Source organism: Vipera berus, assembly GCF_964194415.1.
Source record: "Vipera berus genome assembly, chromosome: 6".
NCBI classification, from domain to species: domain Eukaryota; kingdom Metazoa; phylum Chordata; class Lepidosauria; order Squamata; family Viperidae; genus Vipera; species Vipera berus.
In genome coordinates this window covers 44,113,269-44,383,476 of record NC_138208.1, presented here as the reverse complement: position 1 = coordinate 44,383,476, position 270,208 = coordinate 44,113,269, and the positions used below count along the sequence as shown (strand labels likewise).

Sequence of the window (270,208 nt, the reverse complement as noted above, 5' to 3'; positions counted from 1 at the left end):
ATTATATATATATATATATATATATATATATATATATATATATATATATATATATATATATATATATATATATATATATATATATATATATATATATATATATATATATATATATATATATAATGTGTGTGTGTGTATACATACATATACACACATATATATATATATATATATATATATATATATATATATATATATATATATATATATATATATATATATATATATATCACACACACCACATACATGTACCCAATAAGAGCTGAGCTGCACTAGTGAGCAGCTGAGCTGTATTTTAGGCTGAAAGCATAATGTACCACAATACATTTATGTGTAAAATTCTATGTATGTGGAAGGGTAGCTTAAGAGGCATGCCCTGACATGTACTGTGGTACATTTATGCATCTCACCTCTTGTCAGCCTATGGAAAATACAGCTCAGCAGCTTTAGTGAAGGTCAGCTCCTATTGGGTAGGTAGACACACCCTTGCTCTTATCTTAGTGACCAGGGAGCAATGATTGCAATCTTAATACCTAGTCTACAGCTCTGAGAATTACTGGTGGTCTCTGAACCAGACTGAAATCCACTTTCAGTCACAGCACTTCCTGGATGACTGACTACTGAGGTTTTGTGAAGAGCAAGAGGAAGTGCTGTGTATGTTGCCTTGAGCATCTGAATAAAAGAGAAATCTGGGGCAATGACCCTGCTAAACAAGGAGACACTTTTCATGCTATTGCACCTTACATTTGACTTCTCAAATAGATGGCAATGCTTTAAGAAGGGACATGGTATATTCATAGATGATAAAGTTATTAGTGCCTACTACTTCAAAAGCAATAATTACCTTCTGATAGAATAGTCCTGAAAAACAAAAGGTTTCCTCTGTGTGGGCTTCACAGATATTTCTTTGGTCATTATTGTAAGCGTGACATGGTCAAGATTAGCTTTTGGTTTGATTCAGCAGGGCTATTATGAGATTATCTTTGCTCTAACCTGTTCCAAAGCAGGAGCAAATAAATATTACAGATTGTTGAGCACATAACTTCCAAAACCACATAAAAATCTGACATTTAAATAAAAATTAGGGTTTTTTTCTCCAGAATTTCTCAAAATCTGAAATGCTTCAATCTTACAACTGACCAGATCAAGATCTTCATTTTATTTTTTATTTGGCCACTAATAAACATTCTTAGATAATTCCATGTTTAAAAAGGAATTGCTTCAGGAATGCAGGTAAATTTCAGTATTTGGAACAGCTTCCCTCTAGAATGTAGGCTAGCCATTTTGATGACATTTGTCAAAAAGTTAACAACCACCTAAATTTGCCAGCAGGCCTTAAGGGTATAATTGCACACTATTAATATTTTATATTTATTTTTATTTATTTATTTATTATTTAAATTTGTATACCGCCCTATTCCCGTAGGACTCAGGGCGGTTTACAGGGAAAAATTAAAAATACATAACATACAAAGTTAAAATCGATTAAAACTAAGATTAAATTAAGTCCCTGAATTTAAACTAAAACCCCATTAATAAATAATTAAAACCCCTCAGTCTGGGCCAGACAGCTCAAAAAACCAGGTTTTCAAGTCCCTGCAAAATGAGCGAAGGTCGGGGGCAGTCCTAAGCTCCGTGGGAAGTTGGTTCCAAAGGGCCGGCGCGCCCACAGGGAACGCCCTTCCCCTGGGAATAACCCGCCGGCATTCCTTGACCGGCGGTACCCTAAGAAGGCCCTCCCTGTGGGAGCGCACAGGACGATGGGAAGTTGATGCCGGCAGCAGGTGTTCCCTTAGATAATCCAGACCCAAGCCATTTAGAGCTTTATAGGTCATTACCAGCACCTTGAATCTCACCCGGAGGGCAACCGGAAGCCAATGCAGCTCACGGAGAAGAGGTGTTACACGGGAGTATTGGGAAACTCCCATAACAACTCACGCAGCTGCATTCTGCACCAGTTGAAGCCTCCGGGTGGTCCTCAAGGGCAGCCCCATTTAGAGAGCGTTGCAGTAGTCTAACCGGGAGGTCACGAGCGCATGGGTGACTGTGCGTAGGGCATCTTGGTCCAGATAGGGCCGCAACTGGCGCACCAGACGAAGCTGGGCAAAAGCCCCCCTGGTCACGGCTCCTATATGGTCTTCAAAATTGAGCCGTGAATTATATACTTTTATATAATAATTTCTATTTCTGGTTTTAATTTCTTATAAGTTTATATTGTGGGACTCATGTAACATACTATATGATTCATTTTTGTACTGTGTATGTTGTTGTGAACTCCTATAAGTTTTGAATGCCATGTTTCCCTGAAAAGAAGACCCAGTCTTATTTTGGTTGTTGCCTCAAAAAGAGGCATCAGGTCTTTTTTTGCGGGGGGGGGAGTCTTTTCCACTCACCTCATGGAGGTGGCACTAACAGCCCCACTCAGCTGGCCCACTTCTGTAGCCGAAGGAGCAGCTTTATTCTGCAGATGAAAATGGAGCTCAGAAGCCTTTCGGAAAGCCTGTGCAGCAGAGAATGAGATCCATAGCTCAGTTCTCGGCTGGATAGGTCTTCCGGAAAGGCCTCTGACTGCGAAATGCAGGCCCAAGCTCCATTCTCAGCTGCAGAATGAAGGTGCTCCTTCGGTTGCTGAAGTGGGCCGGCAAGACAAGTGTCTATCCATGGGAGGCCTGGCTGCAATGGTAAGTGCTGCCCTAGCTTTATTTTTAGGCATGCGCCTCGCCCCAAAACTAGGGCTTATTTTTGGGGTAGGGCTTACTTTCCAGGAAACATGGTAATAAACATTGCATCATGAGCTTTTAACAATCAAGTGCATGAAATACTGCTTTTTAGGAATTATTTATTGGAAAGATCACTCATTAAAGTGTATTTCAATAGATTGAGTAAATTTAGATAAATAATACACATTATCAACATTGCAATATCAATATTGCATTTCAATACTTACAATCTTATATATATATAATATATATATATTTAAATTCCATTTATATCCCGCCCTTCTCCGAAGACTCAGGGCGGCTTTACAAACTTAGCAGTAATTGAAAGAATTAGATCTTTTTCACCCTAAGAAAGGCAAACTGCCAGTCATTGTTAAAAGGTAATCTTTAATACTTTCCCATTGTAACATTCCAGAATCAAACCTAAAAATATGGACACTTGCTAATTAATTAAGCTATAATTGAATAATTAAACTAGAAGATACTTAAATGTTGCATTCTTTATTATTTGCTTTACTGTTAATTAAGGCTATGATTTCTATTACCACCATTGTGAATTCTGCAAAATTCAGCAGAACTTCAATAAAATAAAGGAAAAGCAGTGTACGTTAGTAAAGCAAATTAATAAAGCTTGTATTGGTTTAGATTATTATTTATAACTTCATGACTAATTGTTATGAGTTAGGGATGTTAACTTCCCATGTTTGTTTTCATTTTTTAAATTACAGAATACCCTACCTGTCAAAAGTAAGAGTCATTAATATGAACATATTTTAAATAGCATGGACATATGCAATATTCGTAACTTTGATACCCTTGACATATGTTGAACCTAGAATTCACATTATTAGTGGGATTAAGACCGTTTAAAGTGGCTCTATTTAATATCTATAACTATAAATGTGTATAAGCCATCCCACACTTGGCTTTGTTTTTACACTTTAATTAAACATAAAATATTTACTTCACTTTCCCCAGATACTCATTATTGTCTATCATATTCTTTCTACTATTTTAGTGTTTTATTTGCTAGATTGTGGATTCCGTGAATTCTATTACAATATGGTAAGTACAAAGAAGAACATGTGAATGAAGGAAAGCAAATGTACATAAATTAATATGCATATTTTAAAGCAATCTGTATCCGCCCAACAGATTCATAGCATCTTGCTATGTTTAGGAGGAAGCAGACTTTTCAAGCCTGCCTTATGTACATTTCCTAGTAAAATACATGGAAAAATCTCACTGCGGGGCAAATCCACATAGGGTTAGTTAGGTCTCCATGAATTCAGATGGCAAAATGGACATCATCAATGGATTTGTAGCATGTCAGTATGCTTAGGAGGGCGCTGACTTTTCAAGCCTGCCTTATCTACATTTTCTGTTAAAATTCATGAGAAAATCCCATTTAGGGTTAGGTCTGTATCAATTCAGAAAGCAAAATGGATTTCCCCAACAGGTTCAGAGTGCATGGGTATGCTCAGGAAGGCGCTTCCATTTTGAGCCTGCCTTATCTACGTTTCCTGGAAAAATACACAGGGAAATCCCATTGTGGGACTAATTCACTTAGGGTTAGGTTTCTATGAATTCTGAGAGCAAAATGGACATCGCCAATGGATTCGGAGCACCTGGGTATGCTTAGCAGCACACTGACTTTTTGAGCCTGTATTATCTACCTTTTCTTGTAAAATATATGGGAAAATCCCATTGGATGGCAAATACACTTAGGCTTAGCGTTTGGTGTCCATGAATTCGGAGAGCAAAATGGACAAAACCAATGGATTCGGAGAGCCTGAGTATGCTTAGGAGAGCTGTGACTTTTCAAGCCTGCATTATCCACGTTTACTGGATAAATACACATGAAAATCCCAATGGGGGGCAAATCCATTTACGGTTAGGATTAGGTCTCCATGAATTCTGAGAGCAAAATGGACATCACCAAGAGATTTGAAATGCCTGGTTATGCTTAGCAGGGCACTGGCTTTTTGAGCCTGTCTTATCTACCTTTTCTGGTAAAATATATAGAAAAATCCCATTGGATGGCAAATAGCCTTAGGGTTAGGTCTCCATGAATTCAGAGAGCAAAATAGATATCACCAATGGATTCAGAGCACATGTGTATGCTTAGGACAGCTTTTGACTTTTTGAGCCTGCCTTATCTACAGTACGTTTCCTGGTAAAATACATGGGAATATCCCATTGGGGGCTAAATTGACTTAGGGTTAGGTCTCCATAAATTTTGAGAGCAAAATGAACATTGCCAATGGATTCAGAACACATGAGTTTGCTTAGAATTGCGCTGGCTTTTTGAGCCTGTCTTATCTACATTTACTGGTAAAATACATTGAAAAATCCCATTGTGGGGCAAATCCACTTAAGGTTAGATTAGATTTTAGATTTTATTAGATTTATATACCGCCCTTTCCCGAAGGACTCAGGGTGGTTTACAGGGCATTTTAAAATCATATCAATATAAAATACAAGGTTAAAAGAGATTAAATTATCCCTGAAAATAAAACCCCAGTTAAAATTATCAGCCTGGGTCAGAGAGCTCAAAGAGCCAAGTCTTCAGGTACCGGCGGAATGAGCGTAGGTCAGGGGCAGTCCTGAGCTCCACGGGCAGCTGGTTCCAGATGGTAGGCGCACCCACAGAAAAGGCCCTCTCCCTGGGTGTTATCCGCCAGCAATCTTTTACCAGCGGCACCCTGAGAAGACCCTCCCTCTGTGAGCGCACTGGACGAAGGGAACTTGATGCTGGCAGCAGGTTTCCCCTCAAATATCCCGGACCCAAGCCATTTAGGGCTTTATAGGTTATCACCAGCACTTTGAATCTCACCCGGAGGGCAACCGGAAGCCAATGCAGCTCACGGAGTAGAGGTGTTACATGGGAGTATCGGGAAACCCCCATCACAACTTGCGCGGCCGCATTCTGCACCAGTTGTAGTCTCCGAATGGTTCTCAAGGGCAGCCCCATGTAGAGAGCATTGCAATAGTCTAAACGGGAGGTCACGAGCGCATGAGTGACTGTGCGTAGGGCATCTCGGTCCAGGTAGGGTCGCAACTGGCAGACCAGGCGAACCTGGGCAAAAGCTCCCCTAGGTCTCTATGAATTCAGAAAGCAGAATGGAAATTGCCGATGTATTCATAGTGCATTGGTATACTTAGGAGGGTGCTGAGTTTTTTAGCCTGCCTTAACTGTTTTCTGGTAAAATACATGGGAAAATCCCATGTGGGGTAAATCTACTTAGGGCTAGTGTTAGGTCTCCATGAATTCAGAAAACCAAACTGACATCTCCAATGGATTCATAGCACATATGTGTTCTTAGGAGGGTGCTAAGTTTTCAAGCCCACCTTATGTTAGATTCAAGAGTAATCAATATAGAATGAATTTGATGCAGATTGCTTATAAAGGCATTAAATTCTTACCTTAAGATATAATACAACACATTTAATAACCATTTCAATAAACTTAAATTCAGTATTTATTCCTTACTGCGTGCCTGCTCTTCCCTCCCCTCTAATCTCTGCTCTCGGAGAGAAGAGAAAAACAGCAGGTCAGATATGACAACACAAACCAACTTTATTGGTGATCAGATGACTGAGGAATATCCTCAAGGGTGTAAATGCAGGCATTAATCATAGCTGACTTTGATTTAAAAGTCAGTAATGATTTAGATGACATAATATGTTCTGTGGGATTGTATCCCACTGCAACACCCCTAGAATGAAGAAGATAGCATTGTTTTGGTATCTCATAAGGTGCTGCAGCCTGCTAAAGGGTCCTGAGTGCTAGGAATTTAATTCTTCCTCTTTTGAGGCAGACAACATCTTGTGATTACAGTCTGCATTACCAAGAATGACAGATTACTTTCCAGCTGACTTGATATACATACTCCATCTTGACCAAAAAAATTAATGGGAAAAATGATTTTTATTATCTAAATTATCTATTATCTAAATCAAATATACGGTAAGTGCTCCTGCATCTCCCTGTCCTAGATAGAAAAGTGCTTTGTTATTTTGAAATTCAGAACAAACATCCAGGGAAATGGAGAAAGAATGTGCTGAATCAGAACTGGAATGTATGGTCTTTCCAACTGTTCTGAGAAGTGAGTGGGAATTACCCCAGCCTCCAGAGAAGATAAGGAAAAAGAACAAAGAGCCTTGCTTTGGAATTCAGATTATTTCTGAGAAACAGATATAAATGTTTTAGACCAAATCCATGTTTGAAAAGTTGTCTGTGCGCAAGATTCTTTATATTTTAGTAGACACTCAGCAAGTATATATATGAGCTTTAATCTTTTATTCATATAAGTTGTACATGAAGATACTGTGTTTTTTTCTTCAAATTTCTTGAAATCGTGATTTTTCCCTGTGATATTCCTTAAACTTGGATTGGATTGTAGTCTTTTGCCATTGCCCCTACTGGCTGAGGTTCCCAGAAGTAAAAAAACCAAAATGTCTGAAAGTCACGAGTTGCTTACCTCTTTAAAAAATAAAAACCCAACTCCTTCACAAGTAAAACCTATTAAGTTTGATGGAAGAAACAACACAATATGAAGGGTTTTTTGTCAGAAATTGCATTACATACTCTATGCTTATTTCAGAGAAAAATGAATACATTTTAAAACTGTATTTCCATTACCTTAAAAAGTAAACTTAAGAGTTCTTATACCGATATTATCTTACTATTTATTTCTCATATTTATTATTTTTACAAATAACCTATCCAACACACCTTCCTCCTCCTATTTTCCCCACAACAACCCTGTAAAGTAAGTTGGGCTGAGAGTGAGTGACTGACACAAGGTCATCCAGCTGGTTTTCATAGCTAAGGTAGGACTTGAACTCAAGGTCTTCCGCTTTCTAGCCTAGTGCCTTAACAACTGGACCAAACTGGCTTTCATTGATGAAACTAAACTGTGGAGGAATGGTATATTATGTCATTTACTCAGGATCTTTTTGCTTGCTTTCCCTACAGTAAACCCTGTGCTTATATTCTACAAAATAACAACCTATCATTGTCTCACTTGTATACTGTGACAAATTAAACGGGGACTGCTTTGATAGGTTTTATGTACTGTAGAATGCTGAGAATCTCCACTGAACAGGATTAGGAGCTATTTTTTTTAGGGTTCTTAAGGATAAAATGTAAGGGACGTGGTGGCTCAGTGGGTTAGGACGCTGAGCTTGTCAATCAGAAGATCAGCAGTTTGGCGGGTCGAATCCCGAGTGCCGTGTAGCAGAGTGAGGGCCTGTTACTCGTCCCAGCTTCTGCCAACCTAGCAGTTTGAAAGCATGTAAAAATGCAAGTAGAAAAATAGGGACCACTATGGTGGGAAAGTAACAGCGTTCCATGCGCCTTTGGTGTCTAGTCATGCCGGCCACATGACCACGGACACATCCTCGGACAAACGCTGGCTCTTCGGCTTTGAAACGGAGATGAGCACCGGCCCCTAGAGTTGGAAACAACTAGCACGCATGTGCGGGGGAACCTTTACCTTTACCTTTAAGGATAAAATGTGTCTTAAGTTGATATCAGATAGGAGCACTACCTATAGCTGTCAAATCCGCCACTCTCCTTACTGAATTGACAGTAAAAGTGAAGAGGAACTAAAGAGCCTCTTGTTGCGGGTGAAGAAGGAGAGTGCAAAACTTGGGTTGAAACTTAACATTAAGAAAACCAAGATCATGGCATCTGGCCCTCTCAATTCCTGGCAAATAGATGGGGAAGAAATGGAGGTAGTGACAGATTTTATTTTCCTGGGCTCCAAGATCACTGCAGATGGGGACTGTAGCCAAGAAATTAAAAGACGCTTGCTCCTGGGGAGGAAAGCCATGACAAATCTAGACAGCACACTAAAAAGCAGAGACATCACCCTGTCAACAAAAGTGCGTATAGTCAAGGATATGGTCTTCCCAGTTGCAATGTATGGCAGTGAAAGTTGGACCATAAGAAAGGCTGAGCGCCAAAGAATTGAGGCCTTTGAACTATGGTGCTGGAGAAGACTCCTGCGAGTCCCTTGGACTGCAAGGCGATCAAACCGGTCAGTCCTAGAGGAGATCAATCCTGACTGCTGTTTAGAAGGCCAGATCCTGAAGCTAAAACTCAAATACTTTGGCCACCTAATGAGAAGGAAGGACTCACTGGAGAAAAGCCTAATGCTGGGAAAGATCGAGGGCAATAGAAGAAGGGGACGACAGAGAATGAGGTGGCTGGATGGAGTCACTGAAGCAGTAGGCGTGAGCTTAAATGGACTCCAGAAGATGGTAGAGGACAGAAAGGCCTGGAGGAATGTTGTCCATAGGGTCGCGATGGGTCGGACACGACTTCGCAGCTAACAACAAAAGTGTATATCAGACATGACCCAACAACCAACAAATTTTTCCCTGCATTCAAAGGAGGTAAAGAAAGTATCCAATGACAGAAGCTAGCATGGTGTTAGATATACATTGAAAGTCCATATCAGATATGCTCTGTGATGTGGGATTGATTTCACAGCCCTTTATCTGAATAAAACAATCCAGCGGAGATCTACATATATAGGTCTGATTGGGGTAAATTGTAAGGGTGTCTGGAAACATGATATTGCATTCCTTATTTATCCCTTTTTATTTGTTGTAACTTCACTTTTACATGTGGTTCTATTGTGTCATGTTTTATGTTTCCTTCTGAATGTTTTATTTTGTATTCGGATGTGGCCTATGGTAAAATAATTACTGAGGAATACTAGATTAGTGACATTAGAGGGACATGATTTACAGTTGTGATGGCATTCATTCATATGGTATGGGAAAAATAGAATACACAGCTATTTCCAGAGACATTATATCAGGAATTCTTTATTGATGGTTTGGAGAAAATAAAGAGGAAGCATTACTTGAGGATTCCAGATTGTCTCTCAACGATGGAAGCGTTAATACACCCCAATATGTTTAACATGGGAAACATTATAAGATATAAAGACCTACTAACAGATACGGGGAAGCTGAAAACCAAACAACAATTAGAGGAACAAGGAATAAAGATGGATTGGTACATGAGAACGCAAATACAATCTAGATATGAAAAAGATGCTAAAATAGATGGTTTTAATTTGGCGAGAACAGAGTTAGATGAAATACTTATGGGAACTGAAGAAAAATGGATTAAAAAATGTGTAGCTACTTATTATATAAGAAATTAGAGGAGGAGCAAGTTAAGGAGTAAATGATAAAATTTTGGATATACGATTGAATTAGATAGATGGCAGCAATTATGGGAAAGAAACTACAAACTGACAATGGCAACAGCGTATAAAGAAAATATGTATAAGATGTTCTACAGATGGCATATGTCTCCAGAAAGACTAGCTAAAATGTTTAAGGACAGATCTATGAAATGTTGGAAATGCCATCAAATACCAGGCTCTTTCTATCATATATGGTGGACGTGTGCAGAAGCTAAAACCTATTGGAACATAATCAAATCATGGATAGAAAAGATGATACAACAGCGTATAGAAGTAAGACCAGAAATATTCCTGTTGGGTATTTTACCAGAGAAATATAGCAAAGAGAACACATATTTGATTATTCATATAACCACTGCAGCTAGGATTGTGTTTGCACAAAACTGGAAGGCACTGAAAGCTCCTCCAGAAGAAGAGGTGATCAGGAAAATAATGGAATGTGCGGAAATGAATACATTAACAATGATAATTAAAGATAAGACAGAGTCAGAGTATTATGAAATTTTTGGGAAAAATTTATGAGTTGATGAAAAAGAGAATATGCTTAAAAGACAGCTAACACTAATTTAGAAAAATTAGAGGAGATAAGGATATTATCATACCTAATATAGCCATTGAAAATCCAAGGAGAGGAGCTGCTCGGACATCACCCCTGAATTGTATAGGAAGAGGAATGGGAGGGAAGAAAGGAGAGGAGAGAGGGAAGAGAGTAGAGGAGGGGGAAGGAAGTAGGAAGGTTGGAGGGAAAGAGGAGAAGTGGGGAGAAACGGGAGGGGAGTGGTGAGGGAAAGAGGAGAGGAGAGGAAGAAGAGGGAAGTAGGAAAGAAGGGAGAAAGAAAGTAGAGAAGAGGGAAGAAAGAGAAGGAGGGTGGATACAGTGAAAGGGGAAATGGACGAGCAGCACCCAAACTTACGTGTATGTATTTATGTATGGTGATATATAATACCTACAGCATTACTGATATAACAAATGTTAAATACTTGAAAAAATGTTTATATTTCATTGGTTAGTTTGTGGTATATTAAAGGAACTGTGAAAAAATAAAAAAATAAAATGATGTGGCCTATGGGCTAATCAGTAACAACAAAGGTTGGGAATGATTTAGGTAGAAATTCAGTAATTCAATCTGTGAATGGTCGAGTTTGACTTGGGTACGAAGCAGAAGTTTCTCTCGAAGATAACATGTCTGGACAGAACATACATCAGCGCCCCCTAAGAGTAAACTTGGTTTCCCTCCTTCTCCCTTATTGAGTTATTGAGATATCAGGAATGCCATCTCCCATGTCAAAAGGTTAATTTAGACCAGTATGATTAGTTAAAATGGAGAGACTTAAAATGGAAGGAGTAGAGGTAGTTCCTGGCTAGGGACGAATGACCTCTGAGGAACCCACGTACTTGTAGGTGGTTTCAAAAGTTGTCATCTCTTGACTATCCAGGAGGAAAACTCCCAGTATGATGCTAGTATTAAGGGAAATGTCCCATCACTGAAAGCTACTTAAGGGAAGACATAACCACTCCTTTCATCTAAGACATTACTCTGATCATCCTAATATTTGGTCAGTAAAATTACTTCTGGCATTTGGAGCACCAATAAAAAATATCAAGGCCAAATTGATTCAGACCAGCAAAAATAGTAATAATTGATACAATGTTCATATGGTTCCTCTAGGTGTAGCAGATTAAAAATGTAACTCAAATAAATATAGAGTAAAGATAATCTCAGTTATGCAGGGGGCAACATTTTTGTTTCTTGATCTCAAATTCATTGTTCTCATTTTGATGTATTATTTGTTTTCACAAGTGTTCTTGGTAAAGTTATGTTAGTCAAGAATTTTTGAAATTCTATAATTCACATTGTTGTGATAGTTTGTCAAGGCCTTATGACTTCTTTCACAAGCTATAACCTCTTCCCCATATCCAAGAAAAAAATAAGATAATTTAATGCTCTATCTTGAAATTCTCCCTGTACTAGTAAAACCTCTTTAAAAATCCCAAACGCTGTTTAATATAAGTTCATGAAAATGTTTTTTTTTTGACAAAAATAAACAATATTTTAAAAATAAGTAGAGCTTTTTCATTCAGGCTCAGCAATAATTCAGGACAGGATTTTTTTTATTATTGGTATGGTTGCAGCTATGTTAGAGTGCCTTACTCATACTGAAAAATGGATCCAATTTCAAGAGTATTATTTTTCCCTAGTATATTATGATATTCATCTGCATTTGTGTTTGTGTACATGTACTGGCATGACTTCATGTTAGTCTTGATTCCTAGCCACTGCCTGGGCAATTCCATGAAATCTTTTTGGGCAACATTTTTCAGAATTGGTTTGGCTTTGCCTTCTTGAGGCTGAAACAGCATGACTGGCCCAAAATCATCTAGCTAGCTTCATACCTAACATAGGACTAAAACTCACAGTCTCCTGGTTTGAAGCTCAGTACCTCAGCCATTAAGCCAAACTAGCTCTCTATGTAGAGATGCCTTAGGATGTAGGCTGTACTTATATGGGTTGACATCAGCACATTATATTCTGACATCCAAGCTTTGGTTATTGGATGGTTTACAAATTATAATAATTAAGTAAAAAGGTAAAGGTTCCCCCGCACATGCGTGCTAGTCGTTTCCAACTCTAGGGGCCGGTGTTCATCTCCGTTTCAAAGCCGAAGAGCCAGCGCTTGTCCAAGGACATCTCTGTGATCATGTGGCCGGCATGACTAGACACCAAAGACACATGGAGCGCTGTTACCTTCCCACCGTAGTGGTCCCTATTTTTCTACTTGCATTTTTACGTGCTTTTGAACTGCTAGGTTGGCAGAAGCTGGGATGAGTAACAGGCGCTCACTCTGTTACACGGCACTCGGGATTCGACCCGCCAAACTGCCAACCATCTGATCGACAAGCTCAGCGTCCTAACCCACTGAGCCACCGCATCCCTAATAATTAAGTAGTGGCATGCTATTTATTCACACAAATGAATATATACAGCGAATATTTTGGTAACTTAATGTTGTAGAAAAGAAAGAGATGCTTGACACAGTGTTTTTTAAATATTTCAGGACTCTCTTTCACAATACCCATTTTGTGAAACTGCCAGATATCTCTTCCCCACACTCAAAATATTCCCATTGGCCTATCCCTGTCCCAGGTTAATTAAACATTGCAAAAGGAGACAATCTGTAGCCCTTCTAAGAGTTTTTACTATATTGCCAATGAGCTCTAGCTATCAAGATCAAAGATAAGATTGTGCAAATTATAATCCAAAATATTTGGAGGAAAGCAGCTGGCCTCATTTACATTACAACCACAAATCCTTATATATAATATATAATAATCCATATCAGCCCACAAGTATAAAAGAGTGACTGATAGAAACATAGATTCTGTTTATAGGGTTCTTTTTAACAGAATTAGAATTAATTTCACTTTACATTTTCACTTTACATTTAATTTGCTTGGGCTTCAGGAAGACATGCAAAGCTACTGACACCTGATGAGCACTAAAACTAAAATTAAACATAAAACGTATTAGATATATGAAACAGGCTCTTCATACAGCAAAGTAATCTTATGGTCAGCTATGCTTTGGGTCTTGGGGAAAACCACTGACTTACAGAGGATGCTACTTCTGTTCTCCATCTGAGCTTGGCGCACTTAGAGGAAAGAAACACTCATGTGCGAATGCTGTTTGTTGATTTCAGTTTGGCATTTAATAAAATCATTTCTCAGCATTAGGTAGACGAACTGAGCCTTTTAGGCTTCAATACTCCTTTGTGCAACTGAATTCTTGATTTTCTTATTGACAGGCCCTAGTATGTGTGAGTTGGGACTAATATTTCTAACACCATTTTCTTGAGCACAGGTTCTCCTCAAGGTTGCGTCCTAAATCCGCTGTTGTTCACCCTTTTAACCCATGACTGTGGTACCAGGTTTGCCACCAATCATATTGTGAAGTATGCAGATTATACAACAGTAGCAGGCCTTATTCAAAATGACAGTGAGGGTTCTTACTGCAAAGAAGTAGAACTTGTGGAGAACTGGTGTAACAAAAACAGCCTCATTTTAAACCTAAAGAGATCATTGCCAATTTCAGAAATGGCAGGTACAACTATATACCTCTGTGTATTAATGATGGTTCTCCTGTGGGGTAGTTAGCAGCATCAAGTTTCTGGGTGTGCAGCTAATGAGTACACTATTTATTTATTTATTTATTTTATTATATTTATATAATAGCTTGGTCACTCAACAGTGAGACACTGGTGAAGCGGGCACAGGAGCGCCTGCATTTTCTGTGTCGCATGAGAAAAGCACATCTTCCTTCCTCAGTCCTTATAACTTTCTACAGAAGGACGATTGAGAGCATCCTGTTATATGTTACTGTCTGGTTTGGAAGCATTACTGCTTCAGACAGGAAAGCGGTGCAGACTGATGAGGATGGCAGAAAAGATTATTGGCAGTTCACTTCCTTCTATTCAGGACATAGCATATAAGTGATGCTTGAGCAAGGTCCACAGGATTTTTTGGGACAATGCATATCCTCTTCACGGCTTGTTTTCCTTGTTACTTTCTGGAAGGAGGCTTTGTGGTATCTGAAGCAGTACATCCAGATTCAGCCACAGTTTTGTTTCATATAGCATCAACCTTGTGAACTCTCAAGTTGCCTCTTTCCACCATGTATTCAAAATGTATAGTGGTTAATATATAGTGCTCATAGTAAAAAATGACAATAAAGGTTATCTATGTAAGAATCAGACATAATTATGAGAGCGGACAATTGCAGAATATTAGTATCCACACAATCATGTTTTCCTTAAATCTGACCTTTTATTTTTCACCACAACATTGCACTGAAGTATTTTGAAAAATGAAGAGTACTAAAAATATGTATCACTTTATCTGCTGCATATTGGGGGGAGATATTCTAGATATTAAACAAGTGAAAACTGTTCCAGTTTTCCAAAAAAGCAAAAAAGAATTCAGAGGCAAGACATATAAAGATCTATTTTATTCATAAAGAAAAACAAGTATCTTGCATTAAAAACATTGCCATTCTGTTTTATACAGTCATATATTTTATGATAATATATTCTATTTGACACTAAAAAAAACTCCCACCCAGTGCAGACTGCTATCTACACCATTCTATTAATACTCTGTACATGTTTGTTGTGTGTTATAATTATGTTAATGAGATGAGAAATTATTAAGTCTCTAGATATTAGTGGTGTATAGCTCCAGTTATTCTTAAAACCTAGGTCTGACAGGAGGTGGAATCCAGTAGCATCTAGAAACCTAAAAATTCCCCATCTATGACTAGTTTACAAATGCAATAAATGTTACAGTTGAATGAGATGTGGAGTTATCATTTTGTTCTCTAAAATACTTGAGGAAAGAATACATTGAGCTTGGATGGATAAGGATACTCTAAATTATTGTTACCCTGTTCAAGACATAGGATACAAGCAGAAATTGTTGTTTGATGTATTTACATTTCAGAAAGTACTCTGCAAGCACAAGATTGCTTTGTAATGCACAATGACACTGCATTGGACATGCTGTTTTGAATGTTACTTGCTAGCAGGCTGTTTTGAATAATAACTACAAGCTATCAAATATTGCATTTAAACCATTCTTCATTTTGAATAATAGCTAAGATCCAGCTGTTCATTATTATGAAGTAGCCGAGCTTTCATAATACTGACAGAAACTTTGAATTTCAGGTTCATAGGAGCCAGTTTGATGTAGTGGTTAAGGCACCAGAAACCAGGAAACTGGGAGTGAAAACCAGCCAGGTGTCTTTAGGCCAGTCACATTCTCTCAGCCTAACTTGCCTCATAGGATTGTTGTGGGGAAAATAGAAGGCAGAGAGGCTGGAGAGGAGACAGCTCCCTTGATCATCGAGATCTATGCAAGGTAAGTGACCTGGTTGGGCAGGATGAGGGAGAGGGGGAAGTATGAGGTATCTCACAGGGTTGGGGGAGACCTTGGGTGGTCAGAAGCACTAGCTCCCCCTGCCCCCGGTCTTCCCCACCAGGAAATATCTCATGCACTTAATGACCTGCACATTCAATTAGAGCAGGGGTGTCAAACTCAATTTCATTGAGGGCCGCATCAGCATTGCAGTTGCCCTCAAGGGGCCAGGTGGGTGTGGCATGGGTGGGTGTGGCCTACTGGGTGGGCGTGGCGAGAGTGCATATGGCCTACTGGTTGGGCATGGCCAGCTCTACATTGTTCACATCAAGGGTGCCTATGGGGGCCTGGGCAGGAGTGGGACAGATCTGAGGGTCTCTGGCAGAAAGAGGGTCTCTGGGCCAGGGCCAAGGCAGTGGGGGCCGTTCCCTTACTGTTTCCAGGCCACATGAAACCACTTTGCGGGCCGGATCCAGCCCCTGGGCCTTGTGTTTGACATGTCTGAATTAGAGAATGCATGGGTGAAAGTTCAAGTTATTTGATTCACTCCTATGAATCCTGGTTACAAATGCAACATCCGTAACTTGAGGATTACCTGTAGTTATGTTTGTCACCTTCAGTTATTTATAAAAACAATAAGGGTGGGATAAAAACAAATTTAAATCTTTTGTGGGACCTAAGTATCTACTTGTAATAGGACAGCAAAGACTTTGTTCCTCATCTACTTTAGGGTTTATTCTTTGCAAAAGAAATTGCCAGGGGTGGGTGGATAGTGAGTACACAAGAATGTAATACAGACAAACATACAGTACACAATAGAGTTAGTAAGAGATTAAGGTGCTAGACTAGGACTGATTCAGCATGAGCTTCAATAGAGAAAGCTTCATCCCAAAGCAGATTGATTCAGACTGATTTTATATACACTCCCAAAAGCAACAAAAGCCTATTGTGTTATTTTCTAACATAAATGTATACAATTAAGAAGCAACTACATTTTCCTGTAACAAACAGTACAAATGAATCAAAAGTGCAAAATACCAACTGTGCTTGCATTTCCAGAATTTTAGAGATCATTACATTAATGTATAATAAGGTTAGGTTTTTATAATTTTTGCAGCTTTGGATTCCAAAAAAGTACATTAATCAGACAATATGTCTAATGAGTACATTAAAGTAGCTATGACTCTTGAATCATAGTGTAATATATTAGTCCAGTTCTTCTCAAGTTTTGCATTCCCTTCTAGAATTGTGGCCACAGTAAATTATTACAGTTGATCAACTCACCTTGTCCATATTGGGTACTTTCAATTAGAACTACAGTTAATATTTGGAATATTCAGATAATAACTATTTTAAAACTAAAGGTTCATTAGGAAATGACTTGTTCCTTTCCTAGAAAAGTCTTTTTCCCAATACATTTTTAAAGATTTATATACACTCCCTGCACACACAGATTTAAGGCAGCAAACATACCTAATTCTCCTGCCTCCATTTTCCTCACAACAAGTGAGAAGGACTGCTCCAAAGTCATCCAGCTGACCTTCACATCTAAGGCAAAACCAGGGATCTCAGTCTCCTGGTTTCTAGCCTCAGGCCTTAACCGCTACACGTTGTCTTTGACTTATGACCACAACTGAGCCCAAAATTTCCATTGCTAAACAAGACAGTTGTTAAGTGAGTTTTGCCCCTTGTTATGACTTTTTGCCACAGTTGTTAAGCGAATCACTGTAGTTGTTAAGTGAGTCACATGTTAAGTGAACCCAGCTTTTCCCAATGACTGCTTGTCAGATGCCAGCTAGGAAAATTAAAAACAGTGACCCCAGGACAGTGCAACTGTCATTAAGTCATTTTTTTTAGAGTTGTTGTAACTTCAAACGGTCATTAACCGAATGGCTGTAAGTCAAGGACTACCTGTAGACCACACTGGCTCTCAAAAATAAAACAGAACACAACAGTTTTCAATATATAAAGCAATAATACAAAGATTTGTCCCAGACTACATTTTATTATAGCATTCTCATCCTTTTCTTAAACTTCTGCTGCTCCATTACAGGTAGCCCTCGACCTATGACTCATTGCTTAGCAACCGTTCAGTGTTACTGCAGAGCCCCCAAAAGCTACTTACAACCCAGTGCCGAAGTTATGGCCCCTGCAATGCCCTCAGTCTTTTGCCCTTAGGGCTGACCCCAGGGACTTTGTAGCATGCCCCTGCTTGTTTCCCACCCCCGTTCCCTTCTTTGGATTTCTGTAGGCCTTGGGCCTGCTTCCTATCCCACCAGGCCCTATATACTCCTCCTCACTTACCTTTCAAAGATCTCCAGAGCTCAGTTTAGGAAAGGAGGACAGGCCGTTCTGTTCCAGGGCTACGTGGTGCGACCCCAGAAACGGCTGCCATTCTCCAAGCAGCCACATTGAATTGTGGTGGCTTGAAAAATAACGGCTACTTTCAGGATAGTGCCACGAGGCCCCAGCAATGGAGTGGTTTGCTTTGCTTCCCTAACCCAGCATTCTGCAGCCCTGAAGAACATGGTGGAATACTGCAGAGCTCGGGTTAGGGAAGCAGAACAAGCTGCTCTGTTGCTGGGCCATGCAGTGCCATCCTGGAAGCAGCCTGTTCTCTTTTCCTAACCTGAGCTCAGAGATCTTTGAAAAGTGTGCAGTGGTGACATGAGGTGGGGAGGAGGGTGTGGCGTTTGGTGGGATGGGAAGCTGGCCCAAGCTCAGCAGAGACTCTGAGGGGAGGAAAGCAGAGCATGGGGTGTCTTAGGGGATGGGAGAGGCTTGGAATCCTGGAGTGGGCCCTGTGCTAGGCCTTCCAGAGCCTCCCCTAACGCCCCAGGTGGCATGATCTATTGAACAACCACATCAGGGAAAGCAGCGGTGAAAGGGTTGTAAGGAAGCCGCTTCCCTTAACCGCCATTATGACTTCCAACCATAATAAGCAGTCTCTATTACGGTCAGGAGTTCAGAACTACCTCTATATAGAGATGATAGCGTAGAATCTGGAGCATGGTGACATGACAAACTACTCCAGCCATCCATAGCTAATCATAATCCAACTAAGTTGAACTAACCCATAATTTCAAGTCAATATTAGAACTACAGTTTAAAAGTTAGAACTACAGTAACTACAGTTTAAATATTAGAACTACAGTTTAAGGAGATATTTGGATGAGACTGGATAGCAGTTCCTCACTAATACCCTATCTTGGTTTAAACATGGTTATCTTTACATCACCAAGTTAATATTCAGTAAGCATTTATCCTTAATTAGGATTTGAAAGAAGGGGATGATGTTGATTTTTAAAAAAATCCCCATAATGCTTTGGAAGTTCTGTCTTAAACGTTTAAAACTGAGCAAAAATATATACAAGTTGCAAGAAAGTTTACAAATCAAGTTGCGAGTAACACTACATCTGCACTGGCCAAAATAATTAGAAAAGAAACCTCTTGTATAAATTACTGAGTCCTGAACAAAGTAAAAAGAAAACACTTTCAAAGTACAGGAGCCAGCCTGCACTGAGTCAGGTAATACTTATAAACTTAACAACTTGTAAAATTCTCAGGTCTTAATAATTTTGGAGTACCAGTAATTTGCTCAACTGTGAATGTAATTATAGTTAAATATACATTAAGTTTTAAAATACGCAGAAAAATATAAAAATGTATGTGATTATTAGAAACAAAATCCCATATGGAAATTTAAAAATCTAGAATCCAGAAAAAAGATACAATTTGGTTTTTCAATATTTACCAGATCAAGGAACTTCAATCTTCATTTGATCACAAAAAAGCAAAAGTCCCTTTTAATACTGACATAATCATAAGGACATGATTAATTTTCTAGCAAAAAACCACTATCTGTCTGAATGAGTTCATTTGGTATAAATAGGACAGTTCGCTTAAAGATTGCACTGTTAATTCCAAACAGCCCTTTAAAGAAACAAATTGTGCATAGTATGTATATGTATGTGTACACACACACACACACACACACACACAAAGACAGAGAGAGAGAAAAAAATCTGGAGATGCCAACATTAGCAGACACCCATTATCTACCAGTCTTCTTTACTATGCTTTTCTTTCTACTGAATCCTGTGACCCCTCAACGTAATCCAATCCATACCCCAACTGGCCAGTGTAGAAGGAGGCAGTGCATGGCAGTTATAGGGGAGAGAATATCTGCTCTGCTCGGGAGGGTCCATTCTGCTGGGAGATGGACAATTTTAGATTCATCCATAGACAGTGCATTGCTTTTGGAATCAGTGCATTTAAAGTATTTTTGTTATCAACAAAAATACTTAATTTACGGACGCTGAACCAGCTTGCTTTTGTTCCCATCTTGCTCACTAAGTTTGAAGTGTGTGTAAGCTAGAATGCCAAACAATGTGCATGTAATTCCAAGGCCTTGATTAATTGACAAAGGATCCTTAAATAGGAGATATCCTCCCATGAGAGTGATGCAGAATTTGAAGTGTCCAAACATGTTGTATCTACATAACTGTGTTAAGGAACATAATTAATCCAAAATAATCAAATACTAAATCCTGTGCCAGGTTTGGCTTCTTATGTCCTACTCTTGTAAACGTAAGCTATGTCAGAAAATACCTCCCTCAAGAATAATTGGAACTCTTACTTCATTAATATGGGTTATATAGTAATAGAATCTTGAAAGATTAATAGCATTTTCCTCCCTCTCTCTTATTGCCAAGCAAGTTAAAACTGGAGTCAATTTCATTTTAAAATTTTCTTCTTCTCCTGAGCTTAAATAATATTTTTTTTACTGCTAGGGCATACTTTTGCCAGGGTCATCTCCATAGTTCCTTATTGTATACAATGGTTCTTAAAACTGCCTAAAACTGAAAGCAAGATTTTCTCATGTATCTGTTAATTCATTTTTGGCTTTAAGGAATCTCTCACTGCTAACAATACAGGTAGTCCTCGACTTATGACCACAATTTTGAGTCCAAAATTTCTGTTGCTAAATAAGACATTTATTGAGTTTTGCCCTATTTTACAAACTTTCTTACTACACTTGTTAAGTGAATCACTGCAGTTGTTAAGTTAGTAACATGGTTAAGTGAATCTAGTTTCCCAATTGACTGCTTGTCAGGTTACAAAAGGTGATCACACGGTCCAGGAATATTGCAACTATCATAAATATGAGACAGTTGCCAAACATCTGAATTTGGATCATGTGACTATGGGGATATTACAATGGTCATAAGTGTGAAAAATGGTCATAAGTCACTTTTTCAGTGCTGTTGTAACTTTGAACAGTCACTAAACAAACTGTTGTAAGTTGAGGACTGCCTGTATTCATTATATATATTTTTTTCAATAAAAGATTCATCATTATTTTACTGCTACTATAGAAAGTAAATCCAAGAATTGGAGATGAGTCATTCTCTCATAAAACAATGGGATTCCTTAACTGCTTTTATTTTATAAGATTATAATACTTTCAATGTATAAGCAAAATTATAATAAATTAGAATGGAATGCCTATAATTTGAATATAGTTGTAACACTGACATGCAGCGTGTCGGCTACATTTAAAGATTTTAATTAATACCACGGTACCAGAGATCAGATTATACAGCATCATTAAGATACCTAATTAAGGTAATTCACTCTTAACAATGTAAACAAACTTACTGAAAGATCCTAAAACACAGTGTTTAAGTCCAATACAATATGAATCTACAGTTTCTGAAAGTTTTATTTAAAATAGTTTATTGGTGACTCACCTGTTTTCTGATTTCTATAGTTTATTACCAGTGTGATACAGTAAATAATTTTGCAAAACTGGAGCAATAATTTTCCAAGTGAAAGGATACGTCACTGGTGAAGTATTCCCAATAATCCAGTAAATAGACAAGTTCACCATAAATGCTATTATTCCAGAGACCAGCACCATAGACTGTGGATTAGGAAAAGAAAGCACTTACATTTCACTGCAAATGATTTTTAATAGTCAATATCCTCTATAAAGTGACATAGATGGTTGCAAATGATATCTTTATCATTGCCTTTCCAATCATTTCACAATCACAGTAAGAATTACAGCCTTGTAACTCTATTGGAATGTGTAGAAAGGTTCTCTTTGTCATGGTACCTTACATCTTGTATGCTAACATCTTGGATCTTCATCTAGCATTGCTGTTCTGAAAGTTGGTGCCTGTGTTTGTAAACAATTAGACCTGATTTTTTATCCTTAGCTTTCTCCATTTTGAATTATTATTCAATTTGATGTTAAAAATCTGGAAGCATTTTTCTTTGAACATTTAATTGCAAGCTGAACTATGGAGTATAAAAGTTAACAAAACTATATAAAAGGGTTCAATAGATTGACATTTCACAATACCTACTTCCAGGAATATCTAAAATACCATCTCCTAAGCAGTTTTATTTATTATTTATTGAATTTATAAATTATACCTTTCGATTACATCATGCATGGATAAAAATATGAATTAAAAGTTAATTTTTATTTTGAAAAAAAATATGCCCCCCACAAAGTATGGAGTAAAAATAAACATTAAGCAGCATGAATGCCATTACAATTGAAAAATGACCAACCATCAGAATATTAAAACCTAATGGTACTATAGTCTTTACTGTCCTTCCAAAACAATATAATAAAGAGCCCTTTGATTATTCTTAGAAAACAGTGTGAGGCCCAATCCACTGCCTGTTTACTCATAAGTAATCTGTTTACTCATAAGTAATCTGTTTGCTGTCTGCTGTTTCTGTTGTTGTTGCTGCTCCCAAAACTTTTACTATGAAGCTAGCAAAGAGCCAAACATAGACAAAATTCAGGGCAAGAGAACAACCAAGGAATATCCCAAGCCAACCCTCTAACCAAGACAATATAAATAAATCAATCAAGACCGGCTTGTTTGATTTTAGCAAGATTGCTTCATTGTGTGCCTTCCCAAAAAATGCCCGAAGTTGTTTGAAAAGCAATACATTATATGCAGTCATTATTAGTTGGACTAATTTATCTTAATCCATAAAGTAAAGATTATTTTAAAAAATAATTCAGTAGTGGATGACCTTTTCGTGCAATCCTTTAGTTGTAATACCTCACAATTGAAAATTCAGTGGTTAGCAACTAAATAATGGGAAACATTGATTCAATATAGAACTTAGGGTTATATTTGCTTATATTTGAACAGGAATGTTTCTTTGTTAAATTTTAAGAGCATTTAGAACAAATAGAATGAAGAAGAAAAATAAACAATTTACCATAGCAGAGAGTGTCCAGGGGCCAAAAATTCCACCTTCTCCAAAGACTGGTTCAAAGAAGGGTACAACACACAGCAACATGCCACATGACATTGGTGCTTGATAGTAAAGAAGCTGCATGGAATTTACCTGTAGTTCATGTTGCTTTGTTCCTACCCACTGAAACAAAGACAAATATATTAATAGTCTACATGTCTAACCTTGACATAAATTACAATATGCTTACTAAATACTCTATTGGTATGTACTTTAAAAGCATGCATAGCCCAACCCAATTTATTCCAACTGCACAAGGCATCTAAAGCATCTGAAAGAAAAGACAATCCGTTTCTTCTGTTTATCCTGATACAATGGCATAAAAATCAGTGTCTAGATTACAGATTCCTTAAAATGCCAAAAAAATGGAAATGGAATAAAATATTTTGAAAGCAAACAAGCATCTTAATATGCAAGCTTGCTAGCAATGAAGTGTTATTCAGGTAGAGAAAATGTAAGCTAAATTTTTTGAACTTGAAGTTAATGCAAGCTACAAACTGCATAACATGGGTAGGAAACAAGAAAATATAATTCTAGCTATGACCTTCATAGATAGCTCTAGAATAAATTTCCCTAGTGTGGGCATCTTCCATATATGAAGATTTCAACTGCCAATACTTTTAACAATGACCTTGCTGGCTGAACAACTCTAGGAGTTATCAGCTTGGGGGGAAGTAGGGCAGTGGTGTAGGTGGAGGACTTCCAGGTTCCATTTTAATGTGAGGACCAATAGCCTGAAGACCATGGAATGTGCAGCGAGAAAGGACTCTGAGGCATAGCATGTTTTATTACTGAATAACACAGGAGAGGCAGCAGTGGCTCCATGGGCGAAGATGGTAGCTGTGCAGGAGGCATTGTTCAGTGTGACACAAAATGAGAGGAAGTGAAAGAATGGGAGCTTGCCAGAGGTGCAGTGCATGCCCTGCAGCTTATGTTGGACACACTCCTGGAGAATCAACCTGAAGCTAACATTGGAAGCTGTTGGCCTGTTGAACAATCACTTACTGTTTTGTTTAATTATCTTTAATGAAAATATCACTTTAAACTTTAAAATATCAGTTATTTTTATTGGTCTGAGGAAACTCAATTTAAAATGTATGTTTAGTGATAAAACCTCCACTTACTCTTTGACAAGTCTTTTTAATTCCCTTCCCATTCTAAAAAGAGGAAATGTCATCTATCTCTCACCAAATAATTACTATGGGAAAAATAATGTATATAAACATGGATGAGTGCCTAATTACACAACCACTACAACAGAACCAACACAAGCTATGAAACGGAACTATCAACTATCAAGTAGTAAACAACAGCATAATCAAGGAATTACCAAGAAAAAAAAACCACCATCAACACTGACAGGCAAGCTACTATAAACAGAGACCAAATCCTATTCCCTCCCAGCCTTAAAGATGTTACCTAATAGGGTAACGAAATGTCTGGAAGCAAACAACCAAACTCAAAGGGTGAACCACTATCAAGTTGTTCAAAACTGTTCAAATGGTTAATAGGCTATTCACAGACAAAATATTTGACATTATTACAATGTAGTTTATTGCAGTTTATTGCTGAGTACAGAACAGAATAAGCAAGAGTTTCTCATCCCCTTGTACATCATCACACAATCCTACAATATTTTTAAAAAACTGGTAATGCCATTCTTCATCAACTAACTCTTCAAATATTTTAAAGCCATGGCCAAAACAACTTGGCACCAGACTGGGATCAATTCAAGAATGCATATGCCAGCCTTCTTCGAATACAATTTATATACTTATGCATAGAGTTACCTGTTGCTTTCCAACAGAAAATAGTTTTTCCTACAGTTAAATAATACATATTTAAATAAGAAAGCTATGTACAACAAATATTTTCTACTCAAAAGACTGAAAAATACAGAATAGTTTACATAAAATATTATTCTAAGTTTGCATGTAAAAAAACATGTTTAACTTACCACTTGATAAAGAGATGTCACTATAACACCAAGAGCAGCAAATATCATTCCAAGAAAACTAAATTTCACGTCATAATAGGAATTTAGAAAAACACCTAAAGTGATAGGAATCTGTGAAAGAGAAAAAAGAAACATTTGATACTTAACTATTCCAGTATTATTTCTTAGTTTTGAAACAGTCTTCATAAACTTTTTGGTCTCTAAATGATTAGAATTTCTACAGCCTCTAGCCAGTAGGAGGCTAGCAGTCGCTCTAGCCAGTAGGAGGCTAGCAGTCGCTATATTCCTAGCTTTTCATAACATCTTGTCTGACAATTTTTTTAAAAAATATATCATTTTGGTTTTGTGATTGAACCTGATAAAATACCGGTATATTCAAATTCTAGGATGAAAAGGGGGTGTTTACATTCTATAGTTTTGAGTCAAAGCCCCTAGTTCAGGGGTGTCAAACTTAATTTCATTGAGGGCCGCATCAGCATTGCGGTTGCCCTCAGGGGGCCGGGTGGGTAATGGCCAGGGTGGGTGTGGCCTACTGGGTGGGCGTGGCTATAGTGCGTATGGCCTACTGGGTGGGCGTGGCTAGCTCTACATCATTCGCATCAAGGGTGCCTATGGGGGCCTGGGCAGAAGTGGGACAGATCTGAGGGTCTCTGGCGGAAGGAGGGTCTCTGGGCCAGGGCCAAGGCAGTGGGGGCCGTTCCCTCACTGTTTCCAGGATGGCTTCGCGGGCCGCATGAAACCACTTTGCGGGCCAGATCCGGCCCCCGGGCCAAGTGTTTGACATGTCTGCCCTAGTTAGTCACAATCAACTATGGACATTCATTATTTCACCAATTCTTTACTTTTTAGGCATGTTGTCTTTCATAATCCCCACATCCATTCGATCTAGAAATTATAGACACTCTAATCCATCAAATCTAGGAGCATTAGACCTGGGAAAGCATTTGACTAAATCAATTATTTTTAACCAACCTTCATAGCAACCAAAAAGCCATTCTGTCTACATTTCACACTACTTCTGGCAATACTTCACTTCCAGCATTTCTTGCTCTAGGATTGCAGCCCATTACTTCGGGAACCCTCAGCATGCGCAAGCGAGGGCCGCTCTTCCTTTGGCTTTTGCCCACCCGTCCTCCCCTGGCACCCTGCTCTGCTCCTCACCAAAGTGAGCTTGATGCGGGTGGCAAAGGTCTTGCCGTAGGCCACACTCTGGATGAGCACGATGACCGGCGTGGTCATCGCCTTGGCCAGCTGGTAAGTGCCGACCGTATTGTTCTGCAGAGAGAGGTTGGTGAAGACCACGAAGCCACAGAAGCTGAGCGCTAGGGAGAGGATCTGGCGCGGCCGCAGGCTTTTGGGGGCGAAGACGCCCAGCGACTGGCACACGTATAGCCCCAGCCAGGTGACGGCGAAGTGCACCAGCGTGAGGCTGAGGTTGGGGAAGCCCATTCGCACGTACAGCCACTTGTTCAGGAAGACGATGCAAATAGACGCCGCCAAGTTTACTAGCAGCGCCGCCGCCAACCGTCCGCGCTCTGGAAGCCACCCCTCCATGCTCGAGCCTCTTCCCAGTTCCACGTCCACTTCCTGGGGAGCAGCAGCAGATGCAGCTACCGCTCCCGGGCAAACAGCTGGCACAACTGCCGCCACGGCCTCTTCCTTGCCCGCCCACGTGACCCGAGCGCAGGAACTTCCGCTGCCGCAAGAGGCTTGTCCTGGGAAGGGTCTCCTCGCATTTCGGGGCCGGCTCTGGGCTCCGGCTATTGTTGCACTGGCTGATGTCACCGTGGCTCAGCGCGAGCTGCCGGCAAATGCAGGCCAGTCTCGACACCGGTCTCCTTGCACTTGGGAATGGTGAGTTCAGTCCAACCCGGCGCCGGGTGAGAGAAGTCTGCCTGTAAGGTAGGAGAGAGGATGTTTTTCGGAGCCACGAACTGTAAAGGCAGCGGCGCAAGTCCCAAAAGGCTGGAACCGGCCATTTAGGAATGTGGGTGTAGAAGCCATCATCGCTTTTCTATCTCCGTTTGCGCTGAATTTGTGACTGAACGAGTGGTGCGAACGCAGCCAGAACACAGAAAGAATCATCCCCACGATTTCAGAGACATGGCACAAAGGCAAGATCGCTTCAGTTTCTGGTGACTTTATGAATACACAAAACAATCTCCGTTGGGTAATCTTTTCAGAGATCTTTCCTCACCTGGAGAAAAAGAATGATTATGGGCAAGTAAAAAAGCAATAGGAGCAGGAGTGACTTCTTCCCCAATCCTTCCCTTTGGCAAGTTGGCAGGGAATCAAATGTGTTTGTCAAATTTCAATCCCAGAGGAGTAATGGGCCCCAGCCACAACTTTGCTAAATTAAATTCCTGAGACATACGGTGCTGTCATGACCAGAAGAGTTCACACCTCCTGCTTGCATCCCCATTGATTTCTGGAAAGCTGCCAGAGAACATTCTATACAGGTAGTCCTCAACTTAGAATAGTTCATGTAGTGATCTTTCAAAGTTACGGCGCACTGAAAAAGTGACTTATGACTGTTTTTCACACTTCTGACTGTTGTAGCATTCTGTGATCACATGATCAAAATTCAGATGTTTGGCAATTGACTTCATTTATGACAGTTGCAGGGTCCTGGGGTCATGTGAGCGCCTTTTGTGACTTTCTGACAAACAACTCAATAAATCCTGCTTAGCAACAGAAATTTTGGGCTCAATTGTGTTTGTAACTTGAAGACTACCCGTTTATTATAAGCTGTTTTCCCTCTCCTCATGACCCTCAGCAAAGCCATTATGAAGCCTCCTCTGATGCATGGAACTGCCTGCCACTTTGCTGGAGGAAGGGGGGGGGAACCAAGGAAACCTCAGACCAGGGAGGAAAGTGTACCACTGCTCTACACTGTCTTTCCCCAAGAGTCATCTTCCTCCAGGAAGGTGGCTCACCCACTGTCAGCCAGTGTTCTTCAGCAAGCTCTACGTCTCCAGTAGGCATCTGAGTGGCTCCCCTGACCTTACTTTGTTACTCACCATTAAGGGATTTCAGATTTTGGGCTTGGTTTCAGATTAGCCAATTGCCACTCACCCATCAGACCTTGCCACCAGCCAATTGGGTGTATCAGTTAAAGAGTGGCAAGAAAGATGTCGGGGATTATCAGTTCTTGTCCTACTCTTGGGCATATGGAGAACAAATCTACACTTTTCTGTGTGACAACGCTCAAAATATTGGAAGTTGGCTATCATGTCTCACCTTGGTCTATTCTTTAAGCTAAATATATTCAGTTCTTTTAATTGCTCTTCATAGGATTTAGCCTTTAAGTCATCCTAATTGCTGTTATCTGCACTCTTTCCAATTCCTTAGCATCCTTTTTGTATTGTAGCAACCAAACATGCTTTGTCAATGACTGCAAACCTGGTACTTGTTAAGCAGTTCCCTGGGTCGCTAAGCAGATGGGGTGAAAAATCTGCTTGTTCAAGGATTTCAGCTCCATTCCTGCAGGCTGCTGAAGGGATTCCCCTCCCTTTCATGCATGGAGGGAAAATCCTTCAGGGGACTGTTCAGCTGTTCCTGCAGCTGAAAGGTATATCCTTTGTGGGGCTGGAGGGGGAATCCTGTGTGAGGCTGTGGGCAATTGGCCATAAATGTTTGCCAAACACCCAGAATGTGGTCATATGACTGCAGAGGACTTCGTGTGTGTGTGTGTGTGTGTGTGTGTGTGTGTGTGTGTGTGTGTGTGTGTGTGTGATGTTTTATAAAGGCCAGAAGTGTTTTATAGGCCATACAGCACTTTTCTGATGCTGCTGTTAACTGTAGTCATTAAATGACAACTTCTAGGTTGAGGACTACATGTATTACTTCCTTGTTACATCTATAAGCCACTTCACAATCTGGCAGGTTTATTGATGCAAACTACTTCCTACATTTAAGCAATATAAATCTTATTACAAAATTATTGCAATTTTATTGAGAAAAATACAAAGTGTTATCCATGCAATTCTTTATTTTACATATAAAAAAATCCAAACTGCTGTGTGCCAATGCCAATGTAATATTCAAATATTTCCACATAAAACAATGGAGGTTGAATCCAAATGTTCTCTATTTCATGGAGGCCAAGAATCTGTGATCGAAACCTGATATTCATTTGTATTATTAATGTTATCTGTATTACTTAGAGCAATGCAATTAAGATTGAATTTCATATCCAAGAGGATCAAGACCTTGATCCAGAAGCATGAGGGAAGACTCTCTCAACTTCTGTAAAAGTTTCTGGAGTTCCTCCTTGGAAAATACCTGCAGGATAGGAAATAAAAATGTAAGCATAACTACAATTTGAGATAAAATCTTCTTTGCCTGGAAATCTGGGGATTAAAGAGAAAACTATTTTAATGAAGTATTCATTCCACTTCTTAAATTTCTGGATTCTGTAACAACCAGCATGGTAATTCAATTCCTAATGACTTCTCCAAGAGCTAATTGGAGCCAGGAGTGAGCCAACCTTGACTCCAATCAGTGTGATATTGAATGTGTTGCTGACAGCTGTCCTGCCCTTTAAAAACACACACCTGTTTTGGGTTTACTGGTCTCAAGAAGCACTGTCTGATGTCCACATTCTGGACAGAGCGGACCGCTGGTTTGAAACGGGTCAAAGAGGCCATCTATGTCAATACTGAACAGCCCTCTCTCAACATAGGGGGAGGGATATGACATCATCTCCAGTCTACAACACAATCCTTTCAACAATTCCAAGAAGGCTCCACACCCATTTGCCCTACTCAGGTGACCCTGAGGACACAGATAAGCCTCCAGGGGCTCCAATGACTCACTAAAAGAATGCAAATGACCAGCTGTCTGCAAGGAGTATAAATCCTGCCATTCCCCACCACCCAGTCAGAGCTGAAGAAGCTTCTGGCATAAGAAGTGAAACATCTTCAAGAAAAACAAGATAGTCTAGTTGCCTCGTGAAAAAAGCACCTTTGGGACAACCATGACCTGAAAGACTGAGAATCTCCATAGACCTTACCATATAGAGTTTGTGCCTATCTGAGGCAATCAAGTCAGCAAGTCTTAAATCTTCCTGATACTGTCCAGTGCTGTACAAGACTGTATGAAGGAGGAAGCACATCATTGGCAAGCAGAGTTTTCGCAGCATGATCATTTGATGAGAGCGCTCAGGGTCATCTTCAGTATCCTTGATGAAAAGGTATAGCCATGTATTAAGCCAAAGTCCTATACACAATCTTAACTCTCTCTACCCTAACCTTTGAAAACTCACCCACTTTTAATTAGAGAAAAAGTGAGTAAATGTTAAGTTGTGCAATTCTTCCAATTCTAACCCACAAAAACTAACCTGGCTACAGGACTATTAAATTTGCCCTTTTGCTTTAGTGTAAGATAGAAGATAATTTTAAATCAGAGCATAGGTGATCTTGCAATTTCATTTCTGTTTAAGTGCAGGCACTATTTACACGGTTAGTTTCCAGTTTCTCATGTAACTGTAATTATGATTACTTAGAACAGACATGTCAAACACAAGGCCCGGGGGCCAGATCCAGCCCGCGAAGTGGTTTCATGCGGCCCGCGAAGCCATCCTGGAAACAGTGAGGGAACGGCCCCCACTGCCTTGGCCCTGGCCCAGGGACCCTCAGATCTGTCCCACTCCTGCCCAGGCCCCCATAGGCACCCTTGATGCGAATGATGTAGAGCTGGCCATGCCCACCCAGTAGGCCATACGCGCTCTAGCCACGCCCACCCAGTAGGCCACGCCCACCTAAGCCATACCCACCCGGCCCCCTGAGGGCAACCGCAATGCTGATGTGGCCCTCAATGAAATTGAGTTTGACACCCCTGACTTAGAATAAGAGTTAGTCCAGAGGAAGTAAACTCTTGAGTTGTACATAGGAGCATTCTAGTGGGAAAAATGAAGCTATTCCATTATCTTTTATTCTATTATTATTATCTAGGACTAGCTTTAAATGCATATTGGACATAAACCAACCTCTCTGACATCAACCATCCATCCTCCATCGATAAACAATAAGACGTTATACATTTTTTCTTTTGCATCAGCTGTAAGAGCATCTAAAAGACCTTTCCAAATGTCATAATCTACCTGAAAAAAGATAACAAGAAAAAAAGATGTGAGACAATATAGTAAAAAATAAAATAAAAATCCTAGTATAAATTTCTGTGACTGGCCTGAAATATATTGATAAGTTTATCCACACTTTATCCATATGGATAAGGTATTTATGGGTAAGATTTATATTTCAATATATTATGAATGAGTCATTTTTTCATATATATTTACCTCATATTTCTTCTCTTTGAGTTCAAGGGCAACTTTTTCTGTAAAACTTGCTTGTGAAAGCTGGCCTGGCTTCTGTGGGACTGAATTCATGTGTTTAAACCACTCATTAAAAGCTTCATGGGCTTCCTATTTTGAATTGGAAGTAGGCAGTTATTATCAAATACATAAATCTAGAAATATGTAGGTTATGTGTTTATGAATTCTCTGACATCTCTAACCTTGACTATAATTAAACAGATGCTTTAAACATCTAACTAGTTTACAGACTCTGTGTTCCCTCTTCCTCATTAGTTGATAGCAGAGAGCTAAGCCTACCCCACTCAGTTGAACTTATTTAAAAAAAGAAAGAAAACAGAACCCACTCAGTTTGGCTTAATCTGAAATAAGATTCAATCTCAGAATGCAATAAGATTTTACTACTATTGCTGACCTCTGTATTAGCTTGTTTATTAAAATAAACAACATATTTGAACAGTGTATATTTTTCACACTTAATATTAGAGCACTGACATATTTTTGGAATTAGGAGATAGGTTGTCCTCTTTGGAACATAGTTACATTCTTACCAGGTATGCTCTAATACATAAATGTTCCCTAATAGCATTGTCATCTTCAGCCGGAAGTGGACTCTCCATTCCTTGTTCTTCCCACTGATTGTATATTTCAGCTATAGAGTCTTGTGGAATTTTTATAAATACTTCTGTGGCTGCTTCATGCTTCTTAGATGCTATAAAATATTATTTGAGAACATAAGTTGCTTTCAGATTCGGTAGGCTTAATTATTTGTTTATAGTTTCAAACTCATGGATAATATGCAGTACCTAAGAATTTTCTCATTATAGCATTGCTTTGCTTAAGTGCTTCAGCTCTTTGAGCAGGATCAAATACTAGCCAGTCAATCACATCAATCTTCAAGCGATCATCCTGGGGGGGAAAAAATCCTGTGTTAATATCTAGGGTAATCAAATGCCCTAAATTAGCTTTTAAGGCTAGAAAAGCAATTTGCTAAGACACTGGTTACCATCTAGAGATTTTAATTGTGCATTATTGGAGAATTACAAGTACCTGGCATATTTAGAGATATACTTGAGTTTTTCACATTTCAAGAACAGTGTATAAATGTAGAATCAGGATTGCTACTTTGAGCCATTAAAAGCATTTAAAAGAAGTGCTTGCCAGTTGGTTGGAACCCAGACAAGCAAAGCATCCCAATGAATTATTACAATTGCCACTTTTGCAATTACTTTTATTGACCAGAAGCTGTTGGAAGAAAAGCAAAAGCTATGCATGCAAATTCACAGAGGAAAAGCTTCTGCAAGTGATAAAAGTACACAGATATATACTGGTTAATATTAGAGACAGAGCACATGAGGTACCACCACTCACCTCTGTTGTGCCCGTCTCTATTGCAAGATCATGATGGAAGAACTCACTAGTATCTTTCTTGCAAATATTTTCAACCACTGTTTTTGTTATAGTTACAACGTCCAAACCTGCTTTGCAAAAAAGAACAAAGATTATATACCAAGAGCAGGAGGGATTTGTAAGATCTGTGGGGATAAGAAACGGCATTTATTTATTTATTTATTTATTTATTATTTATTAATTTAATTTATATACCGCCCTTCTCCCAGGGGACTCAGGGCGGTGAACAGGGCAATACATAAAAACTAGATACAAAAATTAAAATTATTAAAACATGATTAAACAATGCCCATAAAATTAATACAAATTAAAATTAAAGTTCATTTATAAAAATCCCACCCCGTCCCATCAGGCCAGGCCAGCTTGTTTAAAGAGATGGGTTTTAAGATCGCGCCGGAAGGAGCGGAGATCGGGCGCCATCCGGAGCTCAACCAGAAGATGGTTCCATAAATCCGGTGCACCCACAGAGAACGCCCTCCCCCTGGGGGCCACCAGTCGGCATTCTTTGACCGGTGGCACCCTGAGGAGGCCCTCTCTGTGGGAGCGTACTGGGCGGAGGGAAGTTGACGCCGGCTGCAGGTGCTCCCCAAGGTATTCCGGACCCATGCCATGAAGGGCTTTGTAGGTCATTACCAACACCTTGAACCTCACCCGGAAGACAACTGGTAGCCAATGCAGCTCGCGGAGCAAAGGTGTGACATGGGAGTATCGGGAAACTCCCAGTACAACTCTCGCGGCTGCATTCTGTACCAGCTGGAGCCTCCGAGTGGTCTTCAAGGGTAGCCCCATGTAGAGAGCGTTGCAGTAATCAAGACGAGAGGTCACGAGCGCATGAGTGACCGTACGTAAGGCATCCCGGTCTAGATAGGGCCGCAACTGGCGCACCAGGCGAACCTGGGCGAAGGCCCCCCTAGTCACAGCTACAATATGGTCTTCTAAGGAGAGTTGTGAATCTAGGACGACTCCCAAGTTGCGAGCCCTATCTACAGGAGGTAATGACTCACCCCCCATAGTGAGGGGTGGGATATCCTGAATATCCCGAGATGCCGGTACGCACAGCCAGTCAGTCTTGTCAGGGTTGAGTCGAAGCCTGTTCCTCCCCATCCAGACCCGGACCGCCTCCAGGCACCGGGACATCACGTTGAGGGCATCACTGGGGTGGTTTGGGGTCGAAATGAAAAGTTGGGTATCATCAGCATACTGATGATACTCAACTCCAAAACCACGAATGATCTCACCCAGCGGTTTCATGTAGATGTTGAACAGGAGAGGCGAGAGGACCGACCCCTGAGGGACTCCACAAATGAGAGGCCTCGCGGTCCACCTCTGCCCCCCTGCCAACACCGACTGCGAGCGTCCCAGGAGATAGGAGGAGAACCACTGAAGAACCGTGCCTCCCACTCCCAATCCCCTGAGACGCCGCAGCAGGATACCATGGTCGATGGTATCGAAAGCCGCTGAGAGGTCTAATAGGACTAGGACAGAGGAATATCCCTTGTCCCGAGCCCTCCAGAGATCATTCACCAGCGCGACCAATGCCGTCTCCGTGCTGTACCCGTGCTGTACTCCGTGCTGTACACGGTTTAAAAGAAACACTGAAACTAAATTAACTTTAAATGGAAATATTGTCTTTACTTCATTTACAGCGGTAATTTCTTGGGAGGCAAAATTTCACTGCAGAACTTTTAACCAAGTAGACATTACGGCACATTAAATAACTAATGTTATAAAAATCACTTCCACTATTAACATTTCAAGCTACGACTAGCTGAATTGTACATATTCTGTTTAGAAATATTATAATCATATTCACCCATTTGCAAATAGCCAGCCAGGGAAAGAGTTAAATGTTTCCTAAGAACATTTCCAATTCATCACATTTTTTTCTAACCTGCTTCCTTGGCAAGCTCCAGACAGTGGTGCCGTTGTTCGGTCTCTATGACATCTTCCAAGAATGCAGCATACTGAGCAACTGCTACATCTTGAGGCAGGTGGCTGACATAAAATGCTATGAGATCAGTGTGCTTCTCACTTATTAACCACTGGAACAGAAAACAAATGCTACTCTGGGAAACAATATAAATATTACTACAATATCTAAAATATAATGGTAAAACAACACAATGCGGATACAAATGCATATATATTTACATTTACTTGAAAGGTAGAATAGCAATGCATCAGTATACCTGTGCCATTAAAATCTAATAATGTCTTCTTTCAACTAATTTGATGATATATTCCATATGTAAAAAAGGTCATAAATGTGCAATTATTGAAACAGAGGTAACACCTTTGCTCTTTATTGTTTCCATTTGTGCAAATAATGAAACAGATTTACCTGAATGTAGGTCTTTAAAATATCAACTGATACTTCCTCCTATATGGGAAAACAGATGCTTTAATATAATTGACTAATTATATTAAGGTATGAGGTTAATCTTAATCTATTATAATAATATGTAATTAATATTAAAACTTGTCATTTGGCTACCATTTTAAGGGATATGAAAATGCTTTCTGCAACTAGTTCTCATATTTTAAGATACATCACTGGAACACATTTAGAAAGTTTTGTTTGTTAGCTGTGACACTTTATTTCTAATTATTTTGCTAATATATATACTTTCAGAATGGCTGAATAAATTAATGCATTTACTTTGGTTTGAAGCCCCAAAGTACGGAAAAATAAAATGAGATGAGTCATGAATCGAAGAAGATGCCCAGGGAGCATGTTTCTGCCTTTGGAAAGCCATTTGTAAAATTCATCTGTAAGACCTGAAAAACAGTAGCAAGAAATATAAAATAATTACAACTGCCCATCGCAGAACTAAAGAAACTAATTTCCTCCCATTAGCTTCTCAATTCATCTGGGATATACCCACATTATTTTCAGCCAAGTTTATCACAGCAGAACAGGAAAACATATTTTTTAAAAAAAGCAGTAGGCTGAAGGCTTCTACATTTTTATTTTTTATGTGCTTTAATTAAGCACTTAAATAAAGATGTTGGCACTTTAAAGTATGAAACTAATTTTAATTTAAAAAAATCTTATGGGCACCCAGGATGTTTGGAGGCACCAAGTTACATACCTTTGCTCTAATGCAGACATGTCAAACACAAGGGCCGGGGGCCGGATGCGGCCCGCAAAGTGGTTTCATGTGGCCCATGAAGCCATCCTGGAAACAGGGAACGGCCCCCGCTGCCTTGGTCCTGGCCCAGAGACCCTCCTCCTGCCAGAGACCCTCAGATCTGTCCCACTCCTGCCCAGTCCCCCATAGGCACCCTTGATGTGAACGATGTAGAGCTGGCCACGCCCACCCAGTAGGCCATACGCACTCTAGCCATGCCCACCCAGTAGGCCGCGCCCACCTTGGCCATACCCACCCGGCCCCTTGAGGGCAACCGCAATACTGATGCGGCCCTCAATGCAATTGAGTTTGACACCCCTGCTCTAATGTTTCAAAAGGCAACATAGTCAGAAGTGCCTCTTTTATGTATCAACTGCATCCCCCCTCCCTCCCATCTATAAACATTTGAAATAACTACAGATTTTTCTTTCTTATCCATCTTTTCTGCAGAGAATAAGTAACTAAATTCTTAAAGCCTTGTAAGTATGGTTACTCTATAACAGCACTACTAAAAACACAGGGAACTGAGAATGAAAAAAGACCTAGTGTAAAACTTACCATCCACATGTCCTAGGATAACAAACTTTTGAATCGTATGATAGTGCTCTTGATTCTCTTCCAAAACCCTCTGAAAAACAATTTATATATTTATGAAGTCATAACATATAATCATAGAAAATTATTTGCAATCAGGATATTTAGGCATCTTTGAAAAAAAATATTTTGCAGCATGGTTATGCTGAAGGGCAATGTTTCTGTGCAGTAATAAGGGACATTTACTGGCTGATTCATGTTCCATTATAAATTCATCAGATGGTTTGCTTGTTCTGATTTAATGGTGTGTAAAAACCTATCTGTTATGATCAAATTCGATGTGCAAGTGGTTTGTTCAAGCTTATCAACACACAATTTAAATATCCTGGTTTAAATATGTGAACTCATCCATTGTATAAATGTTAATAGATAAAACAGCATGTTGTGGTCACTGCATCAGATTTTTTTTAAAAAAAAATAGTTTAATCTTTTTGACTAATAAAAATCTGTTATTGTAGATTAAGACCAGGGTGCTCCAATATATTTATTCATATTCAGTGAACTATGCCCAAAGTCTTTCTCCCAAGTAAATGACTACATTATTACAACTTTATCTGGAAGCTTGTCCTGGAGGACCCTACAGGACTGAGTTATGGGAAAATACCTATAAGAGTAGGTTATGACATATTTCTTTAAATCTGAAAAAGCCTCAGACTTACCTTTTTGTCTGTTGCTTGAAGTTCTTCAAATACTTTTTCTAAAGTCCAGCTTCAAACAATGAAGAAAAATATAAGCAAGAAAAATGGCAGTTAGCATTGCCTTCGAAACTTCATAGCAGCTATTAAACAAACAAAAAATAACTCACTTTGTTTCTAAATATTCTCTGGGGAGTTCTTCCTTCTCCTCTGTGTTCATTACAGTAGAACGGATTTCCTGTTCAACAAGTGTGTCTACCATGACCCTGAAGTATGCCCAAACAGCATCTTCCCAGGTATCGCAAACTGGAAGAAGCTTTAAAGTTACAAAGAAAGCAAATAAAAACCCAGCAAATTGAGGTTTTGGAGAAAGTATAATATTAAAGCTAGCCCAATTTAATTATGAACTATTGACACACGCAATGAGAATGAATTGCAATAAACTTTAATTTTAATATTTCTTCTCCCCATAAGCATGACTAGAGAGGAGGACCTGGAAATTCTTGCCAATTACAGTTAATATTAGTTACAATTAATTTCAAACGAATCAACTTATTGTTAAAGATAAGATTCTTCTCAAAAGAGAGTATCACATACAGGTAGTCCTTGACTTACAACAGGGTGCTTAATGACCGTTCAAAGTTACGACAGATTCTCCAAAACTACTTGCGACCTGGTTTCAAAGTTGTGAGGGTTGTAGTATCCCCGCAGTCATTCACGACTGACTGCAAGGATGCTGCAACACGCAGTCACCCACCTATCCCATTCCACTGGCTCTCTGCAACCACTCATCTATCCAATAGAGATCAGACAGTTGTAGTGAGCGTAAATCAGCTTTAGCTTGCAAGCCACCAGCTTGTTTCCCATCCAGCAAGGGAGGGGAGGTCAGGGCTTTCGGAATTTGCAAGGGGAGATCCCACCCAAGGACTTGCAGAATTCAAGCCTATTCCAGGGTACTAGCAACACCCAAATTACCTGTTTTTTTTAGCTTCTGATAGAGATACCCAATCCAATGCAGGATTAGTTTATTGCAGAAGAAGCAAACTGCTGTTTTATAACAGGCTCTATTCTCGCAACACTATCAAATTATTTTTTTTTAAGAAGGCTCCATTTGTCAGTGCAGCTTATGAAGGTGGGGGTAGCCTTGGGAGGCCTAGAGCAGCCAATCCTGAGCCTATGTAGGATTCTCTGGGGCCCCCTACCCCCAAGGTGCCCATGCTTTGTTAAATGACTCTCCTGTTTGTTTTAACGTTTACATCAGAGCAAGGAGTGGGTCATTAAATGAGGTGATTTTGCTTAATGACTGTCATGACATGCAACTGTAATGGCCAGGCTCCATCTCGAGGATTACTAGAATGGCCTTGCTTGCAATTCCATTATATGATAGCAGAATGATAGCAAAGTGTTCAACACTTCCAACACTTACTGAAAAAAACCCATATCATACCTGTTTGAGATTCCCACTAAGTGCTGCATAGATTGCTCTCTCATACTTGTCAAACTGTTCCTAAAAATATTCAATTCATAAATATTGTCCGAAGTCATTATATTTAAGAAATATAATACATATTATTGCTAAAGCATGGCATTCAATCACATCTGAAGCAATCAAAATAATAAAATAGCCTAAGCAGTTTCTCTCGGTAAGATAACATAAGAGGACTTGTCCAGCCAAAATATGAAACTCCTAAGATTGGGGCTTGCATGAAAAAAAAATAAGAAAGAAACAAGGCCACGTAAAGACTGAAATTCGAGGCAATATGCCTAAGTTCTATTTCATCCACTTGTCTTGTGAAAAGTTAGATGGTTAAACAATTACTCAACCAATGGCAATATAGTGAATGAACATTATTCTGATATTAAAGAGAACGGGGCCGATGCTTGGGCTGATGCTAGTTAGTGAGATATTGCAATGCATCAGGGCTCATCTAGTCATCAGATTTCCCTACAATGGCCAGAAGTACCATTCTCCAAGAGAGGTACTCTATGTACTCTGCCATCACCTGCTCCCCATCCCGGGAAAACCAGTATGCATAATAAACTATACAACCTTATTAAGATTATAATTAATTTTGCTATATTTTATTCAGATAAACAAGAAATAAGAACATTTGATTCATTCTATGAAGTGTGCAAAACGATTGTACATGACCTCCACCAACCTGGTGCCTGCTGGCTGGAGAATTCTGGGAGCTGCATACAACTGGAGAAAAATGACTGGGAAAAGATGCTCTACAGGAGGAGAGCATACAACATTTAATTATGGAAAGTTTTAACCCTGGGATGAGATGCTCCAAGTATTGTAGAAGGCGTGCAAAAATACTCTTACATTCACATAATTATAAAAGTCATATGCTTATGCTACTACTGGCAATATTAGAAGTGAATGGTAGACGATTTGTAAGTTTCTTACCTTTTCTGCAAGTTGCCAGCAGCTTATTTTCCAAATGCACCTGTATGGGTTTCCTTCTACTGGCTCTAGCTCTTGCCCTATTTGTAAGAAGTAATTTTATGCAGCGGTGTAACATGAAGCATTCTGAAAATACAACCTGTCTCTCTCAACCCCAGAAAAGTTTGTATCATTTCATATAAGAAAGCTCCGGGTCAATACAGCTTTAATAGTTGTCTAGTCAAATCATCTCAGTTTTTGCATAATCTCTCTAGTCTACGGTTACATCCAAATTCTTGGTTAAATGAGCATTTAAAAACCAAGCTAGAAGCCCTCTTAATTTTTATTATTTAAAATTATAGACTTTCATTTTGGATGCAGTAACTGAGGTTGCACCAAACTAGGAAAGTGTTCTTTAAATTAAATATAAAAAGGAAGGAGGGAAGTAGAAAGTATACAGCTGATTATGGATCCTTCAAATTGTTCCTGAGATATTAAATATGAAGTAGGCAGTACCTGGAAACAGTGATAAATCTTTAAGAAACATGGCTACTAAGACATCTGGGCCCTTTATATCAGGGGTCCCCAATCCCTGGTCCGTGGACCAGTACCGGGCCGCGGCATGCCAGCAACTGGGCCGCACAAACAAGCAAAGCCCCATCCGCAAGATGTAGGCAACACACAAAACCACGCACTCTCCGGTGTGCGGAAAAACCTCTCCACAAAACCGGTCCCTGGTGCCCAAAAGGTTGGGGACCTCTGCTTTATATCAGGGAAAATTCTGAGATAAGGCTAGACTGACTCTTTTATTTCTATTATAATTAAGGACTTTACATTATACTTGGTAACTTTATTTTAAGAATATGTAACCTTGGATGAACTGAAATAAATAATTTGTCCTTTCCAAGTGCACAGTTGTAGAAAACAGCTAAGGGAAAACAGGAAACAAAATGGTGAACTTTGCCATGCTTTGTTCTATATGTGCTTATGCTATTTTTCACTTCAATACCTCCATTCATGTTAGGATCGTGATACAGTTTCCACCCTTCAAGTGTTGCAGCTCTCCATGCCTGGCCACACCTTTTGCAGAGTCTTTGGGCCTGAATTCAGGAGAAAGAAATATTTTGCTAGAAATAATTTCTAAATAACATATGGTGATCTGTATCAAAACAGAGTGCTAGATTTTCATTTTAAACAAACTTTTGTTTGTACATTTACTCTAAAATTATCGTGGTTTACTTCTAGTCAAAGAAACAAGTCCTATTATTCAAAGTTCCGGTCAATGCACCAAGGATTAATGCAGTTTAAAACGTGAACACTTTATTCCAAGCTTTTTATGTAATTAACGACCAAAATATTATGTTATTTTTTGCCAATTAAAATTTTCCTAGATGCTTAAGGAATTGAATGTTAATTTGTATTTATTTATTAATTTTCTATGCCATCTATTTCCCTTACAAGATGACTCTAGGTAGCTAACAAATTAGTTAATAATATTGTTAAGCAACAAAAGCTTTTTATTATTTCACAGATACTGTTTATGATACAAATTCACAATTCCACTGAAGAAATAAATGCCACTACAGCAGGGTAACTTTGATTCTATAGTTATTTGCATAATTTTGTATTTGAGGCAATTTTATATTTGTGTATGTTTAAAAATTGTTATTCCGCCTTTATTATTTTATAAATAACTCAAAGTGAACATACCTAATACTCCTTCCTCCTCCCATTTTCCCTACAATAACATCCCTATGACATAGGTTGGACTAAGAGAGAGTGATTATAGCAAAGATATCCATCCATCTTTCATGCCTAAGGCAGGACTAGAACTCACAGTCTCCTGGTTTCCAGCCTGGTCTTTAACCACCACACCCAACTGGCTTAAAGGAAAATATAAAATTCCATTGGCTTACCTCATCAGTCATTCCTGCTCTAATGAGAGTAAAAAGAAACTTGAGCAATCGTGCATCATCTTCACGATCCATATCATCAAGTGGCATTTTCTGTCTTATTGGAGCATCTGGGTCCTAAATATAGAAATCAAACAGATTCTTTTATATAACAGATTTTAAGGCAATTCTATATATTAGTGTCCTCTGGATTACCTTGCAATTTTACTCTTTAAGAAATTAGACAAGATATTTAAAAACCTTGTCATTAATTTACTTATCCATTACAATGCCTGCTTCCCTCCATTCTCTAAAATTACTAATACTCATGTACCAAAAATTCAGTTCTATCACGACTTTCTTTTAAGTCTTCTCTATCCTAATTTTTTTTTCTTTTAGATATAATGCTTAGCCCATCTCTTTAAACTCTTTTTTAAGGCATTCAGGAAAAAGCCTGACCTATTTTTAAGGATTCTTCTCAACAAAAACTATGATTAATTATTCAATTAATATTTAAATACAAATAGTTAAAGACATTTGTTAATGGAGCATAATATTCAGAACAAGTCATTTAAAGCTTAACTGATTTCTTTAAGATATATATCTATGACTAAGTTTTAGTTATTGAACCTTCAGATCCTGTTGTTTCCTTATTAGTAGTTGTTTCAATTAACTATTTTTTTCTAACCCAACAGTCTCAATCTTTTGAATTAACTTTCTGTCCACCCTCTATTCCATTCTGGTTTACACACTAGTTTTTCTTTCATTCCCTTATTATATCTTATTACTACTAATACATGTAATTATTCCTCATAATGACTAATCTATTCAATTTGAATGTGTATTCAAGCCGACAATAAAATAATGTCTATTGTAATGGTACTTTAACAAATTGATTTTTATACAAGAATGTTTGGTAAATATTTAATTTAGATATTTAAGGTTTGGAATTGGTACGTTATACTTACTACTTCAGTCACTAATGGACGTAAACTCCCAGTGAATGTGTTTAATTGCCGCTGTTTCAAAATGTGTAATGTATTCTCCCTAAAAAAAATCATCGACAGCATTTACTAATTAAATATTCTAATGTTATAGTTATGTAGTGTTATATTACAATAGCTCATATCCAAACAGCCAAATGAATGTCAGGATGGTTTTATTACATCCACTATCACCTATCCTTAGTCTTTAAGGAAATAATGTACTTATTTTCCATAACCTTTCCATGTATATATATTTTAAATTGCAATTGTGATAACTTCTCTCTCCAAATACTGTTCCCACACAGAGATTTATATTGGCGATATACAGTATATAGCTCCATAAACCAAACAAAAAGACCAAAACATCTCACCAGCAATCAATACCCAGATAAGCACAGACTGACACCAAAATTAACATCAGACCAACAATTAAGAAGCAAACAATACTCCAATCGCGGAACTGCCAATCAAGCTAACAGTAAACAGCTCAACCAAAGAACCACCAGCACCACACCCACCAACAATGACAGGGCAAGCCACTAGAATATCAACTGAGAGCAAACCCCCACTGCCTACTAGCACTGCTAATGTTGCCTAGTTTGGGTAGTGAAATGTCTGCAAGAAAACAGCCAAGTTCAGAGAGCACCAAGGACCCCTTCATTTCAACCCTGAGCTATGAACATTTTCCTCTATCAATATATAACTCCTTTTGTTTATTTTTATTTATTTTATTACATTTATATACCGCCCTTTCCCGAAGGACTCAGGGCGGTTTACAGGGTAATTAAAAACCAAAATACAAAATTTAAAAACAAGTTTAAAAAAATTAAATTTATCCCTGTATAAATAAAACCCCAGTTAAAATAAGATTAATCCTCAGCCTGGGCCAGAGAGCTCGAAGAGTCAGGTCTTCAGGTCCCGGCGGAATGAACGGAGGTCGGGGGCAGTCCTCAGCTCCACTGGCAGCTGGTTCCAAAGGGCAGGCGCCCCCACTGAGAAGGCCCTATCCCTGGGTGTCGTCCACCGGCAATCTCTTACCGGTGGCACCCTGAGAAGACCCTCCCTGTGGGAGCGCACTGGACGAAGGGAACTTGATGCCAGCAGCAGGTGTTCCCTCAGATATCCCGGACCCAAGCCATGTAGGGCTTTATAGGTCATCACCAGCACCTTGAATCTCACCCGGAGGGCAACCGGAAGCCCTTAGAATGACAAAAGCTTCTTTATAAACCAGCCTAAATTGCTTCAGAGACACATTTGCTCTCTTTCCGTTTACCAGAACTCAAATAATTTTTCACTCACACACGGTTTATTACTACAACTTACTTTCTGGCAGTAGAGCAACTATCTCATGCTTCCTCTTATATTGGCATATAAAATCAACTTATAGGATCCTCTTAGATCTACATCCTCGTATGTAGATCATAGGGTCTGGGTAGGCAGAAGACAGTTTGTCTCCAATTGTTTCTGCCTTTCCAGTATCTTCCAGCAGAGTGGGTGCACTCCAGGTCCCCTCCATTAAATGTTGTGGAACTTAAGAAACATTCCTTCTCTGTTGCAGCCCTTACCCTCTGAAAGAGCATCCTCCCAAAGAGAAGAACTTGGCTCTTCCTCTTGGGTTCCAGAAGGCTTTGAAAACTTGGCTTTGGTACCAGACCAGGGATTGATGTTTGCTATGTTTAATGGCCCGTTTTCTTTTGTGGGTTTAGTTATTACACTATTTTAGCCCAGCTTGCCTGCTAATTTAATAACTTTAGTTGCTTTTAGGTCTTTAGTTTTGTGCGCTGTCCAGTCTCCACTGGGAGTAAGTTCCAATAAATTTAAATAAATAAATGAAATTACGAATATATTTATCTATTTAAATAGGAATACATTCAACATCTGTTCAAAACAACATTAGCATATCATAAAAACATAATTTATGCCAGAACAAAATTTCCAATATATTACTACAATAATAAATGTACTTAAGAGATATTGGTCCCTTTTAGAAATGGCAGAAGCCATCTTACTTCTGCAATTCCAAGACTACAGATACCTGAAATAAAAGTAAATGCAAGCTTCTTGTAGCTGCCTTTTCTGTAGCTGAAGGTAAACCCAAACAAGAGAAGGGACTTGTGATGTATCTCAATAGTGTAAGACATAACACATTTTAATATTTCATGAGCCTTTATCAGTTTGATATATACTGTTTTAATATGTGCTATAAATTAAAATCCAATTATGGAAACAAGAGGTTATCACAACATTTGGTACAGAGGACATGGGACATGCTTGAAATATAATGGATTACCTAACAATTATAGAAAAAACCACTTTTTGAAATATTTTTCAACTGTAAACAAAATATCAATTATAAATGCTCATGAATGCTCAATAGTAGGCCAATAACTTACCAGTATACAGACTTTGCATAAAATTCAATATTATCAGAGAAGTCTCCAATTTCATCTTTTGCAATGCTCTCTAACCAGTCTACCACCAACTGAAAATTAAATTTAAAAATAATTTCAAAAACAGGATAATTTACCTCCAACAACACTCTACTATGGGATACTAAAAAAAATGCTTAAATCCAATTCTTACTCAAAGATAAATTTCATTAGATTTAGCTATATTTTTTCCTAAATATGAATGGAAAGGAAAACAGTCTATCTCAGATCACTTCAATTCCTCATACTCATCCATCCATTTAAATTCACATTTATGTTTGGGTTTGAGGACCCAAAATGGCTGGCTTTTTTAATGGTCTTTTTCAAGGTCATGGGGTGGTGGGAAATACAATGCTGCTGTTTTCCCTTAGCTGCTCTGGTGACACTGACCGTATAAAAACATGGCATTTTCTGAACAAATTATAAGCATTAACAACAGAATGGTAGACTACTATCTGCCAGTCCCAGGAAACAGCACTGAGAAAATTTCTGTTCAGTTCCACATCACAAGTCTTGGGAAGGCATTCAACATTTCAGCACTTAACCACTTTATCTTATTTTGTCATACCTGGCTTTGTCGCACCAACGAATCTCTCTGGAATAGATTGTTCACAACAGTCTTTTCACTGGCATTTATAGCCTATGGAAAAATAAAAATAAATGACAAACACATTCATATAATATTTTATATCTTCCATGTCTATTCAGTAGTATCCATCTATCAGAACAATGGCCCTCTGCAACAAACTAGACTGCTACTTTTATAGCACCTTCCAAATCTGCTTGTGGGGATGAAAATCCTGAAGTGCAGATTGGGCAAGAGGGAAGTGAAAGTTCTGTTTCAGAAACAGAAGTATACTGCAGTGCTACCATTTGCACTTTGGGTCTTTTTAAGGCAACATCTGAAAAAAAATAGCTGTTGTAATTATTCACTTCCATTGTTTTGTCTAGTTGTATTAGACATTTTGAAGAGAGTGATATTTGGCTAAAAAATAATATACTTTAGATTTGTATGTTTTTTGTAAAACAAAATGAGTTTGACAAAACTTACTGCAAGATCAAATATAGTTTCATCTTCCATAGCAGACTGTATTCTGTCTCTAGGTTTAAAAGACAAATGATATGATAGATTAACATTACAACGCACACACACACACACACACACATATACAGTATAGATAGATAGATAGATAGATAGATAGATAGATAGATAGATAGATAGATAGATAGAGAGAGAAAAGATGGCAAGTGACAGCTCTTTCATATGCTCTTGACTTTTTATTTATTTGTTTTATCTAGCTCTAATCAAGTAGTTTTAGTCCCTTTTTTATTTTAGTCAATACCCAAAAATACACACCTCTTAGTACAATACAAATTAAAACATATATGCTAACATTTGTGAAGTCTAGGTGCAGTTTTCATGAGAACTAGGTGCAGTTTCCATTTCTGTCTCAAACAGAGAGTGTTGCAGAAATTACATGTATCTTCCATTTCCCACTTAGTTTTGCTTTCGATGCCTTACTAATAGTTTGTGCTATGTATTCCATAGAGCATGGCTTTTCAACCTTTTCACAGATTGTACCACTTTTAGGACCTGACAATATTTGAGTACCACCAGTGCTTAGCAAGGTGTCAAAAAGTTGATGACTAAAAAAAATGGAGGGGGGGTTGGGCTTTACTGGTTAGATTTATTTGTTGTTATAGAAATGGCTAGTTTACGATATTATGGAAAAGTAAAAAGTTGAGGTTCAATGTTAATCCTTCCTTCCTACTGCAACAGTGGAACTCAGAAGTCAATGCCTTTTCTTTTCTTTTTTCTTTCTCCCCCTCACTTTTCCCTCTCACCCTTCGCTCACAACCCCTCCACCCTTTGCTAGAAAAAGCCTCACTTGCTCTCATTCACTCACTTTGCTCACAAAGCTTCTCGCTCCCATTCACTCTTTGCTCGCAAAGCCTTCTCGCTCTCACTCACATGTTGCTCGCAAAAGCTTTTCTTGCTCTTCTCACTCACTTTGCTCGCAAGCTTCTCGCTCTAATTCTCACACTTTGCTTGCAAAAGCTTCTGTCACTTTCACTCACTTTGCTCGCAAAAGCTTCTTTCTCGCTCTCACACATTGCTCACAAAAGCCCCTCTCTCATTTACTCACTTTGCTTGCAAAAGCTTCTCATTCCCATTCACTCACGTTGCTCGCAAAAGCCTCTCACTCCCATTCACTCACTTTGCTCGCAAAAGCCTCTCTCGCTCACACACTCACACGTTGCTCGCAAAAGCCTCTCACTCCCATTCACTCACTTTGCTCGCAAAAGCCTCTCTCGCTCACACACTCACACGTTGCTTGCAAAAGCTTCTCGCTCCCACTTTGGTCCCAAAAACTTCTCTCGCTCCCATTCACTCACTTTACTTGCAAAAGCTTCTCTCTTGCTTCCATTCACTCACGTTGCTCGCAAGAGCCTTTCTCTCAGTCCCATTCACTCACACATTGCTTGCACAAGCCCCTCGCTCGCTTTCACTCACCCTTCGCTCGGAAAGGCCGCTCACTCAGTCTCTCACCATTTCACTAACAAAAGCCTCTTCTCTCTCTTTCCCCATGTTTTTTTTCCTCTCCCTCTCCCGCCAAAATCTGCTCCTTTTATAGCTTCTCCTCTCACCGCCCTCCTACTCCTTTTCTCTTCCGCGTCCACCAATAGCTCCAACCAGCATGCAGCTGCATGCTCAGATCCTGGCGCTTCTGTTGAGCCCTGCAGCTCCAGCTGGTATCCTCCTCCGCTACATTTGGCTAGGGGTCGTGTACCACCTGCCAGGTGCTCAAGTACCATTGGTTGAAAAGCCCTGCCACAGAGGGCTTTAAAACAGTATTGTTGAAACCTCCAAGTTTAATACTTTCTTTCATATTTTTCAAATTATGTGACACAGTCTTATTCATCATCTACATTCTGCATTGAATTATCTATCACCCAATCGCCAAGATAAATCCACTTTAGACTGAAAACATACTTCCTAAGCAATAAATGCAGGACTGAAATACAGACAGGATTGCACTGCAAATTTACAATAACATACTTTTCCTGAATAATGTTCTTTCTAAGACTGAACAAAATGAAAGTTTTCTTAGTGCTTATTTCATATAAAATAAATATTCATTTTTTATTCAAATATAGACTATAACACAAGAAGGTAATATGCTGGGGAAGGTTTTGAATGGCTTTTAGAGAGTTACCTGTAAATTGATGACAAGAGTCTCCATGTTACCATTTCCTGCTTTAGAAGCCACAAAATACTTGCAGTTTTGGAAAATTTCTGTTGTCCAGGAGTTGCTCGATACACTATTTTTTGAAGAATGTTTAGCTGATGTTTGAAAAACAATGAAGAGCTACTTTATTTGATGTTTTATGTTATTCATTATAATTTTTATATTGTTTAGCATAAAGTAACAATTTATCATTTACTGTATTTTGCATTTTGAGTATGTGAGTTTATTCTTAGATGGTGGTATGCAAAGAGCAGTTTTCAGGCTTGCAGGATAATTTTTAGAAGAAAGTTCCTAGCTTGCATAGAATAGCACAAACAAGATTGGACTACAATTGGACTTTTAATTCTGTAGCAGTAGCTAATGAGAGTCAAAACTGACTGCTATTCTTATCATTAGCAGAGAATGCTGCATGTGGCATGAACACTACGAAGACTATTAATCTAGTCTACATCTCTATGTTATCAATTACTTTATCTTACCATTTTCACATAATTATGTAAAAGTTGATTGGTCAAACTTTAGATAATACAAATCAGTATCTATAAGCCAATCTAGTTACGATCATTTTTTATGGAAAATTCTTGGACTGTAAAAAGTGTAACTGAAGGTCCTAAGAACTGGATATTTCTTCATCTCTGCTTTGCAGCATAAATCCCAAAGAAAAAAGAGTGAGCAAGTTTCCTTTCAAAACAAGCTTACAGTCAAAAGTCTGATAGGAAAAGTACAGACAAAGGGGAAAAAGATAGATAATAAAATTGAAATGGTGGTGATGGTGAGTAATGTTTTTAACTTTTCTTTTAAACCACATATTTCAAGTAACTAAGTGGCTCTCGTGATTACCTGCAAAGTATCCTTCCTACAACATTTGATGAAGGCCAAACTTACTATTCAAGCTCTGTGCTTATTCTAAAGAATTCTGGTTAAGCAAGAAATCATTGAATCACATAATAGAATTCTATATACCTGGTTACTGCAAATATCTTCATACTCATCTATAAGTTCAAAAACAGTATTTGAACTGTGCTTTAACAGGGAATGAAGAAAGTCAGGAAACATGCTCCGAGCAGCTAAAATCACAGAAAAAACACGTATTCATTAGTATGATTTGTTTTATGCAATTGTTAATTGTTATGGCTTTACATTTAGACTTTTAATCATCACACAGATCATCCTCATGACCACAACTGAGGCTGGAATCTCATTTGTTAAGTGAAGTGTTCATTAAGGAAGATGTTCATGTGACTGCTTTGCTCAGTGACTGCAATCCCAACTCTCCCAGTTGGAGTCATTAAGCAATTGCACAGGGGTACCTTGGGAGGGGGAGAGGCCCTGAGAGGCCCAGTGCCCACCAGCGTATGGAAACATGTCATGGGCCAGGAAGCCTCGACTGGCCGCTACAGGGACCAATGGCATGCAGAAACCTGTCACAGGCAGGGAGGGGAGGGCCCTCTCCTTTCCCATGTCTACTTACTTTACCTTTTTCTACAACTGATGGTAGAGGCTTTCTAGACTCTGCAGGTTTTCTGGCCAGAAAAGAGCCTTTCTAGCCTTCAAAATAATCACCCTTGCTAGGTTTCACATTTGCCTGTCAGAAACATCCTCACTTTGCAGGCAAAGGGAATCATTCTGAAGGCTAGACAGACTCTTTTCTGGCCAGAAGGCTAATGAAGGCTTTCTTCTCCCCCCCCCCAACAAATTGGTGCCCTACTGTTATGACCCAAGAGAATACACAAAGAAAAGCTCGCTCAGTTTCCTTCTATTCACTGTACATTAAACAGCTCACAAAATGTGTTTTTATCTCCTTTTCTCATAGGCTCATTGGTCAATATTGTTAAACTGTTATTCAAATAAAACATGCAGATATTCATCTCTTACCAGCTTCCCCAGGGTCATCCTCATTCAAGAGGACAGCACTCTTTGTGACATCTTCTGTTGCACTATAATCTAAGTTTGTGAACATGACTGAATGTGGAGGTGTAAGTGCAGCTGTCCAGTCACTGTCATCTAACTAAGACACAAAGCATTTTATCAGTATCAAGGCAAATTTGTTTTCTAACTGCAGTCTATTTTAAGATTCGCTGAAGGTAATAGTACACTAGAATCACAATTATAAGTTGGAGAAATGCGAGGTAGGTATTAGCTTTCACAGAAATGATTTTTAGCAAAGCATTAAAATATATTTTATTTAGACTCAGATCAACCTACCTGGCCATTATGAGGCTAGAATCACATCTTTAAAAAGTAAAGGTAAAGGTTCCCCCGCACATGCGTGCTAGTCGTTTCCAACTCTAGGGGCCGGTGCTCATCTCTGTTTCAAAGCTGAAGAGCCAGCGCTTGTCCGAGGACGTCTCCGTGGTCATGTGGCCGGCATGACTAGATGCCAAAGGCGCACGGAACGCTGTTACCTTCCCACTGTAGTGGTCCCTATTTTTCTACTTGCATTTTTACGTGCTTTCGAACTGCTAGGTTGGCAGAAGCTGGGACGAGTAACAGGCCCTCACTCTGTTACGCGGCACTCGGGATTCGACCCCCCAAACTGCCGACCTTCTGATCGACAAGCGGTGGCTCAGTGGGTTAGGATGCTGAGCTTGTCGATCACATCTTTACTGTCCATATATTAAAATATAATCTAAAAATTCCTTTTGTTAGCTGCAAGAACTTTATTTCAACCAATATAAATGTCACATTATTTTTAAAGGGGTTATATATCAAGACAAGGTTTTGTGATTAAAAAATAAAACCAATCAATTAATAAAGGATAATACAGATTCCAAAATAGTAGATAACACCAACTCTCTTCCCATCAAGTTAAAGACTAACAAGATTTTGCAACCTTCAAAGTGACAGTAAGAAATACGTTGATGAATTCATTCATTCATTCATTCATTCATTCATTCATTCATTCAATTTTTATGGCCACCAGTTCAAATAAGTGCTATGGGTGGTGACTAATAAAAAATCAATTAAAACTAAATACAAACACAAGATAAAAATAATATATATAGCAACTGAGAAAAATCAGAACCCTGTATGGTAATATAACCAGGAAACAGGGCGTTTCACACACATGAGATCCTAGGCCTGGACAGATAACCAATCTTCAAGGCCTTATAAAAGCCAACAGAATCAGGGCCAATGAGAAGACAGGTACTTGGCAGAGAAGGCATATCTCCTGGTCCTGCTAGGTGTCATTCCTTGGCTGACAGGACCCTGAACATGGGTATCCTGCCAGACCAGATTGGATGGTTAGAAACAACTGGGAGAAGACAGTCCCTCAAGTAACCCAGTCCCAAACCATGAAGGCCTTTAAAGATGATAACCAGCACCTTGAATTTTATCCAGAAACTCACTGGCAAACAATACAAGAAGCAGTGGTCTTACATATGTTGGATAACTGACACCATTTACTACCGTGCAGCTTCATTCTGGACCAGTTGCCCTTACACTGCAGGAATCCAGATGGGCAGTGACAAGGCATGAGTGACTGTTTATACTTTCATTTAATAGCAACATACTTACTAGCTGTAACTAGTCATCCTATCTGTGCTGTAGAAATTCAGACAACCAGGAGACAAAAGCAAAGAGTACTGATGGCCTAGATTTTGTAGTCAATGCAGAATAGCCATGGGAATAAACTATAGCAACCAATCATATTCCTCTATGTCATAACCACCTAATGGGGAAAGGAGGGGCTTTCTTGAATATTTTCAACCTCTCTAAATCCCAGACAAATACTGCAACATAAAATCCATAGTAACTACAACGGTAACTGTTATTTCTTTACTTACCGACCAAATAACTCATTCATAAAAACTACAAAATATTCTTACCCTGCTATCTTACACGGAGGAATAGTTAAGCTCCAACAAGTTCTTAGAAAATTTTTCATATTAACTTAATGAAATTTAAAGACACATTGGAAAGGGGAAACCCTCCAATAGTTGCCAGGGCTCAATATACACTTTAGCAAGAAAGTATGGCATATCGCTTGGAGAAAAGAATGTGGTGAATGTCCTACTTGAATGAAATAAAAAACAGGTGTCACAAACAGATCAGTTTTGTAGGTGGAAGGACACAGTGCACAACTCATTGCAGGTTCCATTTGTATTATTTTTTCTCATAGAACTATACATAGCAATCTTTCCAAAACCGCTTATAGGAAGAAAATTAAGAGACTCACAGTCTGCTACTTTATGAATGTTTCCATGAACATGTTAAGTGCAGTTGGATGCATTTCTGAGATTGCCACTTTGTGATAATAATGGGTTATCACAAAGTAGTCGTAGGTGGCTCAATTATCTTATGCCCTGCAGTCTAATCATTTCTGTTTAGTATGCTCTTACCAAAGACGAATTATCAAGGTACCCAGGAGTCTTCACAAAGTAAGGTGATTTCCTCTCTCTGCCTTGGATGGTAGATATATTTGGCTGCCTTGTGGCACTTCGGCTCCGTGGAGTAACTGGGAAAAATGTTTTTGATTATTTTTCTAAAAAACAGATACTTTCGTGTTTAACACTTTTATTTTGAAAAAAACAAACAAAACAGAATTCTGGATGACAAATAGAATACAGTAAATTTAAAGGACTATTTTATTGAAGGAATTTTACTATATGCTATCTGTAATTTTTAATATTTATTAAATGTAAAGAATCTTACCAGAATGAGAAAACAGCCCTGGAGTCCTGGGAATTGCTAACCCTCTTGTTGACATGCCACTTAAACTGTCATCCAACACTAAGAAAGGAAGCTAAGCTAAGAAAATGCATATCAGATTTTGCCTCATCATATAAAAAGTTCTCCTATCAAAATTTGGTAAGCAGAGCTCTTTCATCAGATCCTGCAAATGCCATTTTTTCCTAGCTGGTTAGCTACAGACAACCAAGCCAGATGATGCTATACACAATATTTGTTTTTTAAATAAAAGCCTAGTTTTATTCCATTAACTGGAAATAGGGATAACCTGATCATTAATGGAAGAGGAAAATCAAATTCAATTGTTCACATTTTACACAATGCCACAATCAAGAAAGCCACATTATAATTAGTGCAGTAAAGCAACAGGCATTCTGTGATTTTTTTATTACAAATTGTGTGTAGTAGTTTGTGTATTAGATTAAATTGGCAAGAAATGTTTGTCATCTAATTCAGGGGTTCCCAAACCCGGTCCGTGGACCAGTGCTGGGCCATGTCATGCCAGCAACCGGTCCGCACAAACAAACAAAGCCTCATCCACAGGATGCAGGCAGCACACAAAAACATGCGCCCTCTGGTCCACGGAAAAACCTCTCTCCATGGAACCGGTCCCTGGTGCGCAAAAGATTGGGGACCTCTGATACAATTCATTCTAATACATTCCAAACAAGGAGAAACATTGAAAAATGTTAAAGATTGAAATCACATAGAACTCTGCACCTATTTGAATTAAGAGTATATATATTTTTTTCTTTTTAAAGAAAAAGATACTATTTTTGCAGCACACAAGAACAATGGGCATCTCTCAAATTACATCATTTATGGGATACAAGTTATATCTTAACTACTATAATAAAGGATACTAGAAACTTTCTTCTGAGTATTTTGCTTTTGAACTGGATGAATCATTTCTTGTGATGACGTATTCTGAAAATCATTCCTGAAAAGAATGAAAAATATTTTGAACTTTGCTCAATATTTTCTCTTCAGACATAGGATGGATAGATTTGTCTCCATTTGATTAAAAAAAAATATTTGGGAAATTTAAGACTTAAATGTATTCCTCAGCAAGTCTTTTTTTCTTCATGCACACAAGTGACTTTCATGAACAATCACATTTCTATGTCAAGACTTATACAGGCAATGAGAGGTGAGAGTCATATTGTTAAATCCAGCTTCTGATTTATGTAGATGTATACACGTGCGCACATGCACACATACCCTGCTCCCTTCAGGATTATAATATGGAATTGGAAAAAGGTGAAAAAAAGCACAGTCATCATCAAGACGATGAAATAATCCTTGAATAGGTTTTAATTATCTTTTTTATCTAAAAAAAGTAAAATAGATATAATCACTGTGGAATTACATATTTCCTAAGTTAAAAAATATTAACTGTTCTTAAAATCCTGCCAAAGTGAAAATAGCAAGATATAACAAATGTGATATTCCACAGAAGGCACTTCAACCAGATAAAAGCCTCTGACCCGTTATCCAAAGAGCAAGGCATGTAAAGAATAGCTTCAAGATGACAGTCCTAGCAGAATGATGTGGGTGAAGGAGGTCCAGCATTTTTGGTTCCTTTGCCATATATTGTTTTGGGGTGAGAAGACGACTTCAATTTCCCGGGTTTTTTTTTTTATAAAACGTGATGCTAGACATGCCACCCAGGCCGCTAAAATTATGCCATTAATTGAGAATAAAAATTACTCCGAGCCACTTTGAGTTTAATATAACAAGATAAAAACCCTTTTTTATAAGGGTTTTATAAGGGTTTTAAAGAAAACCAACCCAGTAATAACAATAAGAGATCTGCTACTGCGCCGCCACTATGCAAAATCTCATTAAATAATTGATGCGATAATAAACACGTCCATTTTGAAGGTCCCCACATAAGCCCTCGTTAGCCTAGGGTCAAAATAGCTCACCGGTCCATTTCTGCAATTCGAGGCCAGCGGACCTCCAATCTGACTCCAAGCCGCTACTTGAGAGTTCCCGCTTCCGGAAGTTTAGGTACGGAGACAGGAAGGGAAACACACTTGGGAGGAAATGGGTGGAGCTGGAGCCGCGAGACGATATCTTTGGTTCTGGACTAACCGCCTGGTGAAAACCCTGTTGTTTTTCTGTAACGTTCCCAGAATGCTAACATGCTTCCGGTTTGCAGAATGGAAAATAAATCTATAAATCCGTTATCTGCTTTGAGAAAGGCACGTTTATCGAATTCTTGTCCTCAGATCAGCAGGTAGAGCGCCCTCTACCGCTCTGGAGGATTATATCCCCGTCTCTGAACATCGATGGGGTCTGTCTCCTGCTGTTGCGGTAGGCGATAATTTGACGCCCGCTAGATTTGAACTGTTTGGGAAACAACATTTGAAGATCGAAATAATGGGTTATCATCTGGAGTCTGTGTGCAGATAGATTCCTTGTTATATTTGGAAAATTTACTATGAGAGAGTGGATTTTATCTGCAATCGTCTGGATTAAAATAAGCTACCTTTATTATTTTTATAAATAACTCAAAACTACAAACGCAGCTAATATTTGTCCTCCTCATTTCCCCAGAACAACAACCCTGTGAGGTGGGTTGGGCTAAAAGAGAGTGACAGGACCAAAGTCACCCAGCCGTCTTTCATACTAAAGTGTGACGCAGTCTTTCAGTTTTTAGCCTGGTACCTTAATCACTAAACCAAACTGGCTTTTTATTCAAAACTAAATCAATGGCGACCAGATAAGGCTGCAAAAATCAGCTGATAGGATAATATAAATAATACAATTCCCTATACTATGTAGTCAACATATTTTTGCCATCCAATCAAGAACTTGGAAACAAACCCAATGAACTAGATACCATTTGGATACTCTTATGCTAAGAGGTTGAAAAATATACATATGTATTTTTCTTTAATTAATTTTAATTTAATTTAGTTAATTTAGTTTTAAGATGTATCTGTTTTACTGTTTTTAGATTTTCCCAGGTAAAATGCCTACTTGTAAGCCCAAACTTGTGTGTGTGGTATGGGGAAGGGCGGGATATAAATGGAATTAAAATAAAAATAAAATAAAAATAATAAATTTATTTAGTCTTGCTTCAGTTACCACAGTTCACATAATTCTTTGCATGAATAAGATGCTTAAGAGTTGACATGAAGATAGAAATAAAATAATTGAATCTAAAATATAGCAGCTTGCATTTGGAAATGTAACAGGTATAATAGTATGTAGCAAGTCTTTCATAGAAATGGTGTATATAGTTTGTTAAAAATATCATTTCAGCCTTTCACCAGGGGAAAGCAATAAATGGCACTTTTATGCTAACACTTTTGTCATTTGAATCTAGCAGTATCTGTTACATTCACCATCCAAAATAATGCTTTTTTAAAAAAAAGGCTGCTTATAAATTCCACAGACTAAATAGGTCAACTAGGAATCCTCTCTTTTAATTTTAATTGTGATACACATTTATTTGTTTTCAGGTTAAAACAATTGCTGAATCCAAACCACAAGTTTGATGTTTTGAACAGATTGTTGTTCCTCAGTGTTTTAAGGGCAGATACATCTATAGCAAATTAAATCGATCTGATATTATTAGAAATGATAATTGTTAAGAAGAATTCTTTGCCCAGAATTCAGAAGCATTGTGAAATTTTACATATAATACATTATGTATATTATATAATTTCTATTTTGATTTGGTCCCACTTTCAAAGGTAAAGAATGCATAAGAACATTCCAACCATAAATACAGACAGCATAGTATCAACTGCTTCACCTTTCTCTTAAAATGGAAACAAACTATTGAGTATTTTGCCACGCAATTAACATTCACTTTTTTTTGTTAGTCAAGACTGTAGATATTAACTTTGTGATAACATTATAAAATAGAATGCAAACATTGTTCCTGTTTCTTACTACTGTATTTTAGTGGCAAAGGTAAAATACTGATGTAGTTAATAACTGGATTATTGAGAACTTTCTATATTGCAAGGTACAAGTTTTTCAAACATTGTAATATGGTAATTCCCTAAATGATTTAAAATACAGGTGAAACTCAAAAAATTAGAATATCGTGCAAAAGTTCATTTATTTCAGTAATGCAACTTAAAAGGGGAAACTAATATATGAGATAGACTCATTACATGCAAAGCAAGCCATGATTTGTCATAATTGTGATGATTATGGCTTACAGCTCATGAAAACCCCAAATCTACAATCTCAGTAAATTAGAATATTGTGAAAAGGTGCAATATTCTAGGCTCAAAGTGTCCCACTCTAATCAGCTAATTAAGCCATAACACTTGCAAAGGGCTCCTGAGCCTTTAAATGGTCTCTGTCTGGTTCAGTAGGAATCACAATCATGGGGAAGACTGCTGACCTGACAGTTGTGCAGAAAACCATCACTGACACCCTCTATAAGGAGGGAAAGCTTCAAAAGGTAATTGCAAAAGAAGTTGGATGTTCCCAAAGTGCTGTATCAAAGCACATTAATAGAAAGTTATGTGGAAGGGAAAAGTGTAGAAGAAAAAAGTGCACAAGCAGCAGGGATGACCGCAGCCTGGAGAGGATTGTCAGGAAAAGGCCATTCAAAAGTGTTGGGGACTTTCACAAGGAGTGGACTGAGGATGGAGTCAGTGCATCAAGAGCTACCACACAGACGGATCCTGGACTTCAAATGTCGTATTCCTCTTGTCAGGCTGCTCCTGAACAACAAATAACGTCAGAAGTGTCTTACCTGGGCTAAAGAAAAACAGACCTGGTCTGTTGCTCAATGGTCCAAAGTCCTCTTTTCTGATGAGAGCAACTTTTGCATCTCATTTGGAAACCAAGGACCCAGAGTCTGGAGGAAGAATGGAGAGGCACACACTGCAAGATGCTTGAAGTCCAGTGTGAAGTTTCCACAGTCTGTGTTGATTTGAGGAGCCATGTCATCTGCTGGTGTTGGTCCACTGTGCTTCATTAAGTCCAGGGTCAACACAGCCGTCTACCAGGAGATTTTGGAGCACTTCATGCTTCCTTCCGCAGATGAGCTTTATGGGGATGCTGACTTCATTTTCCAGCAGGACCTGGCACCTGCCCACACTGCCAAAAGCACCAAAACCTGGTTCAATGACCATGGGATTACTGTGCTTGATTGGCCAGCAAACCTGCCTGACCTGAACCCCATAGAGAATCTATGGGGCATTGCCAAGAGAAAGTTGAGAGACATGAGACCGAACAATGCAGAAGAGCTGAAGGCCGCTATTGAAGCATCCTGGTCTTCCATAACACCTCAGCAGTGCCACAGGTTGATAGCTTCCATGCCACGCCGCATTGAGGCAGTAATTGCTGCAAAAGGGGCCCAAACCAAGTACTGAGTACATATGCATGCTTATACTTTTCAGAGGTCCGATATTGTTCTATGTACACTCCTTGTTTTATTGATTGCATGTAATATTCTAATTTTCTGAGATTGTGGATTTGGGATTTTCATGAGCTGTACGCCATAATCATCACAATTATGACAAATCACGGCTTGAACTATCCTGCTTTGCATGTAATAAGTCTATCTCATATATTAGTTTCCCCTTTTAAGTTGCATTACTGAAATAAATGAACTTTTGCACGATATTCTAATTTTTCGAGTTTCACCTGTATACTAAATACCATGCTGGAAATCTCTAGCCATCAGGAAACCATCTACCAGTGGGTAGATGTATTGTTTGTTTCAGCTACTCAACATTCCCAGGAATTTACTTCCTGCTTTGCCTGTAGTTGTGTTTTGCCTCTGCATGCTTGATCAGCTGTACGAAATCCTGTAATTCTTCCAGCTGCTGGCTTTTGAAAAACCTCAGTAAAATCTGCAAAACCTGCCTACTATTGCACACTAAAATGATTACAAGTCAACTAAGCTAGTATTTTTACAATGGTAGGAAAGTTAATGTCAACTTTGCCTCCCTCCTTGCAGCTAGATTAGAAGCAGTTAATCGAAAGAAACGAGTCTAAAAACTCTTAATAGTATTTATTAAAAGGTTAAGATTACAAGAGAAGATTCCAGTGTGTATTCTACTTTTAAATGGTGTGTGAGTGAGATTTATGGTAGCAAACTTTGTGGTTTTTTCCCATTTTTCAAATAGTAGGTGAAAAAGGCTTATCTTGTGAAGGAGATGTTGTCTGAATATGCTAGTTGCTCTGGTCCTGCTCATCTTTTTATTATTATACTTAAGTACTTTATCTTAAGATCTCTTTAAATTCATGATTGTAAAGAATGAAAAAGCTATTTTTTCAATGCATAGGAAATCTCTGTAACTAGAATAAGGGTATCAAACTCGCAATGTCACATGACGTGTCGCGTCGTATTGACTTTTTTTCCATTGCCGGAAATGGGGTGGGCGTGGTTTCGGCATGACACATCAGGCCCACGGCCCGGCAGTTTGACAACCCCTGATCTAGAACATAATTCAAATTTTGGCATATTCCTCTACTTTCTTTGCCTTAAATGTTGATACTTAGTAACTTTTCAATTTTTGATTTTCTACCATCAGAAGGCAACATTGGAAAAGCAAACTAGCCTGATTATGAAAGATGCTAATTGGTGCAGAAGAAGCACTCACACAATAAATTAACTTCCCAATATAGGGAAATGAATTTTTATCTTATCTGTTGGTCAGGCTTCTTATTCCTTCCAGTCCTTTTAGGACACAACTGCAACTAATATGACAATAAAAATCTCTAATCACAGTATGAAAAAAACAGAATAAAAATTACTAGTCCTGATAATAAGGGCCTAAGGTTTTTCTAGAGGAGGTATGGATATCCTTCAAACAGGAAGCAATATTCACTGTATATATCTAGTGTTCCTTTCTCAGCTACATGTGAGGGAGACAAGTACGTATCCGAAAGATGATGGATTAGAAACATGAGTAATTCAAATTGAAATTGAAAGGCCTTTTTTAGAGCCAATAGAATTCAATAAGAAACCACCTCCCTTGAAAAAAGCCATTTATGTATTAATCTCACAATGCCTTATAAATGTAGACACTGAGTCTCCTTCACATTTTTGAAGGGGAACAATCCCCTAGTCTAAAGGGGAATATTTAGGAACTAGTGGGTTGCATCTACTCTATCTTTGAAGATTGGTGAGAGGAAAGGAATTGGGGGAAAAGCAAAACCCTTCTTCCTTTGGTCAAGAAACAACACAAAACATACACAATCTCTCATCTTTGAATCTAAAAAAATGTATTTTGCTGGGGCAATTTGTGTTAAGTTTTGGAAATAAAGGATTTAAATTTCATTTTCCCAAATCTACTAAGCAGTGACTCTCAAGAAACCAAACTTCACTTTGTTTTAATATATTATTTTAAGGATACAGTTGCAAGAAAAAGTATGTGAACCCTTTGGGATTACGTGGAGTTTTGCATGAATTGGCCATAAAATGCACTCTAAACATCATGTAAGTCACAACAATAGAAAAACACAGTCTGTTTAAAATAATACTACACAAACATTAGCTGTTGTCATGTTTTAATTGAACATAAGATGGAAACATTCACAGTGCAGGGTGGAAAAAGTATGTGAACCTTTGGACTTAATAACTGGTTGACCCTCCTTTGGCAGCAATAACCTCAACCAAACGTTTCCTGTAGTTGCAGATCAGACCTGCACAACGATCTGGAGTAATTTTGGACCACTCCTCTGCACAAAACTCTTTCACTGTAGCAATATTCTTGGGATGTCTGGTGTGAATCGCTCTCTTAAGGTCATGCCACAGCATTTCAATCGAGTTGAGGTCAGGACTCTGACTGGGCCACTCCAGAAGGCGTATTCTGTTCTGTTGAAGCCATTGTTTTGTTGAATTACTTGTATGCTTTGGGTCATTGTCCTGTTGCATCACCCATCCTCTGCGGAGCTTCAGTTGGCGGACAGATGGTCGTACGTTTTCCTGCAAAATGTCCTGATAAACTCTGGAATTCATTTTCCCATCAATGACAACAATCCATCCAGGCCCTGAGGCAGCAAAGCAGCCCCAAACCATGATGCTCCCTCCGCCATGTTTTACAGTGGGGATGAGGTTTTGATGTTGGTGCGCTGTGCCTTTTTTTCTCCACAGTGTTGTGTGTTTTTCCCAAACAACTCAATTTTGGTTTCATCTGTCCACAGTATATTTTGCCAGTAGTGCTGTGGAACATCCAGGTGCTCTTTTGCAAACTTCAAACGTGTTGCAATATTTTTTTTTGGACAGCAATGGCTTCCTCCGTGGTGTCCTCCCATGTACTCCATTCTTGTTTAATGTTTTCCTTATTGTAGATGTGTCAACAAAAATGTTAGCATGTGCCAGACATTTCTGTAGGTCTTTAGCTGACACTCTAGGATTCTTCTTTACCTCATTAAGCACTATAAGCTGTGCTCTTGCAGTCATTTTTACAGGACGACCACACCTAGGGAGAGTAGCAACAGTGCTAAACTTTCTCCATTTGTAGACAGTCTGTCTTACCGTGGACACATGAACATCAAGGCTTTTGGCGATACTTTTGTAACCCTTTCCAGCTTCATGCAAGTCAACAATTCTTGATCGTAGGTCTTCTGAGAGCTCTTTTCTGCGAGGCATGGTTCACATCAGACAGTGCTTCTTGAGACCAGTAAACCCAAAACAGGTGTGTTTTTAAAGGGCAGGACAGCTGTCAGCAACACATCCAATATCATCACACTGATTGGAGTCAAGGTTGGCTCACTCCTGGCTCTAATTAGCTCTTGGAGAAGTCATTAGGCTAGGGGTTCACATACTTTTTCCACCCTGCACTGTGAATGTTTACATGTTATGTTCAATTAAAACATGACAACAGCTAATGTTTGTGTAGTATTATTTTAAGCAGACTGTGTTTTTCTATTGTTGTGACTTACATGACGTTTAGAGCGCATTTTATGGCCAATTCATGCAAAACTCCACGTAATCCCAAAGGGTTCACATACTTTTTCTTGCAACTGTATATTGTATTTTGTCCATGAAAAACAAATTATTGTCCATGAATTATCATGTCCTGCTTTGATTTGCTTGATGGATGTGATATTTTTGCTATCACATCCATTCTGAAGTTCCTAAGTTATGTAAAGCTCCCGATATCTTGGGTTAAGTGATTCTCATGGTGAACACAGCATTATTAATAACAATTATTCTCTTGCAGTTCTTGAAAGGGAATCTGCTTTGATTTGGTAGTAGCAAGTAATATTTTGAGTTGTTATCTATAGACATGGAAGAAGCAACATATCAGGGAACTGACGTACTATGGAGTAGGCAACCTCGGCTCTTTTATGACTCACGGACTTCAACTCCCAAAATTCGAGTCAGCATAGCTGACTCAGAAATTTTGGGAGTTGAAGTCTGTGAGTCATAAAAGAGCCGAGGTTGCCTACCCCTGGCTTATACCTTAGGACAGAGGTTCCCAAAACTTTGGGCAACAGGGACAGGTTCCGTGGAGACATTTTTCTGCAGACCGGAGGGGCCGTGGTTTTGTGTGCTGCCTGCATCCTGCGGGTGGGGCTTTGTTTACGTGGCCCATGTTGGGGACCCCTGCCTTAGGACACTTTTTTCTTTCCATTTAACTGTGTCAGATTCTTGGAGACTGCCTAGACAAGTCTCTGCAGTTTTCTTGTCAAGATTTTTCAGAAGTGGTTTGCCACTGCCTCTTTCCTAGGGTTCAGACAAAGTGACTAGTCCACAGTGACCCAACTGGCTTTGTGCCTAAGGTAGGACTAGAATTCACAGTCTCTTGAGTTCTCTCTAGCTTGATGCCTTAACCAGTACACTGACTCTCACCCAAGTCCTAAGCAAGAAATCAAAAAGTGCCTGGGATCTGTGCCAAAATTATGAAAGTTGTTCCTTTCTATACAGCTAGATTGAATCTTGTCTCCACAGGTAAACAATTAAAGTTTTTTCAAATTTCTAAATCTTTTTATACAGATTTCTAGCACTGCATCTAAATATATGCATGCATGAGTCAAAGAAAGGTAATTTTTCTTGTAATTGCATACAAAATCATATTTAGAAAGACAGACCAAGTTACAGAGGAGTGTGATGTTTGTCATAGAAAAAGGGGGTGGATACAGAAGCAGATAATCAGAATTCTGATATACATGAATGTCTTACAATCACAGATGTGCTACCTTCTTAATCCATTAGCTTCAAAAAAAAGCCTGGAAGCTGAGGACAATCCAAGAAAACAAAGCAGTCAGATAAGGCACAAAAGAGTTAACAGAAACAGAACTGTTATCTAGGACATTGATGGCAAACCTTTTAGAGACCGAGTGCCCAAAAACAACCCCGCCCCCTGGCCTGCAACAGATTGCCCAGGTGGCCCTGCAGCGCCATGGTGGCCACCCCCTTTGCCCGCACCCCGCAGCATCATCTGCACTCAATGGGGCGCGAGGGTGGAGTCTTGTCCCTGCTGCCCAGCTGCCATGTGCTTGGCTGCGCTGCTTCGCGCGGGCCACACCCGGGGGTGACTTTTCTCCAGGGAGCTGCTGATGAGGAGGGGGCAGTGGGGCTGGGGCAACGGCGTGTGTGCCTACAAAGAGGACTCTGAGTGCCACCTCTGGCACTCGTGCCATAGGTTCGCCACCACTGATCTAGGATGAAGGAAGGGAAATGATTGGAAGGAATGAGGAGCCAGATATCATAAAGATCTGGTTATGAAGATCTAGGGCAAGAGAGAAAATCACTCTATTATGTTGATTTCTTCAGTGCACCAGCCATGTAATATTCACATTTCTCAGTGGATACATATCAAACTCTGCAAAGTTTCTATTGAAACAAACCATAGGAACCTTTAGTAGTATAAAGCCATGATTATCTTAGGTATATAAGCAATGGGGGATTCTTTAAATACTTACACTACTGTTCCCACAATGTTTCACCACTGGCTATACTGGCTTGTGCTTATGGAGCTGAGATACTAGTTGGGGTCTACCAATTGGGACAATGATAAAAGTGGTTGGAGGTGTATAAATCTGACTTAGGCTCTTTAAAAAGTTCTGCTTTTTGGCTCATGTTAACATTTTGTTAATGAGTTCATTAAAACATTACACAAAACAATCTGTTACAGAACAGGTAGTTGTAATGCAAGCCCTTGCATGGCAATCCAAATTTATTGAACTACTGATGCTAAGTCATACAAAATTGCACCACTTTTAATTAAGGCTTTTAGTTTACATTTGGCCACCTCAAATCAGTTGTAACATTAGGTTGTCAATTTAAATACTGTGGCTCCCTGTTGGATTTTACACGCAATCTTTACACCCAAACAATGCATACAAAGCAACAAGGCATTGTTAAATAAATCTGCAAAAAGGTAATTACTGCAACTTAGGCCTTGGGACCAATTACACATGATTAAAATTACTTCCCACATTCACATCCACAGTACTCGTCCACCATTTAACATCTCAACCAAAACGTTACACATGTAAAACAATCACTAACAGGCAAAAGTACTAAACCTGTATATTTGGTATTGCAAATACACTTATGCATGAGCAAGCAAGGGAATTCACAGTGAGAATCTACAGCTGCAGAAGCCCAGAAATGATTTACAAAAAATTGTTAAATCATTAAAAATTGTTTTATAATATACACTTCTTGTTGTAGACCCCCACTGTACACACAACTATAAACATTGTTCCCTATGTAAACAAGGAAAAGGAAACATACGATAAAAGGTTGAAAAATCTGGACATTTCCTTCCCAACAGATATTAAAGGCAATGTCTTTAGACAGACATTATACTGAAAGGACTCATTTTAAAGACACTAGTTCACTGTCTCCACAGGTTTTTTTTATCCTAAAATTAAAAAACTATATAGCTGTTGTGTTAATCAAAGCGCTTTTGTACAATACAATGATGATCCTGTATTTTTTTTTTAAAAAAAGTTACAATAAGCTACAAATACCAATGAAGCAAAGTTATCTGGAGTAGTCTATATAGGAGCTCTTTGGACTTTCTTTTATTATGCTAAAATAGTGGTGCTTTTAGGATTTACATTATTGTACTCTCCAATAGGAAGTATGGGGTTTGTTGCAGTATACAGTACGGATTTCATACATGTACAACATTGGTAAATGAACAATGTCTCTCACTGGTAATACTGGATGTAGGCTCTGGTTTTACCAGTTGCATACACTTAGATTATGCATATGTAAAAATCTCTTGTGACACTGGAAAGTGATTACAATGTGCAAACTGATGTAGCTGTCATCATTTTATAAGGGTACCACCACAGGAAAGTCCATTTAAGATGTTGGCAGGTTTAACAAAGTTGGAATGCTGGCGCTGTTGTAGTCAGCAACAGTTCTTCAGACCTGCGGCAAGGACAAACAACAGAGAATTAGCTGCTACATTTACCTAAATAGTTAAAAGAGAACTCCTGCTCTTAAATTTTCCAAAGCATTAAATAGTTTTATTTGTCTAACTTGGATTACCTACTACTCTTCAATTAAACTTGATTCAATCACTCAAGCATAGGATCCACTATAAAGATGAACTTGCAGGACCTCCTTGCAGCAAACAGATTTTATGAAAAAATGCACTTGAAATTCTTATTTACATTATCTTTTTTATTTAAATTAAGCAGATGGATATTTTACCAGGTCAAAATTGAAGGAATACATCCAATACTGCATTCACCCTCTATAGGATTCTCTTCATTCTCCCCCCTCTTTTTTGTGTAAACCCCTAATCTTCTAACACAGGGATCTTCAAACTTGGCCCTTTTATGACTTGTGGACTTCAACTCCCAGAATTCCTCAGCCACATAAAAGGGCCAAGTTTGAAGACCCATGTTCTAACATAAATTTATATATTCAGGAAATGAGGATTCCATTTTTCCATTGGCTGGTGGACACCAACAGGTAAAAAGTTCAAACATCAGCTCTACAAATACCAACCTAGGTAAATAAACAGGAACGCAGTAATGAAACTTATTTAACCAACAGAAAGAACAAAAGCGCATAAAACATAAGCAAATTTAATAGGCCTGGGTAAAAAAACTGAACACCAAATGAAAACATTGTTTTGGGTTGTGCTGTAACTATAAAAGCAAACAGCTGCTGGTTAAAATAGGTATTATTATTTCAAGATAACATAGCAAGCATGGTACAATAATATTTATTCAACTTTGAAAACATCAGGAGATAATTATAAAATCTAGGAATTGTTGTGAGCTGCTTTGAAATATTTAACTGCTAGGTAAAATATGACTTAAAATAAAATGCTGCTGTACTTCAATCAAAATAGTCTGTTAAATGTAGTGAGGGGGGATCTCCACATTACAATGCATTTTACATTATTAGCATCTGTTCTAGAGCGCTTGGGGGGGGAGACAAAGAGGAGAGAAAGTACAGTTCTTTTGTTCCAGTGAAGTCCACTAGTCTGATACTGGATATTACCCAGTTGAGAATTTTAATTCTTTCTACAGCTGCTAAAACTTCTAGTAATAACAAACGAATCCCATTTTCTAAGCATTAGTCTCTGCTCATTTTATTGAAACCTAATTTCAAAATGGGTATCACTCTCATACAAGCAATCGTAACAAGCAAGTTACTTTAGTGAAAATGCTTATGCTTCATTGAATATCAAATAGATGGATTTTTTTAAAAGGATGAAACTAAAGAAACAGGCCCAGGGAAATTTCCAAAGTATTTAAATCTGAGCAGTTTTACCATTAGAGACTTGTATAAAATGGAAATAACATCAACATGAGATTCACTTCAATTACATTTTAGTATTGTAGTCACGAAATGACTCATACTTCTAGGGAAAGAGTATCTTTAAAATCTTATAGCTCACGGGTGGCGAACCTATGGCATGCGTGCCACAGGTGGCACGTGGAGCCATCCCTGTGGGCACACGCGCCATCACCTAAGAGGGAGGCGGGGCCAGGCTGCCCTGCCCCCTCTCCACATGCTCCTGCGCTCTTGCTCTTTTTCTCTCTGCACTAAGAGTCAGGGAGCAGCTGCAAGAGCTGGAGGATCCGGGCTGGATGGTGGAGGCAGCTGCAGCACGAATCCAGGTAAGACTCCAGAGCAATTTTGCGCCCCCTTGGCTGATCATTTTACGATGTTCCAGCGGCCCAATCCGGGCATCGGAGGCCTTCTGCTGCCCAGATCTAGGGCTGCAGAGCGATTTCGCCCCCCTCCCAGCCGAACTGGGCAGCAGAAGTGTTTTCAAAGCTTCTGGAGTTCGCATCCATGGCTGTGGGGAGATTTTACAATGCTCCAGAGGCCCGATCCGGGCATCGGAGGCCTGCAAAACACTTCTGCTGCCCAGAACTAGGGCTGCAGAGCGATTTCGCTCCCCCCTCCCACGGCCGATTTTGCAGGCCTCCGACACCTGGATTGGGTCTCTGGAGCATCACTCACTTGGCCATGTCCCCGGCACCCAGCAATGCATAAGTGGGTTTCAGGTTGCAGTTTGGGCAGTTGGTCTCAAAAAGGTTCGCCACCGTTATAGCTCAATAAACCTTTGTGTTAGCTTGCCAACATAAGGAAATAGGACAGGTTCTGAAGGTTCATATAACTTAATCTACTGAAGTGAGCCTAGCTGTTTCTCCTTAATTTTTTTTTAAAAAAATACATTTTTATATATTTTATACATTATACATTTATAGAATCAATTTGGCTGATAACAGACATTGGCACACAAAAAGTTGCCCTCCTTGTTCTTACTCTGACCTACCCATTTTTCAAACATGGGTAGCACACAACTGAATGTGAGATTCTACTCAACAGTGATTACTCCTATATCTTTTTTAATTTGCTTAAATATTTATAATTTAGAAAATATCTGTACTGGTATTTAAACATTTATGGTTATAGATAGGCTAATTCTTCTAATGCATCACAAAACAGATTTTATTTTTATTCTTATTATTAGATACTAGAATACAAATTATGCACCTTGCTAATTCTACTTATTAGTAGAATAGAACAAAACAGAATAGAATAACAGAGTTGGAAGGGACCTTCAAGGTCTTCTAGTCCAAACCCCTGCTTAGGCAGGAGGGAAGTTGTTCCATTGATTAATCGTTCTGTCAGGAAATTTCTCCTTAGTTCTAGGTTGCTTCTCTCCTTGATTAGTTTCCATTCATTGCTTCTTGTTCTACTTTCAGGTGCTCTGGAGAATAGCTTGACTCCCTCTTCTTTGTGGCAACCCTGAGATATTGGAACTGCTATCATGTCATCCCTATTCCTTCTTTTCATTAAACTAGACATACCCAATTCCAGCAACCGTTCTTTATGTTTTAGCCTCCAGTCCCCTGATCATCTTTGTTGCTCTTTTCTGCACTCTTTCTAGAGTCTTAACATCTTTTTTCCATCATGGTGACCAAAACTGGATGCAGTATTCCAAGTGTGACCTTACCAAGGCATTATCAAGTGGTATTAACATCTCATGTGATCTTGATTCTATTCCTCTGTTAATGCAGCCTATAACTGTGTTGGCTTTTTTGGCTGCTCCAACACACTGTTGGCTCATATTTAAGTGATTGTCCACAAGGACTCCAAGATCCCTCCACAGTTACTACTATTAAGCGAGTTACCACCTATGCTGTACCTGTACATTTGTTTTTTCTTGCCTAAATGTAGAACCTTATTTTTTTCACCATTGAATTTCATTTTGTTAGATAGTGCCCAATGTTCAAGTCTGTGAAGATCCTTCTGTATCTTAAGCCTATCTTCTGGAGTGTTGGCTATTCCTGCCAGCTTGGTGTCATTTGCAAATTTGATGAGTTCTCCATCTATCCCCTCATCCAAATCATTGATGAAGATGTTGAACAGTACTGGGCCTAAAACAGAGCGTTGGGCTATCCCACTCCATACTTCCCTCCATGTAGATGCAGTTCAATTGAGGACTACATGTTGAGTGCGGTTGGTCAGTCAGTTATGAATACATCTGGTTCTGATGCTAACTCACATTTTTCTATCTTATCTAGTAATAAGTCTACTTTATCAAATGCCTTACTGAAGTCCAAATAAATTATATCCACAGCATTCCTCTGGTCTACTAATTTTGTCATCTTGTCAAAGAATGCAATAAGATTTGCCTGGCACAATATTTGATAAACCCATGTTGACTTTTGGTTATGACCTTGTTTGTTTCTAGGTGTTCACTGATTCACTGCTTATCTTTTTCAGAATCTTTCCAGGTATTGAGGTCAGGCTGATAGGTCTGTAATTTCCTGGAACCATTTTTTTTCCTTCCTTTTCCCCCCTAAATCAGCTCTTTTCCAGTCCTCTGGTAGTTCCCCGGTGCTCCAGGATCTTTGAAAGATATAGTTCAGTGGTTCTGAGATCACGTCTGCCAGTTCCTTCAGAACCTTGGGGTGTAATCCATCTGGTCCTGGTGATTTGAATTCATCTAGGGTGGACAGCTGCTCACTTATCATTTTCTTGCCTATTTTAACTTCTGTTTCTAATCTGTTTTGTACGGTACTGTTTTTGATAGGTTGCACTGTTTTTTCCCTTTGTGTAAAGACGGAGGCAAAAAATGAGTTAAGTAGTTCTGCTTTCTCCCTGTTGCCTATTACCTTGCCACTTTCTCCCACTAATGGACCAATCGTTTGACTTTTTTCTTGTTTTTTACATGTTGAAAGAAGCTTTTTTGTTATTTTTTACTTCTGTTGCAAGCCTTATTAATTTTGAGCCTTAGCTTTTCTCACTTCATCTTTGTAGGCTCGGCCTATTTGCTGATGTCCTGCCTTTGTTATGTGCCCCTCTTTCCACTGTTTATACTTGTCCTTTTTATCTTTCAATTTGTCAGACAGTTCTTTATGCAGCCACACTGGTTTCTTTTGAGAGCTGTTATTTTTCCTCTTCGTTGGTACTGTGCTAGACTGGGCCTTTATTATCTCACTTTTCAAAATTTCCCAAGCTTCTTGAGTTGTTTTCTTTTGAGGATTCTCATCCATGGAATCCTTCAAGTATCAGTGTTCTTTTTTATTAAATTTTATTAATTTTTAAGAATTACAGTCTTTAGTGGTTAGTAAACATGTTGTCTGGGTTCAAATATTTAACGTTAACTTTTTAATATAAATCTGTTCAATACTACACAATCCAGTAATTTTTCCTGATCTTCTCCATATTTTTTCCATTTTCCCTTCATTACACCATTACAATTTTTGGTATTGTTAATGCATACAAATTTAGATATAAGTATCTTCATCATATTTTACTAAAATCCTACAAATAATATCAATTCATAAATCAATATACTGTTTTGTACTCTTGTTAAAGTTTGATTTTTCATCAGTATTTGCAATATCTTTATCAGTTATGATTTCCTCAATATTAAACATTTATATAACATGCTTTTTAAAGGTAAAGGTAAAGGTTCCCCCGCACATGTGTGCTAGTCGTTTCCAACTCTAGGGGCCGGTGCTCATATTCGTTTCAAAGCCGAAGAGCCAGCACTTGTCCAAGGATGTCTCCGTGGTCATGTGGCTGGCATGAGTAGACGCCAAAGGCGCACGGAACACTGTTGCCTTCCCACCGTAGTGGTCCCTATTTTTCTACTTGCACTTTTACGTGCTTTCGAACTGCTAAGTTGGCAGAAGCTGGGACGAGTAACAGGCCCTCACTCTGCTACGCGGCACTTGGGATTCGACCCGCCAAACTGCCAATCTTCGGATCGACAAGCTCAGCGTCCTAACCCACTGAGCCACCACGTCCCATGCTTTTTATGACATGCTAATTAAAGCTTTTGTTCTTCAGTTCTCAGCAGCTAATGGCCGAAGAGGTGTGGCTGGTCTTTCCCCTGCCGGTTTAGAGGGTTTTCTGTGGATCGAATAGAGAGACCACCATCTCTCCATGATCAACAAGGCACCTCTTCTTCATCGCCTCTTTGGGCAACTTTAGGCCCTTTTCAGGGCTCCCAAAAGGGCGAATCAGGCGTGGAAGGCAGAGCCTTGCCTTCCTGTGTTCATCTCGCTGTGACGCAAAATCGAAAGTCTCTTATCAGAGAGTTCTTTATGCAGCCATGTTGGTTTCTTTTGAGAGCTGTTATTTTTCTTCATTGGTATTGTGCTATACTGGGCTTTTATAATTTCACTTTTGAAAATTTCCCAAGCTTCTTGAGTTGTTTTCCTCTTGAAGATTCTCATCCATGAAATCCTTCCCAAGCTCTAAATTTATTGAAATTAGCTCTCTTAAAGTCCAAGACTCCAATTTGGACTTTATGTTCTATTGCTTGTGCTTGCATAATATTGAATTCCAATACTGCATGATCACTCTCCACTTCTATCATTTCATCTCTGTTAGTGAGAATTAAGTCCAATATGGCTCATCCTCTAGTTCCCTTCTCCACTTTTTGGGAGACAAAGTTGTCTCCTGGGTTTGTCAGGAATCTGTTTGATCTTCCACTTGGCACAGAGTTTGTCTTCCAGTTGCTGTGAGGGTAATTAAAGTCCCTCATTACTATTGTGATGTGCTTCGTACCTACCTGACTAGCAAAAAGTTCATCTATTTCCTCTGTTTGGTTGGTGGCCTGTAGTATACACCTATGGCAATGTCATTCCCCCCCCTTTTATATTGACCCAAATGCATTCAAGACAGGTTTTCATCATTGTTATGCTCTATTTCTGTAGAGATGTAGTTATTTCTTATATAGAGAGAAACTCCACCTCTTTTATTTGATCTGTTTCTTTTAAGTAATTTAAATCCCTCTAGCTATATGTTCCATTTGTCGGTTTCATCCCACCAGGTTTCCGTAATGGCAACAATATCATATCTGCCTTCATTTAATTGAATTTCTAATCCACCCTGTTTATTGTTCATACTCTGTGTGTTGGTGTATAGACATTTGAGTCCTTTATGACTGACCCCGTGTTTACTTTCTACTCAACCTGTGTGGTGCCTAAGTTCCCGTATTTCCTCACTACCTGTTTGATTAGTCAATTAACTCCCTGTCCCCATTGTTTAGTTTAAATATATGGTTTGTTGCACAGTCAGCCAAATGTTCAGATTGGTTTTGGCATTTTTATCCACCTATCAAATCCTTCCCAAGGACATGACATATGCAGATGTTCGTGTCTGATGAACTTAGAGGTACTGTCGCACAATGTAAGCTGTTCCGAGTGAAGCTCCCTTTGGCAATTGACTGATAGTGAATTTGTCAATGCTGGTGGTATTCAAGTGGTGCTCCCATTGTTTTGGGATTGCAACCAAGGAGTCTATTACTATAGATACATACAGGAGGTATATTGTTATTTATATGATTAGAAATACTTCAAGAAGGATTTAAAGAAATCGATAAGACTATTTTATAATTTATCACAAGAAGTAACTTTTACAATAGGCTATGCTCTACTTGCAATCTTACCTGGCTCAGTGCTACAGTACATACATGTATTAAAGTAACTGACATGACGACTTTTTGCGTGCTTTTCCAGGCACAGGAGTTTTTCTGTTAATTTGTCGCACAAGGTCATAAAAGATCTGTAAATAAGAATTCATTTCATTTAATACAGAAGTTAAATCCTATAGATATCTTGTAATGCATTAAACTGAATTCTGATTAGTCTTAGTAGCAGTCCCATTTCACTTATGAAACTTTTTAAAATTTTTGTTACAGTGAAATAGGGACATGTTACTGTCTACCTCATTTACTCTCCTTATTTACAGTAAAAATATGCTGCGATGCACCATTTGGGCAATTATGAAATACTAAGTGCTGCACAAGAAGGGAATAAACGTACTATAAAATTATATAGCTCTGTATTACAATTATGATACTTATTTGAGAAATTTATTTTCAAGAAATTACCTGCCTTTTTCAATAAACTTCCTAACATACGTTTCTAGAAGAGTGTGTTTTAAGATTAACCTTTCCAAGATACCCTTTTTTGTTTAAAGAATTCCAATACCCAATGTGAATGTTCTCTGAGAAATATGGGGGTAAAATAATACACACAGGTGATAATTTTTAAATTAAATCCCCAAACTGAAACAGCATTCAAGTGTGCTTACATGACTAACTGCTTTTGTCTTCTGTGAAATCCAAGGCTAAAATGCCCTTATTATTTCTCCCAGCTAAAACAGACTAGGGAAAAGTGATTTTCTCCCATTCATTAATTTATAAAAATTTAATTCATAATTAAAAATCCTAATTTTAAACTTCTAAAAAGGGCATGCACTAAAAGCACTGTATTAAATAATATCTACTTCATCATTCTGTTTAAACACAATTCCCAGACTTCACTTAAATACTACTAAAATTAATGATTAACACAGCTCACTGAATTAATCATCATTTGGAAACAAAAATGTCTTACATTTTAAATTAGAAAGGAATATACGGCCATTAACATTCACAAATAGTGTTGATGAAGAGGTGGGCCTCAGACAAATAAAAGTATTATAAATACTTTATACTCTTTACCTCATTAACATTTATCTTTGATTTTGCAGAAGATTCTAAAAATGCACAATTATTCCATTGCCTTGCTAAATTTTGTCCTTGTTCCTTTCCCACAACTCGTTCATCTTCCAAGTCACACTTATTGCCAACGAGAATCATTGGAACCTAAAATGACAAAATATTGTATATGCATTAAAATGATATATGATTTACTGAATGGCTATTAGAAATTGGGTATTATAAGAAAACCAATTAAATGCATTTTAAAAATAAATTATTTGAGAATTAAAGAGTTAAGTTTGTAGTAGATGTTAGATTCTTTTGAACTGTCACAGTGATCTTGAGCAAGCACATAATAGTTAAAAGTGAAAGTAGGAACTCATGAGTGGGCAACAGAAGAAACTATTTTTTCAGTATGCAGGAAACAAAAAAGTCTCATGAAATTGTTGTGGCTAAAAGGGAAGCATGTACAGATCAATATTTCATTTCTTTAGATAGCTAAGACTAGCTGAGGAAGAGGGATAAAAAAAGAGAACGTTCACCATTTAACTTACTACTTTTTCTCTACATCAAACTTGGATTCTACAAAGCCCAAATCATGGATCCTAAGCAAATATACCAAACATTACATAAAACTGAGATGAACTTCAAGTCTTAACTATGCATTTGAGAATTGTGGGTTATGATTTTGTAACACCAGCTTCTTAATAGAAACTATAATTTCTGTTTTATGTAAAAATGCCTCAAGTCTCAACAGAATGTATAGAAAATTGAACTAAGAAGGATATGGGAGCTTTAGAACAAAGTGAGAAAGGCACAATAGAACATATGCAAAAAGACACATGGAGGAATGATGAACTAGCTATAAATGACAAAAAACTGTACATAAAGGAATGGTGCGAAAACTGAAGATCAGAGAAAGATAATGTATAGTACACACAGGGAGAAAAATATAGTTCCAAAACCTAATCTACATATGTAAGAATTATACAGCAATTTCATAAATATTAAGGATATACAATAAATTAGAATATAATGTCAGCTTATAATAATATTCCTACTGATTTATTTAAAAAATCATGGTTTTTATTCTGTGCTAATTTATAATAATTGGAGATAATTATTTCTACAAAAATAGTTCCCTTGAATTGAAACTAATATTTTAAATTATATTATTCTTATGAAAGTTGATAGTATAGCAAAATGAAGGAACTATCAAAATCTGTGGGGAAGAATAAATGTGGTACTATATTTTGAGAGCTACATCTACACTGGTTACTATTAAATATTTTTAAAAGTTAAGACTTTATTAATTCATTTCTAAGAAACAATCACCCAGGATTTTTCTTTCAATGATAGTTTTCACAAGAAAATTGTGTTTTCAGTTTTCTTGATTTTAATGTATTTATTTCATGATTGGACATATTTGTTAACTGCAACCCTACTTCACCAAATTACAAGCTGAAGGTATTACAGAACTTTCCATTGTAGTTTTCAAGTTTTAGATTTCTTTTTCTGTTCTTATGGTAATTAATGTTTCCAGATAAACAGATGCATTTGTTCAATGAATGGTATTACAGAAAAATGCAATGTGCTACAATTATTCCATTTTTATGTATATTCTTGGCTATTTTAGTCATTTCAAGATTCATTTGCACTTTCTGATGCAATGTAATTTTAAAAACATTTGCAATTTTTTTAATGCAAAGAATGTTGTTACATGGAGAAGGTTTTAATAATCCATCATATAATTTTTGGTAACCTGCTGACACAAGAGTTGAAGACTACTTGAAAACTACAACAGGCCCTTATTGTAGCCATAGGCCCTTATTGTAGCCATAGGCGGGGCTACAGAAGCTAAATGGTAGGTGGAGGCTGCCGCCAGGCAGATCTGCGGGGTGGGGTGAAATGGGGGCGGTGGGGATCGAAGAAAGCCCTTCCAATGGCCGATGTGGCTGTTGCGCTGCAGCATATATTAGGCGCATGCTAAAAATCATGCTAGGGCTTATTTTCTGGGTGGGTCTTATTTTGGGGGAAACACGGTACTTAATACATTCTTTACATCCATCTTCATGCAAAAGGAAAAAAAATGTTACTCACATCATCAGTGTCTTTGACTCGAAGAATTTGTTCTCGTAGATCCTGCAAATCATTAAATGTGGATTGTGCTGTGATGGAATAAACTAAAGCAAATCCTTGACCATTTTTCATGTAGAGGTCTCTCATTGCTGTAAACTGTTCCTGTACATACAAAGAGAAATGGAGAATTCAAAACTCGCTTGTTTAGAAAGTCAAACTGACTTGTTATGAGTATGTTCCTTTTAACATCATTATTATAAACACAAGCAACTATTCTTCAAATACAGATAACTATTTACAGGTAATCCTTGATTTATAACCATTCATTTAGTGACTGTTTCAAGTTACCACTATTGAAAAGGGTAACATGATTTTTCACACTTACAACTATTGCAGCATTCCATGGTCATGTGATTAAAAATTTGGATGCTTCGCAATTGGTTCATATTTATGATGGCTGCAGTGTCCCGGGGTCATTTGTCTCAACACTGCAATATAAAGCATAGCCATTCCAAGAAGCCCTAGGCTTGCAGCATGAAGGGCAGTGACCCCAGGAGCATGGTGCAATGCTGCAGTGACCGTAGGAAGTCCCAGCCCTGCAGGATGAAGCATAGTTGCCCCTGGAGTATGGTGCAAAGCATAGTTGCCCCGGAGTGTGGCTTTCTGAGTGGGCTGTGCTTTGCACTCCAGTGCTATGTTGGAGTTTCCTGGGATTGCTGGACTTTGTGCAGTGGCATTGGGCTGAGGCTTCCTGAGGCAGCTGCAGCTTCAGACAATAGGGATTGCTGTGATTGCTGTTGCTAAGTAATGCAGTTATGTGATATCATTCTTTATGAGTATATCATTTAGCCTTGGAAATTGTGGTACCGATTGCTATTGTAAGGCTAACTATATACAAGATGCAGCAAGCATATCAAATAATTGATAGTATCTGAGTGGACAAGAGAGATACCACAGAATCATGTTACATATCTTCCGTGCCGTTTTGTAGTATTTCTTCCATGAATTGAAATAATTTCATTTCTTCTCAAACCTACCTGTAGGAAATTATTGCATATTTACATTCTCTGTATTTCTGCTCTCCTGTCTACATAATTCACACAAACTTGGGTTGAAATCTTCCTACAACTACCAGAACTTTGCCACAAGTATTATGCCAAAAATTGAATCTACAATCATTTTTAAGATGCAGTTTCCGTAACAAATGGATCACATATTATTAACTGTAAAATAATGTACTATAGTGGGTCCCAGGTATATTTGTTCACTTTTGTCCTTTCATATAAAACATCACAAATGAGTAGAAACTGAGTCATATTATTCTTTGACAGATACACATCTGCTTGTCTTAAGAAATTAATGTTTCATCTTCCATCGTTCTTGTCTTTTTAAGAGTTTTCTTTCAAATTATTCAACTTCTAGTGCTTTTTCTTCAAAGATAATTATTTCTTAAGAATGCATTGTAAAATGATGAAATGACATTAAATGAACACTAGTTGCCCAACTAGGCAGAAACAATACCAAATTTAAGATCGTTATAATGTACACAGATAACACTTATGTTTACCCGGCAATATAATAATATATTAAGTTGTTGAAAGCATCAAGGATTTCTCCAATCCTTTAGACCAGTTCTGGGAAACTTAACTGATGGAAAAGGGAAAAAGGATACCAGTCAAATGCTAACATTCTATGTAATATCTGAACCCCTTTTAAATACTAGTGCAACTGAAATGTTAAATGCTGATCCAATCACCTTTCTAAACTGAAAATTTAATTTGCTTACAATCTCTCATTTTCCTCTTGAAATTAGTCTTATTTTCCAGTAATGTTGTTCTAACTAAATAACAAAGATAAAATTAATTTGTGTTTTCTTAGGTTACGTACTATCTGAAATCAGAAATAGTGTCAAAACCTTATTATGAAAGTCTCCCATTTTATTTCATAGTATTGTACAATAGCTTTATTTTACATACCGTTCCTGCTGTGTCTAGGATTTCAAGCATACATTGTTGAGCATCTACTTCAACTTGCTGTCAAAAGAACAGAAGCAAATTTTTATTGAAGCATAGTTTCTTGCCTTTATTAGTTATACCCACAATGCATGGAGGTTTGTTCTTGTCATATTCAAAGAAGTTGGCAGGCTATTAAAGTGTAAAGGTTTATATAATATGATAGCAAAATGATTGCTACTGTAATAAATCTTGTTGCAGGTTGTCTTATTCTTCTCTTTTCTTCCACTTTATCCAGCATTATGAATTTCTAACAGCAATTTTCTAGTTTTTCTTGAACTGCCATTTCTTTACATCCCTTTCTTTTGATCAATAGCTTTTGAACTCCACATGCCTCTTTATTACTCTATCATGCTTACTTCTTTTAAGTGCTAGACTATTTTTTTAATATTAAGTACTAAGTATATTTATAATTTTAAAAAAACCCGCACATACCTTTCTGTAGGAATCTTCTATCGTTGGATCATATTTTTCAACAAATATTCCTTGAACGAACTGTACAGTCTAGAATAAAAGGCAGTGTGTACATAAATACAGTTTATTTGAATTTATTTTTAACAATAACTCAACTGGAAAGTTCATAAGAAATTCAGGACAAATAAAGCCATAAGTTACTATCAATATTTTAAGCAGTTGACGTAAGAATACTGGCTCACTAGTTTAAACTCATACTGAATTATGAACAATGCTTCAAAAATTATTGTTGTTAGTTGCGAAGTCGTGTCTGACCCATCGCAACCCCATGGACAATGTTCCTCCAGGCCTTCCTGGAGGTACCATCTTCTGGAGTCCATTTAGGCTCATGCCTACTGCTTCAGTGACTCCATCCAGCCACCTCATTCTCTGTCGTCCCCTTCTTCTCTTGCCCTCAACCTTTCACAGCATTAGGCTCTTCTCCAGTGAGTCCTTCCTTCTCATTAGGTGGCCAAAGTATTTGAGTTTCAACTTCAGGATCTGGCCTTCTAAAGAGCAGTCAGGGTTGATCTCTAGGACTGACCGGTTTGATTGTCTTGCAGTCCAAGGGACTCGCAGGAGTCTTCTCAAAGGCCTCAATTCTTTGGTGCTCAGCCTTTCTTATGGTCCACCTTTCACAGCCATACATTGCAACTGGGAAGACCATAGCCTTGACTATATGCACTTTTGTTGGCAGGGTGATGTCTCTGCTTTTTAGTGTGCTGTCTAGATTTGCCATGGCTTTCCTCCCCAGGAGCAAGCATCTTTTAATTTCTTGGCTGCAGTCCCCGTCTGCGGTGATCTTGGAGCCCAGGAAAATAAAATCTGTTACTTCCTCCATTTCTTCCCATCTATTTGCCATGATCTTGGTTTTTTTAATGTTAAGTTTCAAACCAACTTTTGTAGTCTCCTTCTTCACCTGCAACAAGAGGCTCTTTAGTTCCTCTTCACTTTCTGCCAATAGAGTGGTATCATCTGCATATCTTAGGTTGTTGATATTGCTTCAAAGGACTCCTCAGCTAAAATCACCATTATAATCATATTTCTATTTAAAATTAAGGCAATGCCAAAGTTCACATATATACAAATTATATGTAAAGGTAAAGGTTCCCCCGCACATGTGTGCTAGTCGTTTCTGACTCTAGGAGCCAGTGCTCATCTCCGTTTCAAAACCAAAGAGCCAGTGCTTGTCCGAGGATGTCTCCGTGGTCATGTGGCCGGCATGACTAGACGCCAAAGGCGCATGGAACGCTGTTACCTTCCCACCGTAAAAAAAAGGTAAAGGTTCCCCCGCACATGCGTGCTAGTCGTTTCCAACTCTAGGGGCCGGTGCTCATCTCCGTTTCAAAGCCGAAGAGCCAGCGCTTGTCCGAGGACGTCTCCGTGGTCATGTGGCCGGCATGACTAGACGCCAAAGGTGCACGGAATGCTGTTACCTTCCCACCAGAGTGGTCCCTAATTTTCTACTTGCATTTTTACGTGCTTTCGAACTGCTAGGTTGGCAGAAGCTGGGACGAGTAACAGGCGCTCACTCTGTTACACGGCACTCGGGATTCGACCCACCAAACTGCCGACCTTCTGATCGACAAGCTCAGCGTCCTAACCCACTGAGCCACCGCATCCCTTATGCAAATTATACTTACCTACAAATTATAAAATTAACATATTCAAAAAGATACTGAAACTGAAGCCATATTTATTTATTCAACCATTGTAAAAGAAGAAAGGAAGAAAACGTAAGCAAATGTTAATATTAAAGTAGGTGAAAAGAAAATTCAGAATTTCACTTCTGTCATTTATGCTTTTACCCCATACACATCTAAGTCAGTGAATTTTCAGAGTTGCAGTTGTTTGTAAATTCAGTTTTACAATTGTTAAAATGCCAGGTTTTGAGATGTAAAAAAAATCAGACCAAGATAAATCACTTTCTGCAACACCATGTGATAATGGCTTTATCACTGACAGTGTACATTGTGAAGCATTAAAACCCCATTTTGCAACATGTAACAGACTACCAGATTTCCACTGATTTCATCAGTAACTTGCAATCTAAGGTGACCTTCCAAACTAATTTTAAACAACGTAACAGGTGACTTTATACTCCAAAGAGAATTCCGCATTAACAGCCAAAGTTCTATTGTTTTTTTGCTTTTTTAAAAAAAGTAATCTGTAAATTTACATGGGCAGTTCGGAAATAAACCTCCATTTGTTTATCAATGACAGACACACTCACAGATACAGAACTTTTATTGTACACATTAGAAAACTAGAACATTTTTGACATAATCTCCATTCAAATTGAGAAATTTCTCATGTCTTACAAGGTTTGAAATTCCTTAGTAGTAGTCGCTCAGCACAAAATCTGGGCTATTGGGTGTGTGTGTGTGTGATCAAAAACATCGCAACAGAACTGCTTCAAAAGTTCTTGGGCGTGTCTAGCAGTGTGCGGGTGAGCATTATAGTGAATTAACATCACACTGGAAGTGGTGCCATAGCAAATCCCACCAAATGTGAAGATGCCAAAGGAATACTGCTAGTGAAGTTCATGGAGCATGGTTCGACCATCAATTTAGAAATCTACTGTGAAACGTTACAAAAACTCAGATAAGCCATCCATAACAAGCGTTGGGGCACGCTGACTTCTGGTGTGGTGTTGGTTCACGATAATGCTCGCCCGCACACTGCTAAATATGCACCCAAGAACTTTTGAAGCAGTTCCGTTAGGATGTTTTTGATCACCCCTCCCCATAGCCCAGATTTGGTGCTGAGTGACTATTTACTAAGGAATTTCAAACCTTGTAAGACGTTATGACAAGTGCCGCAATTTGAATGGCGATTATGTCAAAAAGTAATGCAATGTTATAGTTTTCTAATGTGTATAATGAAAGTTCTGTATTTACGAGTGTCTGTCATTGATAACCCATTGGATGTTTATTTCCGAATTGCCCTCGTACAAAGCTAATATTGGTCTATGGCAAATTCTTTCATCATTCTCAGACAATATGTTCTCTTTCACTCTATGGAAAAGTTTTTTAAAAGTTCTCTGAATTAAATTTATAGTTTCACTCTTTGTGGGAATGCCTCTGAGTTGTTTTTTTTTTTACTTCAACTGACTGCCTGGATAGTCCTGTACTTTTCTTGGCAAGACTTTGTAAGTGGTTCGCTATTGCCTGCTGAAAGTGTGTGATTGGTCTAAGGTTACTCAGTGGCTTCAGGCCTAAGATGGGACTAAAACTCACGATCTCCCAGTTTCTTGCTTGATGCATTAACCACTAACCAAACTGGTTCTCTATTCTGCCTATCAGTTTAAAATCTTCCAAAGATATGATCTTTAGGAAGTACACTACTAAATACTAAATGCTTGCGGTAGCTCAGATGACTAGATTTTTAAAATGCAAGATACATAGGTATTTCCAATCATTGTAAGGTTTTATAGACAACAAATAGATGCACCCAATGAGCACTCCTTTCACTTGATTCTGAAATGTGCATGCTCATAGGAGTAAAGTAACTTATAGCCATTTATTTACAGTATCATTCTAGGGTTGTCAAAGAACTAAGGCAATTTTGGAAAAAAAATTTTTTTTAATTGAGTCCTAAACAAGAGGCGAGCTTCTGAAGTCTTCAAATTTTCCATTTGCTTGGAGGGAAGTTAAGAATTCTTATACTCCCTTGCTCACAATACTTGAATTGTTTCAGCACTAAATGTAAGGATAAAAGTGTTCTAGATCATTTTGCTGTCAGCCTTGCAAATCCAAAGAAGCAGCACATCCACAAGTACTAACTTTAACTTTGCTGTAAGGCCACATTAACATAAATTTGCAAGTCTGAAAGTACATTTCTTCTCCCTGCTTTGCAGTCCAAAAAAATAGAAAGGGTCCGTTCTGTGACCTCTTCCATGCCCCCATGGTCTCTCTGGACTAAGTTGCTTTTCATCTGACTATTGTCTGGCTCTTTCTCCTGTCTGCCATATATCTTCACATCACTTTGTTGTGCTATTTTTTTTTCTACAAATCAGTTCCAATTCTAGAAATTGAGTTTCACAATAGAATAAAATATTTTTATGCACAGAAGTCATCTGAAGTTTAGTCACCCTGAGCTGTAGATGCAACGTATTTTCTCTGCTTATAAATCAGTAAGATGGAGGTGAATACTACTTACCAATGCAGACTTCCCAACACCTCCCGAACCAAGAACTACTAGTTTATATTCGCGCATGATGTAAATCTTAAATCACCTTAAAACCTGCAATACAAAAAAATATGCTATATTGCAAATATACATGTGTCAATGTAGTTGATTAACATGTATGCCATGTATGAAATTGTGGAATTAAAAACAATGAATAGAAATTATGGCTATCTTATTCCAAAGTTAGTGACACATTTTATGGTATAAACCTTGAAAGGTATGCAGAGGAAAAGCAAAATATTTTATTTCAATATGGTAATTTATCCAGTGTCTCCAAATCTGCACATGCACATATACTCATGTGAAATTAACCTCAAACTTTTTATCAGTAAACTCACATAATCTCAATTTATAAAATGTTCTAAATTTTTTAATCCAGAGTTACAGTTTAAGAAATAACACTATTATTCCAAAAGACTCATTCCAGGTTTTCCTTAACCCAACTATACAATTACATTAACAGCAAATATTCTAGAACCTGTGGCATTATCTCTTATGAAGACTAAGGCTTATATAGATAAACAGTTGGTAATGCAATATCTTTTCACTATGAGTACTGGCTATGCAAGTTAATTACAAACTCTTGCATTCATTTATATGGAGAGGAAACTTAGAATAATAGTTAAAGTCATGTACTAGGACCCAGGAGACTCTGTTCTATGCATAGAACCTGGCTAGATGATTTTGAGCTCTTTATCAGTTTACGTGGTTGTTGGTGTAAGGAAAACAGCAAGCATTATACATGTCACCTTGAGTTTTCAAAAATAAAAGTGGGATATGAATAAAATAAATCAATACAGAAATAAAATATTCAGCAAGGGTCCCTTTGAACTCACTATATTTCTGGTTACTGAACAGAAACCTGGTACACTTCTAGTCAATCATAAAGGTAAAGGTAAAGGTTCCCCCGCACGTGTGCTAGTCGTTTCTGACTCTAAGGGCCGGTGCTCATCTCCGTTTCAAAGCCGAAGAGCCAGCGCTTGTCCAAGGACGTCTCCGTGGTCATGTGGCCAGCATGACTAGACGCCAGAGGCGCACGGAACGCTGTCACCTTCCCACCGTAGTGGTCCCTATTTTTCTACTTGCATTTTTTACGTGCTTTCAAACTGCTAGGTTGGCAGAAGCTGGGACGAGTAACACTCACTCTGTTACGCGGCACTCGGGATTCGACCTGCCAAACTGCAGACCTTCAGATCGACAAGCTCAGCGTCCTAACCCACTTAGCCACCACTTCATACTTATGCTTTAACCACTTCAGAGATAAAAAGAACTTGTCTGAAAGTTGACAGGTACCTAAAACACACTTTGTAGGAATTAGGAAAAAACTTGGTATGGTAGTACTTGCAAGGTCCACTATAAAATAAGTCAATGTCAGTTGAATATGCTTCATTTTCTACTGTGTCAATGCATAAAATCCAAAGGCAAGTCAAAATTTGGGGGGAAAAACTATTTACTGGACAAGCTGAACACTGGAGATAATTCTTAGGTACACAATTGGAAAAGACATTGGTTGCTCTCATGCAGCACTCACAGTATTTTTATGGTTTGTTGTGAAGATGCATAGTATACATGCACCATCTGCTAACTGCTACGTTCTGAGATAGCAGCACTTGAGTGAGATGCAATGAAGAATGAGAATCAACCCCTCACAGAAACAATTGTCAGATACCACATATTTTTAAACTGCCACTTAAGCAATGCAAGGCATAAAAGATACATGTCCTCTTAGCTATATTAAAAATAACTAAATTTATGTGTGTGCATTTATGCACCATAAATTAATGCTATGGGTTGTTTTAGATAATTCCTGAAAATACACTAATGTTCCAAAATGTTAATATAGTAAATAAGGACTCTGCTATCTGTTCATCTTATTAAGCAAGGGAAGAATGAATTAGACTTTTCACTTGTTTTAAAAATGCATAATGGATTTTACATTGACATTAATCCATTGACATTAATCAGTCAAAATGTTTGCATATATACAATCCAGGAAAGTTGCTTGTTAATATATTGCTTCAGCTACAAATGTCTACTAGCAACTGGATTCATAGTAAATTATTTTATTCTCATGGGATATTGAGCTGTCAACAGAAAAATCAGTTATGAAATACTATGATGAAATATATTTTTATTCTCAGTGTATTATATTAATGGGACAAAGCAATGGCCATCCAGTGAGGAAAAAAGTATTTGATCCCCTACTGATTTTGTACATTTGCCCACTGACAAAGAAATGATCAGTCTATAATTTTAATAGTAGGTTTAACAGTGAGACAGAATAACAACAAAAACATCCAGAAAAATGCATTTCAAAAAAGTTATAAATTGATTTGCATTTTAATGAGTGAAATAAGTATTTGACTCCTTTACATGACTTAGTACTTGGTGGCAAAACCCTTGGGTTTTTTTGTGTTTTTTTAATCCCATTTATATCCCGCCCTTCTCCGAAGACTCAGGGCAGCTTACAATCTAAGAAACACAAATCAATCTGCTTAGCAATAGCCTTCATTCTATGTATATGCCTGCTTATTAGGGCTTTCACACACACACCCAAGCAGCATTATTACAAAGTCAGCTTAATTGCCCCCAACAATCTGGGTCCTCATTTTACCTACCTCGGAAGGATTGAAGGCTGAGTCAACCTTGAGCCTGGTGGGATGCGAACCTGCACTAATTGCAGGCAGCTGGTGTTACTTAAGGAGGCATTAGCCTACTGCTCCACCAAGGCTCTTGCTTTGTTGGCAATCAGAGGTCAAAACATTTTTTGTAGTTGGCCACCAGGTTTGCACACATCTCAGGAGGGATTTTGTCCCATTCCTTTGCAGATCCTCCCCAAGTCATTAAAGTTTTGAGGCTGATGTTTGGCAGCTTGAACCTTCAGCTCCCTCCACAGATTTTCTATGGGATTATGGTCTGGGTAGTGGCTAGGCCACTCCACGACCTTAATGTGCTTCTTCCTGAGCCACTCCTTTGTTCCCTTGGCCGTGTGTTTTGGGTCATTGCCATGCTGGAATATCCATCTATAACCCATTTTCAATGCCCTGGCTGAGGGAAGGAGGTTCTCACCCAGGATTTGGGTTTGGCTAGTATAAAGAAGAAATAGGGGAGACATGATAGCAGTATTCCAGTATTTAAAGGTCTGCCACCAAGAAGAGGGGGTCATGTTATTTACCAAAGCACCAGAGGGTAGGACAAGAAACAATGGTTGGAAACTAATCAGAGAAGCAACTTGGAATTAAGAAACTTCCTGCCAGTGAGGACAATTAACCAGTAGAACAGCTTGCCTCCAGAAATTGTGGAAGCACCATCACTGGAGATTTTTAAAAAGAGGTTAGACAGTCACTTGTCTGAGATGGTATAGGTTTGTGGTGACAAAACTATGGCACGCGGAGCCATCCCTGTGGGCACACACGCCATCGCCCCAGAGGGAGGCAGGGCCAGGCTGCTCCTTTCTGCCTCTCCATTTGCGCCTACACACACTCTCTCTCCCTGCACTCTGAGTCGGAGGAGCTGCAAGATCTGAACGGATCCAGGCTGGATGGTGGAGGCAGCTGCCAGCTCAAGTCCAGGTAAGCCTGCAGAGCAATTTTGCACTCCCCCCATGGCCTTTCCAGGCGGCAGAGCCTTTTCCAAGCCTCCAGAATACAGATCGGGCCGCTGGGGCACTGCAAAATTGCCCCGCATCCATGGATTCGAGCTCAGGAAGCTTGGAAAAGGCCTCTGCCAAGTGGCGGCAGCAGGGCGATCTGTGTGGGGGGAAATGGCAGCAGCAGCAGGGCAATTCGTGAGAGGGGGAAAACAGCAGTGACAGGGTGATCCGTGTGGGGGGGACGGCAGCGGTGGCAGGGCAATCCGTGTGGGGAGGGGAAAACGGCAGTGGAGGCAGGGTGATCCGTGCGAGGGGGAAAACGGAAGCAATAGGGTGATCTGTGTGGGGGGGATGGCGGCAGCGACAGAGTGATCCATGTGGGGGGGACAGCGGCAGTGGCAGGGCGATATGTGCGGGGAGGGGGAAATGGCAGCAGTGGCAGGGTGATCCATGCGGGGGGGAAACAGCAGTGGCAGGGTGATCCATGTGAGGGGGGGGGAAATGGTAGCAGCGGCAGGGCAACCCATGTGGCGGCTTGGCCAGGGCACTGTTCGCCCCACTCTTTCCATAATTTGGGGCACCAATCTTCCCTCCCCGCGCCATGGCAGGCTGCTACTCCCTATATTGTGGAACGCCCTTGCAGCCCCTGGGAGTCAAAGGCTGGCTATGACCACCTCACCTCCGGTCAGCGGACACTGGCCACCCAGGCCACGGGGGTGGAAGGGGGTTCTGTTCTCCCCAAAGGCCAACTCCTGGCTGGAAACCTGCCCAGCAGCACCGCTCTGTCACTGCCTGGTTGGGGATGGAGGCAGAGAGGCCTTGCCAGGGGTCTGGCCACCGCCGCCCAGGCCTCAGTTTGCGCAGAGGACGGAGCCCCATTGGAGGCTTCCTGGCCGAGGCTGCAGAGGGGCACCCAGCAGGATTGCCACTGGGTGGCGGCAAGGAGACGGCCTGGCTTCCTCTCATTGCTGCTGGCCATCTGGGCTCTGTGGCCCAGTGCCCCCTTTCCCTCGCAGCTCATAATGCCAGGGTCATGGCTGGAGCAAGGGCATGGCCAGAGCTGCTCGGCCCTCCGGCTTCCTCCTCCCAGCCATGCGGCGGACCCAGCAGTGTAAGGGAAGCAGCCACGAGGCACCCGCCGGACTCCGGGTGAACAAAGGGTGGCTTGACAGGGAGGGACCAGAGCCGCACCTGCCCTTCCTTCCAACCAGGCACTCCTCACCACTTCTTCCCCCGTGGTCATTGGGAGCGCCCACCCCACCCCGCCTGCATTCTTCTGCCACAGATGCCGTGTCTCCACTTGCCTGGCCGGGCAGGAGCTTCCTCATGCACAGGGTCGCACATGGGGCTGCTGCCGTGCTTTCTGTGCTGTGCCATGCCTGGGCACAGAGCCTCCTCTCCGCTTCTTCCCCCATGGACATTGGGAGCACCCACCCCACCTACCGCTCATCCCAAGGCACCTGTCGCCATCCCGCGCTCTCCAGCCTGTCACTGGACAGCCAGGCGTGCCAAGGTCAGGCCTCAGGCAGATGGAGGCAGGAGGGGAGCGAGAGCCGCATGCCGGGAGGCACCGCCCAGCTCAGTAAGTTGTGGTCCACCTGCAGGAAGAGAAGGATGGAGGAGGAGGGCTGGCGGGGGACGGGCACAGGTCTGCCCATGGGGGAATCTGACCAGCCCCAGCCTGGAGGCGGGGGAGAGTCTGAGGGAGCCCAAAGGGCGGCATCCTGGCACGCCTGGTGACAGGCTGGAGCATGGGACGGCGGCAGCTGCCCTGGGATGAGTGGTAGGTGAGGTGGGCGCTCCCAATGTCCATGGGGGAAGAAGCCGCAAGGAGGCTCCGCAACCAGTCCAGCCCAGTCCCGGCACAGAAAGCGAGGCAGCAGCCCTATGTACATCCCCATGCGCAAGCGCCCCCCCCCTGCCAAGCAAGGGTGACAGAAGAGTGTAGGCGGGCAGTGGAAGGCACAAGGAGCCCTGATACCAGCACAGCCCCTTCCCACTCTCCTCCTTGGAAGAGCTGCAGTGCTTAGGAGCCTCCCCCATGCCCCCCCACCCGCTGAGCAAGATGCCCTCCTGCTCAGTGCCCCACCCGCCAGGGCACCATTGAGCTGGCCACACCCACCGTAGCCACGACCACCCAGTCTGCCACAACCACCATAGCCATGCCCACCCAGCATCCGGCGATATGTAAGTGGGTTTTGGGATGCAATTTGGGTACTCGGTCTCTAAACGTTTTGCCACCACTGGTATGGGTCCTCTTGCTTGAGCAGGGGGATTGACTAGGTGACCTCCAAGGTCCCTTCCAGCTCTATTCTATTCTTCTTATTTGATGCAGTGAAGTTGCCATGTCGCCTTAGCAGAAAAATACCCCCAAAGCATAATGCTTCCACCTCCATGTTTGACAGTGGAGATGGTGTTCTTGGGGTCATAGGCAGCATTCCCCCTCCTCCTAACACAGTGAGTTGAGTTGATGCCAAAGAGCTCGATTTTGGTCTCATCTGACCACAATTTCACCTAGTTCTCCTCTGAATCATTCAGATGTTCATTGGCAAACTTCAGACGGGCCTGTACATTGTGCTTTCTTGAGCAGGGGGACCTTGCAGGTGCTGCAGGATTTCAGTCCTTCACGGCGTAGTGTGTTACCAATTGTTTTCTTAGTAACTATGGTCCCAGCTGTCTTGAGATCATTGACAAGATCCTCCCGTATAGTTCCATGCTGATTGATCATTGAAACTCCACGAGGTGAGATCTTGCATAGAGCCCCACACCAAGGGAAATTGACATTTTGTGTTTCTTCAATTTGCGAATAATCATACCGTTGTCACCTTCTCACCAAGCTGCTTGGCAAGTCTTGTAGCCCATTCCGGCCTTGTGTAGGTCTACAATCTTGTCCCTGACAACCTTGGACAGCTCTTTGGTCTTGGCCATGGTGGAGAGTTTGGAATCTGATTGATAGCTTGCTTTGTGGAAAGGTGTCTTTTATACAGGTAACAACCTGAAATTAGGAGCACTCCCTTTATGCATGCATGGGGTGGAGTGCAGAGTTGTAAAGCAGAGGTCACCAACCTTTTCATGCTGGCAGTCCATAGGGAAAGGGAAGAGGTGAGAAATTTGTGCGTGCACATGCACCAGTGCAAACAGGGCTGCGTGCACTCGCATGGGGCTAGGAGCCCTGCTTGTGCATGTGCATGCTGCCACTGCTAGCCCTGCACGCTTGTGCAAACAGGCCGCGCAACCCGCACAGGGCTAGCGGCCCCGTCTGCAGTCATGCAGGGGCTAGCCACCAGCGCTGCTAGCCCTGCGCACATGCGCCAGTGGGTCTGCAGGCCATTACACATACAGATTATCTGTATGTGTATTTAAAAATACTGGAAATGTTAATTCAGATCCCTGCTAAATTAGGATAGCAAACTATGTGCCTCTTTAGAGAAATTTCAGCCTATAACAAATTATATTGTATACATATTCTGAACAAAGATACTTTTTCCTGCTTTTAAGGAGAATAGTATCCTACTGCCTCACCAAGATATTACGAAAATATTCTCAAGATATTGTAATAATTACCAATAGTCATTCTCGGGGATATTGATATTCATAATATGTTGCTGAAGCACAATAAAAAAGGGAAAGGATGCCTATTATAGCAGAATGCCTGTGAAATTTAAACAAAATTTTATGCAGTTATATTTTATAAAATTTATACATGCATATAACGGGAATGTAATTTTATGCACATTAATATTATAAATGAATAAATGCAACTTTACATATGTGTAGAAGCATATAGTGTATGGATACATTTTGTCTTTGGCATCCAAAGTCTACTAGACTTACTGTATTTTGCATGTGCGCTCAGATATAGGAGTTTGAAGCTGTGTAAATCTGTTAGTCTTGGAAACAAAAGACATCAACTGCATAAGTTCTTTGAATAAGAACTTGTGATCATCTACCTAAAATTTAAATAATCATTTTGCCTTCGTGTGCCCTGCTATGTTCAAATGCTAAGCTTGTAAGCCGCCCTGAGTCTTCGGAGAAGGGCGGGATATAAATGGAATTTAAAAAAAAAAAAAAAATATTATATAGCTTTGCTGGATATAAATATATGCTTTAAATAAAGCATAACAGCTACTTTTTACACAAAATAAATCTGAAGTCATCCAAAGTCTGAAAGAAAAATATGCATTTTTAAGAACTGTCATGGATGTTTTTGATGAATTATTGATTATTTAACCATAATGCTTTTATATATAAACCCACATTTGTAAATATAAATTATAGCAACTGCCTTATAAGTAAAGCTGAGCTATATCAAAAATTACTACACCTTTTTATGCAAATTTCACAGAAATCATGGGGAAAAGACAGCATTTGATAGATAGGCTTTAACAACATAATCAGTATGAAAGAAACAGCCATGATTTTAAAGAAAAGTAGATCAGTTTTCCTAAAGCTCCTAAAGAAAATATGCAAGCTTAGTATTGTCGGCTGAAACAAACAAGGTCTCTTTTCTAAATCAAGCATTCTGCTTCATTTAATTGCCTGTTCTAGCTTGTGATATTGATTCCCTGCCTTGGAAGAAAGCTTTTATGTGCAATTCCCTTGATGTGAATGGCCTTTATTGACATTAGATGGTGCTCCATTCAGTTTAGGAATTCTGATGGTATTTTTTTTAATTTCTTTATGCAAAATAATCAGATGTCATTTACTACCAAGCACTACTGTGCTTCCCTACCCAACAATGAGCTAACAATCTGCTACCCCGTGTATATCCTCTTATTTCTAACTATATATCAAAGTCCAATATTATAAATGACTCTGTCAACTATAAGTCTTAACAGCAAAGCCTTGGATCAGTGTGATCTATAGAAAGGCCGATTGGAACAGAAAAGTCTGCGCCTTCAACATTAAATATGGAAGAATGCAATTCTTGAAGCAGACTAGCTATAGGCCAATTAGACTTTTAAAAGTTAGACATTATGGTTGAACTGAATCGACAGTCAAACTGATACCCAAAGTTAATGGCATCCGATCTGCAAAGTTTAGAAAAAATTCAAGCAGCTTCATATTGAAAAGATTTGTAGTTTTTCCCAAGTCTTCCAATTAGCTTTAGGATGCTTTATTGTAACTATTTTATTAAATTAATAAAAATACTTTATCCTGAAAAATAAATTTAGCACATTTTATAAGAAAACGCACAATGAAGCAAGTCCAATGCCCACCTATTGCCACCAGCTTTAGTTGCTCCCCCAAATATCTCCAAATTGTAAAGATCACAAGATGATAAAAACATGTTTATATAGAAACATTTAAATAGTACTGTAACTTCTAACAACTGATTTAGTAATACTATTGGTCTGATTTCAGAACTGAGTAACAGGAGCAGAATTGGCAAGATCTATTAGTTTGTTACTTGATTCCACAATGTACAAGCTGCTTTCTCCATGATTTGATACAATCAGGTTATTCACTGACCCTGAGCTACAAATACTACACAAGATTTCTTATAGTTTATAACCAATATCATTTTTCCCTAAAGTGTGCATTATTTGTTAATTTTACATATTTAAAGTCAGGTTTAAAATTGTCAGGCTTTGCCTTATATAAAGGGTAAAATATATACGACTGAAGAACAATATACCAATCTATGGATTAGAAAGTATGGACATATAGCATATATATTAAGAAATGTTTTGAAGGGCTAGAAATTACTGTAAGAAACCCCTTGATGTTAAAACTATGTATTTGAGCCAAAATGCTTTTTTTAAAAAAAGATACTTGTCTTTGGGAATGAGTCAAAGATAAATTGCTGTGTGTCTTTATGACTGCAGAAGACATATAGTATGTTGCAGAAAAGCTTGACAAGCATTTTTGAAAATATCCAATGTGACTAGTAAGCCAATGGCATAGCTAAGCAGAATGGCACTATGAATTTTTTAAATATTGATTACTAAACCCAGGTACATTCATAATCGTACTTACTGGGAGTGGGATGTAATAACTGTATTATTTACCTACAGTAGTCTAACTTAAACAGAATTCCAGACAGTTAACAACAAATAGACATTATTCTAAATGCAAGAATATATAACAGCTACAAAAACTGCAGCAATAGAAATCAAAAACATTAATAACAAGGTAGCACTTGTTAACATCAAAAAAATATATTCTGAAAAATATGGGGAAAGGATTTATTGCAGCTTGACTTTTCATGATGATTATGAAAATAACAATAAAAAATGTACTAATAACCAATTCCTTATTTTAACAATATGATTAGCATACTGAATATTTGACCCAAGAAAATAAAACCAATGTGATTAAATATTAAGAGAAAGAGTTAGATGGCATTATATGAAAAACTGACAGTACTTAACATTTTTATTACTTTGGGAACCATTTACAGTAACACAATTTTGCATATTAGGACCCTTAAGTACCGAGTTAGCTTTTTTAAAAAAAACCTATCGTGCACTATAGCAATTTTTTTCTCAGTTTAATAAAATGTCTTCCTCTAAAATATATTCCACTACAAAATTCCAAGACAATAACTCCCCAAATTGTATGCGTTAAAATAAAACCATGCTTACATAAGATAATCACACTATACTCTGAATAGCTTATAAGCAAACCTAATCTATTGAAATATTTTCCAAATGAATTGAATTCAATGGTTTTTCAAATCTGTACCGTTTAATGTTCATTCTGCAACCACCACAGAATTTACAGATCATTCATGTTCTCATTCCATTCTAGTAGTTTCACTCTTCTTCCCCCCTACTGTATCTACTTCACAAAATTCTATCACTTGAAGCACACACCTTTCTTTAATTTTAAAGTCCTACCACCTCTAAATCGTTACTTCCATATTGTGTTTTTTCTTCAAGTACCTTTTTGCAATACATCAGGTCTATTTCCCAGGTTTTGTTTGTTCCTCTTCTCCCAGTTACAGGTAGACAACAATGTTAAGCACTTTGAAAAGTTTAATCTACTTCAATGATTTTTTTTCCTAAACTAAAAGTGTTTGAAGTCAAGACTAAAATGTGCTTGTAGTAACATTAAAAAATAAAAATGAAAAGGATATTAGTTACTTTTAAATTTTTTTGCAGATGAGGATTGTTTGAATTACAAGTCAATATTCCAGAGGTCTTTTTTCATAAAGCAGTTTATTTAGATAGTTAAAAACTACAGAATAGGCAAGGATAGAGGTGGTTGGTGGTTAATTTTTTTCTAATTGTATAACAGAAGTATTTTAACCAGATCCAGTTAACTGAATAGATTAACAAAAACAGCTATTCCACTGAATTAGAAAAGGAGTAGGTTTTAAAACATTAGTTTCACTTAATTCAACATGTGTCCTCCAATACATCCGCCTCCTGTTTGAGTAAATCTTTTACACTAGTTTTAAATTCTATTTAAGAAACTCTGTGCTAGGGATTATTATGAAGAGTTTGTGAAAAATGTTTATAACCTGCAAAGTATAAAACAATTCCCTAATTATGGTAAACAACAGCATATTATTGCTATCATTAGTAATTGTGTTGGTGCCTTTTCTCAATTACCTTTAATGAAGTATTTTAAACAAATATATCCAGTTGTATTACGTTATCTTATGCATATGGCATTTATTAAATAGCAAATGCATTATTACATTATTGCCACTAATAATCCCTAAAAAGTTTGTTTCCAAACATGTTTCATTTAAGAAATCACTGTATGAACACTTCAATTTCTAATTTATAACATTAATCAGCTGATTTCAAGATTTTGGCTAGCTGATAATATAGAAATCTCAAAATCATAAAAGCATAATAAATTATTAATGGTTATGCACAAAATAGTCAACTAACTTTAAAATGCAATCACTATAGTTCAGGCATGTCAAACTCACAACGTCACATGAAACTCACTAACAAATTGATTCATTGAATATCTACTCAAGAATTTTTGCTTCAGCGTATAGTTGCAGCATAGAAAATATTAAACATTAAATTAAAAAGGAGATAGCTAAAAGTAGCTTGTTCATCAAAAGCAAAATAGATCACATTGTTATTAGTTTTTTCCCCCTTTAAACATTAGATGACCAGCCTTTCTTTTGCTTTCCATTACTTCAGCTCCAAATCTGTCCTAGCCTCAGAACTGGTATCAATAAAATATGATGATGCACAAAGAGTTCAGTCAAGGGGGGGATTCATGCATCTACTCCATCCCTGATATTTAATTGTGCAACAATTCATTTTCACTAACTGCAATATATATAGTCCTTGACTTACAGCCACAATTGAGCCTCAAATTTCCATTGGTAAGCAAGACAGTTAAATGAGTTGGGCCCCTTTTATGACCTTTTTGCCCCAGTTAAGCAAATCACTGGAATTAAGTGAATCATGCACTTTTTAAGTGAATCTGGCTTCTCCCATTGACTTTGCTTGTTGGAGGCCAGCTGGGAAGGTTACAAATAGTGATCACGTGACCCAGGGACACTGCAACTGTCATAAATACATGCCAATTGCCAAGAGTCTGAAATTTGATCATGTGACTTTGGGATTGCTGCAACAGTTTAAATGTGAAAACGGCCAGTAGTCCTTTTTCAGTGCCATTGTAACTTTAAACGGTCACTAAATGAATGATTGTAAGTCAAGGATTACCTCTCTATATAAATAAATCAAACGCAGATAGGCACAATTTTTATGATATATAAAAACAAATTTATGTCCACATATGCCAATAAAAACATGATTATTTCAGAAGCTTACAAACTAATTTGATATTCAAAGGAATACATAAAAGTACTTTCTCTAGGGAAAAACAAGGAAATTTAAATATATTTCCATAGTTAAAATTAGCAATGTTAATAATAAACTATATTTTGTAATGTAGCTTCATTCCCTGCTCAATTCTCTTACCTCAAAATAGTTCATATTGACAGTATAATAAAAAGTTACTCTAGTGACTTAATAATAGCATTTTTAATGTTCTACATTCATTTTAATCTTTGGGGAGTTTATACTTTTCAAAGGTTGTTCCCATAATACTTTAGCATTACAGTACTTAAAAACTGGTTGAGAGAAGTTGGTGTTAATTCATAGCTATTTTGTTTTTATCACTGTATAAGCAAGTAAGGCCAATCTAGGCTGTACATCCAGAAAGATAAGTAAAGTTTATCTGCTAAACAATCCCCAACTTAATGTGTTGCATATGTGCGAAGACTTCAACAAGCTAGCAGGAAATTATGAGAGCTGTAATTCAACTCATCTGTAGGGTGCTATACTGAAGATGACTGATAACATATTTAATTATATTTGTATTGGAAAAAAGGTTTCTAATCCCTCTACATTTTACACCAGCTGATCTTATAGAAAGAACTACAGTTACTCAACACTTTAGCAGTTAAACATCAAAACTATTATTTGGACACAAAAATGAATGGCATTTCCAGTACAATATTACATCCTACTTCTAGACTGACAGAAGTTGGGTTCAAGAGCATCTCAAGGCCACAATATTACTCATAGAATTAGTCTTGACATGCGGTTAAGCAATCTTTACTTCAATCATGTCTAGATTTAGTTCAAGACCCTGAATTACTTAAATAATGAATTTGGTCAATCTGATTAGAAACTCTTATCATTCCATTAACTAAGAAACATGGAGAATTTGCAAGTTTTACCATACTATTTCTAAAAGAGTATTTAAAAATCACGATTTAGAAAAATGTAGCATATTGGGCCTTTTTAAAAACCCAACTAGATGCACCATTCACTTTGTCTGCATTATCAAACATAATTAAACTGAACGTCAACTGATTTAATGTTCCTAGAAAGCACTGTTTATAGAACCAAGTCATGAGCTAATCAATCAATATTAGGAATATCGGAAGGCCAAGTACCACAAGTCGCCGTCATCTCTCCATCCAAATGTCTCTCTACTCCTGTCGATTTTGTAATGGCGAAAATAGCACTAATAGAACTATAGCGAATATGGCATTCACTAATTATCTTCCTTCGTGCGGGCGCCGTTTCTCTTCAAGAATCTGAATTCAACCCAGCTCTTAAAAGAACAAGGATCGGTCCGAAAAACAGCTCTTCTTTAAACTGAGGATCTGGTTGAATATTATCTCCCCCTGCTCTCCATCCTTTAAAAGCTGAAAACGGATTCTGGCAAGAGAATGGGAAGCGGAAGAAGCTTATCGCAGCCCGAGGAGCGGCCGCCCAGCTTCCCGCTGGGGTAGAGAATGGAAACATTGAGCTGGTTCAGCTCAGCCGGACTAGGCGGGGCGGCGGCTCCCAGCTGAGGCCGCTGCCGCCGTCGCCATCCAAGTCCGGCCGGCAAGAACTTTTTTTCTCCCCCCCCCCCGCAGCGACGAGTAAAGCGCGACTTACTTCCTCCTCCGTGCCCACGTCGCCTTCTCGCCCAACAATCCCAAGTAAGGGGCGGCCTCGGAAAGGGGCTCTAACTTTCCCCTCCCGCTCGAACTTATCTCGGAGAGGAAGGCAAAATCGGGAGAAGGAAGAAGAGCGAGGACTGGAGCAGCGCTTGCCCGGCTTCTCTCCCCTGCAGGGAGCGGCGGGGTCGGTTCCGCCTCCGCCATGTTCTCTCTCTCGAGAGCCTTGTCCCACCCGCAAAGCGCCAGCGCCGCCGCCGCCGCCGCCCCCTTCCTAGCCAGCCCTCAGCCGCTTCACAAGCACCCGTTGCCGGCCCAGTTCTCTCAGACCCGCGCGGCGCCGCACGTACTCCGTTTACACGGCCCCCGTACTTCCCCCACACGTCCCTTCTCCCGCCTCCTTCCCATAACGGCCTCTACCTACCGGACGGCGCCTCAGCTCCCCGCGTCCGCCGCCGCCGCCGCCGCCGCCGCCGCCACCCTGACCAAACCCTCTCTGGCTGCGCGCGCCCTCCCTCCCTCCCTCCTCTCTGTCTCTAGCTGGGCGAGGCTTCCAGCCGTCGCCGTGACGCTGCACGCCCAGCTTCTCTCTGATTTCCCTGGCCCAGTCCAGTGATGCTTGAGAGGAAAAAAAAGCGAGCGGGCGGGCGAGGGGGGGGGAGGGAAAGGCGAGAATGACCTCTCGGCTCTACTGGGAACGCGCACGCGCATAGCTCAGGCTGGAAACACCGCAACCCTCCCCCGTCCTTCCTTTTCTCCTCCCTCTTCCCCGTAACCTTACGCAGGGCCCCATCCTGTCTCAGCTTCTGAGACCGAGAAGTCGTTCGAAGCGCGTGTCCTGTAGACGCAGCGCTGAGAGAAGAGAGGGATAACTTCCTCCTCTCCCCCCCCCCCGCCTACATAACTCCCCTCGCTACGAAGCTCCTAGGTGTGGGAGGAAGTGATGTGCAAGGAACAAACACAGCCAGTGTGTGCTGGGCGAGGCGAGGGCAGGTTCGGTCGGGGAGCTTTCTTAGGCAAGGGGAAGAGCTAGAAAAAAAAAACTCTTGAATGCTAAAAGTACGTTCAACTTGGCAGAGGCAACTTCCGAGAAATCGTGTACCAAATGGTCACTTTTTAATATGGCCGCTCATTCAGGACTTAAATAATCGCAATTAATATAAAGACCGTTCCTGATGGGAGAGCCATGCTGTTCTTGAATCCCCGCCCAGTTTGGTAACCATGTCAGTTTCCGGTTTGCGGCTGAAATTACTTCTACGAGCTTCAGACTAGGGACAGCAGCACAATTGCAGGCAGAAATAGTTGGTGAGGTCTTCTTAAAAGTGGACGAAAAGAGATCTGTCTGCATGTAATTAAAGAATGATGTGCTGCTTAGTTCTTCAGAATCGGAGTGAACCGATATCTGGCACTAATGGGGATGGCTATTAAGAACTACTTTCCCTTCCTCTGCCAGAAGTCATTCTCTTGTTCCTCCTCTCTTAATGCTACCAAAATCAACTATGAGTAATATTACTGACTTATGCATGTTTCTGAAAAGTAATTCTGCTATAAGTCTTACTGCCAAGTAAACATGCACACAGGGCTGCTAGTTGGAATTATACACAATTTAACTGGGCATTTCTGAGTAGCAATGCATATGACAAGACTATTAAGATAGTTACAACTAATTATTAATAGAACTGAATCTGGGAAATTTCAGTAGATTAGATATTATATCAGATTTATAGGAGGTTGCACTATTGTAATAACCTTCCCAAGAAACGGAATATGGTGGAGAAAATTGCTAGCATAGGAGAAGGCAAATTGTATGCATCTTCAGTGTACGTATCTTCAAAATCTATTCCTATTTTTAATATATTTGTGATGGTTTTAACTAGCCCTAATAAGTGTATTCTGAAGGATACTAGATTCAGCAAATCCTTTGGTTAGGATTGTGGATATTCAAAGCCCTTTTACATGTATTGATTTATATTTGTGAACTATTCTGTGCAAAATAATACACATAAATGTATAATTTGCAAATACTGTACTACAATAATGACAGCTGGTTCAAAATAAGAGCTTTTATTGCAAGGCTTAAACCTTCATAGTTTTTAGTAAATTGACGTAGCTCTCCTACAGTGATTTCAAAATTCCAGTAACCAGATGGTTGAAGTCCCAACCCTTTTACACAAGTCCAGTTGAATGTGTTTAGATTATGCTCTTAATTCCATACATGCAAACATATCTTCTGAGTAAACAGGAAAGTTGGAAGCCCCTTGAGTAAGGCTTATATTTAGGATTTCATGTCTTTCCACGAACAGTTGCAAAAAAATGTCTGAAGAGGGCTGGCTTTATTATACAGAGCAATAGTGACAATAGTCATGTATTTACAGAGCTGTAATAAGATACATTAATATTGCATGTTGGAAATGATGAATGATGCTGTAAACAAAACAATAACAATTTAAAACCTGTAGAAATAAAAAATATGGAGAACATTTTGGAAAATTTCTAGGGGTTATCAGCCAGCCCTGTACATTCAGCAAATACCCCCATGCTGCTCCCATGCATGTGAGACAATGTACTCTTTGATGATAAGAACATGACCTCAATTCATCCCATTGCATTATTTAGAATAGAATAGAGCAGGAAGGGACCTTGGAGGTCTTCTAGTCCATTATAAATCAGAAGAAGTTGCCACAATCTTTGAGTCCCAAAGTCACAGCTGACAACTCCATTACAACTCCTACTCAGCATTTCATGCAAGTTTTTTACTACTTTCTTGCAGTAGTAATAGCTTCCTTGCAGAATGCCTGAAGAGATCATACAAGGCTCTCATAAGAAAATGGTCCCAGAATCAGCCCAGGAAATGAAGAAAAAAAAAGCAAGGGAGAATCCCAGCCAAGCAGTGGAGTTACCTCTGATATGATCTGCCATCAGCAGCTTAGAAAAGCTTATTGCAAAAGACTAGGACTCATGAAACAGTAGATAAAAGTCCCACTTGGCAAAGGTTTTTTTTTAACCCTCTCTAAGAAAAACCCTTCGTTTTATATGCCTGACTGAAAAATGTCAGATTGGAGTAGAAGCTTCAAGAACTTGGATCCATCTTGCAGCTTTGGTAGAGATGTTAGTTGGTTAACATTTCCCAAAGATTCCCAGGTCTGAGGCAGGGAACTTGTTGCTTCTCCTTCTCCACACAAGTACCTTGCCCTGAAGGTCTTTCATCAGAGCAAGACCTTGCAAGGGCTGAATCTGAAAGAGTGATATGACTGACTTGGAGACCAGTCAGAATTATTATGTAAATACTGAGCAGATGTAAGAGGAAAAAGTATAATATTTAAACCCCAAAACAGATGTATGTAGATACTGATTTCCATACTCTGCAGATCTTATGCATGTATATAAATTATTTTCTGCCCAACTTATTCAGTCGTGCCCTGATTGTGACTCTTCTGCTTTGGGCAAATTCTGTTACAATTTAGTGTCTGGAGGGTTGAAATGTACAGCTGTGCCTGGTGTGAAGCCTGATGCCATGCATGCAGCCATAACATCTGTAGTGCCTCATTTTGAAACTAATCTCTGGTGCAGTTCCAGAACTATTGGCAGATGATATGGCTCTCGGCCCAACTGATTCATCCTGAGACTTTCTCAAAATGATAAGTCAGGTTACCCATTCTGGAAGTGCCTGCATCTGGCATTATAGGACCTCAATCTACTTTGATCTACAGTAGCTCTCCCTGGTGTTCAGTCCATCAAAATAAGGCTTTAAACTGAGCAGGCCTCCTAGAGATAGACGTGAAGATAAATGAACCAACTTTCACCTCTGAATCTGTTACCTGATTTTACTTTACCTCATACTAGAATCAGTCCTATACTCAAGCACTCATCTGTAGTTGGAAAAAAATAAAACACAAAAACAAGACACTGATTTTCTTAAACCTAGCTCCAATCCTTATACCTGGACACTAGGAACATTGGGAATTATAAAAAAAGGAAAAAAAACAGCTACAGTATGGAGTAGATTTTTAAAAAATAGGCTTATTTTTTAATAAATAATACCGTGTAACATTTATGTAACAGATGGTATGATGGGGGAAATGCATGTGTTGAGAATATGCACAGCCTAGCTTTAAAGGCTTAAACTGTCCTGTGAAATTTTAACTTCTTTGTTGTATTTGCTGCAAGAGACTAATATGATTATTAGTTTTCTCCCCCTTTCTTTGGAATTAAAAGGCTCCTCAGAAATACTATACACGGTTATACAATATAAATATGCAAAATTGGTTCCATCCAAATTAAATTGTGTGTATACTCTGTTAGAACATGACCATTGTTTGCCTCAAATATTTGATTTTTCTGAATGATAAACAATCATTAATATAGTAGGTGAGCTTTATTAGGGCCATGCAAAGATTTTGTGTCAAAAGGTTGGATTGTGATTCAGAGAAAACGTGTCATAGATACATCACCTATTGGAACCATGTTAAAGCAGCTCCAGCTTTTCAGAGGATTGTGGCTGCTTTCTGCAGCTGGCATGCGATTCTGGAAGAAGACACTATAGGTTTAACATATACTCAGTGCTTTTTTTGTAAAAGAAAAAGGTGCTGGAACTCACCCATGTCATACAACCCGCCTTGCCTACCCTAAAAGGTTCCATCCAAAAAAGGTGCTGGAACTCTGTTCTGAGCGTGCTGTGACAAAAAAGGCCTTGCATATACTTAACAGATGGTCTGTATATGTGCCCACATGTGCTCCAAATCACATTTTGCCCTTGAATCTGGATCACTGCAGTTTTAATGTTTACCATTCCTTATTGCTGACAATGACTATCAGTTGTTAGTTTCAAGTATTTACCCAATTTTATGAGATCAGAATATGTAAATGTCAACATATGCTGCAGATTTTATGGACAAAAGATATTTATTCATTACTGCTCTAGCCATGGATTGCCATGGTATTTTATTTCTCAGTCTCTGTCATATCTCCCAGAGGGACAAGTAATGAGAATACAAGTCTAAAGGAAAGGTGTACCTATAAATCAAACATGAGAAGAATTTCCTTTTAAATGCTCCAGGATATTCTTGGATTCAAAGAAGAAAGGAGTTTTCATTTGAAGTCATAGCATATTTTTCAAGTAATGAAGAATTGAAATAAGGAAATTAAAAGTTTGGATTTTTATATTAGTTTTCAAAAATATTAAAACTGCATGAAATTAAGCCCTTGGCAAATCTCACACAGCCTTATGGTTGCAAAAATATAATCTGAGCCCAGTATTAAACAGATCCAAATAATTCACAGTTAAAAGAATTAATTATGGCCTTAGAAAATTGCAGAAATAGACAACTGGAAGTAAAAGTTTTCCCTAGAAAGAATCTTCTTAACTCTGTGATGAATTGATATTTTATCCTTTGCATTTGAAACATTGAAGTACATTGTTGACGAGTAGTATTCTCATAAAATACATTTTGAAAGATTACCTGAATATGTTTTAAAATAAAGGACTTTTGCTTTTTTTAAAAAATAATTCCTCCATCTCAACTCAATGTTTTCATGCTCTGCTGTGATATATCATGCCATGCTATTTAGAGTCCCCTAACTCACCAAAAAGGGGGGTATTGGTTTGGAATTGCAGAGTGGAGGAGGGGTGGGAAAACAGTACTGCACCCAAGCAGCCTTCCTCTTGCATTAGCTTGGATATAAGCCAAGGACATTCAAGTCTTTGGTTCTCAAATATAGAAAAAATCATTTACAGATACACTTCTCTGTTTTGTATCCTTTTTTGGATATCATTACAGTTCATTTGCTTTCACTGTTGAGCAGGAAGTAAATAGTGTCAGTATGTGTAACATCCAGCTTTCCGGACAGATTTCAACATAATCTGGGCAGATCCAGTTTTGTTATACCTGAGATCACGAATGAAAGTGATAACTTTGGTATTCAGATGGTTTAGAAAGGTGTGCAGAATTTTTTGGGACAGAGTAAGATTTCCTTTGTCTTTGAACTAATATCTTGGTGGTTACACTCCAAAAACTAATTGAGAAGACAGGATAAATGTTGATTTAAATTCATGGTGTTAATAGTAAATATACTTAATATATTTTTTCTACTAGTTTTGTGATGAATTATTCTTTTTTAATGTCATGTTACCATTATGCATTAATTCATGGAGGTCTTCTATAACACTACATGAGTGTTATAGTGTTGCAGAACAGAGTGTAGTCCTGATTTAAATGGAAAACCTTTCCCAGATGAATCTTGCAGTAGGTCCCTCCAGAAGTTTGGCAATACTGTTAGCGTTCATAATCTCTATCTGCTCCTCTTGCTGTCTGGACCTGATTTAAAATACATAAAGGATAAAAAGTTGTCTAGAGAAAAATGTTGTAATTTCATTCCTATGGAAATTGTGGTTGTTTAATACAATTTAATGCCTAGTCTACTATTACAATCAAAAACACTCTTTGTTTTGTGTTTATGCCTGATCTTAAAATGACAGAAGATGTTGCTTGTATGTCAGTCTTGTAAATAATGTTGGGGGAAAAAAAGAATTCTGAATTTAAAATGACATCCCCTCCAAGAAAAGAGCAGATATAAAAAGAACGATAAACAGAGACAAACATTTTACACAATGCACCTTGTCAATTCCAACTCAATGAGCTCAATCTTGGGGATTTTTCCCCTCCACAAAAATGTATATAGTATGTGATGTACAGTATATGGCTGTGTACAGTACTGGGTAGAGGCCACATTGAAATAAAAATCAGGGCTGGAACAAAATATACAGTGTAATGAATGAAAAGTAAATTTAATCTGATCTATTAAATTAATTGATCCCTCAACTGCTGTTATAAAATCTAAAAAAATGATTTATGATAATCTTATGAGCAGCCTTTGAGTAACTTGGAATGATCACAACCTCAGCTGCTATCTTGGGGAAAAAACAGAATGTTCTTTGTCACATAATGAGATTGAAACTGTCCTGATTTTATATTGGTTCAAAGGTTCTCTGACCTCACTGATGGGTGGAGGGAATAGGGTTATCTGATCAAGTCCTTGATAATTCCAGGCTGTTGTTGTTGTTCCTGTTGTTGTTGTTCTTCTTCTTCTTCTTCCTCTTCCTCCTCCTAGCCATCACAGTAGAATCATGGTTCTTTAAAAGTGCTATCCTATACTACCTTTTCAGCCCCCCACCCCAAGCTCAGTTCACTTGCTACAATAATCAGTATAATTTTTAAAAAAGCTAACATTCACATCAAAAGGCTCTTTTAGTAAGTTTAAATATCATTCAAAATGCACATCAGGCTGCTTTGTATCATAGGGTAAGCAGAATATAATAGAAATACTGTAGTAAGCTTTATTGCGTAGAAGAGCCAGCCCTATTATTCTCAGCTTATGCAGATGACACAAGGCTGATATGCCAACCTGGCCGAATGAAGACAAAAAATTCCTTTATAGTACAGAAGAATTTTGGATAAGATTAGGAAAAATATTGAACTGTCTGTTCATTCCAAACAGTATAGCTGCATTTCAAGACCCAAGTATAAACTTTCTTCATTAAATGGTACCTCATTAGTCAGAAGTACCATTTTTAGCTAATGGTCAAACACCAATTGAAGAATGATCTCAACTTGGCGGATAAATTTAACCTATTTGCTCCTCATTTTTTTGAATTGTTACACAGTTATCCTTCCTTTTGTGGCATAAGCTAGAGTTACTGGATAAGATCACATATCGTTCACAAGTATGTCAGCAAAACAGACTTCTATGCTCTATCTTGCATCTTCTTGAGTGAAAGAAATTTCAAAATAGGTCTAGCTGGAAAAAGCAGGAAATATTTTTGATATTCAACTGTCAAAATTCCTTTTTGTACAAATGTACAGAATGAATAATGCTGATGTTGATCAACATCAGTATGAGATAATATTTCACCAAACCCCAGAAACCACTGTCACTGCACCAGTGATGAGTGATGAGACAAATTGATATACTCTCCAAATAGTTCTTACGTCCCAATTCCTTACTCACATTAAGTCATAGCACATTAGGAGCACATTTGTTTTTTTTTCTCTCCTTACAAATTGGTATTTTAATGACTACTATTCTAAATATTGTATAATTGATATGGATATGGAAATGAGATAAATAAGAACTGGATTACATTACCAGATATTGAAGAAAATTGTGTAAAGGGAAAGGAGGTTATTTAGCAATATGAAAACGAGAAGTCTTAAACGTTTCAATTTCAATATCAATATAAAATTAAAGCTAGGAAAATAGATAAGGTGTTTGATGTGTTAAAGGTGGAATGTTAAAATATGAAATATACTAAAAGATATATATATATATATATATATATATATATATATATATATATATATATATATATATATATATATATATAAAAGGGACGCGGTGGCTCAGTGGGTTAGGACGCTGAGCTTGTCGATCGGAAGGTCGGCAGTTTGGCGGGTCGAATCCCGAGTGCCGCGTAACAGAGTGAGCGCCTGTTACTCGTCCCAGCTTCTGCCAACCTAGCAGTTCGAAAGCATGTAAAAATGCAAGTAGAAAAATAGGGACCACTACGGTGGGAAGGTAACAGCGTTCCGTGCGCCTTTGGCATCTAGTCATGCCGGCCACATGACCACGGAGACGTCCTCGGACAAGCGCTGGCTCTTCGGCTTTGAAACGGAGATGAGCACCGGCCCCTAGAGTCGGAAACGACTAGCACGCATGTGCGGGGGAACCTTTACCTTTACCTATATATATATATATATATATATATATATATATATATATATATATATATATATACACACTATTAAATGACTGATGGGTAGCAATAAGAAATATATTAATTTAGATAAGAGATAGTATGTATTAAAGGGAAAAAAGAGAGGAAGTATTGATTATAACTTGGAAATTTGTAATAATATGTATTTGTCTGTATATATATACAGTGAAATCCAATTTATGAGGACGACATCAAAAAAGGGATAGTTTTGTTAGTTTTCAGGTATAGCCTTCTTATTTATCTAATATAATAATTCTCAGACAATAATCACCTAAGAGAGTTTAACAAATGTGAGAGGATCCATTCAGAAGTATGTGAACTATTGAAGCATTAGATTATTATTTTTTATTTATTACAAAAAAATTATATGATCTTCGAACACACTCTGGCTGCCTTATATAAATAAATACAAACTTAGTGCAAATACAAACCCAGTAAATCCCCCTGGCAACAACAATCAAACCACCACTTGATCACTTTAGGGTCCCCAGGCCCATAGGCAGAACAGTGACTTCAGGGCCTTTAGAAAGAGTGTCAAAATGCAGGCAATATTCTTTCTGCAAGGGGGATGTTCCACAGGGAGGGAGCCGCCTTGGTCCCACCTTAAGAGAGGGGACCCAAAACATATCCCGCCTCCCCCCTCTGGTGGATTGGATAGATATAATGGAATGTTACACACTCTTCTCACTTTGGATTGTTGAGAGCTAACATATAAGATCTGTTTAATAGTGTTCATTCTAATGCCAGATCTTACACCTTTTTTCTCCCCAAACACTTGAAAAGTAAAACAAAGCAGAAAAGAACAGTTCATTTGAAAATAATGGATCCCACTGAAAGAGTATCTGAAATATACATATCAAAGTAGAATCTCCTTTTGAGTCAAGCTCAGTTTTATGGACTGCTTGTTAAAATTTTATGGCTGCCCAATTCTCTGAGTGATTTAAAATGTATAAGATTATAAAAACAAGGAACTAGAATAAAATATACAGTAAACACCCAGAACCGAAAAGAGAACAATTGAGTAACAGCATAATAATAGAATTAGCAGAAACCAATCAACTCATGTTAGATCTTTCATTCTAGATGGCTCACCCCTCATTCTTCCTCTGAAGAAGAGCCTGGGTTGTGAAGAAGAACAAAGAATTGGGGCATTCAAATATCAGGAGGAATGTTGTTCCACTGGGCACATGCTACAACAAGGAAGTCACACATGCATGCCTTTTTCTTAGCAATAATACAGGAATGGTTCAGAGTCGTCTTTGGATTTGCCCATCTAACCTACAACCCTGATCTTCCCTGCAGTTCTCCTATTCAACTATTATCCAGGCCTGACCTTTTACTTTTAAATACAAATGGGGCCAGACAGTTTTACATATTTTAACATGCCATATGTTAGAAGCATGTATTTATCATATGTAAAAATATAGGTTTGGGGGAGTGGGATTTTTTGGTCCTAAGTGGCCTCTGAGTTTGGTTGTTTTTCTGCAGACATTTCATTACCAAACTAGGTACTATAACATCATCAGTCTAGAAAGGGGAGGGGTTCCTCTCTTTTTATAGTGGCTTGCCCTGGCAGTGTTGGTGTAAGTGTTTCCTGGTTGTTCCTTTATTAGGCTGTAAGACGTTTATTGAGGATGTATACAACGTTTTATAGGAACATTATATATGTATTGATCAGTACTAAATTAGAAGTTAAGAATGACTGATTTAACATAAAACTACCAGTATAAAAGTCACAATTAGTTTTATTTGTAACTGCTACTATAACCATCAAAAAAGTTGCATGATTTTTAAGTAGCCTATCAGCCAAGCAGGATTGAAGAGATTCTTTGCCTCAAGTAAAGGGAAAGGCCTTTGTGACCCTCCTCAGACTAGGGGACCAGAAATAGACACCTTTCAAGTCTGTGTTTTATGTCAATGAACACAAGTGGTTTTGCTTTATTTATTAATAAAATGTATATACCACCCACTCATACAGACTCCAAGCAATGTTTATATAAAGTAGAAATGGCATCATAAAATTAAAATATTTTCCAGATCATAATCCCACCTTAGCTAAAATAATAACAAAATCAAATTCTAAATTGCTACCTGGACATTATCTGATTAGCAATCAAAGCATATTGAACAGCTTTTGGAATGACAGAAGTGAGAGAGGGCAAATGCATCTCTGGGGCATCATAACTGATTAAGGATTTAACCATTGTGGGGAAAAAAGGCTGCTTTTGGTCCAGGCTATTCTCACTTCTTGACAGGATGGGAGCTAAGCAGGCTGTCTCTGGTGACTTCATAGCAGAGTACTTTTCAGTAAGGTGGTTCCTAATATAGCCCAATACTGCAGCAGATAGAGAGTATGTAGTAACCAGCACTTTTCATTTGATCCAGAAATCTACTAGCAGCAATAGAGTATAGGTGTTATATTGAAGTAAAGGATTCCACCCACTAGCAGTCTGGTTGCTGAGTCTTAGACAAGGTGTAATTTCAGAGCTATCTTCAAAAGCAGTTCCAACTAAAGTGAATTGTGGTAATCAGGATGCATGGTGATAAGGATATCAATCACCATCAGCAAAGGACTGTAACTGGCATACCATTTGAAGCTGAGCAGCAGTTTCCCTGATCATGGCCTCCACTTGCTGTTGAAACAAGAGATGTGAATCCAGGAAAACCCAAAAGTCACAAGCCTGTACCTTCAAGGGAGCACAACTCCCATTTAGAGCCACAACTGAAACCTATGTTTTGGAAAGCCAAGATGTTTATTTATAAATAACTCTATTCTGTCATGGTTACATCCAGTGCTTTTTTTTGTAGAAAAAAAGGTGCCAGAACTCACACATGTCATACAACCCACCTTGCCTGCCCTACAAGGTTCTATCCAAAAAAGGTGCCGGAACTCCGTTCTGAGCACTTTTTCTGAAAAAAAAGCCCTGGTTACATCTAACTTTTTAGGTTTTAGCTTTTAATATTGTTTTAATTGTTGGGCTTAATTAATTTAATCTATTTTAATTTTATACTATTTTTATATTGTATTTTATGCTGCCCTGTAAACTGCCCTGAGTCCTTCGGGAATAGGGCGGTATAAAAATTTAATTAATTAATTAATTAAATAAATAAATAACTTTTTCTTCCCATCCAGTCCTGCACAATCTGTCATTACTGCACAATCTCCAAGGCATCTTCATGTTCTGACAGTAAATAAATTAACAACATACCTCACTCCAAACCAATGGAGGAAAGTGTGCTAGGAGTTTCATATAGATATTGAATAACATGGGGTAGAGGGTCAAGCCTTGATTTACTACAGATTGAGTAACCATGGACTTGATTGTTCCTTCCCTATGATTATCAGCTAGAAATGCACACTCGGATAACAGCATCTGTATTCCATACTGTCTATACACAAAGGTGCTCTACTAATGGTCAGTAAAATTGGTGCCAGGTAAGAGTCAAAAAACATCAAAGGTGGCTGGACTTAGGTTTCTTTTGGAGGTATAGAATCCGTCCTCAAGTCTCCTATGTAGGAGATGACTGGACTGAGCCCGAGTGGGGTCAAATACATCAGACTGATGATGCATCTCACCCCACTCTAGGGCTGAGTCTGGTCATCTCCTACATAAGAGACATGAGGACCGGTCCTTTTGGATGAATGGTTGGCAATGGCTTGAGAGGAACTCTCCCAATTGAGTTACCCTCTAACCCATCCAAACTTGCTACAGACAAGGAAGTGGCTGTCTTTTCCTGGCAGCTTGACTATATCTTGTCTGCTCACATCCCCTTTGGATTATAGGCATACTGCTAGGCAAGCAATTAATTGATTTAATATATTGCATTATATTTACAAAAGGTTATGTTGCATTATATTTACAGGTAAGATTAAATGTTGTGAATATGATGACATCAGAGAAGGTTGCCTAAACGTATGTGATAAAATGTCCACTTCACTTAATAGAAATATTTTTCATATAAGGCTATTTGACAGTTATCTTCTGTTTGAGAGAAAAGGGGCTTAAAGAAAACTTATTCCAACCTGATTTTCCTTCTGAGAAATCTGAAAGATGTCATGTTGGGGGATGGCAGCTTCAAGCTTTTTGCCTCCCCTGCCCCCCCCCCCCCCGGCCTGGATCCTTTATTTTTACTAACTTTACTTACTTGGCTTTGGCCTCTTGAGGCCCACAGAAGAAGCAGCATTGAGGTCATGGAACGGGACGTGTCTAAATGTTCATTGTTGGGAGCTGGCTTGATGGTTTCAAGAGAAACAAATGGGTGAAACAAAAATATATTTAAGCACTTGTTTTCAATGTTTCTGAACTGTGCTGCCAGTCTTGCATTTTGCCACCAGCATTAGTGGGGAGAAATGCAAATGTCTGACGTGAAGGAGTTCAGGGTCTGCAGAAATGGAGTTACAGATACTATGTAGGATGCTCAGCCTTCATGGAGTAATATATTCCAGTCTGTTGAAAAAGATTTTAAATACAAGGCAAATGAACTCACAATTAAATGTTAAAACTATAAAGTAGAAGAATTAGGCAATTAAACAGTAAATGCCTAATTGCTTTTATTTCTCAATAGCAGTAAGGTATAATAGATGTGAACTGATTCTCATAGACATCTTCATCATGTAACCCTAGCAGCAAGTGTCAACTTCTGCACTAAAACAGTCAGAAAATGTTCATTGATTTTTTTTATTGTGAGCTGCTTGTACTTTGATTACAAAAATCAAGACATAAACGATGCCTAAGCCTGAATGTTCATGTCACCTTTTGTCACTAATGCAAAGTGCAGTCAAAAGTTCCATAGTCCTCCTTGTTGGTGGAACAACAACAAAAAAAAAGGATGATGAGAAAAGTAGTGGAGCCCAGAATGTGTTACACTTCATTCCGTCTTGCTAAACTCAGCTTTGGTATAACTTCCTAAAGTAGAGTTTAGCAGTGTTTCTTGTTTGCTTTTGACTGGGTAAGTCATGATTTATGATTCAGTAGCTTATTGGATGAGCCCAGCCAGTGCCTGAGTACGGTGTGCAAAGTCAGTCAGTGTGAAACAGAAACAAAAAGATAATCTTTGAAGCATTTTTCTATAACCATCACAGCTAGGCAAAGTAATGTAGTATATAAATATTGCAATTAGGGCTATTCAAGGTAATTCAGAGAGGCATTCATGCAATGCTCTCAAAGTAGGTGCAGCTCTTAAAGCAATAATAATGTGGCTGCTTCAAAGTCCTTTCTTAGATTTCTGATCATATGTGTACACACATGAAAGACATTTCTCTGGTTTTCCTGCCAAAGAGAAGTGAAATGCCTTCTATGCACATGTATGCATGCTTAGAAAATAGGAAGTAATTACACCAAAAGACGCAGCAACCTTGACTTTCCAAGCAGAAGGTTCAGAAGAGTGGTTTGTTTGCTAAAACCTTCTTCTGAATTGTTTGCACAGCTCAAAATGGCTATCTTTACACAAGATCCATTAAAAATCCAATAATTTTATCAAATAGATTAGAGCTGGAAGGACCTTGGAGGTCTTCTAGTCCAACCCCCTGCTCAAGCAGGAGAACCTATAGTCTCTTCTTAAAAACCTCCAGTGATGGAGCACCCACGATTTCTGAAGGCAAGCTGTTCCATTGGTTAATTGTTCTGTCAGGAAGTTTCTCCTTAATTCCAGGTTGCTTCTCTCTTTGATCAGTTTCCAGCCATTGTTTCGTGTCCTGCCCTCTGGTGCTTTGGAGAATAGTTTGACGCCCTCTTCTTTGTGGCAGCCCCTCAAATACTGGAATACTGATATCATGTCACCCCTGCACCCAAGTCCTGCAGCCGTTCTTCATATGATTTAGTCTCCAGGCCTTTGATCGTCTTAGTTGCTCTTCTCTGAACTTTTTCCAAAGTCTCAACATCTTTGTGATATGCTGACCAAAATTGGTTGCAGTATTCCAGGTGCAATTACTAGGGTTTTATAAAGCAGTACTATTATTTTGCATGATCTTGATTCTATGCCTGTTTATAGAACCCAGGATTGTATCGGCTTTTTTGGTTGCTGCTGCACACTGCTGCCTCATAGTCAAGTGATCATCCACTAGGACTCCAAGGTCCCTGTCACAATTACTGTTTTTGAGCCAGGTCTCACCTAACTTTGATTTTTCCTTGACTAGTTTCCATCCGTTGCTTCTTGTCCTGCTCTCAGGTGCTCTGGAGAACAGCCTGGCTCCCTCTTCTTTGTGGCAGCCCCTGAGATATTGGAACACTGCTATCATGTCACCCCTCACCCTTCTCTTCATTAAACTAAAAGGTAAAGGTAAAGGTTCCCCCGCACATGCGTGCTAGTCGTTTCCGACTCTAGGGGCCGGTGCTCATCTCCGTTTCAAAGCCGAAGAGCCAGCGCTTGTCCGAGGACATCTCCGTGGTCATGTGGCCGGCATGACTGGACGCCAAAGGCGCACGGAACGCTGTTACCTTCCCACCGTAGTGGTCCCTATTTTTCTACTTGCATTTTTACGTGCTTTCGAACTGCTAGGTTGGCAGAAGCTGGGACGAGTAACAGGCGCTCACTCTGCTATGCGGCACTCGGGATTCGACCCGCCAAACTGCCGACCTTCTGATCGACAAGCTCAGCGTCCTAACCCACACATACCCAATTCCAGCAACCGTTCCCTATATGTTTTAGCCTCCAGTCCCCCAATCATCTTTGTTGCTCTTCTCTGTACTCTTTCTAGAGTCTCGACATTCTTTTTCTTCATTTCAGTTTCCTAGACCATACAGTCCAACTATGTTTTCCTCCTTGCTATTTGCAACTCTGGTATTTCAGTCTCCAGAGGAAACACGTCTTGTTTGCATGTTCTGTTGATTTCAGCCTGATCTTGATCATGAAATTCATAAACCTCTTCTTCTTCTGGCTCAGTAGTTGGAGTATAAACATATTAAATTCTATAAACTGTCACACCAAAGGGTTGTTCACAAACTGGTATTATTTTATCATTGGCTTCATTGTACCAAGATATTTTGTATATCTTTCCTGACTTTAAAAGTAATACCCTTTTTTGTCCTGAGTTGAAAAAAGTATCATCTTGAAATTCTAGTTTATTTTAATTCACTGATGCTCAAAATGTCAGCATGTAATCAATTCATTTCATTTTTCACTTTGTTGAACTTTCCCATCTCCAAGCTTCTAACATTCCATATTTCTGCTGTAATTGTCTTTTCAAAGCTTCAGATTTGCTCTCCTTGCATGACAACATCAGGAACTAAACATCCTAAGGCTCAGGTGTCCACGTGCTGGATGCATCATGAGCAGACCACACCTGCCCCGCTCCACAAAGGCAAACAACATCATGATACGTCACATGATGCAATCGAGTTTTATACCCGTGTCCTAAGGGCTTTAAAGTTGTTACATAACAAACATGATGAATTCTGAAAGATCCTTAGTTCAACTTTAGTACATGTTCAGTGCCATTTCCTACCTCCATCATGATGAGGCAGTATAACAGGACTTGAAGTTGGGATGGGGCAAAGATTTAGAGAGCAGATAATTTGCCTAACATGACAAACATCTTTTCTCCTTTTTAGATCCAAGTCATTGGAACCAATTCCACAAATTGTCCAAAATCAGTTCTACAGATTTTTATTTGTAGCATCTATTTTGAAGTAGATGAAAGCTACTTTATCCTGCAGGTTTTTGGCTAATACAATAGACTACCAAGAGATCAGCTGAATCTGCTTTCAAAACCAAACTTCAGCAGCTGAACCACCACTTTAGCATTCTGTTCTTTCTTGCTGAGGATGCAATGATATGAAAAAGTTACCACAAATGGATAAATGCAGTTCTGAAATAATTTTGTTCAGTCATTTTTACTGCAAGTTTTATTCCACATCATGTTACTCATTTATTAGAAGAGGACGGAGAAATAGTATTGGTGGGTCTGGGAGGTAAAGAACCTCTTCCTTTAATTTGCTAACCTTATTTTCCTCATATTTGGGGGACATATTAGTTAAGATAACATCTGGATTTTCAAATAATTAAAATGTATTGAACATACAAAGAACTGTGAACTGTTAGTCAACAGCTGAATTATGGTTTATTAAGTAACAATTGGCTAAGCTAGGTTTGAACATCTCATGGACTACACATATTCTCCAACATTCTTTTGCAGCCACCAGACTAGCTTTGAAAGAGGTGAGCCTAAAACACTGATCAGCTGATCCAGAAATCTTGATGTTTTGAAAAGAATAACAGTGAAGATAATCATGGATCAATGTGAACAGATTTCTGAAACCAGGAGAAGTAATAGGTTATGTTACTTTATTTATATACTACAAAACTGGCTTCATCACTGTGTCCATCTGTCTTTATTATCGTAGCAGCAAATTAAAATAATTGTACAAATTAAAAATAAAGAGTTATATGTTCTACATCATTTGGAATTGGGCAGACCAAAGGTATTACTGTGCCAAAGTACAATCAAGAGCAAAAGGCAGATGGATATTAAATACTAATGCAAAGCATGAATCTACTCTGCATATTTGGCCTGGGATATTCATGAATTAAGGTAAATGAATTATACTTAGTAAAATAATATGAGCCTATGAATAAGGTGCTTTGCTTTCTCATGAAAAAAATGAAAATTGATATTTAGAACTATCATGGGGTAGGGATAAAATGTTTTAAATCAGCTTGAATATGTAATGTTTCTCTTAATTGATTTATTTTATTATTCATTGAATATATCAATGAAGGGAACCCACTACTTCATTGAGTAATATGGGGATTGCTGAATTATAAGTTTCATTAATGTGTCACATTGAATTGCTATAAAATCATTTCATCAAGGGCAGATTACAAACTTTATTTTGTATGCAATATTATTATACTATATTGAAGTGGGCAGTTCCTTTTTTGAAGCTTTCACTACCACTCCTCCTGTTTTCCCCTCCAATGGCACAGTGATTTTCTAGCATTTTAAGGTCAGAATCATATGAATGTTGTAAGTTCTACATGTAGATTATTTTTTAAAAGAAAATAAGTCTTCACACAACTGAAGAAATATACTTACCACCCAGCCCAATTTGCATGACTGCCTTGTTCATTTTAACTGTGCTCTTCCTATGTTGTTGCATATCCCTTCACTCACCAAAAGATTGCAGATTTTTATAGTATATATTTGCTTAGTATTCTCTGAATATTTGATCTGAAAATTAAGCATGAAACAATGATTCAGTATAAATACTACTCTTGCCACTTCACCATATCTTTTGAATTTTAAAAGAAATGTCAAATTAGGAAACGAGCCATAACCTCTAATGTACTAAATATAATGATATATAGCCCAAACAACTTGAAAGGAAATGACAAAGCATGTACTCTTTGTCATATGGACAGCATGATTAGCTTTAATTTTCTATTTCAAAATAAGCTCTAATGTTCTAAAGAAAAATTTTGGCTTGTTAACTTGACAGTATTGGCAGTTTAAAATACAGGAACAATTGACACCCGGAAATATAGATACATGACTTAAGCATTGATATGGAAACATCTTTTTTTAACTTTACACCACTTAAAGATGGCACTCGATGTTAGGAACAGTTATCATATTACACAAAACCCTCAGACTCCCAAGCCTTTGGTAGAGGACTTGAGATTCAGGAAGACATGTACCACTCATGGGGTAAAAGAGGATATATATATGTATAGTTAAATACATACAACAAAGTCTACCTTTACAGGTTGTAATGGGATGTTATTCTATCCTGTTTATGTATTTTGTATGCCTTTGCTATTTTTAACCTGATTGGTAGACATATTTGTTGCTGTTGCTGTTGCTGATTATATGGATTACTACAGCACGGATTTGCTAGCCTTAAGATAAATACTGTAGATTTTGATCGCATTTTCTATTTAGCTGCTTAGAATAGGGACTGATTGTTTTTCATCACTTCAGTGTTGACTCGTAGCAATGACATAGGTTTAGATTTTCTTCAGGAAGATTTGTTCCCAGCCTGGTCCCTTGGTGTCTTTCAAGAGTGCACCCAATGTGACTGTAATGGAGTCCATTCATTTTCCTGCTGGTTGACTCCTCTTTTTTTTCACCTTTCCTAGAGACTTCTCTGGACAGCAACTTCACATAACGTATCTGAAGTATGATAATAAAAGCCTGAGCATTTGTAGGGGCTCTGTTACTCTTCTATTTGTCCTACATAGTGTCTGTTGCAATCCTTATACTTTATGTCAGGGGTGTCAAACTGCTGGCCTCCACGCCAGACGCATCATGTGGAAACTGCACCCACTCTGTTGCCAGCAATGGCAAAACTGTCCCAATACGTTGCGTGATGTTGCAAGTTTGACATGTCTGCTCTATGTGGTAGACCAGTGATGGCGAACCTTTTAGAGACCGAGTGCCCAAACTGCAACCCAAAACCCACTTATGTATCGGGTGCAGGATGGGTGTGACCCATTGGCTGGGTGTGGCCAATTGGGTGGGCATGGCCATTGGTTGGGCATGGCTGTGGTGGTAACGGCAGACTGGGTGGGACTAAAAATTTCAATCAATCAATTCCAACTTTGTGAGATGTTTTTTTTCCTGGGAGAAATTGAAATTGATTCATTGAACCTTTTTTTTTTTGCACACAGCGGCGGAGGCCTAAAGCGAAAAGGTTTTATAAAACCCAGCTAAAGGAGACTTCCGGTGGCGACGCAGCGCCGAAGACAGCCGTCTCCGGGCTGTCCGCTCCGCAGCTGTGTTTATCCATCGTAAACAGCGCCGATCAGCTGTTTAGATGGATTTGAAGCCCCCTCCTCGGGAGAAGAGGAGGGGGTGAGGCCCCAGGTAGGGGTTGAGCTCTCCGGGGCCGCCTGAGCTGTGAGTTTGGGCGGCTGAAGGATTGAGCCCCCCCGAAGCCTGGGTTGCTCCGAGCTGCGCAGCGTTTCTGCTCCGTGATTTTTGGAGCAGAGCCAGGCGTTAGCAACCACCCCTGCCAGAAGGAAATACCTTTGAGTATCAAGATGCAGGCAGAGCGGTACAGGAGGTCATGGTGATGTGGACTTTTATTTTTACTCTCTAGCTCAATGGATTTTATAGCTTTAAAGTGAAAGTGCGCAACAAGTGAAAGTGGGGAAAGATGGCGGCCCAAACTTCTAAAGCTCTTCGGAGTGCGGGGTCTTCCCCGGTGCAGCAGACCTCGTTGCAAGCTTTGCTTCCTCCTGCACCTCCTCCGGCATTGACGCTTAAGGATTTACAAGATGCCTTTGAAAAGCATTCACAATTAATGTCTGATATGATGGATGAAAAGTTGAAAAAGCTGGAGGAGAAATTGGAGAAGAAGATGGAAGAGAAGTTTAGAGCAATGAGGGTAGACATGTTGTCTAAAATTGAAAGTGTAGCTGAATGTGTGCAACAGCTGGGGGAAAAAGTGGAGGATCTCAGTCAAAAGAACTCTATATTAGAAGTAAAGGTATTAGAGAATGAAAATATAAGGGACAAAATGGACGGAGAATTGAGCCTTGTTCAGTACCATCAGATGCAGTATGCTATTAGAATCAGGGGCTTAAAAGAGAATCCTAAAGAAGATTTAAAGCAGCTGATCTCTGAGGCTTTGGAAGTGGTATTGGGCCAGCCAGCATCTGAAATTGAGGGAAGTATGGATAAAATTTTTCGTGTAAATTCATGGATTGCAAGACAGAGGAAGTTACCCAGAGATGTGGTGGTCTATTTTACAAAGAGAGTAATTAGAGATGAAGTCATTCAAGCTGCTTATGATACTAAATTGGTAGTTGCTGAGCAAGAAGTCCTGGTTTTAAAAGAGATTCCTCCAAAGATTTTAAGGAGAAGGAAAGATTTTGCATTTCTTACACAGGAACTTAAGAAATGTGATATCAAGTTTAGATGGGAGATTCCAGTCGGACTGGTGGTAATGCACGAAGGTAAAAGACATCGTCTGGTTACTGTGGCCCAGGCACGTGATTTTTACAGCAACGTGTTAAAAGCAACCCCCCTATCACTTCTGGAAGCTGCAAAGGGGTATGGTGAGGGAAAGCCTCAAGATGTTGCAGATAGACAGACAGAGGAGAATGGTGTTGGAGGGGATCAAGTTACAGTCTCATCGGATGCTGCTGGAGAGCAGAGGATGTCGCGTGCCGCCCTAAGACGAGTGGGACGAGAGCAGGAGCGAGACCAGCAGAAGGTTATGGAACCTCCAAAGCGTACTTACAGATGGATAAAGTGGGTTTTTTTTTTAAGCGTGTCATGAATCATGCTAGATTGCCTAAATTTCTTTTTTATTTGAACTCAAGGATGATCTGGAATTGTGAGACATTTGGCGTGATATACGCAAGAACTATTTTTGATCATAGTTCAGTTTGGTTGAGATTAATAAGGTCAATAGAGATAGGCGCTTTTGGCGCATAATTGAGAATTTGTTTAGAAATTAGAGGTAAATAGTAGATGAAAGGTTTTTTTTTTTGAAATTAATATGAATAAGGATTGGGACTAAGAAATTTCATTTAGCATTTGAGTAAAGCTCCTTTTCTGTTTTTCTTCTTTTTTTTTATCTGTAATATTAATATTGTTTGTAATCATTTTACATGAGCTAGAGGGTGATAGAATTAATAGTTTATTGTAGATAGCATATGGATGCTTATGTTTGTTTTTTGTTTCTATACCCTGTATTTAGCTCTGGGAAGTCGGGGGGGAGGGGGGAATGGGGGAGAGGGATAGGGAGAGTTAGATAGGGGTGGGGGAGGGGGGGATTGATAAAGTTAAAATGTACTGTAAAACTTTTTAAATTAAAAAAAAACCCAGCTAAAGGCCTAGGACTGGGACAATGGCGCACGTGCCCACAGGGAGGGCTCTGCGCGCCACCTATGGCACATGTGCCATAGGTTCACCACCATGGTGGTAGACGATTCTTTTTTTTTCTTCTGGGGCTGCTGAGTCTTTTGGTTTACTTAAAATATTTTGGTGGGCTTTACTTGGTTTGTGTGCAATGGTGATGCCATACAGTATGGTTTTAGTAGACTGATGCTTGTTTCACCAACAGGCTCCTAATATATTTTGAGTAATTAGTTGTAGGAATTAGTTGTAGGAATTAGTAATTAAAGAAAACAGATGAACGGCAATCTTGTTGTGAAGAAAACTATTCTTTTATTTTCAAAAATTGCTCTAGTGACAAAATAAAGCCATTGCATATTATTTAATATTCTGATGACGTTATACAATTGTCTAATTTATGATGGAAGCAATTAACTAACCAACAGTGATAAAAGCAGCATAATAGCATTGTTGCAAGTCCTGCTCCTTTTCTATGTGCATTGCAACATTGCATGCACATTCAAAAGAAAAATAGCATAACCCTACTTTCATAATTATGGCAAAACTAGCAATAACATTGAAGATATCAATGTTTATTAAGTAGCCAATTTTTTGCATTTCTGTTTCCGTCTCCTTATTTTACATATATTATGATCTTCCTATATTTTAAAATTATTAAGAGACAGTTGCTTTGTTAAAAGCAGAATAGTTATAAAGAAAATATGACTTAATTTGGCTGTTTGCATTAATAGATGTTGTAGGCACAGGTGAGAGCAAAATGTAGGCAGAGAAACAAGTATTTGTTGCCAATCAGCCTGTGAAATGATGCACACATTTTTCCCTAGGATATTAATGATTGTAAGATAAGGAAAAGCTTTATTGGAGTTGACCTTGTTACAACGCTATCCTTATGTTCAATTAAGAAAAACAAGAGTGAGCAGAACTGTTTCACATACTGCTGTAGGCAGGGATAATGTCATGAGGTATTTTGAGAGAGGAAAATAGTCTTCTCAGAAAACATCATCGTTGTCGTTATCATCATCATCATCACCATCATCTCATGACACTAAGGAAACACATTTTCCTGAGTGTTATAATCTTTTGAGTCAATAATGATTTTTGGTGACTACATGAACCAGTCTATGGATTTTTCTTGGCAACAGTTCAGAAGTGGTTGGCTAATACTTCTTAGGGCTGAGAATGACTGGCCTAAAGTTACCCAACTGGCTTTTGTGCCTAATGGAGGATGAACATTCACAAACTTCCTGCTTCCAGTCCAGCATATTTTTAATAGTAATGTTATTAAAAGCTACACTTATAACAATAAAAAAATAACTAAGAATAAAAAGAAAAATAGAATGTGCAGAAAAAAAGGAAAAGGAAAAGAAAGAAAAAACAATATAGTAAAGAAAATATATAAAAATGACTTATCCCTTTATCGTGCATATAAATTTATTGCTGTCTCTTAAAATGCAACCAATAATCTCTTTTCTCCATATCCCATTTTTTAATCTATAAACAGATCCTTAAGGCCTCATCATTTCAGTCCAGATAGATAAAAGTCTATTAGAAGTAGTTCTCAATTTACAACCACTATTGGGATCAGAATCTCACTCACTGAGCGAAGCAGTTAAGCAAGACGCCGATGTGATCACTTCATCAAAAAAAAGCTGATCCAAGGATTCCCAGTGCAGTTGTTGGGTGAACTCATGGAGCTGAAATTCTTTTTTTAAAAGTTTTATTAGTTTTTAAGAATTACACTTTAGAGCTTAGTAAACATGTTGTCTGGGTTCACATATTTAACATTAACTCCTTCTTTTGCAATTTCATTGTTATGGGTAAATCTTGCAGTATTTTATTTGTGTATAATAGTTTATATTTCCCTTCTTTCATCTCTTACATCTCTAGGTCCATTTCCTCTGCTTCATCTTCTGATCTCTGGTTTATTTGTTCATACTTTGTGGTGGTTGTCTGGGAACTTTCTAGTTGTAGATTTAATTTGAAGATTTGATCTTTCATATTATCTAAATTATTTTTAGTCTCATTGTGGTTTCTTTTTATGTCCTCTTTGTATGCAACAATTGTTTGATGAATTAGTTGTAGCATAGAGTATATTTCCTTCTGAAAGATATTTGTTTTTTCTTGAGGCATCATTCCTGGAGATCCTCACCAGTCTCAGTAAGAGTAGAACAAAGCTTCCTCTTGCGTTCTGGTCTTTATATGCAGTCTTTATAATCCTATATATTTTAGAGTACAGATCCAGTCCCAAAAGCAATATTTTATAATGATCCTTTGTCTCAGGCTTCCAAAAGTTAGGCAATATTATAATCCACGTTTCAAAGTGTTCAAAGTGTTCAACCTCCCTGAAAACAGCTCAAAAGTCTCTCCCAGCCTGATGTAATCAAAGGTCAAGTTTTTCTTTCTCTTCCACTAGCTCTTGAGATTAAGCTCCAAGCTCAGTGGTTGTTTATAATCCAACAAGGTCAGGGTGATAAGTATGCCAAAATATTTTCCTTTATTGCCAGCTGTTCTCCCACTCTTAAAACAAAGGCTTGATTTCCTGTATTTTACCTCAATGTTTTTTTTCAAAGAGAAAATCTTAACAATTAGCTCATTTCTCAAATTCCAACACTGTAGTTTTATATTACTTCCACTTCAACTGTGTATTTCTGTCCCCCATAGAAATTAAAACGACACTTCCATTCACATTCAGAGGTTTTTAGCTTCTTGGGAGCCTTTTCCAGGAAATGCAGTTGTAAAATAGTAAAGAAAGGATCAATATACTCACCCAGTTCCAAACATGCTGTTTAAGACATGTTAATTGGTGCTTTTCTTCTCCGGTTGTCAGCAGCTAATGGCTGGCCATAGGAATGTATCCAGTCTTTCCTCTGCTGGTTTGGAGGGCTTTTCTTGGACTAAATGGAAAGACCGCCATCTCTCCGTGACTAGATACTTCTCCTTCTTCATCACCTCTTGGGGGTGACTTTAGGCTCTTTTTAGGGCCCTCAGCAGGGTGAAATCAGGCACGGAAGGCAGAGCTGTGCCGTGCTACGTCTGTCTCATCGCGATGCAAAACTGGAAGTCTCCATGAAGCTGAAATTCTTGTTTCCCTGCCTCTTTGTCCCTGCTGTTCCATAGGCACAGAGAGGCAGGGAGGCAAGGACTTCAGTGTGCTTTTAAGTGCTGTAAGCTTTAACAAGCTTCTTTTGTAAATTCAGTATATAAAGATTATTCAGGTTACTGTCTTGGTTTGTTATTTGTAAATAATTTTTAATTATTAAGACTTCTGCTGATTTTTTTTTGCATGTCCATTGCGGCTTCTTTTTCCGTATCATTCTTGTAGCTTGTCATTTTAAAATCCATTTTCAGTTAGTTTTAATCTTGCCTGGTAAAATTTGTTCCTCTTCAGTAATATCTTTTAAAGATTATCTGCAGAATGAGATACTTTTAAATTAACTTCTGGGTCCATTGTTCAAAAATATTCTTCAATATGATGAATTTAAAATATTTTGCTCCATTGTGTAGCAGTAAGTCAAATATGTGTGCATCTATCTGTATGTTTGTAAGAGACGTGGTGGCTCAGTGGGTTAGGGCACTGAGCTTGTCGATCAGAAGGTCAGCAGTTTGGCGGGTCAAATCCCGAGTGCCGCATAACAGAGTGAGCGCCTGTTACTCGTCCCAGCTTCTGCCAACCTAGCAGTTCGAAAGCACGTAAAAATGCAAGTAGAAAAATAGGGACCACTACGGGTGGAAGGTAACAGCGTTCCGTGCGCCTTTGGCGTCTAGTCATGCCGGCCACATGAGCACGGAGACGTCCTCGGACAAGCGTTGGCTCTTCGGTTTTGAAACGGAGATGAGCACCGGCCCCTAGAGTTGGAAACGACTAACATGCATGTGCGGGGGAACCTTTACTTTTTATCTGTATGTTTATGGAGGGAGAAACAATTTGTTGAAACAAATTTGTTGGAACAAATTTCAACAAAATTTCATTGTAATCATCCATGAAGAATCTATGTAAGCAACTTATTTATATGTCACAAGTAATGGATTTTCAATTTATTGAGTAATTGGAGCCATACATTTAGCTTTTCAATGGTGAAAGACTAGTCTCTTAGTAATAGGAAGTGCATAGAGAATTATAACATGTTCATCGTTAAGTTGCACTTGTGTGATAAACCATTTGTCTCATTTGTTCCAGATGACCAGTAGAAGATTAAGTAGTAAGATGACATTTATTTATCAAACTTATAGCCTGCACACTCCTGAAAAATCTAGCTTACAGTGATTCACAATAAGTTAGCATCATTAATCAAATCAATAAAATTTCAAAATCCATTATACAAACCATAAATAACAATAGCAAAGATAATATAAAATTTCAGATACCAAAAATAACAAAATCACAATATTAAAACTAAATTGCTAATGGAGAAAAGCATGTATGTAAAATAAGTCTTTAGCCTTTTTAATAAATCAAGGAGATGGCTCCATTGGCCTAATGCTGCCGTGAAAAAAACCTAGTCATAATCAATTGTAACTGGTTCTCTCTTTGAGGCACCACATATATCAGTGATGGCGAACCTTTTAGAGACTGAGTGCTAAAACTGCAACCCAAAACCCACTTATTTATTGCAAAGTGCCAGGGCCACATCAGCATTGTGGTGCCCTCGGGTGGGGGGCAGGGAAGCGTCTCTGAGTGCTGCTTTGGCACGCAAAAACCAGGGGTGCAAAAATGGGCCACCGTGCTGCAAGGTGCAAAAATGGCCACCACCACACCATGGGGTGCAGATACAAGGCGCTGCACCATGCAAGAACAGGGCAGGGCTAGTTAGTATCACGCAGGCTCTAGCCCCGCCCCATTTGCAGCCCCTCCCTTTTCTTTCAGTCCTCCAATCAACAATGGCTGGTGACCTCTGCTCTACCACCTCTACTTGAGCTTGCTAGTTGGCTGCTTCGCCTCCTTTGTGCTGGATTGGGCTCCTGCTCCGGGCGGCGGTGGCAGCCTGATGGACCTGCTGCTGACGGCGGTGGCACACGTGCCATAGGTTTGCCACCACTAACCTATATAAAACCCCTCAAGGACAATGAGAGTTCCCATAACATAAAAAGAAAAGCTATACTTTCAGACATGCAGGATTGTCCCAAAATTCTGTTATTCAAGTTGAGGCATTAAAAAATGCATAGGTAATAGACTGTAATGGCTTTGCTAAAATAACTTTAGAAAAAATAGGCATCTGAATGTATTGTAACTTGGTGCGGTATGTTTTTCACTGGTTCCAAATCAGTTTGAGAAATTGACACCAAACAAGCAATGTTTATTTTTTTTTAATTCAATCTGTTTTACCCTGCCACCTATTGGCAATACTTAATAGTTTCTTCATGATGCTGCTATTAAATTGGTAAATTATGAAATATTTAATTTAAAATAGGGAATGCAAGTTTATCGAACAAAAGTTTCACCTTGTAAGGAAATAAAGCATCAATTGCTACGAGTCCGTAAGGCATATGTTGACTATGCTAGCATTAGCCAACTTTTACCTCTTTAGTTATAGTTATATAAAGTTATATTTCTTGTTATATAAAGTTATATTTCTAGTTATAAAAAGTTATATTAGGGAACTACACAGTTGATGACCCAATGGATCATCCTTTTAGAGCTATTTCCTAGCTAATTTCCTTCAACAATTACAGAGTTTCGAGTATACTAGCTTCACTGGAAAAGGTGGGATACATTCAGATAAATAGCTTACCGGTATATTGAACTATATAGTACAGCCAAACATCAGCATGGGAAATGTTTTAATGTTTCATTGTTTAATTTTGTATTATAAATTGTTTTATGATAATTTTTATGTCATAAAATGTGTTATAAAATTTGCCAAATTTCAGTTCCACAGGAGTCATGGCTCCTGGATTTTGGATGCATTCTTTATATTAGCCCATTTGACATATCTTGGTTCAAAAGGTTTTGCCCTATTGGTGCACTGTTTCACCCAATTAAAAGTTATGGGAAAGAAAATTTTAGTAGTATATAGATAAACATTAATAAATTATTTCATGATGCTTAATATATATAATTTTACTTACCTTATGACTTTCATTTTACTAAAGATTACTTAATAGGGCAGCTATAGTCAAGTACATATTTTCTCAGAAATAGGTTCCTCTGAACAACTTAATAAGGCTTATTTTTAAAATTTGAATAAGCTGAAGTTCAGTATAAAAGTATAAATCCAACTGAAATCAACAGAGCTTATTTTTAAGTAGACAAATATCAAAATATTATGTAAATCATTAATCAAAGATCCACTGTCTAAGTTTGCTTAATAAGACTAAAATATGACTGGCTAGTTTGTGGATAATGTATTATGGAAATCTAGGTACGGTAACTGAATATGATAAACCAATTATTCTTAACATAATTCTTATTATTCTAAGGATGAAAATCTAGAATCTTTCTATTGTTTACTTGCTGGTGAGAAGGACAATAAAAAAGCAGAAAATGAAACAGAATGACCAAATCACTTGTTTACCAGCAATCAACACCCGAAGGAGCAGAGATTAACACCAATATTAACATTAGATCAACAATCAAGAAACAAACAATACCCTAATCAAGGAATTTTCAAACAAGCTAACAGTATATCACAGTCCAATCAAAGAACTGCCAAGACCACTCCCACCAACACAGATAGGAGAAATCAGTATATGAAACCAACCCTACTCTCTTCTAGCACTGATGTTACCTAGCTTGGTAATGAAATGTCTACAAGCAATTAAGCTCAGAGAGCACCAAGAGCCCCATAGTTCAACCCTGAACTACAAATATTACAAAAAATAGGATCTCCTGCTTGAGCAGTGGGCTGGACTAGAACAGGGCTTTTCAACTTTTTCACCCATTGTACCACTTTAGGCTATGGCAACATCCAAGTACCACCAGTTGTCTAGCAAGGTGTCAAAAACTTGATGATCCAAAAAAAAGGAAAAAAAGTGATGAAGTATAGGTAGTCCTCAACTTACAACAGTTAGCTTAGTGACTGTTCAAAGTTACAATGGCACTGAAAAAGTGCCCCCCAAGACACCTGCCTGCCCACCCGGTGCTGCTCTTCCTCCTGTCCGAGGTTTTCATTGTTGTGAGCATTTCTGTTAAGGATTGGCAGCAGGAGTGGGGTGGGGGTGTGTCTCTGGTTTTTATTTCCCCCCCCTCTGCTGGGTGGTTGCAGTAGGTTTTGGTCACTTCACATGACCCTGGGACAATGTGACCATCATAAATATGAATCAGTTGCCAAGCATCTGAATGTAAATCACAAGACCCTGGAGATGCTGCAACATTCCAGCTGATCGGCACTTCTTCTGGGCTCAGCAGAAGCGCCAGGATCAGCACCGAGCTCCAGCTGGAGCCTGGTGCTGATCCTGGCACTTCCACTGAGCCCCGACAGCCCTGCAGCTCCAGCAGTCTCTCGCTCAGGCTTGTGCGGTGCTGCCACCGGTTCAGCCCATTCCCCTCCCCCGCTACCACTTTTCTAGGATGGTTTCGTACCACCTGCTAGGTGCCAATTTACCACAGGTGGTACCCATACCACTGGCTGAAAAGCCCTGGACTAGAAGACCTCCATGGTCACTTCCAGCTTCTGTCCTATCCTATCCTATCCTATCCTGTCCTGTCCTGTCCTGTCCTGTCCTGTCCTGTCCTATCCTATCCTATCCTATCCTATCCTATCCTATCCTATCCTATCCTATCCTATTCCAGAGGCATCTGGAAGTTGAGCCATGTTAACTGGACTTTTTCTTGTTGGTTCAAAATGTTTAGCTACTTAGCCAAGTAACATCTTCAGTCTGAACAGGTTAGTTAGGGGCCCTCCCTATACAGTATATCTTCCAGGGAAGTTTCATTTCTCACCTAATATGGATAGGCTCATTAGATGAACAGAGAGTTGTTACGGTGTAAGTGTTCCAACTCCTAAATCCTTTACTATAGGTGGGTTGTTAAGTGTGGCCTTCCTGGTGAATCTGTGAAGTGGTCTTATTTCTTAATCACAGAAGCTACTTGGATAGGCAGTGGAATGTTTCGAACCAATAAAAAAAAAGTCCAGTTGCCATAACTCAACTTCCAGACAACTCTACCTCAGTGACTGACAATCTTCATTGACAAGGAAGCAAGAGCACATAAATTTTACACGTGCTGTGTACGTTTGTTTTATTTTCTTTGCAAGGTACCTTTTTAGAAGATAATGACAGAGCGGCTCAGTGTAAGATATAATATACTGTTCAGATGAATAATGAACTAGCAGCCAAATATATTTTAGCACAGAACTTGTACCAACCCAGCTAAGTGGTTAGTTTATGGTTCAGTGTATTGTACAAAATGACAAAATTGAGTAACTATAGGCTAGAACCATGGTGGCGAACCTATGGCACGGGTGTCACGGAGGGGGGGGGGCACGCAGAGCTCTTTCTGTGGGCACGCATGCCATTGCCCCAGTCTTAGGCTTTCAGCTGGGTTTTATAAAATCTTTTCCCTTTAGGCCTCTGCCACCATGTACCCCCCAAAAAAAAGTTCAATTAACCAACTTCTCATGGGGAAAAAAAAGTTCTCGCAAAGTTGGAATTGATTGATTGAACTTTTTAGTCCCACCCAGTGTGCAGCTATCACTGCAGCCACGCTCACCCAATTGGCCACACCCACCCAAAGGACCATGCCCACTCGGCACCCTATGATACGTAAGTGGGCTTTGGGTTGCAGTTTGGGCACTCGGTCTCTAAAAGGTTTGCCATCACTGGGCCATCACCTAAAATCATTAATGCATTTTTTTTCCAATTGGAAGAGGGAGAATAATACTGACTGAATCTACTGAGAATATTTTTCTATTTCATACAGTGGCTCAAGCCTTCCTTTTCCCTTTTGTTACAAAGATTTCATATGCATAAACCAAAAACTGCATACTACTAACATCTATTAATACACATACCTGTATTTTGGTAACCTTGGATCATTTTATTTTGTTTAAATTCCATTTTTTCAAAAGAATAAAAATATAAATTCATTGTGAGGCATTACATAAAGAACATGCAGCGCTGTTCAATAATACAATTTAATAACCTGGGCCTCTGACCAAAGCAATGATTGCATACTTGCATCTACAAATTACATATATTCTTAAAGAACAGCTGCTATTTTGCAAATTTCCAAAAGTGATCATTAGCATAGTAAGTGGCACACCAGCTATTTTCTGCTCAGTTTTACATCTGCTAAGTAATTTGAAATACAGCCAACCAATAGCTCTTCTCTACAGAATATTACTTATAGTAAATTTGACATTATTAAAAATGAGATTATGGCTTCTAAAAGAATATGCTGAAAGAAATAGTCAGCAGAATTCACTAAAATGTATTTTACTCCTTTGGAACAATTTTTTGTTCCTAGTTGGAATTTAGTCCTATGATTTTGATACCTAGATTTAAGTTCCCTTTAACTAATGGGCAAACTTGTGAAGAAATATGAAGAGGATCAGACAATAGGCTATGTTCACGGGACTCTTTCCCAGGATTAATTTAACCAGAATTTTCACAATTCAATTTCCTGACTCTATTTACAAACTGAACCATACACTAAAGACATGGGTTGGTTGCCACAATATGTTAAGCCAAAATGTAGTTGGAGAGCTTGAGGTTTAGTATTGTGGGAAGAATCCAGAGAAAGAAATATTTTGGGAAATATTAAAAAGGCAGAATATATATCCCCAAAGGAATAATGGAGGTCTTAAAAAAGGAGAGAAACCAGCCCCCAGAAATCAGCCCCAGCCCTTAGGCCAGACATGTCAAACTAGCGACATCACATGATGTTGCACGACATACTGGGACTGTTTTGCCATTGCCGGCAATGGGGTGGGCGTGGCTTCCACGTGATGTGTCCCACCCACGGGCTGGCAGTTTGACACCCCTGCCCTAGGCAGAGGCCAGCTTTTAGAAATGCAAATTCAATAATCCTTTTAGAAAGGTTGGAGCCTTCCAGCTAGAAACTGAAGAGATTAGGAAGACAAAGACCCTTAAAATCTGCATACCCCACCCAAACTCTAAGATAGGACATAATAGGATTAACCCACCAATGCCAAAGGGGCACACTCAGACTCAGGTCAAAGTACATGACACAGGAAATACAAAGCCTCAAATAGGAACAGAAAACAACCTCAAGAGCACCAGAAGGTATAAAAGCCCACTCCCTACTACATGTGGTCAGTTTTTTTCCAGAGCCATCTTTCTGTCTGTTTATCCTCTTCAATAAACTACAATCTTCTTTCTAAAGCAGTCTCCATGTTTATTCCCAGCTTGGAGTGTACCCTGATGAAGATTTTTCTTTCAACAGTGTGTCATAAGAACATATCTACCATTTGGCAACCATTTATGTCATATGATTTTGTATAGATAAACTACAAGAAGTTTGGTCTGAGCAATATGAAACTGAAAATAGGTATTTAAATAAAACAGCTTGCTACCTTTAAATAAGTGCACAAATACAAGCTATATTTGAATTTGCCTCTCAGAAGAGTTGTAGTTACTCATCAACCTATGACAACTGAAGATAAAATTTCTGTTGCTAAACCAGTTGAGTTTTGTTCCATTTTATGACCTCTCTTGTCACAGTTGTGTGTGAAGTTTTATATCAAAATATATTTTATTCTTTATATTGTCTCCATCTTCCGTTAAACCAGGGGCGTCAAACTCGCAACGTCCTCTTACATTATCCAGTTGTCAGATTCCAATATACAATAATCTTAATTTCACATGCCAGCAAAATAATACTTAGGATCACCCAAAACAAATTACACCCCATCTAGAGAAATTCTAGATCATGGGTGTCAAACTCCCGAAATCTTGTGACGTGTCATGATGTATCGTGACATTTCCCCCATTGTCGGAGCTGGGGTGGCCGTGGCTTCAGCATGATGCATCCGGCCTGTGGGCTGGCAGTTTGACACCCTTTTTTTAAACATTAAGAGAATCCACAATGGGGGGGTGGGGCCAGCTGTCAAGCTGACCGGTTGTGTTAAATGGCTCGCCGAAATACACAACTGCTTTACCAGCCACTTGGGCTGGCTTTTCGGAGCCGCGGTTCCTTGGAGGAGAGCCGAGAAGAAAGGACGACCTGCAGTGCGAATCCAGGTGGCGACCATAGCACGACAGCAGGGAAGAGCCTGGCAGACCAAGCGGGGAAGAAGACGGCCTTCAATGGCCGACATAGAGGCTTGACGGAGGGACAACGCAGGTGGTGAAGTAGCTGACTGGAACTGGCCAAGAATTGGTTCTGACGGAGGAACGGGAGAAAACTGGAAAGGAAGAGTTCTTTGGAAATTTTCCCCGGGTAGCACAGGTCAGGAGGATTCCACGGAAATAAGGGGGGAGTTTTTTTTCCATCCCCCCACTGCGAATGCGGCGAGAAAGTCTTTTTTTGAAAAAATAAAAAAGTCCCAAAATTGAATTTGGAATGAGATAGAGACGTGCTAGCAGGGAAAGAACAGCGATAACAAGATGGGAACCTATACCGGAGAGCTTTGAGGACTATATGAGATTGAATTGGCAGTAGAAAAGAGAAAGAGGTGATCTGGAAGACTGGGCGGACATTTTGAAAGTGACAGAGCATTCTCTGTGTGAAGCTGAAGTTAAAAAGCAAGAGGGACATCTAGTGGCTAAAATAGGAATTTTTTCTTTTTTTCTTTTTCTCCTTTCCTTGGAACTTATTGACATTGGACACATCTCCTTGGAAGTCTTTCTTTTCTTCTTTGTGGGATTATCGATAGACTTTGGATACAAAAGACTGTTTGGAGTAATAGATAAGATCTAATTGTGGCCATGGTTCATATAGTTTAGGCTGTGTACTTATATATATTATTGCTATTATAATTAAGAAACAGTGAATTTGTGTTCAGAAATTAATATTTAAAATTATACATATCCTATCTACTGCTATTAATTACTTATCTTATATTGCTATTTGTATTGTTATTACTATTGTTATTTTAGGTATAATTAAGCTAAGTAGGTTATTCTATTGATTGAAGTGTGGAGAGATATAGTAAAGGAATAAAAGGAGGGGTGTATTGGTTTAAAGAATTATTCAAAATGATGAGTATTCTGAACTTATTCTGAAGAAGGGGGCACAGATTGCCTCAGCTACCTCAAGTCCATCGAGTCAAAAATCGAAAAAAGAGTAGAAGAAATAAATGAGAAGCTAACCAGAGTGAATAAAGAACTAGAAGCAACAGTCATTGCCCTAGAATCTGAAAAAGCTGACCGATATCTACGGTTTCAGAATATAAGAGAGGAAAGGGGAGAGGATTTATTGGAAATGATGGGAATAGGGAAAGAACAAATGCTGAGTGAAATGGATGAGGTCTATCGGATCCACACAAACTACGCAAGACGACATAACCTGCCTAAAGAGATTCATGTTAGGTTCGTTAAAAAGTTGATTAGGGACGAGATTCTCCACAGAGTGAGAGATGAGCCATTAGAACGTAGGGGAAAACAGCTGATTGTCCTAAAGCAGGTGCCGAAAAAAGTTAGGGATCTACGAAGACCCTACCACTTCTTGACAATGAAATTGACTAGATATAATGTTAATTTTCGATGGTTGATTCCAGAGGGAATACTGATTTCATGGCAGGACAAGAAGATTAGAATAGATACTCCAGATAAGGCGGAGGAGTTTTATAAGCAAAACTTTAGCAGTGAAGAAGAACTAGAGAAAGATGTTGAAGAAGTGAGGGAGTCAAGGTTGGCTAAAGTAGAAGAGGGACAACAGGGAAAAACGAGAAGCGAGAAGAGAGAGGAAATGGTAAACTATGAAACAAGAGCTGAGAGAGGAACCAAGGGAGACTAGAATAACGAGTGGTATAAAAACTAGATATAAGTAGAAACATGATGGGAGAACTCCAAATTCTATCTTTGAATATTAATGGACTTATCATATGTGGTGGACATGTTCCAAAGCAAAAGAATTTTGGCGGGTAATAAAGACTTGGCTGGAGGAAATGTTGGGACTGAAGATAGATCTCAGACCAGAATTGTTTTTACTGGGAATGATAGATGGGAAGTTTAACAAAGAAGAGACATATCTAGTGTTGCATATCATAACAGCAGCAAGGTTGGTATATGCCCAGAACTGGAAAAATGGAAATACCCCAGTGGAGAGTGATTTAATTAAATTTTTTTAGATATGTGCAGAGATGGATAGACTAACCTTAGAAATTAAAGACAAAGATGAAACAGAGTATTACAAAGTTTGGGATAAGATGTATTATTGGTTAGACTTGAGGAGAAAAAGTCAGAACAAAGAAAGCTCGTTTAGAAGAGAGAAAGTGTAGATTTCTAACCCTAAAGTGAGTGTAAGATAGAGATCAGAAAGAATATGAAATAAGAATGGAAATGGAAGTTGAACATGCAGAAGATATTTAAGAAAAGGATAAAGTTTTGTCCGCAATTGTTTTTACTGGGCATAATTACTGATACTACTGTTGTGGACACTAAGTTGATGTTGAACTTAATTATGGCAGCAAGACTTTTAGTAGGTCAATATTGGAAGAAGGAGGAACTGCCGACTATAGAAGAATGGACTTTAAAAGTGTCTAACCTGGCGGAAATGGCAAAGATTTCGGCGTATTTGAAAGACCATTCGCAACAACGTTATATTACGGAGTGGAAGAAATGGATTGATTATATCCAGAATAAATATGGGACTAAAAAGTTTCATTTAGCATTTGAATAAGTATTGATGTGATATTTGTATTGCTTGTAGTCACTCTATAAGAGCTAAAGTGCAATAGATTTAATAGTTTATTGTCGTTAGCATATGGCTGTTTATGATTGTTTTTACTTTTATACCTTGTATTTAGCTCTGGGAAGTCGGGGGGGAAGGGGAGGGGGAGAGGGTTGGGTAGGGCTGGGAAGGGGGTGGATGGGGAGGGGTTGTTAAAGATAAAATGTATTGAAAAACTTTTCAATAAAAAAAAGAATGGAAATGGAAGTTATGTGGTAAATAGACATAAATTTGTATGTAAATATATAAATATGTAAATAGTATAAAATGCAATATGTAAATGGTATAAAAGATCAATGACTAGGGAGATATATGATATAATATGTATGGTAAAATAACAGCCAGAAAAGTCACACTGTGTTCAACCTGTTTTTAAATGTTTATTCAATAAAAAAAAATTTTTTTAAGAGAGAATCCACAATGGACTTCCGGTCTTGCGCAGTAGCACAGCAGCCAAGAGATTTCGGGGCTCCGTGCAGCAAAGAAGGAACAAAGTTCCACGGACTATGGAGAGACAGCATTCGACCCAATTGGCCCAGGAGAAGCCTTACAGAAACCAACAGGAGAAAGACCAGCCTAACTTTAGAGTCTAGCCAAAGCTACAAGCAACTGAAGTTAAAAAGCACTATTTTAAGCTGATTGTAAACTGTGTGTTTGAATCTGGATAAGATCATCAATTTTCTCTATCCCACTTATTAACTTTCCTGGGGAAAACAATAATTCCCAAGAAGCAAAAAACCTCTGAACGTGAAGGAGGGGGACTTTTGCCCCACCCTTTTACTAACAGATGCTGCAAATTAAACCTTTTATGAAGGACCAAAACATACAGAAATGAAATGAAATGAATATAAAACCTAAATTTGGATAAGTTTGGAATTGTTGAATGGTTAAGATTCTCATTTTAAATGCAATTTTCTATTTTGATAATTTGAAAAATAAACTGGTGCTGACATCTAGTGGTGGATAAAGACTATGACAGCTATGGCTTTTATACAGGACTTGGCAGAATCTGAAAAAAACTAATCTGTGCTTGTGACATTCAAAGCTATAACAATAGAGAACAGCTGTGACAAAAAAAGAAAACAATTTGGGTTGCAGACAAACAGAGGATTATAAACTTCAGGAGACCTTTTTGGATTATAAATATCTACTAAACTGTGACTCTAAAGCAGACATGTCAAACTCGCGATGTCACGTGACGTTGTGCAACGTATCGGAGCTTTTTCCCCATTGCCAGCAATGGGGTGGGCGCGGTTTTGTTGCGATGCGTCCAGCCCGTGGGCCGGCAGTTTGACACCCCTGCTCTAAAGCTATTTGGAGAGAAAAGAAAACCTCGATTCTTGACCACTAAGGAAAATCAGAGACTTGCAGAAAGAACTTATCAAGAAAAAATAAATACCTTTCAAGAGACATATGAGATTCTCAACTAATTCAAACAACAATGACTTCAAACCACAAAGAAATCCAAAATAACTTTGAAAACATAAACAAATTCATCTCCAATTTAACTTTAAAGCAAAAAATTCCCAGGAAATAACAATAGAGAAGGAGCAGATAAAACAGATAATTGAACACAAATTCGAGGATAGAGACTCAAAGATGGAACTTAACACAACAAAGAAGTATGATTTAACCCAAGTGGAAAAACATTTTCAAGAAATATTGGTTTTGGAAAAGGCAACTTATACTTTAAGACCACAAGACAAATTTGAGGATAAGAAAAAAGACTGGTCAAAATGGATTGCAGAGATGTCAGGAACACAACCAGAACTGGAGAGATAAAAAATGATAAGAGATACAGAGAGAAAAAGAAAAAAATATTTTCAACAAACATGAAATAGCAAATGCCTCTTACAAAGATATTGTACTTGAATTATTTTTTATATCTACAGTGACACCTACAAGAATATGGAAAGAGTCTTTGATTCAGCAGAATATATTGATTAAAGATATTGGGCAAAAGAAGAAGGCCAAAGTGAAAATTAAGAAGATAGATGATGGGACTTATCAGAGAGAATATTTAAAAAAGAAACACCTGTTTGAATATGATTAAAGTAATAGAAAGATTTTGGATATGAATTTTACTTTAAGAGGAAGGAGTCTCTCAAATAATATAGTACTCTCTCTTTCTTCTCTTTTATTATCTTATTTCTTGATATGAGTAATATAAAAGAGTTAGAATGGCTTATATATAAGTACATATTTTAGATATTTAAATGTGACTGATTTTAAGAAAATTACAATGGATTGAAAAAAAATGTTTTGAAAGAGTTAAAAGACCAAATGACTAGATTTATTAAATGGAATATTTAAATATTAAATATATTCTTAATTATGGTAAAAAAGAATGGAAAGATTTTGGAAATAAATATGTATTAGCTTAGGGAAAACTTGGACTTTCAGTAGTATACTATATTTTTATCCCTCTTTACTCTTGTTCGTTTTTTCTCTTTTTTAGTCTTATTTATTCCTTAAGTAAGGTAAAAGTTATGGGATAGTTTACATGAGAAAAAATAGAATCAAATATCTAAATGTAATTAACTTTGAGAAAATCTTAACCAGTAAAAATGTCTTGAATATTGTGGTAAAAACAAATGTAAACAAGAACTGTAAATGGGATCTATGATAAGGAAACCAGAATGACTAGATAGAAAAGAAATATATTATTTGCAGAAATATTAGAAAAAAATTGTATTCAATTGTTATCTATCAAAACAATAAGAATTGTATTAACTTATTAAAGTTGGTAAAAGAGAACATTATGGGAAGAAGAAATCAACTATTATGTGGATTATAGATCATAGAAACCAATTGTTAGCAAATGTTTTTTAAATGTAAACCCAGACAACACACAGTTTACCAAATATTAAGGCAACCATGTTAAAAAATAAAATATATTATATATAAAAAAGAGCATCCACAATGGACTGAGAATCAGCATCTCCACTAGATAACTGACAGTCAGGCTGAAACTAAGTTAATCAAGTAAAAATAGCAAATGGGAAAATCTTTAACTCAAACTTATTCAAAGTCCCAAATAAGTTACCTAGACCTAATGCACAAATCAAAGGAGAAGTTCTATAAACACAAATAGTTAATTAAAAGTCTCCCAGCGGAACCGTATGTTGACAAACATAAACATTATATACTTGCACACACCCATGAAGTGTCATCCTAGAATCAGCACATACGCACTTCCACACCCAGGTCAAGCTCCCCTATAATCTCCTTGTACCATTTTCTGCAGTTGCCCTCAAAGCAAACCTCTTTGCTTTTGGGAATAAACATTTCCCCTTTCTTCACAGCTGTCTGGATTTCATTATTTATTCTTGCAGAACTCTGGCTCAAGTTGGAATCTCAAATTATTCTTCTGACAGTTGTTAAGTGAATCACTGCAGTTAAGTTAGTTACACAGTTGTTAAGTGAATCTGGCTTCCCATTGACTTTCCTTGTCAGAATGTTGCAAAAAGTGATCACATGACTCCGGGACACCACAATAATCATAAATACATCCCAGTTGCTAAGAGTCTGAATTTTTATCATGTGACCATGATGGTGATGATAACTTTATTGTCACTTTGAATGTACACAAATTGGCATACATCAAAATGAAATTTCGTTGCATACAGCTCTCAAAGGGTCACCACTTCCGATATATACTCCTTGTTCGGGGCCCGCTCAAATTTCACATTGTCCATTTTAGTCTCTAGGGAGTGAACGATGGCAAACAGGACAGATGGAAATGGGGCTCCATGTGGATTAGCCCTCAAATTCTCTTGTATTCTGACAACCTCACCTTCTTTCCTTTTTCTGATCCTGACTCTTCCACCTTTTCCTTTAAGAGGCCTTGCTTCTTCTCACCCCTGGAGCACGCTGCTGCCGCCGCCACCAACTCCTCCAAAAGCCTTTCTCTCTTCCTCTGGGCCTGCCGACAGCCTCATCCAGTTCCTTCGCTCCATAAGCTCCAGGTCCTCTCCTCCTCTGGAAACAGCCCTGATTTGCAGTAGAATCCATCACTGGGCCAGCAGTCAGAACTTGCTGCTGGTAGAACAAATTCAAATCGCCGACGACTTTTAACGGTCTCACCAACAGTTCTAAAACAACTAGAAACTCGCCAGGCCAGCAAAGATTGTCGGTCGTATGTCGTATGTTACCTTAGTTCCACCATGTTGCTCAAACACATTAAAATCGTCCTGCTCATGTGGCCTATAGCCCTTACTATCCCTCCCAAAACTATTCGCCTTCAAGAGCCAATGCAGCCGCAGCCATTCCAGGCGTCGCCATCTTAGAACTCTTAGAATGGGGATGTCACAACTGTCTTAAGTGTGAAAACTGATCATAAGTCACTTTTTCCAGTGCCATTATAACTTCGGTAACTAAACAAATGGTTGTAAATGGAGGACTACCTGTTATCAGATATTTAGCAAAAGGAGGACATTTTCCCACTGCAGACATAGCCTTAAAATAAATATTGTCTGGTATTATTTTGTACTGTTTTAACAACAGTAGTCGTAACAACATTTATGCACGTGCCATTGTAAATTGTGTTTCTTTTCCTTGTCTATTGAGACTCACAGCCTAGATTTACATTATTTCCTGATTTCAGCTCGTTTTTTCAATAGGTGCCCTTCAAATCTATGATCACTGTAGTCTGTAAACCACATGACCCATTATACCAATAGCATGTTGTTCCGAATTCTTTACTATCGTTAGCATACGTTCCTGAAAATAAAAATATATTGTAAAAATTCTGCAATAAGTATTTTTTTCTGGAAAAAAGTGATTTTATGCAGTACATTTTTTGTTTTTCAATGCAATGTTTGTTGCAGATGCCAAGAGAATTACCGTATTTTTCGGACCATAAGACGCACCCAGTTTTTAGAGCAGGAAAACAAGAAAAAAAATATTCTGAACCAAATAGTACCAGTATACTAAAACAGGGCTTTTCAACCTTTTCATCCATTGTACCACTTTTAGGACAAGGCAATGTCACCCAGCAACGTGTCAAAAACTTGACCCCCCCCCCAAAAAAGGAAAAAAATGATAAAGTACAGGTAGTCCTCGACTTACAATGATTCACTTAGTGACCGTTCAAAGTTACAACACTGAAAAAAGTGACTTATGACCATTTTTCACACTTATGACCGTTGCAGCACCCCCATGGTCATGTGATTTACATTCGGATGCTTGGCAATCGATTCATATTTATGATGGTCACATTGTTCCAGGGTCATGTGATTGCCTTTTGCAACCTTCTGACAAGCAAAGTTAGTGGGGAAACCAGATTCACTTAACAATCATGTTACTAATTTAATTTCTCTCTCTCCTTCTCTTTCTCTCCCTCTTTCTTCTCTCCTTCTTTCTCTCTCCCTTTCCTTCTTTCCCTATTTTTCTCTTTCCCTCTATTTCTCCCTCTTTCTCTCTCTCCCTGTTTCCCTCCCTTTCTTTCTCCCTCTCTATTTTTCTCTTTCCCTCTATTTCTCCCTCTTCCTCTATTTCCCTCCCTTTCTTTCTCCTTGTCTCTCTCTCCCTTTCTCTCTCTCTATTTTTCTCTTTCCCTCTATTTCTCCCTCTTCCTGTTTCCCTCCCTTTCTTTCTCCTTCTCTCTCTCTCCCTTTCTCTCTATTTTTCTCATTCTCTTTCTCCCTCTCCCTCCCTCTCCCATTGTCCCTTCCTTCTTTCCTTCTTTCTTCCTTCCCTCCCTCTTTGTCCTTCCCTCTCCGCGTTAGAGCAGTACCTACGGAGGCAGCCCTGCGGCCCGGCTTTCTCTTGCAGAAGGCAGGCTGAAACGGAGCAAGGAATGCGAATCGCCCGATCTCGCGCTTCTGCGATCTCCTCTGCTCGGTTTCAGTTTCTCTTTGCTACAAGACAAAGCAGGCTGAAACGGAGCGAGGGAATCTCCCTTGCTTTGTTTCAGCCTGCTTTCTCTTGTAGCAAAGAGAAGCTGAAACCGAGCAGAGGAGATCGCAGAAGCGCGAGATCGGGCGATTCGCATTCCTTGCTCCGTTTCAGCCTGCCTTCTGCAAGAGAAAGCCGGGCCGCAGGGAGATTGCAGGAGCCAATTGCAATCTCCCTTGCTTTCACTTGCGGAGGTTGGGGCTGGCCATACGGATCACCTTCGGAGCATAAGACGCACCCTTGTTTCCCCCCCCCCCCACTTTGGGGAAAAAAAGTGCGTCTTATGGTCCGAAAAATACGGGTAAGCAGTGTCCTGCATTGCCCCCATTCGTCCTCCTTTCCAATTCTCCAAATCCTCCTTTGCTTCATGAATTAAGGCTAAGCAAAGTGGAAGGGAAGCGGTATTAATTACACATTAAGGCACCCGGAGTGATGCTCGTCTCTGCCTCATTTTATTTCAACAATCTGGGGGGGGGGAGGGGTAAGTCTCGAAAGGTCATCCCATTCACCATGGTTTATTTGGACACGAATCTGCGTATAAACATAAACCCACCTTATCCTACAGCAGTTACAAGCACCCAAAGGAGGAATTCAACAACGATTATAGAGATCTCTCCAAGAGGGAAGAGAGCAACATTAACCCCTCCCTCCCCCCCTCGGACGCGCGACTTCCCCCGCTAGCAAAGAAAGCGCTCCCGCTCAAGTAAGCCCGCCGGCAGTTGGAAAGGGAAGAGTCAGAAGGGCGTCGAAGGCAAACGCGCGCGCAGGCTCTGATTGGTGACTTCTCGCGCAGGCGTCCTAAGGCCGGAGCCAAGTAGGCCGCGGGGCTTTTTGTCAAGGAAACGCCTCTGTTTACAGTTGTTGCGTCCTTCTCTGCTTCCACCGCAACCGCCTTCTTTTCTCTCGCCTTAGAAGACTTGCACGTTTTCGCTGTCCACGTCTAGTTCCAGCCAGGCGAAGAGTCATGCCTGTACGCTGGAAGGTGAGAGGGCGCTGCCGTCGTGTCCTCGGCGAGAGGCTCTCCCCTCTTTTCCTAAGAAGCTTTAAGGCAGCTCTAGACAAACGCTCGGCTTCCGTTCTTTATCTCTCCTCTCCTCCCCCCGCGCATACTTGGTACTGGCCGTTGTATTATGGTCGTTTCAAGAGAAGCGCCCATTGTTGCCGCTTCGGGGGTTTGTTCTGTCTTCATCAGGAAATAATTCGGGTCGGCAGCTGCTGGTTGTCTCGCAAACCCTTCGTCAAGCCTAGCCTAAGTGGGTCCCAGGATAGGAAGGCAGTGAGTTAGGTAGCATGTGGTTTCCAACGGGAATGAGCTGGCATGGGAAAGTAGGATCCGTGGTAAGTCTTAAGGCTGGGTCTCTCCTTATTCAGGATCCTTATTCCGGTGTTAAAAACTGTACGACGACGGGAAGTTCCATTGTCTGCTCTGCTTGGGCTCAAATGGAAAGAACTGGAGTATAATAATAAAAGTTCACTTATTAGGCTAATGTCTATAATACATTTAACATCATTGGAGCCTGCCAGAAGAAAAGGTGGGAGCGGTAGATAAAGACAAGGATAGTATCATAATTCAATTGTATCATTTAGAATACTTATCTTTGCATGTTGGGCATGATTTGGTCTATGCCAGTGTGTTACTGAAATGAATTTCAGAAAAGAATATAGCAGAAAAACTCTTGGATATTTGTGGGATGAAGTGAGTTGAGCCGTGGGAAGTGCTGTTTGGATTCTTTTGCTTTGAGTTAAGAGAGGTGGTGAATTGAGTATGACATGATGTCCTAAGTTTGTGGAAATAAGGATGAGTGTAACCATTGTGAGTGATACACGATAAAAAATACATAATTCAGTTTTCAGCCAAAAGCTATATTTTTACAAAGCCACTTAAGTGTGAAATAAAAAAGCTGAATGGTTTTTAAAGAAATATATATGAATATTAGCTAATTTTTAACACTATTTCACAAGCAATAAATTACATGGCACTTGCACATAGATTATATATTTTTTGCCTTTTAATTTATTTTTTCCTGCTGATAATTGATCCATTTTTATTTGCGCTACAGGTACAGCATGTGTAAGGTAGGCAGGTTTCAGATTTATTGTTACACAGTACAATTTTACCAATGAGAATAGGTGTACAAAACCTTGAAGCATACAGGTAGTTCTCATTTAGCAATGGCAATTGGGTCCAGCAACTTGGTTATTAAGCAAAAAATCATATGACTTCTGACAGACTTATATCATTTCCCATTTGGTCAGTAAGGGAATCAATGTTTAATGATCATCTCAAGATCATAGTCATTAAGCAAAACATGATTGTGATTTGCTTCTCTGTTTTCTATTAACTGCTTCTTCCCTGCCTGTTGGGAAGCATGCAAAATGGTAATCACATGACTACAGGACACTGATAGTCATAAATGCATGCTGATTACAAACTGCCCAAATGATGATCACATGAATGTGGGATATGACAGTTGTAAATGCAAGGACTGGTCGCAAAGCTGGGTGTTTTTAACACTCTGGTGACTTCAAACTGTTGCTAAACAAGGCAGTCGGTGAGAGTTATCTGTATTGAATCCAAATATTGTTTCTCACCCTCATTAGACGTTCATTCCAACTTTATAAGAAGTGATCTGACGTCTAGACGTGTCCAACCTTAATTTCACTGTTGGAATAGTCTATATTTCAATACTGGAATACGTTTGATATGTTTGGAATGGCTTTGGAATAAAATATTTAAAAGTTGAGACTTTGTAATCTTGAAATGCTACCTACATATTTAGAAACAGCCCGTAGTCCACGGGTGTCAAACTCACCATGTCACATGATGTGTCGCAATGTATCATGACTTCTTGCATTGCCGGAATGGGGGTGGGCATGATGCAACTGGCCCATGGGCTGGCAGTTTGACACCCCTGCCGTAGTCCTTCAAAAACAGCTTCTTTCAAAAATACCATCCAGAAATTTGTATCTTGGAAATTTGGATTTTAATTTTCTTTATCAGTTATCCTAATTATTCTAACCCAGCCCTAAACCTATAACGTATATATTTGTTTCAATCTTTTATTCAGTGGAGATGAGTGAGTGGTCAGGAATAGAGAATTAATCCACATTGTTCTTTTGTAAACCTAGCATTGGAACCAATTAAGTTGTGAAAGAAAGGAAATCCACTTTATATCTTGTAGTGTATAGAATACAATCTCTCCTCCCTCCTCTGGTTAATAGAGTTTTGCTCACTATTAACTTTTATTCTGCTATAAGTAATAAAATATTACTTAAAGAATATTAATATGGAATATTAAACCACCTACAGAAAAGATCTCAAGAAGTACAGTATTGTTAAAAATTATGGACTGTTAAAGAGCATAATGTATCTGAATTTGTGAAGAAGAAAGAATAGTGAAACTGCCTTATAAAACCTGAGCGTTATCATTGGTTTCTGGAATAGGAAAGTCGAGAGCAATTAATTGTTAAGTAAAAGAGGAAAAGTAAGAAAATAATAAGGAAAACCGAAGAGTCTTGTTCACTGCCCAAATAGCTTGTATAGTATTTCATAAAACAGTATCTTATTAAACTTATTTTTAATGGTTTTTGTTTATTAATATGTAGCATCCTGCAGATGAAATTACCTATTACATGCAACAACACTTCATGACATGAAAATATTTTTTGTTTAGTAATTGAACAGAATTTCAAACTGCTTTTAAAATTAAGTCTAATCCTTGGAAATTTAACCAGAAGCTTCAGTCTATTTACACAATGAAGTTAACATCTCTTCATAAATTGGACAAAATATATACCATATTTACAGTTGTTAGCCTTTACTGTGATGTTTAAGTTATAAGTGCAGCATCATGTTATTAAGAGTATTATTCCCATCTGTAAGCAAATTGCTACATTTGCAAAGACGGCTTGTGCCATGTAGAACAATATATGTGATGATGCTGATTGACTTTTTGTTCTAATATGTATTATAGCCCTTAATTATTAAATAATAATGTCTCTAAAGTTTATAATTCCCTTTAATTGTAAATTAACAGAACAGTTATCACAAAAGGACTTACCCATCCAGATTTTTAAAAGAAAACTAGTTGCTTTTAAATCTCAACATATGACTGTTTATCAACCTTTTGAAATAACAACAGCCTGGGACAAAGTGACCTATGACCTGTACTTGCATTTATGACTATCTCACCAGTCCTGTGTCATGTGATTGCAACTTGAGCACCTGGCAGCAGGATTTTATTTATGACCATTTGTGGCATCCTGCAATCATGGTCACAATTTGCAACCTTTTTTGCCATTTTTTTTTTCAAAAAATGGCCATTGGGGAAGCTGTATTTGATTAATGATGACATGATTCACTTAAACGTTCTTGATGATTTGCTTAATGACTGCATAATGTCATAAAAGCGGGTCAACTCAACTTATGACTATAGTGACAATGACAGAAATTCTGATCCCAATTGTGCTTGTAAATCAAGGAGCACCTATACAATCTCAAACATGTGAAGTTAGATTCTGATGGGTTAAGTAATATGAAATAAAAATTTAATAAGTTTTGTTTCCTTTCTACAAGACATTTCCTATTAGTACTAAAGTAAATTTTACTTTATGAAGGAACTGCATGTACATAATAAGCTGCTTGAGGAAATAAGATAAGCATATTCAAAGTATGAATGTAACCACGCTTATGCAAATGTATGAAGTAGATTCAGATAGAATCAAATCATATAAATAGGAAAACCTGTTGGCTAAATCTTTTGTCTTTATTTTTTAGTGTTATGAGAAATTATACCTTGGTATATATTGGTATCAAGTAAAAATGCTTACGTGAATTCTTCCAGGTTGTGACTTTACTGAGTTTGGAAGAAATAAGGCATAAAATTACTATTTCACATTTTATATTATTGTAGGGATTAAGTGAGTACAAAAGAAACTTCAAATGGAAGCAGTCAGAACAGCCTAGAGTCTGCAACTCTACACATGAACAAAAATGCCGATGGGCTGGCCTTCGATCAGATGAGTTTGGTAAGACAAATTAGATGTTTTTATTTCTTCTGTAAGAAATACTTACAATAGTTACTGCTTTCCACATACTAATTATCCAGATTTCGTTAAATAAATTTTATCATGCAGTGGGGTAAACACAGTTTCATGTTTGTGTTTGTGTTCATAATACTCCATTAGATACCATTAAAACACAAAAATATTAGATACTAAATTAACTTGCTTCCTGTTAAGACGAAAAGAGAATGTACTTAGATATTTGGTCTGAAAAATTAAATATTCTTCATTGTTTGACATGTATTTGGTAATAGAAAATAGTAAGACTGAAGGTTAATATACTAATAGGTGTTATCCAAACTAAAAGGAGCATTTCTTTGATGAAATGTTTATTTGTGTTTGTATCTTTCTCTTTTTCTGCATGCATGCAAAAGAAATAGATTGGTGTTCAAATTCTTTTTCAGAATTTTCAGAGTATTTGATATTGCATGTATTTTACAGGGATCACAAGAGAACCAAATTTTATTTCTAAGAGAAGAGTGCCTCATTATGACACACAAATTTCAAAATCTTTTCAATGGAATGGAGGTAATGGCTTGGAGAAAGCTGCGTTATCAGAATTCGAAGTCAGTGAGCCAGCTGAATTGCACAAAACTGACAGCAAGGATGTTGAACTGAATAAGGATCTAACTGACACACCTGATGCACCCAGGCTTCCTGAAAAACTGCATCTCAGCTCTGCAGGATCTGGATCTGAATCAACTGAAGCACTTGGAAGAAGCAAGAAGTCAGTGCCCCAAACTCCAGTGCATGAAAATAAAGTATTAGCATCTACAAAAAAAGAATTAGGAAAAACAGATCATGGGGTAGGAAGTACAAAAAAAAGTTTGATTTGATGTTGCAAGTTAAAGCTCAGAAATAATTCATTGTAACTATTATTTATTTATTTATTTATTAATGGGATTTATATCTCGCCCTATCTCCCGAAGGACTCAGGGCGGCTAACAACAAAACATATAATAAGTACAGAAATTAAGATAAAAATAAAATTAAAATCATCTGTGCAATAAATTAAAATAAAAAAACTAAAAATAAATTAAAAATTGTAAATATAATTAATTAAAATGCCTGTCAGTCCAGGTCAGCCTGGTGGAATAGGAGTGTTTTGAGGCCGCGCTGAAAGGATTGGAGATTTTGGGCCATCCGAAGCTCAGGGGGGAGCTGATTCCATAGGACTGGCGCTCCCACAGAGAAGGCCCTCCCCCTGGGGGTCGCCAGCCGACATTGCCTAGCTGATGGTACCCTGAGGAGGCCTTCTCTGTGTGAGCGTACTGGGCGATGGGAATTCGTTCCCAGCAGTAGATGGTCCTGCAAGTATCCCGGGCCTAAGCCATGGGATACTTAATGTGGACAAAACAACTTTCCCTGCCTGGGTGCATTCCAGATTCGTGAACTTTAATTTGCAGAATTTTCCAGAGAGCCAGAATGGCAATTGCTAAAAGTTTTAGAAATCAGAGTCTCCACATCTGGAAGGTGCCTAGTTTAGGAAATGTAATCATTAGACTAGGAGAGGTGCAAGAATCTTTGGATTCTAAGAAAGGATAAAGCAAGAAATCCCCTGAGGGCTTTGAAAAAAAAAAGAAATAACTTTTACAGGAAGAGGGCTAAAATATCAGGTGATTATAAAACCCCCCACAAGATTCAAGGTATCAATAACACAAGATTCAAGGAAGAAAATTGTCCTACAACTGTTCATTAAGAATTTAATCACATAAATTTAATAGATTTCCCCAAACTGCCATATAAGCAATATAAATTAGTCAAAAGGAAAAAATAATAATAGAAAAGAAGCAGTCAAGAAAGCTAATGTTGACACATTGGTTTAAAATTTACAGGCATATTGTTTCATTATTCAAATAAATAAATTGCCACTGACTATATGACAGCCTAAATATTTTCAGTGCTTCGTCATGTTAAATCAATGGCAGTTCTAACCACTAATGGTAACAGGTTTAGATTTAAAATGTATGTTTCCATGCTTGTGTACAGAATGTTATACTTTGCTTTTATCAGCATTGTCCATTTTAGTGTTGATAATAATAACTTTTGATATTTGACCACAAAAAGAAATGACATTCTGAATTTATTATTAATATCAACTGTCAGCTGAACAGAGTTCTACAGAGGAGAGCAGGCATAAATATTTCACGGTCAAGAAGCTTCCCTAGAAGTTCTGAGTATCAAAGAGAGTTTGTTTGGAAAACCCCACAGAAGCTTTCTCCAGTCCTTGCAGCAGATCAGGTAACTTTTAAGTATTTTAAGAAGTATTTCCATTTTTGAAAGGCATCGCACAACTTTATATTTTTTAATTTAAAAATAAGCTAAATTATGCTCAGTGAGGCTTTTTCCAGAGTTCCTTTGTATTTAGACTAAAGTCTTAATAAAATGTTGTGATACTTATTTGTTGCAGTTTTAGTATGCAGGACAATGTCTTCACTGGGGCTTTTTCCAGTTATTGTTTGTTGTACTGCATTTTTTGATGTGTTACATTGTATGCTAAATACTCTATTTTGTTCCAAATACTTTATATTTGGTATTATTAGCTGACCTCTCAGCTATATACAGTTGTATTTTGAGTACTATTGCCTGTAAATAAATGGCTGGATCATTCTGTATCAACTGATTAAGACTTTTCTGCTGTGCAGCAATATAGCAGAGATTAAACATCACTAAGTCTCTGTAATTTCAATGGCAAAGTTACTTAGCTTTATTAAAAAAGTAAATTGATGTATTTTATAATCCAAAGTTTATTCACAGATCAAGTCAATCCATTCCTCCATTTAAGTCTCCCGTTATTATCCCTGAAACTGAATATGAAAGGAATTTCAAACCTTCACCCCCTATAAAACAACTGAAACAATGCTTTCTGGAAGAGAGTGAAGGTCCTAGATCTGAATCAGTAGAAGTCTCCTGTGAAGAAAAGGTATTGTACTTCATTTATTACATTTTAAAGCATTATGTCCCTTTTCAATTAGCAATTTCTATACTTAGAATTTCTAATTTGGCTGATTCATTTCATGTTCTCATCCTGGTGATTGCGATACATAAAGAAATGATACATATTTCAAAAATATTTTTTAAAATATCACAGATTTTTTTGGAGGTTCTTGATATTTCTTGGTCATATACAGTCATGGCCGAAATTGTTGGCACCCCAGAATTTTTTCCAGAAAATCAAGTATTTCTCACAGAAAAGTATTGCAGGAACACATGTTTTGCTATACACAGGTTTATTCCCTTTGTGTGTATTGGAACACAACAAAAAAGGGAGGAAAAAAAGCAAATTGGACATAATGTCAAACAAAACTCCAAAAATGGGCCGGACAAAATTATTGGCACCCTTTCAAAATTGTGGGTAAACAAGATTGATTCAAGCACGTGATGCTCCTTTAAACTCACCTGGGGCAAGTAACAGGTGTGGGCAATATAAAAATCACACCTGAAAGCAGATAAAAAGGAGAGAAGTTCACTTAGTCTTTGCATTGTGTGTCTGCGTGTGCCACGCTAAGCATGGACAACAGAAAGAGGAGAAGAGAACTGTCTGAGGACTTGAGAACCAAAATTGTGGACAAATATCAACAATCTCAAGGTTACAAGTCCATCTCCAGAGATCTAGATTTGCCTTTGTCCACAGTGCGCAACATTATCAAGAAGTTTGCAACCCATGGCACTGTAGCGAATCTCCCTGGTCGTGGACAGAAGAGGAAAATTGATGAAAGGTTGCAACGCAGGATAGTCCGGATGGTGGATAAGCAGCCCCAAACAAGTTCCAAAGGAATGCAAGCTGTCCTGCAGGCTCAGGGAGCATCAGTGTCAGCGCACACTATCCGTCGACATTTAAATGAAACGCTATGGCAGGAGACCCAGGAGGACCCCACTGCTGCCACAGAGACATAAAAAAGCAAGATTAGAGTTTGCCAAAATGTACTTGAGTAAGCCAAAATCCTTCTGGGAAAACGTCTTGTGGACAGATGAGACCAAGCTAGAGCTTTTTGGTAAAGCACATCATTCTACTGTTTACCGAAAATGAAATGAGGCCTACAAAGAAAAGAACACAGTACCTACAGTGAAATATGGTGGAGGTTCAATGATGTTTTGGGGTTGTTTTGCTGCCTCGCACTGGGTGCCTTGAATGTGTGCAAGGCATCATGAAATCTGAGGATTACCAAAGGATTTTGGGTCGCACTGTAGAGCCCAGTGTCAGAAAGCTGGGTTTGCGTCCGAGATCTTGGGTCTTCCAGCAGGACAATGACCCCAAACATATGTCAAAAAGCACCCAGAAATGGATGGCAAGAAAGTGCTGGAGAGTTCTGAAGTGGCCAGCAACGAGTCCAGATCTGAATCCCATTGAACACCTGTGGAGAGATCTTAAAATTGCTGTTGGGAAAAGGTGCCCTTCCAATAAGAGAGAGCTGGAGCAGTTTGCAAAGGAAGAGTGGTCCAAAATTCCGGGTGAGAGGTGTAAGAAGCTTATTGATGGTTATAGGAAGCGACTGATTTCAGTTATTTTTTCCAAAGGGTGTGCAACCAAATATTAAGTTAAGGGTGCCAATAATTTTGTCCGGCCCATTTTTGGAGTTTTGTTTGACATTATGTCCAATTTGCTTTTTTTCCTCCCTTTTTTTGTTGTGTTCCAATACACACAAAGGGAATAAACCTGTGTATAGCAAAACATGTGTTCCTGCAATACTTTTCTGTGAGAAATACTTGATTTTCTGGAAAAATTTCTGGGGTGCCAACAATTTCGGCTATGACTGTATTCATTAAAAATGTTAAATATTAACTGAAAACATCATTTTAAAATATATTTAAGGCTCAATCTTCATGCCATCAAGCCAAAATTAAAAACATAGTATGAAAGAGACTTACAGATAGTGGTAGGTGATTTGGCATGAATATATGAATAGAAACACTCATGTTTGCTGGATCTAGAATATTGAGAATAATATCTTAAGTAACCTAAGAGGCAATGAAGTAATAAAAATGTGGTTGATCATACTCTTGTACTAAGTCAGATTACCGGTAGTCCTTGACTTATGCCCACAATTGAGCCCTAAATTTCTGTTGCTAACCAAGACAGTCATTAAGTGAGTTTTGCCTGATTTTATGAACTTTCTTGCCGTTGTTAAGTGAATCACTGCAATTGTTAAATTAGTAACATGGTTGTTAAGTGAATCTGGCTTCCCCATTGACTTTGCTTGTCAAAAGGTTTCAAAAGGTGAAACTATAGGATACTGCAGCCATCATAAATATAAGTCAATTGCCAAGCATCTGAATTTTGATCATGTGACCATGGGATGCTGCAATGGTCGTAAATGTGAAAAGCAGTAGCTTTTTTCAGTGGCATTGTAACCTTGAATGGTCACTAAACAAATTTGTAAGTTGAGAACTACCTGTAATATGAAAAACATTATGTACTTAATATTTGTATTTATCTCTATTTATTTCTACTCTTATTTTCTGATCATATTTCAGTCAAATACAAATACATATTTTTCCCAGCAACATAGTGTATTCAAATTATTTCTGACAATTATTGAGTTTTTGAAGTTCACAAATATCATACCAAGAACTGTAATCAGTAAGTGTTCTGTTGGAAACATTCTACAATAATATTTATATCACATAACATTAAGATTAATAATTACATTTGAAAGTTAGATGTTTAATAAAATATAGCTAAATATTTTAATGAATTATAATTTATACAATCAACAATAAAGTATTTTTGTTATTTTTCGTTAGAATGAAAAAAATAAAACCACTACAAAGACGACAGAAGATTCATCAAATCAAAATGAATTCGAAACAAAGCAGAAAGAACAACAACTAAAACAGAAGTTGCTGTGTTCACACAGATGTTTTAAGTAAGTATAAAGTATATCAGAATATAAAATGCCTTGAATTCTCTTTTCACTACACATATAAAATACTAGACCAGATTTGAATAACAGTATATGAATTCCTCCATTATATCTATATTTGTTTAAATAGAGTCAACTTTGAAAATGAGCAGAGAAAGTGTTTTGTTATTTCCTGATTATTTGGTCAGTTGAAATGCTTCCCTCCTTCCTTGTGTTTAAGAAATAGGGATTGCTTAATGTCCCCATATGAACTCACAGAGGATTTGGAGATTTCCTGATTCATCTCTTAGTTCAGGGCTTTTCAACCTTTTCACCCATTGTAACACTTTTAGGATATGGCAACATCCGAGTACCACCAGTTGCCTAGCAAGGTGTCAAAAACTTGACCAAAAGAAAAAAGAAAAAAGTGATGAAGTACAGGTAGCCCTCGACTTACAATGGTTCGCTTAGTGACTGTTCGAAGTTACAATGGCACTGAAAAAAGTGCCCCCCAATCCAGAGCTGAGCAAGACGCCTGCCCGCCTGGCGGCGCTTTTCCTCCTGTCCGAGATTTTCATTGTGAGCATTTCTGTTGAGGATTGGCAGCGGGGGTGGGGTGGGGGGGGTGTTGGTTTCTATTCCCCCCCGTCTGCTGGGTGGTTGCAGCAGGTTTTGGTCACTTCACATGACCCTGGGATACTGCGACCATCATAAATACGAATCAGTTGCCAAGCATCTGAATGTAAATCACAAGACCCTGGGGATGGTGCAACATTCCAGCTGATCGGCACTTCTTCTGGGCTCAGCAGAAGCGCCGAGATCAGCACCGAGCTCCAGCTGGAGCCTGGTGCTGATCCTGGCACTTCCGCTGAGCCCTGACAGCCCTGCAGCTCCAGCCATCTCTCACTCAGGCTTGTGCGGTGCTGCCACAGGTTCAGCTCATTCCCCTTCCCCACTACCACTTTTCTAGGATGGTCGCATACCACCTGCCAGGTGCCAATGTACCACAGGTGGTACCTGTACCACTGGATGAAAAGCCCTGTCTTAGTTTATCTCTCTTAGCAAAGTTTATTCTGTTCATTGATTTCTAAAATAGAAATCCTGTTGATGTGGTGGTTCTGGTGCTGGCCTAAAAATCTGATATTCTTAAGACCTGTATACTGTATCTGTCTTGAAAAATTAATTTCTGTCAAAGACACACTCTTCCTATACAAATGTTGTTTGTTTGAATTTCTATTTTATTCTATGTATTACTTTGCTATTTAGCATTCTTATTTTCCTACACAGTTACAAAATAATATTTATACCTTCTTACTTGGAACTGTGTTTTTCTAGGAAAATGAACACAGAATATGGATCGAAATTCTTATCTCCTAGTCAATACATCTATAAACAAGGAGCCTGGGTCCATGTCAGAAAAAATATACCTTATCAAGTGAGTATATTATTTATTTCCGAGGAATTCATTTGAAAGTTTTGATATTGCTTTATCTTTTGAAAGTTGTCCTTTTAATATATGCTGTTGTATATTTTATAAATAGTATTGCACAGCAGAAAAATGAAAAACAACATTTTTACTGAACATGGTAGAACTTAAATACAACATTTAACCAGCTGTTTTGAATCTCTGCTCTTGTTTCTCAGAAATGGCTTTCTCTATGCACCCACTCTTTCAAATAATTACATCTCCTCATTTGAGGGTTAGGGTAGAGTTAATCCTTCAAGACAAATTCTCCTCTTCATTGATTAAGGCAGTCGAGTCCAACCTTGCCAAACTGGGCTTCTCTTTAGCCTCAATACTCAAATTGGACTACAACCAAGCAAAACAAACCTTGCAACAAAGGGTAGAGGACATCGAGAGGCAAGCGGACTTAGGTATAGCTCCGCTGTTTCTGGCTCCACACTCCTATTAGATATGCTGTTATACCTGCCAGTTGTCTTAGCCAGTTGGAGTCAGTAAACCACTGGAAAGCATTTTCGCTCGCACGGTGCCATGCATTTCCATCGGCTGTCTTGGATGGCAAGTATAAAAAGACACCACTGACTGAAAGACTCTGTTCCTGTGGCTCAGGAGAGGTGGAGACCATTGGACACATACTCTTTGATGTTCTTTCTATAGAGATATTTGAAAAAACCATATCCTCCCCATAATCGATAGGTATCTTGGTCATTCAGAAAGTATTTATCTCCAGTGGTTGCGTAAGGACGAGCAGGCAGTGATCACGGCGCAGCACTGGGGATTTGCCAGAAACAAAATTAAATATTTTTAGATCTTTTAAATAATCTTTTATAATTAATTTTATTACGTATTTTTATTCATCATTATTTATTTATTTTATTTATTTTATTAGACTTATATACCGCCCTTCTCCCGTAGGACTCAGGGCGGTTCACAAGATTTTTTAAAAACAATACAGCAAATTACAAAAATTAAAAACAATTAAAATGATTACATTAACCTTGAAATAAAAACCACAATTAAAATACAATTAAAACCCCAGTTAATACTCTCAGTCCAGGCCAGAAAGCTCGAAGAGCCAGGTCTTCAGGTCCCGGCGGATAATATTGCTATGCCTTCTTGTGTTCGGTTCTGTTTAGTTTTGTTTTATTTGAACTTTTAATTTTGTATTGGCCCATGGCTGTAATAATAAATATTTGATTTGATTTGAGGTCTAATGTTACAAGGCAGCTCTTTTCACTCAGTTTTGTTGGTTTTATTTTACTTTTTATGTATCTGCACAGAGAACAGGATTGGACTCAGTGACTGAAGAGGCAGTGTTGTTTTCAAATATTTCTCCATTAAAAGTTACAGAGGGTTTCCTGAATTAGTTGGAACTGAATTTCTGTAATCAAGAAGACTAAAATAGAGATTAGTTTCATGTGTTACATCTCTTTAATCTATTTATGTGCCCAAACTTTGGCATTCTGCTTTTGTTATTGGATAGAGGAAATAATTAGCTTTTTAGAGCAATCTGAACAAAACTACTGTCTTTTGCGAGTTCTCTGAAATTTTTCTCAGCAACTGGTTTGTTCCTGGGGTTTGTATTTATTGAAAAGACGATGATTCTGAGTTTAGGATCATCCATCTAAAAAGAAGGAAGACGAGATAATAAATACTTAAACATAGAGAAAGATCTTATATAATGCTGATCTTTTCTAACCTGTCATCCTACAGTTAATAATTTCAGATGAACCGTTTCTGAAGATCTCATGTCAAAGCTATGCTCCAAAAAGGGCAGTATCAGAATTCAAGCTTTCTAGCAGGTTCTATAGCAATGTGCATTTTTTGCTCATTCCCAGTGTTCAAGACTTTCTAACCTTTTCAATAAATGAAAGATAATTCCCTCTCCCAACATAAATAATAATTAATTTTATTTAATTAATATAATGACATTTAACGTAAAATCCATAAAATGATACAGGAAATTGATATTTCCTATATTGGAAATTAAATACTTTAATGCTATACAACTACCGGTAATCTTAATACTGCTGCTATCCTGTTTTTGAAGCTCTTGGGATATCTGTTGGTTTCTGTTTCTGTTACAGTACTGTACTCTTTGGAATTTTTAAAAAATGAGAAATGCTGTCATCACATTTTGAGGAGTAAAGGGAACCACCATCAGCAGCTTCTGAAATAGCTGTCAGTCTCGCAAAGGATGGGGCTTATTTAATCATTCAAAAAGAAGTGCTTTATTTGTACTCCTGTGTATTGTGAAAAAGAATATAATTTGATGAAATAGTTATGCTAGGTTACAAAATAATAAAAAGGTCTGGTCTGTTGTGAAACAACCACTACTGAAGTTAATTCAAACTCCCTCACAAATCGCAAAGAACTGCAGAATAAAGTCCAAAACACTTCAGTTTCTCCTACCTTGGCTGAAGTCAGTATTCCCCAGGAAAGCAGTAGTAAAAATGAGATTTATGGAACAGTAACAGAGGAGTAACTGTTTATTTAATTTGGTGAATACTGATGCTATAAAAATAACAATACACATGTAAAAAATGGAGATCAGTTGTTGCCATTCTATCAGTTCAGAAAATGTACTATGCATCATTTTACAGTTGTCAAATATTTATTCAATCTGTTCATTAAATATGCCATATTTTTAAGGAAGTTAAATTACACTTCTGCAGTGTGAACTCTAGGAGGCAGTATAATAACATAGTCATAGCAGAATGGAAGAAATCATTTTAGTTTTTGAAGTAAATTTGTAATATTAATACAAAATTAGTAAATATTGTTTATTTTTGTATTCCTCTCCTCAGGATTCTCAAAACACTCTAAATACCATGTGGTATATGGAGGTTGGTCATGTCTTAAGTTTTTCATGTTTGGAGCAATTATAAAATTTATGAATCATAAAAAAGTATTGTTATATTAAGCATGTGCATAGTTTGATGCTTGCTAGTAATTTACTGACCAGTGATCTTTGGCTTGACTGCTTAAAAGAAGCATTCGTTAAAAATGTATCTGTATCCTTTGATATTTGCGCTGCAGTGTTTGTGCATTGTCTGTGACATGCTGTTCTGTGCTGTTGGTGGCTGTTAATTAGCCAGCAAAGTTGACAAAAATAGTACAAGTTAAAAAAAGAAAACTTACATCAATAAGTGTGAAATCTTCATATCCAGGTGAAAGAACTTCGAGAGAAAGCAGAAGCTTACAAGCAGAGGATACAAGGAACCCACTTTTCCAGAGATCATTTAAATCAAATCCTGTCAGATAACAATAGACTCTGGGATTTGTCCTCTGAATCCAGTGTGGAAGAAACCATGAGCAACAATATCAGAGCGCTTGATTTAGCAGGGTAAGAAATTAGACATAGAAGAAGATTGTGTTTTAAAAATATGGTATTTTTGGATAAAAAATTAAACAGAGCTGGGCCTTGTTAATATTTAGATGGAAAACCTTCAGACAATCCCTTCGCTGCAGGCTAGCCTGGAAAATTAAAAAAAAAAGCTTGAAAGAAAGTGATGGTATAGCAATCATTTACTATATGAATATATCCATTCAGACTACATCCAAAAACATTTTAACCACAATATGAACATGTTATTAAATATTATCTTGACTTTTGCACATTTTCCCACAAATAAATTTGATTAAGAATATGTAAAATAGAGATGGTCCTTAAGCACTGTATTTATGTGTGCGTTTATGTGTACAGTATGTGTACAGAGAGATTTTAGATACTCATAAAGATTGTCAAGCACAGTAACTTCTCCCCTTTCCTTTATTTAGCAGATTGCTAGCATATATTGCAAACTTACTTTGAAAATCTGGGTTCCATGTGACATGGAGACCTATTTTTTAGCTTCAACTCAAGCCCCTACTGTCACAGAGAGCTAGTTGTATAGTTCATAGGTCCTTCTCATTTGGATTACTTGATTATTAAATTTGCAGATGAGTATATTTGAAACATAAATGTATTTAAGCTGATATAACTGCCATTAGTCATATCTTTGAGGAAGATCCCAAATATTTCTTAAAATACATAAATGGTTATTAAATCTTACATTTAATAAATTGTTATTTTTTATTTAGGGTTCCTGAAAATAAACTGTCTTCAGGTCCTAACATATTGGCACAACCTGCGCCATTGCAAAATAACATTGAGAATTTAGGTGTATCAGATGCTTCTGTTACTCCTGTCAAGCGACGTCTAGTTTGGGATGAATTGCATGATGATGAGCAACAGGAAACTCTGTCAGCTACATTAGGGGAATGCAAAGAAGAAGAAAATAAGCAAGAAATTGATGAAGTTAAAAAAGTGGGAAAAAATGACAAGGATGCGAGTATAAACAATCAGCAAAAGTAAATATTTGAAAGATTATTTTTCCTGTTTGGAGTTATGGGGTATTTAGTTCTGTGATTAAACATCTGTTAGCTAGGGCAATGTTAATTTCACTATTAGTGGGGAGCTCTGATGCATTGACGTAAATAAGATTAGATTTTTATGTCAAATAACTTGAGCTAGAATTTGGGTATACAAATTCTAATAGGTAATATACCTTAAGCAAATATTCAAATACCATACTCATGTCAGTTCTAATTCTGATTTACAAGGCTTGATAAAGCATAGTTTTCTGGCTTGAATAAGGCTATAAATAATTACTTACCAAGATATTCAGTGATTTAATCCAATGTTTTTTTAAAATAACATCAGTTTAAGCATATGAAGAAAAACTGCATAATCATTATTCATCACTATATATTTATTGAGAGTTTTTTATTTGAAAAATATATTTAATAAGCATTTGTAGGACAGTAAAGTAACTGTAAAAATGATTGAATTTGTATTCTTCAAATGTAACAAAGGAGAAAGTTAAATTTAGAAAATGTTAAGACCAATGATTGAAAATGATCTGTAAATTATTTTGATTAAATTACAAAATTTACTCAAGATTTTATAACAAAATCCCAAATAATCTTCAAAAACAATTATAAATTCAAAAAAAGAAACAGAATCCAGAGACTGGGGATAATAACTTGGAAGCTCTTTGTGATACCTTGTTTGTGACTCAAATAATTCATAACTTAGAACCTCTAATGCAGACTGAGGACTTTAAATAATTGTTCATTGGATAATTATATTTTGTCCCATTTCTTACTTATTTTGCCATGAAAAATGTAAGTTCTTCAGAAGACAGGGCAGATTCTTCAGAACCTTTAAGAGCACGTGGTAGGCTTCCAACTCCACAACTTAGAGCACTTGGTGGACTCCAAAGAACACATCATGACTTGACAACCCCAGTTACAGGTAAAAGCCTGATAGTTTTCATTTAACTTCCTAAAATGTGATTTAACATGGACCCTAAGAATTCATTTTATGTTAATTTTAATAATTGTGTTGGTGAATTGATTAAAGCCAATCTAGCCCAGTAGTCTGTTCCAATATGAGTGTAGAAAATAAGGAAGTTGATCATCAAGGTCATCTTCCTTACTCTCTAGCTGCCCCTGGGAAGTTTACAAGCATAATATGAATTTAGTAGCTTCCCCTTTGTATTTCTATACATCTACAATATATGCAGGTGGTACAGTTCCTTAGATATTGGAGAAAATATATAATATAGCTGCAATTAGTAACCATATCCTCTGTGATAAATTTAGCATTAAGGGGAAGTTGTTCATTTTTATTTTAGGAGGAGCTGTTTTAGTATCTCCTCAGAAAGGAAAGCATTCATCCTCACTGCAAATAGAAAAGGAATCTTCAGAAAAGCAGTCCTTGGCAAATAGTCAAGTTTCAAGAGAACAAGCAAAAGAAAAAACTAACAGGGTAAGGTAACATTGCTGTAAGAAATATTGGTAATGTCCATTTTTACTTCCTATAAAATATATAATTACAAAGAAAATTATAATTTTGTCAAATAAGAAACTGTAAATTAGTACAGGTAGTTTTTGACTTTAACTTATGACCACAATTGGTTGTAAGTCTTGATGATTGTTAAGTTGAAGCACCCATGTGACTGAACCTGATTTTACCACAGTTTTTATGGCAGTCATTAAGTGGATCACTCAGTCATAAGTGGGCAGGGTTTTTTTTTCACCTAAACTGGTAAAAACATAGCAAATTGCAGTTTTGTGACTGGGAAGTTTCAACCAGTCGTAAATGATCAATGACTCAGAGTGGAGCATATGCACATATACACATAAGGAGGACAAATCAGATATACAAAGCAGTATTGTATTTAATTACAGTCATGGCCGAAATTGTTGGCACCCCAGAATTTTTTCCAGAAAATCAAGTATTTCTCACAGAAAAGTATTGCAGGAACACATGTTTTGCTATACACAGGTTTATTCCCTTTGTGTGTATTGGAACACAACAAAAAAGGGAGGAAAAAAAGCAAATTGGACATAATGTCAAACAAAACTCCAAAAATGGGCTGAACAAAATTATTGGCACCCTTAACTTAATATTTGGTTGCACACCCTTTGGAAAAAATAACTGAAATCAGTCGCTTCCTATAACCATCAATAAGCTTCTTATACCTCTCACCCGGAATTTTGGACCACTCTTCCTTTGCAAATTGCTCCAGGTCTCTCTTATTGGAAGGGCGCCTTTTCCCAACAGCAATTTTAAGATCTCTCCACAGGTGTTCAATGGGATTCAGATCTGGACTCATTGCTGGCCACTTCAGAACTCTCCAGCGCTTTCTTGCCATCCATTTCTGGGTGCTTTTTGACGTATGTTTGGGGTCATTGTCCTGCTGGAAGACCCAAGATCTCGGACGCAAACTCAGCTTTCTGACACTAGGCTCTACAGTGCGACCCAAAATCCTTTGGTAATCCTCAGATTTCATGATGCCTTGCACACATTCAAGGCACCCAGTGCCAGAGGCAGCAAAACAACCCCAAAACATCATTGAACCTCCACCATATTTCACTGTAGGTACTGTGTTCTTTTCTTTGTAGGCCTCATTTCATTTTCGGTAAACAGTAGAATGATGTTGTTGTTAGTTGCGAAGTCGTGTCCGACCCATCGCGACCCTATGGACAATGTTCCTCCAGGCCTTCCTGTCCTCTACCATCTTCTGGAGTCCATTTAAGCTCACACCTACTGCTTCAGTGACTCCATCCAGCCACCTCATTCTCTGTCGTCCCCTTCTTCTATTGCCCTCGATCTTTCCCAGCATTAGGCTCTTCTCCAGTGAGTCCTTCCTTCTCATTAGGTGGCCAAAGTATTTGAGTTTTAGCTTCAGGATCTGGCCTTCTAAAGAGCAGTCAGGGTTGATCTCCTCTAGGACTGACCGGTTTGATCGCCTTGCAGTCCAAGGGACTCGCAGGAGTCTTCTCCAGCACCATAGTTCAAAGGCTTCAATTCTTTGGCACTCAGCCTTTCTTATGGTCCAGCTTTCACTGCCATACATTGCAACTGGGAAGACCATAGCCTTGACTATACGCACTTTTGTTGACAGGGTGATGTCTCTGCTTTTTAGTGTGCTGTCTAGATTTGCCATGGCTTTCCTCCCAAGGAGCAAGCGTCTTTTAATTTCTTGGCTACAGTCCCCATCTGCAGTGATCTTGGAGCCCAGGAAAATAAAATCTGTCACTACCTCCATTTCTTCCCCATCTATTTGCCAGGAATTGAGAGGGCCAGATGCCATGATCTTCGTTTTCTTAATGTTTAGTTTCAACCCAACTTTTGCACTCTCCTTCTTCACTCGCAACAAGAGGCTCTTTAGTTCCTCTTCATTTTCTGCCATTAGAATGATGTGCTTTCCCAAAAACCTCTATCTTGGTCTCATCTGTCCACAAGACGTTTTCCCAGAAGGATTTTGGCTTACTCAAGTACATTTTGGCAAACTGTAATCTTGCTTTTTTATGTCTCTGTGTCAGCAGTGGGGTCCTCCTGGGTCTCCTGCCATAGCGTTTCATTTCATCTAAATGTCGACGGATAGTTCGCGCTGACATTGATGCTCCCTGAGCCTGCAGGACAGCTTGCATTCCTTTGGAACTTGTTTGGGGCTGCTTATCCACCATCCGGATTATCCTGCGTTGCAACCTTTCATCAATTTTTCTCTTCCGTCCATGACCAGGGAGATTAGCTACAGTACCATGGGTTGCAAACTTCTTGATAATGTTGCGCACTGTGGACAAAGGCAAATCTAGATCTCTGGAGATGGACTTGTAACCTTGAGATTGTTGATATTTGTCCACAATTTTGGTTCTCAAAATCCTCAGACAGTTCTCTTCTCCTCTTTCTGTTGTCCATGCTTAGTGTGGCACACACAGACACACAATGCAAAGACTAAGTGAACTTCTCTCCTTTTTATCTGCTTTCAGGTGTGATTTTTATATTGCCCACACCTGTTACTTGCCCCAGGTGAGTTTAAAGGAGCATCACATGCTTGAAACAATCTTGTTTATCCACAATTTTGAAAGGGTGCCAATAATTTTGTTCAGCCCATTTTTGGAGTTTTGTTTGACATTATGTCCAATTTGCTTTTTTTCCTCCCTTTTTGTTGTGTTCCAATACACACAAAGGGAATAAACCTGTGTATAGCAAAACATGTGTTCCTGCAATACTTTTCTGTGAGAAATACTTGATTTTCTGGAAAAATTTCTGGGGTGCCAACAATTTCGGCCATGACTGTACATAGAAGAAAACACATTTTCTGTGGTCATTTGTGGTAAAGAAGCTGTAAAGAATTCAAAAAGTCATGTTCTTTCATTTGTTATTAATTCAGTCCCATTTCAGGATGCTCCTTTAGTCTTTTTCATAGTCTCCTAAACAGTTTTTAAAATAGCTCTACATTTTAATGCCTCTTTTAACCTTAACTATTCCTTGCTTTCTTTGATTATTTATTTATTTATTATTTAAACTTATATACTTCCCTTCTCCCGTAGGACCCAGGGCGGTTCACAAGGCGATTAAAACAATATAACAATACAAAAGTTAATAACAAATTAAAATAAATTAAACTATCCTTAATTAAAATCTAAAAACCTTAACTCTAATTAAAAAACCCAATTACAATAGGTTAAAAATTAAAAATTAAAAGTTACATTCTTTGTAACTAATTTTTGTCTATAAACACATTATGTAATATATTTCTCTTATGCTTACTTTTTCAAGGAAAGGAACCATTCTTTTTTATGCATTTTATTCTCATACAAAATTTCTTTAACTTCATAATTCTACTAGGCATCCTTATTTGTACTTCTGATTAACATCATTCTTCTCACTTTGTTCTAAGAGGCTTTCATGTCCTCTTTGCTTGAGTCACCTTTTTCATTCTGTTTGGAGATTATAGGTAGTCCTCGACTTATGACTATTTGTTCAGTGACTGTTTAAAGTTACAAAGTGCTGAATGAAAGGTAATTATGACTGGTCCTTGAGGTCCTGTTGCAGTTAGGCACTTGGCAACTGGCCTGCAAGTAAGACCAGTTGCAGCATCCCATGGTCACATTATGCTGCTCTGGTGCATATTCCCCCAAATGCCTATCTCCTCCCCATCTGTGCCTCCCCCCCCAATCTTCCCTGATCTTTGTTGTCTTCTTCTATTGCAGGCCTGTGATCCAGGTGTTGGGTGAGGGCAGAGATTTGGGATATGTGCAGCAAGTGCAGCAGGGCAGTGTAGCTTTGTCAAAGGGAGCTTGCCAGGCCTGGCTGGGGAAGGTGGCAGTGGGATGGAATCCTATCCTATCCTATCTCCATAGTCTGCAGGCTATCATTCCTCGCAGCAACAGCCCAAGACAGGGTTTCTCCACATGCTCTGTTCCTGTGCCTTTTCCCCAGCCAGGCCTGGCAAGCTTCCTTCAGCAGATGAAGTTCTGCCTGCTGTGCTCACTGCATGGATCCTGTCGCTGTGCCCTTGCCCAGCATCTGAATTCTGGACCAGCAGTGGAAGGAAGAAGACAGTGAAGGTCAGATGAGGAATACAGCAGTATCTTATAAGCAGATAGTCATCAATTACTGATCTAATTCATTTCTGAGTCTCCCAGTAGTGTAAGCACTTATTTGTTTTCATTCATCTATTCAGGTCTCCCCCTCCCAATAACATTTTTCCCTTGAGCTGCATTCATTCGGAAAGTTGCAAATTTTCCCCCCAAATTTAACCCTGGTTATTTTGTTAACATTCACTGACATGTAACATTGCTAATGCCAACCTACAAATTCCTACTTTCATTCTTACCCACAATTAAATCTGTACTTTCTCTCTCATACACGTTGTTTATCCAGAATTAAAATCTTCACTTCTTTGTGCCTTCATTGAGATACATTACTTTCTCTTTTTCTTAGTTTTACAAACATACAAGATTTCAGTTGGAAACTACATGTATATATATATGGCAGTTCATTGCAAGATCCATAATTATTTTTGGTAATTCAGTAGAATTGGGGCTAGTAACTATATATTCATACTGTGAAAAATTGTATATAATACAAGTATATATTTATTTACTATATAAATTATAGCACATAACTACATACAGGATTTCTGAAATCTCTACATAAGAAAGCAGTTGCTGTGAGGAACTTTATAGTAAATAAATGAGACAACAAAGGTTATTAACAATTTTCCAGAGTCACAATGTCTTTATTTCAAATTTGAAAGTAATTTATTTCAACCTTACCAGAAGTGTTCTAATGCTGTTTTTATGATTGAAGTTTTCAAACTCAAAATACTGAGCACAAAATGTTGTTCCAAAGCTTGAAAACCTTTTGCTAAAATTTGGATAGATATTTCAAATTCAAAACAGATCATTTTGAATTTGAAACGGAGTATTTTAGCTTCAAACATTTCACATTTGGGATGGGGTATTTCAAATTTGAAACACTTAGAATTCAAAATGTTTTGCACATCTCTGAATTAATGTAAGACATACAAAACAGAAGCATGGCTGATTGCTTTCATTTAATGACTTTAAACTATTTTCACTTTTTAAAATACCAATTATTACTGTGGCCTTTGGGGTTTTTTTAAACAACATTAGGGATCATAGCAAATAGCAGAATTATTTACAATGGGAATATTTGTTTTGGCATTTTAGGGTGAAGAAAAAACTGTGACTAATTCCCCAGCTGCAGGGCTGAAAACTTTGGACCCTTTGCCACTACGAACAGATCAGTGTTCCAATCAAGATACTTCTGGTACAAGAAAGTGTACAACATTAATGCATTCAGAGCAGATGCCTGCAGTTTTTGAAACAAAGCTGGATAAGGGTTCCGATGTACCCTATCGGAGACGGTTGTGCCGCATTCAAGGAAGTCTCCGGGATCCGGAGTTTCAGCATAATGGTTGGTTTGCATCATAAATCTTTATCTTTGTTTAGATTGACCCATCTATTTAAAATAACTTTAGTGTTTTGTTGCAATAACAAATACTCAGATTGCAATACATTGAAATATAGGTTAGTATCCAACAGGACTTGATACTGTGACTATCCTTTGAAGAATAACGATCAGAAGAAAAATATAACTTACTTAGACAGAAAGTTACTGTTGGTTTTAGATTGAGATAAATGCTGCTTACAGCTATGTAAACTTGTTTCCTCAGTCCAGTGTCTTCCAGTTGTGCTGAACTTTCATAAACTTTAGAGCAACTTGTTACAGTCAGGTTTAAGAAATATGTGGCGTATCAGGGTGTGATCCAAACTGGATCTGTTTTGAAGTAATTTCATAACTGTCCTGAGCAGCTGGCAATGTTTTCTTTAAACAATCTATACTGTACATTATTCTCTCCTCCCTATATAGCAATAGCACTTAGACTTATATACCGCTTCACAGTGCTTTAGAGCCCTTTCTAAGCAGTTCACAGAGTCAGCATATTGCCCCCAACAATCTGGGTCCTCATTTTATCAACCTTGGAAAGATGGAAGGCTAAGTCAACCGTGAGCTAGTCAGGATTGAACTGCCCAACTGCTGGCAGTCAGCGGTCAGCAGAATTAGCCTGCAATACGGCATTCAAACACTGTGCCACCATGGCTCTTATATGCTATAAGAATCTATATAATGTGGGACCAAAATTATCTATAAAAAAGCACATTCACATTTTTCTTTAGATAAAATTCTAATTTAATTTGCTTTTACAAAATAAACTATTTCTGAATTGATAAAATGCAGTAAATGTATACTTTTCCTAATAGGTAACATTGCAAGCCCCAAAAGGAACTGGTTACAGTTACCCCTTCAGGAGAGAAACTATCATGATGAAGGTTGGTTAATACATTTCAGCTATCATTATATAATAAATAAAACATATAATAATAATTATATAAATAATAATAACATATAGTAATAAAACATATAGTAATAAACATATAGTAATAATTACATGCCTAAATAGGTACTGCTTGCTTGTTGTTGTTGAGAAGTCGTGTCCGACTCATCACAACCCCATGGACAACGTTCCTCCAAGCCTTCCTGTCCTCTACCATCTTCTGGAGTCTATTTAGGCTCATACGTACTGCTTCAGTGACTCCATCCAGCCACCTCATTCTCTGTCGTCCCTTTCTTCTCTTGCCCTCAACCTTTCCCAGCATTAGGCTCTTCTCCAGTGAGTCCTTCCTTCTCATTAGGTGGCCAAAGTATTTGAGTTTCAACTTCAGGATCTGACCTTCTAAAGAGCAGTCAGGGTTGATCTCCTCTAGGGCTGACCGGTTTGATCATCTTGGAGTCCAAGGGACTCGCAGGAGTCTTCTCCAGCACCATAGTTCAAAGGCTTCAATTCTTTGGCGCTCAGCCTTTCTTATGGTCCAATTTTCACAGCCATACATTGCAACTGGGAAGACCATAGCCTTGACTATACTCATTTTTATTGGCAGGGTGATGTCTCTGCTTTTTAGTGTGCTGTCTAGATTTGCCATGGTTTTCCTCCCCAGGAGCAAGCGTTTTTTAATTTCTTGGCTGCAGTCCCCATCTGCAGTGATCTTGGAGCCCAGGAAAATAAAATCTGTCACTACCTCCATTTCTTCCCCATCTATTTGCCAGGAATTGAGAGAGCCGGATGCCATGATCTTGGTTTTCTTAATATTTAATTTCAACCCAACTTTTGCACTCTTCTTCACTCGCAACAAGAGGCTCTTTAGTTCCTTTTCACTTTCTGCCATTAGAGTGGTATCATCTGCATATCTTAGGTTGTTGATATTTCTCCCGGCAATCTTAATTCCAACTTTCGATTCATCTAGCCCTTCCTTTCTCATGATGTGCTCTGCATATAAGTTAAACAGGCAAGGTGACAGTATACACAGCCTTGCCGGACTCCTTTCCCAATTTTGAACTAATCAGTGGTTCCGTGTCCAGTTCACACTGTTGCTTTTTGACCCGCATATAGGTTTCTCAAGAGACAAATAAGATGGTCTAGTACTCCCTTCTCTTTAAGAACTTGCCACAGTTTGTTGTGATCCACACAATCAAATGCTTTAGCATAGTCAATGAAGCAGAAGTAAATGTTTTTCTGGAAGTCCCTAGCTTTCTCCATGATCCAGCGTATGTTGGCAATTTGATCTCTAGTTCCTCTGCCTCTTTGAAATCCTGCCTGTACTTCTGGTAGTTCTCGATCCACATACTGTTGGAGTCTAGCTTGTAGGATTTTAAGCATAACTTTAGTAGCATGTGAAATGAGTACAATGGTGCGATAGTTTGAACATTCTTTGGCATCGCCTTTCTTTGGAATTGGAATGTAAACTGATCTTTTCCAATCCTGTGGCCACTGTTGAGTTTTCCAGATTTGCTGGCAAATTGAGTGTAGCACTTTTACTGCATCGTCTTTTAAGATTTTGAATAGCTCAGCTGGAATACTGTCTCCTCCACTAGCTTTGTTGTTGCTCAGCTTTCCTAAGGCCCATTTCACTTCACATTCTAGGATGTGCTTGCTTACTGCTTATTTACTAATGTTAATAGAAATTTTTTATATAGCAAGGTTTATGTCTTTTGGATCTGGTTAAAATGGAAAGTTTTCATTTGAAAGCTTATTCAAATTTGTGAGGATTATTAACTTTCATAGATAGTTTAATGCTGTGATAAAAAACATGGAGGTAGTTGCCTGTCAGGTTTATCTTCTAACAGCTTATGGAGCACTTTTGGAATCAAAATGTATTCTTTGAAATAAAAAAAACATGCTGACTGATGATACTTTATTTTATAGCATTCCAACTTCCAGTTTTCTTTAACATGAAATAATTTTAATAAATATGAAAAGGTGGAATATGGTACTTGATAATAATAAATGTCTATTGGCATACTGGCACTCCCAAACAGCACATATAGGATTTCAGTTACAGACCAGCTACTAGGATTTTGACATTAATTTTAACTGACAGCCTGCAAACTATAGGCTTAACTTGTCCTTGCATCAACAGTTACGAAGCAAGTGAGCACAAGGCCCTCTAAACTGATTCTAGCACTATAGTGATTTAAGTGATTATACAAATGACCGTACAAAGACTGGAATAAGAAAAAATAAAAATAGTAAAATGCAAGTCAGCCAAGGTCCTATTGGATCTTTTTAAAGATAAAGATGGCATCAATGAGAAAATGATAGCTTATTGATAACTCCCAAATTGTGCAACAAAGAACATATAAAGTTGGTGCAGAAACTATCCTGCTGCAGTTTAAAAGCCTTCAAAAACTATTTTAAAAGTATCTTTTTACCATATGCTCTTTTCGATGGGTAAGATTTCTGACATGCCCCATTGGCAAGATTAGCCTTTCCTGGAAATAGAGCAATAAAAAATGGGTGGTAGTTTAAAAATATTCATGAGATGATGAAATTAGTTTATACAGATTTGGCACAATTTTTGTACCTGGAACTATTGGAGGGCTAGAAAATTGTGTCACGTTAACCACTAAAGAGGAAATACAATATTTGAAATGTAGTTTTCTTTGTAACTTGACATTTTTATGTACAGTCATAACTTCTTGCAGAAAAATAAAATCAACATTTGCTGGTTTTTACACTGCAAAACATTACTTTACCTCAGAAGGCAAATTGTTATGCAGTACCCTAAATGAGAAAAGGGAAGATTTGACAGTACTTTGCCTGGATCTAGTCCATGCATCTGCATACACAAAATTTCTATGTTGACAAAAGAAATAAAAAAAGAGACAGATCTTCTGCAACTTCATACATCCTAACAACTGAGACTAGAAAGCATGGGGCTTGTTCAAATTGCTTAGCAAAGCTACTGAAAATATTTAAATATTTCAAAATTATCAGATCTTTACCTATGCCTTGCCATTTTCCTAATTTTTGTGTGATGATAATTGTTCAATCTACAGATAGTACTTGGGTGACAATGGCAATTGGGACTGGGGTTACTGTTGCTAAGCAATGTGGTCATAAAGTATGACACCATCAGATGATTACGTTACTTAGCAGTAAAAATCCTGGCAGTTTTAGTTGCTGTCATACGCCGAAAATGTGTCGGTCATTAAACAGGAAGCTGCAGGAGTTTCAGGCAAGGAGTGTGAAAGTGCCACAGGGAGGCAGTGCTAAGGGAGGCCTGATGCAGGCCATGAGCGCAGGTCAATGCAAGTATAAGGAAGCCAGGTGAAGGAGGCGGTAGTGTTGCATGAGCACAGGGAGGCCGAGGGAGACTGACTGGTGTGACTTGCCACCTTCCCTGCCAGCTTCCCATTGTGATGATCATGGGGCACAGTAAATATCTTAAGTGTGAGTCAATTACCAAATGCCTGAATTGTGACCATGTGACCGCAGAAGTGGTAGAGCATCTGGAACTTCCAAGTACCACTCATTCAGTGCTATTGCAACTTAGAATGGTCACTGAATGAATGATCAATAAGTAGGGACTACATGAATACCTTTGCTAAACAGAAAAGCAAAGATAACAAAATAATCAAGAATCCTTAGCAGTAGGAGTTTCAAAACTTGAATACCATAGAAATCAGGTTCTGTTAAATACACACATTTATTTTGCATAGTCCTCATGGTGAATCTTTGCTTATAATATATGTTTGCCTATGGTGGTTACTAAGTTTTACTGTATATGCCATATACGATCTGTCTTCATTTGACCATTGTAATTCACCTAAATTGATTCTATGTCTGTGCAGATCTGTGTTCAGAACTCCTAGAATGTATGAGATTGTTCATCAGGAGTCCCTTCCCTTGTGTATACCTGCAACTAGATGCAGTTTTCACAAACCCTTTTGTTTTGACTATCAAATAATTAGCAAAGTATTTCTGATTGTTCTTCAATACTGTTTTATTTAAATGATTTCCCTCTATTATTTTTAACTTCTCAAATATTCTCCAAAACAAAACATTGAAGTGTTATTAATTGGGCCATTTTGTCCTCCCATGATAAACCATGCGGTGTAATGTATGCTAGTTAGAGATCTCTTTCTGATTTTGGACAGTATTTATTTCACTAATGTTTTTCTCTATGTTTTGTGTATACTTCATACTAGCAGTAATTTTTATATTTTTCCTTGTACTTACAGATGATGATGACCGACTGTCTCAGTTGTCTGCTCGATCTGCTGCTTCTGGTTCTCTTGCATCTCAGGTTCTAGAACGAGCTCAAAGAAGAAAAGAAAATTTCTGGGGCAAGATGTGATTGAATGGCTCAGTGGATTAGGATGCTGAGCTTGTTGATCAGATGGTCGGCAGTTTGGCGGGTCGAATCTCGAGTGCCGCGTAACAGAGTGAGCGCCTGTTACTCATCCCAGCTTCTGCCAACCTAGCAGTTCGAAAGCACATAAAAATGCAAGTAGAAAAATAGAGACCACTATGGTGGGAAGGTAACAGCATTCCGTGCGCCTTTGGCGTCTAGTCATGCCGGCCACATGACCATGGAGACGTCCTAGGACAAGCGTTGGCTCTTCGGCTTTAAAACGGAGATGAGCACCGGCCCCTAGAGTTGGAAACGACTAGCACGCATGTGTGGGGGAACCTTTACCTTTACCTTTAGGGTATTTTAACTTTTGCGAGAAAAAATAGTTAAATACTGTTTTTTTAATCAGTAAGGGGGAAGGATCTGATGTAAAAATGCTGGATATTCAAATACTCCTTTTGATTTGGCTTAATACTCAAGTACTTGATTTGAAATATTAACTTATCCAAAATCTGTATTCTATTTCACTCTAAAAAAAGCATTACAAATAGACTACATCATAAGCTATTTTTATTTAATGAATTCCAAAGGACTCCTTATCATTTTTAAAAAGCCGTGAAATGGTGCCATATTATAAGGTTCAACAAGTCCTTGATATTATAACAGAAATGCAACCTTAAATATAGCCAATGAAGAAGTTAAGCGGAAGTAAAAAAAAAGGAATAAGAATAGATTACCTGCTACCTTTATGGCTTACGTAGCAGCTAAGGATTATTTGTGTTATTCTGTTACTCAGCAAACCTAAAGATTTTTTATAAACCATCATTCAGTACATTTATATACAAATTTTAGTTGGATTCTTTATTATTTATCCCTGTGTTCCAGCATGGACAATCAGTTTACTGGCTTTTGTTTTTGATAGATCAAATACAGTTTTATTATTCTACAACACTAACTTTCCCCAATTGGATGATCTTTCAGAATTAGTACTCCTATATTTCCCAGCCATTAGGACCAATAGCCATGTTGCTGGGAATTCTGGGAATCATAGTTCAGAAAATTTTGGAAGAAACCAAGTTGGGGAATTTTTTTAAAGCAGTTTTTATTATGAAATTATCATGAACAATATAGTTACAAATATTACTGTCATAATCAATTTTTAAATAATTACTTTGGCATTTCAGTATTGCCTACCTTTTTCCTTTACCTCAATATTTATATCATCATGGCCAGCTTAAAACTGGCATTTCAGATTGTAATATTAACATGACTGGTGTAATAAAGCACACAAGCATGTATTACTCTTGTGTGATAGTTCAACATTTCAGAGAGAATGCGTTCTTGGCAATCCTTTTGTTGTGTTTAAATCATAAGTTAGCCTTAGGTTTTGTACATGAGAATCCTTAGCCAAACTAAGAGCAAAATTTGTTTTAAATATGTTTAGGGACTACTACTTCTTTCCCAAACTCCATGCTAATTTGAAAAAGCTGAATTAGGGATGTGGTTCCCTAGCTATTGGACACCAAGTTTCATAATTTCTAATCAACATTACTAGTGGTAAGAGAAATTTGAATCTAGTTCAGCAAGATCTAGAAGCAATATATTGTTGCTCTCTAAAGTATACTTTAATAATTCAGAAATTTTCTTGATGTGTTTATTGCATTATTGTAAAACATAGTTTTAAACTAGAATGAAAGTTTATAGTAAATATTCAGGATATAATTAGTTCTTTCATATATTACTATTATTGCGTTTAAACATTAAAAAGATAAGATTTGTGCAAAAATGGCTTTTCTGTAATATTTTAAAGAAGGTTAGATTTGTATGATGGGAAATCAAGTTGTACATACTTTAAAAATTGAGTAATATTTTGAATACAACAAATTCTTAATTATAAATATTCATATCTGTGTCATATTTTCTTGTTTCACTTGCAGTATTGTTTCAACATAAATTTCAGTTAATTCAAAATTTTGTTTTATTTTAAAATATATATTCAAACTTTGTACTAATACATTTAAATTGTCAGGAAAGGTATTGAAACATTTGGAGAAACAGAAAATCTTGGTGTCTTCATTTGCATATCAATCCAGAAATTATGTATAGATCAGATCATTTCATTTTCAACTATGCAAAAATCAATTTTATGAGATTAATTTTAGTTGAAGAAGAGAAGTTAAATATATAAACATTAATTTAACAAAATGAAATAATGATTGAAAAATTACTGCTGAACCATTTGGTCTGATTTACCTGAAAATGATCCCAACTGGTTCATTAATGTAACAAATTGATTATCTTTGCAAATTTTGGTCTTTCATTTTGGGACCGAAACAAAGCAATTACTTTGAATACAATATATGAGGGTTTTGCTTATTTAATTCTGTCCGCCAAGCAGAATGAGTGCACCATTTTCTTAGCAACTTGTTCCTGGAAATATTTGTATATTCAGATTTCTGGCACTCTTGCCTGTAATTAATCTCTCTAATTTGAATGTATATATTACAACCCAGAAATACAGCTATGACAGTTTCTGCATTGTAGCATTCATAATGATTCCATCTTCTGGAAAGATTAGAAGCATAACTGAAGATATTTTAGATTTATAAATAAATAAGATGGCCAACAGTCTGTCTCACAGTAATAGCTGTGTAAAGCAGAGGTCCCCAACCTTTTGGACACCAGGGACCGGTTACGTGGAGAGAGGTTTTTCTGCAGACCAGAAGGGGTGTGGGTTTGTGTGCTGGCTGCATCCTGTGGATGGGGCTTTGCTTGTTTGTGCGGACTGGTTTCTGGCATGCTGCGGCCCGGTATTGCTCCACGGACCGGGGGTTGGGGACCCCTGGTGTAAAGCATACATGGCTGGAGTTATCTGAATAGAATAATTAAAGTTGTGAGATAGCTAGTATTTGGTACTTTGATCAATATTTTAATCAAAAGATTATAGCTCAAAAGTTTTGAGCCACATTTGACATTCCTACAAACCAAAGAGTGAAGAAATGCATCCACTTCTATCAGTTTTTATGTTGGTTGACTTTAAATATAAAAGTTCTCAAGGAACTGAATTAGTGTAAACCGCATGTTATCCTTAATGGCTTTGTTATATGATTTTCAGAATAGATTTCATGCACATGGGTTTTTTTGCAACTCCCCTTTTGCTTTCCTCATTCCTCATTATCTTATTTTTCTAATCAGTTAAATATTGTCAACCTCTTTCCTTCCAACAGTTTGTCACCTTTACTTTTCATCATTAAAAAATAATTCATATGGTATGGAAGAGGCTACATTTTACCATGGACAGCTCATTACTTTATTTGCCGATGAAAATCTTTAATATTCTTCCTACATGTAACAGATTAAAACATTACAATTAGTTTGTATCATATCACATCTTTTTAAAAGTTATTGATTTGCATCCTTTTTGTGCATAATAATTTCACCAACTAATTCTGTACAGGCTGCTCAGAAAAAAGTTTTGAGTTCTTTGGATTTCTTCAAATTTACAATCCTACCCTGGTGCCCAAGGGCAGCCCTATATCTAGAATGCTTTTCCTGGTACCTGCCAAGTTCTTTCCTCTCCAGTGCTTTGGTTGGAAATGCTTTCAAGGAAAGGCAAACTGTTTTGATAGAAGTATCGGGTCTGGGTACTAGTAGGAGCACCCTTACGAGTTTTGTCTTCTGCTATATGGGTGTCTTGTAAATTACCATATGCATCAAGATATCGTAACTAATCAATAAACATGTATGTGAATGTTCTACTGAAGTGTGCCCGTTAGACCAAAATATCCATGCAGTTTTCCATAAATGATTTTAGGATGCCGTTTTAAACCTTTTAATAAATCACTGCTTAATAGACATCACTTTAAAACTGCTAATAAACATTCATTCACCTAAGTATGCTATCAAATGGAATATTGTCATAATTTTCTTTGATGGTAAAAACCTGAAATGAATTGTTTATATCTAAGTCACTGCAGTTATAATAGGGATCCCCACCATTTTGCGCTGACAAATATCCCAACACTATTGTAAACCTGAAAATAGGTATAAGAGAGTAAAATAAAAATATTCTGCAAAAATGCAGGGGAACAGATGGGAAGAAAGTAACACCACCTTAAGTAACACCAGCTGCCTGCAATTAGTGCAGGTTCGAGTCCCACCAGGCTCAAGGTTGACTCAGCCTTCCATCCTTCCGAGGTAGGTAAAATGAGGACCCAGATTGTTGGGGGCAATTAAGCTGACTTTGTAATAATGCCGCTTGGGGGTGTGTGTGAAAGCCCTAATAAGCAGGCATATACATAGAATGAAGGCTACTGCTAAGCTTGTAAGCCGCCCTGAGTCTTCGGAGAAGGGCGGGATATAAATGGAATTAAAATAAAAAAATAAAATAAATAAGAAAATGCAAAGCATCCTCATCCGTTTTGCAATATTGCCCTATTCACTGCAGGTTTATATCCCCTCCAATCATTGTGCAGCATTCAGCTACCATTCCTGATCATTTCATTCAATGTGCTTTTGCATAGTGTCACATTGTGTAAGGGATATTGAGATGTTATGGCTTAATGTTACACTGGAAATGAATTTACTTTGTTTATATAAATGATTTATAAAGGTTTAGTGGCTGAAAATATTATCTATAACAGTGCTACCAAAACAATAGCATCTTATCCCTAAATACAGAACCATCAGAATCACATAGATCTATATTGAGATACCACATATGTACAGAGTCAGCCCTAAATAGAGCATACATTTGGGGGATGAATATAAGTGAAGGACCATTCAAAAATGTGTAAATATGTAATGCAAAGAAATAAGCAGAAATCAGTCAGAATGATTTGTGGGTGCACAATATCTCAGAATTTGAAATGGGTCCAGAGCAGAAGGCCAAGCTTTTTAAATTGAAACTAAATAAATAATGGAGAAACTAGTGTGCTGCTATAAAGCAGCCCATTAACTTCAAACATAATATTTATTTATCTAAATGTATCTGGGCCATACCTTGGTTTTGCATATCGGCTTAGAAAATAAACACGACTAGAAGCTGTGGCCATTCCCCCCAAACCTGAAAATGCTAGGGTGGTAGGATACTAGAAAGTACCCTACTACCTAGGGGACCAACTTCACCATTTTGTCTTTTGATTTGGCTTCAAGTGCCCTTCTAGCCATTTCATCCCTTCCCCCCTCCCCCTCCCCCCTTTGTGTCAGAACAAGCTCTCAAAATTTAAATGACTGAGACTATTTTCAGAATAGGATCCAACTTGGACCAGAAAATTTAAGAAATTTGGTATAAATATACAAAGTTAGTCTGAAAACCCAGGTTTGTATGATTAAATACTTCAAAGTTCTTTTAAAAAATGTCTAATCTCAGCAAAACTCTACTGTGTTTCCTGTTTCTGTGGTTAAAGAGATAAGAAATCTGTTTTCTGGAGTGATTGGCTACAATATGCAGAATGCTAGTACATAGAAATCTTGTTCTTCCAATATAATGAATAAACTGATGCCTAATGGATATATAAAATTGGTTGTAAATAAACATAAAGGGAACATCTACAGTTGGAAATAGTTATTTAAGGCATTGAGTCCAAACCTTCTTGGTACAGAATCCTTATTATCTTTCTTTCCAGTCTTGCCTTGAACTAATTCAATAAAGATTCTGACTCACTTTTGTTGAGAAATTGATTTCAGTGTTAAACTTGTTTTATTCTTAGGATTCTTTTTCTAATATTTAGTCAAAATCTGCCTTCTGATTGAGGCATTTGACTCTAATTTCCTGGAACATCTTTGTTGCCTTGATATTTCTTTCTAATTTGATGAGAACTCACTGGTGAATTCTCTTATGAATATGATCAATATATGTACACTTAAATCTCATGCAATCCAGCTTGTATTTAACTAGCTTGTTAATCAACTGTCATATGATAACTTTCTCAAATGCAATAAGACTAATCTAGCAAGATCTGGTTTTGACACATTTATAGCATGGAGAATCCTCTTACATTATCCAGTTGTCAGATTCCAATATACAATAATCTTAATTTCACATGACAGAAAAATAATACTTAGGATCGCCCAAAACAAATTACACCCCATCTAGAGAAATTCTAGATCACGGGTGTCAAAACTCCCAACGTCATGTGACGTGTCACGATCTATTGTAATTTTTTTCCCATTGCCAGCAATGGGGTGGGTGCGGTTTTGGCATGACGCATCTGGCCCCTGGGCCAGCAGTTTCACTCCCCTGTTCTAGATGTTCTGGCTTATTTTGGCAAAAATCAAGCAACAAATTGCATTCTCTTTCAAGCTCATTTTTCCAAAAGAAAGACATAGATTTGCATTTTCTAAACTTAAGTTATATTATCAGGCAATCTGTTTACTGATGTAGTGGTTAAATTACTGGTGTGGAAACCAGGAGCATATGAGACCTCTAGGCCTCCCTTAGGCATGATACAGTAGCCACAGTGTGACTTTGGGCCAGTCATTCTTTTTCAGCTCAAACCATCTCACACAATTGTTGGGACAAATAGGAGGCAGGAGAATTAGATTTTGTTCAGTTCCTTGAGAATGTAAAAAGGCAGGATAGAAATAAATAATAATTCATTATAGCAGAATCAATTATAGAAGGCTGGCTCAGGCAATAGACTCTATAGTTTCAATGGTATACTATAAACCATTAGAAGAAAAATGTAAAGGAACATATTATAAAAGAAATCTTGTTAAAAATATGGCTTGTAAAAATATGGTATCTGACTTTTCCTTTATATTGAACAACCAAGTGTGCAAAAAACTTCATGATTTCTCCAAAATGTTATTAGCAGAGCTAATTTGAATAACTCAATAGAGAACTATACACTGCCCAAACTACCTTCCATCATGGTTGTTTTTTAATCATATTCACCTTTCTGTCTCATTAAAAACTGCAGTTAGCAGAACTAACTGTTGCTAATTGGGTGTTGACACATATCTTCCATTTCTAAGTGGCTTGTGAAGACAATTCATGTTAGAAACGTTATTTGCCTCATGAATAATAAGTTGCAAAAAGCAAAAAATAAATAAATATGGCATTTTCTACAAACAAGGATAAATCTGGTGATATCACCTTTAGTGTCACTTAACTTCAACAACAACCATAGTAAGAAAGACTTAATTACATATGCTCTATGAAAGTCAAGGAGCAGAGTGAAAAGATGCCACTATGATTAAATATAAATAAGACCGAACTAATGATAGAGAGAGTAAATAGTCTTTTTTTTTTTTTTTTTTTTTTTTTATTGAAAAGTTTTAAAATACAATTTTCCTTTGAAAAACCCCCCTTCCCCCTCCCTCCTCCCCTCCCTACCTCCCCCCCTCCCCCTCTCCCTCCTCCCTCCCCTGCCTCCCACCCCTCTACTTCCCCTCCTCCCCCCCTCCCCCCCCCCCCGACTTCCCAGAGCAAAATACAAGGTATATATCTAAAAAGCAATCATAAACAATCATATACTAACAATTATAAACTCTAAAATCCATCACTCTCTAGCTTATATAGAGTAAACCAATCCTTAACAATACTAAATATGTATAAAGAACTAAAATAAAAAAAAAACTAGCATCATTCCCATCTATGTTCTTCCACAATTCACTATTACCTAGACATATTCTCACTTACACATCACAAGCACCAATCCCTATTAACCTCTCTAGCCAAAATAGGCTATAATAGATAGTTCTTACACAAATTAACCCGCATTAACCCACAAAATTTTCTTCCTCTTCCTCTGTAGTAAATTGTCCATTAATTCCAAATTGAACATTCTGTTACCATAGATATCATCCCAAAACTCTTAAAAACACAGCTACCACTTGACTATAAGTATATTGTGGAAGTTCCATAGATTTCTACTGGTCTTATTTTTTAATCTTTTTTGAGCGTTTTAAGGCAGCACGCGTCACCCTCTGTTCTCTAGGATCATCCAAAAGAGTTGCAGCTTGATCTCCTCCTGTACCCTTCTCGTCTATCTGTCCATCTTCATCCTCTTGATGTTCTCCTTCTCCAGATCCCTCTGCAGCTTCCAGAAGTGTTGATGGGGTTGCTTTTAAAACATTGTTGTAAAAATCATGCGCTTGCTTCACAGTACCCAAACAGTACCTTTTGCCATCATACATGAAGCTCAACCCAGCTAGGATCTCCCATCTGAACCTTATATCTCTTTGCTTGAGCTCTTGCACAAGAAATATAAAGTCCTTCCTTCTCTTTAAAATCTTTGGAGGAATTTCTTTTAGAACCAAAACTTCTTGACCAGCAATCACAACTTTAGTATCATAGGCAGCTTGTATAACTTCATCTCTAATTTCCCTTTTTACAAAATAAACCACCACATCTCTAGGCAACTTTCTCTGCTTAGCAATCCAGGAATTCACACGAAACACTTTGTCCATGCCTTGTTTTATTTCAGATGCTGGATGGTTCAATACCCCCTCAAAAGCCTCAGAAACCAGCTGCTTTAAATCTTCCTTAATATTCTCTTTTAGGCCTCTAATTCTAACAGCAAACTGCATCTGGTAAAATTGAGCCAAACTCTGTTCGCTATCCATTTTGTCTTTTAAATCTTCAATTTCCAATACTTTTGCTTCTAATATAGCATTCTTTTGAGTCAAGTCTTCCACTTGATCATCCAGCACCTCCACACATTTAGCTACTTTATGCACTGAGGACAAAATGTCTACCTTCATCTCTCTAAGTTTCTGCTCCATCCTTTCTTCCATTCTCTGCTCCAATTTCTCCAATTTCTCCTCCATCTGTGCAAATTTAACACCCATTGACTCCAAAATTAACTGGGTATGTTTTTCAAGATCCTTCGATGTCAATACATCAGGAGAATGCAACGCCTGCAGTAATGATTGTTGTTGCACCGGAGAATTTCCAGCACTCCGAAAAGTTCTAGGGGGAGGTTTAGCCGCCATCTTTTACTTACAATTGTGACGCACTTTCACTTTAAGTTTTAAGCATAGTCCATCAAGCTTGAGAGTAAAATAAAATAATCCTCTTCATCTCTTCACCTTTTCCTCTTGTACCGCTCTGCCTGCTCCTTTAAATCATAGTCCTTTCTTCAGGCAGGGATGGTTCGCAGACGCCTGGCTCTGCTCCAGGAAATTCGGAGCAGAGACGACGGCCAGCTGGGAGCAACCCAGGCTTCGGGGGAGTTCGATCCTTCAGCCGCCCAAGCTCGAAGCTCAGGCGGCCTCGGAGAACTCTACCCCTACCTGGGGCCTCACCCCCTCCTCTTATCCCGAGGAGGGGGCTTCAATTTCGCCCGAACAGCTGATCGGCGCTGTTTCGGGCGAAAAAACAAACAGCTGAGCCGCGGGCAGCCAGGGGAGGCTGTCTTCGGCGCCGCGCCACCAGCGGAAGTCCTCGAGAGTAAATAGTCTTAATATTAGCAATGAAGGCAGGGAAGTCTTGGTGGAGCAGTGGGCTAATGCCTCCTTAAGTAACACCAGCTGCCTGCAATTAGTGCAGGTTCGAGTCCCACCAGGCTCAAGGTTGACTCAGCCTTTCATCCTTCCGAGGTAGGTAAAATGAGGACCCAGATTGTTGGGGGCAATAAGCTGACTTTGTAATAATGCCGCTGGGGGGGGGGCTGAAAGCTCTAATAAGCAGGCATATACATAGAATGAAGGCTATTGCTAAGCACATTGATTTGTGCTTCTTAGATTGTAAGCCGCCCTGAGTCTTCGGAGAAGGGCGGGATATAAATGGGATTTTAAAAAAAAAGGAACCAGAAGCCAAGAGCCTAGGACTTAGAATAGTAGCCATAAAGACGGACAAAATGCTGTGATATGTCTATATCACCTAAGATCAGAACCATGAAGATAATGATTCTGTAGAAGCAAAAACAGAAGAAAAAGGATAGAACGATGCTTTTGAACTTTGGTGTTGGGAAGGGTCTTGGATTAATCCTGGATTAATCAGTGGATTATTTAGTTTTCAAATTATTTATTATTTATTTATTTATTTATTATTATGAGTGCAAATTCATCTAATTTAGTATTTGCACTTTTCCAAATCTTGCAATCTTATCCCCAATTAAAAAGGCATATTGGGGGGAAAATGGGTAGGTGCAAATATTCATAGGATGGGCAGTGTAATTAAGTAAGTAAGTAAGTAAGTAAGTAGGTAAGTAAAATAATAAATAAATAAATAAATAAATAAATAAATAAATAAATAAATAAATAAATAAATAATGCATAAAACAGATTTATTAGATGGAAATATCCATAAATTGTATATCAGGTAAAATTGAAAATAAAATTATACTTTGGAAAGGTTTTATTATAATCCAAGTTCAGAAATGACAAAATATAAGGAAGAAAAAATTAGAATAATATTCTAAAACTATTTGTTAAGCAATAAATGTTAATGCTCTATTTGAATTTATTGTGTCATATATGTCTGCTATATAAGTACAGTGCACAAAATTTAGCAATATATTTGGGAACTGCCATACATTGATTGGGTAGGAGATTGATAAGATGAACTTTTTGATCTTCCTCCCAAGTTTTATATAATAGGTTGGGCAGAATAATTGATAGAATAGGACATTAAAGTGATATATTATCCAACAATTCTACTTCTTATATGCAATAATTTCTATCTGTCTGTCTGTCTGTCTGTCTGTCTGTCTGTCTGTGTTTTCTGAAAGAATAAAACTTGTAACACCCAGACTGTTGCTTGCTTGACTTGGAAAAGCACCCACCACCATAAACCTTTCTGAATTTTGCAGCTTGCCCACACAAATACCAGCAGAATCCAAGCCAAAAGTAACACTGAATGGAATAATTTCAGTGAAGTCCATGAAAGCATAAAAGATAGTTATATATATAACAAAGTTATTATCAGAGATCAGAGATTTTAGTGTATCTTATCTGGGCTACAAAAACCCAGATGATCAAGAGATGCTACTTTCTAGCTCAATTTTGTAGCTTGGATATGACACACCTGTTACAGTACTAGTATGTTTGAGAAAGAACATGCCAAATGCAGAACCCTGAACATGTATATGGTCAATAGTGGCATGGGGAAAAAAACTACCTCCATGATGCTTTGATATATTAGCTTTTCAGAATTTCATCCAAAATTTGAATTTTTTCAAATTTAACTGTACATTTTAAATTCAACTGTAAATGTTGACATAATATTTTAAAAATTTGAAATCTTTCAAATTTTCATTAAAAATTCCAAATCAAACATTTACAGTATTCAAATTTAAACATTTACAGTATATGAATCAACATATATGTGGAAAACAAGTCTGTACAAGTTCTAAGATAGATAGAGATCATCCAGATGACTGAAAGCTAAAATTAAGGAGGAAATGATTGTGGCTTTTGATGCAACTGCTGTTTCCTTGCTTTTAATATGGGTTAACTTTTGAAAGTAACAGCCACTCTGACTTATTACCAAACTGGGAATCTCAATATATACATGTGACTTGGAACCACCCTTTAGTTTATAAATGGGAATAGATATATTTCCAAAACGTTACTGGAAAAAAAAATTCTAAGTAGGATTTACTATATCATGTCTTTCATTATTATATAAAGTTTATACAAAGCAAAGAATGTCATGAAGCAACTGGGAATGTCTGTTATAATTCTTCAGCAGTAAATGCTATATTATGTTAATGTTATTTAGACTGAGCAAAAATTGTGGGGTAATACATTAGTTTACGCACATTAGACAAAGAAGAGGTTAAAATGTTTAGGAATCGCAACATATATACTGGCAGATCATATCAGTACTGCCAAAGCTCTCATTGGGGTATTTTTAATTATTTATTGTTAGGGCTTAATTAATTTAATTTCATTTTAACTTTTGTATGTAAAGCTTTTACTGCCCTGTACACCGCCCTGGGTCCTTCGGGAGAAGGGCGGTATAGAAATTCAATTATAAATAAAATAAATAAATTAAAACAACAAAAATAACAGCATCAACAGCATAGCTCAAAACTCAGTTGGACTTGGGAGGCCAATATGCACAATTTTGTAATGCTCAAATAGAATAGAATAGAATAGAATAGAATAGAATAGAATAGAATAGAATAGAATAGAATAGAATAGAATAGAATAGAATAGAATAGAATAGAATAGACAAGTCAAACTCGTGACATCATGTGACGTCGTGCAACGTATTGGGATGGTTTTGCCATTGCTGGCAATGGGGTGGGCGCGGCTTCCATGTGATGCATCCAGCCTGCGGGCCGGCAGTTTGACACCCCTGGAACAGAAAAGCAGAGTTGGAAGAGTCATTAGAGGTCATGTAGTCCAACCCCCTGCTTAGGCAGGAAATCCTATACCATTTCAGACAAAATGGTTGTCCAATCTCTTCTTAAAAACTTCCAGTGTTGGAGCATTCACAACTTCTGGAGGCAAGGTGTTCCACTGATTAATTGTTCTAACTGTCAGGAAATTTCTTTTTAGTTCTAGGTTGCTTGATTACTTTTCATCCATTGCTTCTTGTCCTGCCTTCAGGTGCTTTGGAGAATAGCTTGACTCCCTCTTCTTTGTGGCAACCCCTGAGATATTGGAACACTGCTATCATGTCACTGATCATCTTTCTTTTCATTAAACTAGACATACCCTATTCCAGCTACCGTTCATTATATGTTTTAGCCTCCAGTCCCCTGATCATTTTTGTTGCTCTTCTCTGCACTCTTTCTATAGTCTCAACATCTTTTTTACATCATGATGACCAAAACTGGATGCAGTATTCCAATTGTGGCCTTACCAAGGCATTATTAAGTGGTATTAACACTTCACGTGATCTTGATCCTATCCCTCTGTTAATGGAGCCTAGAATTGTGTTGGCTTTTTTGGCAGCTGCAGTACACTGCTGGCTGATATTTAAGTGATTGTCCACTAGGACTCCGAGATCCCTCTCACAGTTACTACTATTGAATGAGATATCATCTACACTGTACCTGTGCATTGGCTTTTCTTGCCTAAATGTAAAACCTTGCTTTTTTCATGCCTGAATTTCATTTTGTTAGATAGCATCTAATGTTCAAGTGTGTCAAGATCCTCCTGTATCTTAAGCCTATCTTCTGGAGTGCTGGCTATTCTCCCAGTTTGGTGTCATCTGCAAATTTGATGAGTTCCCCATCTATCCCCTCATCCAAATCATTGATGAAGATGTTGAAGAGTACTGGGCCTAAAACAGAGCCTTGGAGTACCCCACTGCATACTTCCCTCCAAGTAGATGCAGTTCCATTGAGGACTATACATTGAGTGTGGTTGGTCAGCCAGTTACGAATCCATCTGGTGGTGATGCTGCCTAACCCACATTTTTCTATCTTATCTAGTAGTAGGTTGTGGTCCACTTTATCAAATGCCTTACTGAAGTCCAAGTAAATGATATCCACAGTGTTCCTCTGGTCCACTAATTTTGTCACGTTGTCAAAGAATGCAATAAGATTTGTTTAGCATAATCTGTTTGTGCAAACCCATGTTGGCTTTTGGTTATGACTTTGTTTGCCTCTAGGTGTTTGCTGATTCGTTGCTTGATGTTGTTTTCTAGAATTGTCCCAGGTATTGAGGCCAGGCTGATAGGTCTGTAGTTTCTTGATCTATTTTTTTTCCTTTTTTGAAGATGGGAACTACATCAGCTCTTTTCCAGTCCTCTGGTAGTTCCTTGGTGCTCCAGGATCTATAAAAGATATAGTTCAGTGGTTCTGAGATCACGTCTGCCAGTTCCTTCAGAACCTTGGGGTGTAATCTATCTGGTCCTGGTGATTTGAACTCGTCTAGGGTGGGCAGGTGCTCACTTACCATTTTCTTGACTATTTTAACTTGTGTTTCTGATTGTATAGTACTGTTTTTGATAGGTTGCACTGTTTTTTCACTTTTTGTAAAGATGGAGGCAAAAAATGAGTTAAGTAGTTCTGCTTTCTCGCCGTTGCCTGTCACCTTCTTGCCATTTTCTCCCACTAATGCAGGGGTGTCAAACTCAATTTCATTGAGGGTCACATCAGCATTGCGGTTGCCCTCAGGGGGCCGGGTGGGTATGGCCAGGGTGGGCATGGCCTACTGGGTGGGCGTGGCTAGAGTGCATATGGTCTACTGGGTGGGCGTGGCCAGTTCTACATCGTTCACATCAAGGGTGCCTATGGGGGCCTGGGCAGGAGTGGGACAGATCTGAGGGTCTCTGGCAGAAGGAGGGTGTCAAGCCCCTCGGGCTCGACATCACAACGGGACTCAGGGGAGCACCAGAAGCAGTATCCGCGCGGGTCAGGAGGAGATCCAGTCACGCCCACGCCCAACAGCTGCGAGGCGGCCGAGAACAACCTCGGGCGACCGCGCTGGAGCCGCGCCTGCCCGATCAGCTGTGCGGCGGCCAGAAGCGGGCCCCGGCAGTCGCGCAGGAGCCGCGCCAGCCCGATCAGCTGTGCGGCGGCCAAAAGCGAGCCCCGGCAGTCGCGCAGGAGCCGCGCCAGCCCGGTCAGCTGTGCAGCGGCCAGAAGCGGGCCCCGGCAATCGCACAAGAGCCGCGCCTGGCCGATCAGCTGTGCGGCGGCCCGAGACTATAGTAAAGCGTCTGGAAACGTCCATCGGCAGCCGCGCAAGACCTACAGAGCCTCAACCGCTACAGCCGGACGTTTCAGCCACTTGCATACCGGCGGCGGCGCAGGGCGCTCTACAGCTGCGCTCGGACGACGGGGCCTGCCAGGGGGCTGCGGGTGTGGCACGGAATACTGAGTTGGTGGAGGGGAGCACAATGGAGACTTTAGAGTACGGGAGAGGGGGATGCTGCACTTACACCTTCCTCCACGCTGTATGGACCTCGGCGTCAGGGGGAGAAGCAGGGCGTGGGGCGACGGGATAGGGGGGTGGGGTCTTTACGCAGCTCAGGCGGATGCTGGTCTGCGCGGGGAAGGGGTGGGGCTAACGGGTGGGGCTGTTGTTCAATTATTGGCAACGTTTAAAAGACGCGTTGGGGGCGAGTGACTCCCAACGCTGACTTTGCAATTGCTTGGATATCCTGCTAGTATATCGTACTACGTCGTCATTCTTGCTCGCGTTCTCCGGCGTAGACGGGGAGTTGACAGAGGGTCTCTGGGCCAGGGCCAAGGCAGTGGGGGCCGTTCCCTCACTGTTTCCAGGATGGCTTCGCGGGCCACATGAAACCACTTCACGGGCCGGATCTGGCCCCTGGGCCTTGTGTTTGACATGTCTGCACTAATGGATCAATCGTTTCCTTGAGTTTTTTCTTGATTTTTATATGTTGAAAGAAACTTTTGTTTGTTTGTTTGTTGTTTTTGACTTCTGTCGCAAGGCTTAGTTCACTTTGAGGCTTAGCTTTCCTCACTTCATCTTTGCAGGTTTGGGCTATTTGCTGATATTCTGCCTTAGTTATGTTCCCCTCTTTCCACTTTTTATACTTGTCCTTTTTATCTTTCAGTTTATCAGAGTCCTTTATGTAGCCATGCTGGCTTCTTTTGAGAGCTGTTATTTTTCTGTTTTTGTGCTAGACTGGGCTTTTATGCTAAATAGGTTAACTGAACTGAGAACTCCAGGAAGAAATAGTAGGAACTTTATTACAAAAGCAACTTGGTTAAGATTGCAAGATTCCCGAAATTCTGCAGTGGTCCCACTGACATTTTCATTTTTCAGAAGGTTGAAGAAGAGACAAAAAAAATTGGTCCTCCTAGATTCAATCCAACCAACAGGGAAGGGCAGATTGAACAAGTGAAAGTGGCACGATAAACTGACCACATCATTTTGATGTTCAAGATACTATAGAAAGTACAGTAGATTGTATATGCATAACAGAATTAAGGAGAGCAATTTTCAACCAATTTAATGATGTTCTAGATGGGATCTCATATAACATGGCTTAAAGCAGTGATTCTCAACTTGTGATCTGTGGACCACTGGGAGGGCTGCAATGTCATCACAGGGGGTCCGTGAAGGCTTGAAGAAATGTTATGATTTAAATCTTGAATTGAGTCTTGGGGGTCCATGGCCGTGGTCTGTGACCACAAAAGTTATTTAAAGGGGGTCCATGGTGAAGAAAAGGTTGAGAACTACTGACTTAAAGCATTACTTTTTTAAAAAAAATGTAGAAACTACTGCTTATCAAAAAAAGTAATATTGAAGCAATATTAAGATTTAGATTTCCTGCTCTTATGATTATATATGTTAGAAAATGTAATTCAAATTAAGTAGAGAGAAGCGATAATAAGCAAACAATTCTTTATCTCATATTCAGCTGGTGCAGAATGCGGCCGCGCGAGTTGTGATGGGGGTTTCCCGATACTCCCATGTAACACCTCTACTCCGCGAGCTGCATTGGCTTCCGGTTGCCCTCCGGGTGAGATTCAAGGTGCTGGTGATGACCTATAAAGCCCTTAATGGCTTGGGTCCGGGATATTTGAGGGAACACCTGCTGCCAGCATCAAGTTCCCTTCGTCCAGTGCGCTCACACAGGGAGGGTCTTCTCAGGGTGCCGCCGGTAAAAGATTGCCGGCGGATAACACCCAAGGGGAGGGCCTTCTCTGTGGGTGCGCCTGCCCTCTGGAACCAGCTGCCTGTGGAGCTTAGGACTGCCCCCGACCTTCGTTCATTCCGCTGGGACCTGAAGACCTGGCTCTTTGAGCTCTCCGGCCCAGGCTGAGAATTTTTAACTGGGGTTTTTATTTTTAGGGATAATTTAATCTTTTTTAATTGTTTTTTAACTTTTGTATTTTGTATTGGTTTGGTTTTTAAATACCCTGTAAACTGCCCTGAGTCCTTCGGGAAAGGGCGGTATATAAATCTAATAAAATAAAATAAAAATAAAATATTAGTCATTCTGAATAATTTATGATTGATTTAAAGCAGCTGCAATCTTACCCTTTTGGGAAGAATATTCTCCTGTATAGTCCATTTTGGCTCTTAAATTACTAAACACTGTTGGACATATCTTGAGTACCTATTTTGGCTTTGTCCAGCAGGGTTTCAGTACCTTTCATAGTTCCTCCTTTAGAGAAGATGTATGAAGTGTGTTTGTAATATTTTGTATGGAACATAGAAATACGTTGTATATAGTATAAACATTTTAAAAATATTTTCAGTAGTACTGAAACTGCAATTTGTCACATGGATTTCAATCTATGCTAAATGCCATCAGTCTAGACTCTCAGTACTTTTAAATATAAAATGATTGTTGCTGCAAATGATTTAATAAATGATGGTCCATTTTGAAAAAAAAAGAAACTATTGAACATGTATATGTAAAAATGTATAATCTGTCCTTTCCGTGTTCATACCTCAAACGGTTGGTTTTCACCCTCTTGTTTTCTTTTCTTTTTTTATAACGTTCTCCTTTGGTCTGAAAAGATTAGCAAGATATTTGACCAATTACTCTTGGCTACTAACTTTGTTGCATAGTATATGTAGCATAAGGAATGGGGAGACAATTCCACTTTTTTTTAAAGAAAGCTTCCAAAAAAATGATACAAAAAGCCCATACAACTATAGGCATGAGGCTACTATTTCCATAAAGGTCTGTTTCACTTTCTGGTTTGTAGACAACACTGTACAAGTAATCATTAAAGAAACTGAACGTACAAGTAGTCCTTGACTCACAGCCTTTCATTTATTGACCGTTCAATATTACAACGGCACTGAAAAAAGTGACTAGTGACCAGTTTTTACACTCATGACCATTGCAATAACCCCATGATTATGTGTTCAAAATTTGGGCACTTGGCAACTGGCATGTATTATCCTGGGGACATGTCATCACCATCTGTAACCTTTCCAGTTGGCTTCCGACAAGCAGTCAATGGGGAAAGCCAGATTTGCTTAATGACTGCATGATTCACTTAACAACCTCAGTGATTCATTTAATATATGTGGCAAAAAGGTTGTAAAATGGGGCACAACTCACTTAACAATTGTCTTGCTTAGCAATGGAAACCTTTGGCTCAGTTGTAGTCCTAATTCAAGGACTACCCATATTCCACAATATCACAACAGCAGCAGCATTCCAAACACCATTGATGTCAGTAGTTATAGTGTATACCTTTTTTTAAAATGAAAATTATCAGCACTTTTGATCAGTGACGTCATCAAAGTAAACAAATCCACGTGGTGTTGATTACGTCAGCAGATCATGGCCCTATGCGGAAGTAACCGCCCTATTTTCAGATAAGGCGAGCGGAAGTGACGTGTTGGCCTAAGCCCATCAGGATAAGCAAGAGTAACCCTAGCAAACCTATTTTCAGATAAGACGTCTTGAACCTAACGCTGTCAATAAGTCAAGGCAGTCAAGCCTCTGGGTACATGATTAGCTTAACCCTAGACTAATTCTATGGACATTCAAAACAAACAGAATAAGCTAAATAAAGTAAATAATTAACAGAGGCCTGTGCTTTTGGGAAACAAGCCCTACTTTGGTGAGCTGTGAAATACCGTATTTTTCGGACCATAAGACGCACCTGACCATAAGACGCACCCAGTTTTTAGAGCAGGAAAACAAGAAAAAAAATATTCTGAACCAAATAGTACCGGTATACTAAAACAGGGCTTTTCAACCTTTTCATCCATTGTACCACTTTTAGGACAAGGCAATGTCCGAGTACCACCAGTGGCCCAGCAAGGTGTCAAAAACTTGACCCTCCCCAAAAAAGAAAAAAAAATGATACAGGTAGTCCTCGACTTACAATGATTCACTTAGTGACTGTTCAAAGTTACGACAGCACTGAAAAAGTGACTTATGACCATTTTTCACACTTATAACCATTGCAGCATCTCCAGGGTCATGTGATTTACATTCAGATGCTTGGCAATCAATTCATATTTATGATGGTCACATTGTTCCAGGGTCATGTGATCGCCTTTTGCAACCTTCTGACAAGCAAAGTTAGTGGGGAAACCAGATTCACTTAACAATCATGTTACTAATTTAATTTCTCTCTCTCCTTCTCTTTCTCCCCCTCTCTCCCCCTCCCTCTTTCTTTCTCTCTGCTCTCTCTCCCTCTTTCTCTCTCCCTTTCTCTCTCCCTCTTTCTCTCCCTATTTTTCTCTTTCCCTCTATTTCTCCTTCTTTCTCTCTCTCCCTCTATTTCCCTCCCTTTCTTTCTCCTTCTCGCTCTCTCCCTCTTTCTCTCCCTCTCTATTTTTCTCTTTCCCTCTATTTCTCCCTCTTTCTCTCCCTCTATTTCCCTCACTCTTTCTTTCTCCTTGTCTCTCTCTCCCTTTCTTTCTCTCCCTCTCTTTCCCTCTCCCTCTTTCTCTCTCTTCCTCTATTTCTCTTCCTTTCTTTCTCCTTCTCTCTCTCTACCTCTTTCTCTCCCTCCCTATTTCTTTCTACTTCTCTCCCTCCCTCTCTTTCTCTCCCTCTCCCTCTCTTTCTCTTTCTCTCTTTCTCTCTCTCCCTCCCTCTTCCATTGTCCCTTCCTTCTTTCCTTCCTTCCTTTCTTCCTTCCCTCCCTCTTTGTCCTTCCCTCTCTGTGTTAGAGCAGTACCCGTGGAGGCGGCCCTGCGGCCCGGCTTTCTCTTGCAGAAAGCAAGCTGAAATGGAGCGAGGGAGATTGCCAGGAACGTGAATTGGCCAATCTTGCGCTTCTGCAATCTCCCTCACTTGGTTTCAGCTTCCCTTGCTACAAGAGAAAGCAGGCTGAAACAAAGCAAGGGAGATTGCACCAGCACGAGATCGGCCGATTCACGTTCCTGGCAATCTCCCTCACTCTGTTTCAGCCTGCTTTCTCTTGTAGCAAGGGAAGCTGAAACCGAGCAAGGGAGATTGCAGGAGCGCGAGATCGGCGTTTCTCAGCACGTGCCGATTTGTGCTCCTGGCAATCTCCCTTGCTTTCCACTTGCAGAGGTTGGGGCTGGCCATACGGATCACCTTCGGACCATAAGACGTACCCTCGTTTTCCCCCCACACTTTTGGGGGAAAAAAGTGCATCTTATGGTTTGAAGAATATGGTAATAATAAAAAAATGCTTTTTATTTCTAATCATTCTAGCCTAATGATGCTTTTAATTTTTGTGGAGTTTTAAAAATCAGCACCTCAAAAGCAGGGAAAAAAGGACGCCCTAAAAGGCGGCCAGGGCTTGTATTTAACCCCTTTTTTTCTAAAAGGTATTTATTTCTAGGAGGTTTTAAAATCATTTTCTCGAATGCAGGGTGGGGGAAAAAACACCATTTAAAACCCGCAGCCGGTTTTTACTTTTGTAAAAATCTAAAGTCACATATTTTGTCAATTGAGCCCTCAAATCCACATGTACATGCAACCGTACAAAACACAGCCTTAATACAATTTATTCTGCACCCCCTACAGCAAAAAGACAAGGAATATTAACAGGAATTAAAATGCTCACAAGGGACAACCAGCCAGGTGGGGAGTAGACTTGTTCAGGCATGTTAGGGCTGCGGATCTGGGCATGCGTGTTTGTGTCTGATAGTAAAAAAGGGGGTTAGGCCCTGTTCGGGACATGCCTGGGCATGTCATACCCCGTGATTCTGGACTGGTGCAAGGCTCAAGGACGTGTCATAGCATGCGCGGGGGAGATTGTACAGGCAGGTTTGAACAGCTAGCGATTTAATTCCATCAGTCTTTTAAAGATGGCAAATACTGATGGAGATTTGTTTGATGTAAATTTGACCCCCAAACCTCCCAAGCATGGGCGTAGAATAAGAAAAGGACCTGAGCTATATGGTTTCATTGAAGACAACAAACTTATAAAGCCTTGTTGTTGCAGATTCTGCAAAACATCAAATGGTAAGTAAATATAAAAATTAAGAATACAGTATTTTGATTAGTTGAAACAGCTAGACTAATTCTACCTTATTTCCTGTTTTAGAAACGGTGGAATCTCAAAATGTCAGCATGCCTCAGATTCTGAAAGCGTGTATCATTAAAATGTTACACCATTATTTAATGGGGTGTCTACAATCAGATGAAGACCATGCGGATGGTACCAGTGAAACACCTTATTAGCAGCTTATGCTTTAGACTTTCTATGCCTCATGTTCTCTGGGTCATCATCAGTATTTCTGACAAAGTGAATAACCTATATTTCACCAGGGATACCCTTGGTGACCTCAAGAAATTCATACATCATATAGCACATATGTGAAAACCACTGTCATTAATGTCAAAGATTGAAGCCTAATTGCCATTGTCTCTGAAGAGGTTCATATGTCAGAATGTAACAGAAATTGATTACAAGAAACTGTTAACGCTATGAAATTTATAATAAAATGTGCTTTACAAATCACATGAAAGATGTATTATGTTTTTTCTTTTGGTGGCCCTCTGTTTAACCTTGTTAGGTGTTAAACATAGAGATACAATTTAATCAAAGCTCATGTGATATTGTCCAATCAGGTTTTCCTGATGAGGCAGGGGGGTCAGTTTTGCAAAAGGTGAGAAGAACTCACTAACTCTGATGGGATTAATTTGTGACATCAACAGCCTGTATAAAAGCATGTCCCTTACTGGGACAGTCACATCTGCTGGCTTCTGTCATACCCATACCTTTCAGAGCCATTTGATCTGCTAAGAACAACCTTTTCAGAATGAATCCTACTAATGTAAGTAGTTTATGCCTAATTTTTGAAACACTTAGATGCAAAATGGAGTTTGTAACATTCTTGTCTGCTTGCTTGTTTGTCTGATTGCTTGTTTTTTTCCACTAGAATGAATTGACAGACTCAGAATGTTTGAGGGTATATGAAGGTATTTGTCTTTCATACTTTCATACATTTAGATTCTTATAAACATTTCTGCAACAATTCTGAATGTTGGGGTTTTTTCTTTTCCTTCAGAATGGGAGGATGACCAACCATTTGTGGATTTCACAATTCCAACAGAGTGCCAAGGAGTCCGAGGTAATAGCCAAAAGCCTTCCACAAGCTATGCAGCACGAATGCTGTTAGGAGGTATAATATCTAGCATTTTACCCAACTACAAAACCATTAGTATTATTTTTTAGAAACTAAAGGGAGGAGGGGTGGTATTACATTATTAGGAATGTTGGTGATAGCCTTTTGTTTGTTTGTTTGTTTCACCAGAGCCGGCCTGCAAAAAAGCAAAAATGCATGGAGGTGAACTTCCCGCATCCCCAGCAGGCAGCGATAGTTGTGAATCTATGCCTGTATCTCAACCAGAAGAGGAGATAAGTCATTCTATGCCCCCCGCTACAAGCCCCTAACTCTGCAAAGTCTCAGAATATGAACGATGTTTATCTGGATATGGCGCAAGCATGGGAGAAGCCTATCCGAAATTTCAGGGCTGTGGAACACTATCATCAATATAGATTTGCTAATCTTGACCAAATCCAGTCTTTTGTAGATGCTATAGAGGCTATCCATAATGTGGTACAGACTCTTTTGAATAATGTTGCCAGGGACATAGGTCCAAACAATTTCATTCAACTTCAGTTTGATGCTCAAAATCAATAGAATAGAATAGAATAGAATAGAATAGAATAGAATAGAATAGAATAGAATAGAATAGAATAGAATAGAATAGAATAGAATAGAATAGAATGGCTACATGACTTAGGCTTGGGGTACTTGCGAGACCACCTGCTTCCATTGGCAACCTCCCATTGTCCGGTTCGCTCCCACAGAGACGGCCTCCTCAGGGTTCCATCGGCTAGGCAATGCTGGCTGGTGACCCCCATGGGGAGAGCCTTCTCTGTGGGCATGCCAACCCTCTGGAATGAACTGCCTCCAGAGCTGCGGACGGCCCCTGACCTTCGGTCCTTCCGCCGTGACCTGAAGACCTGGATTGAGTGAGGGGTGTTTCCCTGCCGCCTTGAAAGAGGTGGTGGTGAGGCCCCTCCTCAAGAAACCTGCTGTGGACCCAGCTATTTTGAATAATTTTCGTCCTGTCTCCAACCTTCACTTTCTTGCGAAGGTTGTTGAGAGCATGGTGGCATGGCAGCTCCCGTTGGTCCTGGAGGAAACTGAGTATCTGGATCCGTACCAATCAGGTTTCAGGCCCGGGTACAGCACGGAGATGGCACTGGTCGCGCTGGTGGATGATCTCTGGCGGGCTCGGGATAGGGGTTATTCCTCTGTTCTGGTCCTATTGGACCTCTCAGTGGCTTTTGATACCATTTGACCATGGTATCTTGCTGCGACGTCTTTGGGGGTTGGGAGTGGGAGGCACTGTTTTGCGGTGGTTCTCCTCCTACCTCTCGGGCCATTCACAGATGGTGTTGGCAGGAGGACAGAGGTCAACCCTGAAGCTCCTTGATTGTGGGGTGCCTCAGGGGTCGGTCCTCTCTCCCCTCCTGTTCAACATCTATATGAAGCCACTGGGTGAGATCATACGCGGTTTAGGAGTGAGGTATCAATATGCTGATGATACCCAGCTTTTCATCTCCACCCCGAACCAACCCAGTGATGCCCTCGACGTGATGTCCCGTTGCCTGGAAGCGGTATGAATCTGGATGGGGAAGAACAGGCTCCAGCTCAACCCGGCCAAGACCAAGTGGCTCTACATGTCGGCATCTCGTGTTGTCCAAGATTTACCATCTTTGGTTATGGGGGAGAGGTGTTGCCTCCCGTTGATAGGGTGCACAACTTAGGCGTCCTCCTGGATGCACGACTTGACTTAGATCATCATATAGGAGCCGTGGCCAGGGGGGCATTTGCCCAGGTTCGGCTGGTGAGCCAGTTGCGCACCTATCTGGCCTTACGTACAGTCACTCATGCACTCGTTACCTCCCGTATAGATTACTGTAATGCTCTCTACATGGGGCTGCCCTTGAAGACCACCAGGAGGCTTCAGCTGGTGCAGAATGCGGCTGCACGGGTTGTGATGGGAGCATCCCGATACTCCCATATTACACCCCTCCTGCGTGGGTTGCATTGGTTGCCGGTTGTCCTCCGGGTGAGGTTCAAGGTGCTCGTTCTTACCTATAAAGCCCTACATGGCTTAGGTCCGGGATACTTACAGGACTGTCTGCTGCCAGGAACGACTTCCCTCTGCCCTGTGTGCTCACACAGAGAGGGTCTCCTCAGGGTGCCGTCGGCTAGACAGTGTCGGCTGGTGACCCCCAGGGGGAGGGCCTTCTCTGTTGGGGTGCCTGCCCTTTGGAATCAGCTCCCCCAAGAACTTTGGATGGCCCCAGATCTCCGGTCCTTTCGTCACGACCTAAAGATGTATCTTTTCCAACTGGCCGACCTGGACTGAGGATGGGGTTTTTTAATATTGTTTTAATTTATTGGTTTTAGTAATTAATTATGGGGCTTTGTAATTTAATTCTTTTTTAATATTTGTATTACTGTTTTTTATAGCTGTTTTATTGTTGTGAGCCGCCCTGAGTCCTTCGGGAGATAGGGCGGCATATAAGTCCAATCAATCAATCAATCAATCAAGAAAAAAAGAAAGAAAGAAAGAAAGAAAGAGAAAGAAAGAAAGAGAAAGAAAGAAAGAAAAAGAAAGAAAGAAGAAAGAAAGAAAGAAAGAAAGAAAGAAAGAAAGAGAAAGAAAGAAAGAAAGAAAGAAAGAAAGAAAGAAAGAAAGAAAGAATGTTCCAACAAGCGGGCCTGGACTGACTATGGTTTTAAATTTGGCTTTTATTGGGTTAAATTATCATTTATTTATTACTTCCATTGTTTAATTCTTTTTTAAATTTTGTACTTTATGTTTTTTAATTTTTTATTGTTGTGAGCCGCTCTGAATCCATGGGGAGAAAGGCGGCATATAAATTTAATAAATCTAAATCTAAATCTAAATCTAAATCTTAGGAGGCGTGTGAATGATTTAAATGCTGATGATTTTCTGACCAGTGTTGAAAATCTGCTTCAAAGCAAGGCAGAGATATTGTGTGTGTGTGTGTGGGGGGGGGGAATTTACTATTAGTGGTTACTATTGTAAAGAACAGGGAGGGGGATGGGCTTAGGAAGTTAAACACTGTACTGCTCAGCAGAGTGCTGAAGTAAAAAAGACAACACCTAGTAGATTTCAATGTGGAAGGTGAATTTCTGTGTTTTGCCAGCTGTTTGCTCTATCTGATTGGTGTGGATGATAGAAATCAAGAAACTATTACCAGGGCCAGGGAACTTCACAGCAGGCTGGGTGTTTCCACAGAAAACAGGATTGACTTTTCTCAGATACACCTGTTTGAAGAAGATTTAAGGGTCACTATAAAGATCTTGTTTTATATGCAGGGTGGGTGGAGGTTTTTTGTCACAGGTAGCCCACAGCAAGAAAAAAATAGTGTTTATATTGTTACACAACAAGCATTATTATGGCATCAAAAATATCAAGGGCTTCCTAGGTGAATGCTATTTCTGTAAATTCTGCCACACCCTACCACCACAAATTTAGTCACAGCTGTCAATATATCTGCAGAGCATGCCTCAAGCAAGAATGTCAGGAGGTGGAGGCAGAGAAGACTTACTGCTGTAGGTGCAAAATGCTTTGCTGGTCTAAGGTGTGTCTTGAAAGACACACACAACTTGCTAGGGAGGGGAAGGTTGACTGTAAGAATAAAGCATATTGTGAAACGTGTGGGGTTTACGTTTTTACCCCCCACAAAAAGTGCAAGGAAATCAAGTGCAGGTAGTGCTCTGAGAAGGTTGAAAGCTTGGATGGGCATTTATGCTTTCTAAAATCGTTGGTCCGACTGCGAATTGGCAAAAGATACATCATTTATGATTTTGAATGCTGTCAAGAGACAGGAACCCATATACCTAATTATGTCTACGCCAGGGATATGTTGAAGGAGTGGTATGATAAAGACGTTGTGAGTTGGGATTGTTATGGTGTTAGATGCCTGGAACAGTTTGTAAAGGAGTTTATAAATCTTAATTTTAAAGGATGTACTTTTATCGCTCACAACTCCAAAGGTTATGACGGGTACCTAGTACTGAGACAGCTGATCCGTGAAAAGATTAAGGTTGAACTTATAAGTTGGGGGGGGAACTGCTGTGTATTACCCTCCTGGATTATAAGATTTGGTTTATTGATAGTCTTTCATTTTTACCCCTTAAATTAAGCAACTTACCCTAAGCTATGGGGTTTCAAGGCAGCAAAGGGTATTTCCCCCACTTGTTCAATACAATGGCCAATCAAGACTATGTGGGACCACTCCCTGAAGCCAAGTATTATAGCCCTGAAACCATGATGCCCGGGGAGAGAGAAGAATTCATGAAATGGCATGCTGCTAATACAGGTACTGTGTTTAAACTAAAGAAGGCTCTGGCTTACTATTGCAGACAAAATGTAGATATATTAAGAGAGGCCTGTATTCGATTTAGGGAACAGGTGAAGGAAATGACTGAGCTTGAGTTTCTCAAGAGGGGTGGGGGGAATATTGTTGAGGAGATAGACATTCGATGCATTGACCTCTTCTAATATATCACATTGGCATCTGTCTGCCTGGCACAGTACCGGTTCATGTATTTGAAGAGCGATACCATTGCGTTAGCACCTTTGGACAGTTATCACAAGACACAGAAAAGGTATTCATCTCCAGCGATTAAGTGATTGATGCATATAGAGCGCACTGAGAATCTTAGTATTCAGCATGCTCTGAAGGGGTGTGTGTGAAAAGCAAGTAGGCAAATATTTTTTGGATGGTTTTGCTGTCATAAATGGAATTCCCACAGCTTTTGAATTTCACGGTTGTTTTTTTCATGGGTGCCTTGTCTGCTACTCGGAAAAAGACTTCAACAAATTACTTGATTCAACATATGGTAGCCTGCACAACCGTACTAGGATTAAAGAAGAGGACCTCAGGAGCCGGGGTTATGCTGTGTGCTGCATTTGGGAACACGAATGGAGGATCTTGGTGGAGGCTGACACCTCTTTGAAGCAGTTCCTAGTTGAGAATAAGCTCCCAACTCCTTTGAATCCTCGAGATGCTTTTTTTGGTGGCAGGACAAATGCCACATGCCTGTAATACAAACCAAAACCTGGTGAACAAACTTATACTACGATTTCACCAGTTTGTACCCTTTTGTGAATAAGACCAAGGAGTACCCAATCGGCCATCCACAAATCATCTACCAAAACTTTGGGGACATAAAGCAATATTTTGGGTTAGCCAAAGTCAAAGTGTATCCACCAAGGAATCTCTATTTCCCTGTCCTACCCCACAAATCAGGGGGCAAATTAATGTTTAGTTTGTGCGCAACCTGCACAGAAAAACTGCAAACCACCCCCTGTAAACACAGTGATGAGGAAAGAGCTCTGACTGGGACATGGTGTACTGTTGAGTTGAATGTAGCTTTAGAAAAAGGTTACAGAATTGTTGAAATCTATGAGATCTGGCATTTTGAAAGAACATCAAATGGGCTATTTTCAGGTTATATGAACACGCATCTCAGAAAGAAACAGGAAGCCAGTGGTTACCCTGACTGGTGCAAAACAGAACAGGATAAAGAGTAATATATTCAGGATTATGAAAAGATGGAAGGTGTCCGCTTACGATATGACCACATTGAAGTAAATCCTGCTAAAAGACAGATTGCCAAACTCTTCTTAAACTCACTGTGGGGCAAGTTTGGGCAGAGCACCAATCACCTGACCACATCCGTGGTAACAAATCCTGAGGAACTATTCAAATATCTACTTGTACCCTATTACGATGTTTCCTCATGCGAGTTTGTGGATACGGAGACAGCCGTTGTGACATGGAAAACAGCCAAGAACCACCCCACCAAAACCACATGCACTAATGTATTCATTGCCAGCTTTACAACAGCTTATGCGCGGCTGGAATTATACAGGCTACTGGATTGGCTGGGCGATAGGTGCCTGTACCATGACACCGATTCAGTCATTTTTATAAGTAGAGAGGGGGCGTGGACACCTCCTTTGGGTGATTATTTAGGTCAACTGACAAGTGAGATTCCTCCAAACACTACGATAACAGAGTTTGTTGCGGCCGGTCCCAAAACGTATGCTTATGCTTTGTCCAACGGTGAAGCAGTGCTAAAGGTGAAGGGAATCACACTAAACTGTGGTAATAGCAATAAGGTTAATTTTGACAGCTTGAAAGATTTGGTAGATGATTATTGTCTGGTACAGAGAGAAAAAAAAAGATCAGGGTAGAACAGTTGGGGATTGTTAGGGTTAAGAAACAGTGGACCCTAGAAACGAGAGTCCTCCGTAAAACTAAAAGTAGTGTATAATAAAAGATTATTAAAAAGTGAATATTACTTACGGCTGTTAAGGATGGTGGAAAATATTGTACAATTTGTACACCCCTTCTCCTGTATTATAAGCGGTCCATCCAATTCTGGCAAATCTTTTTTTATCAAACAAATGTTAGAACATGGTGATGTCGTGTTGTCTCAATTGCCTCAAAATATTGTATGGTTTTATAGCTGTTGGCAACCTCTGTACAAAGAACTGCTTAATAAATTCCCTTATATTAAGTTTATGGAGGGGCTTCCGTCTTCTTTTGAAGATGATGATTTGCTTCCGCCAAATCAAATTACTCTAGCCGTGATAGATGATCTCATGGCGTCAGCCAGTGAGAGCGATCAAATAGAGAAGGCTTTTACACAGTACGTTCATCACAGAAACCTGAGCATTATTCTCATACTACAAAACCTGTTTTTTCAAGGTAAGAAAATGAGAACAATAGCTCTGAATTCCAAATATTTGGTTTTATTCAGCAACCCCCGTGGTCAGATGCAAATTGTCACACTGGCCAGGCAGATGTATCCCACTAACACAAAGTATTTTTTAGAAGTATTCCAAGATGCCACTCACAAACCACACAGGTACCTTTTGGTAGATTTGGCAGCCACCACTCCAGAATCCTACAGGTTGAGAACAGGCCTCTCTCCACCTGATTGGCCTGCTGTTTACACAATGAAAAAGAAGTGTAAAAAGCAGTAGCCCGGTTACCTTAGCACTAGTTCATTTAAGATGTCAGAGAGGGTACGTAGAAATTGGGGGCTTTTAAAAATCTTAGTAAAGGCCGGACCAAGACAGAGAAAAGCCATCTTATGCAATGCGAATAATGACCTGGTGGGGGCAATAGCAGAAATAGCTCTGAACACCCTAAAAGGAAACCTTCCTCTGAAACCTTCACAATTCCGGTCTCTAAAGAGAAAGAAAGGTGTCATTAAAAAGTTGAGCGATAGAAAGGTCTCACTCAAAAAGAAGAAGCAGATCATACTTCAGTCGGGTGGTTTTATTGGTCCCTTACTAGGGGCAGCTATTCCGCTGCTGACTAGCCTGTTAGCTGGATAAACCATGGATCATGCCGAGAAAATGTATCTGGTATCGCGTCATCAGATGGAGCAACTACAGGGCAGGCCCCCTACTATGGGGGCTACAGCCACTAACCGGCTGGATGCTGAGATGCGTGCCATTCTTCAGAGAGCTGATTTGTGTGAGGATTAAGCTCTACAGTTCTGCATTGCAGAGGTATCTAAGACAAACCAGGCAAAATGAGTCTGAAAAGGACAGACTGAATCTCATTTACCCACCGGAAGAATCTCGGCCACTTCCAACATTACCAGAACAACCGGCACAGCCATCTTCGCAGGACACAGCGATGGCCGAGATCCTAAGCGGTGTGAGCACCCGTTACAGGAAAAACTTTTGCTGAACAAAATGAAACAGCATCAGGACGTCTCAACCTGGGATGATCGCAGTACCTTTTTATACAAAGGGGTCCCTATTCCTGGTACTAATATTTTAGACTTGGTGAAAGGAGCCTCGCAGCACCAAGCCCCTACTGACAAGTGGAAACCTAAAGGCTGGGATGACTTTATGAATGCTATGGCTGAGGTGAATGTTCTGGCCTCTGTGTTGGGGTCTACAGCTGTTAAAGAGCAAATAGAAAAGTTGAAAGATTCTCTGGTTGTTAAGAATGAAACTGCTACTAGCCCCAACTCTGTTATGACAGCCCCTTTTGGGTCTCAGAAGCCTCTGTTTACCAGTGCCCCTTTTAGCCTTTGGACATTAAACCCTAGTAGTAGGCTCAGGTTTGGTGACTGGCTCAATTTGTAAAATGAATAAAAACACAGTGAAACAAGTAAAAACGTTTAAGTCTTTTTCTTTATTTTACAGTAAGGCAGGCATGTCTGCATGCACTGGTGATGGTTACAGGTTCCAAGTCCCCTTCCCACCTTTAGTTTTTACAAACAGTTTTACCATTTGATCATTTTTAATATCGACATTGGAGTACATCTTTAAAATATTTTCATAGTCTACTCCTTTAATCCGGTTCAGTAGAAAAAATGCACAGTGTTGCCCGTAGGTCACAGTGCTGGGGTGTTGCAGTTGGCGTTGGTGAAATGTGTACTTCTCAGCTTGCTGTTCTAAAAACATCACTATGGAGCCAGGAAAGTCAGGGCTATCTGGCGGTCTTCCATAAGAATCAAAAAATTCGCCATATCCGGGAGATGGGAAGTAGAGGACCAGCCAGTGTTCACCAGGCAGAGTGTGAGGGTGGGTATTTACAATTAATCCAAAAGGCCTTTTGGAGATTTGTCTCTGGGGTAGCAGGTCACAAGGGTAGACCCCTAGAAAGGGAATCAAAGAGCACATTCCTTGTGTGACTTATTTCAATAAGGTTTTCAAAGATTGCATAGAGAATCATGTTGACAGTGTTGGGGAGGGGTTGTGCAAATTTAATTTCGGCTCTGAGGTTACCGTTCCTGATCAAAGAATAGTGCTCAGAGCACCCCTGATCAGGACTCAGGTCAAAACAATACAAAATATACCCTCGGTTAAACTCTTCCCTGCTGATTAACAGAGGCCTGTCTTTCATGCCTTTGCCTGTGGCCTGCACCATCTGCATGTACCGTACTCTCTCACAAAAAGACCGTGCTCATAATTAGGCTGAAGAGGCTTTGCAGGAATCTGCTCGCCATCACAATGCAAGGTGCAAAAATTGACATTGCATTGTTGAAAATTGAACGGGTTTCTTTCATAATCCCCAGTAAAAGATGCATTGTCCACAAACCCAATCACTAATTGTTTAGGTAGCTGACCCAGAAATAGATTTTCCTGATTACACACAAGGCTACCTGCAGGAATGCTGTAAACCTTCATCCCCACTCAATCAATGGGGTATTTGGCATTGGAGGAGAGCAAAGCTTCTGCATGACCAAGGCGCACTCCTGGGGCTACTTTTACACATTTTACAAAGAGAGAAGCCGCCAAGAGTTGCACTTTGTAATTCTCATTGCCATCCTTCATCATGCAAAATTCATTTCTGCTTCTTGTGAGTTTGACTTTCACATCAACACCGTTAATTAGCAGTCTGTCTTGAAAAAACAGATTGCTATGCAGAGGCCCTAGCAGGTCCCATTTACGACTACCGGCCGTGTGTCTTTGAAACCGGAGTTCCCAGCGGCTGTCAGTAGAGTACTCTCCATGAGGTCCAAGTCATCTTTGTAAAAACCACCAGCTGTAAATAGGGTACCCAGTGCATCACCACCAAAGTTCAGAATCAGTTCAATCATGGCACGGTAAGAATAGCAATGATGGCTCTGTGTAATGAGCCAATCTCCCAAGGTAACATCCAGCTGATTAAACAGTGATGCTATGGGGTAGTTGGTCAGGGCCACCCTAGCCCCGTCATCAATATCCGATCCGTCAGCCTTTACAATCTTGCAACTCACATACAGCAGGGTGTTGTTTAAATCCGTGTAATGCTCACCATGCCCCGTGATAAAAAATTCCAGGGGAGCATTGGGTGTCAGCGCTGATAAAGGTGGGATTTTGACATAGGTACTGTTTTCAATACTGATCCTGTGTAGGCACCAGTTGAAAAAGATCCAGTTCTGATTTAACACATTCCTCTGAAGCAGAATGAATAAATGCCATATTGTATTAGAATATATCTTCCTTGTCACAGGGCTTCCTCTTCTGTGCACATCTCTTCTTGGTATGGCGGGGCTTTTTCACAAGTGAAATGAAATGAAATGAACCTTTATTGTCAAAGTACAACTATGTGTACATTGAGATTAGCTGAGCCTCCCTTTGTGCTCCCACCCCCCAACACAGAGTGACAACAAACCCTCCATCTTACTACACCATGTGAACCAACTACACCACACACTGGCCTCTCAAGTCAATTCTGCATAAAATTCACAAAAGTTCACAAAAGTTATTTCTCATTCAAAAGCCTAACAGCCCATGGATAGAAGCTGTTTTTCAGCCTGTTGGTGCGGCTGGCTATACTCCTATATCTCCTACCCAATGGTAGGAGAGTAAAGAGATACCATCCAGGGTGTGAATCATCCCTGAGAATTTTCCTCACTCTTCCAAGGCAATGAGCCCTGGCGATGTCATCCAATGGTGTCAGGGGACAGCCCACAATGTCTTGTGCTGTACTCACCACCCTCTGTAATACTTTCCTATCTGCGGCTGTCAGACCAGCATACCAAACCACAATACCATACGAGAGGACGCTCTCTATAGTAGACCGGTAAAAGAGGGTCATTAGCTGTTGTTCTACTCTGTTCTTCTGCAAGACCCTGAGAAAGTGAAGCCTCTGTTGGGCCTTTCTAGCCACCTGGGTTGTATTAACTTTCCAGGTCAGATCTTCACAGAGGTAGACTCCCAGAAATTTAAAGGAGGAAACTCTCTTCACACAGTCCTCCCCGATGTAAAGTGGGGCAGGTTCCTCCTTTTTTCTCCGGAAGTCTAGCACTATCTCTTTCGTCTTGCTGATGTTCAGGTGCAAGTTGTTGTTACTACACCATATGGATAATTTTTGTACCTCCGCCCTGTATGCTGTCTCATCCCCACCTGTAATGAGACCCACCAGAGTTGTATCATCTGCAAACTTAATTATCGCAGTGGATGGGTCAGATGATACACAGTCATATGTGTATAAAGAGTACAGGTAGGGGCTAGGTACACAGCCCTGTGGCGAGCTGGTGCAAAGCTTCAGGGGGGTGGACAAAGCAGACCCGACCCTCACTGTTTGTAACCGGTCCCTGAGAAAGTCTTGAATCCAATCGCAGATGGCGGGGGAGAATTTCAAGTCGGTCAGCTTCTCAATGAGAATGCTCGGCAAAATGGTGTTAAAAGCCGAGCTATAGTCAACAAAAAGCATCCTGACATAACTTCCAGGTTTCTCAAGATGACTTGCTTCAGAGTGTAAAGCAGTCTTCTCTTTTTAAATGGAATAGGTGGGCCCAATGCGTAATTCTTCCTGGCTATGATCATCCCTGATCCATCCTGCCCCCTCTCAACAACACAGGATACAAGATGCCCTGCAACATCTCTGGCAATGTTTTTGGCAGCAGATTTCACATGCAGTTTAATGATTTCTAATCCTTGCCTCAAAAAAGGCGTTGCTTTTCAAAAAATCCCACGGAACAGACCCCCTAAACCTGTCCTGTACATAATGGGGGCTCCTCGGAAGCCTGGAAGGCCGCCACCAGCTTGTGCCCTGTAGTAAGCCACGTAGTCTTGAGGGTTCCCATGCTCCTTGATCACAACCATCCTTCACTTTTCCGAGGCCTAAAATGAAGCTTGACAATCACCTTCCCATGATAAAAATGCATGTTTTTGTCCTGATTGGTTTTGATTTCTATGGTAATGGTATCGATGTTTGCTGACCGGTACATAATGTGGATGGTCATAGGTCATTGTGAGGAAATCATTGTCTTGCCCTCGCACAGGCACACAGCGCAGTAATGGCACATAGAAGTCGCCCACTATCTGGTGCTCTACAATGTCTGTGTAAACATATAAGGTGCTGAATCCAGGGAACATACCTAACAGATGTCCAAATTCTCCGCTAACTAGAATGGTGTGCGGTTCATCTCCTTTAAGATTAATTTTTCAACCCACTGAATCATAATGTAGGGTTGTCTTAGGTCCGTCCTTGACGTTTGATATAAGCTTGTTCATATTTTCTAACATATGTCGGATGCTGTTATAGTACCCGCTTCTCAAAGAAAAATGCCATTTCTTTCTCTCGTTAGCAATTTCAAAATATCCAGGTGAAGTTAATGTGTGCCAACTATCTATCTCTGCTAGCCCTACTTGCCATGATCCTGGAAGATCCAACGATTTCGCTAATTGAATAGTAAAATTACAATTTTTGTTTTGGGGGAAAATTGCTGCTGATGCATTGCTGGGTAGGGTGATGTAAAACTCCTCCATATCAAAGATGTTGTACTTCAGTCTTCTTTACCCAACTGTTGAACTTCTCTGGCCAGCCAGTCCATTTGACTAGAAACTCTCTGTGTCTCCCCCGCCCTCTTTTTTGGATAATTTTCTCTATTCTGTATATGCGCTGTTGGTCAGCAGGAACCTTTTGGCTCTCCTCAAAGTAAAAAGCCCCCTTTACAGGGTCACCCGTGTAATCATTTAATCTATACACAACTCTTTCCCCCCTTGTCTCCAGTTCTTTGATGATGAATATCTCATCTGTATAGGTTTGCTGATAGCCCTTTTCAAACTTACCCCTCAGTCTGGATACTCTGACATGATCTCCCACCTTAAGACATTTTTTCTTTCTTTTACTTTTTAAAGCTACCCCATAAAGCCTCAACCACACATCCCTTTTGTTAGACAAATTTACGGTATTAGGAGCAGTCCCAATGCTACGATGGTAAGTGCTACTGTACCCCTGAAGAGTATCTGCCAAAATGTCTACATACCGATGTGTATTTCTAGCTGTGAAATATCTCCAGAGGTTTTTTTTTATTGAAAAGTTTTTCAGTACATTTTATCTTTAACAAAACAAAACCCCTCCCAACCCACCCACCCCTTCCCAACCCTCCCCAACCCTCCCTCCCCTTCCCCCCTCCCCGACTTCCCAGAGCTAAATACAAGGTATAAAAGTAAAAACAATCATAATCTACCATATGCTAACGACAATAAGTTATTAAGTCTATCGCACTTTAACTCTTGTAAAATGACTACAAGCAGTATAAATATCACATCAATACTTATTCAAATGCTAAATGAAACTTTTTAGTCCCATATTTATTCTGGATGTAATCAATCCATTTTTTCCACTCCACAATATATCTCTGTTGCGAATGGTTTTTCAAATACGCTGAAATCTTTGCCATTTCCGCCAGGTTAGAAACTTTTAGAGTCCATTCTTCTATAGTCGGCAGTTCTTCCTTCTTCCAATATTGCCCTACTAGAAGTCTTGCTGCCGTAATTAAATTCAACATCAACTTAGTGTCCACAACAGTAGTGTCTGTAATAATACCCAGTAAGAACAATTGTGGACAAAACTTTATCCTTCTCTTAAATATCTTCTGCATATTCCACCAAATTTTGATCCAAAAAGCTTTAACCTTTTTACAGGTCCACCATACATGAAAACACGTTGCATCTTCACCACCACACCTCCAACATTTAGGCTGGTAGTTCGGATACATACTTGATAATTTTTTAGGATCTAAATGCCATCTATAAAACATTTTATAAAAATTCTCTCTTAAATTTTGAGCTTGCGTAAATTTTACATTTCTCACCCAAATCTTTTCCCAAGTATCCATTGTAATAACTTCTTGAAAATTCTGAGCCCACTTTATCATACAATCTTTAACAAATTCTGTCTCTGAATCAATTTCTATCAGTGCAAGATATATCCGTTTGATATGTGCTCCAGAGTTTGTTTTTTAGGGTTCTATTAAACCTCTCTATAATGGCTGCTTTAGTTTCACTATGAGTGACAAAATGATGAATGCCATAACGTGCTAAAAGTTTCTTCAGCGGGTTATTCAAGAACTCTTTACCTGCATCTGTCTGTATTTTTCGGGGTGCGCGTCCTGTTTCAAAGATATTCTGGAAAGCAGCTGTAACTTCCCTCCCTGTTTTATCAGATAAAGGGGAGGCCCAGGCATATTTAGATAACACATCGATAACTGTTAAGATGTACTTTTTTCCATGGTTCTCCTTAGAAAACTTGGAGACATCTATGAGATCAGCCTACCATTGATGATCTAAGCCACACACTACTGTTTTATTTCTAGGAAAAATAATTCTTGCAGGCTTATGAAGCGTATAAGCGTCTTGCCCTGACAGCCACGTCTTGACTTGTTTCATGGTCAGGTTTTTATCATGTTTTCTAGCTTCCTGAAAAAGGCTATTCACACCTCCATAACTACCTACACATCCTGGTGTGTAATAAATATGGCTTAGAAACTTTTCATGCATCATTATACTGAAAGAAAACTGACAAATGGCCAAGCGTTGACATTAACACAGTCTTTTATTGGCTATACAGAGTTCAGAGGGGTGGCATGGCTCCACCATCAGAAAAATACCCCTCATCACCACTATCAGAATCAGAAGATAAACCCCCATAACACGCTATTTTACAATATGGTGGCCCACCTGTACCCCCCCAATCCATGTCCACAGTCGCAAGCCAGCCAGTCTTTACACAAATTGCAGCTCTTTAACTCACAGGGTTGGTAGCGTGGTCTCTGGGATAGCTCAGAACCCCAGTTATAGTCTAGATCAGAAAAAATCTGCAGAAGTTTTGTGACCGCTACGATTACCACAGGAATATAAAATCGGGGTGTCTTGAAGTGTTTGCTGTCTAGGCATTATTAATTCGGAGTCTGCAAAATATAAAGCACATCCTGCTAGTGTGATATCAGCGCCAGCAGCATTTACATTAACATAAATAAAAACATATTTTACTTACCATTGCAGGGAGATAATAATAATAATAATAATTTAATTTGTATACCGCCCTTCTCCCGAAGGACTCATAATGTAGCATCATTCATCATTTCACAGGCTGTACGGTAAGTACTCTGCACCTCATCATTAAAGTTACAACACACCATGCTACAGTGGGCAAAACGGGCCTGAATAAAAAAAATTCTTTATCATAACCCCTGCAACAAATTTTGTCACTTTTTTCCGGCTGGGGCCTTGTGTCAGACCGTGTGACGCTCGCTTTTGCAGTTGTTTTAAAATCAGCTTTGGAACCAGAGGTTGCCATCTTCAAAAGACTGATGGAATTAAATTGCTAGCTGTTCAGACCTGCCTGTACAATCTCCCCTGCGCACGCTATGACACGTCCTAGAGCCTTGCACCTGTCCAGAATCACGGGGTATGACATGCCCAGGCATGTCCCGAACAAGGCCTAACCCCCTTTTTTACTATCAGGCACAAACACGCATGCCCGGATCCCCAGCCCTAACATGCCCGAACAAGTCTACTCCCCACCTGGCTGGTTGCCCCTTGTGAGCATTTTAATTCCTGTTAATATTCCTTGTCTTTTTGCTGTAGGGGGTACAGAATAAATTTTATTAAGGCCGTGCTTTGTACGGTTGCATGTACATGTAGATTTGAGGGCTCAATTGACAAAATATGTGACTTTAGTTTTTTACAAAGGTAAAAAACGGCTGTGGGTTTTAAATGGTTTTTCCCCCCCACCCTGCATTCGAGAAAATGATTTTAAAACCTCCTAGAAATAAATACCTTTTAGAAAAAAGGGGGTTAAATGCAAGCCCTGGCCACCTTTTAGGGCCTCCTTTTTCCCCTGCTTTTGAGGCGCTGATTTTTAAAACTCCACAAAAATTAAAAGCATCATTAGGCTAGAATGATTAGAAATAAAAAGCATTTATTATTATTATTATTTCACAGCTCCCCAAAGTAGGGCTTGTTTCCCAAAAGCACAAGCCTCTGTTAATTATTTACTTTATTTAGCTTATTCTGTTTGTTTTGAATGTCCATAGAATTAGTCTAGGGTTAAGCTAATCATGTACCCAGAGGCTTGACTGCCTTGACTTATTGATGGGGTTAGGTTCAAGACGTCTTATCTGAAAATAGGGTTGCTAGGGTTACTCTTGCTAATCCTGATGGGCTTAGGCCAACACATCACTTCCGCTCGCCTTATCTGAAAATAAGGTGGTTACTTCCGCATAGGGCCATGATCTGCTGACGTAATCAACACCACGTGGGTTTGTTTACTTTGTTTACTTTTACTTTACTTATCTAAGATGGCGGCGCCTGGAATGGCTGTGGCTGCATTGGCTCTTGAAGGCGAATAGTTTTGGGAGGGATAGTAAGGGCTATAGGCCACATGATCAGGAAGATTTTAATGTGTTTGAGCAACATGGTGGAACTAAGGTAACATACGACATACGACCGACAATCTTTGCTGGCATGGCGAGTTTCTAGTTGTTTTGGAACTGTTGGTGAGACCTGTAACGTCGCGTGCTTCACATAGAGACGGACACAGAGCTGGGGTAGAGATGAGTTTATTCTGAACAGAACGAACTGGGGAAACAGGGAAGCCTGGCGTCTATTTGTACCTGCCCAGGTGGATGGCATCCAATCAGTTCAAACCTGGGCTTCCTGCCAGTGCAGGTGACAATGGGTGTAGATCCTGGCTTCCCACTAGGCTGACCATGCCTGGGGCTGTCAACAGCTTAGGTCATTAGGCTTATCCTGAGTGAGCAGTCATCGCCCGGAGCTGTCCAGCCCCTCTGCTGATCTGCACCATCAGCCTCCTGCTGTGCTGTCCTTTGTGTATGCTGGGAGGCATACACTGCACCCCTTCCCCCATAGTGAGGATGATCCTCTGTCGTTCCTTCTTAACTATATACAGCTTATTTACAATGTTTACATTTAACCCTCCAGATTCCTCCTCCCCCCAGGCTTAAGAGCGAACATAATCACTGAGGTAGCTGGGGGCTCTGTGTGTCCTGTTTGATCTTCTCAGGCTTGGCTCTGTAGTGGTTTCGGTTCTGCTTCCTGTTCCTTGGTCTGGTTGTGTTGGTCTGATTTGTGTGTGTGCATGTGTTTCTGTGTTGGCTCTTTGTGACCTGCTGCCCTCAGGCTCTTGCCTACTTTCCTTGTCAGCTCCCTGCCAGGCAGATGGATGCCCCAAAACCCTTCCTGCTGTTCTTCTGGGTGACTGTGACTGTGGCTGTGTGTGTGTTTGTGTTTGCTCTGCCTCCTCCCTTGCTGTTTCCATTGATTCTCCACCCGTCCTCTCAGGGGCTCTCTTCCTTAGTTGATCTAAGTGTCTCCTCCACAGGAGTCCCCCCTCCACCCTTACTCTGTAGGAGAGGGGGCCTGTCCATTCCACCACTTCACCTGGCACCCATGGATGGCCTGTGCTGTAATTTCTGGCCCAGATCTGCTCCCCTATGTTGAAATTGGTTTTGAGGGTTGGGGGTTCTGTGTCTGCTGATACCCTGTCTGGGTGGAGTCTGTCTAACGTAGTTATGAGGCGTCTGCCCCACCTGAGCTCCGCTGGGCTCTTTCCTGTGGCTGTGCAGGGTGTTGCGTGTTGATGGAGGAGGAATGTGGCCAGTCTCTGTTTCCAGTCCCCTTGTACTATTCGTTTGAGTGCATCCTTGGTAGTCCGCACGAACCTCTCTGCCAACCCGTTACTGGCAGGGTGAAAGGGCGCTGAAGTGGCATGCCTAATCCCCAAGGTCCTCAGGAACACTTGGAAATCCGAGGAGGTAAATTGTGCTCCGTTATCAGATACTACTACATCTGGTAGCCCATGTGTGGCAAACACTCCCCTTAGTGCCTGTATTGTGCCCGCTGATGTCATGTTGGACACAGGTACCACCTCTAACCACTTGGAGTGACTATCCACGATGACTAAGAAGGTGATGTCCCTGAAATGGCCCCGCATAATCTATATGGACCCTGGACCAGGGGGTGTGAGTTTGTTCCCACTTGTGGACTGGAGCGTGTGCCTGCTCTGGGCGAGACCTTTGGCATGTGTAACATCCTGCTACCAACCCCTCTATCTCTTTATCCAACCCAGGCCACCACAGGTAACTCCTGGCCAGAGCCTTCATCCTTACCACTCCCGGGTGACCCTCGTGAAGGGACTGAAGGACTTTCTCCCTACGTTTTGTGGGGATGATGACCCTGCTCCCCCACAGCAGGAAGCCTTTATGGGTCGAGAGCTCGTGCCGCCGCGTAAAAAATGCTGTGAACTCAGGTCCCGGTGACTTGTCCTGCCACCCGCTGCTAACCCAGGACTGAATTCTGCTAAGAATCTTATCCCTGGGAGTTTCGGCTGATATGTCACTAGCGTCTAATGGGCACTCAGCCAGCTCGTGTATTGCTAATATCTGATTAGCAGGAGCGGGATCTGGTCCAGCCTCCCTTAGGGGAAGTCTGCTGAGTCCGTCGGCGTGTCCCATTTCCTTTCCTGGTCTATGGATTAGCTTACAGGAGTATGCTGAAAGAAAAATGGACCAACGGAGCATCCTTGGTGAAAGGATCTGTGGCGTTTGCTTCTCTGTGGTGAATAATCACAGCAGGGGCTTGTGATCCGTGTAAATGAGGAACTCCCTCCTGTACAGGTAGTCGTGGAACTTTTTTACCCCCGCGACCACTGCCAGCGCCTCCTTATCTATCTGCGCGTAGTTTCTCTCCGCCGCTGACAGTGTCCGGGAATAGTATACTATGGGAGCCTGCGAGCCGTCCTCCCTTAAGTGGCTGAGGACTGCCCCTATCCCATAAGGGGATGCATCGCATGCTAGGCAGATGGGCTGGTCCTCCCTGAAGTGAGTGACCATTGCGTCCCCGGCTAGCATGTTCTTAAGGGTCCTGAACGCGCTTGTGTGTGTGGCAGTCCAGTCCCAGGGTGTTTGTTTGTCCAGGAGCCTGTGCAAGGGCTCCGCGATGGTCGCCTTGTGCGGCAGGAATGTATGATAAAAATTTAAGAGACCAAGGAACGCTTGCAGCTCCGCTTTGTTTTTGGGAATTGGGGCTTCCTTGATAGCCCTCACCTTGGAGGCTGACGGGTGGATGCCCTGCGCGTCTATCCTGAATCCCAGAAACTCCTTCTCCGTAACCCCAATTTTACACTTGTCCCTTTTCAGTCTTAGACCCACATCCCTAAAACGACCGAGTACCGCTCTTAGCCGTGATGCCAGGACGTCCTCCAAGCTGGCCGCTATAAGGACGTCGTCAAAATACGGGCAAACCCCGGGGATCCCCTTTAGCGTTTTTTCCATGACTTCCTGGAAAATCCCCGGAGCTACGCTCACCCCGAATTGCAGTCAGTTTACCCGGAACGCCCCTTTGTGGGTGATGATGGTCTGGGCCCTTGCTGCCTCGGGGTCTACCGTCAGCTGCTGATAAGCCTGGGCAAGATCTAATTTCGCGAATACCGCCCCACCTTGCAGGGATGCCAGGATGCTGCTTACGGCGGGAACTGGGTACGAATGCGCACTTAACGCCCGGTTAATTGTCCCCTTATAATCTGCGCAGATTCTAATGTCCCCATTTGCCTTTAACGGGGTAACTATGGGGGTCTCCCAGTCCGCCCCATCTACCGGCGTCAGCACCCCCTGTTCCACTAACTTATCCAATTCCTGCTCAATCTTATGCTTGAGCACAAAGGGAACTCTCCTCGCCTTCATCCTGACCGGTGGGACTAGGGGGTTTAATTTAAAAGAAATCGGGGGCCCGGTGTACTTCCCCAACCGTTCGTCGAAGACATCCGCGAACTCCCTGCAGATGCCCTCCAGGGAGGTGTGGCTCTGCATTTGGTGGATCCCGGTGATCCCAATGCCCAACGCCCTGAACCATCCTAGCCCCACAAGGCTGGTCCGTTGCCCTTCGACGACCAGCACGCTCAACTTCCCCTTAAACCCTTTGTAGTGGACCGTCACCAACGCCTCCCCCCTGACTTTAATCAGAGAGTTCTGGAAGTCTGAAAGGGTCAGTTTGGATGGCCTCAGGGGAACCCGCTGGCCGCTCCGCTTGCAGATCTCGCTGAAAGTCCACGCAGAGATAATGGATACGGCTGACCCAGAGTCAAGTTCCATTACGCAGGGAACCCCTTGAATTTTGACCCTCAGTTTGATTTTTGGGATAAGGGGTGGGTGTTCCCCGGTTTCGCAAACAGCCGACCGTCCCGCCGTGTGGCTAACCGTAAGCCTCAGTGACCCCTCCCCTGTACCTGTGGCCAGCTGGAAATCCGCCTCCACCTCGTGCAGACTGTCCCTTGGCCGGCCCCGACAGACCGCAGCGATGTGGCTGGTCTTCCCGCACGCTCTGCACTTCACCGATTTGAAACAGCAGGTAGACCGGGGGTGCTGTCCTCCGCAGCTGGCGCAACGGGTAGACCGGTTGGAGTTTCCTGCCCCGCAGCCGATGCACGGGGTAGACCGGTGTTGACCAAGTGAGCCGGGCTGGGTAGACCTGGGGCCACTGCCGCACTGCTGGGTAGATTGGGAGCGATGGGTGCTGCAGCCGGAGAACTGGGTAGACCAGGGGCCGCTTGTTCCACATCCGCACTCCTGGTACCGCTGCTCGGCTGTCGCTGGGCGCTGCTCCTTCACGCGGTCCCGGGAATAGGTGGTTGATCGCTGCTGGTGGTGGATGGCGTCCACCTCGAAGTCTCCCCCTTCTGCATCGTCGTGGCCGGACAGCTGATGGATGGTCCCGTTCTCCCTTGCGTCGCACTCCGCCGCTACGTCCCAGGCTAGGAACTCCTCCTGGACGTCCCGAAGGGTCAGCTTCTGCTTGGCAAACATCTTCTGCTGCAGCTTCCGGTCCCTTAGCCCGCAGACGATCCGATCCCGCAGACGGACTTCGAGGTTGTCGAAGTTGCAGAGTCTCGCCGCTTGTCACAGGGCAGCCATGTACTGCTTCGCGGTCTCGCCTGGACGCTGGTCCCGTTTCTGAAAACGGTACCGCCAAGCTATCTCTGATGTTTCGGGCTTAAAGTGTTCCGTTAGCTTAGATATCAGTTCGCTGTACCCGACGGCATGAATGTCGTCGGGCGCGCACAGACCGACCACCAGCTGGTACGTCTCAGTGCCACAGCTGCAGAGTAGCGCCGCCGCTCTCTATCGGTCGTCCTTGACCCCATTCGCCCGTAGGTAGCACTCGAGCTGACCTACGAACGCCTCCCACTCCTCAGGGCGGTTGCTGTTGAAAATGGGGTATTGTCCCAGTTGTGCCATTACCTCGGTCGGGGTCGTCCTGCGTCGGGTCCTGAGATGCCGATGGGGTTTCGTCCGCGGCTAGCGTTTTCCGGAGCAGGATCCCACCTTCGTCGCCAGTGTAACGTTGCGTGCTTCACATAGAGACGGACACAGAGCTGGGGTAGAGATGAGTTTATTCTGAACAGAACGAACTGGGGAAACAGGGAAGCCTGGCGTCTATTTGTACCTGCCCAGGTGGATGGCATCCAATCAGTTCAAACCTGGGCTTCCTGCCAGTGCAGGTGACAATGGGTGTAGATCCTGGCTTCCCAGCAGGCTGACCATGCCTGGGGCTGTCAACAGCTTAAGTCATTAGGCTTATCCTGAGTGAGCAGTCATCGCCCGGAGCTGTCCAGCCCCTCTGCTGATCTGCACCATCAGCCTCCTGCTGTGCTGTCCTTTGTGTATGCTGGGAGGCATACACTGCAAGACCGTTAAAAGTCGTTGGTGCTGTTTGAATTTGTTCTAGCAGCAGCAAGATCTGACTGCTGGCCTAGTGATGGATTGTATTGCAAATCAGGGCTGTTTCCAGAGGAGACAGAGGAGGAGAGGACCTGGAGCTTATGAGTGAAGGAACTGGATGAGGCTGTCGGCAGGCCCAGAGGAAGAGAGGGAGGCTTTTGGAGGAGTTGGTGGTGGCAGCAGCATGCTCCAGGGGCAAAAAGAAGCAAGGCCTCTTTAAGGAAAAGGTGGAAGAGTCAGGATTAGAAAAAGGAAAGAAGGCAAGGTTGTCAGAATACAAGCGAATTTGAGGGCTAATCCACATGGAGCCCCATTTCCATCTGTCCTGTTTGCCATCATTCACTCCTTAGAGACTAAAATGGACAATGTGAAATTTGAGTGGGCCATGAACAAGGAGTATATATCGGAGGTGGTGACCCTTTGAGAGCTGTATGCAACGAAATTTCATTTTGATGTATGCCATTTGGTGTACATTCAAAGTGACAATAATCATTATCATTATGACATCACTGATCAAAAGTGCTGATAATTTTCATTAAAAAAGGTATACACTATAACTACTGATGTCATTCATTTTTTGTAAGCTCTCTAAACAATTCTGGTTTTAGTACCTCTTAAAAAGCTAACAAAATGCAGGCCTGTCCCATTTCTACAGAGAGATTCTTCCATATTATAGGATATATTGTCTGCAATTCTAGCAACCACCAGAACTGAATCACTGATATTTGGAATTTCCAACAGTTTGTGAGTTATCTTTTCAAAAGGTCTAATAGCAGACCTGTGGCAATGATCTTGATGGGAAAAAAGTCAAGAGAGGTTTTAACCCTTTGCTGTGAGCCTGACCCAGATATAATGTCTTTCCCGCCTGTAATTTGCATTTTTAAACTGTGATATCACATTTAGTTTGACCTTAACTTGCATGTATCAAGGTAACAAAACCCCTTTTTGCCCCCTCCATCACCAATTGGGACACTTCATAAGTAATTTACTGTATCTGTGGCTTTTTTGAATGTTGAGGTTAATAAATTGTCAGGAAGTGGAAAGTGCAAGACCTGATGATGTCATTTTAACTCATCTCTACTGTCTGAGCACAGTAGTAATGGATATGCACACACACATATATATAAGAGTATCTTCATCTGTTTTAAATTACATCCAAAAAGTTCAGGTAAGTACTAATGTATATGCCTTGCATGTTTTATAGATATGACTATTCATTTTATGTATCTTTTTGGGATAATCTTAATTTTCTGTGTCTATTAAAAAGTCCAAGGCTGTAGCTGACACTTTCCAGGGCTGACTGCCATTCTTTTGGAACTATGGATGCATGGAAGAATTGGATAAGATGCTCTCTTCTTTGGGGGTTCTGCTGTTATTACTTCTTCCTCCTCACTGTTGCAAGTCCTTTGCCCTTGAAGCAAACAGGCACTCTAAATAACAATTCCTGCAGCCTCAGCCAACACCACTTTCAGAGGATCACCATCAAGAACATGACCTATAGCGTGGCCAAACAGGTAAAACCAGAGGGCTTTGCACAGTGCCAGAGTATTGGCTATTGGATTTTTCTATTGTGTATTTTCTGGTTTGCATCCATTTTTTCTGCCTTTTTTAAATTTTGTGATAGCTGGATATGTCCTGGTGAGTTAGGGTTTTCCAAATTGCACTTATAATATGTATAATTTGGAAAAGCCATAACTCAGTAGAACATATCCAGAAGTCTCTGCTGGGCAATCTGGTAGCAGCTTGGTACATGTCTATTTCTTTATTGGCTTTCTGTACATTGTTAGCCATATAATTTTACTTACTGTTATTTTCTGTCTATAAATCTTGCAAATTTCAGATTTGTTAAATATTTACAATATATTGTGATTTCCATGTCAGAATTCACCAGCAAATTCCTCAGATTTCCTATTTTGGTAGGTTTTACTCTTTTTGCCAGGTTTTCCTATTGGTTTGTGTGATTTTGGCTTAGCACAATTTGTGATTCTGCCATGGTTTGTCAGTAATGGCACATTGCTTACCAAGTTATGCAGAAATCAGCCACCGTATATATTTTTTAAAAAATTCAAATGGCTAGCTCAAATAAAAATGTGTTTTTTAAATTTCTACCTTTTTCTTGGTTTCTACAATTCCCTGGTGAAATTAGAAAGCTATTGCAGTTCCAGTAAATTGGTAGCTACAAAACAGGACTTTCAAAAAGTTAAAGGCTCATTTTCTACACTACAGTTTTCCTGTTTCTTTTATCAGGCAAGGCTTTACGATAAGGACACAGATAACAGATTTGTGGGACAGCATCTATATACCAACATCACGGTGAGACTCTATTTTAAACATGCATTAATTATTCTTAACATGCTTATTCCTGCATAGTCCAATCTCTATTTTTTGCCTGTTGATCTTGCAGAGGAATGAACGTTGCTACTTAATGAAAAGAGTAACAGATACTGTGCTCACACACGTCCTCTATAACCTGAAGAACCAATATCCCAGTCTCCAAGAAGTAATATATTTTTTGGTGCATTTGAATGTGGAACTGCGTGACTGTGTAAGCATCATAAGATTTGTGTATTGGGCAGATACTCTCTCCTGTCAGAATTCAGATCATTTCATTTCAGATGATGGTGAGAGGAATATTTCAGCATATGTAAAGGAAATGCCAGTTTCAAAAAAACTTCAAATGGTTTTTATTTGTTCTCTATCCCTTCTTCTCAACTTTCTTTAAATCTTCCTCTTTATATCTAATTTTCTTTTTTGGATGGTTTCAAACTGCAAATAGAGTTGGCCTTTACAGTACATCTACCTCTCAACTACATCTAACACCATAGCTCTAGTGCTGATAACACTAACAGAGGAAACCTCAAATCAAAACATCCAAGATTTCTGAAGTTCAACACAAACCACATTGTTATATTTTTTTTCTTTCCTTTTCAGAAACCACTGGAAGATAAAACATACATAGAAGGACATTTGAAAAGAATGAAAGACAAATTAGAACAGGTACATTAATTTAAGAATAGATTGATGAGAGCAATGAAGGTATGCTGCCTATTTTTGTCACTATGGAAGGTTGAATTAAATGTCTAGAATAGTTCTGACCAGCTTTCAGGGGCTGTGGATATATTATTCGAGAAAAGGTAGACCATGTTAAATCAAGACAGTGCAAGACTGAAATTGGGTAAAGTTGACATGTAGCACCTTATAGTTGCATCCATATTATTTGTATTTCTTCCTTCACCCTCAATTTCTTCAGCTGTTTTCAACATCTCCTATTCTGATTTTCAGTTTTCATTTGAGTAAGTTATTTTGCCAAACTTTGAACTGTTGCATATTTTCACTATGATAGGAAGCAATATCAGAGCAAAAAAGCAATAATCTTGGTGATGGCAAATGCAACAGCTCTCTCTTTGCAATATATTGGGAAGGGTTTTTTTTACGTGATGCAGGTAAACATGCACTACAGGTAACAGTCAGAGGAGCTATGATCTTCTTTCAACAGAGATTTAACTCTCCAATTTATGGATTAAAGAGTCTTTCATGCTTTCACATCTATTAAGTCCAGTCAAAATCTACAGTAGCTATGGGATTGCATTATGACAGTTTGAAGTCCAAATATATTTAATATAGCATATGCTTTCTTAGTCTGACCACAGGATATCTTAAAATCGCAAATCTTTTTATAATTTTTGATTACATTTTATTTGATGTCATGTATATGAGATAGCAGAATTATTTTAACTTTACTACTGAAGTTCACAGAGGTGGTCACAGGTTCTGCAAGGCCAGGATTACCCTGAATAGGCTTGATAATTGACCGTATCCCTTATGTCTTCTATCATATAGGATCACACAACTGATCTTATAGAACAAAAGACCTAAACAAAACAAAAAAACCCTACCTGCTATACGTCAAAACAAACAAGTAATATTTTGCCATACTAGTTTAGGTAGAGCCCTTAATAAAAATAATTCCCATCACCAAATAAATTCTAGGCAAAGCAATGTATACTTGGATCTGTTGAAGACCATACTTTTGCTTTGATTTTTCAGTTGGGAGAGAATGGAATGAACAAAGTAGTTGGTGAACTTGATTTGCTGTTTGACTATCTGGAGAATGCATGCACTTCAAAGAAAGCAAGCAGCGGGCACCAGGGCAACAAGAACTGAGTGGATCATCAAATTTATTATATGTTTTTCATATACTGGAGAAAAAGCAATACATATTATAAGTCAATGTTAAGGTCAATTTCCAGAAATCTTTGTTCATCTGATACAAAAAATTTATAAATACGTTTGGATGCTGCAGTTTGAGATTTCAGATAGGTCCAATGAAACGAATGTCTCCCTTGGAGCTATAACTGAATAAGTAACAATTTGCCAAATTATAAAAGTGGAATTTCGGATAGCATCCTGATAAGTCATACAATTTTATTTATTTAAGTATCTGAATAATTTTTGGAGAATATTTTACCTACTAACAGTACTTATCTTCAAAGAATCACTATACATTTGCCATAGCATTTTACTGAGTATTACCACTGGATATACCTAATAATTTATTGTTATATTTTGATATATTTGATATATTTTGATATAATTTATCATGTATTTATAGGAATATTCTATGATATAGTTTGTAACTTTTAAATATTATATTTTAAGCAATATATTTAGATTTTAGATTTAGATTTTATTAGATTTATATACCGCCCTTTCCTGAAGGACTCAGGGTGGTTTACAGGGCATTTTAAAATCATATCAATATAAAATACAAAGTTAAAAGAGAATTAAAAGATTAAATTATCCCTGAAAATAAAACCCCAGTTAAAATTCTCAGCCTGGGTCAGAGAGCTCAAAGAGCCAAGTCTTCAGGTCCCGGCGGAATGAGCGTAGGTCAGGGGCAGTCCTGAGCTCCACAGGCAGCTGGTTCCAGATGGTAGGCGCACCCACAGAAAATGCCCTCTCTGTGGGTGTTATCCGCCGGCAATCTTTTACCGGCGGCACCCTGAGAAGACCCTCCCTCTGTGAGCGCACTGGATGAAGGGAACTTGATGCTGGCAGCAGGTGTTCCCTCAAATATCCCGGACCCAAGCCATTTAGGGCTTTATAGGTCATCACCAGCACTTTGAATCTCACCCGGAGGGCAACCGGAAGCCAATGCAGCTCACGGAGTAGAGGTGTTACATGGGAGTATCGGGAAACCCCCATCACAACTCGTGTGGCCGCATTCTGCACCAGTTGTAGTCTCCGAATGGTTCTCAAGGGCAGCCCCATGTAGAGAGCATTGCAATAGTCTAAACGGGAGGTCACGAGTGCATGAGTGACTGTGCGTAGGGCATCTCGGTCCAGGTAGGGTCGCAACTGGCGGACCAGGCGAACCTGGGCAAAAGCTCCCCTGGTCACGGTTCGTATATGATCTTCAAAATTGAGCCGTGAGTCCAGGAGGACGCCTAAGTTGCGAGCCTTATCAACGGGGGGTAACACCTCACCCCCCATCATTAAAGGTGGAATAGTTTGGTTAGGCCGAGATGCCGGTACGCAAAGCCACTCAGTCTTGGCAGGATTGAGACGAAGCCTGTTTCTCCCCATCCAGACCTGGACCGCCTCCAGGCAACGGGACATCACGGCGAGGGCATCGCTGGGTTGGTTCGGGGTGGAGAAAAAAAGTTGGGTATCATCAGCGTACTGATGATACCCCACCCCGAAACCACGAATGACCTCGCCCAGCGGCTTCATATAGATGTTGAACAGGAGGGGCGAGAGAACCGACCCCTGAGGGACTCCACAAGCGAGAGCCCTTGGGGTGGATCTCTGCCTTCCCGTCAACACCGACTGTGAGCGGCCCAGGAGATAGGAGGAGAACCACCGTAAAACGGTGCCTCCCACTCCCAGCCCCCTGAGACGTCGCAGTAGGATACCATGGTCGATGGTATCGAAAGCCGCTGAGAGATCTAATAGGACTAGGACAGAGGAGCAACCCCTGTCCCGAGCCCGCCAGAGATCATTCACCAGCGCGACCAGTGCCGTCTCCGTGCTGTGCCCGGGCCTGAAACCCGATTGGTACGGGTCCAGATAATCAGTTTCCTCCAGGAACAGAGGAAGCTGATGTGCCACCACGCTCTCAACAACCTTCGCCAAAAAGCGAAGGTTGGAGACTGGACGATAGTTATTTAAAACAGCTGGGTCCAGGGCAGGCTTTTTGAGGAGTGGTCTCACCACCGCCTCCTTCAAGGCGGCGGGGAAGACACCCTCCTTCAAAGAAGCAGTTATTACTGCCTGGAACCAGTCTCGTGTCCTCTCCTGAGCAGCATAAACCAGCCAGGAGGGGCACGGATCCAACAAACAAGTGGTGGAGCTCAGCCTCCCCATGATCCTGTCCACATCATCAGGGGAAACAGGATCGAATTCAGTCCAGATAACATGCTCAAGACCGTCCGATTCCTCTACGTCAGACTCCACCCAGTCAGAGTCCAAACCGGCCCGGATCTGAGCAATTTTGTCCGTCAGATGATGACTAAACTCCTCGGCCCGTCCCTGTAAGGGATCCTCCCTCATCTCCTGGTTAAGAAGGGAGCGAGTCACCCTAAACAAGGCGGCCGGGCGATTATCTGCAGACGCGATGAGGGCGGCGAAGTAGTTAGCCCTCGTCGTCCTCATCGCAGCAAGATAAGACCTTATAAAGGTTCTTAACTGCAATCGGTCAGATTCGGAATGGCTGGACCTCCAACTGCTCTCTAGACCCCGTCTCTGACGTTTCATCTCCCAGAGCTCCACAGAAAACCATGGAGCCCAACGGGATCTGCGTCGGGTCAGAGGTCGCAAGGGTACAACACAGTTGAGTGCTTCAATGGCCGCCCTTTCCCAGGCATCCACCAAGACATCAGCTGGGCTGTGTGTGAGGGCGATAGGTATAGACCCAAGCGCCATCTGGAACCGTTCAGGGTCCATTAGGCGCCTGGGGCGGAACCATCTAGTTGGTTCCGCCGCCCAGCAGCGGGGGGTGGCATAACGGAAGACCAGTCGTAGGAGATGATGGTCGGACCATGACAGGGGAGTAACAACTGGTAAACCCCCTGCCAAATCATCCAACCATTGTCCAGACAGGAACACCAGGTCGAGAGTGTGACCCCCCATATGAGTCGGGCCTTGAATTACCTGGGTCAGGTCCATGGTCGCCATGGAGGCCATATGATGTAATTGTGTAAGTTTAGTGACTGTTTTCTTATAGGAATTATGCATTTTGATATGATTTATTTATGTTATTAAAATATCATTTGAAACTATAAGTTCACATATGTACATATTTTTTAATAAATGAATATTAGATTTGTTTAATGTTTGAAAATTAGCAATAAAAAGTCAACAGTATAATATATCTCGACTGGCTACATTTTATGAGTTCTATATGATGTTAGTTTTTGAAATATCACCAGTGGGTGGCAGGGATAAAAGAGAAGAAGGAATTTCTTCTAATAGTCATTTCATTATTTTGTCCAGTCCCTCTCTTGGGATCACTCCACGATGCAACCCTTCATTCCAAGTCTCATTTGTATTGCTTACTATCAGGTGCTGGCAGTAAACCATGGGGGAGGCTATTACTGAGATGACATGCTTTTAAAAACTGATTGTACGTGATTGACCACTGACTGTGGGGATGGGAAGGAAATGCCAAATAGCTTTTTTGCTTTCATTGAATAGGAATTGTGTTATTAACTAATAGCCAGCTCTGACATAACAGTGGTCTTCTTTGATCTACTCTGACCAAAGAATTCTACTTTTGGGCAGCTATTGAAATAGGGGGGATAAACTAAGAGCACTGTCTGTGTAGTGTATGCAGGTTTTGCATACATGTGTGGGTCAGTGAATTAAGGAGGTGTGGAGCTGGACAGCTCCGAGCAGGAACAGCGTTCGGCGGGAAGCCAGAACAAGGGGACAGCGTTCAGTGGGAGAGCAGGATTTAAAGGGATTGGCTGACCAGCCGGCAGGACACTTGGATTTTAACCCATTGGCCAGGCAGTTACCTGACCAGGTATAAGTGAGGGCTGAAATCCTTTGTTCCCCAGTTCGGCCATGTTTCTCAATAAACAACTTAGCTCCTGAACCTGTGTCGCCTCTGATTCTGGAACCAACACAACAGACTGGACCACTTTGTTTTCCAGTCTTTTCATTCTTCACAAATGCAGCAAAAAAGTCATAAAACTGGGCACCACTCACTTAAAAACCACCTTGCTTAGCAATGGAAATTCTGGTCATAAGTTGAGGACTACTTGTACTATTGAGGGTGGGTGGGAGAGACATTTTGCATATTCTAATAATCTGAGCAGTTTTAAATAGCTTATTGTCCTGTGCGCTCCTACAGGGAGTGTCTTCTCAGGGTACCGCCGGTAAAAGATTGCCGGCGGACAATACCCAATACAGGGAGGGCCTTCTCTGTGGGTGCGCCGGCCCTTTGGAACCAGCTACCTGTAGAGCTTAGGACTTCCCCTGACCTTCACTCATTCTGCCGGGACCTGAAGACCTGGCTCTTTGAGCTTTCTGGCCTGGACTGAGGGTATTAATTGGGGTTTTAATTGTATTTTAATTGTTATTGGGGGTTTTAGTTTCAAGGTTAGTTTAATCATTTTAATTGTTTTTAATCTATGTAATTTGTTGTGTTGTTTTAAAAAACCTTGTGAACCGCCCTCAGTCCCATGGGAGAAGGGTGGTATATAAGTTTAATAAAATAAATAAATAAATAAATAATGTAATCTGAAGGACACAGTTTGTGACGGTTAGTCGTGTAGTTTCCCAGTAATTCTGAAGTTATTTTGCTGCTTTTTCCTCCAAATAATCCAGTCTAAAGAATATGGATTAGAAATGGCTCTCAGCAGTAGATGTAGGTTTTCAGCTCTTCAACGGGATTGAAAGAAATAATTGAAACAAACAAATAATAAATAAATAAAACAAATACCTTGCCAAATACTTCTGCACGGCTAAACATTCCTTGCCTGACATTTAGTCTTGTGTCATGAAATGTGTCCCATATATGTGTTTCCATGATCATCATGAGAGTCATAACTTTTTACTATTTATGTAATCAATTAAATGATAGCAATGTAAATCTTATTTATGGGAGTGCTAATCTTAAACACATGAGTTTATGTAGTAATATTTAATCTCCTTCCACCTTACATTCAAAAGATTTTTTTTCTAAAAAAATGTTAGCTCCCCACAACTGTTGCTGTGAAGAGTATTGAAAAAGAAAAAAATCCCCCCAAAGCTCAATTTGTTGACTTTGTTCTATTTTTTATAAATGTTTTATTAATTTTCTATTTTCACATACAAGTGCTCAATAGACAACGTGATGACCGAGTCCATTAGTAATTCTGTGGTACATATAAGCTTCTCCCAACTAGGTCCACTATTACACCCGCCAGTACATCCACTCTTCTTCTTGTAATAACCATTTTTCCATATCAAGCAAATACAATTCTTATTAGTGTTAGTAAACATACAATTGTATATCAACATTTATTACATTTTTCTAATAATATCAATAATATCAATAATATCATTTTAAAATATCTTTTCTAACCAAAGCATAGCTTAATTGCATTTGCACTCAATTTCCACTTATTTAATCCATATCCTATTTTCACTTTTTCAATTTTAATTTCCCATCCATGTTCAAAGTATTCCAATCATTTATAATTTTGAAACAAGTTGTATTTGGGCAACCAAAAGCATCCCTTATTCAAAATTCTTAACATATTCTTATTTCCCTTTTATACTAAGATATAATATTCTGATTATAAATCCTGTCTACTTATAATAATACTTCTATTTTAACAATCTATTCTTAACCATATTCAAACCTCTAATTAATAATATGGCATCCCCTCTAATAGGTCAAAGCTTCTGTTTCCTTCAATCTTACTCTAGCTTTCTTTCTTTGTCAACTAACTTTCCAAGTCAATGCTTTTGGATCATCAAATAATTCTTCCTCTATTTTTGTATATATTATTTGGAACAAGAGAAACAATTTGGTTAAGGTGTTTTTGGAAGAGTTAGCCCATTGATATTCATTAAACGACTTACTTCCTTCTCCAGTTCCCCACAGTTCTGTTAATGACTTTATCTTCCATTCCATCAGCTCTCCTTCCTTGTAATGTTCCAGTATGTTCTGAAACCTTTGTTTATTAAATGTCTTTTAGTTTCCAGTAGTATTGTTGTGTCTTCTGAGTTTCAATTTATCTGAGTCTGACCATTAGCTTCTTCCTTTAGATCCTCAATGTTTGTGTCAGCATTCTCTAGTTTTCCTTCTATTTTCTGGGTTGCTGGTTCCTTCTTTGTAGTTGTTTTCTGAGTTTGTAGATTTAAGTTAGAAAATTGCTCTTTTATCTCCTTTGTGTTATTATTAACCTGCTCACAAGCTAAAGTAATTGTTTCTTGTATTAATTTCATCATGGAGAGAATTTCTTTCTGTGTTTCATCAGTATTTTCTTGGTGATACAGCAAGTTAAGGTTACTGGGAACAAATGTTAAAGATGATATTTTATTATTTAACGCTGAGTATGGAACATCCATTTTATTTTTTATTTTTTTAAATAAATAGTCTTTATAGAGTTATCCAACCAACTGTCCATTCCTGAGTCTCCCCTAAGCAGATATAGGTAAAATTCATTTTTTTCTGTCCAGTAAGAAATATATCCTTTCTGTTCAGGGAGAAAAAAGAACCATTGAAGGTTGTTCAACAATCAAGATTTATAATCCAAAGTGTTCCATATGTTTTTTTATACAAGAAAATAATTCCACAATACAGTTCTGAAAGTCAGTATTTATGTTCAAAATTCAGACAGGCCAAACTTAGAATATATATCATTTCTGCCACACAGATAAGTAGTGCCCAAGCCTGTTCCTTTTTTCTCAGCTGAAATTCTCAGTAGTAAAAGCTTTCAAGGCCAGCCAAAGTCTTATCTAATTCTGAGCTTCAAGTCAGGTTTCTTTTAGGCATAAATAAGCTGTAGTGCCATAATTCACCACTAGATGTCATCAATGCTACTTTTCAGTTTTTAGATCCAGAACTTATATTGTAAACTTTTCAAGTCTTTTTCTGTAAAAAAAGTCTTAAAAACACTTATAGTCCCCAAATTTTCAAGCTGTATGTATATATTTATTCCAAATATATCTTATAGGTTTCACCATTTTCCCCAAGTAATTAATTCACCACTTTTCTTTTCTGAGGGAATGGGGCAGAATTTCCCTTTGCCTCTTTCATCAGGGGGAGTGTTTTGGGCAAATTTTCAGAAAGATGTCTTAAAATCATAAAGGAAGGGTCAAGTCTCACCCACTTTCATCCACATTGCTGTAAAGATGCTTGGTAGTGCTTGCTGACTTCGGCTGTCAGCAGCTTCGGACTGGCTACGCGAATGCAGCCAGTCTTTCCCCTGCCAGTTTGGAGGGCTTCCTCAGATCAAACAAGAGGGCTTACAACCCCTGCAATCAACTATAGTCCCCTCCTTGCTTGCTGCCTCTATGGGGTGACTTTCAACCCTTTCCAGGGTCCCCCAGCAGGGCGAAACCAGATGCCAAAGACAGAGCCCCATCTTCCTGCACCTGCATCACTGTGACATCAAAACTGGAAGTCCCACTTTGTTCTATTGATAAACCTTCGGAATGTAAGAAAGGAGTATCAGCAGTTTTGAACTATGGGATTCCTCCAGTACTTCTAAGTGTTGTAAGTGGCTAGAGTGGCAGACAGGATACTCGTACTTTGTAAGAAGAAGGAAGAAAATAAATTAAGATCTCTTCTGCCTGGGTGCAGGTTGAGATACCATTTATTGTCAGTGGAAATTCAAACTGTCCACAAATTTTGTTAAACTCCAGCTTTCTACAGATGGAGGGAAAAGAGGGATATCCAAAGTTGGCTTCATATGATAATTACATCTAGTTTGCAAAGAGAGTCCGAAGAGAAGGAGCTTTCTGTAATTCTATTAACATTTAGTGATTATATGGAGTTTTGCAGATACGGTAGCCCCACTTATTAGAAAAACTAGATGTGTGTCTGATATATGTCATGGGAACTGATGATTGTATGGAAAGGTTTAGCATATTATAATCAGTTGTAGGGTAAATTCTTCCCTTCTGATATAATCATTAATAGCCTAAAGTGAAAAAGTCAGCAACTGCTTGTAATCATTGAATCCTGTCTCATGCACTGTACAAGAAAAATCACCAAGATTTATTTTACAGTACAGAAAAATGAAATTTTACAAGATGATTGGACTTGGGTATATTTGCATATTTCCCTACTTAATGTGGTTATTTTCATACATACATTCTTCATGTGAGTATATTGTAGAAATGATTTGATCTTCAAAAAGGTCTCTGGAGTTGTATCTTTGGAAATCTGATGGGATATTCATAGAACATAGCTTGTATTAAAAAAAAACCATCTTGTCTTTGAGACCCTAGATATCTCCACTGCAAAATGTTTTGCTTCTTCCTGCTGGCAAAATAAATAAATAAAAGCCATATGGTTTTTTAAACGGTGGAGGACCAACATGACTGAACCTCATGTTGAACAGGCAATAGAGACTTATGCTCAGAAGAAATCCCACATCCTGCTGAGTAGGTGGCAGTCTATATTTTTTAGACTAGGTGGAAATAGGAGTTTTTTCCCCCAATATGACATTTGTGAAATTATCATGTAACCTAGATCCTGATTCAACCGCTAGGCAATTTCAGAACAGTTGGGTTCCTTTATTAGAGAGAGCAATTCATGTACTATGCTAATTCATAATGCAACTTTTAGATGTGGTATAATTGCATTTTTGATATGCTCTTTCATATATGAAACAAACTTTCACCCAGCAAAGTTCTCCAACACCTGGTTTCTTATGACAAGAGGAGAATTTGTAAAGTTCCTTCCCTCTTCTGGCCTGCTGGGAATCTGCCATGGATATTTGCATATGATTGGCTGCAATGAAACATGTAATGTAAAGATGACATTTTCTTATTGTCTTTATGCCTCTCCAGGAGAAGAATAGAGACAGCTATGATTATCATGGGATTGTTTTCCTGAGTTGAGTTCAGTTGATTGTTCAAGTTTTATATGGGTAAAAAATATAAAGATATTGTTACTATTACTGAAACTTGTGGAATGAAACCATGACCTAGATATACTGCTAGAAGGATATATATTGTTCAAAAGAAACAGAACCAATTCAAAGGGGAGGGGGAGGAATTCCACTGTATGTAAAGAATTACCACATCATACTAGGGATGAAAGTATTTGGATGAATATCAAAGGAAAAATAAATGACATTGCTATAAGTGTGCACTAAAGGTCCCCTAAACAAGTGGAGGAAATAGAAGAACTCTTTGCTAATCAGTTAGTCAAGGTATGCAGGAAACACCCCCCTGTAGTAAAAGGGGACTAACTACCCTGACATCAACTGGGAAACAAACTCTGTAGCAAATGGGATATTGAACAGGTTTCTGACATGCCTAGCTGACAGCTTTGTCACCTGAGAGATGCAGGTGGGTATTAGAGGGTCAGCTATACTGGTTTTAATCCTAACTAATAGACATGAAGTGATTAATAGAGTTGTATTTGCTTAGTGTGGAAAAATGTCTATTACCAGAAGAAAAGAAAATATAATGGAGGGTGTAATATTGGATTTAATTTGAAGAAGCCTACATATACCACGGAATCACTGATGGACTCAATCATCACATTGTCTATTAGGCACTTGATTGTAAAAATAGAAAATTAATAAAATATTTATAAAAAGAAATGAAATGAAGAAAGCAATCACTAGAAGACAGCATGGATTTGTTAAAACAGATCATGCTGTCAAATCTTATTACTTAATAGAATAGAATAGAATAGAATAGAATAGAATAGAATAGAATAGAATAGAATAGAATAGAGGAGAGGAGAGGAGAGGAGAGGAGAGGAGAAGAGAAGAGAGGAGAATAATAACTGTATTGTCACTTTAAATGTACACTAATTGGCATACATTAAAATGAAATTTCATTGCATTCAGCTCTCAAAGAGTCCCCACCTCCGATATACACTACACAAATATGACAAAAATAAGTAAGTAAGTAAGTAAATAAATAAATACAGAATTATGCATATACCCACATATATTATATGACACAGAGAAAGAACAGTCAAGTTCAGGTTATGTATACATGTGCATGGCTCTAGATGGAAACTAATCAAGAAGAGATTCAACCTAGAAATAAGGAGATATTTTTGGACAGTGAGAACAATTAACCAGTGGAACAGAAGTTGCCTTCAGAAGTTGTGGGAGCTTCATCACTGGAGGTTTTCCAGAAGAGACTGGACTGCCATCTGTTGGAAATGGTGTAAAGACTCCTGCTTGGGCGGGGTGGTGGTGTTGGACTAGATGACCTACAAGGTTCCTTCAAACTCTGTTATTATGCTATCTTATGTTCACTTATGCTATCTTTGATAAAGTGACTAAATTAGAGGATCAGGGAAATTCTGTGGATATAGTTTATTTGGACTTCAGTAAGGCATTTGACAAAAATAGACCATAGCCTACTTCTTAGTAAAATAGAACAATGTGGGATAGACAGTACCACCACCAGATGGATTTGCAGTTGGCTGGTAAACCTCAGCATTGGGCCCAGTCCTCTTCAACATCTTCATAACTGACTTAGATGAATGGATACAAGGGGAATTCATCAGATTTGCTGATTTATCAGATTCATCAGACACAAGACTGGGGTGGGGGAATTGCCAACAATTGGGAAAATAACTAGTATAATGAAGAGACTGATAGGAGTTACATGCTAGCTACCTTCTGGTACTTGAGGAGTTGTCACAAAGCACCTGAGGGCAGGATAAGATGCAATGGGTGGAAGGGCAGGACAAGATGCAATGGGTGGAAGCTTGTTAAAGAGAGATCCAATCTGGAACTAAGGAGAAATTATTTATATATATAGCACACTCTAGAATTTTCTTAATTAGTACTTCTTCAGTTGGTAAGTTTTCATTTTTCCAATGTTGGGCAAATACAATTCTTCCTGCTGTTAATATATGTAGTATTAGATATCTGCAATCTTTTTCGTAATTAGCTCCTATTATTTCTAACAAGAACAATTCTTGTTTAAAGTCTATTTGTTTTTTAGTCATCTTCTCCAACCATAAATGTATTTTAACCCCAAATCTTTTTGCTTTAGAGCATGTCCACTAGATGTGTTAATAAGTACCTGGTCTTTGTTTACATTTCCAACAGTTGTTTGAAGTATTTTTTAAACATTTTTGCTAGTCTCACTGGTGTCATATGCCATCTGGAAAACATTTTGTATAAATTTTCTTTATATGGTACTGCTTTAGTTAATTTAGTATTTCTTTCCCATAATTTTTGCCACTCTTCTAATTATATATTATATCCAAAATTCTTTGCCCATATTATCATTTTTTCTTTTACTTGTTCTTCCTCCATCTTTAAATTTAACAAAAATCTATAGACTTTCTTAATCAACTTTTCATCTGTTTTTAACAATATCTGATCAAATTCTGTCTGTTCTTTATAAAATCCTGTTGTTTTCACATCTTTTTCATATCTTGTTTGAATTTGCAGATATGGCCACCATGCTAAATCAATACCTTGTTCTTGTAAGTCTTGTCTGTCTTTCATTTTTCCTTCGTTATCCAAAATATCTTTATAAGTCACAACTTTATCATAGTTAATTAAATTTAGGTAAGCAAAAACTTCCATTGTTGAAAGCCATTCAGGTATCTTAATATAATTTTTTTCTTTTATTTTTTCCCATTCGGAGAGAAATGCATTCCTTATAAAATGGTTTAGGAAGTATCTATGTATTTTATTCTTTCTATACCACAGAAAAGCATGCTAACCAATTTGTTGCTCATGCCCCTCTAGGTAAAATAGTCTTTTATCTCTTAAGTATTATCCATTCTTTAAGCCATGTTAGAATAGTTGCTTGGTAGTATAACCTGAGGTCTGGGAATCCAAATCCTCCACTGTCTTTTGCTTCTTGTAGCATTTTCACTTTAATTCTAGCTTTTTTTTCCTTGCCAGATGAATTTCAGTATTATTGTATTCAGTTCATCAAAGAAGGCTTTTCCCAGCCTTACAAGGGATCGTTTGAAATAAAAAGAGTATTTTTGGTAAGATATTCATTCTCACTTTTGCTATTCTCCCCAACATTGACAGTTGAAGGTTTTTCCACTTTTCCAAATCCAATTTTATTTCTTTTAGCAGTCTTACATAGTTGTCTTCTTTTACTGTTACACATCTTGCTGTTAGATAAATTCCCAAGTACTTAACTTTTTTAACTATTTGAAGATTTGTTTCTTTTGTTAGTTAGTTTTTTTGTTTTTTTGTTAAATTCTTTGTTAGTACTTTGGTCTTTTATCTGTTTATTATCAGCCCTGCCACTTCTCCAAATTTTTCTATTTTCTCCAGACGTTTAGGGCTTTTTTCCAATGGATCTTCCCGTATAAAAACCAAGTCATCTGCAAATGCTTGTAATTTATATTTTTCATCTTTTATCTCCAGTCCTTTAATTTCTGAATGGTAAAAAAGATCAGAAGGGCAAAAAGGAAAGATAGAAAAAAAAGAAGCAGGGGGGAAAAAGCCAAAATTTGTAATTCAAAGAATTCTTCTGTTCAAAGGGGTTTCTTGGTATTCACTCTTTCGGAAACAGTTTATAAAGATTCCAGGTCAAGCTGTGTTTGTAATCCAGGGGAGTCTGATGACTCCAGACACAGTTTTTATTTATATTTATAATCCATCCTGTAAGACAGGGCAATCCAAAAAGAGTCTTTCTTTCCCAGCCACAGTCTTCAGGACTCAAAATTCCAAGGACACTGAGATAAGCCATGTCTGGGCATACAGCCAAGTTTTACTCTGATCAGGGCAAACTGCGTATAATTCTCAGTTTCGCCACTAGATGTCATTATATGTCCATTCCCACCATACTTTGAGAAAGTTTAAAAAGTTAAAGCTCTGATGACTTTCAAAAAAAAAAATTAAACAAGAAGGATCTATAAAACCAAAAGCTTCCCAAATTATCCTTATTTATGTCTCAGACAGCTTCACAGTAATGCTATAAGTCAGTTTTAATTTGTCAGACGCTTAAACTGCCACTTATAATTCAGGAGGGAGGGGTAAGAAAGGAAAATACCTCCTCCTTCCGTGGAGTTAAGGGCTTTGTTCTGGAATGCTGTTCCACGGAACTGGAATTTCCACTTGCAGAGAGATAAGGAAAGTAATCTCACCCAGGTTGGCTGTTTGCTTTCACTTTGAAGTTCTCTGTCTCCAACAATCAGCTGCTTATGGCAGACCATATGGGTGCAGTCAGCCTTTCTTTCTGCCGGTCCCGAGGGCTCCTTTGGATCAAATGGGCCAGCTACCGCTGACCCACAATCTGCAAAGTTTCACCCTTTGGCCAGTCACCTCTATGGGGTGACTTTCAGTCCTATTGGACTCCCCAGCTGGTAGAAGTCAGACTTGGGGAAGGAGAATTCATCCCCCAGTATCCAACTTGTAGCAACGTCCGAACTAAGGAGAATTTTTTTTGACACAATGAAAACAATAAATCAATGGAACAGCTTGCTTTCTGGAGTTGTGGGTGCTCTATCGCTGGGGATCTTCAAGAAAAATTTGGACAGCCATTTGTCCAGTTGCAATAAGGTCTCCTGTTTGGGCAAGCAGTTGGACTAGAAAATCTTTAAGGTCCTTACAGCCCTGATTCTATTATTCTTCCATCTGAAATCTTTTCCATGTGGCTATGTAGATAAGGAAAGAAACTTCTCACTGACTTTAGCTGGAAACCTTTTCTCTCTCCAGTCTCCAGTCATCTACAGTAGTTCCTGGAGTATTTTCTGGGCTAGGTGGCTCTGAGGATCCAACCCAATGAAATGGGAGTCTGCCTGAATTAGCAAGCTGTGTCCTTGTTTCATCAGACTCATGTTTAGCAGAATGGTTGCCATAGGATTTATTCTGTTTCTCCCATAGTTCCATTCACATTAGAGACTTGAGGTAACTATAGTTGATTTTTGTTTAAATGTTCTAGCAACATTTCTTTGCAAAGTTTTATTAGCAACATTCCTTGAGGAAAAAGAAGTGGAAACTGTCATGGTTCCAATTAATGAGACAGATAAAAGAACATTCAGGCATTGTTTATTCTAAAAAGTCTATAATAATGAGAATGAAGCATCGGCACTCATGGATGGATGCCAGAATCTGAATTCTCCTCCCCTGAACACATCGTACCATACACAATTCCTGTCAAGTATTCGGTTCTTGAAGGCATTAAGCAAGACGAAGTGTTAAAACAGCAACTAGTTTATTCTCAGTCAGAACATAACAGAAGCAAGCTATTTATACAGTTGGCCTCTAGGCGGTGACCAATAGATTTAAAGTAGCAGTTTCCCACCCTAAACCTACTTAACAGACTGCAGTAGCAAGTCTAGCTCAGCCAGCAACCGTTACATAACATACAAAAGTAGGTCAGCCATTAAGCAAGCAGTTAGACATAAAGCAAGTGATTTAAGCATATAAGGCCAATACATTACACTTCTTCCACCTGGATACACAAACACTCATTTACTTTACACAATCTTGCAGATACTTAGGCAGCCTTCGTGACCATTCAGAACATCTGGGGGTTACAGGAATTGCCCGGTCTACCTGCTTGCCTGCCTGGCTGGGTAGACCAGGGTTCTAAGGTTCAGTGGAGTCAGAGTGACTCGAGTCCCTTTGGCTGGCCTGTCCCAGTCGGCCCAAACCAAAGTCCAATTGTTCAGCGAAATCTGCTGGGCTGCTCTTTGGTGCAGGTTGTCTGTCCAGATCCTGGGATACAGTCTGTGTATCAGAAGGGGACTCTTCTATGGCCATTTCTCCATCACCATGTGGAAGAGTTCTCTCAGAGCATACAAACTGCTCTGTTGGACCACTGTCTTGTGGACCCAGTGTCTGTCCCTCTTGGGAGTCCTGAGCCAGCAACTGATCTGCTAGCTGCCGATGCAGCTGATCAATGTGCCGGCAAATGACTCGCCCATCTTCCAGACCACCTCATATAAGAGTGGTCCTGACACCTTAACAACCTTTGCTGCCACCCACAAGGCCTCTTGCCTGTAATTCTGGGTCCAAACCCAGTCACCCACTTGCAAGCTTCTGGGCACTTTTGGCCATGCCGTGTCTGAGGCAACTGTCGGGGTGCAGACTGTCCAGTTTGGTGATCAAACGCCTGCCCCATCAAAGCTCAGCTGAACTTTTGCCTGTGGTGGTGCAAGGCATTGTGTGCTGGCAGAGTAGAAAATCAGCCAGCCTGTGGTGCCAATCTCCTGTTAAAATGTGTTTCAGGGATTCCTTGGTTGTGCAAACCATGTGTTCTGCTTGTCCGTTCGACAACGGGTGAAAGGGAGCTGACGTGGCGTGCCTTATGAAGTTGGCCCTGAGGAAAGCCTGGAATTCTGACATGGTGAACTGGGCCCCATTGTTGGAGACTGGGAGCCCATGTGTTGCAAATAGTTTCTGTAGCACCTGGATGGTCCTAGCAGTAGTCATAGTGGACATTGGCACCACCTCTAACCATTTAGAGCAGGGCTTATTTTCACCCATTGTACCACTTTTAGGATATGGCAACATCTGAGTACCACCAGTTGCCTAGCAAGGTGTCAAAAACTTGATGTCCCCTCCCCAACAAAAGGAAAAAAGTGATGAAGTACAGGTAGTCCTCAACTTACAACAGTTCACTTAGTGACTGTTTGAAGTTACAATGGCACTGAAAAAAGTGCCCCCCAAGCCACAGCCGAGCAAGACACCTGCCTGCCTGCCTGGCAGCGCTCTTCCTCCTGTCTGAGGTTTTCATTGTTGTGAGCATTTCTGTTGAGGATTGGCAGTGGGGGTGGGGTGGGGGGTGTTTGGTTTTTATTCCCCCCATCTGCTGGGTGGTTGCAGCAGGTTTTGGTCACCACATGAACCTGGGACACTGTGACCATCATAAATATGAATCAGTTGCCAAGTATCTGAATGTAAATCACAAGACCCAGGAGATGCTGCAACGTTCAGCTGATTGGTGCTTCTTCTGGGCTCAGAAGCACCAGGACCAGCGCTGAGCTTCAGCTGGAGCCTGGTGCTGATCCTGGTGCTTTTGATGAGCCCTGACAGCCCTGCAGCTTCAACCGTCTCTTGCTCAGGCTTGTACAGTGCTGCTACCAGTTCAGCTCATTCCCCTCCCCCGCTACCACTTTTCTAGGATGGTCACGTACCACCTGCCAGGTGCCAATGTACCACAGGTGGTACCCATACCACTGGTTGAAAAGCCCTGATTTAGAGTGGCTGTCGACCACTATTAAAAATAATTGTCCCTGAAAGGGCCCAGCAAAATCAACATGGATTCTGGACCACAGTGTGTGCATTTCCTCCCATCGGTGGACAGCGGCCTGCAGCATCTCCGGTCTGGATTGTTGACACATGTAGCAACCATGTACTTAGGCCTTGATAGCTTTATCTAGCCCTGTAGCTCCTTGCCAGTGCCTTCATCCAGACTATTCCCAGATGGCCTTCATGCAGAGACTGAAGAACACTTAATGAGCTGGGGACTATGACTCTACTTTCCCAAAGAATGCACCCTTTATGAGCTGTGTGGCAAGGGCAATCTGCTAAGGCCGTCTGCATGGCCCATTTCTTTGCACTGCTTATGAATCAGCCTGTAGGCTGAAAGGAATATAGACCACCTCAGCATTTGGGGGGACAGAATCTGAGGTGTCTGCCTGTTTGTCATGAACAATTCGAGCAAGGGCTTGTGGTCTGTGAAGATCGTGAAATGGCATCCATACAAATAGTCATGGAACTTTTTAACCCTGGCCATAATGGCCAAGGCCTCCTTGTCAATCTGCGCGTAATTACACTTGGCAGAAGACAGGGTCCTTGAATAATAAGTGATGGGAGACTGTTTCCCATCAGACAACAGATGGCTCAACACAGCCCCAACCCCATATGGGGATGCATCACACACAACGTAAACTGGCAACTTTTCATTAAAAGTGTGTGAGCACTGAGTTTGAGGACAGCAGTGATTTGATTGCCTGGAAACTCCTTTTGTGGACATTGGTCCACTGACACTGAGTGTTTTTGTCTAAGAGCCAGTGTAATGGCTCTGCCATTGCTGCTTTATTGGGGAGGAAGGCATGGTAAAATTTAAGAAGGCCCAAGAAGGCTTGAAGCTCTCCTTTGGACCTAGGGCTTGGTGCCTGCTGAATCGCTTTCAGCTTTGACTCTGCAGGATGGATGCCATAGGCATCGATCTGGAATCCCAGGAACTCAGTTGACTGTACCCCAATCTTGCATTTTTCTTTTTTCAATTTGAGTCCCGTGTCGTGGAACTGCTGAAGGATGGCTCTAAGCCGTTCAGCCAGGACTTCTGTAGACTCCCTGGCAATGAGCACATCATCGAAGTAGGGGCAAACCCCTGGAATACCCTTGAGCGTACTCTCCAACACCTGGGGCTACACTCACCCCAAACTGTAGGCGCTTGACCTTGAAGGCATTCCTATGTGTAATAATGGTTTGGGCGGCTACCATGGCCTTGTCCACCAGCAGCTGTTGCTAGACCTGTGCTAAATCTAATTTAGCGAACACATGGCCTCCTTGCAAGGACACCAAAATATGGCTGAAAACTGGCACTGGGTACGCATGCTGTTGAAGTGCCCAGTTAATGGTGCACTTATAGTCAGCACAAATGCATACTTCTCCATTGGCCTTGAATGGTGTTACGATGGGGGATTTCCCACACCCCACGGTCTACAGGCTGCAATACCCCCTGACTGACTAGCTTATCCAGCTCTGCATCGATTTTAGGCTTTAACATGAAAGGCACTCGATGGGGCTTAACCCGGATTGGCGTTACCAGGGGATTGAGCTTAAATGCTATCGGAGGACCCTTGTACTTTCCCAGGCTTGGACTGAAAATATCTGCAAACTCTAGGCAGACTGAAGACAAGTTTGCCGCCTGTGTCCGGTGAATGCCAGTTACTTGGATGCCCAATGCATCAAACCAATTGAGCCCTAGGAGGCTCATGCATTGGCCTGCCACCACAATAACATCTAGTGGGCCTGTAAACCCCTTGAACTTCACCGCTAATGTGGCTTCACCCTTGACCGCCACTCGGGAGTTCTGGAAGTCTGTGAGTAAAATGAAGTTTGACCCATCTGTTGCTGAGGCTGCAAATGTGCCGGAAGGTTCCAATGGAGGTGATGGACACAGCTGAGCCTGTGTTCAGTTCCATTTTACATGGAACTCCTGAAGCTCGACTTGCAGTCGAAGCTGCTGCTTAAGAGGTCGGTGGGCACCAGTGCAGATCACGCTCCTACGACTGGAGCAGAACCCTACTTGGTGTTGTCTCGGGGCCCTGGTACCTCTCCTGAATGCTTCTTCCTGCTGATGGTCCCGCTGGCGACCTCGGCAGACAGCAGTGATGTGGCCTTGTTTTCCACACACCCAACATGTTGCTATTCGGAAATGGCATTCCGCACTTTGATGGCGGCCTCTGCAGCCCATGCACCTAGGGAATGGGACTGCCTTGTCAGATAGCCTTGGTCCCTTTACCTGGTGACAATGTAGCTTGTTGACTTCATAGTCGGAGTCGGTGTCTTCCATCTGCTCAGCATCCTCGTGGTGGATGGCTTTGGTGCTTGGCATGCTTTTGGAGGGCCACAGTGCCTTAACGGCCCTTCTGGTGGCTTTGTCTGCCATGACCTTCTTCAAGGCCTCCTGTAGCGAGAGAGTCTCCTTAGCGAAAAGTTTTTGTTGGAGCTTTCTGTTCCTGAGTCCATAGACTAAGCAGTCTCTTAGTCTCTCTTCTAAATTGGCAAAATTACATAGTCAAGATGCCTGCTGAAGAGCTCCAATGAACTCCGTTGCCAACTCGCTGGGTTGTTGTTCGCATTGCTCGAAGGCATGCCTCCATGCTATCATGGATAACTTTGGCTTGAAGTGGTCTTGGATTACAGAGGGTAGTGAGCACAGCACAAAACATTGTGGGCTGTCCCCTGATACCACTGGATGACATTGCCAGGGCTCGCTGCCTTAGAAGAGTGAGGAAAATTCTCAGGGATGACTCATACCCTGGTCACTATCTCTTTACTCTCCTACCATTGGGTAGGAGATACAGGAGTATAGCCAGCCATACCAACAGGCTGAAGAACAGCTTTTATCCATGGGCTGTCAGGCTCTTGAACGGGAAATAATTTTATAATTTTATGTATGATTGACTTACAAGGCCAGTGTGTTGTGCAATTAGCTCACATGGTGTAACAAGATGGTGGGTTTGTTGTCACTGTGAGTTGTGGGGGGGGCACAAAGGGAGGCTCAGCCAATCTCAATGTATACATGGTTGTACTTTGACAATAAAGGTTCATTCATTCATTTTTTTCCAAGTCCATGTAGCTCACGGACACTAGCGGTGTGGGAGCGACCAGGTTCTCGGCGATATCGAAGGTGGCTGGGTCGCACACGTAGAGGAGGGTCACAGCCTTCAGCCCATCTTCGCCAACTTGGTTGGTGCGGAGGTAGTTTTCTACATGGGAAATGTAGGACACCCATCTCTCTGGGTGTGTCACGTCGAACTCTTCGAGCTTCCCAACGTTTGCCATGGTGAGTAGTCTTGCTTGTTTCTCACATTGCCTTGTGCTGCTGGCTTCTGCGTAGGCCCTAGGATGGATCCTTAGGGCGTGGTGGTCTCCAGCATGGCTTGCTAGGCAGACTGAGGGGGGGGGGAAACATAGTTCTTGCCAGGCTCTGTGCTGGCCTCACCCCCTAGTGACTTCAGGCTCTTACAATGAAGCAGCACATCCCACCTTTGTCGCCAGTGTTAAGTATTCAATTCTTGAAGGCATTAAGCGAGACGAAGTGTTCAAACAGCAACAAGTTTATTCTCAGTCAGAACATAACAGAAGCAAGCTAATAGTTGCTGCGCAGCTATTTATACAGTTGGCCTCTAGGCAGCAACCAATAGATTTAAAGTAGCAGTTTCCTGCCCCAAACCTACTTAACAGACTTGAGACAGCAAGTCTAGCTCAGCCAGCAACCGTTACATAACATAAAAAAGTAGGTCAGCCATTAAGCAAGCAGTTAGGCATAAAGCAAGTGATTTAAGCATATAAGGCCAATACATTACAATTCCCTCCCTTAATTTACATGTCATAAATCACATTCTCCAATTAGTTTAACATGCAAAGTTTCACTTCCTTTCTGTAGCGCCGCCATTCCTTATCTTATTAAAACAACCTGGTTAGCATTCTCCTCCCCCCCATCTTCATTGATTCAAAGCAAAACAGTTTAAAGGAAAAGGCTGCCTCTCATATTGTCAGAGCAAAAACATTCCATGTTTGCAGCATTGACAGAAACTGGATTTTTTCTCTCTGTTTTTTTGGAAAACTTCATAGTATTTTTTTTCAACCTCAGTTCTCTGTATTACATTGTATTCTTCTTCTTCCTCTTGAATAATTTTAATAATCCTGCAGCACTACAGTCTCTAATATTATTTTCAGTTGTCTCAGTGTTAGAAAGCTAATGTTACTTCTTGAACTAGTTTTTTTCAGTTTAATAAAGTGTGATAAAAAATTAAGTTGATCAGCTGTGCTTCTGAGCCATTTTTTGTCAAGTTAGCTTAGAAAATTACCGTATATACTTGAGTATAAGCCGAATTTTTCAGCCCACTTTTTGGGCTGAAAAATTCCACTTCGGCTTATACTCCAGTCAACAAAAAAAACTTACCGAGGACTTGTGCGCGGCCGAGGCTTTGGTGCTTCCGGGATCGCCCGCACCTCTCCCAAGCCACCGCCGTCCGAGACCTGCCGAAGTTTGGGGAGGTTTGGGGAGGTGCGCGCGCACCTCCCCAAACTCCGCGCCTTGCCTGCCTGCTTCTTTCCGCAGCGGAAAGAAGCAGGCAGGCAGGGCGCGGAGGAACGGAGACTTGCCGACGTTTGGGGAGGTTTGGGCGCCTCCCCAAACCTCGGCAGGTCTCCGTTCCTCCGCGCAGACCTGCCGACGTTTGGGGAGGTTTGGGCGCCTCCCCAAACCTCCCCAAACCTCGGCAGGTCTCCGTTCCTCCTGCCGACCTTTGGGGAGGTTTGGGCGCCTCCCCAAACCTCCCCAAACCTCGGCAGGTCTCCGTTCCTCCTGCCGACCTTTGGGGAGGTTTGGGCGCCTCCCCAAACCTCGGCAGGTCTCCGTTCCTCCTGCCGACCTTTGGGGAGGTTTGGGCGCCTCCCCAAACCTCCCCAGGTCTCCGTTCCTGCTGCCGACCTTTGGGGAGGTTTGGGCGCCTCCCCAAACCTCGGCAGGTCTCCATTCCTCCTGCCGACCTTTGGGGAGGTTTGGGCGCCTCCCCAAACCTCGGCAGGTCTCCGTTCCTCCGCGCAGACCTGCCGACCTTTGGGGAGGTTTGGGCGCCTCCCCAAACGTCCCCAAACCTCGGCAGGTCTCCGTTCCTGTTTGGGGAGGTTTGGGCGCCTCCCCAAACCTCCCCAAACCTCGGCAGGTCTCCGTTCCTCCGCGCAGACCTGCCGACCTTTGGGGAGGTTTGGGCGCCTCCCCAAACCTCCCCAAACCTCGGCAGGTCTCCGTTCCTGTTTGGGGAGGTTTGGGCGCCTCCCCAAACCTCCCCAAACCTCGGCAGGTCTCCGTTCCTCCGCGCAGACCTGCCGACCTTTGGGGAGGTTTGGGCGCCTCCCCAAACGTCCCCAAACCTCGGCAGGTCTCCGTTCCTGTTTGGGGAGGTTTGGGCGCCTCCCCAAACCTCCCCAAACCTCGGCAGGTCTCCGTTCCTCCGCGCAGACCTGCCGACCTTTGGGGAGGTTTGGGCGCCTCCCCAAACGTCCCCAAACCTCGGCAGGTCTCCGTTCCTGTTTGGGGAGGTTTGGGCGCCTCCCCAAACCTCCCCAAACCTCGGCAGGTCTCCGTTCCTCCGCGCAGACCTGCCGACCTTTGGGGAGGTTTGGGCGCCTCCCCAAACGTCCCCAAACCTCGGCAGGTCTCCGTTCCTGTTTGGGGAGGTTTGGGCGCCTCCCCAAACCTCCCCAAACCTCGGCAGGTCTCCGTTCCTCCGCGCAGACCTGCCGACCTTTGGGGAGGTTTGGGCGCCTCCCCAAACGTCCCCAAACCTCGGCAGGTCTCCGTTCCTGTTTGGGGAGGTTTGGGCGCCTCCCCAAACCTCCCCAAACCTCGGCAGGTCTCCGTTCCTCCGCGCAGACCTGCCGACCTTTGGGGAGGTTTGGGCGCCTCCCCAAACGTCCCCAAACCTCGGCAGGTCTCCGTTCCTGTTTGGGGAGGTTTGGGCGCCTCCCCAAACGTCCCCAAACCTCGGCAGGTCTCCGTTCCTCCGCGCAGACCTGCCGACGTTTGGGGAGGTTTGGGCGCCTCCCCAAACCTCGGCAGGTCTCCGTTCCTCCGCGCAGACCTGCCGACCTTTGGGGAGGTTTGGGCGCCTCCCCAAACCTCCCCAAACCTCGGCAGGTCTCCGTTCTTCCTGCCGACCTTTGGGGAGGTTTGGGCGCCTCCCCAAACCTCCCCAAACGTCGGCAGGTCTGCGCGGAGGAACGGAGACCTGCCGAGGTTTGGGGAGGTTTGGGGAGGCGCCCAAACCTCCCCAAACAGGAACGGAGACCTGCCGAGGTTTGGGGAGGTTTGGGGAGGCGCCCAAACCTCCCCAAAGGTCGGCAGGTCTGCGCGGAGGAACGGAGACCTGCCGAGGTTTGGGGAGGTTTGGGGAGGCGCCCAAACCTCCCCAAACAGGAACGGAGACCTGCCGAGGTTTGGGGACGTTTGGGGAGGCGCCCAAACCTCCCCAAAGGTCGGCAGGTCTGCGCGGAGGAACGGAGACCTGCCGAGGTTTGGGGAGGTTTGGGGAGGCGCCCAAACCTCCCCAAACAGGAACGGAGACCTGCCGAGGTTTGGGGAGGTTTGGGGAGGCGCCCAAACCTCCCCAAACGTCGGCAGGTCTGCGCGGAGGAACGGAGACCTGCCGAGGTTTGGGGAGGTTTGGGGAGGCGCCCAAACCTCCCCAAACAGGAACGGAGACCTGCCGAGGTTTGGGGACGTTTGGGGAGGCGCCCAAACCTCCCCAAAGGTCGGCAGGTCTGCGCGGAGGAACGGAGACCTGCCGAGGTTTGGGGAGGCGCCCAAACCTCCCCAAAGGTCGGCAGGAGGAACGGAGACCTGCCGAGGTTTGGGGAGGCGCCCAAACCTCCCCAAAGGTCGGCAGGAGGAACGGAGACCTGCCGAGGTTTGGGGAGGTTTGGGGAGGCGCCCAAACCTCCCCAAAGGTCGGCAGGAGGAACGGAGACCTGCCGAGGTTTGGGGAGGCGCCCAAACCTCCCCAAAGGTCGGCAGGAGGAACGGAGACCTGCCGAGGTTTGGGGAGGCGCCCAAACCTCCCCAAAGGTCGGCAGGAGGAACGGAGACCTGCCGAGGTTTGGGGAGGTTTGGGGAGGCGCCCAAACCTCCCCAAAGGTCGGCAGGAGGAACGGAGACCTGCCGAGGTTTGGGGAGGCGCCCAAACCTCCCCAAAGGTCGGCAGGTCTGCGCGGAGGAACGGAGACCTGCAGAGGTTTGGGGAGGCGCCCAAACCTCCCCAAAGGTCGGCAGGAGGAACGGAGACCTGCCGAGGTTTGGGGAGGCGCCCAAACCTCCCCAAAGGTCGGCAGGAGGAACGGAGACCTGCCGAGGTTTGGGGAGGCGCCCAAACCTCCCCAAAGGTCGGCAGGAGGAACGGAGACCTGCCGAGGTTTGGGGAGGTTTGGGGAGGCGCCCAAACCTCCCCAAAGGTCGGCAGGAGGAACGGAGACCTGCCGAGGTTTGGGGAGGTTTGGGGAGGCGCCCAAACCTCCCCAAAGGTCGGCAGGAGGAACGGAGACCTGCCGACGAGCCGCGGCCACACAGGGTATTCCTGTGTATTCAGGCTTGCAGAACGGCGGATCGGCTTATACTCGAGTCAATAACTTTTTCCAGTTTTTGGGGGTGAAATTGGGGGTCTCGGCTTATACTCGAGTCGGCTTATACTCAAGTATATACGGTAATTATAAGATGATTATAACTTACTGGCAAAGAACTGCACACCAAATCCAGATTCTAATATAAAGCCTGGATGGGAAAACCTTTCAGTCTCAAATGCCACACGTTGCCCTTGAACAACCTACAGTTGGAGATACATCTGGGAATACACTCCCTCCCACTCAACCCTTCTCCCTAGTACCCACTATATTTTCAATTGTCTCATTATTTTCTCTACTATTCAAGGTAATCACTGCCCATTTTTTTGACTATTCTGCTTTTAGAGTGAAGATCTCTCTGTGAGCTTTTGTCTCCCCCCAAAATTGGTCCATAACTGACACTCTGTTTTTGGACCATCAACTTTGGAAATTTGCCTCCAAACTGAAATTCTTACTAGTGGAGTGTGACTTGCTGACAAAGTGGCTAGTTAGTTTGCTTAAATATCTTGCTTGTTATTGCATTATCCTCCCTCCAGTGTACTTTTCCTGGTTTACCATGTTTCAATTAAATCCCAAGGGAAAACAATAAGGTAGAGCTCCTTCCATTGGATTCTTTCAGATTGGCTGCCTTTCAAAAGCTTTATGTTGATGAATGTGCAGTAATAAAACCAGTAGTAGCACCATCCAAGTAGGTAAATTCAAAAATGTGGAAAAGTAATTTGAAAGCAAGTGCTCGTTTTAATGAGCACATTGTGAATAAGGAAGAACAATGGATGCTTCAGAAGAATCAGATAGTACTTTTTCTCAGTGTAAAGCTACATCAGGGACGCGGTGGCTCAGTGGGTTAGGATGCTGAGCTTGTCGATCAGAAGGTCGGCAGTTTGGCGGGTCAAATCCCGAGTGCCGCATAACAGAGTGAGCGCCTGTTACTCGTCCCAGCTTCTGCCAACCTAGCAGTTCGAAAGCATGTAAAAATGCAAGTAGAAAAATAGGGACCACTACAGTGGGAAGGTAACAGCATTCCGTGCGCCTTTGGCGTCTAGTCATGCCGGCCACATGACCACGGAGACGTCCTTGGACAAGCGCTGGCTCTTCGGCTTTGAAAAGGAGATGAGCACCGGCCCCTAGAGTTGGAAACGACTAGCACGCATGTGCGGGGGAACCTTGACCTTTACCTTAAAGCTACATCAGTTTAGACATTTACTGCATCTGATCAAGTGAGCTGTTATGCTAGTCTGAAAAAGTGCTATCAGCCTTTTCTTGATTTTTGTCAGCTGTAGACTAACATGGTTCTCCTGGAATGTTTGCAAAGGCATATTTCAATGTTACCATAAGACAATCTCTTCATTTTTTTTGCACATTTTGAAGATTTTGGAGGCCAGGCTAGGAGTAAGCACCCTGCTGATTCTACAGATCAATAACATGAAAGTTATCAAAGAAGAATTTAATCTGGCTGTATTAAAAACCTGAGTACAGTTAGAATTATAAAGGATTAAGATCTTATCAAAATAGGAAGCTAGATTTTTTCCCCAAACAATACAATTTCTTGCTATTCTCCTTGTCTGCTATTAGAAATGTCCAAGAAAGTGACTTGAATTTATTCACCTCAGTACATTATTTTCAATGCATGGGTTATCATTCTGAATAATATTTACACATGACCTAGTAATTCATATGGACATAAAGAAATCCATTTATTTTTTGTTTATTTACTGTGGAAATAATGCAGAGTTAAAATAATGAGCCATCCAGCATAAATGACAGACTGTCGTAACATTAGCCTGTTAGCTCTGTGTTGTGCACATACATAAAATTAACAGAGGCTTTACCTTACTCAGAGAAGAGGAACCTAAACTCTATAATTACAAAGATTGGTGTTCTTGAAGAAATGATACTGATTGAACAGAATGTTTTGACAGGACAGAAAATGGCTTTCACTGACTAACTCTAACAATAACAACCCAACTCACTGTAACACACATGTGTGCAGATCAGTGACTGAAACAAAGACATCAGCTTGAAACACCAAATATTTGCTACAGGATCACAGAAAAAAGAACAGACAAATTTCTCATTTGAAATATTCTTCTATATATTGATCTAAGCAGAATGTCAATTTTTAAATAATAATCATAACAGGAATGCTATCAAATTTCACCTGAATCACATTTGTCGAGGTTTACCTATGATGTTATATTCTGTGGTGAGCTGCTTTGCCACTGAAAATGATATTTTAGTTTAGTTTCAAAAATATATTATTTTTGCATTTATTCGTTGGCTGCGTTTTTATCTGTGTCTGATTTCCCACCTGATTCTCCTTTTCCTTGTTTAATCAGAAAATTCTCATAACTAAAGCAAATTCTCTGATCACTTAATTTGTTGGTTCACTGTCTTGATGGTTTGATGGTTCATTGTCTTTTGAATGCTTTTGTTTTTTCCCACTTGGAAAGCACTGTCCATCTCCTTTAAAGGGTAGAATAGTTTTTGGCACAGAAGAATGGAGACTTCAACTCCTTAACAAGTTCCCTTTCTCTCTCCACTTCTGTGCTTTCCTTGTATTGCAGTGGACAATGAGGCTTCCTGGCTACCACTTCTTCAGCTCCAGCAAAGATGAAAATGTCTCTTTTCCTCACTCCAAACAAGGCTGTTGGAAACTTGTAGAGTTGCAGCCTGACTTCGGTTTTCACACTCAAAAGAAATTCTGATCTCAAAACTGTTCTCCCAAAAAACTCTGGATTTGCAACAAAATAGTAGAAGCAAGAAGTAGAAGTTGGTTTAAGTTTGAGACATAATAATGTACCATGGGCTCAATTAGAACTGGCAAAATGGAAGGAAGGAATTGTTAGCTATGGATTTAATGGATACCTTAATCACTGCTGTGATATTCTCATTATAAAGGTAGTGCAAGGCAGGTTTGCATTCTATTCTATTCTATTCTATTCTATTCTATTCTATTCTATTCTATTCTATTCTATTCTATTCTATTCTATTCTATTCTATTCTATTCTATTCTATAGCATTTTTTCTCAGAGTGAAATAAAATGCCTTCCTCTAGAATACATTCCACTACAAAATTCCAAGACAGTAACTCCCCAAATTGTATGCATTAAAATAAAACCATGCTTACATAAGATAATCATTCTATACTCTGAATACCATATAAGCAAACCTAATGTATTAAAGCAGGGCTTTTCAACCTTTTTACCCAGGTTTTCATTGTTGTGAACATTTCTGTTGAGGATTGGCAATGGGGGTGGGGTGGGGGGGTGTTTGGTTTTTTATTCCTCCCGCTCTGCTGGGTGGTTGCGCAGGTTTTGGTTACTTCACATGTCCCTGGGACACTGTGACCATCATAAATATGAATCAGTTGCCAAGCATCTGAATGTAAATCACAAGACCCTGGAGATGCTGCAACATTCCAGCTGATCGGCACTTCTTCTGGGCTCAGCAGAAGTGCCAGGATCAGCACCGAACTCCAGCTGGAGCCTAGCACTGATCCTGGCGCTTCCGCTGAGCCCTGACAGCCCTGCAGCTCCAGCCAGCTCAGGCGTGTGCGGTGCTGCCATCAGTTCAGCTCATTCCCCTCCTCCACTACCACTTATCTAGGATGGTCGCGTACCACCTGCCAGGTGCCAATGTACCACAGGTGGTACCCGTACCACTGGTTGAAAAGCCCTGTATTGATGTATTTTCCCAATGTATTGAATTCAATGGTTTTAAAATCTGTACCGTTTAATGTTCATTCTGCAACCGCCACAGAATTTACAGATCATTCATGTTCTCATTCCATTCTAGTAGTTTCACTCTTCTTCTCCCCTACTGTATCTACTTCATAAAATTCTATCACTTGAAGCACACACCTTTCTTTAATTTTAAAGTCCTACCACCTCTAAATCGTTACTTCCATATTGTGTTTTTTCTTCAAGTACCTTTTTGCAATACATCAGGTTATTTCCCAGGTTTTGTTTGTTCTTCATGTCCCAGTTACAGGTGGACAACAATGTTAAGCACTTTGAAAAGTTTATTCTGTTTCAATGATTTTTTTCCTAATCTAAAAGTGTTTGAAGTGAAGACTAAAATGTGCTTCTAGTAACATTAAAAAATAAAAATGAAAAGGATATTAGTTACTTTTTAAAAAGTTTGCAGATGAGGATTATTTGAATTACAAGTCAATATTCCAGAGGTCTTTTTTCACAAAGCAGTTTATTTAGATAGTTAAAAACTACAGAATAGGCAAGGATAGAGGTGGTTGGTGGTTAATTTTTTTCCAATTGTATAACAGAAATATTTTAACCAGATCCAGTTAACTGAATAAATTAACAAAAACAGCTTTTCCACTGAATTAGAAAAGGAGTAGGTTTTAAAACATTAGTTTTATTTAGTTCAACATGTGTCCTCCAATACATCTGCCTCCTGTTTGAGTAAATCTTTACACTAGTTTTAAATTCTATTTAAGAAACTTTGTGCTAGGGATTATTATGAAGCGTTTGTGAAAAATGTTTATAACCTGCAAAGTATAAAACAATTCCCTAATTATGGTAAACAACAGCATATTATTGCTATCATTAACAATTGTGTTGGTGCCTTTTCTCAATTACCTTTAATGCAGTATTTTAAACAAATATATCCAGTTGTATTACATTATCTTATGTTTATGGCATTTATTAAATAGCAAATGCATTATAACATTATTGCTACTAATTATCCCTAAAAGGTTTTTTGTTTGCAAACATGTTTCATTTAAAAAAATCACTGTATGAACACTTCAATTTCTAATTTCTAATATTAATAAGCTGCCCTCATTTCAAGATTTTGGCTAGCTGATAATATAGAAATCTCAAAATCATAAAAGCATAATAAATTATTAATGGTCATTTACAAAATAGTCAACTCTAACCTTAAAATGCAATCACTATAGTTCAGGCATGTCAAACTCACAACATCATGTGACGCCGTGCGACATATTGCGACTTTTCCCCCACTGCCGGCAATGGGGTGGACGCGGTTTTAGTATGATGCATCTGGCCAACGGTCCGGCAGTTTGACATGCCCGCTATAGATAGTGTGCAGCAATCACAGTTCCTATCAGTCTGTTCTCCAAAAACTGGAGGAAAGAGAATGGTTTTGACTTATTTGATTATTTGGAACAAAAAAAAAACAAAAAAACAATCACTACTGTTTAAAATAGTCATCACATCTTGCTTACAGGTGCTTTTATAATCCTTACAAATTTTATAGTTTTTAGATATACAAATATTTTATTTTTCTATATTTTTAAAACTTAAATAACACATCTAAACTTGAAAATATTCCAAGCTATTGCAGCACAACAAAGCAAAACATACGTATATGAATAGGCACACATTAAAAATTGACGTTAGAAAATATTTTCTATGCCAGGGCTTTTCAACCAGTGGTACGGGTACCACCTGTGGTACATTGGCACCTGGCAGGTGGTATGCGACCATCCTAGAAAAGTGGTAGCAGGGGAGGGGAATGAGCTGAATCGGTGGCAGCACCGCACAAGCCTGAGCGAGAGAAGGCTGAAGCTGCAGGGCTGTCAGGGCTCAGCGAAAGCACCAGGATCAGCGCCAGGCTCCAGCTGGAGCTTGAAGCTGATCCTGGCCCTTCTGAACCCAGAAGAAGCACCAATCAGCTGAACGTTGCAGCATCTCCAGGGTCTTGTGATTTACATTCAGATGCTTGACAACTGATTCATGTTTATGATGGTCACAGTGTCCCAGGGTCATGTGAAGTGACCAGAACCTGCTGCAACCACCCAGCAGATGGGGGGGAAATAAAAACCAACATCCCCCACCCCACCCTCAACAGAAATGCTCATAACAATGAAAACCTCGGACAGGAGGAAGAGCATCACCAGGCGGGCAGGCAGGTGTCTTGCTCGGCTGTGGCTTGAGGGGCCATTGTAACTTCAAACAGTCACTAAGCGAACTGTTGTAAGTCGAGGACTAACTATACTTCATCACTTTTTTAATTTTTTCTTTTTGGTCATCAAGTTTTTAACACCTTGCTAGGCGACTGGTGGTACTCCGATGTTGCCATATCCTAAAAATGGTACAATGGCTGAAAAGGTTGAAAAGCCCTTTCTATTCCATTCCATTCCATTCCATTCCATTCCATTCTAGTATAGTATATTATAGCATATTAAATTAATTATTCAAAATGCCAATCTTAGTTCCCAGTGACTAAGCCAATAAATCTGGGTAGATCACTTCCCCCAATGTGTACCATCTCCATGATTATTACTGTGGTTCTTTAGGCTGTCTCCTCAGCAGGTTTTGTGTGAGAAGAACACCATATTTATACCAGAATAATTATAAATTATTTCAAACTGATTCCAGAGAGGATGAAAATGACATCATTAAGAAATAGCCCTTAAAACACCTATTGAAGTTTCTTTTTTTTTAACAAATTTTATTGATTTCTAATATTAAATTCACATATTTGAAAAGCAACGTGGTGGCTGGTAATAGTAACTGAATTACATACAGATATCATTAGTATAGATTTCAAATTGGTACCATAAACATTTCCTCTCCTTTTCCCTTCATATATACTGTCTATTTGTAAATTATGTGTCTGTCTACCACATAGAAAATAACATTTATTTATTTATTTTATTTATTTTAATCCCATTTATATCCCACCCTTCTCCGAAGACTCAGGGCGGCTTACAATTTAAGCACAAACCAATGTGCTTAGCAATAGCCTTCATTCTATGTATATGCCTGCTTATTAGGGCTTTTGCCTCCCCGAAGCGGCATTATTACAAAGTCAGTTTATTGCCCCCAACAATCTGGGTCCTCATTTTACCTACCTCGGAAGGATGGAAGGCTGAGTCAACCTTGAGCCTGGTGGGATGCGAACCTGCACCAATTGCAGGCAGCTTACATATATCCATAGTTTTTAGTTTACACATATTCTAATTGTTTTAACATACAATCTTTTAGACAATCAATACCCTAATAGATTTTTCAATTTTAATTTCCACTAACATTTAGATTTAACGTTTGATATTTATCATTCCCAAGATTTTTAGTATACTCCCAATTAATCTATCACCATTCCTCATGAAATCTAATATTCAAAATACATATCCCGTTTGCTTAACTTCTCACCCTCTATGTCAACAAATTAAGGATACAATATGATATCCTTCCTTTTTGCTAATTTTCAGTTGTTTTTTAAGTAGTAATCAAAATTTCTTTTTATTTCAATATTTACTACTTCCTCTCTTCCTCTTTGTATCTGCTATCTCTTGCTTAAACTGATAATTTTCATTTTTAACATTCCATATAAACCTATTTATTACTTTCAACAATAGGTTTTAGCTTGTCTACATTATTCACCTTTATGCACAAATCAATATTCAAATTAGCTATTAATGTTTATACTGCTAAATTTTAATGACCAATTTTTTTTCTTTATCTCAGTTGATAACAATGTCTTGTGTTCAACATACACATCTTATCTATTTAAGTATATTCTGTTTCAGATTTCAGTAAGATGGTCGAAACTCCATTCTTCTTGAGTCTTATTCTGGCTTTTTTCCTTTGCCAAATCATCTTCCATGTCCTTGTTTTTCGGTTATCGAACCAATCTCCTTGTAATATCATGTATATTAATTGATATTGGCCACACCATCCAATCACCATTTTTTTGAGAGGACTTGTAGGTCTAGTGGGTCGTCTCTTTATTCTTCCATATCGATGTAGTTGTTCTGAATTGTTTGTCTTCTCATCCAACTGTTCTTTTTCTAGATCCTCTAGTTCAGGGGTGTCAAACTCAATTTCATTGAGGGCCGCATCAGCACTGCGGTTGCCCTCAGGGGGCCGGGTGGGTATGGCCAGGGTGGGCGTGGCCTACTGGGTGGGCGTGGCTAGAGTGCATATGGCCTACTAGTTGAGCATGGCCAACTATACATCGTTTGCATCAAGGGTCCCTATGGGGGCCTGGGCAGGAGTGGGACAGATCTGAGGGTCTCCGGCAGAAGGAGGGTCTCTGGGCCAGGGCCAAGGCAGTGGGGGCCGTTCCCTCACTGTTTCCAGGATGGCTTTGCGGGCCACATGAAACCACTTCGCGGGCCGGATCCGGCCCCCGGGCCTTGTGTTTGACATGTCTGCTCTAGTTCCTTCTGAGTTGTATAAGAAACCTTTTCCTTTTCCCAAGTTGTCAATGTCTTTTCTGGATTTTCAAATTTCAATATTTGTTTAGTAGTAGATTCTTCTGTCATTGTACTTAAATGTTTCATTTTTTATATTGTATTTTGTATAGATGATTCTTTAGTTGTGGTCAAAGTTTGGGCTTTCATATCTGGGCTGTCTTCTTGTTCCTTCATATAGCCTCCTAGTATTTCATTGGTTGTGGTAAGAATTTGGATTAGTGTTTTCAACATAGCAAGAGTTTGTTGATCTTCATCTTTAAATAAATTTTGTTTCTGTTCTTCTTCCATATTGGTATTTTAAGCTAAAGACTTCACACTTAGAAAATCCAAAAGAGAGACTTTTTTTTCTAGGTAGGTAACACAAAGCCTTTCACAGCTGTTGTTTCAAAGTTCTCAAGGTTATGTATCTTATCTATTTCCCTGTGCAGTCAGCCAGGGCCCTTTTAAAGTTTCCCTTTGAGTCCCAAAGTTGTCTTAATCTTTTCAGTTTTTTTCCCATAAGAAAGAATCCAGATTTCCAACAGAAGTAAACAATAAAAAATAGGAAATAAAAAATCTTTCAATCCACATGCTTTGAGAAATAAAGTTCTAGTTGGGATTCAGTTACTTTTTCAACGTTTAAAATGCCCCTGGATATTTAGTCGCTGCTCTTTGTGAAGGGAGGGTGAAAGTCCCCCTTCTCTCACCACAGGGGGGAGAATGCTTAGCAGCTTAAGGAGGTACAGAAAGTAATTAGGGTGTAAGAGAGGTAGATCTCACCCAGTCTCTTCTGTGCTGCTTTAAGAGTTGCCTGGTGGAAAATGTGTCTTCGGCTGTTCACAGCCTAGGGACGAGCCATAATGGCCGGTCCTTTCGTCTGCCAGTTTGGAGGGATCGCCAGGTCTAATGGGAGAGTTGCGGCTCTCCCGCGATCCAGTGAGTGCCCCTCCTTGCTGGTCACTTCTTCAGAGAGACTTTCGGCCCTTTTCAGGGCCCCCCAGTGATGCGAAACTGGACGGAAGAGAGACCTATTGAAGTTTCTTCTTGCTGCAGTAAAAAGAACATCATTATGAATCCTCCTGGAGGATTAATGCTTCACTGCAGTGGTCATGTTATTCACGAAACTCCAAATTTAAAGTATATGTGTGATATTAGTTTTTCTAAAAATGCTCCCTCAGAGAGCAAAATGTGACTTACACCTTTTTAATAAGCTGCCACAAGAGGGAGATACGTTTACACTTTGGCTGTCCAAGCCTCAATCAGAGATCTATATCTGGGGTTTGGGGTTTGGGGTTTGGCCCTTTCATTAGGCAAAAAGGAAGACTTTTGACTTATGAAAGTTACAACAAAATGTAAATAGTTATCTTCATTGTTACTGTATTTTCTTGCCAGGAATGAGAAGGCTGTGTCTTGACTTGGGAGGAGGATTAAACCAATTGCTTAAATTCAGCAGCTAAATTCTTTGGGCCAATTTTGCCGGAGTATTTATGAAGTCTCTTTATAACAATCAGAGGAACTTTAAATCTTATTTTTTTGTATGCCAATAGCCTGGCCTTATTCTCTTTTTATAAATCATCAGTATTATGTGGTCATCCAATCAATGGCTTCCTTCCTGTCTTTTCTCAAATGGTGAGGTTCCATTCATGTTTAAAAACAAAAAGGAAGAGTAGACCATTTTCCACGGATAAAATGTCAGTTTGAATAAATAATAGAGATATTTTGTTGTTGTTTTAGTTCTCTGTTAATTTATTTTATTATTTTCTTATCAGGCAACACTCATATGAATATGTTATACATCAGACATTCATCTTCAGTGAACACAATCAGATTACATTTCCAGTAGAATTGATTTGTCCTTTCATCTCAGAATATATTTCTATAATGTTCTATGTTTCTGTGGAGACACATTACATTTTGTATTTTTTGAAGATGCTCTGTATTATATTGCACTACTCTAATTTATATCTGGTTTATATTTAATTGTTTTTCAATCAGTTATTGGCTTTATGTGCAGTTCACAATATATGGTTCTTTGTTTTCTGTTTCTTTGGTATTTTGACAGCAGATCTTTTAATTTACACTAAAATGTTCTATATTAAAGTAACTGCACTATGGCACATACTGGTAGGTAAAAAGAAAAGTTTCTGGGCTATTTCATTTTTTAAAAAGATGTTTGTATTTTGGGCATATCATTTTAACCAAATTTTATCATATCCACAATAATTCAAAATTATAAGACTTCTGATCTAAAACTATCAGAACTTGACATAATTTTACATACTATGATACTATTGGTCAATCATAGTTAATAATGAGCAACTATAGTGTAAGATAAACAAGTGATTAAAAAAATAAATCATATAAAAAGTTTCAGAGAACTGGTTGCTCAGGGGAATTATATTTTCATGTCCACATATAGAGTACAGCAGGAAAATATAGACACTATAAGCAAGCAAGTAATAAAAGCAGAATGTGTGAAAGTCATTTGCAGTTTTTCATATAACTTATGGAACAGTTTTTCTTTAGTTCTAGGACAGGGGTAGGCAACCTTGGCTCTTTTATGACTCATGGACTCATGGACTTCAACTCATGGACTTCCTGACTCTGGAATTCTGGGAGTTGAAGTCCATGAGTCATAAAAGAGCCGAGGTTGCCTACCCCTGTTCTAGGAGATGTCTGTTGAAGAGAACACTCACAAATGGTGAGCAGACAGATGCTCTTCACATGTTCCTACAGCTCAGAAAAATCTGCTCTTTATCATCTCTTAAAAAATAATCTGCTGCAAAGAAGAAACCAACCTTTCATAGGTTGTGTAAGTCAGGGTTCTTGCTAGAGGAATGGAGAGTCTTTGTTCAGCTTTGGCTGTTAGATCATTTGACCTTACTTGACACAGAACATACTGAAGACAGTTACATTATTTAGATGACTGTAATTTGATTTATGTGGGGCTGCCTTTGAAGACTACCTAGAGATTTTACTTAGTTCAAAATGCAGAATTTATATACCTGCTGGTTAGCCTTGGCCCTGCCATATTGTACCAGTGCCACTGCTGTAGGAGCAGCATTTCAAAGTGCTGGTCACAACTTTTAGAGCTCTTAGGCATATATATCTAAGAGGATATCTAAATGGCTGATAAAAGTTGCCCATAGACTAAACAAATGGCCATTACCATAGTCAAGGACTACCTGTATTCCAAAGTCTCCAGATGTGCATTGTTCATTATCTAGACATTTTTGTCTTTCTTGTCAACAATATTTAAGTCTGGGATGTAATGTGGCAGTTGCTTATCTGTTGGTAGAATTCAGTCCCGGAGCATTTTAGTTCCTTCATATTATTATGGTTTGTTACACTGTATATTTTGTTGCATAGTCAGCCTGATATTCAAGCTGGATTTGGCATTTTTATCCACCTATCAACCTGAGGATAGGCAGATGTGGTTGTCTGATGGATTGCCTTTTATTGTATATATTGTAAAGATTTCATAAATAAGTAGTAACATTTTAATCATGACTATCACATTGCAATTCTATTAACACTGAGGGTTTTTTTTGATGCCTGTATACTTGTGTCAGCACTTAGTTTTTCATTCTCACCTTGGGATGCCAGCTGATTTTTCCTACTTGGAGTTCACTTTTAAAACCATTGCAAGCCCTGCATGCTTCATAATTTAAATCTGATGGAGGATCTGTTGAGGCAGCCCCCATGTTCAGTCTTTGTCTGGATTTTTCCAATGTAGTTAGAACTGAACCTTGTTTGACAATACCTACTGTAACCTTTGTGGGTTTTTTTATTGAAAGTATTACAACATTTTCTCTAAGTGCTGGAGATTTGAGATGTGGATATATAGCCAGTGGCATCAGCAGGGCATCTGTGTATGGTAAAATATGGCAGCCATGGCAATATGACTGATGCCTTCCCCTTTTGAATATGCATCAGCATACAAAATAGTAGTTTAAAAAAGGGTGAAATTATTTTTAAAAAATGCTTCATTCTGTTTAATTTTTCTTTTATTAACTTCTAAAGCAGGATGGACAATCTTAGGACTGCATGGAATTCTTGGCTTAAACTTCATGAGTATTCTGATAGTGCGCTATTATTGACAGTTTAGCAAATTTATAAATGGAGCATATTTCTCTGATAGTATAGATAGCAATGCAATCTACAAAACTGAACATGGACATTTTTCCCACTCCACCACTAGATGGCAACCTTGCATATTATTCTTTTCTCTTCCTTTTTCTCTCTCCAAGTTTAATGTCCCTGCACCTTCAAGTCAAACTCAACCTGGAGAGATTCTTATTTAGGATCTTCATGATATACATTTGCCTATATTTTCCAATTTCAAAGCAATGATGAGGGGCTACTAGTTTTCTTGGACTTTTTTTTGAATCTGGGTTGACTGCTGGGGACTATAGTTTTCTTGGCAAGATTTTGGAGGTGGTTTGCCATTGTCTCCTTCTTAGGACTGAGGTCCAGGGTCACCCATCTGGCTTCATGCCAAAGGTGGGCTCAGAACTCATGTTCTCCTGATTTGTAGCCTGATGCCTTAACCATTACACCAAACTGTCTGCTTGTAGTGTTGGATTAATGGATGGTTAAACCCTTGTCTCCTGGATGCTTTTCTTAGTAGCTACTGTTTTCCTCATATAAGAAAACAATTGCGGGTACCCATATTGTGTGTGTGTTTTGCAAACAAATGCTACAAGCTTAGCTATTACTGCAACCTTCTTCCTCCCAGAAACCAAATTTTCAATAATCTCAATGACATAGATAACTTCCAAAAGGGGTTTCTTTGCTAAAACTGCATGGGTGCTTTGCAGTTGGTATGAGCTCCTCCTTGCTCTTAGCCCTGCAATCAGCCCTGAGCTGTTTCTACACAACATGCCATCTAGTCTTGTTTTGATTAATATTGCAGCTAATGGTGCTTCCTGGAGCGGAAACTGCTTTAGCAGCAGAAATGCTGAAAAATGGACCATAAATTCTTCAAACTCCACTGCATATAAGATTAGAATTAGTTTGGGTATGTATTAAGTAATCTGGGTTTATGTTTGTTTTAGCAGATTAGCTAGTGTTTAACTTCTGTTTGCTAGTTTTGTCACTATAGTCAGCAGAGTGCTCTTGCAATTTTTGCTGCAATTGATTCAAAATAATTACAGCCATTTGTACCTACCATATTAAATTATCATTCACAAGTAGATCCAGAACTGCATACATGCCTGAATCATTATCTAGTTCCAACACTTTTTCTCAAATTTAGGTAAATGCTCCTAATTGCAGAACAGTAATTTGTATTCCAGTAACAGCTCAACTTGGAAGCTGACAGGGAAAGAAATATACATAGAGGTCCAGAATGCACAAGAAATAAGTGGTTGCACTATTCTTGTAAATATAGCAAAAGCAAAAGTTGAACTAATACAGCAAAGCAACTTGGGAAAACTCACACTGAGCTGGGGTTTCTTTTCTGTTTTCCCCTGACAAAAGGTGTAGATGTTCTTTTATTCACTGCTAGAATATGAAAGCCACTTTGCAGAATCCCTCTGTCAATTATAATAAACATTGCCTACCGGTATGTGTCTGTGGTCTAGAGCTGGGCTTTTCAACCTTTTCACCCATTGTACCACTTTTAGGATATGGCAACTTCCAAATACCAACAGTCGCCTAGCAAGGTGTCAAAAACTTGATGATCAAAAAAAAAAAGGAAAAAAGTGATGAAGTACAGGTGGTCCTCGACTTACAACAGTTCGCTTAGTGACTGTTCGAAGTTACAATGGCACTGAAAAAAAGTGCCCCCCAAGCCACAGCCGAGCAAGACACCTGCCTGCCTGCCCAGTCGGCGCTCTTCCTCCTGTCCGAGGTTTTCATTGTTGTGAGCATTTCTGTCGAGGTTTGGCAGTAGGGGTGGGGTGGGGTGGTATTTGGTTTTTATTCCCCCTGTCTGCTGGGTGGTTGCAGCAGGTTTTGGTCACTTCACGTGACCCTGGGACACTGTGACCATCGTAAATATGAATCATCATCTGAATGTAAATCACAAGACCCTGGAGATGCTGCAACATTCCTCAGCAGAAGCGCCAAGTTCAGTGCCAAGCTCCAGCTGGAGCCTGGCGCTGATCCTGGCGCTTCCGCCGAGCCCTGACAGCTCTGCAGCTCCAGCTATCTCTCGCTCAGGCTTGTGCGGTGCTGCCACTGGTTCAGCTCATTCCTCTCCCCTGCTACCACTTTTCTAGGATAGTCGCGTATCAACTGCCAGGTGCCAATGTACCACAGCTGGTACCTGTACCACTAGTTGAAAAGCCCTGGTCTAGAGTTGGGGGTGTGTGTAAATGGAAGAATCTGGGCTATTGTCTTTGTTCTGTAATTACTAACAGTAAACACTGCTATCAAAAATTTCCTGGAGAATTTCTTTTTTTCCTCAAGGACTTTAATGAAAGCAGCCCCAAATTGTGCTGCCTATTGTTAGTTTATGCACATTTAATAATGATGATGATGATGATGATGTTGGAAGGGACCTTGGAGGTCATTTAGTCCAACCCCCTGCTCAGGCAGGAAACGCTATACCATTTCAGACAAATGGCTGTCCAGTCTCTTCTTAAAAAATTCCAGTGTTGGAGCATTTACAACTTCTGGAGGCAGATTGTTCCACTTCACGTGATCTTGATTCTATCCCTTTGTTAATGTAGCTTAGCACTGTGTTGGCTTTTTGGGCAGCTGCAGCACACTGCTGGCTCATATTGAAGTGATTGTTCACTAGGACTCCAAGATCCCTCTCATAGTTACTACTATTGAGCAAGACACCCCCTATACCAGGGGTGTCAAACTCAATTTCATTGAGGGCCGCATCAGCATTGCAGTTGCCCTTGGCGGGCCGGGTAGGTGTGGCCAGGGTGGGCATGGCCTACTGGGTGGGCATGGCCAGCTCTACATCATTGGTATCAAAGGTGCCAATGGGGGCCTGGGCAGGAGTGGGACAGATCTGAGGGTCTCTGGCAGAAGGAGATGGGACTGGGACAAGTGCCAAGGCATGGTCCACTGGAGGAGCCTCACTGTTCCTCTCCGGCCTTGGGGGGGGGGGTTGGACGGTGGCATGGAGGTCAAATGCCCAGCCCAGCCATCAAGCACCCACGGCACTAAGCCCAGCTTCATTTCCCCAAGGTGGCGCCCAGCTGCATTTACCTCCTCCTCAAGGCTGCTGCTGCTGTGCTTGCTCTCCTTAGCCAGGTTGCTCATGATGGATACGAGGGCAAAGTCAAGAAGGAGGCCCACTCCCTCTCTATGTGAGGAGACCTGGCTTTGTATCCAAAGCTTCCTTAGCAATAGGATTGGAGACCCCCCCAGGATAGGCCAGGAGGAGGGGGTAAGGGGATGGTGAAAGGGCAGCAGGGAAGGACTAAGGCAGGACTTCCCTCAGACCCTCCCTCTTCTTCCTTTGAGTGGTGGGAAAATATTTGAGATGAGGCAGGGAGAAAAACAGGCAAGAAACGCAGCTGGGGAAGTGTCATCCTTCGTGAGGAATGAAGAAATGCACCATTGCCTGGAAGTGGCCAGCACATGGCCCTCACCTACTTCACATATCTGGCTTGGTGGGCTCTGGGGGAGGGGATGCCATGAGCAGCATGAGAGTCGATGTTACCTGCACAATGCTGCCCAGCCCCCAGCCTGCCCGGTTTTGGCAGGCAGTGGGGCACTTTCCTGACAGTTCCGAGAGGCTGAGCCGGATGGCACGAATCTGAAGAGAAGCGCAACACTGCCCAGGCCCTAGCCTGCCCAAAGTAGGCAGGGTCATATGCTGGCCACTTCCAGGCGATGGTGCATTTCTCCATTCCTCACAAAGGGTGATACCTCCCCAGCGTGCACCCAGGGGGCAGTGCTGATGCAGCATGGGCCGGTCCCTCACTGTTTCCAGACGGCCTTGTGAAGCTAAGACTGAATGTATTTCAGCATAGATGACCACCACGAAATTGTACATTGGCTCCCAGCTGGCCTGGGCCAGGGCCAAGCCAGCGGGGGCCGTTCCCTCATTGTTTCCAGGATGGCTTCACGGGCCACATGAAACCACTTCGCAGGCCGGATCCGGCCCCCAGGCCTTGTGTTTGACATGTCTGCCCTATACTATACCTGTGCATTTGGTTTTTCTTGCCTAAATGTAGAACCTCACTTTTTTCATCATTGAATTTCATTTTATTAGATAGTGCCCAATGTTCAAGTCTGTCCAGATCCTCCTGTATCTTAAGCCTATCTTCTGAAGTGTTGGCTATTCTCCTAGCTTGGTGTCATCTGCAAATTTGATGTTCCCCATCTATCCCCTCATCCAAATTGTTGATGAAGATGTTGAAGAGCACTGGGCCCAGAACAGAGCCCTGGGGCACCCCACTACACACTTCCCTCCATGTAGATGCAGTTCCATTGAGGACCACACACTGAGTACAGCTGGTCAGCCAGTTTTGTTCCTAGAGGTACTATCTAGATTAGGTATAACCAGTTCCAGCAATAATTTATCCTTCAAAACAAGAAATGTCAAAGTAGTTAACGATCAGGCTATATCCACACATCTATAGAAAGCAGTTTTATTTTAACGAAGATAAAAATTATAACAAGTTGCTACATCAATAATACAATGGTTATCAAACTGTCCAGTGCCGGGAGTTATTAAAATTTAAAATAGGATTGCTCCTTTTTAACACTTTGACATCACAAATTCAGGAATCAGTTTAATCATACTATTTAATTTAAATTAGTGGATTCCTACACTAGACAACAGTGGACTAGATGTCTCCTCCAGCCTTGCCATTCTCCAGTTCTGTGGCATCCTTGGGGCAGACAGTGATTCTGGAACTTAAACTGGTAACATTTCTTCCATATGAAGATTTCTCTTTGAACCAGAAGGCATTTAAAGGTTATTAAAACCAGTCCTGGTTGTATTACACTGAGAACTTAAAACATACAGATAACTAGCTTGACATGCCTCTTAACTATAGATAGTAAAAGTGTAAGAGCCTACAGAATGTTTCCCTTTGTCTAACTCTACCTGCCAATTATAGAATATGTAACTTGCTTACTAAATTTTAAAGACTTTGCTAGTTTGCAGGCATCACTTGCAATCTAAAGTAACTAGTTACATGCTTGCTTAGAATGTGTTATGTATGCAGGCACCTGCATAGCAACAGCCACTAGGGGGCGTTGGCCTGGACGGTTTCGGCAGGAAACCCAGTTTCGGCGGGAAACCTAGGGCCAACCCCATTGGCTGTTAGCTTACCTGGCCAGGTATATAAGGAGGCCAGGTAGCCCTCATTCCCCAGTTCACTTCCCCCTTCCAATAAAGAGCTGAACTCACACACCGGCTGGCGTCTCTTCCTTGCGTCGGACCCACTACACAATAGAATGAGTTGCTATAACACAACTTTGTGCACAGAATCCTATGGAACTAAGTAGGGAGGTATATATATAAATATTTTTATGCATTTTAAAACTACAATTATAGTCATAAAATCCTGTAAAAAGGAATCAATATTAGCTAAAATGTCAGATTGTGCACTCAAGGTGGCACATAAAATTAAATCTAAATATTTTTTTTAAAAACCCACAAACATGCAATATCAAACAAATGTATGCAATATATTGGGGGGAGGGAACCCCCCTCAAATTCGTGCACACACCCTTTATCTATCAGCCAGAATCACAAATAGCCTTGACTTCTGGTCTGTTTGCACAGTTAGATTTTTGGAGTTCATGACATGATTGGAGCTGGATGAAACACCAGGGGGATGATATTCCAGAGGGCAGGAATGGCAACAGAGGAGTAAAATGATCTCCATAAATAATTGCTTCTCTCCCTTGCCACCTAAGTGCATCCTGCCTTTCTATGCCAAACAAACATAGCCCACTTCTTTTTGTGTCCCACAAACATTTCTCTGTAAATCCTATTTTTGCTATCTCAATCTGTGGATCAATTCCTGTGATACAAGGAATTGCCAAAAGTCAGAATACAGTATCCACGAGCACTAGGGACCTGTCCACCAAGGGAGGAGGATTAGTAGGTATTATGTCAGCCTTGTCTGGGCTTCGTGTGAGTAGCTTCATGTGAGCATTGCTGACCAACCTCTTCTTGGCCATAGGAGATGTTGGGTACCAGTGGAGCTCTGAGAGTGATATCCTACCAGAAAGGGACTTCAGCTTGGTTCTGGGATTCTAAATGGGCATGCTGCGATTCTGACTCCCCTGGTCAGAAGATCAGGGGGAATTTGTAGCATCTACCAGGGCCTGCCAGTTTTCCAACCCTGTTGCTTCCTAGAGTAGGTTTTGTCCTAGGCAGGGATCTGGAAATTATTATTGGTTTCTGCTGACTCGCCTGTATCTCCTCAGAATTAAATCCACTAAAAATGGTAGTTTGAATAGTAATAGTAAGAAGCTAATTAAATTCTTAATGCACTGCGGTGTATACAGAAATAGGGCAAACAGAGCAATAAGCATGCACAGTGATCTTCCCAGTGAAAAATGTGCCAAGCAAAAATGGAAAAATAATTACAGAGCTATCAGAAAAATAGTTATGAGAAGGAAGGCATAGATACCTAAATGAATAATATCAACATACACACAAAATACTTGTCTTGCAGTAGGGCTTGCTTTATTTTTTAAAAAATAAACCATACTGCAAGATAACAAGCTTTTTGTGTGTATGCTGATATTATTCATTTAGAATAATTCCTTAATTATTTTATTTGGTTTTGAAAATATTAGAAAATATGTTAGATAATCCATTGATGGAATGATGCCTCTCTTGTTTTTCAATAATGCTAATCTTAGGTGACAAGATGGGTGACCACTCGCAAGAGAACAGGAAATATTCTCAGCCAGAAATGAAGCCAAGATCACTTCTCACTGATCGGTTCTGTTTGTTTGAGTTAACAGAGAACATGGTGGAGAAGAAGTGAATGCACAGTGTTTCCACTGCTGTGTATGGAAGAAAAGATGGGTGAATACTCAAAGCTTCCTCTCTTTATATGCCTTTTCAGTTTTTGAAAAGGCTGGAGTTTCAAAGCTGAGGGTGACATCTTAGAGAAAAAGACACAGTGCTTTGAGTTACTCCCTACTTGATTTCTGAAAGAAAGAAAAAAGAAAGAGTTCTATGTGTAATAGCTCTTCATCCCTAACTGCAAGAACCTCGTCGTTATTGCTTGAAATACCAAAATCAGTCATGAAGCATCGTTGTTTTTTTTCCCTGCTCAGCATTCTATGGAGTGAGTTGAAATCTTTTCCAAACGGTATGAAGGATTGTCGTAATGACCTGCAAACTGGAAAATTGCTGCTGTTTTGTCATTTGTAACATTCCCTGTTAACAAGGAAAATTTTAAGCATGGGACATCAGTGGAAAAAAAAGTAATTCTTTCTGCTTAAGAAGAAAATTTACTTTCCAGTGGATAAGTCTAGTTGAAGAAATCGAAGTGAGAGAAAGAGTAATTCGGCAGTAACCTCAACTATGGAACTGGAAGCCTAAGAGAAGCCCACAGAGAAGCTTTTAAAAGAAATTTATGAGCTTTAGAGTGACTACAGTGATGATGGGCCAACTGCAAGCGAGCTCTATTTTTACAGTTCTTAGATCCTCCCAGTCCCTAGGTCCCAACCAAATAAAATTTTTTATTTTTTATTTTATTTTTTTTATTTTATTTTTTAATTCCATTTATATCCTGCCCTTCTCCGAAGACTCAGGGCGGCTTACAATTTAAACACAAACCAATGTGCTTAGCAATAGCCTTCATTCTATGTATATGCCTGCTTATTAGGGCTTCCCCCCCCAAGCGGCATTATTACAGCTTAATTGCCCCCAACAGTCTGGGTCCTCATTTTACCTACCTCGGAAGGATGGAAGGCTGAGTCAACCTTGAGCCTGGTGGGATGCGAACCTGCACTAATTGCAGGCAGCTGGTGTTACTTAAGGAGGCATTAGCCCACTGCTCCACCAAGGCTCTCAAAATAGCTATTTGTATCACCTTAATAAGTTAAACGTTTCTACGTTGAGTAAACCCTGTAATTCTCCCCACTCCAAATTTCAACCTTATTTCTATTATGATGTCAGTGTGTAAAATGTGTGCCCTGCAGTGCTCACAGGCCACAAGGTTGCCCACTCTGAGTTACAGGAAGCCTGAGTAAAGAACTTCATATACATAAATAAACCACACTGTGAATTTTAAGCATGCTCTACAGGTTCCCACCCTGAAAAGTGGTAAGAAACGAGGAACATCAGTATTAAAAATTGCTTAAGTAAAGTGGGCCTAACAAAGCTAATTTTTGCCAGCAAATCCCATACTTTTCAGAATCTTACCATTGAGCACCATGAGACAGACACCATGGATTAAAAGCAGAAGAGGCCATGTCAAGAGTAAAGTATCTTCCATGTGTCAGCTCATCTAATTGACCTTGAAAATAATACATCATGCCTGGAATGGGCACCATGTGTGCAAATAACAATAGGGCTTTCTTCCTGTTTCTGAACATCACATGGGTTTTGGTAGTTGTTGCTGCAAGAAAATAACATTGCTGTATCTTAAAAAAAAATCACATGTGAAGTATAGCATTGGCAAAGCTGATCTAAAGCATGTTTGTAGCTATTGAATGTGGGGTAAAGGACTTCTGGCCCCTAAGGATAGAAGGTGTACCCTGCAATATAGGTAGTCCTTGACTTATGACCACATTTGAGCCCAAAATTTCTGTTGTTAAGTGAGACATTTGTTAAGTGAGTTTTGCCCCATTTTACGAACTTTCATAGTTGTTAAGTGAATCACTGCAATTGGTAAGTTAGTAACCCAGTTGTTAAGTGACTCCGGCTTCCTCATTAACTTTGCTTGTCACAAGGTCACAAAAGATGATCAAATGACCTTGCGACACTGCAACCGTCATAAATATGAACCAGTTGCCAAGCATCTGAATTTTGATCACATGATCTTGGGGATGCTGCAATGGTCATAGGTGTGAAAAACGGTCATAAGTCACATTTTTCAATGCCATTGTAACTTTGAACGGTCACTCAGTGAACTGTTATAAGTCAAGGACTACCTGTATCTAGTGACAACAAGACACAGTATGGATTTTCATTTGTTCACAATGCATCTACTTCTCAATATTTTCCATGCAACTGCTTGAAGTGAGGCTAAACCAATGATATGAAAGGCATCTCCTGCCCAGGACTTAAATGGCATTTTGACATGTTGTCAGAATGCAGAATTTTGCAGGATCTGTATAGATTAGTGCATCTTGAAACCTCAGAGGAGTTGCAGATTGCCTCATATATGCACTTACGGTGAGCTGGAAATTCTTCATAACAAAGTTTTCATTAGCTGGCTTGGTTTCACCTAAACTGTCACCAGTAGTTGGACTGAATAATGATGGAGTTTCTCACCTAGTCATAAGTGGTAAACCTTACTTTGTATGCTGGCTTTTGTTTCTTTAAAAACACTGCGTTGCTTAGTCATTATAACTAGGAATGGCAATTTTGTATGATGGAAAGTTAAAAAGAGTTTTCCTGCACAGACATACCTGGAACTATATATTCCCATTTCAAAATGGGGACGGTCTGAAATGTGCTTTCATTCTTTTTTAGGTAATTTTTTTTAGTTTCATTGATAACTTAGGAAAAAATAAATAAAGTATTTTTGCCTATTGATAATATTCATTCAGTTGCAGCATAGCAAATATTGGCACTATTACTAAAATATAGTATGTTACAAAACTCCTTCTAGTGAAACTCTGGAATATCAGAAGCTACAAGTGCATGAAGGCACAAGAGAAAGTTCAGTTACTCTTGGTAACCACTTTATTCCTTTGTTTTTATATGATGTAGAACATATGTTTAAAAATGTATTTTCTATCATACAGAGAATATATATATGGTATAGTGGTTAAGGCCCCAGGCTAGAAACTGGAAGATCATGAATTCTAGTCTCGCCTTATGCTCAAAGCCTTAGGCCACTCCCTCTCTCAGTCCTAGAAGCAGGCAATGGCAAATCACTCCCAAAATCTGCCAAGAAAACTACAGGGACTTGTCCAGGCAGTCACTGGGAATCAACATTGACTAAAAGCAATAGCAATAGCACATAGACTTATACACTGCTTCATAGTGCTTTACAGCCTCTCTAAGCAGTTTACAGAGTCAGCATATTGCCTCCAACAGTCTGGATCCTCATTTTATCAACCTTCTATTGGTTCCATAATTTTGTAATTCCATATCATAAGCTTATTTGGATTCAATGTATTTCCTTATATGTTTTGTACTGTATCTGATTCTTTAAACATGCTTCTCTAGCTTTTATAAAAAAAGTCATAGGATTTCATACTGTTTAACATTCTAGCATGGCTAATTGAGTTAACATAAACTGAAAAGTTAACACAAAGGATTCATTTGCAACCACACAATATTTAGTCCTCACGCTAGAATAGCAGAGAATGGGTGCAATGGCTGCCTATCTACCTTTTTTGGTCAATAGAACTTGCAGAAGTCCTAACATGTAAAATACTGGTATATACATTTTCTGCAAAAAATTAACCATTTTTCTACTGAAAATCTTTATTTACAAAAGGCAACTTTGAGCATACTAAATGTAATGTTATCCAAGGAATTCTAGCAGTGGCTCTCAGAAAAGAGAATCCAACATATCACACAGCCTACTAGGTGAAATCTTAAACATATCGAGAAATGCTGCACAGATTGTATTTTAGAGGTTGATCCTATTTTACATCTGTCAGCCACTTGTTTGTGTCACAGGTAGTCACGGGCTCTTCAAGCCGCTGACTAATTGGGGCCACATTTGTGTTTTTCCAGCATGTCTTAGCAATAAGAATAACATGGAGAATCAATTTCTGTTGCCTACCTCTCAAATTTTCAGTTAATATATATGGGATCAAAAAGAATATGGTATGTCCAGAAATGACTTTTCCCCAGAATATAGCAAATTTCTGATATTATCTATGTTCTTTTTTCACTGGAGAAGAGCCTAATGCTGGGAAAGATCGAGGGCAATAGAAGAAGGGGACGACAGAGAATGAGGTGGCTGGATGGAGTCACTGAAGCAGTAGGCGTGAGCTTAAATGGACTCCAGAAGATGGTAGAGGACAGGAAGGCCTGGAGGAATGTTGTCCATAGGGTCGCGATGGGTCGGACACGACTTCGCAGCTAACAACAAAAATGTTCTTTTTGGCTTCTGGGGGTGAAACCCTTCTACCTCAGTTGATTGAAAGAATGCTAAAATGGTTCACCATTGTAGTTTTTAATTAAAAAAACATGCAGAAAATAAGAAGTTAAGGTAAAGAAAAAATAGTGATTAAAAAGTTTCTATGGGTTTTGAACTGGCAATTTTCCATTTATAAGACAAATGTGGTGGCTATAGTGGTATTATAATAACCATAGTAATAAGGGTTCTCAAAGATAATAGAAACAGAGCAGTATGAAAGTTTTTCTTTTTTTAAAGACAGCTGCTTATTATCTCTGTGTATATGCATTTTGATACTTTAATTTTGAACACACACACAATCAATTAATTCTGTATGTATATGTACATTATGTATATGTGAAAACCAGTAGATGTAGTGGTTCTGTAGTTTCTCTCTTTAATCTAATCTAATATCTAATCTAATCTAATCTAATCTAATCTAATCTAATCTAATCTAATCTAATCTAATCTAATCTAATCTAATCTAATTGAATCTGGATTTTCTTAAACTGATTTAGAATCAAGCTGCCATGAGGAATAGCTTAAACTATATGTGCAAATATGGCCTAAGGAAAGCTATGTTTACGTTAGTACTAGTAAAAAATATTCATAATGTTAAATTCAAGATTTGAAAAACCAAAGCTACCATTTTTAATTGAAAACTACATTTTTTTTTAAAAAAAAAACATGGGTTCAGAAGTAAGGAGTGCCTATTAAAATGCATAGAATGTATATCTTAAAATATTTTCCAGACACGTCTTTGGGAATACCATGAGAGACATAAAACATTTTAGTATATTTCTTTTGACAGTTTTTGTCCTGTTCCAAAGAGTAAGATTTAAAGGCTCTAATCTATCAATATCCAAATATTTTCTCTATGTACCTTATTCATATTACCTTTAATAATTTGAGAAATATCACGTAATAATAATACCAAAATAGCTAATAAATTTACAGTTGAAACTATTTTTAAATTAGACTTTTTCAATGGAAGTAGAGTACAGAGGTCATGGCATTAAGGCAGTCACAGTACTAAATTCTAAATCTTCTTTAGAATAGCAGTTTTGAAAAGCAGGGAAAACTCCTTTTCAATCAGTGTGGTTACATAATTACAGCCTTTAAAAAGTGGAAGGGATTGGGTAAAAATACAGGAATACCAGGAGCAGCATGCTGAAATATGCATGCCAAAAATTGCCCACAAGAATCAGCCTATCAGCCTGACACCAATACATCAAGCTATCAGTATGACATGAATATCTAGGAAGTTTCTGGGAAAAAATAATCAAGCGACGAATCTATGAACACCTAGAGGCAAACAACCAAAAGCCAACATGGGTTTGTCAAAAATAGATCATCCCAGAGAAATCTTATTGCATTCTTTGACAAAGTGACAAAATTAGTGGACCAGAGAAATGCTGTGGATATAATGTACTTGGACTTCAGTAAGGCATTTGACAAAGTAGACTCCAACCTATTACTTAATAAATGTGGGTTAGCCAACATCACCACCAGATGGTATTGTAACTGGCTGACCAACCATACTCAGTGTGTAGTTCTTAATGGAATTGTATCTACATGGAGGGAAATATGCAGTGGGATACCCCAAGGCTCTGTCTTAAGCCCAGTACTCTTCAATACTGTATCTTCATCAATGATTTAGATGAGGGGATAGATGGGAACTCATCAAATTTGCAGACAACACCAAGCTGACAGGAATAGCCAACACTCCAGAAGATAGGCTTAAGGTACAGAACGATCTTGACAGACTTGAACATTGGGCTCCATCTAACAAAATGGAATTCAATGGTGAAAAAAGTAAGATTCTACTTTTAGGGAAGAAAAACCAAATGCACAGGAATGGTATAGGTAGTACCTGGCTCAATAGTAGTAATTGTGAGAGGGATCTTGGAGTCCTAGTGGACAGTCACTTAAATATGACCCACAGTGTACTGCAGTTGCCAAAAAAGCCAACATAGTCCTAGGCTGCATTAACAGAGGGATAGAATCAAGATCACGTGAAGTGTTTATACCACTTTAATAACGCTTTGGTAAGTCCACACTTGGAATACTGCATCCAGTTTTGGTTGCCATGATGTAAAAAAGATGTTGAGACTCTAGAACAGACATGTCAAACTCATGACATCACATGACGTTGCACGACGTATTGGGACTGTTTTGCCATTGCTGGCAATGGGGTGGGCATGGTTTCTGTGTGATGTGTCTGGCCTGTGGGCTGGCAGGTTGACACCCCTGCTCTAGAAAGAGTGTAGAGAAGAGCAACAAAGATGATTAGGGAACTGGAGGCTAAAACATATAAAGAACGGTTGCTGGAATTGGGTATGTCTAGTTTAATGAAAAGAAGGACTAGGGGTGATATGATAGCAGTGTTCCAATATCTAAGAGGTTGCCACAAAAAAGAGGGGGTCAATATATTCTCCAAAGCACCTGAAGGCAGGACAAGAAGCAGTGGATGGAAACTAATCAAGGAGAGAAGCAGCCTAGAACTAAAGAGAAATTTCATGACAGTTAGAACAATTAGTCAGTGGAATAAGCTGCCTCCAAAAGGTGTGGGTGCTCCAACACAGGACATTTTAAAGAAGAGATTGGACAACCATTTGTCTGAAATGGTATAGGGTTTCCTGCTTGAGCAGAGGGTTGGTCTAGATTCTAGAAGACCTCCAAGGTCTCTTCCAACTCTCTTATTCTGTTATTCTGTTATAAGAAGACTAAAGATCTGTCTTCCAGAGGTATGCAGGGATATAGTTGTATTTCCATATTTCACTTATATTTTCTGTGGGTAAAATATGATACAGTCTTTTCCCAAGATATAAGATACAACATACTGTCAATTTTGGTGAGAATTCCTCTCCCATGACCTTGTTGTTATTTGTAATGCACTATGGCACCTTATTTCTCTTACCATCACTGAAAACCAATATTAAAAAAATCAGCTATGGGATTACATTGGATCAGTTTCTTGGTCGGTTTGTATAGGACTTAACAGAGTACCGAATATCAGTTGTGTCCTTATTTCTTGATTTTATAAAAAAAAAATGTAATGAACACATCTATATCTATAGTTATTACATTATTTATGGAAAGTATGTTTTATCTTTCTGGTATTTTTCTTTTAAAGATAAAGAAGATGAAGGTTTATATTTACTTTGAGTAAATAACATATGCTGTACATGTATCAAACTGACCCATTAATGACCTGAAGTGGATTTCTTTGTATATCTGAGTGGTTAAAATGCATTCTTTGAGCATTATCCCTCATATCCTAATTTCCTGTCGCACACCTTTTCTCACACAGATGCTAAATTTGGGTACAGTCTAAGGGGTTTTCTTTCAAGAGGTGAACATGCGGTTTGACAGGGAAATTTTGTTCTGCCTTTCTTCTGTGGTCATGCTTTCGAAGGATCCTTATAGAGTTGATTCCTGGATAAGTAACATTCAACACATGAAGAGCATTGTCATTTAAAGGAAACTCTAAATGGTGAAATCCCACACCAGAACTACTAATAAAAACCAAACACCTCTTCTCTAATACCATTTCCTGAATTGTGTTAAAACACGTAATTCTGCTTGGTTGAAAAATTTCAGTGATCGAGTATATATATCAGCATCCAGAGAGGTGAAGATCAGACTTGCAAGTAGACAGTTAAGTTACACTACTCTGATCCTAGTTTCCAGATCTGTAGCAAATAGTTTTTCTACGTAGGTTAGATATAATGGCTTGGAAGATTTGTCTCTTTTTCATTCTAATGAGTACTTGTTCTAATGTCGTTACTGGTTCAATTTTTGAACATATAAAAGATTCTATACTGAAGCTAGAGAATGATTTTGTAAGTATGCCTTCAAACTTTCCTTTAAATGTTTCTTTTCTCCTTTTGGTTGAAAACTAGCATAGTTACAGCTATAATTTGGAGCAGCTACCCAGTTTGATGTAGTGTGGCTTGATATAGACTTCTAATAATTTTGAAAACATTGCATTTAGTTCTTTGGGGTGAATTATTTAGAACTTGGTTTTACTACAGATTCTGTTGACCAAAGGTTTTGCAATTATAACTACTAGTTCACGTACACCTCATTGTTTATTTTAATACAACTGATGAAGTTATAAAACTGGTGTATGATATTTTTTCTAGAATTAGAGTTTATAAAATATTGACTATTTAAGAAAAAATGGGCAGAGTTGCCTACTTGTTCAAATACATAAACTGAGGTATTTCATTCTGAATGAGCCACCTCTACTACTTTTTCACTAACACTAGAACAGATAACTTGGCTAATGCCTTCTCATAGTTCTATGACAAATTAAACATCCTCATGCAAATGTATTTTTCCAAAGCTTTCATTCAAAGAAGTGTCAAACAATTTTCTTATTTTATAATTTATAATTATAGAAGGTTCTTGAAAATAAATATAGTTTAAGTGTTGAACTTGACAGTTCATTGATATCATTCTCAATAGATTGATATCTTTACCTGAAGCAGGTTTTGGTGTTAGTAAAATTTGGCTATTTGGTAATTCACTACAAACTGAATTAGACACAGTAAATAAACACTAGTGGTACTGTACTTCTCAAGGGATTATTTTCATGAAAGTACTTACTGACTCCGCAGATGAAAATGCAGCCTACTTATCTTAATTTTTAATGTTAAAAATAATACCATATTTCAGTGCAGAAGAAGTTGAGCTCTATTCTTCATTTTCCTTTAACAATGTTATAGTAGCACTAGTATTTTAAAGTATTCTGCTTTTTTGTGTTGTCAAAGTAGCTATAGCTGTAAACTTTGTTTAATTATGTTGAATTAATTAGTACTGCATTTTCTTGTTTGATTCTTGGAAAATAGGTTTTTGTTGGCAACCCAGAACCAGTGGAATGTAATTACTGAATTTAATGCTTATATTTACTATATTGTGCTATTTTTAATTAATAACAGTATAGTAATTTAGTATTAGTAATGCTTATGGAATACAAACTAACAACAGCTGCAAATGGTGTGATACATTATTTTGCTTATCCTGATATGCTGTGCTTGGGAAGTAAAAATCATTCCTTGAGTTCTTCCTACCTCTAATTTAAAAGGAAGGCAATAAAGTTGGCAAATATGTGCTTAGTTCTAAAACATTTCTTTCATTTTCTAAGCTGAATTTATGAGCAGAAGTAGAATAGAGGAATCAGAGACCAAGTATTACTGTAGCTTTTAAGAATGTCCTATACATAGTTTGGATTTGAACCAGAGTTTTCACTTTAAAGAATTTATTATGTTATTTTGTGGATTGAGCCATTTGTATCTTGTATTTCAGAACACCAGTCAGTCTGACATCGCTGATAATGGATCTATTTTCACACACAGATTTCAAAATGGACTATGGAGAGAGGTAATTTCTTCCATTTGTTCGATGGAGAGGGACACATATTTTATCTCTAATCCTGAGTTGAAATATCAATTACTGCAAAACACTTGATAATAGAAGATATTTTCCCTACACACAAGAACATGGAATATATTGCCAGCTTTGTTAAATTATACAATGCTCACATTTTTTATATAAAACTTATATGTGAAGGATGGAACTTTATCAGCCATAGTGACATGATTTTGGAGATGCATCAGGAGAAACTCTAAGAAGTCACTCTGATTTCAGAAACAGCTGGCCATTGTTTTGACACTGAGTTTTGCCAAAGGTATCAATGACAGAGTGAGGATACTTCCTGTAAAATGAAAAAACAAAAACAAAAAAACAGCACAACTTTTATTTGAATTGTTCAAATTTCTGTTACTGGAGAAATGTCACCAAAATATTTCTTTTTTGCTGATTTTCTGGCAGGCCAATGAAAAAAAGATCTTACTTGCACAGATGATTTCCATGTACAGCAACATGTTGAAAAATAAAACCAAAAATCAAACTCCAGAGCACCTCAGAGACATAATAGAAGCCTTTGAACAATATAAAACACAATTCAGTGAAAGTTTGAAGAAAGCAAATGATATTATTGAAGTGGCAAACCTTCCGGTAAGTATAAACAATTTCCTTTGCTTTATAATATAGGATAAAATTAAAAGAAAATTAAGAAACCAACATTATGTAAAACATCACTACTTCTATTGTAAAGTTATAATATTAGAATCCTGTAAGTCTGAAATGTGCTTCCCCCATCCCTCCTTTGTATGAACTAAGGAGTTTATCTGACAATAATTAAATAGCAAAGTGACCTTCAAGTCTCAGTGCAGTAACTGTGAAAAACAAAGATTTCCTCTTGTACATCCATTACCTACACACAGGCAATGCTAGTTAGGGTGATGAGAGGCAAGACAAATGAATCTAGACCAATTCATATTGGAGAATACTGATACGGTAGAGGAGTACCAGCATAATCTTGAAGAAGAAATGTGAGAGCAATTGCACCAGCACCAGCTCAGGCCTGAGAAAGAGGAAGGGATGAGTGTTCTGTACCAGCCTGCTACCGGCCTTGCAGAAAGGCAACCCCTGTACAAACGGCAGAGGCTGGAAAACGTCTGAGGCTGGAAAACGTCTGCCAAGTTTATTACACAAACAAACAACAAAACATGAAACAAGATACCGGAGCTTTGATCCTCAAACGGAGCGGTTGCTTTCAGCAACCAGCCCTTCCCCAAACACTCCCTTTATTAGAGTTCAGGGCGTGGCCTCCCTGTGCCTCCTTCCGAGGAGTCCCACAGCCTTTCTCTGCTTGCTCCTACTTGACTGCCTCCTGCGTCGGGCGTCCTTGAACAGGGCCAGCTGTGGGTCCTCTTCATCCGCACTGTCGGGCTCGCGCAGCTGAGTCTCCACCAAGTAAGAGGGGCCTGGCTGGGGGCTCTGCGAAGCCTCCAAGCCATCATCAGCAAGTTCGTCTTCAACACCCTCCTCCTCCTCCTCGTCTGAGTCATCCGAGTCATCCGACCCGGCTGCCGAACCCACAGGCTGACCCTGAATCACAACAATGAGAAAGAGACTTTAGGGCAGGAGTCCCCAACCCCCAGTCTGTGGACTGGTACCGGGCCGCAGCATGTCAGCAACTGGTCCGCACAAACAAGCAAAGCCCCATCCGTGAGATGCAGGCAGCACACAAAACCACGCACTCTCCGGTCCATGGAAAAAGCTTTCTCCACGGAACCGGTCCCTGGTGCCCAGAAGGTTGGGTGACTCTGCTTTAGGGTGTAGAGAGAATAGGAACTGTTCTTGAGGTACAGGAGGAAGAGCCTCTGCCAAGCAATGGTCTGATGAAAGAAACCTGACTCCAGGTTAGGAACCCAATGTGAGTAAATGTCTCAGATAAGCCCCCTAGTTCATACAAAAGAAGGAGGGGGGAGGCACATTTCAGACTTGCAGGATTCTAATGTTATAACTTTACAACAGAAGTAGTATTGGTCTACATAATGTTGATTTCTTAATCTGGTCCACCATTTCTCCATAAAAGGCAATGGAGAAAGCAGCCAGGGGCCTTTAGAAAGACAGCCAATGCAGACAAAGCATGTGTTAAATATGTGGGGGGAAAGTATATGAAAATTAGACTGATTCAGACTGGCTCCCCCATGATTTGCTGAAGTATAAAACAGAAGGAATAGAAGTGGAAAGGAAAGCACAGAACCTTTGAAAGATTCTGCATAATAAGAATTATCCTGCTTGGATTCTCTTTGGTGTAAAAGGGACAGAGAAAACCCAGGCAAGCCTTCAAAATTAATGGCAACCCTTCAAGGTAGGCCAGGCCAGCAAGCAGACATCACAAGGCTCCTGGAACTACTTTAATATAGCAAGGTATAATAACAAAATCTTGAAAACCTGTCAAAGTTTCTCCCTGCCCCCAGACAGTACCCAGGCAAGGTTATTTGGAGTCTCTATTTCACCACCACTTCTCTTTTTAGGGCTGACAAACATAATCGCTCTTGCAGTTCTTCTTCAACGTTATCTCTGTATTCCTCTACAGAGACAGAATAGGAGTTGTCCCACTTTACACATCATAGGTCATACAGGATGAAACTATTGTGGATTGCAGTTCAGCAGTATCTATGTCAGACTCCCAACTTTGGCAGCTTTCAGATGTGTAGACTTCAACTTCCAGAATTCCCAGTTGAGAAATACTGATCTAAACAATGCATTCCCCACTCCTATTATAGCGGGAAGGAATAAAAATAATGTAGTAGTTCCTTACAGGAAACCAGAATTCTGGGATTATTTTGAGGGGCTTAGGAATCATTGAGTGCATTATCTATGGTATATGGAAAATATCATTCATGTGAGCAAGGCCTGTTTTTTCCAGTTTTCCTGATTTTAAGGAGGCATTTGGGAATATGTTGTTGCTTTTGAAGTGTGTAAAAGTTATATATCATACTTTTAATATGTTAATTACCTGAACATGGTAGAAAACCATGCTATTAATTTTCAGTGATCACATTCACAACAGGCTGAAGAGGAATCTTCAAGAATTATATTGAACCTGATATTGGAAATTTCCAATTCTACATTATTAGATTAGAGCATTGGAGTTTGAAAAACATGTATCCCTTTTACTTTTTCTAGCACACATACTATTACTACCTGCCTCAATTTTTATTTAATAAATATACTGTACGTGGCATATACAATGCATTGCTTTATTCTCATAATCTTCAACTATTTTTAATGTATTACTATTTTTAATTTGAAATAGATGAATGATGTGAAAATCCAACGCAAGGCAGTAGCTGAAATGTTTCGTGTCTTGTTTGAAGTGAACACTGAAGAAAATAAACGACAAAAGAGAAGTAGAGGACAAAGTCCAAGAAAGCAGAAGACATATATACCAAATTTCCGAGGATAACACTCTATTTTATTTTAAGACATCCTTTTAATATATAACATTTATTTATTGGTATTTATCAGTTTAAAATGTTAAATTATTTGAAATTTATAGTGTTATCTAAGATTAATCTTATTAAAACCATATTTATCTTTTATTTTTTTTCAAAATTAAATCAGGTGGTTTTTTATGGAATGCATGTATATTTAATTATTAAACTCAAAATACTACAATACCCCATTGATTTATTTATTGCATTTATTGGTTATGAGGTGATGGTTTGCTCTTAATATACAGCTGGAATTTATTTATTGAATACCCTTATGTCCATATACTATGTATGTGTTCTGGTTGTGGGGTATATTACCATATGATGTAGTCTCCTGATTAGAGATCTCAGATTGCATGGATGCATGAAGGTCATTTAGTTTTGCTTGTAACATGCAGGGCAAAATTTGCTGAAATTGCTCAGTGTGGAGCATACCTTGAATGAAAGGATCAAATCATATATTTGATAATAATATAAGAATAATATATAACAGAATAACAGAGTTGGAAGGGACCTTGGAGGTCTTCTAGTCCAACCCTCTGCTCAGTCAGGAAACCCTGTACCATTT

The 270,208-nt window shown here is 39.7% G+C and overlaps 5 protein-coding genes and 2 long non-coding RNA genes across 12 annotated transcripts; 3 read left to right on the top strand and 4 right to left on the bottom strand.

Moving 5' to 3' along the window:
- Positions 1–19,275: 19,275 nt before the first annotated feature.
- Positions 19,276–26,896, bottom strand: SLC35E3 (solute carrier family 35 member E3). Its single transcript, XM_081331257.1, has 5 exons — positions 26,269–26,896; positions 25,108–25,218; positions 23,115–23,273; positions 21,704–21,786; positions 19,276–20,356 (listed from the first exon to the last, which is right to left on the bottom strand). Exons 1-5 carry the CDS (start codon positions 26,659–26,661, stop codon positions 20,170–20,172), a joined length of 933 nt encoding a protein of 310 aa, XP_081187383.1. The 5' UTR covers positions 26,662–26,896; the 3' UTR covers positions 19,276–20,169.
- Positions 26,897–28,878: 1,982 nt separating this feature from the next.
- On the bottom strand, positions 28,879–54,953 carry NUP107 (nucleoporin 107). Its single transcript, XM_081331256.1, has 28 exons — positions 54,761–54,953; positions 53,696–53,772; positions 52,797–52,874; positions 52,484–52,599; positions 50,016–50,148; positions 49,104–49,207; positions 48,108–48,235; positions 45,941–45,989; positions 45,458–45,529; positions 44,854–44,942; positions 42,443–42,521; positions 41,499–41,612; positions 40,592–40,682; positions 39,607–39,683; positions 38,641–38,700; positions 37,364–37,509; positions 37,218–37,266; positions 36,523–36,592; positions 35,493–35,611; positions 35,175–35,213; positions 34,725–34,875; positions 32,795–32,901; positions 32,230–32,332; positions 31,975–32,135; positions 31,409–31,534; positions 31,097–31,210; positions 30,122–30,289; positions 28,879–29,391 (listed from the first exon to the last, which is right to left on the bottom strand). The coding sequence occupies exons 1-28, from the start codon at positions 54,766–54,768 to the stop codon at positions 29,284–29,286; spliced, it is 2,736 nt and encodes a 911-aa protein (XP_081187382.1). The 5' UTR covers positions 54,769–54,953; the 3' UTR covers positions 28,879–29,283.
- Positions 54,954–62,839: 7,886 nt separating this feature from the next.
- On the bottom strand, positions 62,840–96,429 carry RAP1B (RAP1B, member of RAS oncogene family). 4 transcript variants are annotated; one of them, XM_081331645.1, is made up of 10 exons: positions 95,418–95,754; positions 89,369–89,424; positions 89,099–89,186; positions 81,913–81,996; positions 77,734–77,802; positions 77,263–77,319; positions 75,308–75,448; positions 73,229–73,372; positions 72,170–72,285; positions 62,840–65,157 (listed from the first exon to the last, which is right to left on the bottom strand). In XM_081331645.1, the coding sequence occupies exons 4-9, from the start codon at positions 81,967–81,969 to the stop codon at positions 72,199–72,201; spliced, it is 555 nt and encodes a 184-aa protein (XP_081187771.1). In that variant the 5' UTR covers positions 81,970–81,996; positions 89,099–89,186; positions 89,369–89,424; positions 95,418–95,754; the 3' UTR covers positions 62,840–65,157; positions 72,170–72,198. The 4 variants fall into 4 exon arrangements, with proteins under 4 accessions (XP_081187771.1, XP_081187770.1, XP_081187773.1 ...); XM_081331644.1 differs by lacking the exons at positions 89,099–89,186; positions 89,369–89,424; positions 95,418–95,754 and adding an exon at positions 96,337–96,429; XM_081331647.1 differs by lacking the exons at positions 89,099–89,186; positions 89,369–89,424; positions 95,418–95,754 and adding an exon at positions 95,911–96,259.
- A 5,663-nt stretch (positions 96,430–102,092) lies between these two features.
- Positions 102,093–135,178, bottom strand: LOC308670362. 2 transcript variants are annotated; one of them, XR_014027007.1, is made up of 3 exons: positions 135,076–135,178; positions 113,717–113,851; positions 102,093–102,226 (listed from the first exon to the last, which is right to left on the bottom strand). It is a non-coding gene; the product is annotated as an uncharacterized lncRNA (long non-coding RNA). The 2 variants fall into 2 exon arrangements; XR_014027008.1 differs by lacking the exon at positions 102,093–102,226 and adding an exon at positions 109,084–109,130.
- A 2,887-nt stretch (positions 135,179–138,065) lies between these two features.
- On the top strand, positions 138,066–167,992 carry MDM1 (Mdm1 nuclear protein). Its single transcript, XM_081331061.1, has 15 exons — positions 138,066–138,159; positions 142,091–142,205; positions 142,683–143,047; positions 144,348–144,482; positions 144,988–145,164; positions 147,987–148,108; positions 149,420–149,519; positions 152,354–152,392; positions 152,717–152,892; positions 153,630–153,899; positions 154,721–154,845; positions 155,228–155,361; positions 160,584–160,830; positions 161,679–161,747; positions 165,997–167,992. Exons 1-15 carry the CDS (start codon positions 138,142–138,144, stop codon positions 166,110–166,112), a joined length of 2,208 nt encoding a protein of 735 aa, XP_081187187.1. The 5' UTR covers positions 138,066–138,141; the 3' UTR covers positions 166,113–167,992.
- An 18,056-nt stretch (positions 167,993–186,048) lies between these two features.
- Positions 186,049–190,820, top strand: LOC308669566. The gene is made up of 2 exons (XR_014026790.1): positions 186,049–187,964; positions 188,148–190,820. It is a non-coding gene; the product is annotated as an uncharacterized lncRNA (long non-coding RNA).
- Positions 190,821–210,485: 19,665 nt separating this feature from the next.
- Positions 210,486–269,640, top strand: IL22 (interleukin 22). 2 transcript variants are annotated; one of them, XM_081330231.1, is made up of 7 exons: positions 210,486–210,955; positions 211,689–211,754; positions 211,846–211,986; positions 212,373–212,438; positions 266,096–266,170; positions 266,621–266,806; positions 269,463–269,640. In XM_081330231.1, the coding sequence occupies exons 1-7, from the start codon at positions 210,761–210,763 to the stop codon at positions 269,610–269,612; spliced, it is 879 nt and encodes a 292-aa protein (XP_081186357.1). In that variant the 5' UTR covers positions 210,486–210,760; the 3' UTR covers positions 269,613–269,640. The 2 variants fall into 2 exon arrangements, with proteins under 2 accessions (XP_081186357.1, XP_081186358.1); XM_081330232.1 differs by lacking the exons at positions 266,096–266,170; positions 266,621–266,806; positions 269,463–269,640 and adding an exon at positions 213,489–213,610.
- The last annotated feature ends 568 nt before the right edge of the window (positions 269,641–270,208 follow it).

Excerpts from the sequence above, each read along its gene's own strand:
- NUP107 (XM_081331256.1), bottom strand. Across the intron at positions 31,211-31,408 it reads TCAAAGAGAAGAAATATGAG|GTAGATTATGACATTTGGAA; the intron begins GTAAATATATAT and ends ATCTTTTTTCAG. Across the intron at positions 30,290-31,096 it reads GGATGGTTGATGTCAGAGAG|GATACTGAAGATGACCCTGA; the intron begins GTTGGTTTATGT and ends CTTTTCATCAAG.
- SLC35E3 (XM_081331257.1), bottom strand. The coding sequence starts at position 26,661 with ATGGAGGGGTGGCTTCCAGAGCGCGGACGGTTGGCGGCGGCGCTGCTA. Across the intron at positions 25,219-26,268 it reads CCCGCATCAAGCTCACTTTG|ATTCCTATCACTTTAGGTGT; the intron begins GTGAGGAGCAGA and ends TCTCTTTCACAG. Across the intron at positions 23,274-25,107 it reads TGACATCTCTTTATCAAGTG|TGGGTAGGAACAAAGCAACA; the intron begins GTAAGTTAAACA and ends TCTTTGTTTCAG.
- RAP1B (XM_081331644.1), bottom strand. The coding sequence starts at position 81,969 with ATGCGCGAATATAAACTAGTAGTTCTTGGTTCGGGAGGTGTTGGGAAG. Across the intron at positions 77,803-81,912 it reads GTGTTGGGAAGTCTGCATTG|ACTGTACAGTTCGTTCAAGG; the intron begins GTAAGTAGTATT and ends CTTTTATTCTAG. Across the intron at positions 72,286-73,228 it reads CAAAGATAAATGTTAATGAG|ATCTTTTATGACCTTGTGCG; the intron begins GTAAAGAGTATA and ends TCTTATTTACAG.
- MDM1 (XM_081331061.1), top strand. Across the intron at positions 143,048-144,347 it reads TAGGAAAAACAGATCATGGG|CTGAACAGAGTTCTACAGAG; the intron begins GTAGGAAGTACA and ends ATCAACTGTCAG. Across the intron at positions 152,393-152,716 it reads ATACCATGTGGTATATGGAG|GTGAAAGAACTTCGAGAGAA; the intron begins GTTGGTCATGTC and ends CTTCATATCCAG.
- IL22 (XM_081330231.1), top strand. The coding sequence starts at position 210,761 with ATGGATGCATGGAAGAATTGGATAAGATGCTCTCTTCTTTGGGGGTTC. Across the intron at positions 210,956-211,688 it reads CCTATAGCGTGGCCAAACAG|GCAAGGCTTTACGATAAGGA; the intron begins GTAAAACCAGAG and ends TTCTTTTATCAG. Across the intron at positions 266,807-269,462 it reads TTGAAGTGGCAAACCTTCCG|ATGAATGATGTGAAAATCCA; the intron begins GTAAGTATAAAC and ends AATTTGAAATAG.